The sequence below is a fragment of the Bicyclus anynana genome, chromosome 4 (genome assembly GCF_947172395.1).
Source record: "Bicyclus anynana chromosome 4, ilBicAnyn1.1, whole genome shotgun sequence".
In the NCBI taxonomy this organism is placed as follows: Eukaryota; Metazoa; Arthropoda; class Insecta; order Lepidoptera; family Nymphalidae; genus Bicyclus; species Bicyclus anynana.
In genome coordinates this window covers 16,366,792-16,655,149 of record NC_069086.1, presented here as the reverse complement: position 1 = coordinate 16,655,149, position 288,358 = coordinate 16,366,792, and the positions used below count along the sequence as shown (strand labels likewise).

Genomic DNA, 288,358 nt, shown 5'->3' with positions numbered 1-288,358 from the left:
ATATATATATTTAGACAATTGGCGTTATAAGGTCTATACATATATTCCTCCGCTAATGCAATGTTTCAAGTGTATGAGATTTAATCACTATGGGAAAATATGCAAAAATATACAGGTCTGTTCACGCTGTGCTGGTGAACACCACTACAAAGCATGCACGGCTGATACATTGAAGTGCAGTAATTGTGGTGGAGCTCACTTAGCCATATCCAAAACTTGCCCTATAAAGGCAGCGAGATTAGAAAAAAATAAACAATCTTATGCTAAGGTAATTGAAATTAATAGTGTTAATTTTCCTACTCTCCCGAAGCCTCAACAAATACAGCAAAAATTCCACCAATCTAAACTAGACACACAAGAAAATTTAGATATTTCTTATTCAAATATCATTAATAATAAAAAAATATTATCAGCAATAATTAATACATTAGTTACTATAGGAAACTCAAATGACATTAAAAGCACAAGTAAAATTAAAGAAGCATTTTTGAAACATTTGAATAAAGTTTAATGGCTTCAAAGCTCATTATTGTTCAACATAACATTCAGAGTATTAATAATAAAAAACCCTTAGTAAAAACATTTTTAACACAGGAAAATATTGATATTTTATTATTAAATGAAACCTGGCTTAAAAACTCTAGTAATCTTGTAAAAATCCCAGGCTATAACTTTGTTGGAAAAAATGCAAAGAATGAACATGGTAGCGTAGGTATTTTATTAAGAAATACATTTAAATATAAACTTTTGAAAACAAAATTTTATGAAGATGTTCAATCCATAGCAATTTCTTTAGAAACCAATGTTGGTGACTTATCAATACTTTGTGTTTATTGTCCACCTAAAAATAAAAATAAATGTAAAATCAATAGACTTAAAAGTATCATCAGTGATATACCAAAGCCCTGTTTAGTAGCAGGAGACTTTAATGCACATCATATTTCTTTTGGTTGCCATAGTACAAATTCAAGGGGTAGAAGCCTATTTGATATTTTTGATGAACAGGATCTGTGCATATTAAATTCTGGTAGGTCTACTACACTTCAGAGACCATATGCAAATAGTTCTGCTATTGACATAACTGGAGTGAGCCCAGTGCTCGCTCCGTTATGTGAATGGACAGTAGGTGTAGACACTTTGGGTAGTTACCACTATCCCACATTCACAAAAATTAACTTAATTCCATCTAAATATTCTGTCAATGATAAAGTAGAGAAATTTTTATATAATAAAGCAGATTGGGATAAATATTTTAAGAAATCCAAGGAGTATTTTGAGTATATCACATTTAATGAACTAGATCCTTTACAGTCATATGACAAATTTTGTGAAATTTTGAACATTTTAAAAAAAGAATGTATTCCGCTGGTTAAATTTGAGGGTCCAAGAACTATTAAAGCTCCCGCTCCTTGGTAGGATGAAAATTGTGCTGAAGCAGTTAAAAATTCCAAAGAGGCTTTACAATTATATAGGCGAGTAGGGTTAATGGTAAATTATATAAATTATAAAAAAATAGATGCACTTAAAAAAATAATCATTAAAAAAGCAAAGAAAGATAGTTGGAATAAACTTTGTTCATCATTTAATAGATACACTCCTATAACTTATATATGGAATTATATGAAAAGATTTAAACGAATAAATACCCAACCAAAACTTAAAAATGATGTATGGATTCCAAATTTCATCTCAAAACTTAAACAGAATAATAATAACACAAACTTAATCAACTCTGTTTTTGAATACAACAATGACAATGAGAATTCCATGTGGCTACTAAATCCATTCACCTATGCAGAATTCAATATAGCACTTCAATCAAGAAAGGAATCTGCACCAGGATTAGATGACATTCCTTATATAATGTTTAAAAAGTTACATAAATCAGGTCAAATAGCTTTACTTAATATTTTTAACAAGTTATGGCTTTCTCAATGTATTCCAGAGAGTTGGAAGATTCAATGTATAATACCAATTTTGAAACAAGATAAACCTGAAGACGATTGCAATTCTTACAGACCTATATCACTGACTTCTTGCATAGGGAAATTGTTTGAAGTAATGCTTAAACTAAGATTGGACTATTTTGTAGAAACTAATAATTTATTACCAGGTTTTCAATATGGTTTCCGTAGAGGTAAAAGCGCAGCAGAGAGTATAACTTCATTTATGTATGATATGAAGAATTGTCAATTGTCTAGATCCACAGCAGTATGTATATTTTTGGATATAGAGGGGGCTTATGATAATGTGGACTTAAACCAGCTCATCAATTGTCTTTATGAAATTGGTATCCCTGGAAAAATGTTAAAATGGCTTTCAAATTTTTTTAATAATAGACAGTTTTATGTTAAGTACAATAATATACTCCATGGGATAAACCAAACTAGTAAAGGTCTTATGCAAGGTTCAGCATTGTCACCAATTTTGTATAATTTATACACCTCACAAATTGAAAATTTTTTATTAGGAGATGTTAAAATTTTACAATTTGCGGATGACTTGTTAATGTATAGTGTAAATAGAAATATAGAAATAGCTAAAAATACTATTAATTCTGCACTGTTCCAGTTGCAGTTTTATTATAAAAATTTGTTAAAATTAAATATCAATACTTCCAAAAGTTCATGTATGATTTTTGGCAGCCCAGTGGGGAATAACATCAAATATAATGGTACAGATATTCCATTTGTAAATCAAAAGAAATTTTTGGGTGTAATTATCGATAATAAATTAAAATTTGACAGACATATTAATTATATTAGCAAAAATGCGTTAAAAGGCATTAATTTATTGAGATGTTTGACTGGAACGTTTTGGGGCTCTGATCCTAAAGTCCTATCTCTATTATATAAAAGCATGGTCAGAAGTCACTTTGATTATAGTTTTCTTGCATATATGCAAGCCAATTCCACATTATTAAAAAAACTTGATGTTATTCAAAACATTGGCTTGCGCATAATAAGTGGGGCTATGCGCTCTACACCTGTTAATTCAATGGAAGTAGAGACTTGTATTCCTCCTTTAATTGTAAGACGCATATATTTAGCTGAAAGATTTTGTTTGAAAGCTCTATCATCGAGCTCTTCAATAGTGAACAAACTTTTGCTTCCAAATAGTCTACTAACTGTAACTAAATCTACAACTGAATCTTTACAAGCGACCGCAAATTCACTTTTGGCAGGTAAACAACCTACCATATCTATTATTATGACATATATGCATAATATTGCCACTAACATAAATGTTAGTAACGCCTGGCCCATGTACTCTTGCTCCTTTGAGAGCTTGATTATGAAAAATAAAATTCATTTGTTGAATATTACGTCAAACATAGACTTCCTTATGTTTATTGATAAAAATTGTAAATATTATTATAAGTTATATACAGATGGATCTAAAAATCAGCACTTTGTAAGTGCTGCTTTCTATGATCCACAAAAAAAATGTAGTAAAGCGTTTAAGTTAAATTCTCGATGTAGTATTTTTACTGCGGAATCTTTTGCAATTTTAAAAGCAATTTCTTATATAAAAGAGGAAATTTTACATAGTGTAAATAATTGTATTATAGTAACAGATTCAAAAAGTGTTCTTTTAGCTATTAACAATTTCAATTTTAGTTATAAGTCTTCATACATTATTTTTCAAATTAAAAATGTATTACTAGACATAAGAAAAACTGGAATGAACGTAGAATTTGTCTGGGTACCCTCCCACAGAGGTATAGCGGGCAATGAACTGGTTGATTCTGTAGCAAGACAAGGATTGTTTAATGAAGATTGTTCAGACAATATCAAAACTCCATTTACAGACTTTTATCATGAAGTAAAGAAGAGACAGAAGTTGCTTTGGCATGAACTTTGGAAAGAAACTAGTAAAAGTAAAGGATGTTGGTACGCAGAGATACAAAATGAAATACCGGTGCAGCCATGGTATTACAAAATGAGTTGGGATTCAAGAAAATTCATATCAATAATAAACCGACTAAGGTTTGGTCACTGTTTAGTGCCAAGCCATTTATTCAAATTAAAAATTTATAAAGATAACAAATGCATGTACTGTAAAAAAGACGACGCAGATATCAATCACATAATTTTCAAGTGTTCAGCTTTTGGTATACAGAGAATAATATTAGCAAGTTCGATAGAGTTAGTAAAGGAAGAAAACGAAATTAAGTGTGATCCCCGCCACATTAAGGAATTGTTGAGGAACCATTTATTTTATAAGCCTGTTTTAGATTTCATTAGTAACACAATAGAAAAATTGTAAAATACAGTAGTAAATTTATATTTAGACGACGACTATGACGATAATTTTAAGTGCTATGTATTATTTTTAAGAAAAATTGTAATATTTAAAGCAGGGCCTATAAGGACTTGTATCCAAGGCCGTAAAATAAATTTAAAAAAAAAAAAAAAAAAAATCAGTTTTCTTATATTTGTAATCACTTTTGAGTCCTATAATAGTTCACATTTTTAATGTACATAACTCATACGTTTGGAACCCTCGTAACTTTAATTTCAAGTTTTCGACTTCAATTACCACCACCACCATGACAAAAGTGCTTGTAAATTAAGCCTAATTAAAATAAATGAATTTTGAATTTCATACTCATGCTAATTTACTGCTTTCTAGTACGATCCACCCCTCGGTGATATTCACCGAAAGTCAGACCGCTACGGTTGAGCTACTGAGGCTATGTCGTCGTCATATGAAAACGGGGATAAAATAAAGCTTACGACACTCACAGATAACGTGGCTTTCTAGAGGTAAAAGAATTTTCAATACCGATTCAGTAAATCCAGGGATTACATACTTAACACTTTATAATATTAGTAATAGAAGACAGAAGTTAGATCATTTTTATGCACTTGATAATCCAGGCGAACGAAGTAAGGGTTTGCCAGTTAGTTAATTATGAAGTCGTGTGAAGTTACCATTATAAACTTGGTAATCTATTAAAACTTTGGGGTAATATCGTATTCATGTGAAATAAGTTTTAGGGTTTACCTTAATTAATCCTTCCTGTCCTGACTGGCTCGAAGAGTTTAACAATTAGAGTGGAAACTTTTTAATGGCTTAGTTAAAATTATTTAACTCTTGTCTAAATAGTGTTAATTAATGTATTATCTTTTAATGAAATTAAATATTACGTGTCTCAAACGGTGAAGGAAAATCATCGTGAGGAAACCTGCATACCAGAGAATTTCCTTAATTCTCTGCATGTGTGAAGTCTGCCAAACCGTATTGGGCCAGAGTGGTGGACTTATTAGTCTACACCCCCGTGCCTCGGAGAACAAAACGAGTTGTGGGTCCCAAATATTATCATAAACATCTGAAGGTGATAGTAATACAGTTTTATATATGCCGTAATGTAAAGTAAAATGCACATGTGCCATAATGTAATAAAAAACCTTTATCACCCGTCTAAAAACGAACGGTAACTTTTTTAAATCTTGGCAAAGAGTTTTTATGTCAGAAAAGTGCTCAACATTTTATGAATAAAATGAACTTTGTGAAATAAAATATAATAAAAAAACATTTAATTCTTTAATTTTAATAATTTTGACAATAAATGTCAACCATTTATCTGTATCAGAAACACAAAAATATTAATTTACTTTATTAGTAATACTGGCTGTTTTTGATGCATTTGTCTAAAAAAAAAAACATACGCTGGTGTGCACTTCGTTATCGGTGCAAAATGTCATCGTAGCGTATCAAAATGTCATCATATGGAAAACAGGCAAAGATGCAAATTATTTTCAGAAATTGTGCTTCCTGCACTTTGATGATTACAGCCTCTGCTTCCTTACTTAAGCTCTCGCCAAAGCTTGAGCTGTAATATCGCCTCGGCTGTAATTTTCAACTTACCGCACTTATATCATAATCTACTATAATATTATCGGCCTACTCGTAAGTCCGCCGTTGGTTCAGCGTGGTGGGTGTAAGCTCCATATCCCTTCTCCTGTAAGAAGCGAGGCCTACACTTGTAGTAGACCATTAAAATAGGCATGACGAATAATGAAACCACACTTTTTGCTGCTAATCATCGCTGTCTATATGGCGGTTGTTCATTATAATTGAAATAATAAAATATGCCTATTAACACTCACAAATAACGTGGCAGTCTATACACTTGTAGTCCGGTTGAATTAAACCAAAAAGTAAGTGTAAAGTTACCTAAATTCCCACCAAGCTGAAAATCGGTAAGATTGTTTAAAATATCATTAAAAACAAAATTTCAAAGTTCCCAATTTTTCCCCTGTAAGGAAAAAAATTTATTTAAGGTCGAAGGTCAAAAAAATGAGTTTTTCGCGATTTTCAGCAAAACGGTGACTTTTATCATAAAAGTACCTTAGACAAAATTGTAGATCATAAAATTATCTACAAAAAATTTATTAACTTTTTTTCTACGAACCGTTTTTGAGATATAACGATTCAAAAAGTTGTAAAAGTTGTCTTGTGATCTTAAATGTTTAAATTGACCGGATTATTGTCCATCTGATTGTTCTATCAACTATTACTATAGCAAAAAGAAAATTAACCCAACAAGGGTTACGTAAAAACAGTTCTACATTGTGTCAGATCATCTGCCATCAATCAGGCACATTGGAATCGAACCCGGAACTTCTCTCGGAAAATTGCGTGCGGTTGCATCACCGGCCCACATAATATGCAAGTCTTTTGTAATGCACGTATGCAGTGAAGGGAATACCGAACTTTCTTTATAACCAAACAAAAATGGCTTAAATTACACCACAACACCCGTAGTAGGTTTTTGTTTTATTCTACATGTATATGGTTTCATTAATTTCTGCAAAATTTCTTTATTTTTGCGTATTTTCACATGAAATAAAGAAATATTGCGGTCGGGAAGTCAGTTATCCTATCATGCGACCAAACGAAGTATCTCTATACGAGATATAGACAAATGTCAACCAATAGCAGCCTACCTCTTTCGTAGTGTTGGGATGAAAAAGATGAGATTGGGACTCCGCCGCCATTATTTGTCATTATGGCCATTTCTCTTTAAACTCACTCGCGCGGTTCGTGTTCCTGTAAGCATACGGGGATAAAATATAGCCCATGACACTCACAAATAATGTGGCTTAAATAAATAAAAAATGAAAATATTACGACTCGTTCAGTGTTCGATCTCGAGCTCGATCGAGCTGGCAACATATTAAACTTAAATAATAATTATTATTTAATTGCTATAAATAAAACCAACTAAGTTAAACGTGAACAATCCAAGCACTCTTCGACTAAATAAAAATAGAGATGTCAAACCAAACTAAAGATATAACACAAATAGACGATAAACTGTTACCCCTTAAACAGGAAATCGAGATAATATGGCTATTAGTGGTAAAAGAATTTTCGAAATCAATTCAATAGATCCAGAGATTGCCCACCTAAACCACAAACTTTACCCCTCTTATTAGTATTTGAGTAGATGAGGTAAGTCGATATGGCCTGCTAGGCAGGAGCGAAGTTCTTCGCGATATATTCTCAATAAAAGACGTGTTTAAAATGTAGATTTTATTAAATGTACTAGCCGACGCCTGCGACTTCGGCCGCGTGGAATTCAATTTTTCACAAATCTCGCGGGAACTATGGATTTTTCCGGGATGAAAAGTAGCCTATGTGTTAATCCAGAATAAAATCTATTTTTATTCCAAATTTCAGCCAAATCGCTTCAGTAGCCGCAGCGCAAAGGAGGAACACAACACAATTACACACACACACACACACACAGACATACTTTCGTCTTTCGTTTCGTTTAATAATCTGAGCTTTCGCCTTTATAATATTAGTACGATTTTTCATTACTAAAGAATGTTTTATTACTGAGTGCCATAAGGCTTTATTTTACCTTAGTATTCCCGGGAACGGGAGCTACGCGGGTGAAACCACGAGTCATCTGCTAATCTTAATATATATATATAATCTCAATGGACTCCTAAACCACTTAACCGATTATAATAAAATTCGCACACCATTTGCAGTTCGATCCAACTTGAGAGATAGGATAGTTTAAATCTCAAATTATAGTCGCAATTTTAATTTATTGCTAATTGTTTGTCTCTATATATATAAAAGAAAGTCGTGTTAGCTACTCCACTTATAACTCAAGAACGGCTGAACCGACTTAGCTGAAAATTGGCAGGGAGGTAGTTTAGAGCCAGGAGAAAGACATAGGATAGTTTTTTTTTTGTAGGGGTAGGGTAGGGGTAGGGTTGGGGTAGAGTAGGGGTAGGGTAGGGTGGGGGTAGGGGTAGGGTAGGAGTAGGGATAGGGAAGAAGTGCAAATAAATAAATTAATAAGTTAAAGTGAAGCTTGAGCGGGTCCGCTAGTGTACGTATATAGCTGTAGCATGTATCTAAATAGCCGTACAAATAGCAGAAACATACGATAGAACATAACATTAACTTACTACTTACTTTTGTTCTCAGTATTAGGTTACGTTGCCTCGGCCTGGTAATCTCATTATCATTATACTCGGACTACGAGAACTTTGTACCCGTAGGCTTAATCTAGTTGTTTGTTCGAGGAGATTGCTATTAAATTAACACAAATGCAATTAACTTCGTTGTGGTGCTCATTTTAATTATTGTATCTATTACTAGCGGACGCCTGCGACTCCAACCTCCCTTCACCATAATCATCATTATCAACCCATATTCGGCTCACTGCTGAGCTCGACTCCTTTCACAATGAGAAAGGTTAGCCCAATAGTCCACCACGCTGGCCCAATGCGGATTGGCAGACTTCACATACGCAGAGAATTAAGAAAATTCTCTGGTGTGCAGGTTTCCTCACGATGTTTTCCTTCACCGTTTGAGACACGTGATATTTAATTTCTTAAAATGCACACAACTGAAAAGTTGGAGGTGCATGCTGGGACCGGATTCGAATCCACGCTATTCAGAATCGGAGGCAGAGGTCATATCCACTGGGCTATTCCCTAGTCCCTTAGACCTTTAATCTGAACCTTTTTCAAAGACCGTTCTTAGGCCTCCTAACTCCGGCCCTGTCGCAAAATCTGTTCTGAGTGGATGCCCGCGACTTCGTCCGCCCTTAGACCTCCTTAATCTGGCCCTGTCATAAAATCCGTTCTTAGTGGATGTCTACTAACTATAAACTACCTCTTTGCCAAATTTGATCTTTGTACGTCAAATAGTTTTCGATATTACGTTAATGAGTAACCTTGCGCTTTTATAAAATTAGTAGTTGTATTCACTTAATAAAACTGTTTTGTTTACTCTTTTATAATAAAATATATCAATTTAAAAATCTATTCACGTGCATAATGTAATAAAAAGAAAATAGTATATTGTATTTTATTGTTTTAACATTATATAAAGTAAAGTACGAAGCGGTAGCAAACTGAAAACTTACCTTAAAACACACTTAATATTTTAGAATTTAACCCAACTTCTCATTTAACTTCCTCAGTTTTAACTACAGTTAATCTTTATCTTTATTTTTTTAATTTTAATCTAGCAACGATAAATCTAAAAAAAATTATTACATGTGACGCAAACATACGAAAGTTTTTTTTGCTGTTTTTTTGTCCGCCATAGCGGTTAAAGAAAAAAGGATCGTTTCCAAGCATTTTTTTTTCTCCGACCTCTAGTCTTTGGTCTACAAATAACATGAATATACGGGTAAGGGACCTTATATTCATATTATTCGTAGACCAAAGACTAGAGGTCTGAGGCAGAGACAATCGACCTGTCAGACAAAGATAACGAGAAATTCCAGAATTTGCAGAAAAAACACTTCAGACTTATAACTTTTACCACTTATCCCTCCACAAACTTATAAACAACTGCCGAGCTGGGCTGGCAAGTTAGATTAGAGCTGCCAAAGAGATAATTCATCCTTTTTTAAGTGCCGCTCACTTTGTCAGCAATTTTCAGAGTTATTATAAGCACTTGTTTTAAATGGGCTTAATTTGTTGAAATAACTGAAGGAAAGTTGGCTTGTACTAATATTTAAAATTATTAAGACAATTGTAGCCAAACTTTCATAACAGTTCAGTGCTTGAACTTTTTTTTGAAAAACTAATTAAGTATTAGGTAGGTGTGAATCTTGCTAATAATGCAATACATGAAAAATATTTCTTCCTTTATTATACTACGTCACTTTGTACACTATAAATGTAGTTAATACCTTGCAAAAATAAAGAAAACATGTTCTGTTTGACGTAGGATACAAATCGACAAGGCGGTCTTATCGCTTGGTATTGACCTCTAAAATGGAACCTCGGGCTTAGGAAATGCATTAAGACGTTTGAATATAGGTAGTGTTTACCTGTCAAACTGACGTTTCAAAAGTGCCTAATTGAAATTAATGAATTTTGACTTCTACTTTGACTTTGAATTTGGTAAATATATTTTATTTATTATTCAACAAACAACACATTTAAATTAAGCCTAACCATAGTGCAACACAAACCAAAGTTGGTTTTACTGTGCACTGGAAATTGCTTATTGCTTACAATCAAATAATTTACACTAATACATAAATTAGGTTACATAAAACGACTCACTTTTCTAATCTATATGTGAAAATCAATAAAATCATTCATAGTTCCAGAATAAGTAGACTGTTGAGACCAAAGTACAGTAGGTATGTTTAAATCCAGGCTATAAAATATATGGTGTTTCAAATTCCATCAAAATCCAATCAACCAAGCTTGTATGATTTAGTATCGAAGATCTAAAGCATCACATTTTAATTTAAACATTGTGTTTAATATTAGCAATATAATGTTAGTTTAACGAGACCTAAAGTAGAAAATGTCGAAAAAAAAAAGAAAAATACAAAGTCATTAAGCACAGTTCTACATACGTAAGTACACTGGTTCGTTTAACATGAAACGGCTGCAATGGCGGGCTTAATGAGCTAACTTTTCCTATTTAAAACGTTTGCTATTTCCAACCATAGGGTATTTGGTATACCAAAAAGATATATACATAGAAGGTCACAGCTCACTCCTGTATTTTATTTTTAAATCAAAACTCGTTAAATACCCATTTGCGGCTTTTGTTCTCCGATGCGGCTGTAAATTTTGGGTCACCCTGTATCTCTGTCCAATGTAGAGTTAATAGAAGTAAAGTCTCATACACACTAAAGCGTTTCATAATTTTCAGCCTATTTAGCTGCCTTCATCCTTATAAGAGAGGATATGGAGCTTAGACTCACTAAGCTGCTCCAATGCGAGTTGGTAGGCATATGCTGATAATATTAAATTAAGTAACGACTACTATTTGTTTTTTACAAGTTAGCCCTTGACTACAATCTCACCTGATGGTAAGTGAAGATGCAATCTAAGATGGAAGCGGGCTAACTTGTTAGGAGGAGGATGAAAATCGACACCCCTTTCGATTTCTACACGACATTATACCGGAACGCTAAATCGCTTGGCGGTACGTCTTTGTCGGTAGGGTGGTAACTAGCCACGGCCGAAGCCTCCAGCCAGCCAAAAACTCCGTTCTGAGATTTTTAACTGAAAATTTATTAGAAGAAAGCCTAAACAATTGGTTAGGATAGGTGAGCCCGTTCTTCTATACTAATATTATAAAGAGGAAAACTTTGTTTGTATGTTTGTTTGTTTGTTTGTTCGGCTGGTGAGTTATAAAATTAAACGAAAAGTGGCATTGATTTTTATATAGAATCACATACAACAAAAAAAATTAATCATATCTATACCTACTAATATTATAAAGCTGAAGAGTTTGTTTGTTTGTTTGTTGTTTTCGGAAATAGGAGCTTTAATTTAAACAAAATAAATTTATGAACGCACGCGAAAATGTTAATCATTTGTCAATATTTCTGATATATACATCATTTAGATCGTGCTATAAATAATCGCAAAAAATGCAATAAAGAAACATTTGTCTTATCTGGAAACAAAAAAAAAATAATACAGCAAAAGGTTCCTACTAAATAAAACATAACCGTAAATCCATATAACATATCATACTCTTGTATTTTCCTCGAGTTTCTCTCATAAATTACACCCCTGAGGACCAATAAGATTTTATATTTCACGTCCCCACTCGAAGATAAGCGCGGAATTCTTGATGTGGAAAAATTTGTTCATAATGGAATTTACTTCAATGGAATTTCTTTCATTTTGACTCGTTGATCCCTAATTACTTTGTGAATGTAAATTGCCTTGATCTAGAGAATTTTTTATATATAAATTAGGATAGCGGACTACAATCATACATACCACAAAGCTCCAGGGCCAGACTCAACATCGAGTGGTCAAGGCTTCGATTCAAACCTGCTATACTATTGCCGTAACCACAGTATGCTATTAATTGGGGGAACGATCATGTTTAAAATAAGGAAAATATCACATTTTACTAATACTATAAAGGCGAAAGTTTGTGTGTAAGTGTGTATGTTTGTTCCTCTTTTACGCTGCGGCTACTGAAGCGATTTGGCTGAAATTTGTAATGGAAATAAATTTTACTCTGGATTAACACATAGGCTACTTTTCATCCCGGAAAAATCCATGGTTCCCGCGGGATTTGTGAATAACTGAATTCCACGCGGACGAAGTCTTGGGCGTCCGCTTGTATGAAATATTCTCTAAAATATATCATCAGAAAACAATGATGAGGTCAAGGTTAAGCACTTAGAAGATGTCTATTCCATTTTTCTCTACAACTTGCATATGTAGCAGGAAAGACTGACGCCGGAAGAGATTTGCACGTCTTATTAGAAACGTTGAAGTGAAGTTTGAATTTTCCCATTTTCAAAAGACTTTTCAGGCTTCAAATCATCATCAGTAAGATATTCAGGGTGCTCCGTAATTAATGGATAAAACGCAAATGGTAGATACACCAACTAATTATTACCTAAAACTAATTTCGATAGTTTTAAGAATTCCCTACGGTGACCAAGTTTTATTCTTTTCCGAAATTTTCCAAAAAAAAATATACAAATTGCTCATCCTGAGGACTTTGTATTTAAAAAATATATATTTATATACCTATTACTTCAGAACTATTTCAATTAGTTTTAGATGATTAGGTGATGGTTTATCATCTTCATTTGCGTTTTATCCATCACATTAGGGTTGTTATTCATTCGTACAAAAAAAGAATCAGAAAACAGTAAAAAGTTTTCGTTAATACAAACAAATAATTAAATAAATGAAAAAAATAATAAAATTATAGACAACTTCTTCGGTTTTATCATTGCTATAAAAAAATTTCAAGTATCGCAAAAAAATTAGAAGCTAAATTCACAAAACCACGCAATGCTATGAAATTTTTGTTCAGGCAACTGAAAAATGATTAAAGCAGCGCTTTTAACTCGACAAAACAATCTCCATGTGTTCCCATTTGGCCGTTGTAACCAATGATAATTTTATATAGATCGGTTACGTCCCTACAAAATCACCGCAAAAAGTGATCCGAATAATAGGCTACAATACTGACTTGCAATTTGCAATTTTGTCTTTAATTCCATTGTAAATGTATGTATATATAGTTTTTACACTTCCTGAACACACAACTGGACATTGTGGACGATATTTAGGTATTACCTATTTCACCCCCTTTTTATTTTATTTTCGCAATAAAAAGTATCCTTCCTAACCTCCTAATCCTTCATAACCTTCTCCGTATTATGGTCTTAAACCGTGCCTAGTTTCATTTGAATTCATTCAGTAGTTTCAGCGTGATGCCCGAATAACAAAAAAAAAACACGGACAGACTGAGACGGATACGGATAGATTCTAGATGGCGCTGGCGTCAGTTATGCCACGGTAACGTTTGGTGTTACAAATAGAAATAGTATAAGTAAAATCTCAAATTGCGAATAAATGTATAGAATTCAACCAGTTTTATTATAAGTATACATTTGTTTAAATAACGTTCGTTGTTGACCACAACTAACATTGAGTTGTGTATAAATTTCCTCTTATGAGCACCTTTTTTGTGCTAGTAACACATCTAACAGCATTTTATATCATTGGTTGTAACGCTGTGATTTCGTATTCCAGCTGGGCAGCGACGCAGTGGGCAGATCCTCTTACTTTCCATAGTTTACCTAACTAGGAAATCTGAGCCAGGCGTTAGTTTCACTTGGCTGTATTTATTGTCTTATTGTATGCGACTGTATGATTTTAAAGTGGGTGAGGTAATGCTTGTTTGTTAGTGAACGGGTTCGAGGTAAATACTGTTTTATTAAACAACTTCAAAATAGGAGGATTTGAATTTTAGAGCCGTATGTAAAATTAATTTAAGTATTTTATTCTTTTCTTTTAAGAAAAACAATAACAAAGAAAATAGGCAATGTACAAAGGCGGCCCTATTGCTAGCAATATCTGCCAGCCAACCCTTGGATAAAGGAATTAATCCATATTAATATTATAAAGCTGAAGAGTTTGTTTATTTGTTTGATTGATTCAGGAACTACTGGTCCGATTTGAAAAATTCTTTCAGTGTTAGATAGTCCATTTATCAAGGAAGGCTATAGGCTATATATTATTCTCGTATTCCTACGGGAACGGGAACCACGCGAGTAAAACCGCGCGGCGTCAGGTAGTGTATTAATATGCGGGATAGTGCAAAAAAGAGAAAACAAAATAACAATAATAACTATAAAATAAAATTATAATTTCTATGTCTGTTTTTAGGAATTTATGATTTTTTGGATAGAGTTTTCGTTGGTTGAATGCATACCTATATACCAGGGAAGAAAGGATTTTTAAGATGAAGGGTTTTTGGGCCAAGCACGAATACCAGTCAATCAGAATAATGTGTACTTTTTTTTTAAATAAAGAATGTTATTTTCTGCCATTTTCTTTAGTATGACAAAGATATAGTTAAACGGAAAAGGGGAAATTTTAATTACATTTTTCGAGGCTAAAGCGGTATACTTTCTTTAAATGTTGTCCTTCCATTATTTTATATTTAAACACAAAATAATTCAAAATTTCTTTTACTTAAATATTACTTATCTTTAGAGCAATTTTGTTATATTATACACGAGTAGGTGCGGTACAAATATACTGATTTGTAATTTCTAAAAGTAATAAATAATACCAAAATTCAATGAATTTCATCGAAGCACGAAACGACCCTCAGATATTCCAACTTCTATACCAATGAACAAAAATATTTACATTCAATTCAGAAGTTATTCCAAACAGCCCATTCAAATTCTATAAGGTATAAAGAATATCACAAGATTAAACCCAAGGGTGTTTCGGTATGGCCGTGAATGTAAATTTCGCCTTGTTGCCGGGAAAACGAGATGTAGGCGAAGATAAGGCAGTTCAGTCATATTACGCATCGATATAAATCGTTAGATGGGCCATACTAAAGAACGCACAATTTTATGTCATAACCCAAAGACGTGCTAGCACATCTTATCTTAGTACGTAACAAGTGCATGCTGTGAGTGGACGTGGACTTAAATAAATATTTACCGTTTTTTCTCATTTTAATCCCTTAATTATGCCTTCGTGTTCATTTCGGAAGTGTAGAAACACAAGCCACAACATGTATAAAGAGAAATGTGTCACGAGTGATGACGTACTCAATGTGCGAAACCAATGACAATTCCGCGACGCTTTGAGGCCAATCTAACGATCTACGATCGATGATATTACGCACATATTCTCCTTCAGAGGTCGCGGGGGAACATAAACTCTAGATGAGATGTGTTTATAAAATATCATGTTTACAGTAGCAGCAATATGAAAATGTAATTTCAGCATAGATACTCGTAGGCTGTGTGATAATAAACAGGTAAGTTTAGTATAAGTACGTTTAACACGTACGGTACGAGGTCAATTGACCCCGTACACCTAGCAAGAGTTACGATGTTGATGGACCTTGTACCGCACCACGTAAAGTTTTAGTATGAGGTCCAAAAACCCCGCCAGAGTAAAGTACAGAAATATCAGTGCCAAAGCGAACGTGTCGAAGAAGTCGTGTCTTCAGACTTGAATATGCCCATGTAGGTGGTAGGGAAAATAGAAGTTAGAAGGGCTTTCTATAACTTCGCAGTGCGTATCAGGAACGAAGAACCGAAACGCTTCGTACGCGTGGGACATGGTGTATGGAGACCTCTGCGATGCTTGGCAGTTCTATAGTAAAAAAGGTGAAGAGGGAACTAGATCGAAAAGTTCCTGAGCGCACTCTCCGAAATAAATTCTGTCGAACACCGACAGACAGACAACTTGTCGGTGATGCTCCAATGATTAATATTTTAAGCTGGTAACTTTTCGGGCGGATTTGATGATAATTTCATCATTGTACCCTTGGGAGTCTACCGATGAACGCAGGTCTCCTCTTCTACTAACTTCCACTCACCATGGTCTTGCTACCAGCGTACAACAGCTCCCTGTAACTCACTTGATGTCGTCGATCCACGTAATGGGAGGTCGACCATTGCTGAGTTTTCCGCAAAGTAGCTCTAAAATAAAAAAGTCCTTTTTTATAAACAGACAGGCCGCGTAATACAAATAAATAAGTAACAGACGCTATGGTTGGAACCGACTTCAAAGATATATTTCAGTTATTTTGATTTTAACAAAAAATTACTGCACTGATTTTCATGAAAATGTAATGGGACCAATCTGAAAGTATACTCTTTCAAACGAAAAAAGAATTTTAAAATTACGAATTAAATAATTACGAAGTTATAAGGTAACAAACATTTAAAAAAACACGCGTCGTATTAAGAACCTCCTCCTTTTTTGGAAGTCGGTTGAAAAAAAGAAGACCTACAGTAGTAGAAAATTATTCATTCACACTTGTTATGAAAACATGGCAAACCTACACAGTTGGTCTTAACATTTAACAGGCCGTTACTCTAGAAGGCGATCTTTACTGTAAAAGGCTTATAATTTCTAGCGAGCTCGAAGCCAGACATCGAGTGCGGTGATTATTTAAGCACATAATGTGTTCACGTTTGTTTTTGCTCACGACCAGTAAGTGCTTTAGTACGAGTCTCGAAAACCAACCAAGTTTTCGTTAGATTACGATATGCTTTTGAATACAAACATGACTTGATAAGTGAGGTCTATGTTATTAGCTATCTATTGCTTGCTCTTCCCTTCTTCTTCTCTTGTTTATAAAGTAGCAGAAAACACAGACCCCGAAAACCCATTCAAATCTTTAGCAGTTTTTTAAAACGTAGATGATGAGATGCATATATAAAATTTTATGCGTGGGTATTAACTGGGTCGAAATATCGACAATAAAAATCTCGTCGTTTTATCGTGGTATGTACCCGTTTAAATAACATTCATAATGAACAATCACGAAATAAGTTTAAAATCATTAGTTTATGCGTACCTTCACAAATCAAGAAATATTCATGCTCTTTGAAACACAATCTGAATTTCAAAAGATAACATGTTCAGATAAATGCCTCCCTAGTAGAAAATTAAATGATAAGTATATTATATACGTATATTAACATAGTTTGCATAAAAGATTCAACTTATACAGACTCTAGGAGACATCCCGCGGTTTCAACCGCAGTTTCCATTCCCGTGTAATTATGGGGATAAAATAAAGCCAACATTCATTACAGATAATTTAGGATTGCAATGGTAAAAGAATTTTTGAAATCCGTCCTACAGTTTCAGAGTCTATTCAATTCAAGCATAAAATCAAATATTTCCTCTTTATAATATTACTATAGATTAAAACTGGCAATTTTATTGGCTTCGAAAAATTTTTAATAGCCTTATTGTTTCTTAAAGCTGAAATGTTACTTTACGTCAAAGAATATTGAGTCTATATTACCCTGACCTTTATTCGATTCTCGATATCCACTGCAACAAGTTTGACAGTTTCGTACTAGAGAACGTGGAAGGACGGTTAAAGAAACGTGTTTTGAAAGTTTGAATTTCCTTGATCTCGATTACGGGGAACTAAAACAGGCTGTTTTATTTGTCGTGTACCATGTTGGGGACGGGGGGATAAGTGTAGCGATATAACCGACAAACCGAGCTAAGCTCAGAGTTCCGCATAGCAGTGAGAGAGATCTAGCCGGAGTATTTAATTCAAAATTTTTAGATTTAAAAAATATGTATCCAAGCCATAGTTCGGCAACTTAGTTCGTAACTCCCGATGGTACACGCTGGCCGAGGGCGTGTAGCGATGAATGAAAAACCCACGACTGATGCAGCTCTCTTCCCCGCGCGTATGATTTCCACCCGCGCAGTCTTTCCCACCGTCGCCCGCATATTGTGGGACTTGGACTTTTCGACGGCCTCCGTGGCGCAGTGGTATGCGCGGTGGATTTACAAGACGGAGGTCCTGGGTTCGATACCCGGCTGGGCAGATTGAGATTTTCTTAATTTGTCCAGGTCTGGCTGGTGGGAGGCTTCGGCCGTGGCTAGTTACCACCCTACCGGCAAAGACGTACCGCCAAGCGATTTAGAGTTCCGGTACGATGCCGTGTAGAAACCGAAAGGTGTGTGGATTTTCATCCTCCTCCTAACAACTTAGCCCGCTTCCATCTTAGACTGCATCATCACTTACCATCTCAAACTCATTTGGGTGAAATTTTGGTTTAGAAATAAATTGGACCTTGGAGCACATTATAGGCTAGTTTTTATACCTACCGGAAAAATACATGGTTCCTGCGACATGAGTAAAAAAAACGAGAATTTCACGAGAACGGAGTCACGGGCGTCGCTAGTGATTTTAAATTTTCGTTCAACACTTTTAACATATAGCAATTACCTGCTAATATAACTTTTAAATTTATAAGTACTAAATAGTTAATGTAGGTACTAATACCAATTTTTTTTTACAGATAACGTGGCCATGTAACCCTTAGCTAAATCAAGAGGACGGTAGCTTCATCACATAGTTGCTTGTGTAAGTTTCATATTTTATGATTATTGATTATTTAGGGTTCGATTCTCAGCATTAACACAGAGTATATGAATATGAGAGACGTGATAACCCAGTGGATATGATCTCGGCCTTCGATTCGGAGGGCGTAAGTTCGAATCCGATCCGGGGCGTGATCCTCCAACTATTCAATTATGTGCATTGAAAAACATCGTGAGGAAACCTGCAAACTAGAAAATTTTCTTAAGGTAGGGTTGTAACCGCCAAGCGATTTAGCGTTCCGGTACGATGTCGTGTAGAAACCGAAAGGGGTGTTTCATCCTACGCCTAACAAGTTAACCCGCTTCCACCTTAGATTGCATTATCACTTACCATCAGGTGAGATTGTAATCCAGCTAGCTAGGCTAGCTTGTAGAGAATAAAAAAAAACTTATAATTTCGCGCAAACGAGTTGACATAATAGGTATTTTAGTGGGGGTTATTTACATAACCTGCGAAATGAATATTAAAATCACGTTCGATATTATAACGAATTGACCTCTTCGTCTGTCCATTATAATATTTTGGTTACGTTATATTTTTTACTATGATATCAGATAATTATGTTAGTGAATATTTTAATATTTACGCTTTTGTGTTTATTAGAGAAAGCATAAAATTATTAAATATCTATTAGAAGGTAAATTAACTAATGATATAATCTGGCATCGGGCGGGTATGTAGAAACATATACTTATCAATATCATATACCTTAGGAACTGATAGAAGAAACAAAATAACGCTACAAATACCAGTAACAATCAATCTTCAAGCCGCAAGGCTACGAAAACGGCCATTTTACGGAGGAAATTATTAGGCTAGTACGAGGTGGACTCGCATATTCGTGGTTCCGTATTATGAAAATAATTTAAATCAATACTGATATTATACTTGAGGTTATGAACTATGAAAGCAAGCTTTACGCAAGGGGTTGCTTATTATTTGGTATTAATTATTTAAACTTTATATCTCACTATCAGACGCCCGCGACTTCATCCACGTGGAAATCAATGTAATGTAAACTTTTAAAACAACCCCTATTTCACCACTTAAGGGGTTGAGTTTTAAAAATTCTGAAATAACATTACATTTCGTATTTTTCATGATTTATGAATAAAATTTTAAAACTAACTAAAAATAAAAGACTTTCCATGGAAATTTTCAACCTCTATTTAACCCCCTCTTGTTTTTATTTAAGGGTCAAAAAGTACCCTATGTTTTGCTTCAAGGTCCCATTTACCATTATACCAAAATTCATTTTGATTGGTTTTGCCGTTTAGCCGTGAAAAGGTATCAGACAGACAGACAGACTTACCTACTTTCGCATATACAATATAAGTTTAGATGCGTATATGTCATAGTGTTCCTCTACCCTTACGCATTTGACTGTTTTTTATACATATTGAAATTCTTTGTTCTTGATATATATGACGAACATAAACCTTCTCCGCCAAATAGGTTGTTACCTTAACCTGTGTTATGAGGTACGAAAGTGCACCAGACGGCGATAAGACCGTGAAACTCTGGGTTTTGAATCCATTTAGCTATTGAGGCTTCAACAAATATTACTTGGTTGAAAAAACTGTATGTCATCATAACCATGGCATCTTGATTCTAAGTTCAAACTAAAACTAAAAGACAAAGATCCAATCTATGTAAGATGTATACGCTTCTTAAGAAAACACGCAGTTGTAAATCTAGCGGGAATTATTTACGAGCCTTTTTTAATTTCACTTGAGTTTTCATTGTTTTCCTACATGAATCAACACAGTCTTCTTAGGTTTAAAAAACCTACGTTTAAAAGTTTATTAGCATCTCTCTACAAACACGGAAAATGAATTTTCATACCAATTTTAAACCTTGAAGGGGTCTTCGACTGCTTTATATTTTCCCTGAAATTCGATTTTCTATCCATCAAAAGAATGACAACAACAAATCGTTTATTTACTTCAATAACGTGATATCTCAAATACAGTTTTACAGAAAATTTTCGTGCTTTTCTAGTATAATACTTTTTTACTTAATTTTACTTTACTAAAACACGTTATTTTTAACACGGTTTTTTTTTTAAGTTAAAAATAACCTCCTGTAAAATTGTGTTTTTCGAGATATCTCGTTATTGAAGCAACACAGCGATATTGTCTGTTGTAATCTTTCCTGTCATTCATTTTAGCACAAGGCACAGGGTCCCTGTCCTCTTTTGCTGTCAAATCAAGTGTGATTTGACAGCAAAAGAGGATAGGGAGGAGTATCCTCATAGTGCCCTCATATCTGCTGAAATCACAAGAAAAACAACTAATATACACAACTGAATTGCTTCATTGTTATGTGACACAGTTAGACAAGTCAAAGAAAACAAGAAAAAAAAAATTTAGCACAAATTTTCCTCAAAAATTCCCGTATGCAATCCCCAAGAGTATATGTTTCTCGAAAGTTTACCATGTGTAACTGTGTTTGTATTTGATATCGTGTGATATAGTTCAATGTAGGTAAAACAGAATCAGAGAATACTGATTACCGGATGAAGTTTTTTGGCTGCGTACTATGTAAATTGGATTTTTTTGAAAATAATGAGTTTATAACACCAAAGTCTAGGTATATTGTCACGTGTTTTTCAAATTTTTTGTAAAAATTGTGTACTGTATAGTATTGTATTGTATTGTAATTTTGTGGTACATAATACCCTCTGGGTGTAGGGCGTGATTCAGGCTTACATCTCTACTGTAGGTACACCAGAATCCACTTACGGTTGCATGAGATGTTTAAACAGACGTTTTTATTACGAATTGTTTATTCAGTAGGAAATAAAACGCGAACGTAAACCACAATCTTAGCTCTGAAACTGAAATGCGGTATAATAAACAACGAAATACACTGTCGAGTCCCGCTGGCTTGGAAGTTGCTTTTGATTTTGTTTATTGGCATATTTTGAATTTTACATAGACGGGGACGATCTCAAAGCATTCTATTTACGAAGTCGTCTAGTAATATGAACGCTCTTAAAGAACGAAACAAGAAAATATTTCAGATAGAAATAGCGAAATTATAATTATTACTAGCGGACCCGGTCAAGCTTCGCTTTGACTTATATGCACTTCTTCCCTACCCTATCCCTACACTACCCCTACCCTACCCCCACCGTACAACCCACCTAAACTTCAGAAGACATACGAAAATAACACCACCGATTTCTCAACTTCAGGCAGATGTAGAATTTCATGGAAAGAATAAAAACTCAATATTTCATAACTTGTGTCAGGCTCCGTTGTTGGGTTTTTCAGGACTCGAATCCAGTAGCATATTCAACAGGTCGCTGCTTATTTTAACTATTCATTACGAATCTGTATTAGAGAAGTTTCTCTCCATTTTGTACGTTTAATGCATACCCGTTTTTAAAGCATTGTGCACGCTACTGATCGCTGGACTAGTCTCCGTTGCAGTTGGAATACTTTCCATCGAAGAAATAATATTCAGTCCGTTCAGAGGTTCAGACGTGAAAAATAACAAACTCACATTCGCTTTTAGGTATTTATTAGTTAGGATGGTTTTCAAAGAAGTAATTAGCTACTAATTAGTTACTTTATTTGACCAGTCGACACAAGTTCGGACGGGAATTTTTATTCACTGAATGGTGATTAAATTCAGCCTTTTGAGAAGTTAATTGTCATGATTAGAGAGAAAATTAAAGAGTGTTTAAAGCAATTTGATACCTTTGCGAGGATGTAATTAAATGAAGTAAATAGTACGTCGTTTTGATACATTAATTGGTTTTTAAGAAATATTGCTCTTGCTTTAAAAAAAACCTTTTTTTTTACAAATATCATTGAAGTTTTTTTTTTTGCAAAAAATGTAAAGCAGTTTGAAACTCCTTTGAATCTTTAAATTCAATATTTAAGGAGTGAACAAATAAATAAGCCAGTCAGGTATTTTTGATTTTCAAAATAGTTTTGTCAAACGATCTGACGATCTGATTACACTGACGATCAAGTAAGCTCACATGCCTGCATGTCATGCACATCGCGACCTACACACGATCAGTTTTATCGGCTGTCAAGCCGTTAGCGCTGCAGGCTCGTGTTCCTCATTACTGAGGGTCGTGACCCCTATCACACATTCACGAATTTTTCCCGCACGATGTCACGCCGGCTTTTCGCGACTTGTAGAGCTTCGCGTACTTTTATATCGAAAGTGCTGCGGATTTGATCTGACCAACGCATCGGGCTCTTCCCTTCCATTTTGCCAGTCATTCTCTCCTGGCAATGTGACCGAAGTATTCGAGAATCCTCTGAAGACAGGTGGTGGAAAGTCTTTTCGAGATGTTGAGTTGTTTCAACACCGATGCATTTGTCCAATGCGCTGTCCACGGAATACGGAGCATTCTTCACCAGCACCACATCTCGAAGGCTTCTATGCGATGCCGATCAGCTAATTTGATAGTCCATGTCTCAGCTGCATATGAGAATATTGGAAAGATTAGAGTCCGGACAAGGCAAGCGCTGCAGGCATGTGAGCTTATTTGATCGTCAGTGGCTATCAAAAGCATCTTGCAAAGTCAAAGACGACTAAATAATCTGGCTTATTTATTTTAAGGTAGGGTTATTGAAATTTAATTTGTTCTTCTCTTATTCGGGTTTATTTATTTTTAGTAACTTTTATAAAAAAAAAACGTAAAAACAGTAAATCAAGTCAGGCTAGACTTTATAGCATCCAGCGAGGTAAAACTACAGCGTGGAGATCCATAATTCATTGCAGGCCAGGGAAAAATATCGCTGCGCCGTTATTACCAAGAGACGAATTGTTTATGAAGGTATAACGAATGAAGTATGGAAACAATGTGGAAGGTTAACTTAATTATTGCGGAGGCTTTTATTTTGTTTCTACAAGTAGCTTCGCCCTGCGGTTTCACTCGCCGTAAGATAAATAATATGTTTAAAATAAATAAGTTAGTAGATCCGAAATAACAATGCATGCATTTATTATTACAATATTGTATGATTTTTTTAAAAGAGCAACTGTTGAGTTTCTTGCCGGCTTCTCCTCAGCAGAACCTGCCTTCCGAACCGGTGGTAGAATCTTTACAAATAGTCAACTGACGTGTCAAAAGTGCTTGTAAACTGAGCCTACTTGAAATAAATGATTTTGAAATTTGAATTGAATTGGTTGTGGCCGGTGGCCCGTGTGCAGGAGCCCTAAGAAAGCCCCGCGTCTACGGGACTTGTTTCGTGACGCGGAGTCTAGTTTCTAATACCATCAGACTCACCTGTATACCCAAATATATACGGGTATATATAGTTTACTCTAGACTTTGTCTAACCCTATTTGTTCGTCGTCGACGCTCGTTTAGTTCCTCCGCAATTTGAGAAACAATGGACTGTTCAAATTGCTTGTTCAGGTTCGCAAACTTTTATACATTTTATGTGTACCTGGTATACTTGTGAAGTTATTCGTAAATATATTGTATCTAGAGGATTTATAGATAGCAATGATAATTGGTCCTAATGTCAATCGCTCTACGGTTAGTTACAGGACTAAAATCCGAAAGATCATTGGTTCGAGGCTAATCAGTTGGACTATTGACGTACCCACTCCTTATCACAGTCTTTAGGACTAATTGGAGAGGAAATGGCAATTTCTTTAAAGTGATATTATTTTTTAATTTAAAAGTGTAATTTCCCTACCTTTCGGCCATGTACGATGTAGATTTATGACACAAGACGTAATTTAGATTATATGTAACAAATGTCATCCGGTGCTTACTGATAACCCTTCGTGAATATCATACAGTATAGGTAGATGAAATTTTGTCAGTTGATTTGTTTTTATTTTAATAGGTTGTTAAGAAAGACCAAATTAGTGAATAGGCCAGCTGGTGCAGGATGACTTTTTACCGTGCTATTTATGACCAACATTGCCTTGGTGCATGCAGCTCAATGCTCATCCGTTTTTTACATTGTTGTGGGCTTACCCAAGTGGTCGAGGTATCAAAGAAAGAAAGAAAATAAATTTATACAAATATAAAAGTTACAGTACCTACCCTGCCCAAATCACAGGACAGCTAGTGTTAAGATATTATATGCGGCACAGTTTTAATTTTTTTTTTCTTTCATGACCTGTAACTAAGCAAAGTAACTAATGGACCAATTTCAAGTAAATTGTGTAGATGTTATAAAATAACTATTAACAAAACTGATTAATTGTTCTATAACACTGGAATTTCCTGGAAAATCCTCGACGTGTGGTGAGCCTACTCTGTCCCCAGGTAGGAGCAATCAATCCTAGTTACGCGTCAGCCATTATTTGCTCCGAGTCCGTTCCCAATCGCCCACACCGTTTCTGTACCCACGTTTCTGTTTAAACAGCCAAAGGATTGTGGTTTAATAGTAATTTCCTTTGAAACGTTTACTCCGAGGGGTTTCCTTTTGACGAAGGGTGGACAATTTTCTCTCAAATTAAAACTAAATAGTTTATTTCATGGAAATAGATGTGGTTTATTCATAATTCCCACATTTTTACTGTTATTTACCTACTATGATCATCATCATTATCAACCCGTATTCGGTTCACTGCTGAGCTCGTGTCTCCTCTCAAAATTTGAGGGGATAGGCCAAAAGTCCACCACGCTGGCCCAATGCGGATTGACAGACTTTACACACGCAGAGAATTAAGAAAATTCTCTGGTATACAGGTTTCCTCATGAAATTTTCCTTCACCGTTTGAGACACGTGATATTTATTTTCTTAAAATGCACACAACTGAAAAGTTGAATTTACCTACCATGCGGTTCCGATATACATACACATACACAGACACGCGCGTGAGTGCATACATACTAAACTAGACTAAAGGACTCCTACACTGTATGAATATGATAAGATCATAGAGTTTGGGTTTTTGAAGAATACCATCTTCTGATATAATTGTCTGATAGAATGAACTACTTGACAGTTTTCGACACTTATCTTAAGGCGATGAACCCAGTCGTGAATAATCCAAGCTAGCCTGCTACTATTTATGTAGCATCGCGGTTAAAAATACAGCTAATCACACGCAAATTGCACTTTATCTCACGCCGCGGTACAAAATATTCTGGAAAGTTCCCTCCAATCATTAGAACCCTTTCTAGTACCAAACCTAAACGTTTTATTACGCACTAAGCATTATAAAAGAGCGGCTAGCCGCACCGCACAGATTGGAGTATGAAATTACAGCTGTAATTCTCTGTAATAGGATACTAGGCTTTAATGGGTGTCAGTTATTAAGGGAACAGTAACCGCATCTGCGCTTTCCGTGGCCCGAACTCTTATACCGACGTTATTTGATTTTTTAAACAACAACATTATTAGCCTATTTAATGGCCCTCTGCAGATCAAGTTCTCTTCTTATAAAAGACTATTAGACGCTAGTCCCCGTTTCCGTAGAAATACGGGGATAAAATATAGCCTTCCTCGATAAATGGGCTATCTAACCCTAAAATAATTTTTCAAATCGGACGAGCAGTTCCTGAGATTAGCGCGTTCAATCAAACAAACAACCCCTTCAGCATTATAATATCAATATAGATATATGAAGCTTGGCACCATCACGCACTTCGGACTGAGAATTTATCATGAGAAATTATAGCACGGAGGTGTAACACCTCCAACATCTAAACTCTGACAATTTATCAAAAGAGAGTTCTTCTGATAAATTCTGAGTTGAGAACACTCACTCTCTACATCTCTACATCTCCGTGCTATAGGTACCTACTCACATATAGCACGGAGATTCAACACCACCAATTTCTCAACTTCAGACTGAAAATTTATCAGAAGAAAATATACCTCAGTATTTCATAACCCGGAATACGAACCCAGGACTTTAAGCAACCGACCAAGGAGGGAATTGATCAAACAAAACATACGAAGGCGTAGATTATTATGGGAAGGGAAACTTTTATATCGGTTTTGTATCAGGTTTTACGCCGGTCGAGTTCAAACCGTAAAACTTAAAGTGAACAGGAAATCGTAAAATATATAGCGGTCTATCAGATATCTGACCTTAAGATTGGCTATATTCGCTATAGATTTTACCTTACGGACTCTACCAACACACACACAAAACAGAGTGAGTCCTAGATCACTTACGTTGGGTAAAGTTGTCTGTCGTAAGTTACACGGTATAAAACAAAGTCTCTTTCTCTGTCCCCATAGGGATATAGGGATACCCTATATAGGGATCCTATATAGGGATATATATATAGGGATACCCTATATCCCTATGTATGCTTAAATCTTTAAACCTTTGCAACGGATTTTGATGCGGTTTTTTTTTATAGATAGGTAGAGTGATTGAAGAGGAAGGTTTATAAGTATAACTCGAGCCGCCTCGACTTCGCACAGGTATCACACTAATATTATAAAAGCGAAAATTTGTGTAAGTTGGTGTGTATGTTTGTTCCTCCTTTACGCTGCGGCTACTAAAGCGATTTGGCTGAAATTTGGAATGGGAATAGATTTCATTCTGGATTAAGACATAGGAATCCCGGAAAAAGCATGCAATGCAATGCAATGCAATGCATGGTTCCTATGGGAGATGGAAACTGGATTCCACACGGACGAAGTCGCGGGCGTCCGCTAGTTTTATATATTTTTGTTTAAAATCTGTAGCAATTAATCTGATTGTAGAAACAGTTTTGGATATGATAACCATATTCATGAGGAATGACATAGCTGTATTTACTCTTACCAAGAGAGTAAGAGGGGAGGGGGGGGGATAAGTGTGAAATCGTTTTATGGAATTCTGCTACTAAAAAACTAAAGTAAGTGTTTTTGAACGAACAAAGTCGCGGTCAACTGTTAGTTATATTAACTTTTAGTGTTTTCTGTTCTGTGAGAAAGACATACCTACCTATTCAGTTAATAGACTCATTTATTAACTGAGTCTGTCTTTCTTATCTTTTTGAATTTCATTTTATTTATCAACCAAGAAAATCCAATACGCCAACGTAGCTGAGAAAATACACAAAATACACAGAACACAACAAACATCACCTATTGCGCTTGCAAATAATACGATGCTCCAACAAAATGGCGCTCTTTCATCGCTATCAGAGCTCCCGGGAAAATGATAAACCCAGCGAAGTTGCAACGTTCGTACGGAAAATATATACAACTTTACATTAGATTGGCCATGGAAAATGGAACTCCGGAGCGAATAAAATGAGGTACGTATAAGTAGATTACCTACGTACGGACAAGTTATTGGAACCAAACAGATTTATAACACAGAGTATATAGTCGCAGGATTCGTAAGCCGTTTTATGTGCTCCGAAATGGGAGCCCTTGACGCATCGCTACGCTACGATACATACGCTTGTGTGTGTGAATAAAACGAAGTACGTCTAAGTAGATTACCTACATGCTGAAAAGTTATTGGAACTAAACATAGATTTTAAACACACAGATAGTATGTCGCAGGATTCGTAAACCGTTTTATGTGCCCCGAAATGGGAGCCCTTGACTCATCGCTACTCTACGATAAGTACGCTTGCGTGTGTGAATAAAACGAAGTACGTATAAGTAGATTACCTACATACGGAAAAGTTATTTTTTTTTTTTTATTGGAACCAAACATAGATTTTAAACACACAGATAGTGTGTAGTCGCAAGATTCGTAAACCGTTTTATGTGCCCCTAAATGGGAGCCCTTGATGCATCGTTACTTTACGATAAATACGCTTTTGTGTGTGTGAATAAAATGAAGTAGGTATAAGTAGATTACCTACGTACGGAAAAGTTATTGGAACCAAACATAGATTTTAAACACACAGATAGTATGTACTTAGTCGTAGGATTCGTAAACCGTTTTATGTGCCCCGAAATGGGAGCCCTTGACGCATCGCTACGCTACGATAAGTACGCTTGTGTGCGAGTGGCCGAGGGTAATTAAAGTAATTAGCTTATCTCTTATGCTCACATAGTCACAGAAGTGGCTTACCTTTGGAGTGAAAAATTGTTGTGTGTTGTCTATAGGTTATTAGTCTAAGGAACCAAAATAGTTTAAAAACAGCCTTATTCTGACTTAATTAAATTTTAAACGCCATACTTGTCAATACATATTTAAATAAATAAAGTGGAAGGGTATGTCTTTAATTTTAAGATGACTGTGTTTTCTTAAGTGCTTATTATAGTAATTTACCTACACACCAAGCCCCAAAGGCATCGAACGGATTTTATCTACCGTAAAATTAAAAATCCGTTTGATGCGATGCGATACGTACGATGCGGTTTAGTGGACGCCTACTATTACCATCGCATCACAATTTTTTTCAACAAACATTAAAATGAAATTCGTTTTCTTCTCTTATATTATAGTGCAGAATTTTCAGTAAAATTAAATCATTTTGAAAAAGCAGAGCAACTGAAACGACCAACTAAAATAAATAAACCAGTATTTGCATTCAGTCCGTATTGTGTGACAAATTTGTCAGCTGTGAAGGCCCGCTTGAATATTTAGTTCCCAAATCCCAATGTTTGGACATTCGGACAGTCTCCCTTGGGATGAACTCTGTTAGCGACATTACTTTTGTATACTAGCTTCTGTTCGCGACTTGGCTTACGTTACTGTATATTAATGAAACGAATTTCATGCGTTTCATTAACAACCCATATTCGCCTCACTGTTGAACACGAGTCTAATCTCATAATAAGAGGGGCTTAATCCACCACGCTGGCCCAATGCGGATTGGCAGACTTCACATACTTGAGGATTAAGAAAATTCTCAGGTATGCAGGTTTCCTCACAATGCTTTCTTTCACGATACGTGATATTTAATTTCTTAGAATGCACACAACTGAAAAGTTGAAGGTGCATGCCCCGGACCGGATTCGAACCTACGCCCTTCGAATGAAAAGGCAGAGGTCGTAACCACTGGGCTATCACGTCTCTCTCATGTGTTTATGTTAATAGATTTTGTGGCTTTTTTATTCTATACTAGCGGACGCCCGCGACTTCGTCACCAATCCCGCGGGAACCATGGATTTTTCCGGAATGAAAAGTAGCCTATGTGTTAATCCAGAGCAAAATCTATTTCCATTCCAAATTTCAGCCAAATTGCTTTAGTAGCCGCAGCGTATAAGAGGAACAAACATACTTACACACGAACTTTCGCCTTTATATTATTAGTGTGACAAGGTTCTAAAATTATAAATGGTCCTTCTCTTTGTCTTCTTTGGGAAGAAGTTTTTAAATCCTTTATGAATGCTAACCTATACTGTGTAACCCAAATGCAAGTTTTCTTGGTATTAGGCCTAATAGATTTGTTGATTTGTCACTATCTTATTTGTTGCTAAAATTATAACAAACACACGTACTTTGGTAAATTTTACTGAAATAGAAAACAATATACTAAATTCAAGAAGAGTAACAAATATCCATACAAACCTCCAAATAAATATCCATACAAACCTCCAAATAAATATCCATACAAACATCCATGTAACAAACTTTCGCGTTTATAATATACTAGCGGACGCCCGAGGCTTCGTCCGCGTGAAAGTCGATGTAAACTACTTACAACTACCCCTATCCTACCCTACCCTACCCCTACCCCAACCTACCCCTACACTACCCTTACCCTACCCATTAAGGCTGCACACGCAACGGAGGTTAGAAAAATGGAGTAACTTCTCCCGTTTTCCCTACATTTCTCTTCACTGCTCTGCTCCTATTGATCGTAGCATGATGAAAAGTATACTACAACCTGCCCAGGAGTATGAAGAACAATTGTACCAAGTTTCGTTAAAATCCGTCGAGTAGTTTTTGTTTCTGTAAAGAACATACAGACAAACTAAACATACAAAAATTTTACTGATTGCATTTTTGGCATCAGTATCGATCACATATCACCCCCTGATAGTTATTTTGGAAATATATTTCATGTACAGAATTGACCTCTCTACAGATTTATTATAAGTGTATATGTAGGATATTTGTACTTGTACTATGACGAGTGTGTGGCAGGCAGGCAGGCAGTTAGATATAAACAGTGTAGCTCAAAAGTAAACAACGTTTTGTCGTTCTAACCCAAGACAAACGACGTTGTTTAACGTTACCTCATTTATACAAGCAGCACTTAAATATACAACTACGTATTTAATTAAATGTTTATTTACACAATAACAAAGTAATTTAGCTATCTATACTAATATATAAAGCTGAAGAGTTTGTTTGTTTGATTGAACGCGCTAATCTCAGGAACTACTGGTCCAATTTGAAAAAATCTTTCAGCGTTAGATAGCCCATTTATCGAGGAAGGCTATAGGCTATATATTACCCCCGTTTCCCTACAGGTACGGGAACCACGCGGGTGAAACCACGCGGCGTCAACTAGTTGTACTTATTTATATCACTGGGCACTCTTATATTTGCCTACTGTTTTGAGAGTTAAGCCGTAATATGCATTACTTAAAAAACAATATCTTTTCTTCTTTCTGTCTATATGTTTGTCATCATTATCATTATCAACCCATATTCGGCTCACTGCTGTGCTCGAGTCTCCTCTCAGAATGAGAGGGATTAGGCCAATAGTCCACCACGCTGGCCCAATGAGGATTGGCAAACCTCACACACGCAGAGAATTAAGAAAATTCTCTGGTGTGCAGGTTTCCTTCACCGTTTGAGACACGTGATATTTAATTTCTTAAAAAATTATGACCCGTGATAGCCCAGTGGATATGACCTCTGCCTCCGATTCCGGAAGGCGTAGGTTCGAATCCGGTCCGGGGCATGCACCTCCAACATATGTTTGTAATCCTACCAATTACTTAGAAGCAGCGCAGAAAAGCGCAGTGTTGGTCGACCCCCCACTAGGTGGACCGAGGATATGAAGCGGGTTGCAGGGAGCCGCTGGATGCTGGCGGCTCGAGACCGTTTTGTTTGGAAGTCCATGCAAGAGGCCTATGTCCAGCAGTGGACGTCCATCGGCTGATAATGATGATGATGATGATGATATGATATTGTTTCGGTGCGGTAACATAATTCTCTCATAACAGAGAACCATTCATCTAAAATAGCTACTGCAATTTATATAAAGGTCACCCAAATTAATGAAATCCCGACTGGCTTTATACGAGTAACTTTGTAGTGCATGAACGAAAGTCGCAAAGCGCTGCTAAATCACAAAGGAGTCAGTTACGGGAACTAAATACCTGCTCCCCTACATACTCTCACGAGCTTTTTGAGCGTCGGCAAACTCATTAATGTAGTTCTGTCCGCCCGTTTCGTGCCAACCGGCAACCCGCTTTTCAATTATATGTACCTTGGGGAGCCCGATGATCGAACATGTTTGACAAACTTGCTTGTCAGACTTGACTATTTTATTAAGAAACGCGTCAAACAAAAAGCAGACGATCAAATGGTTTAGCAAACAAGATTGATTTGACGAATCTCTAGTTTGAGCTGTCACCACTGTTTTATAATCATTTAGGATTTTTGGTAACGAGCTCATGTGATGGAAATGGAAAGGAAACAATTAGAAACTCAGTTCCTTTATAGTAATTATTTGATCAACCCATAATCAGCTCACTGCTGAGCTCGAGTCTCCTCTCAGAATGAGAGGGGTTGGGCCAATAGTCCACCACGCTGGCCCAATGCGGATTGACAGACTTCACACACGCAGAGAATTAAGAAAATTCTCTGGTATGCATGTTTTCCTTCATCGTTTGAGGCACGTCATATTTAATTTCTTTAATACACATAACTGATTAGTTGGAGGTGTATGAACCGGACCGGATTCGAACTTACACCCTCCAGAATCGGAGGCAGAGGAATCCACTGGGCTCGGCTTTATAGTAATTAGCAGAGCATAAATAAGTATTGCGTAGGTATTAGCTTTTTTTACATAGGCAAAGGCCTGGCTGACCACTTGACGTTAAATGAAAAGCCGTCACCTTTTCCTTTGTATAGCTATAGTTTTCCTAGCACACCTCGGTCATGCAAGTAACATACTAAATAGTTTCGTACAGTCCCGTACACTACCTAAAGTGTTACGTCTAAATTCACTGTTATTGAACTGGCAACCAAACTGTGGCAGTCTTACGTTAAGAGCGCGCAGCGCGTCGGTACGATATGGATAAAATTCGAAGCGCAAGCGAGACGCCGAATTATGACTTTCACGTGAGTGAAAAGCACGGAGCGATTGACGCGCGACGCAAATTTTATGACGTGAGCGCCAAAACCATTTTTACCTAATTGCAAGTAAATTAAACAACATAACGAAAAACAAAATGGCCATGTTCAAGATATATACCTAATTTTCTATACAAAACAAAAATTTAAGAAAATAAGTTTGCTTTTCCTGACATTGAAAGCAAAATGTGAGCAAAACATGTATTTATCAAAAAAATAAACTATCGAGAAAAGTTATACAAACTGTGTATTTTGTATAGTCATAACGAAGCTAACACTTTGAAATATCATTTACCCAAATATCAGGCTCCTAACTTTTCCAGAATCTGAGATCCAGAACCATTTGTAACCACCAAATTACATATTACACACTCTTAAGGATATCCAGACAACTCAAACGAAGCGGTTTGCATCCACATTTCTAATTCACACAGCGAAAATTTGGAATGCCCTTCCGGAATTTGTGTTTCCTGACACTTATAATATAAACACCTTCAAAGCGAGGCATCTTCTAGGTAAATGCGCTCCAATTTAGACCGCATTAATGCTCTCCATCAGGTTTCATTGTAGTCAAGCGCGAGCCTATATTGTATTAAAAACACAGCAATACTGTTTAGGGACTGAAATAAACGTGGCAGTAATACTTCTTTTGCATGCTCTCAGTACAAAGTACTCGTACATTGAATAGCTGCATTGAGAGAACACAAACAAAAGGTACGTTGTTAATTGCCAAGCGCTGCTAATCCTAAAGCATTGTCATGTCTAGATACTAGTCAGGAGCTTTCTGAGACGTCTAAAGACCTCGTTAAGACTGCTTTGAAATTAATAGATGCAGCATGATGATATAAGGCAACTTGTTAACACAAATAATTAAATTCTATGAGATTAGGTAGGTGCTTGGATACATAAAACAAAGTAATTTTACTACCGCATTGTGGCACGTTTGAACATCTTTCCTATTGTAGAGAAAAATGGTTATTTTATAAGTATTTACAACAATCGTCGAATAACAAAATAAAAATATCTAAATATTTCCGCTGGCTGAAGTATTAAAAATTGTTGTAAGATCTTTTATAAGTATTCCATTTATTCTTCCTATCAACTTAACATCATCTAATAGAGCACCGGGACGCTTGATTGTTTTCACATTTAGCATCTCTCTCAAGAAGAGAGGATGTCTGCTGTGCACAGAAACATTTATATCAAACGTTTCACTAAATCCAATTTATTATACGATAGATAAACTCCGAAATAAGAGAATAAAGGTAACAAATTAGATAAATTATTCAGATGGAATCCACGAAACGGAGGTTTCCCTCAAGAGAGTTAAGGCTCTATCTAATTTAGGCTGTGTTTGGAAAACTGGAATTTTCCTTGACTTAATGTCGATTTTAGGATTAGGAACCTTTTACCGATATAATAATTTGTTTTTCGAGACTATAGTATTACTCTCATTTATTTATTTATTTTTTTAACAATGTTATACATGCAAAATTTAATACAAAACACTATTAAAAATTTATTTAAAAAAAAATCCTAGCGGCTCCCCGCTTGATGTCCGCAGTTCACCTAGTGGGGGTCGCCAACATTGCGGGGTCGTCATCCCAGCACTTTGGGACCCCAACGTCCATCGGCTCTTCGAACTACGTGCCCTGCCCATTGCCGCTTCAGTTTCGTGACTAACTGAGCCATGTCACTGGCTTTTTCTTCTGCGGATCTCCTCATATGCGATTCTGAATCTATCTATATCTATTACAAACAGAACCTCGCAGTGTCAACCGCGTAGTTCCCATTCCCGTCCCCATTCCCGTAGTGGGAATACAGGGAATACATATAATATAGCCTATGTCATGGATAATGTTTATTTTCATTGGTATAAGAATTTTCCATGAGAGAAGTTTCAGAGCTTCTTCAATGCAAATAAACAGCTTTCATCTTTATAATATTAATTTACGAGTAAATAACGATCATTTGCCATTATTTGGCTAAGACAGTGTCTTTTAAGTCTCTTATAATATTTAGACCCTAGGACATTCAGGTCACGTACAACTGCTTCGAAGAGGTTGTTGAGGTGTTTAATTATAACTGAATTATTTATATTAACTTTATTACTATGTATATGCAAACAATATGTTGACAATTTTTCACCAGTCACAACTCTTGGGTAGGCAGGTATGAACAGGTAAATCGACACTAGTAACTTTAGAGTTAAATTAAAATAAAGATTATTTCATTACGAACACAATGATATAGGGTTTTCTATGAAAAATCAGTCCTGGATTCCCGACATCATTCATAATCATATCCTGAACTGAATGTTTTTAGTCAACTTGGCAATATATTTATTGTCATTTGTAATCTATACTCTATACTAATATTATAAAGAGGTAAAGTTTGTAAGTTTGTAACAGTTCTTTGTAAGGGGTAATCTTCGGAACTACTGGTCTGATTTTAAAAATTCTTTCACCAGTAGAATGCTACGTTATCGGGGAGTGCTATAGGCTATATTTTACATTTCTATCATATATAACTTCTGAGTTAGCACGGGTTTTCTCGTTTGATATAAAAAGCTTTTCATTAGCTCGGAACGTTGAACGTTGTCATATATTAGGATCGTCTATACTAAGAGGAAAAGGGGAAAATGATTAAACACATACCTAATATTAAATTTATGTGCAGTCTGATTAATTAACGAACAGAATTAGCAATATATTCCAAATTGTCGAGAGAAATCTAGAGATAATTGGCCACAATTCTCCGTACCTTAGTTGTAAATGTTGAAAACGTTTTAGAATCGCACGGTGTAGTTGTAATCTAAACACAATCTGAGACCTGGGGTTCCGACTTACGCGGTCACGACAATAGAATGAGCACCAGACACGGAATACTATACACAGAAACATAAATATGGCTTCCACACCATGTTGGGATGACATTTGGGCAGCCATTAGAACTGAACACGAATTCTGTCCTATTCTGTAAACGTCAAAGTAAAACATCTTCAGATTAACAACGCTGTTGCAGCGATGAATTTACAAAATCATTCGACTGATTAGTGGTTTATTTATTCTGTATTATTATATAACTTTATAGCTGACGCCGCGCGGTTTTACCCGCGTGGTTCCCGTTCCCTTAGAAATACGGGGATAATATATAGCCTATAGCCTTCCTCAATAAATGGGCTTATCTAACACAGACAGAATTTTTAAAATCGGATCAGTAGTTCCTGAGATTAGCGCGTTCAAACAAACAAACAAACTCTTCAGCTTTATAATATTAGTATACATTCTGTAAGTTTACAAATATACTTGATCTTGAAAAAAATGTAGTTCTAAAATGTTAGCCTCTTGAAAGACCACTTCCAATTCTGTTTGTTTAAGAAGATCCACTATTTTTATATTATGTATGTATGGGGAGCTGTTTCGTTTTATTAGATGTTAATGAAAAAAATAAATGAAGGGTTAAAACGTAGCTTGTGAGAATATGGCTGTGTAACTTGTAAGAATGTTCAATTCCAAACTATAAAATCAATCTCTGGGTTAAATTTTATCCAAATCTATTTAGTCGTTCTGGCATGATTGACTAACCTACTTACTATGTATGCAATGTGCTGATTAGTATCAACGCGTTTAGCATATGTATCTTAATGTTTCGAAAGTGAACTCGACGTTGAAATGATATTAGAGAATTGAAACTGTCTGTTAACATAACCTCGTTATATTGTCCATTGTGTGTTATTGTGAGAAGTATTTAAGGTGCCTATTACGTACAATATAGTTAGGCATATGTATTGCATATGATGCATTTAATTATTATGCATCATAAGGTTAAGGTTAAACTTAAAGGTTTTTAGAATTTAATTAACAAAATCTAGAGTCCGAATACGCTATATTCTATATATTTAAGTAATATTACTGAATACGAATGTATAATAGTTAAGTATTTAAACATTTTACGACATAAATATTTAAAAAAAAATTGTAACAGTACGCCTGAATAGTACTTGCGGACTGTTTCGATTTTATTTATTTATTTATTTATTTTAATACTTTATTGCACACAAATAAGATACAAAAAAGAGAAGAAAAAAAAAAGAATAGATAAGTAAGATGCGCAAAGGCGGTCTTATCGCTAAAAGCGATCTCCTCCAGACAACCTTAAATAAAATATTTAAAGAAAGGAAAGCGGATAGTGCAATATAACATACCTATAATAATTAAACTATTAAAATAATATACTAAATTAAACTACATATACAATTACATACTAAATATACATAAATAATAAAAAAAATAATATGAGTACACCTAAATACATAATAAATATATAAATATGATACATAATTATACATAATAAATAAACATAACTACTTAAATAATAATTATTATAGTATAGTAGATAAGTAGTACTTTTTAACACGATCTTTGAAGATGCTTAGAGACGCGGACTGTCTTATGTCACTCGGTAGCTCATTCCACAGGCTGACTGTTTTAACTGTAAATGATTTTTGAAACTTCACTGAATGGCATACTGTATAAGTACTGATTTTACTGATTTTTTTGATAAAAACTTGAAAATTATAAACGATCTTTTAGTTTTCATAATATAGTAAAAAAAAACAATTTACTTAGACGAAGTTGTATACATATTTTAAATTATGAGTTTCAGAATAGACAAAATAAAGTAATAGAATTAAATTTAATGGTTAATTAATTCAATTTCGAAGTTATGAATTTCCAAGTTACAAGTTGTTCCGAGAGAGGCCATTTCAAAGACTAGGGACGAACCACGGTCTAGTGAACTTTTAGTACGGTAAAGATATTTTCTAGTTTTTATTCTAGTTTCCTTGGATAGAAGCAGGCGTTACTTTGCGGAAGTTCATCATGATTATATAATGATTTATTTATTTTGCTATCATCCGCTAAAAGTCGACGAACCCATGAGACAACGTCACCCAGGTCCTACAACGTGCAATGCACGTTGTAGAGTCAACATATCCTGAAGATGCTCCGGTTTCGGGGTGAAACGTACGTAGAGAGTATTTTGTCGGACCTGGGTGACGTTGTCGCATGGGTTCGTTGGATTTTCGCGGATGATAGCAAAATAAATAAATTATTATATAATCTAGTTTCCTTGTTCAAGCACTGTTTTATCCGTCTGTCTATCAAAACCATTAGATAGATAACTCGGGAACGCGTAGGTATGCATGGTGGTAGTAGGTACTTACCAGCGGCGAGGTGTCTAACAAATCTATTCCCGCCGGGTTACCGTTTCCGTACAAATCCATACATATTCATTATTGTAATGAATATGATGTATATTATATGTGACACCATAACACGCGGTATGAATTTCATTTTCATTGGGTTACCTTTGACAAAATTTCAGCCTTCGCCACTGATACTTACCCGTACAAGCTTTGCAACAAAAAGCTCTACTACTAAACTTCTTCCGAGTTAGCGAATATGCTTGTGATTCTTTAATACTTACTATTGCATTTTTTTATTCTTTACAAGCTAGCCCTTGTAAAGAATTAGCCCTAGAAAAGAAAAAAAGCCTTACAATCTCACCTGATGGTAGGTGAGGATGCAATCTAAAATGGAAGCGGGCTATCTTGTAATGCTAGCCACAAAGGGTCAATTATTCTCACGTTTCTAGCACCCACGACTACAATTGATCGTGTGTTGATCTGCGTACATGACTTGTATAGTATGCCGCGTGGTTATTGCCGTTTGCTTTTCAGAAACGTGAGAATAATTGACCGTTTGTGGCTAGCATTAGGAGGAGTTTGAAAACTCACGGTTCGGTTTGTACAAGACATCGCACCGGAACACTAAATCGCTTCGTCTTTGCCAGTAGGGTGGTAACTAGCCATTGCCGACGCCTCCCACTAAACAGACCTGGATCAATTAAGAAAAACTCAACCGGCCCAGTCGGAAATCGACCCCAGGACCTCCGTCTTGTAAATCCACCGCGCATACCACTGCGACACAAAGGCCGTCAAAAATTCATAACATGTAATCCATAAGTTACGTCTTGATTTGCGCAAGCGATTACCGATCTTTATTACAATAGATATATGTATTACATTCACGTGCGTGTATTTTACGAGTTGATGCAATATATTTGGATACCTGTTCAATATCCCGTCTGAATATAAAACTGAGAGAATAGAGAGTGCATTATTTATTTGTGTTACTAAGTTATTGAATTACATCGTCTGCAGTAATTCGTACTTAGTGTTCATTTACACGAGCAGCAGTTGCTACTAACGACTGAAGTCGGCGACTCTCGGCGGCAGCCAACGGGAGTCAGCGACGTCTCGGCGGCGGTAGACGGCGTTCGCCGACTGCAGGTAACGACCTCTCAGCGGCAGCCAACTGTAATCGACTGCAGTCGGCGGCGGTCTCAGACCAATTATAGAAGGACCTGTATCGCACTCATAGTCACGAACAAAATTGTCTGTCATTTTCGAGCTTAGATTTATATATCTTATACTAAACTAGAAGTTTTCGCCCGTTTTCTACACAATTCAATTACACAAAAAGGTATTTTTACGGAGTTCTTTAACTGACGAACACGATTACAACTATTTAACATCGATTCTGTAGAGACAGTTTTTATAATCGCATTAGATCGTTGATCATTTACTTTGACAGAAAATTAACGTCTTGCGAGGCAGGTCTTATACAATAATTGGTCTGAGGCGGCGGTAGACGGCGGTCGCCAACTGCTGTCAGCGACATATCGGCAGCAGCCAACGGCAATTGACAGTCGGAGACTCTCGACGGCGATCGCCGAACACAGTCACCGACGTCTCGGCGGCAGCCAAGGGCAGTCGACTGCAGTCGCCGACGACGGTAGCAGTTGCCGCTCGTGTAAATGAACCCTTACTCGTAGTTTTGAGTATAATCGACAAAACACAAATTCTTTTAGTTATCTTTCTCTGTGTGGAAACCCTTACTTTTTGAATTTTAAAGAACAGCCATAAAAATTTCCCACCCCCAATATATGTACCAGCAAAATCTCTCTATAATCTGCTGAAAGATTTTGGCCTTACTAGAAATGCTGCAAGCTTTTTTATTAGTAAGTACAGTATCTAAAGCTGCTCTAGTAGGATATTACCAATAGGGAATGACCATCCCTGGCCCTGGTCTACCTTAACCACCCGGCAATTTACTAAAAAAATCTTCATAATACTATTTTATTAATGAAATACTTCTTACTTACTAATACTACTTTTCAATAAAGTTTGCTACAAAGATTTGCGACATTTTTAATTCTAATAATAAATTAAAGATCAATAAAGATCGTTTTTATAGGTTGGTAGGAACTTACAATTCGTGTGTCATTTTCCAAAATTGTCATCGTCAATTGTTTTTAAATTTATTTCGACTATTTTTAATGTTTTTCTGAAAAAAAAAAAAAAACTTTTTTTTTATATTAGTGCGATAACACATACATCAACATCATAATTAGCAACTCATTTTTGGCTCATTGTTGAGCACGAGTCTCCTCTCAGAATGAGATGGTTTAGGCAACGCTGGCGGATTGGTAGACTTCACATACGTAGACAATGTTTTTCCTTCACCGTTTGAGACACGTGATATTTAATTTCTTAAATGCACATAACTGAAAAATTAGAGGCATGGACCGGATTCGATTCTACGCCTTCCGAATCGAAGGCAGAGGTCATAACCACTGGGCTATCACGACTCAAAGCACAATAATTGTTTTATAGACCGCGTGGGCGAAACCTCGCGAGTGACCCCAGGGTATCGGGTTCGCTTCCCGGCGGAAGTGGGGCTCGCTAACGGACCGCGACCGAACCTGTTTGTGTATAGCCGATTCGACTCCCGGCGGAGGGCGTGGGCCGGTCTTTGTGTCCAGCCATTGTGAACGAAAATTTACATTCATTGTGCTTATATTGAGTTAAGTTACAAAATAACCTCTGTGTTATTGTAACTTGTATAAATGCTAAAGTTAATTTGTTTGGTTATTATGGTTTAAGTCCATTTTGTAAAGTTTGTGTTTGTGAAAGGGTGTATGTTTGTTCTTCTTTTGCGCTGCAGTTACTGAAGCGATTAAGTGTAATTAGATGTAAATTCATACAGTTTTAGCTTCCTTACATTAAATGTGACATTTTTTAATAAATTAACTATAAACATTAACGCAGAAATAACAAAGATATTAGTTATTTTGTTTGAACGCCCATACAAATCTAACGATCATTATGCACCTACGACGTCATTAATTCGTACCATTTTGTATGGGGCGTTAGGTATCCGCGGTAGCGCCGCAAATCTGACCCTTTAAATCCCTGTAGCTTCGAAATGAATGATCGCAGATACCCTGTTGCTTTTACAAAATTGCTTTACTATTTGTTTACTCTTAATTTATATACAATTTAAAAACTGTCATCATCCCTATTCTAACGCATATAATACAAAAAATAAAGTAACACATTAATCTTTAAATAATAAAACTAGGTAATCCATACCATCACAAATATTTAAAAAAACATTTATTTTAAGTTTTAGTTGCGATGGAGATTAAGTAACTTTAAGCTTTTAAAACAATACATAAAACTAACTTAAGTAATCGGAGAGCATGTAAAAATGGATACGCCATAAATCACCTCTTACAGTCTCGTGCGTGGGATTATTGAACTATTGCACTTAAACAAAACAAAACTTATTTCTAAACGCTCGGAGTGTGGGTGTCACAACCATGAAGACAATATAAAACTTCGACGTCCCACATTTAAACAGGTAGGCCACGAAACAGCGTCACGAAATAGCGATAGATGCTGTGAGTGGATTATCGAGCACCATATGGTTGGGGTTCCAAAGTGCTGGAATGGCGACCCCGCACTAGTAAGCGCAGCGTTGGCCGACCCCCCACCTGGTGGACTGACGACATCAAGCGGGTCGCAGGGATTCGCTGGATGCAGGTGGCTCTGTATCGTGATGTTTGAAGTCCCTACAAAAGGCATATGTCCTGAGGTGGACGTCCATCGGCTGATCCAACCATATATGATGATGATATGGTTTGAGGCGGTATTTTTTTTTAATTCGACTTCAAAAAAAGGAAGAGGTTCTCAATTCGAGTCTATGTTTTTTTTTATTAGCTTTTCCTCACAATACAAGCACTTTGACGTCCTGATGCACTCGGTACACGGTATACTACCTCTCGTTCTTTTGCGGAGCAAGTGAGTATATCAGTCACCTTTTGATTTTCCCGCTCGGAGGCTTTCTTTATGCCAAAGACAATTTTACAAAAAAGCGCGACGTTAGGTTAAGTTACACTTTCCTTGTCAAGCTTTTTCGTAAAGATTTCATCAAAATTATAAAGAAAGGGTCTTCGTCGTCCTTAACGAGGCTCATCACTGAAAGTTCTCCATCAAGAAAAGATACCAGTGATGCTAGAGTTTTCCCAGAACGAACTCAGCTATGAAATATAATGCTAAAATTATTTATGAATATCAAAAGATTGTGTTTTTAACGCTTGGAGATGACGTTTGTAGCAAATGGAAGCTTTAAGCGAAACGCTAGTTCCGTGGCCCAGATTTAACTCACGCCTTGTTAAAGATGGCCCACAATAACTAATCGTTTGATATTTAATTAGGGTTGCCACCTTATCAAGTAATTGTTACAAAATGGCAACCATGATTATAAGTAACTGACTAGTGTAGCTAATCTCTGGTTCTATTGAAAAGATTTGTATGCAATTCAATCAATCCGTTTATAGTTCACATCACAAACGTATATGTACGTCACAAACGTATGTATATAACGTTCTAGCTGGTGGGAGGCTTCGGCCGTGACTAGTTACCACCCTACCGACAAAGACGTACCGCCAACCGATTTAGCGTTCCGGTACGATGTCGTGTAGAAACCGAAAGGAGTGTGGATTTTCATCCTCCTCCTAACAAGTTAGCCCGCTTCCATCTTAGTTTACATCATCACTTACCATCAGGTGAGATTGTAGTCAAGAGCTAACTTGTAAAGAATATAAAACAAATGTATACAAGGAGTAGGTACATCATCATCACCATCAGCCGATGGACGCGCACTTCATGACTTGACTTATGTCATCAAGACAAGAGTGTAACGAAATTCAACCTATTAAGTACCTTCAAGGTCAAAGTAAAAAGGCATCTTCTAGGCAGCGCGTTTCATCTTAGACCTCATCATTGCTTTCCATCAGGCTTGTTTGTAGTCAAGCCCAAGCCAGAAGTTTTCAGCGGGTCCTAGTTACCGGCTCATCGGTCCATCTAGTAGGTCGTCTGCGAAACGCTGCGGTGCGAGCCACCATTTTAGCACCTTGGGACCCCAACGTACATCGGATCTTCGAACTATGTGCCCTATATGATATTGCCACTTTAGCCACAGTAGATGTGATTTAGCTTCGCGACTCGTATATGACAACCCTGAACCTAAAGATTCATTGAAGCTAATTAAGTTCGCACAAAACATCTCGTGTCACGAGGTGGTCATTAATCATCGTCGTCCTAATAAGATGCATCACATTCGGGTAAACGGCTTGGAGAAAATCATTACGGAACATTACGTAATCGGTCAATGGGGCAATCTTTAGTGTTACGTGGGGTAACACTAAAGAGGGAGGGTGTTATGAGCCGTGATAGCCCAGTGGATATGACCGCTGCCTCCGATTCCGGAGGGTGTGGGTTCGAATCCGATCACCAGAGGATGTATGGGGATGAAATTTAACTTGTGTTATTCAGTAAATATGCAGCTGTTCTTCACGAGATTTACGCCTAGGCAGATCTAAAGTATAGTTACAATGCAAAATATCTTTTCACTACTCTTGCTCAAAAACACTGTCATATTACCACTCCACAGGGGGCTAAACAAGCATTTCAGCCTCTAGGGGCTAAAGTAATTTTGTTTTTTTAATTCTTGTCTGTTACGAGTACTAGCCAAGTACTAGCCTACTATAAAACGGAGGAGGTTTTATTCGAAAATAGAATCATTATAGGTAAGGCCCTGATTGTTTTGAAAAGTAAATAAAAATTATAAAAAGGACATATAAATAAACGATAGAGAATAACAGATATTCATTGCATAACTGTCTTAAACATACTGCACATACGTACTGAAACATTGATGCCTTCCCAGAGATATTTTCCCACGGGTTTTTCGCTATTGATCGCCTTATTTGATTGCGCCGGCGCACCATTTCTTATTCCCATAGAAACTGGTCCAATTCCCATGATGTTTCCAATAATAAATCATCCGTTTACAACAGGAAATATGCACTCTATGTTACTGATGATAAAGTTACAATTCTATTGGCAAGTGGCGTCAGGTGAGACGTGTCGGTAAACGTTTTGTTATTAGAATTTTAATTACGGTACTATAATTGCTCGGTTGTTACCGAGACATTACGTTTTTAGATGTAGACAGGTGGCAGAATTCAAATTTGCAAGGTTTTAAGGGTAGGTTAAACACAAACTGTTGTAAACTTAAAAATATGAGTTTCCACAAAATCGCCTAATTCTTTGGATCCGATCAACACTTTCAACTGATTAGTTATGAATTTCTATGGCACGATAAAATTGCAACGAAGTTTTGGAACGAAGTTCCTTAGCGAGCATTGCGAAAGTGGGCTAGACGGAAAAAATTAAGACCAAAAGTTGTAACGACACTTTTTACCCCCTCTACCCCCACTCTACCCCTAGCCCTAAACTAGCCCGCCTCTACTCTACCTTACCCTACCCCTACTCTACCCTACACTTGTTACACTTGTACGTGGTTGTGCTATAAAACGTTTTGACTTTATAATATTGGTGTAGATGTCTAAAGTCGTACTAAAAAAAGACATTCAAGTTCACATAAACTCTTCCAACGCAATGTTCAAAGTCAGACAAAGAATCGATTTTCTTCTTCACGAAGTTTACAAATAACAAACACTCCGCAAAAGTTAAGACAAAACAATCCTTTGTTAGAAAACTTTCGATGTCTTTTCCAATCACCAGACATCGGAGAAAAGCAATTCCTCTTTGAAACACTGAAAGACAAGAAAGTTCCCAGTAACTATTAGTTCTAGTTGTTTCAGCTTATTTATTTAGATACCTACTCTGCAACGGCGAAGATTTCGCGCAAGCCGATTCCCGCCGGGTTACCTTAAATGTCCATGCATATTCATTGTTGTACTGTATCTAGATATATGAGAAGCCGGAGTATGTATCACACTGTAAGAGTTTCACTGTTTACCTTTATCAATATTGTATTCTTCGCCACTGGTACTCTGTCTTATTTAGCTCAAGATTTCATGCTACAGTATTTCTAGTTACGGACACCTACCTACATTCAATAATATACTCCCAAATTGAGTGTCTTCATTATCACCCTAATTTATCGAATTAAGATGGAGATTACAACCACCACACTGGTACAATGCGGGTTCGCGGGCTTAGAGTGATAATGATTGATTCTGCCGATTATTAGAACTTCTCAGGGTGGAGAGTTCTTATTAGGAATTTTGTGGAAGGGGAGTGGAAGGGAAGCTTGGATTTTTATTGTCCTTGGTCGAAGGCTAACGAGAAAGTTGGTTCATCGATATTAGTCATTCCATTGGTTATTGGTCATTCCATTGGTTATTGGTCATTCCATTGGTTATTGGTCATTAACAGCCGATGGACGGATGGACGCAGAATATGGGCCTCTTGCATGGACTTCCAAACACCACGGTCTAGGGCCGCCAGCATCCAGCGGTTCCCTGCAACCCGCTTGCTGTCCTCGATCAACCTAGTCGGAGGTTGACCAACACTGCGCTTTTCCGGTGCGGGGTCGTCATTCAGTTACATTGGTTATCAGTAAGAGTGTAATAATCAATCTAAATAGTGGACTTTTAGAAGAGTCAGGAAACAATACTTAGTAATCTTAACTGGTCATCTACTACACTTTTGTATTATGTTTATTGAGCAAGCAAAAGAGACTTAAGCATTGTAGTTACTCGTAGAATAGACATTATAACTTTAAACTCACAAAGAAAACACCCGAAGGTATGATCGCGCATAGGAATGAAGCCGTTGAAATTAAACTTTTTTTGGTGTATTAATTGATTATGAAACACGGCCGGAGTATGCCCGACTAGTTTCGAACCCATACGGGGCCCTTAGTCATGAGCTGGTTTGGCTGCTTTTTTGGTGTAATTTCACGAACAAGCGTTTAGTCACTGTGTATGTGTTGTGTGACTTGCAATTTTTGGACACTATGTGTGCTTTATAATGACGGCTGAACGTGGTTGCTGGTGTTTTCTGTGACTTTACATAGACAAAATATAGACAATAGATTTAAAGACATTACACACATGTACCATTACACTCTGATTTATAATTGTTAATTGTTATCAATTGTAAATTGTAATACTGTATGACTTTTTCATTTCAAAAGAGCAACTGTTGAGTTTCTTGCCGGTATCTTCTCAGCAGAACCTGCCTTCCGAACCGGTGGTAGAATCTTTACAAATAGTCAACTGACGTGTCAAAAGTGCTTGTAAATTGAGCCTACTTGAAATAAATGAATTTTGATTTTGATTTTCATTTTTACTTAAATATGTAGGTAGGTATATAATATATTTCTAATACGTTTATAAGCGATTGTTATTTTTTTCTTTACAATTTTGTATGAATATTCTTTCACCTGTGTGTAGCTGTAGAGCTTAACTTTAATTAGTATTGTAATTTTTAGAAAATTTTATTGTTTAGAGCATGTAATACATTTTGCCTTGATACCTTATATTATTAAAATGTTATATAGCTTGTAATAAATGTTGTTGGTTAACCAAATAAATTAAAAAAAAAAAAAAAACATACACCATGAAAAACCTTGATTGTGAAAATTGGTTACAGTTATCAAACATTATGAGTACCCAGACCATCAAAGCCTCAAAGTGATAAGATCGCAAGCGGCAACCCTTTAGAAACCTCCAGAGACATTATTGACACTTGACAGATTCCCACGAAGTTTAAATCTCCTTATAAATGTTTAAAACATTGTAGAAACTCGTTAACGTGGCATTGTTTTGTTGCAGGAGGCAACGGAGTCGCCAAACTGGATTCCCTTTGAGTTCACCGCCATGGATTCTGAGAGGTAATTTGATGTTTTTATCTGTTTCATTTTGTCGGTAAAGTTACAGGATATGCCTAGTTATTAAGTTGGAATCAACCCATATTCGGCTCACTGCTGAACTCGAGTCTCCTCTCAGAATGAGAGGTGTAAGGCCAATAGTCCACCACGCTGGCCCAATGCGGATTGGTAGACTACACACACAGAGAATTAAGATAATTCTCTGATAAGCAGGTTTCCTCACGATGTTATCCTTCACCGATTGAGGCACGTGATATTTAATTTCTTAAAATGCACACAACTGAAAAGTTGGAGGTGCATGCCCCGGATCGGATTCGATCCCACACCCTCCGGAATCGGAGGCAGAGGTCATATCCATTGGGCTAGCTAGGTCATATCTGTTCTGAGGGGAGACTCGGGCTCAGCAGTGAGCCGAACATGGGTTGATAATGATGAAACCAACCCAGATCTAGAATCCAGGACCTTATCCGTAGCTGCTAAAATTAACCACATTAACCACCAGAAAACGAAAAAAACATAAATTACGAATTTTATTGGTTTGCAACATTTTGCAACTCTTCTGACCTATTTATTACTTCCAAGCCCGGTGCTGGCTTGGATCCATTTTTAAATTATTCAATTTGAACTTTTAAAGGTTGCATATGGCCCACTTTAAACGATGTCGTGCAAATCTATACTAATATTATAAAGCTGAAGAGTTTGTTTTTTTGTTTGTTTGCTTGAAAGCGCTAATCTCAGGAACATCTGGTCCGATTTGAAAAATCATTTCAGTGTTAGATAGCCCATTTATCGAGGAAGGCTATAAGCTATATATTATTCCCGTATTCATACGGGAAGCGGAATTACGCGGGTGAAACCGCGCGGCGTCAGCTAGTATACATAAACTACCGGACGCTCTAGCTACTTCGTACGCGTAAAATTTAGTTTTTCACAAATCACGCGAGAATCAAGTATTTTTCTGGAAAAGTACCATATTTTGCTTTATAACCTCTTCTATCTTCCAGTGAAAGTCCCATTAAAATCAGATAAGCCGTTACAGAGATTAGCCCGGACAGACAGACAGACAAACATTTAAAAAAATGCTTGATTATATTACAATATCGCGTAATTAACTATAAGAAGTTTATAAAATACGGTTATTTTGAAATCACAGACAGACCTTTCTATTTTATTTATATGTAGATATTGATAATACGTGGTGTTATGTTATTGTCTGAAATTGACCTAGAGCCGTAGACAGAGAAGTCAATAGACACCTCGTTATTAATTATTATAATAGCTCATCATTATGCTAGCCACTTCAATAAGTTCACGTGCCTGCAGCGCTAACGGCAGGACATCCGATAAAACTGTTCGTGTGTTGGCCGCGATGTGTATGACTTCAACTTCAATTAATCAAAAGGTTTTGACATCCCAAAACATTACATTTTTTCGCCAAAAATATGTTATAAGATAACTGGTTACTTTTAATTTGCATCAAATAGAGATATAATTTCACGCTCACAATTCGTTAAATTTGGACCATCGTTGTGCCTGAAAAAATCGTTGATACCACATCGAATCTCATTTTATTACACCGTACACGCTTAAGTTGTTCTATGTTTTGAGGGCATGCGATGGTTACTTTCTATCTGTCTAATTACTTCTCTGTCTACGGTTAGAGCCTAGAAAAACAAATTATACACAGATTAAACGTTCCTTTTCTTTTTACTCATTTCACGGCTCTGAGCCTTATTACCATTTGATCTGATTTATTATCTAATAATAATTAATATTTTTTTATAGTGCTTTTGTATTATATTTTGTGTTTAATTAACATTGTTAAAAACTAAAAAGGACGAATAAATAAATGAGAGATAATTAATGTAAAACTAGTTTCAGAGATGAGGAAGTATAAGCAAACAATTAACAGAATCTTTTTTTTTTTCTTTCTTTCTTTATATTATTTACAAGTTAGCCCTTGACTACAATCACATCTGATGGTAAGTGATGATGCAGTCTAAGATGGAAGCGGGCTAACTTGTTAGGAGGAGGATGAAAATCCACACACACCCCTTTCGGTTTCTTCACGACATCGCACCGGAACGCTAAATCGCTTGGCGGTACGTCTTTGTCGGTAGGGTGGTAACTAGCCACGGCCGAAGCCTCCCACCGCCAGACCTGGACCAATTAAGAAATCTTCAACTTTATGAAATTAGTTTATATATAACTAATCTAACCTCCTATTAAATTGGTTTAGTTTATCAAAATGACTACTAATAACATTAATGCAAACTGACGCGAATAAGTTTTAATAACTTCGAAATTAATCACGTCAACTACTAATATCCTGCCGACTACGTTCAGGAAGTCGTTAGGCGAGACAGTTATTTAGTTACAACTTCCAAGTAGGCTAAGTTCAGTAACACATTTATATTAATACTAGCGGACGCCTGCGACTTTGTCTGCGTGGAATTCAGTTTTTCATAAATCCCGCGGGAACAATTGACTTTTCCGGGATGGAAAGTGCCTATGTGTTAATTTAATGAAATTTGGAATTGCAATAGATTTTACTCTGGATTAACACATAGGCTGCTTTTGATCCCGGAAAAATCCATAGATCCCGCGGGATTTGTGAAAAACTGAACTCCACGCGGACGAAGTCGCGGGCGTCTGCTAGTGATGAATAAAATCTAAGTCGCTAAGAGTTGGAAAGTTACAATATAAATAATTTATCACTTTACTTAGTCCAGTAATATCCTTCTGTATAAGTATACTGTAAGTGATTGCTTTCAGCGAGCAGGCCGCTTTTACATGCAATTCTACGTTCTATTTAATATAGTAGACGTCACGCGGTTTCACCTGCGTATATTCCGATCCCATAGGAATACGGGGATAAAATATAGCCTATAACACCCAGAGATAGTGTTGCTTTATAATATTGAATTTTACAAATCCTATCCCTAATCCCTAGCCTATTCAATGCAAACAAACAAACAATCAAATCCACCACAATCCACCCCCATGTAAAGGATATCAAATGAAAGGGTTGCTGTCAGGAATACGAAAAAAAAAAGTTACGTGACTTAAATCCAATATGGCGGACAGGCTATTTGAAATGCACCCCCATGATATGGGTATCAAATAAAAGGGTTTGCTGTCAGGAATACGAAAAAACTCCATTTGTAATTTTTAGTGCGTGCTAAAAGCGTGTTTTTTAGTTTTTTAAACTATTATATTTAATTATATTATATTCACAATATTGTTATACTTGAAATTTTCTTAGATGACAATTTTAAACAACAATAATGGCTGACTATGAACCAAAGACAATCAGTAGGGTTGAGAAGTTAACCGCGGGCATCGTAACGATATCAAGTAGGTATCGTTATATCTGAAATAACTAAACTAAAATATCCGTTACTATACGTCATCTTAAAAAACAAATACGTTCCATATTCGTTTCGTTTTCCAACTTTTCAGTTGTGTGCATTTTAGGAAATTAAATATCATTTTAAGAATATATACACCAAGGAGAAGAAGTGAATCATGAAATACATGAAAATGTTGGATATAGTAATAATAATAATAATATAGCCTTTATTTCCAAGTACATAAATTACAAAAATTTTACAGTTTACATTTTTAAAAATTACAAAAGATACAAAAGTTAAAAAACATTAACATTTCATTTCATTTTGTTGGATATAGTAGCGACATTATTTCCGCATACGAATATGTTTGAAATAAAGTCAGTGGCAATTTATAATGGAAATTTTTAATTTTTAAATTGTTGAAGAAAACAATTGAGAAAAACAAAAAAGCGACAAAAATATTTTTCTATTGAATTAAAGATTATTATTTCTTTCTTTTTTTACCTTGGTTATACACCACTAGTCCAAATGACTATGTAGAACATAATTGGAATTAATGTACACTTACTGTCTGTCTCTAATTATAATTCGTAACATTTTTCTAGCTCTAGAACCTACTAAATTTATTACCGCATAATGTCATATATTCAAAAACCTTTGTACTAAAGTTTCGGCCCCTTGTACATCACTATCTCTCAAACTTCTTTATATAATATCCTAATAACTCTGACTATCACGATTTACGTATACCAGAAAAATAAAAATCTCACCATGTTGCGAAACAAAAGTAATAAATTTTTTTCCATTAGTATTTCAAATCTTTTATTTATTTTTCTGATCCAGCAATCATAATATTCAAGTCGTATTTGTGTATTGTTTTCTTTATTCTTAATTTAAAAATTTTGCAAGTGGTTGAAGAATCGGTTTATCGGTTTTTTAATAATTTTTGATCGTGCTGTATAATTACAAACATTCGGGAGCACTCGCGCCGCGATTGGTTAAGCTCGGTTTAGGATGAGTTTACTGCAAGCAAAAAGTGCCACATTGTCGCTTCCATGCTCACAGTGAGGTCGTGTCAATGTTTGTTCCATATCATCATTACTTATTTGTTTCGTTTGCAATTGTTAGTCTTGTTATTTATTTGTTGTTTGGTTGTTATATTATTGCTGATTGCTGAGTAGTGTATGATTAACAATAATATAACTAACCGAAAATTCCGACTTTCAGATGGGTGGATTTTAGGTTGAATTTCATATGGATTAATTTATTTATTAGGTATATTAAAAATATAAAAAAAAAATATTATGAAAAAATACAACCGACTTCAAAATGTTAACGTACCCACGAAACTAAAAAGGGAAAGATAACATTATTATATTTTCTACTTATTGATCATTTTGAAGTCGCTGCCAAGCCCGTCTGATGTTGACTTAAGTCGTTACTGAAAAAAACACATGACAGACAAAAATAATGTCTGAGAAACAAAAATCTTTACGATAGGGTACACCTTGAATTAATAGATTGAATACACTGGCTTGGCAGAAAATATAATGATATTATTTTTCCCTTTTTTTAATTTCGTGGGTACGTTAATATTTTGAAGTCGGTTGTTTATATTTTTTTAAATTATTATTTGTTTTTTCTCAATTAGGTCCTTCAACTATTTTAAAATCAAAAATCTCCTTTTAAAATTGCCACTGACTTTATGAAAAAATATTCGTATGCGGAAATAATGTCGCTGCTATGTCCAACGTTTTCATGTATGTAGATTTACTTCTTCTCCATGGAGTATAATATATTCTTTGGTGTTGTGTTAATAAAGATACACATTTATTTTATTTATAAGCCACAAAGGACACAAATATTAAAATTAAAAAATATGTACATAATTATCGACAAGTTATAATTTCATGTATCTTTCCCGTCTCTTCAATTCATAGACAATCTAGCATTACGAAATGTCAAATTCGCAACATTTTCGTTAATCTGTAGAAATAAAACTTGTTGTGATTTCGTTTTTAGTGAAATAAATGTGATATAATAGTTAATTACAAGCAGTTTTTATGTAATTCGCGGTGTGCGCGTTAAATGAAGTGATGTGTATATAAATGATTTAGTTTAAACGGACGGTTTGTGAGAAATATGTGAATGTCGTGACGACGGATCTTTGTTTACCTTTTTTGCCATGTAAGGAAAAAAATGGTATAGATGTCTAAGATGAGATTTCTAGTTTTTTTTTATTCTTTACTGGTTAGCCCTAGACTACAGTCTCACTCTCAGACCAATTATTGTATAGGACCTGCCTCGCTAGACGTTACTTTTCTGTCAAAGTACATGATCAACGATCTAATGCGATTATAAAAACTGTCTCTATATAATCGATGTTAAATAGTTGTAACCGTGTTCGTCGGTTAAAGAGTTCCATAAAAACACTTTTCCGTATAATTGAATGGTGTAAAAAACGGGTAAAAACTTCTAGTTTAGTATAAGATATACACCTAATCTAAGCTCGTTTTCCTCAGAAAATGACAGACACTTTTGGTCGTGACTATGAGTGCGATACAGGTCCTTCTATAATTGGTCTGAGGTCTCACTTGATGGTAACTAATGATGCAATCTAAGATGGTAGCGGGCTAACTTGCTAAAAATAAATGGGTGAAAATCCACACCCCTTTCGGTTTCTACACGTCATCGTGTAGAAACCGAAAGGGGTGAACACTAAATAGTTCTAATAATAGTTTTACTTTATGGTTGTATGTTGGTATGGTAAAGTCACACACCACCTATCTTACCTAAAGGCAAGTGAATGGGTGTTAAACCGCTTATTAAACGTAGTATAATCCCGCCTCGGGTCGTAAATGGCTGGCGAGGATAGGGATAAATGTCCAATTTGGTAGGCAAATCAATTGATACTATGATAGTGGGATAAACGGTACCCTCGTTGCATAAATTTGGCTCCTTTTCGGCTTTATGCCTTGACATGAGGACATTATGAAATATTCAGGGCAAGTTTTAGAATTCTAATTTTAATAACTTCAGGGCAGGGTAATTTACATGATTTTTTTTGTGAATAACCTAAGTTAAGAGTGTGCAATATGTAATTTGGGGGTTACAAATGGTTTTGGATCTCAGATTCTGGAAAAGTTAGGAGCCTGATATTTGGGTAAATGATATTTCAAAGTGTTAGCTTCGTTATGATTATACAAAATACACAATTTGTAAAACTTTTCTCGATAGATTATTTTTTTGAAAAATGAATGTTTTGCTCACATTTTGCTTTCAATCTCAGGAAAAGCAAACTTATTTTCTTAAATTGTTGTTTTGTATAGAAAATTAGGTAGGTATATATCTTGAACATGGAAATTTTTTTCGTTATGTTGTTTAATTTACTTGCAATTAGGTAAAAATGGTTTTGGCGCTCACGTCATAAAATTTGGGTCGCGCGTCAATCGCTCCGTGCTTTTCACTCACGTGAAAGTCATAATTCGGCGTCCCGTTTGCGCTTCGCATTTTATCCATATCGTACCGACGCGCTGCGCGCTCTTAAATGAAGGTCTGTTTCCAACGCCCAAAAAATTGAAAATGCAAAGAAAAAAGCGTCATGAAAACGCCGACGTCTGAACATATACTTAGGAATGCATTTGTTGTATTTGAACGCTTTTTAACCGACTTCCAAAAAGGAGGAGGTTCTACGTTCGGCTGTATGTATGTTTTTTTTTTTTTTTTTATGTATGTCCAGCGATAATTTCGTCAATTATGGACCGATTTTGAAAATTCTTTTTTTGTTTTGAAGGGTTTTAAGGGCTTCCAGGGTGGTCCCATTTTTTTCATGTCAGGATCTGATGATGGTATCCTGGAGAAATTGAGGGGAACTTTCGAAAGTTGTAGAGACGGCTAGTGCGTTTGTTAGTGTTTCCATAAGATATTTTAAACCACTACAATTTTATGAAGGTTTGGAGTTGGTCTGATGATGGAGCCGAAACACAGACGATGGAACTCGTCAACGATTTACAGCAGTCACCTTTTGTTTGGGCTTGATTAATTTGTATTGATGAGTACTTTCCACCTATATGAGTTGTGACTGTATTAAGGGTCTGGTGATGAAGACGAGGGACAGTGAAGAGAACTCCTCGACGGTTCACAGTAGCTACCTCGTGTTTGGACTTGATAAATTTGTATTGATGAGAACTTTCCACCTAGATGGATTGTGACTGTATTAAGGGTCTGGTGATGAAGACGAGGGACAGTGAAGAGAACTCCTCGACGGTTCACAGTAGCTACCTCGTGTTTGGACTTGATAAATTTGTATTGATGAGAACTTTCCACCTAGATGGATTGTGACTGTATTAAGGGTCTGGTGATGAAGACGAGGGACAGTGAAGAGAACTCCTCGACGGTTCACAGTAGCTACCTTGTGTTTGGACTTGATAAATTTGTATTGATGAGAACTTTCCACCTATTGTGACTGTATTAAGGGTCTGATGATGAAGACGAGGGACAGTGAAGAGAACTCCTCGACGGTTCACAGTAGCTACTTTGTGTTTGGACTTGATAAATTTGTATTGATAAGAACTTTCCACCTAGATGGATTGTGACTGTATTAAAGGTCTGGTGATGAAGACGAAGCACAGTGAAGAGAACTCCTCGACGGCTCACAGTAGCTACCTTGTGTTTGGACTTGATAATTTTGTATTGATAAGAACTTTCCACTTAGATAGGTTGTGACTGTACACACGCAGTAGGTGTGCTAACACTAAAAATAAAAAAATAAAAATTTTAATAAAAAAAATTCAACCGACTTCCAAGTCAAAAAATAACTTTAACTAAAAAGCAAAAAATAACATCCTACCTATGTGCTACCTTCTGATCAGTTTGAAGGCGGTGCCAAGCCAGTGTCGTGTTTTAATTAAAGCTGTTTCTGAAAGAACCACATAAATTTTGTAGTTAAAACGTGTTTAATTAAAACATCACTGGCTTGGCACCGCCTTCAAACTGATCAGAAGGTAGCACATAGGTAGGATGTTATTTTTTGCTTTTTAGTTAAAGTTATTTTTTGACTTGGAAGTCGGTTGAATTTTTTTTATTAAAATTTTTATTTAACTTACATTAAAAAAACTCTCGTGCGAATGGGGGCTAATTGTCGTATTGACTGAGTAGAACTAAAGTTTTTACAGTACTTTAGAAGTGTTATTCTATATCTATATCTACGCATGTTATTTGTGCTACATTAAATAATATCCTGAACTTGAACTAAATATAATATATAGCTGTCATCTCATTCTTACAAACTCACAATGCAACAGGTACAAAAGAGACAGACTCTGACCTCTATGACCGGTGCTGTATTCTTCTCGATTGTTATATAAAGTTCAAGGCAGGCTTTAAATGGAAACATTGAGACAAAAGATAATATTCCGTATCTTGATGTGAAATCTATGAGGCATCTCTGTATTGATTATATAATATAAATACTTAATATTCAAATAAATATAAAGTGTCTGTGTGTCAAACATCGATCTCCTATTAAAAGTGGATGCACAATCAGCGACCAAAACACATCACCACTCAATGAGTGCCAAACACAACTTCTTGGCACTCAATTTAAGTAGTCGCACTTGCAATTCAATAAAATTCAAAAAAAGTTGAAAAATAGCCCAATCTATACTAATAATATAAAACTGAAGATTTGGTTTGTTTGTTTGTTTGATTTTGACGGCCTCCGTGGCGCAGTGGTATGCGCGGTGGATTTACAAAACGGAGGTCCTGTGTTCGATCCCCGGCTGGGCAGATTGAGATTTTCTTAATTTGTCCAGGTATGGCTGGTGGGAGGCTTCGGCCGTGGCTAGTTACCACCCTACCGGCAAAGACGTTCCGCCAAGCGATTTAGCGTTCCGGTTCGATGCCGCGTAGAAACCGAAAGGGGTGTGGATTTTCATCTTCCTCCTAACAAGTTAACCCGCTTCCATCTTAGGCTGCATCATCACTTACCATCAGGTGAGATTGTAGTCAAGGGCTAACTTGTAAAGAATAAAAAAAAAAAAAAAATTAAAGCGCTAATCTCAGAAACTACTGGTCCGATTTCAAAAATCCTTTCAGTGTTAGATATCCCATTTATCGAGGAAGGCTATAGGCCATATTTTATACCTGTATTCTTACGGGTACGGAAACCACGCAGGTGAAACTGCGTGGCATCTACTAGTATTCAATAAAATCCCAAATTCAGAGCAAATTGAACATTAAACTCAATCCTTAAGGTTGAATTTCTCTGAATTTGGGATTTTATTGAATATTGGACTATTTTTTCAACTTTTATAAAATGAGAGAAGTCTCATACATTCGATCTTTATCAAGATTAGGTGGACCATTTTAAATGCTTGTCCGTTAATAAGAAAATATTTCGAGGAATTTTATGAATAACAAAAGAGAAGAGAAATAAAATTGATTTAGGTTCATTGAAAGTTGATATTTAGGAGATTTTGTTCCATTCAAAAGTAAACGTGAACACTGAAGATTTCTGAGATGGAAAATATTCAGTTGAACTGTTATGTAATACTGAAAAGAATCCGGCCGATTCGATTTTGTTACCTACTTAGATTAAAGTTTGCTGAGCGAAAGATATTTGTCAGGTAAATAGTTTATTATGATATTATCACACGCCCGCGACTTCGCCCGCGTGGAAATCAATGTAAACTTTCAGGCCCTATTTCACCACTTAAAGGGTTGAATTTTATAAATTTTTGAATCACATTATATTTCGTATTTTTTTCATGATTTATGAACAAATTTTTAAAACTGTAACTCTAAAAATGAAGGACTTTCCATACAAACTTTCAACCTCTATATCACTTCCTTCTTATTTTATTTTCGCAATAAAAAGTATCCTTCCCTATAATTGGTCTCAAACCGAGTAAAAGTTTTATTTAAATTAATTCAGTAGTTTCAGCGTGGTACCCGAATAACAAAAAAACACGAACAGACAGTCAAAAAATCGAAAAAAAATATTTTTAGCTTCAGTACCGATTATATAATGTCTCCTAACAAAAATTTTCAAAATATCTTCAATGTATACAATTGGACCTTCTACAGTTTTATTGTAGCGACTTGGTTCGCGTGGAATTTAGTTTTGCACAAATCCCTTGGTCGCCATGTATATTTCAGTAGCCTATGTGTTAATCCAGAGTAAAATCTATTTCCATTTTAAATTTCAGCCAAATCGGTTCAGTAGTTGCGACGGTAAAGAGTAACAAACATCCAAGCAAATATCCATACAAACTTTTGCGTTTATAATATTAGTAGGATTTGTGGATACACTAATATTATTCTACTTACCAAAGTTTGTATGGATTTGACGAAATTTTGTTACTTTTTCACACAAAAACTACTGAATGGATTAGGCAAATAGAGATACTAGATATAAAAAATATATAAATTCCAAAACTAGTTAAGAAATAGCCAAGAATTTAGCATTACAACTTTTAAATAATAATTAGGATAATGAGCGTCAACTCGCCAACAAACTGCCTGTACAGTTTGGCGAGAGTATAGTTATGTTAAATAATAATTGTTAAGGCTTATCAATAAAATAAATTTAAAAAAAACAACCTGGGCGTAGTGAATGCTCTGCTTCACGAAAGAAGCAGAGCATTCACTACGCAAGTGGTCATATCTATTAGATAGTGCAATTGTTTTAATTAGCACCCACAAGGAAACGGCCTCATATTCGCCCACGATACGAAGATCTGCGATTCAAAATGCGAGCAAAATGCATAGATCATTACAGTGTCTAATGGTCCAAAGATAGTTGGACCCTAAGGTTATCGCCAAGGAGATAAATCACGGCCTTATCTTTTGAAATCGGATAGCGTGTGGGTGCAGTAAAGTTGAATACGGGTAATAAATCTCATTGTAGCCTCGCTGTTGGCAGTTGCAGATGCGTTTATTGCAGGGCATCTAGTATACCTACTGATACTGAAGCATAGACAATGATATTTTATACTAGAGATAGGGCATCAAAACTGAGGCGGACAATAATGTGCATAATTGTCTTAATTAAACACATAATACCTAAATAAATGGGGATGATGACTAGGTTTGAATATATTGATTTTTATGATACATTCGGGTAAATAGGGTCAATGTTAAATAAAAAGCAATTTATTTTATACATAAAAAGCAAAGATTGTCTGGATATTTGCAAAATAAATGAGATTATAAAATTTCAAAAACTACTAAAATTTTTTTATCGTAATTAGATGAAAATTCATACAGTTTTAGCTTCCTTACATCAAATGTGACATTTTTTAATATATGAACTATAAAGATAAACGCACAAATAACAAAGATGTAATTTTGTTTGAACGCGCATACAAATCTAACGACCATTACATTGCCTATGACGTCATTTTTTCGAGCCATTTTGTATGGGGCGTTTTTCAGGGATCCGCGGCAGCGCCGCAAATCTGACTCTTTAAATCCCTGTAGCTCCGAAAGTAATGATCGCAGATACCCTGTTCCTTTTACAAAATTGCTTTACTATTAGTATACTCTTAATTTATATACAATTTAAAAAACTGTCATCATCCCTATTGTCTACAATATCGAGATATGTGTTTAGGATGTAAAAAATATATAAACAAATATTATGTAAGTAAACACAAAATTGTGCTTTCGTGCGACCAGTGGAGTCGCTAAATTCGGATCAGGATTTTTGCGGTGATTTAATAGGCGCGTAACAAGTCTATAGTATAAAATAATCATTGAACATAGGTCAGGTATCTATACCTACTATACTTAGACCATTAAAAAGAAAGGAGCTGCCTCGTAAACTGTTACCCCTCTGTCAAAGATCAAGAATCAATGATCTAACGTGTTTATAAAAACTTTTGCTATAGAATCGATGTTTCATTGTTGTAATCGTTTTCTTCGTGTAAAGAGCTTCCTAAAAATGCCGGTTTGTGTAGTTGAATGGCATAAAAAACGGCCAAAAACTTGTAGTTTATTAAAAGATGGAGTAACGTTTCATTTGTAAGTATTTCTACCATAATTTTATCAAATTTGTTATAAAAACGATTTCTAAAAAAAAATGATTCTTTTGACGGAACAGCAAAAAATCGATCGAGTAATCGAACATTCTATATATATATATATATATATATATATATATAAATATATATATATATATATATAGTCTAAGCAATGTTGGTTAGTCTTTGTAAAAAATACGCGTGTGTGTATTGCGAGTCAATTATATAGTTGTGTGTAGTGTATGGACACAGAATATACGTAATGGTGTCAAATGTTTTCGATGCGTGAGTTTACCTCGTCCCCCTCAAAAAACGACAGACTTTTTTGTTGGTGAATTTGGGTTCGAATTCTTTTTAATGGTCTAAGCTACTATACTATACTTCTATACTAATGTTATAATTGAATAGGCTCCGAAACTACTGAACCTATTTGAAAAATTCTTTTACTGTTTGGAAGTTACATTATCTCCCGAGTTCTATATAGGCTATATATAAATGTTGAAAAGCGATCGCAAATTAACAAACACGACAATTTATTTGTCACAAATAAAAATATAATTTCTGTGTTAATTATAAAAAAAAATCGAGACTTTTACTATTTTTATTGAAGCTCCAGCTTCAGTTAAAAGCTTTTGCTTTACGTCTCATATTATATTCTCTTTCGTGTATAAATAAAATAGTTATTTATTATTTCTTAACTATTTGTTATTTATTACACCACGAAGGCTTTTACTTTTCTTATCACGTCCGCACGTAAATATAGTGTTTATGTTTAATGCAGGTGTCATAGACTTCATAACACGTAGACAGGCACTCGATAGCGGGGAAAGTTTGCACTTGTTTCAAGCCCTGTCTGCGCATAGATAAGTTGTAATTATAATGATGCAACGCATATCATTAGAGCGGGTGTTGAGGAAAGTGGAAATGGGAAAAGTGTTGGTCAATGACTTTTTACTCAATAAATCTATACTTAGATACTATAAAACATTACCCTCTTTCTGACGCAGTCGGGTAAATATAAAGTCCTCCGACGCGTCTTTCTGTCTGTCTGTTCGCTATAACTCAAAAACTACTAGTACGAGATCCGGCATAAGGAATATACAGGATGTCCCGTAATTAATGAATAAAACGCAAACGGTAGATACACCACCTAATTATCTAAAACTGAAATGAATACTTTTCAAAAAATCCCTAGGGTAACCAAGATATATATTGTTTTTTCGGGTTTTTGTATTTTTTCTATCTTGAATCATTTTTTTCAATGCTGTAGCCGCTCTAACTGATATTTTAAAGATCAATTTTTTGTTAAAAATTACGGATTAAATTACCAAGATAATATAATAAAAACTATTTTTATAAATAATGTTTTATTTGTTTTGTAAAAGAAGCTTGGAGTGCAATAATTATTTTTCTTTCATTAAGATGAACCGATTTAAGAAAATATTCCTATAAAAAAATTATGTAATTGACATATTATTCATTTTAAAAACTTGTTAGAGGTTTGTTAATATTGGTATTAAACTTGTGTCTACGGTTTTTAGTTACAAAGTTGATAGTAAAAGTATATGGAAGGTGCTGAATTTTCAATACAAGAAAACATTTTTAAAGTGTACACATTCCAACTTATTTACTGAGACTAACTAGAAAGAAAGTTAAGCTTAACATTTCATAGCTGACGCAAGACTTGAACCCCGGTTTTGTGACGTAACTGAACATTCTGACCACTGCACCATAGCAGTTTCTGCCGTACAGATAATAGCTTGTGTAAACCAGTAAGCGCTAACATAGCAGCATGCGAAGCATTCTGTTTACTTGCCCGTGGGAACTGAACGCAATTCCAGAATAAATTAACACTTTGCATAGTTAAGAAGCTGCGTTGTCTAAATTTGTACAATTTTATGGACTCCTTGTATAGGTAATGTTGGTTTAGGACGTCAAATTCCAAGGATCAAAGCTTCTGTACAATTTGATTCTTCTTTTAACTTTATTAAAAACTAGCCGACGCCCTGAGGATTCTCCCGCATAATTTCCGTTCCTGTGAGAATACGGGGATCAAATAGTGCCTGTGAGACTCGCAAATAATGCAGCTTTCTTATGGTAAAAGAATTTTCAAAACCAGTTCAGTAGAATCAGAGATTACCCCCTACAACACCACAAACTTTACCTCTATACAGAGATATAGGTAAGTACAGATAATATTTATGCACTTAATAATCCATCACTACAACTTGAAATACTGTGTGATGTGTGGGTAACCCCCGGATTCCCTATTACCTATCTACCTAGAAAAGATAGGTACCCACATAGGGCACTCGATTCAGACCGACAAAAGAATGTAAGGTGATATATAGACGCGATTGCCCTGTGGATAAGATATGTGCATTTTAAGAAATTAAATATCATGTGTCTCAAATAGTGAAGGAAAAACATCGTGTGGTAACCTGCATACCAGAGAATTTTCTTAATTCTCTGCGTGTGTGAAGTCTGCTAATGCGCATTTGGCCAGCGTGATGGACTAAGGTCTAACCCCGCTCATTCTGAGAGGAAACTTGTGCTCAATAGTGAGCCAAATAAATGCAATTGCACGTTGTAGAGTCAACATCTCCTGAGGATGCTCCGGTTTCGGTGTGAAACGTACGTAGAGAGTATTTTGTCGGACCTGGGTGACGTTGTCGCATGGGTTCGTCGACTTTTCGCGGATGATAGCAAAATAAATTAATCATTATATAGCCATATAAACGTTGTTAATAATGATGAATGTTCATAATTACAGTAAATGGAATAAATAGAATGAATGTCGTGGACATAGTTCTTGGTTGTTAAAATTTATGGCAATTAAGTTGGTAGTAATTTAAAATTTTCCATTTATTTATTTAATTAAATTCCTTTTCTCCATTAAAGTTTCTCTACCTCTGCACAGTCTGCGTTAATAATTCCTGCAGCGTTGCTGAAGGAAAATTTTCCCATCTGCGGCGTATTTAATATTCATGAGTGCAATATTACAATGTTAATCTCGTTATTCGCGACCTTTGTAAGTCTAGTCTAGACTTTAGATTTCTTGTATGTCTAGTCTCATATCAAGGCTATTTGAAATATAACCTTTATTTCGAATTTATAAAGTAGAGAATCCGTTTCGAGTCCTTAATTCTTCATCATTATCAGATAGACGTCCACTGCTAGACATAGGCCTCTTGCATGGACTTCGAAACAAAGCTGTCTCGAGCCGCCAGCATCCAGCGGCTCCCTGCAACCCGCTTGATGTCTTCGGCCCACTTAGTGGGGGGTCGACCAACACTGCGCTTTTCAGTGCGGGGTCGCCATTCCAGCACCTTGGGACCCCAACGTCCATCGGCTCTTCGAACTATGTGGCCTGCCCATTGCCACTTCAGCTTCGCAACTCGCTAAGCTACGTCAGTGACTGGTTCGTCTGCGGATCTCCTTATTTCTGATTCGATCACGCAGAGAAACCCCAAGCATAGCTCGCTCCATCGCCCGCTGAGTGACATTGAGCTTTCTAATAAGGCCTATAGTTTAGTTCCGAGGTTTGTTCGCTAACTATGGGCCTTAATTCTTACCAGCAGTCTATTTTGGCATATTGTACTATCACTCACTTGTGGAGACATTTGGCCTCCATAGCGCAGTGGTGTGCGCGATGGATTTACAAGAAGGTCCTGGATTCTATCTCCGGGTGGACCGATTGAGGTTTTCGAAATTGATCCATCCACCTAGTGGGCGATCGACCAAACCACTGTGCTTTCCGGTGCGAGGTCACATTCCAGCAACATGGGATCCCAACGTCCATCGAACTATATGCCCTACCCATGAAATGAAATGAGGATATCGGCAAAATAACCAAATTCACTACATAGACTTTGGTTATTTTGCCAATATCCTCATTTCTGATTCGATCACTCATAGCTCAAAACTAAATAAACATATACCTACCATTGGAATAAATACTACAGTATATATTTTTTAAATGAAAACCGCACAAGGAGCTTAAAGAAGCTCTACAAAGGTCCGGTCAGCTGTACCGCAATATACGGAGGCTTATAAGCACGATAATCGGATTTACGCTTGGTTAAATGTTTCCTCTTCGCGCTTCCTTATCCGCGGATACCCTCAAAAAGCTCGTTTTTCTCTTCCTTCCGGTCATCTGTCACGAATAATCTGCAAGTCAGGGTCTTAACTATAACGGTAAACTTTGTTTACTTATATATTTACATAATTATTTACTACCTCATTGGTCTAGTGTGAACTTTGGATGTCCTAGGTTAGCCTGAGCGTTTTTTTTTTAAAAATTTTCAGTGAAAATTCTCAATCCGTAGTTAAGAAGTTGTGTTACGAGTACTCAGAACTGCTGGCTTATTCACTAATTTGGTCTTTATTAACAACCTATTAAAATAAACATTAAATCAAATGCAAAATGTCATCTACCTACCGTATGATATCCACGAAGGATTGTTAGTAGGTACCTGAGTAGGTAGGCTGAGCTCGACTCTCCTCTCACAATGAGAGGGGTAAGGCCAATTAGTCCACCACGCTGGCCAATGCGGATTGGCGGACTTTACACACGCAGAGAATTAAAATAATTCTCTGGTATGCAGGTTTCCTCACGATGTTTTCCTTCACCGATTGAGACATGTGATATTTAATTTCTTAAAATGCACACAACTGAAAAGTTGGAGGTGCATGCCCCGGACCGGATTCGAACCAACACCCTCCGGAATCGGAGGCAGAGGTCATATCCACTGGGCTATCACGGCTCTTTTACCTGTTGACATTAGTTACATGGAATCTCAATTTCGTATATATCAACTAACATACGTCAAAGACAGCGAATTAGCTTAGAGTACGCCTATTGACTATTTTGATCTTCATTATCAACCTATTATAATAAACATCAAATCAACTGAAAAATGTCATCTACCTACTGTATGATATCCAGGGTTGTCATTAGGCACCGGATGACATTTGTTACAAATCGCGTTATTAAAACGCTGTAGGATTTTATCATTAACATTTTGTATAGTTATCGTTACAATACCAAATAATTTCAAGCCGCATCAAATTAACCCGCATTGAAACAGCGTGGTGGGTCATAGCTCCATATATCCTTTATTATAAGAAGGTAGGTCTGACTTTGTAAACTAATATATAAAAGTAAGTCGGGTTTTCCTTCCTGATGTTATAACTCTAGAACGCACGAACCGACTTCCACGGTTTTGCATTCGTTGGAGTAGGGTAGGGTAAGGTAGGGTAAGGTAGGGTAGGGGGTAGGGTAGGGGTAGCGTTGGGTAGTGGTAGTTGAAAGTTTACATCGAGTGTCACGCGGACGAAGTCGCGGGCGTCCGCTAGTAACCTGTAAAATTAATCTGATAATGATTACTTTGTACGCAATCAAGCGTTTTTATATTATTAAGTTATTTTATTTTGTCTTATACGAGTAACAGTGTATTTTTGGCCATATTCTTACGTGATTACTTACCGTAATCGAAATAAAAAAGCAATAATAAGTATTCAGTAACGACAATGATCTGTACAAGCAACCGTTCTACTTCCAATAGCTGTATATGGGTATACAGGTGTATACGTTCACTTTATATAAGATATCCTGAATCCGAGCCACTTGTTGCTCTGAATTAAAACCTCCATGCACCTGATCCGTTGCCAAACAACGCTCAACGGCCTTGTTGGACCGAACAACACGTGCCACGGTATAGCAAGCATACAGAATCAAACATTAAGAGCTTCAGAGTTTATTTGTTTGAATGCGTTAATCTCAGAAAGTACTGTTTTTATTTGAAAAAGCTTTTCCGGAAGCCTATAGAATATATATAATATTTCGCTGTAAACGCGATATATTTGCGCGTGTGAAAAAGCGGATCACATCCGGTATATTATTATTAAGATATTTTAAAACTGACAATTCAGCAATTTCACATACCTTTTTACTACTATGATAGAGTAATGACTGTGAAGCAAAAATTGATTTACGTATGTGTTTTATTTTAGTAGAACTAAAATAAATAAATGAATGTTTATTCTTTTAATGGGTTTACAACTGATGTGACATTATAGGCTTATTTTAAAGATGTTCTATATTCAGTATTAGGATTATAGCCATATTATTCTAAAGAACCCAAGGCCCACAGTAGGTTAAAGATTGTATTGAAGATATTTACGACTAGCAGATGCCCCGTGTAGTTCCCGTTCCGGTGGGAATACGGCGATAAAATATAGACACTCACAAATAACGTGACTAGAATTTTCAAAATCGGTTCAACCGATCCAGAGGTTACTTCCTACACCTCAAAAACTTTAACTCTTTATAATATTAATATAGATTAAGTCATCGGAAATACGAATTTTAACGAACTGTACATTTGCTAACTGTGCTGGTATTATCCGCGAACGCTTTAATCTTCATACATTATTCAACCGGCGAAAGTAACTTACAAAGCGATCAGTTTTAAGCCTTTATTGTCGGATATAAGGTATATTTTTCGCTACCTCATATATCCGGCTTGTAAACCGAACACTCTTGATACTTTAGACATAGAGGTTATGTGTAAACATTTTTCGTGTGTTGAGTAATGTCTTTTGTTTGTCAAGGTGCCAAAAACTGGTATAATGTTGTTCTAAGTTAAGGTCACACGATTTGAGTGCAAAAGCATTGTAAATATTATCTATGCATATAACAGTGGCGAACACAAGGTTTTTAACTAGGGTATGCATTTTACATATTAATTGTACTTAATGGAAAATTCTCCATTATAGGTTCGTAATATGTCCTAATGGTAAACGGTGCATTTTGCATCTATGAAGTGCGAACAATTGGCATGATGTAAGGAAGCATAATATAAGTAGGTATATTTCCTACCTACATAAAATCTATTACTAGTATTATAAAGCTGAAGAGTTTGTTTGTTTGTTTGTTTGATTCAACGCGCTAATCTCAGGAACTACTGGTCCGATTTGAAAAATTCTTTCTGTGTTAGACAGCCCATTTATCAAGGAATACTTTTTATCCCCGTATTCCTACGGGAACGGGAACCACGCGGATGAAACCACGCGGCGTCTACTAGTTACGGAAATAAAAATAGCCTCAAATAGTTCGTGTAAAAATACCTTGTCGCTTTGTTAGCCGTTCTTTCTAATTTGGCTGACGCTCTTCCGCGCGTCTATTTAAATAACGAAACTCCTAATTAAAATGGGATAAGTGCTCAATGGTTTTTCAAAATCGCCGACAGACAAATAATCTGTATCTACGTAAGATAAAGGTTTTTTTAATACGCTTAAAAATTAAACCACGATGCAAATTAAACTATAGGTGCTATATTTGCCTTGGCTGTAATGAATATAGCTTGGCAAATTCTTTCGTAACACTCTCCGTGGTCTGCGCGGACGGGATACGTAGCGATGCCCTCGCGCACGACTTCATACCCCCGCAGTCCTTCCTTCTGCCCGCGCGCACGACTTCACACCTGCGCACCTCTTTTTTTTCCCCGTCGCCCGCATATCATGGAAGTGTCATCAACGAACTTACCAAGCTATAGCGCTTTTCACATAACTCATACTCTGGATGGAATAAAAAAAAATTCCTTTAAAAAAAAATCATGAATTATTTAGGAAACACATTTTTATAAAAGGCTAAATTCTGAGAAATTATTTTCCGAAATCCTATTTTCCCCTATTTGGCTTTTTCTTTTTGAGGGTACAATAACAAAACATGAATCCCCCAAGATGATTGATGTCCAAATGCGTCAAATTAATACAATAGATTCCCACGAACAAACAGCCATTCATCTTTATTAAGGTATAATCCACGTTGATTAATTACCGCCTTGTCTCGAGGCTCGACCTCTTCATAACAACCGGGGCCCAAACTACGACGATTAAGATACCTGAGGTGTACGCATAATTTAATTATTTGACGCATTTACAGCTAAGGGCGAAACCACAACACTACGTGCGTTGGAACGCAAAAATCTACGATGTCGCACAACGCACCGTGCAAATTTCCTATGCGGTGACGCAATAACGTATGAAGTGTCCACACTTCGCTGCGTGCGCGCGTATGCACTCCAACTTCATTAATTCAGGAGCGGCCTGTCCTTTGGGAAAAGACCATCATCATTATCAGAGTTCTTCAAAAGTAGCTTTTCTTTTTGATTGTGTAAGTGCCGTAGGCTCCTTATGGGACCTCAGCTGCGTCACCGGGGGGTTTGGGCGAGCGCAGAAGCATCGCTTGATGGGGCCCGAAGGCAGAAGCAGAGTAGATGGGCGGAAAGGTTCACTAACGGTTTGGAATACCCTTCCCAAGTCTGTGTTTCCTGAATCTTATAACTTGGGTATCTTCAAAACAAGAGTGAATAGGCACCTTCTAGGCAAGCGTGTCCCATCCTAGACTGTATCTACACTTACCATCAGGTTAGATCATGGTTAAACGCGAGCCTATTTGCATTAAAAAAAAAGGGCGTCTCCTCCGAGACTCGGACCTCGGCTTAGAGGGCCGTTCGGGAAGGGTGTTTTGGCCTGAGTGTATCAGTCCGGGCGCCCCCAAGATCGTGAGTTAAGAAAGTAGCTATCGTCGTCGTCGTCATGAACCCATATTCGGCTCACTGCTGAGCTCGAGTCTCTTCTCAGAATGAGAGGGGTTAGGCCAATAGTCCACCACACTGGCCCAATGCGAATTGGCAGACTTCACCCACGTAGAGAATTAAGATAATTCTCTGGTATGCAGGTTTCCTCACGATGTTTTCCTTCACCGATTGAGACACGTGATATTTAATTTCTTAAAATGCACACAACTGAAAAGTTGGAGGTGCATGCCCCGGACCGGATTCGAACCCACACCCTCCGGAATCGGAGGCAGAGGTCATATCCACTGGGCTATCACAGCTCTTTTCTTTTCTCAGAGTTAAGAAAGTAGCTATAGTCATTCTAAAATAGGCGAAAAATTACTTCATCTATTTTCGCCTCATATATCTCTTGAAATGATTCCGATCGTTATTCATAATAGTTTAAAAAGGATGCACCAAGTACTTACTACACAGATTTTGTGCCCAGTACTTTATTTTCTGTTTTTTCTTGATGCGTCTTAACGCAAGGCAATACAATATGTGTAGTCCATGGCTCACTAGAATCTATCTATACTAATGGCCATCCTTTTCTCGTACGATACCGTAAGCGATGAAATATTTGCGTTGCGTCAACGCATCGCATTGCGTTGCGGCATCGTTTTTGCGTTTCGACGACGCATCACAGTGTTGTGTTTTCGCCCTAAATTCCTCCAAAATGGCGTCGTTGTGGTGAAATGAATTGAAATTTCGCTTTATTGTACACTATAAAACAAAAGACTCGAATTTATTGAAGGACTTGCAGACATCTGGGGTTTTACCCGCGTATTTCCCGTTCCCGTGGGAAGATATATTGTTGTTTATCAGCTTTCCATCGTTAAAATGATTTTTTAAATAGTCCCGGGTTTGGACTATTCGTAACAAGGTGGCGCGTCCAGTAACAAATATGCGCCTTGAAAATTGTCTGTAAAATCAAGTCATGAGTCGTGATAGCCTCTGTCTCTGATTCCGAAGGGCGTAGGTTCGAATCCGGTCCGGGGCTGTACCGCCAACTTTTCAGTTGTGTGCATTTTAAGAAATTAAATATCACGTGTCTCAAACGCTGAAGGAAAACATCGTGAGGAAAGCTGCATACCAGAGAACTTTCCTAATTCACTGCGTGTGTGAAGTCTGCCAATCCGCATTGGGCCAGCGTGGTGGACTAACCCCTCTCATTCTGAGAGGAGACTCCAGCTCAGCAGTGAGCCGAATATGGGTTGATAATGATGATAATGAATAAATATTCCTTTCCTGGGCCCAAAGACTATTACAATCTCAAGTTGTAAGCAGTTTTTCATATGAGGTTGCTCTTTATTTCTATACCAACGACCTCTAAGTTTTCGTAATATATCATTTTGAAAATGACTCATCACAGTGAAGTAAACACATCTGGCGCATTGCCAGCAGCAATTGGTTGATGCAGCGACGCCTTGATGTCTAGTGCCCTCATTTTATTCTCTGTCTACCCTCTGGTAATGTGTTTTAATGTAAATATGAGTTCTGAAGTAATCGTGGTATAGGTATAACGCGGAAAATGATTTTCCGGTTGTATATTTGGCGAACTTTGCATGCATTTGTTGCTTCAAGTCTGGTTTGAAAGAAAGAAAGAAAAATGCGTTTATTTCGAAATTATTAGTAGCCTTATTTACCGACCCACTATAGAGCTTCCCTTATTTTGAAATAAAGCGATTTCAGAGGGTGGTGGATAAAACCACGTTCCTTAAATAGGCGAGCTTAGTTTTATTTTATTGTTTACAAGTTAGTCCTCGATTACAATCTCACCTGACGGTAAGTGATGATGTAATCTAAGATGGAAGCGGGCTAACTTGTTAGGAGTTGGATGAAATTCCAAATCCCTTTCATTTTCTACACAACATCGTACCGGGACGCTAAATCGCTAAAACGTCGTTATTCTCCCACGGCACAGTAAGCTCAACAAGACTATACGCTTAGTTTGTTTGGAAAAAAGGAAAATGTCTGGTCTAGATCTTGAAATAGCGACATCCTATGGGATTTTATAGTGTATTTCATATTGAATGTCATATCCTTTTGACGGCCTCCGTGGCGCAGTGGTATGCGCAGTGGATTTACAAAACGGAGGTCCTGGGTTCGATCCCCAGCTGGGCAGATTGAGATTTTCTTAATTGGTCCAGGTCTGGCTGGTGGGAGGCTTCGGCCGTGGCTAGTTACTACCCTACCGACAAAGACGTGCCGCCAAGCGATTTAGCGTTCCGGTACGATGTCGTGTAGTAACCGAAAGGAGTGTGGATTTTCATCCTCCTCCTAACAAGTTAGCCCGCTTCCATCTTAGACTGCATCATCACTTACCATCAGGTGAGATTGTAGTCAAGGGCTAACTTGTCAAGAATAAAAAAAAATCCTTCATTTCAATAATGAAATCCGCCAACTTGATTGCTGTGTTAAAACTCCATTTTCTCTCTACTACCTATACAAAAAAAAGTCTAGCCTTGTGTAGTCGGTGAGATAGCGATGAAACAAATCAAGGTCTCTATACCGCGCCTTATAGCTCACAGGTGCTTCACAAACTTGTACAGACAATATTTACAAGCCTTCCTTACTTGTTAAAGCAACTCTACATCTTCAAACTTTGTGCACTAAGTTTTCACTAGCACAATACACAACTTTGTACATATTACTAAACTTAGTCGCTCAGACTGTAATGAGTCTGAGGTGTAACTTCCAAAGTTACTTTTGTACGAGTAACTTTAGTTATGTAGGCACTCATCATATACGTATGTAATTACTTGTAAACAATAGTTAAGAGTTCAAATGCATTTTGATACGTTACTAACTTGTCTATTCAAGTCTTTTGACTTAGAACATTTTACATTTTTAGGCAAAAGGCGACCTTATCACTAATAGTGATCTCTTCCAGGCAACCTAATCATAAATAATCTAAACATCCTGTCAGATGGGAAATGGCAATACAATAAATTATAAGTAATAGTGAAGATTACTTATAATTTAATTTGCAATAATAATAACTAATATAATAAATAAATAAAAACACTATAATTAAATATTTCTATATTATAAAAATATATACTTTGTACAATTGTACACAATAATGATAAAAACAGCAAAACATGAAATATACATAACATACACCTACATCTACATAGATACATACATACATACATAAAATATACATACATACAAACATACATACATATATACATACATACATACAAACAAACTACATACATGCATACATACATACCTACATACATATAATAAACACATATATATTACAATGATAGATAGTGTTTCCTTACACGATTTTTAAAAATAGTCAGGGATTTTGACCGTCTAATATGATCTGGGAGTGCATTCCAAAGTGTAGCTGCTTTTATAGTAAAAGACTCTGAATATGTTCGAGTGTTACACCTAATCTTACCTAAAACGTTTTGCCTACAAGATCGCAGTGTGTTCCTAGAAGTGCGAGGGCCCACGAAGTTAAAACGCTCCTTTAAGTAGGATGGTGTCCAGTAATGAAAAAGGATAGCGTAAAGAAGAGAAAGAATATGTAGATTACTCCGAAGCCTTATAGGTAACCACTTGAGCTTCCTACGGTATTCTGTAATAACTTTGACTTATTTAATTTTAATTAGAAAACTTTATAGAAAGGTAAATACCATAGGGAAAACTTCCTTCTTTTACTTAATAATTGGCTACTGTAGCCAATTATGGACTTTGGATCATTTTATAACTCCAAAATGTCTAATTTTGGAGTTATAAGATGGTCTAAATAACGCTTCTATATATGTTTTAATAAAATACTCTTATATATTAGAGCCAACAAATAAATAAAATTTATAAGTTGAGACAGTTTTAATCTATTAATTGATCATGTAACACAACTAAAACTCACGTGATACAACGTCGGAGTATGCCCTACTTTCGGACCCCTTACAGGACCCTTAGTCATGAGCTGGTTCTTGCAACGCGGCACGATCTAAACAAGAAGTTTCAATCTAGCGATGGGCTGAAGGTAAGTGAAAACCGTCTATTATATATGTATAGACTGAATGACTTGCCGGGTTGGAGAGAGAGAGTTTGAGAGATTTAAATCAAATCAAATCAAAAAATCATTTATTTCAAGTAGGCTCAGTTTACAAGCACTTTTGACACGTCAGTTGACTATTTGTAAAGATTCTACCACCGGTTCGGAAGGCAGGTCCTGCTGAGAAGATACCGGCAAGAAACTCAACAGTTGCTCTTTTGAAAAAGTCATACAGTATTATAATTTACAATTGATAACAATTACTGTTTACATTTCTTATAGTTTTACTTCCTGTGTGAAGGTGGAAGCTGATCCAACGGCCTCCAAGCATCTTTATCATTAAGGAACTCATCAATGTTGTAGTACCCTCGACTAAGTAAATGTTTTTTTAACACATTGCTTAAAGCTATGCATTGTTTTTCTATATGAGCACCCCACGGAAGTTTACAATCCAAGGTCACTCCCAGGAAAACTGTGGAACTCTCCATTTCCAGTGTTTCACCATCGATCATTACAGACTTATCTTGGCATTCAAAAGTATATTATTTGCAGTGAACCAATGCGACACATGCGATATGGCACGGTTTACGTCGTCAGAGTTATCTTTATTTTAAATATAAATATTTTATCTTATATCTATATTTGTTCGATCGCCCCCTAAATGGACCAATATTAAAGCTATTTGGAAACACCACAGCAGAAAGTTATTGGTCGCAGATATCACTGTTCCTGACGTAAGCAATTTTCGCCGACCGACCATTTCCCGGAAAATGTAGTTAATTCCAAGTTGTAAGGAGGAATTTATTTAACGAATAGCCAGACCGTACTCTTTAATTTAGAAGTGGGGAAAAGTTGGAAAATATCGCGCAGTAATTTGTGCGGTCGTGTAATTAAAAAGGTTTTCTTTGTTGCCGGAATTATTACGGAATATATGGCAAGAAATAAAAAAAAAGATAATATTTTTCCTACAAAAAGTTAATTTGGTCATTTAACTTGCCCTATTAGTAAATGTGGGTCTAATACCTGGCGTAACTGAGATGCATCACGAATTCATTGGATGTGGCCCAGAAAATCATTACGTACCTATTAAATTTTTGTAAGTTTTTTTTTAAATTCTTAATAGACGATAGACATAGACATAGAATAGATGGCGCTTGACTACAATCACGCCTGGTGAAAAGCAATGATGAGGTTTAGGTTGGAACGCGCTTGCCCAAAAATGCCTATTTACCTTGCCTTGAAGGTGCACAAATCATAAGTTAGGAAACACAGAAGCCAGAAGGGCATAAAGTTTTACGTTAATAATTTTTTAAGGGCATAAAAGATTACTTCTGGGCTAACGGGCCCCTACGATAAGTGGGCCCATTGCATTTGTCAGCCATGCTACCTTATAGTTGACGCCAGTAAGGTCTAATCTTGGAAGCTATATTCGAACCATTTCCTGGTGTTCCGTATAATAAAAACAAGGATACTATAAATCTGTCGATGAATATGGTAGATGACTGCAGGAACTGCTAACCTCGTTAGGTTAAGAACAACGTGCACTGCATAGATGCAAACACGCACTGCCTACCCAGAGGAACCTGTATTGGAGACTGAATTTTCCATTTTCTACTATTTGAACGTAGGGTGTATACCCTTGTTAGAAACCACGCCGCTGATTAAGAGATACGATCTTTGTGAAAATAAGAAGTGTATTTTGACGATGTTTTCGGGTATAATTTTCTGGAAAATCATCTTTTATCTGCCAGTAGAAGCAGTATTCTGTGGTAAAAACTTAGCCAAAGAAGTAATTTCCCAAAAAAGTATTAGTATGAGGTGAACTGAAGGTTTATTTCCAACGCCCAAAGAAAATGCAACACTGCTCGAAGAAAGCGTTGTGTTTAAAAACCCTGTCGTTTGAACATATGAATGTATTTGTTGTATTTGAACGCTTTTTAATGTCTTTTAAAAAACTGTGTTTTAAAAAGCGAATGAGTTACTTACGAAAGTCGATTTGTTTTTTCTTTATATTTAAAATGGTAATTATGATCATTAAAGTTCCGCTACAGTAATCTCAAAACAATTTCTGTCCGGTGTTGCCAGCTACTGCGGGGGAATTAATTAATTTATGGCTACGAGCGGGATTTTATTCAACAAAGAGCGAGCCAGTGTTGACGCACTTTAATTTAGGTACGGGGAAAATGGGAAAACGTTGGAAGCATTATCATATTTTCAGACACTTTAATGTAAGTTAAGTATTACCTTAAAATATATTTTTTTTTCTGTACAAGTTAGCCGTTGACTACAATCTCATACGATGGTAAGTGACGATGCATCCTAAGATGGAAGCGGGCTACGATGAAAATCCACACCCCTTTCGGTTTCTACATGATATTGTCGTTATCATCATATCAGCCGATGGATGCATGACATAGGCCTTTTGTAGGGACTTTCAAACATCACGATCCTGAGCAACCAGCGAATCCCTGCGACTCGCTTGATGTCGTCAGTCCACCTGGTGTCGCCATTCCAGCACTTTGGTACCCCAACGTCCAACGGCTCTTCAAACTATGTGCCCCGCCCACTGCCACTTCAGCTTCGTGGCTCGGTGAGTTTGGTTCTTCTGCGGATCTCCTCATTTCTGATTCGATCACGCAGAGATACTCCGAGCATAGCTCGTTCCATCGCCGGCTGTGTGACTCTGAGCCTTCTTATGAGGCCCAAAGTTTTGACACTGACACTCTGAAATATCTCCGTACCTTAAGACTTTTGTCTTCAGGTACTGAGGTATTTCGGACGAAAAGGTATCGCGGAGTTTTCCGAATGCTATGCCCAGCAGACTTGGATTCGGCGGTTCACCTATGGGACCTTACCTAACTGGACCATGTCCTAGGTATTCGTCTACGATTTCGATATTATACCGGTACGCTTAGCGGTATCAAATTAACTTATTGGAAAGAAACTACTATAAAATGTAAACGGGAATGGGAACTACGCAGGTGAAGCCGCAGGGCGTTGGTTAGTAACTGATAACGAGCATCTGTTTCAACTGCGCCGGTAACCACCTGTGGGCCCATGTTGGCGACGCTTGTCGGTCAACCGTGACGGACCCTATTTTGTGTAGGTACTTTCGCTTTCAAAAGTGCTGTGAAAAATAATTAATTTTATTAATCGACTTGAAAAAATAAGAGTCTGTATTCGACCCGTAATCTATTTATATATTTAGGTACACGATTACAAACTGCTGATTCGATTTGGTTGAAGCCAATATCGTGTAGTAGATTGGCTTGAATAAATAAATAAACTGGTTTTTTTAGGTTTAGTTAAAAAAATATATTTATCCTCATTAAAGATTTATATTTAAGTAATAGAGAGCCGTGATAGCCCAGTGGATATGACCTCAGCCTCGGATTCCGGAGAGTGTATGTTCGCATCCGGTCCGAGGCATGCACCTCCAACTTTTCAGTTGAGTTAAATATCACGTGTCTCAAAGGGTGAAGGAAAAACATCGTAAGGAAACCTGCATACCAGAGTGTTTTCCTAATTCTCTGCGTGTATGAAGTCAGCCAATCCGTATTGGGCCAGCGTGGTGGACTATTGGCCTAAGCCTGCTCATTCTGAGAAGATACTCGAGCTCAGCATTGAGCCGAATATGGGTTGATAATAATGAATGATGACATAAATATATAATAGTATATTTATGTACTATTACTTAAAATACGTAAATATAGGTAACCTCAAAAGTCGAAACATTGTATCATGTCATTCAATATAGTGCGCACTGTTTGTGCTGTGTCGGCTCTTGATAGTTTAGTTTATTGATCTTCCGGTATTCCGGCAGAGTAATATCAACAGCAAGCTACGAACAATATTCAGATTTAGTTGGTCTGTTTGAACTGCTATTACAATAAAATAAATAAACTCATCAAAAATAAATAAGTCTATCGTGTCACTGAAAATTCTACCCTGTCTTGTCTACCCTTTCAATCGTTTACGTTCAACTGTATTTAAATTTTTTCCTGGGTTAAAATGAAAAATTCACAAATACGTATTTTTGCTGAAAATGTTCTGTTCTTAAAACCTTCCAGAAGTATCCAGGAAATGAAATTGTGGCTAAAAACTTTTAATCACTGAGCCCCTAAGGGTAAAATTTTCTTATTCTGAAATCATACTATGCTTTGTTCTATTTATAACCCTGATTTAGGTTTTAATTATTTACAATTTAAGAGTATTCAATAATTCAGAGCACTTTTCGATTCGAATATACCAAGTTATTCCTGTCGCATTGCTACTGTTAGTGCTAGAAAAGGATAGGTAGCCTTACTCATAAAGTCACATTAAACAAACGAATGAAAAGTCTTTATAAAGGCATAGTAGGTGGTGGTACATTGTGCTTTGTTTTAGAATTATTTCGATGTTTTACCAGTTTCTATTTGTATTCCTTTTGAGTTTTATTTGCATTTCTATTTTAGAATTTAAATAACGAACGTTTTCCTTAAAACTGAAATAGATTATTTTTCGTATATTTGAAACCATGATGGTTAAAACATGAATTTAGTTTTCTTCTTAATCATGAGCTTGTTTGGGTTTTGATGGGTTTTAAAACAGTCGGCTTTATTCTGACACGTGAGTTGGGTTATCTATTTCAGTAGTTTCCGATGTATTTATTATCTTATTATATTTTGATATCCGAAGTTCGCCATTTTGTGATCATGTGATGGGTTCTGTTGAATCAGTGTTTAGTGGAGTGATTTCTTATACTTATAGGTAAGTAACTGTTGAATCTGGGTCTTACTCCTTAAAATAAAAGAAAGCACACTCACCGTTTAGCTGAAAAACGCGAAATACCTATTTTTGCAAACTTTCACCATCAATGAAATTTTTTGCACTAGGGGGATTGATGGGGACTTTTCACAATTCATTTATAATATTATTCTGAAAATTCATACCAATTTTTAGCTCTATGGGAATTATTGTAACCTTCAAAGTCTTATTTGACTGGATTAATATTATCTGAACTAACCTAAAGAAGTAATATTTATTTTTTGTTTGTTTGTTAAGAATAGCTTCCGAAACTACTAGATCGGTTTTAAAAATTCTTTCACCAATGTAAAGTATATTATTAAAGAGTAACATAGGCTATATTATATCTTCGTAATCCCATGGAAATGGGAACTGGGACTACGCGAGTGAAAACGCTAGGCGTCTGCTAGTTTGCCAAGGGTAGTTGAAAATTTAATATAAACAATTGATTTTCCTGTAGTACATAGAATAAGGGTTCGAAATATATCGATTTCAATTAATATTAGTTAAGGGTTTCATGGGAAATTTTTTTTTTTTAATTAAGTATTTATAAAATTTTTACAAACGTCAAAAACGCTGTCGTCCATTCTGTGACATCAAGATGTTTCTTGATAAATGAATAAATGTCAATTTTATTAATATTAATTAATAATTTTGTGAATCACTCCGTTTGGTTAAGGTTTAGTCTTTACGTGACGTCATAAAACAGTTAAAATATAAACCATCATGGCCGACAGTGTTTTAAAATATACATTATTAATATTCATTATTCATGTTTCAAAAAGTATTTTTTTTTTCAATCTTGTAGAACACTTATGAACAATTAAAAAAAAAATGACAACTATTATTTAGGGTAAGTTAATCCCTCAAGAAATAATACTGTCATATTATTGCCTTTATATATTAGCTTTATCTTTTAGCAACCATTTCATTAATAAAAACAATATTATTTAGTGTATGTGCATCCTAAAAATATAATCTATCACACAAAAAAAAAAACAACAATAACAACAAAATAGTATTAAAATAAGTAATTGTTATAAAAATTAGGTATGCTACGAATAGGTGCGTTATACACGCAAATTATATTTCGCGTGGATAACAACAATAAATCAGCACCTAAGTTTGTTGTTAACTTGTTGAGCTAACATGATTTTCCGACACGTTAACGTTTCCGCATTTGGTAATAGGAAATATAAATACAAGTGGAGAAATGTATATCGTCTTCTTTGCAGGAGAGACAAGAAACATCTTTTAGGTATCGCTAAAAGTCGTTTTATGCGACCAAAAACGTTTTTAATGTACGTACTACAAGATATTTACGCTACCACCGGAAAAGCTGTTTGAAGCTTTCTGCATCAAAATTAATTTTTACCAAAAATTGTTAGTTACGAGGTATCACATCTAGACCAACGATATTATATATCTGTATACATGTTAAGAAGTCCGGATGACGTTAAGGGTAGCAGCGACAGTAATAGTATCATCATTTTGTGGTAGAGGAAATACCTCAAGCAAGACCAAGTGGCTATTTACCAAAGACGTACCGCCAAACGATTTAGCGTTCCGGTACGATTAAGTAAACCATTAAGTAAACCATTTCCATCTTAGACTACATCGTCACTTGACAAATACATCATTTTGATCAATGATGTTAAATACTGATAAATAATGGAATTAAAGACAAAATTGTGAATGTGTGCGATAAGTTTCGTTGCCTATTATTCGGATCAATTTTTGCGGTGATTTTGTAGGGACGTAACCGATCTATAGTATAAAATTATCATTGATTTTGAATAATAAACACCTCCATATTTATGACACCATTCTGAAAATTCCTTTATGCTTAGGTATTGTGTCGGGAACGTTTGTTTTAGAATTCAATTAGTTAATAAAATTCAATAATAAAAAATCTAATTAGATAATATTATCAAAGTATACCAATTACTATAATCATTAATTATTATCTAATTAGAACTACATAGAGTATTTTACTACGGCCCAGGAAAAACGGGAAAACTTTAAGCTCTCAAGTTCAACGTCAGAGAAAAAACCTCTAACAAACTATTTCCACGAACATTTTCTTTTGATACTGGCGCTTTGAAAGGAAAACTTAATTTTCGTCGAACTAAAAGACTTTGCAGATCGCGATTGCGCAGTTTTTGTGCCTTATTACGGTGGTATGAAGTTCGATTATCATTGATTTGCATCGACATGTTTAATATTAGTAGGCTAGTAGAGATTGCTTATTACCATGGCCTAGTAGTAAGGCCGCCTTCGCATGTTTTTTTCTCAATTTATTAATTTTTCACGTTTTTATTATTTACTAGTAGACACCGCGCGGTTTCACCCGCGTGGTTCCCGTTCCCGTAGGAATACGGGGATAAAATATAGCCTATAGCCTTCTTCGATAAATGGGCTATCTAACACTGAAATAATTTTTCAAATCGGACCAGTAGTTCCTGAGATTAGCGCGTTCAATTAAACAAACTCTTCAGCTTTATAATATTAGTATAGATTGTATTTTTTGTGTACAATGAAGTATTTCTTCTTCTTCTTTATTCCATTGAACAATAGCTCATTTATTTGTCATGTCTGTCAGCCAGTCTGCTTGTTCGCGCCAATCTCTGAAATTGTTGAACGAATTTTCCTGCGATTTTCATCAGCATTCTTAGCTTTGTAGGTTTTATTACATCAAGATCGAATCCTAAGGAAATGATAAGGATATGTAGCGAAAATAGATTTCGCGAGCTATCTGACGCAGTTAGTCATGGTCTTTTCAACAGAGATGTCCTGAATTCGGTAAACTCCTCGGGTCAATTTAGGATTTTATCTTAATTTATTATAATCACATTAATATTATAAAGGCGAAAGTTTGTGTGTGTGTAAGTTTATTAATCCTTTACACTGCGGCTACTGAAGCTATTTGGCTGAAATTTGGAATGGAAATAGATTTCACTCTGGGTTAACACATAGGCTACTTTTTATCCCGGAAAAATCCATGGTACCCGTGGGATTTGTGAACGGAATTCCACGCGGACGATATCGCGGGCGTCCGCTAGTTTATTATAACTGGTGACAGAAGGGCTGGCTCATTTTTTGCGCAAAGGATTCTTTTTGTGGGCATGATTTGTATAGTTATTAGTATAAATGAAAAAACAATAAATTCAGGTCAACAAGCTAATTCACAAACTTTGACGTATGTTATTTATATTTCTATGGAACATATGTCATTCAGTGCCTACTGACAACCCTGCGTGGATATCATACAGTAGGTAGATGACATTTTTATCACTTGATTTGATGTTTATTTTAATACTTTTGCTATTACTAGCAAATTAGTTATTAATATACTTACTACTTTCTATTAAATAAGTTAGTTTTACGATTAACAAGATATTTCTAGTCATTTCCCAAAGATAACAATGTTAGAAACATGTTTGAAGTGTATATTGAAGGAAAATACGACCAAATGGCAGAGTTAAAAAAGTTTTACAGCAACTTCCCTTTATACATTTTCCGTGAAAAGCAACTTTTCCATTGAATTGCGAAATATTAAATGTTTCGAATTGCCCTGAAGTTTAATTTCGATATTAATTTTAAACACCGTCATTATAAACTGTTCGAGTGGAAATTATTTGCGTTTAATTAGGAAGGTTTAATAAACTAAATTCTGATTCTGACTATATAATTTCATGGCATAATTAAATGCAGGCCTGTTTTTGTGGGTAACATATTTACGAATAATATTTAATCGCCGGCAATTGTTTTAATATAAGTGTAATTGATATAACAAACAACATTATTACTGCCGCTATGCAGCAATGCATCTTCGATTCGGAGGGCGTAGGTTCGAATCCGGTCTGGTTTTCAGTTATGTGCATATAAGAAATTAAATATCTCGTGAAGGAAAAACGTCGAGGAAACCTGAATTTCTTAATTATCTACGTGTGTGTGAAGTCTGCCAATCCGTATTGGGCTAGCGTGGTGGACTATTGGCCCAGGTGCGTAGTTACCGCCTTATAAGCCGTATAATTATAGTGGGCCCTCGGACTATAGGGGCCCTTAAGGTCGATGGACAGATCCATCATCCTAAGAACGGCTATCAGACTTGTCACTATTGTATATAGAGGCAGAATAAAAAAAACTGAAATAATTTTTGTAATAGATCAATTTGCCGAAACGTGTATACTTAATTTGTATTGTTTGGCCAGCTCAATTTCTAGGAGGAAGTAACTTATAATCAATTAATAATTAATTTTAATTTAATGCGAGAGCCGTGATAGCCCAGTGGTTATGACCTCTGACTCCGATTCCGGAGGGTGTAGGTTCGAATCCAGTCTTTGGCATGCACCTCTAACTTTTTAGTTGCGTGCATTTTAAGAAATTAAATATCACATGTCTCAAACGGTGAAGGAAAAACATCGCGAGGAAACCTGCATACCAGAGAATTTTTTTAATTCTCTGCGTGTGTGAATTCTGCCAATCCGCATTGGGCCGCATTCTGAGAGGAGACTCAAACTCAGCAGAGAGCCGATTATGGGTTGATAATGATGATGATGAATTTAATGCAATCATTTATGTTTCTTTTGTGAGAAATCTTAATTTGGGCCCCCCAACTAATTTTGATGCAGAGCAGGCTACGCCACTACTTTGGCCTAACCCTTTTTATTCTGACAGGAGACTCGTGCTCAACAGTGAATCCAATCATCATCATTATCATATCAGCCGATGGACGTCCACTGCAAGACATAGGCCTTTTATAGGGACTTCCAAACATCACGATACTGAGCCGCCTGCATCCAGCGAATCCCTGCGACGCGCTTGATGTCGTCAGTCCATCTGGTGGGGGGTCGACCAAGAGTGCGCTTACTAGTGCGGGATCGCCATTCCAGCACTTTGGGACCCCAACGTCCATCGGCTCTTCGAACTATGTCCCCGCCCATTGCCACTTCAGCTTCGCAACTCGTTGAGCTATGTCGGTGACTTTGGTTCTTCTGCGGATCTCTTCATTTCTGATTTGATCACGCAGTGAATCGAATATGGGTTGCTAATGATCCCCATTAGAACGGGAACTACGCAGGTCACTTTTATCGAAATAAATCAATTATTCTTTGTATAGAAATTAAACGTAAAACCTTTGCAGTCATTTTTAACGTACTGTATAAGCTCATAATTTAATTCCAACACATGAAGGGTATTCATAATTGAGTCGCTATATACGCGGTAGCTACCAATTTGACACGAATTGTATTTTCAGCATTATAGCACCTATTACTTACGTAATAAAGCACATAAAGGGACACGCCGTCAGCTCAGGTTTATAAATATAAAATACAATGTATACGGGAGCCATTCTTTATCCGTTATTTCGTGTTATTCTTGCCTGGAACACGGGGAAATCTTGTTACATTAACTTCATACAATGCGTCAACATATGTTACCTACGTGTATTCAATTAATAATATAAACCATGTTGAATACATGTTGTTTATTATCCTACTAATATTATAAACGCGAAAGTTTGTATGGATATCTGGATGTATGTTTGGATGTTTGTTACTCTTTAAAATAAAAAAAATTAAAAAAAATTGGGATGGAAATGGATTTTACTCTGGAATAACACATAGGCTGCTTTTTATCCCGAAAAATCCATGATTTCCCGAGATTTGCGAAAACTGATGATTTTAATTATATGAATGTTTGTTACTCTTTCACGCCTCGACTACTTAACCGAATTAGTATTGAGATATATTATAGCATGGATTAACACATAGGCTACTTTTTATCATGGAAAAATCCATGGTTCCTGCGGTATTTGTGAAAAACTCAATTCCACGCGGATGAAGTCGCAGGCGTCCGCTAGTATGTAATATAAATAGTAAATAAGTTATATTAAACTCAATGATAGGTTATTTAAATAGTCTTCCAGTATTCATTGTTTTACTATTTAACTAACTAGAAAACCACATGAACTTAGGTTTATTAACTTTAAAATGTTACAAACAAACAAACAGACAAACAGTTGTTTTGGGGTCTGTACCACACTTATTTTTGTCCATAAAATTCAGAAGATCGAACTTGTCTTTCCTACATTTATTAGTTTAGATTAATAAGTGATCGGTACATCAATCAAGTCAATCAAAGATACCAGTAACTTCGAGTTAGTGGACATCAGTGTCATGATGAGTGAGTCATGCACAAATGCAATGCGAGGTTCTTGGGACAAACTTGTATTGGAAAAGTAAGTTTTCATTTTGTATAAATCGTACGTATAGTACATATCCTATTTAAAAACTCGCCGATACTGATTTTTACATTTTGATTAATTTGTAACTAAAAACCATGTCCTCGCCACTGATGGATATATACGAAATTTACCAACTAGCTATTACTATTCATTCTTAATTCACGTGATTTAGTTTATTACTAATACTATTACTAACTAGTGTGTTTGATATTGTGATTTTCGTTTACACTGGATTTTGCCGAATACGAAAATACGTCTGAAAACTAAAAAAAATTGACAAATTATTCAAGCCGTTTTAGTATATTCAAGATCACAGAATACACGTCATGTACAAGGCAAAAGTAACGAACAGTATTTCAAAAATAGATGTTTAAAGGTATATACTACCTGGAAAAAATATATACATATATCCAAGAGCTCCACGATATAATTATCCAGCAGATGTAATGTGAAGCTCGCAGTATAAGGGATGCTGGCGCTAATTACATTAGCCGAGCTCTAAACGCTCACAACAAAAACTTTATTAAAGTAGGCGCCCAAAATAATTAGCTTTTTCACTCTGAAGCGCATACGGGCTGCGAATGGAATAGCGAATAAAAAAAACTTGAGCTTTTTGGTCTACTTGTTTATATGATAATTATTTTTCAATTTATTTTTTACATAAGACAATTCCTACTAATATTATAAACGCGAAAGTTTGTATGTTTGGATGTTTGTTACTCCATAACGCCGCTACCATTGAAGCAGTTTGGCTGAAATTTGGAATGGAAATAGATTTTACTCTAGATTAATACATAGGTTATTTTTTTTCCCAAATAAATCCATGGATTTGATGAACCTGATGATTTTGATGGTATGAATGTTTGTTAGTCTTTCACGCCTCGGCTACTGAACCACCTGAAATTTGAAGTAGAGGTAGATTATAGTCTGGTACACATAGGCTACTTTTTATCCCAAAAAAATCCATGGTTCCCGAGGGATTTGTGAATAACTAAATTCTACGCGGACGAAGTCGTGGGCGTTCGCTAGTAAACTAAATTTCCAAGTCTTGAGTATATTCGTTGGCTTAAGAAATATAAATTTATTTTTCGTAAGAAAAATAAGTTAATTTTTAACAATTTTATGAAGTCCGTTCTTTTCCATTCTATGCCTAATTTACTCGTAAGAAAATCAGTTCATTAGTCCGCTTATGAGCTCTTTTCAGAAAGACACATTTAGAAACTTTGGTTTTCAACATTATTCTATGTGAATTGCTTTTTACAAAGAAATAGGTAAAACAAAAAGGTAAAATTACATTACTTCTTTGTTACGATGAGCCCCCGAAACCTACCCACCAATTTTCCTACGGACCTATTTTAAAAAATATTTTATCAAGGAGCAACATAAGCTATATTTTATTCCCACTTTTTATCACATTCCTACAGAACTGCTAAGCCGGAACTGCTAAGGGTCTGCTGGTCAAACATAATTCTCCAATATTCATTCTACAGTCAAAAAAAAATTCTATTCTTTAAAATGATATACAAAATGAAATATTGGCAACTACTGTATTCAAAAATAAATATATAAAACCAGGTCTGGATGGCTGACTGAATATAAAAGAGAAAATATTGGAGGCTACAAACGGTAATGGGAACAATAGATATGGATTCGGGTTTCATTTCCGATGATCAATGCTCCGTAGCGAGGATATTTCAAGTGCCTAGATTTATACTGTGTTTAAATATGGATACTGATTTATCTGACTTTCTAGGTAGGTATCAAAGGTCGGCAGACAGTTTAACAGTGTTCTAGCTGAAAATCAAACCGAAGATTTCTTAATAACAAAAAGTATTTATGATGTCCCTCAGTGCTTGAAAATGAGTCTTCGAACAATGTATGTTGCCAGTGATGACTTACGGATCTGGGACTTGGTCGCTAATCATGACCCTTATAAGAAGGTCCTGAATAACCCAGCGTATGATGGATCTATGCATAAAGTATTTTTGCATGATCTGCGGATCTCAGGTCTATAATCACCGAAATAGCTCAACGATGCTGTCGCAAAGCTCAGCCGATGGTCGTCCACTGCAGGACATAGGCCTTTTGTAGGGATTTCCAAACATCACGATACTGAGCCGCCTGCATCCAGCGAATCCCTGCGAATCGCTTGATGTCATCAGTTCACCTGTTGGGGGATCGACACTGCGCTTTGTAGTGCAGGGTCGCCATTCCAGCACCTTGGACCCCAACGTCCATCGGCTCTTCGATCTATGTGCCCCGCCTTTTGCCACTTCAACTTCGCGACTCGTTGAACTATGTCGGTGACTTTTGTTCTTCTGCGGATATGTATTCATCTACAATTTCGATATATAAATGGTTTGTTTTAGTTTGTTACTACAAAACAATGTTTCTATTGTCCACAGTCGAAGCGAGTCGGCTCTCAACAGCCCGACCGAGCCCGACATATCGTTGGCAGCCTCTCTCACCGACCCCCTGGAGGCACACACCCTCGATGATGCTCGAAGAACCATCAGGTAAGCGCACAAATTGTGTGCTTGTTGTTGTCTTGTTCATATTTACCCAAATACAGCCAAAACATACAACATTCAAACAGATCTCAACAGTTTAGAAAATATAAAATCCAAAATTTCCCAACCTGAAAATCAGACCCATGTAAATCATGGGATTACTCAAGCTGTTGTTAAGTTATCAAAGATTACTATGATTCTGAGTACTTGTGGTCACTAACTGCTCCACATAAACGGTCTCAGAGGGCAAGAGACTTAAAGATCAATATCAATAGTTTATAATAATTAAACATATCACTAGTAACTCTTTTTTGACTCAGACCTGAGCTTAGGGAGGTGAGAAAATTAATACGAAAATGTTGGAGTGACAGAAAGATCAGCTCGAATTGTTCTCGTGAACATATTTGAAGTCTATGATTTCGGCAATCTAGACGTCTAGCTGCTGCTTAAAAAAATCCTTCTGGGTCTGACTGTATCTAAATAGAAATTCAAACCTTCAAAAGTTGATTATATCTACGTTAGTGCATTAATAATAATAATAATTTTTATTTAAAGGTATTTACCCAATATAAAATATACAAAAGTAATAATAATAATAATAATACAAAAAATATAAAAATTCTAAAATTATAAGTAACGAGGCATTACTTTATATTCGGCTCCTGGTGCACTGAGCGCCAATGTTTAAGAATTGAGCAGTCTTAACACTCGGCCAGTGTGGTGAGGATCTCGTTTTTCGAGGATCGCAAACGACTCCAAAACTTTGCGACTCGCGATCGCATAATCGCGAAGAAGTCCGGTAGGTATTCTGGCCCCAGCGAACATTTCCGACGCACTGCAGTATCGCGGCAACTTCATCAGGATACGATACGCGTCATTGTATTGTACCCTGATGTTATTGATAGCGCGTCTGGTGTACTTAGTCCAAAGTTGACATGAATAGAAGCATAAGCAGTATGCCCTAAACAATGCATTACTTGTAGTACCTTTTTAATATAAGTTATGAACAGAAAGTTGTACAAAAAATAGCATATTTGCTTTTCATAATTGTATTTAATTTGGTTGTTTTCAGAGATCTTCGCATGAAATATCGCGCGCAAGCCCACCAACTTCTAACATGGCGCCGCTCACAACGAACCCAGGAAGAACTAGTCACACGTTTGCAACGAGAAAAGGCTGAACAACTTAAATCCCTTTCCAGCCAACTCCTCTTATTCGAATCTCGATTGGTTCGCAAACAGAAGGAGATCACCAACATGCTTGCCTTACGAGAGACGATCATAATTAAACAACAAAAAGTAATAGAATCCCTTCAGTGTAAACTACTCGATAACGGCATTGATACATCGCAAACGATTCCTGACTTCAGAGATATGTTACAAGACACACACATCACAGGTGACTTTGATTCTCTAAACGATTCCGATTCTGCTGTCATAATGGAAGATGTCGATTCAGATTGCAGTAATCTGCCCAATGTGCCAAGATTTAGATCAGCTAATCCAGATAGCGTTACCATAGTTCGATCGATCTCAGATGCTATAGATCCAAATTTGAAATACAACATCGTCAGACGTTCCAACGGATTTCTGCGAAGGCCAGAAATTTTAGAAACAGTTTACAGCGTCGAGGAAGAAGTGGATGGTGATTCAACAAAAGGCTTGAGCGCACAGAACAGCACTGAAAAAGAATTAAAAGATTTCAACAAAACAGACGAACAAAAGTATAAAGAAACGAGCCTTCTGGCACAGAGACGAGATAATTTCCGCATGAGAAGTGTAGGATTAACAGGGGAAGTGAAGAGTATTGATAATGAGAAACAAGGCAAGGCCAAGAGTAACAGTGAACTGTGGTCGTACAGTTATGTGCCAAAAAGAATGATGCCACCCAATGACTCGGATGAGGAAGTAACTTCTAACCCAGAAAGTGATGAAGGCGAAACAGAACCGCGGCCAAACCACGTTGTCACTTACAACAGAGTGATGTCAAACCACAGGAATGTAACTAAACCGAAGGACGTTAAGTACAAACGCATAAATAAAGCAAAATCTAAAAGCCTGGAAGAATTGCGAGGAAGATTAAAGAACTGGGTGGAAAAAGGAAACAAGCTGTCAGACATGCCGTTGGAGCACGCTCAAAGCTATGCCTGAGTGATTTTATCGAGTTCCTTGATTTATCTTTGTGTGGAATTCTCGGAGAATGTACCGCTTTACTTGAAGTCACAATGAGAAATTCTCAAAGCTATAAATTACGTCAAAGGTCCACGTGACGGCTTTATTCCGCGGAAGATAAGCGCATTTACAATTAGATTTAAATGTGACGTCTCTCACGGCTTGTCTGCATTTTCACCAGAAATGTTTTAGTAATTGTAGAATGATATAATTCTTTCCTAATATGCCAAACTGTGTATTACGAGGCTTGTATATCGGAGTCAAATTAAAAGATTTGTAAAAGATATTTTAATTAAAAGTATTAATAGTGCGTAGAAGAAATAAAACTTTAAGTATAATAGACAGCTTTTAATGTTCAAAAATATTTGGATTATTTATCACTGTCCTAAAAACTGATATTGTGGACTTTCATGGTAACTCGCACACATATACACTTGTTAAGAGCTAAACCGAAACAGAAATATTACAAAATAAACAATAATATATTTTGAAATCCTTTTCCATCACACATATTTTTACAAACACTTTCTATCTGTATACAGTTTATTTCTACGTGTAGATGTAGGTAAATGCATATTATTTAGTACAGTACGGCATATACCTATACTTAAAATATGATTGAGACAAATCAATACAAAAATATGTCCCTGGTATACTTCAGTGGTGAATATAAAAAACTAGAAACTATATAATTGTTAATTAATTATAATAACCTATTAGTAAAATCTGAAACTTTAAATAAGTATTTTACCGATTTTCTTGCTGTTAACAAGAAAATATTAAATACATATTATGCACTATTCTTGATACTTGAACTGTTGTAAAAAGGTTTCTATACGAATTAAAGTGTTGTGCAAAATAAATAATTAATAAATTATATTCCATGATAATATCTGTTAAAATTGCTTTAGATATTTCAAATATAAATGCGGTTATTGAAGGATATTTTTTTTTATTTGGCATATAGTTGATGTAGGGTTGCCATCTATAAATGCAGTAAATCTGGAAAGCTTATTGTCTTGCCCTATCAGATTGTTTAATGAAAAATTTGTTGTGTTATATTGATGTATAAAAAACAAATTATTGAATTTAAACAAAGCTTTATAACTATGAATATATCACTGAATATTTATATTAAATCTAAAAAATCTCACACAGCCTAATGGATATTGGTAGATTAAAAAGTTTTGTTCCATACATAAATTTTCATAATGTTTTGCTGAAAATTTAGTATCTACGAGCTTTCTAAGAAACATTAAAATTTAATGATCATTTAGATTAAAAATACATAATTTGTGATTAATGTTGGGTTGTGTATTAAATATAACATTGTTCGTGTTTAAAACAGTTATAAATTATAATAAGGACTAAGTAGTTTATTTTAAAAAATGAAGACCTTTATGTTTATTTTTTTATGTTACTCTTTCCTTAAAATGAATGGAAATTGACAAATATCGTCAAAAAGAAGTTTTTTGTTTTTTTTTTTAATAAATTAAGAAGTGTTTTTTTTATTCAAAATTATGCACGACTGAGCTTTTTTCTCACACTACCTAAGGTTTAATTTGGAATTGAGATCCTGTGATTGTTAATTAATACTTTCGTCTCTTGTCTTAATTGTAAGTTGTATAAATACATTTAAGTAATTTTAAGAAATTTCTTAATAAAAAAATACCTATTTATTATAATATGTCGGTGCCAATTGTTAGTTGTAAATCTGGTTTCCGCTATACCTACATGGTTCATAAATATATACAGGTGATATTACTTATTTTATTAATGTGAAAAATCGTTGCTTAGTCCTAAACTGTACTCAAAAAAAATTATAGGACAAATTGAGTGTAATTAAAATAATCTTGATCATTGGTTTTTCATATACTATAAAAGAATATAAAGAATTATATTATGATGTTTATTTTACCCATTACTTGAAAGTTCAGTTTTATAACTAACTTCTTAAACAATCAAAATTAATTTAAAACAATTATTATTTTCATTTTGTAAAACTGGTCATCTATGTACTGTCATATGTAAAGTTACTGGTCCAGTTAAGTTGTACCTAAAATAAATTATATCACCTGTATATATAACAATTTTCAACTATATTATAATAAATGATAAATAATTAATGTCCACATATCATACATAAATAATGCTGTACCACAAAATGCTTGAAAAAAATATATTTTAATATAATATACTACGTAGGGTACCTAAAGTTGTACCTAAATTATTACATGTTCTATTCCGATTATATCTCAAAATGCTGAATAAACGATTAAAGACAATTTAACTTTTTAATTTATTCTATCAACCAAAATAAGACCCTAGAATGGCAGAGAATGACCTTGAGTGAAGTCACGTACTTGTGAACGATGTGTGTAGGTTTAAAGGATCCTTTGACAGTCAACTACACTCCCCTTTTCCACTCAAGTCACTCTCCCTGCCTATCCCAAGTAAGCCATAAAGAATTACACAACAAGAGATGTGGACGGCTCGAACGCCACAAGCACACTGAATGACAGAAGCCGTCCGTACCGGAAGTCGTTGCAAAGCGGCGATAACAGGATGTTTGTAGGTCCTTATCAAAAGGCTAGGTCCATCAGTTATCATTGATGATGATCCTCAACGCCCGATTCACGACACCGGATCAATCTAACCTATTATGAAGAATTTCTGAATTTGAAAAAATATTTTGGTATTTTTCGTGATTGATGATGCCTTACTGATAACAAAGTTAGGCACGAGATTACCAATCAACGCTTCCAATACAAAAGTGTTTTGTTTCTTTTTTTTTTTGAACAAACATTTTCCCGCGTCATAAACATGGCCCAAATTAAATTGAGAGCGTTTCAGCAGCTGCGAATTGGATTGTTCCGACACGAAAGGTTCTAGAGGATAATTGGTACACATGGCTTCTATTATCACCGTTAAGCTTTCCTTTATTAGATGGGAACAGTGCAAATAATTTGATTATATACGAGGATGCTTACGGGCTGGCTGCTACAGTAGAAATAGATATTACGGCCAACAACCATTTTTTGAATGATACGTACTTTAATTGACTGAGAGAGACCTAGTAGAGCTAGTTATCCGCGCCCATTACAGAGCGACACGAAGCAAGAATTATTTCTTTTTTTTAATTATATGATAAGTAATCCCTTGACTGCTATCTCAGCTGATGTTAAGTGACGATGCAGTAGATGTAAGCGGGCTTACTTGGATAAGGTACCTACAAGTTTATTCTACCGATACCTCTAACGGTGTCTACGCGGCATAGTACCTGTTTTCCTCGGCATAATATGAGAAATTATAATCCCAGTCGCCAGTCACTTAGCTTCGAGGCAACTCTTCGAAAAACACTATTTAATTTGATACCTTAAGAGTCTCTAGCGAAGGGTTGCCATGGAAACAAGTGTCTGGCAAATGGGGATATCATTTCTCATATTATACCGATAAATATATAAAAAAAAATGCTTTATACTTAGACGGTTAAGGCAGACCCTTAACCGTTTAAGTATAAAGATCTTAAAACCTGCTACCTCCCAGAGCCACCACGGTCCAAACTCCATATTTACCTACCGTACTTACTTATTATAAGAGGAGATGAGAACCTTCAACTGCTCAGCGTGCTGTTCGAGGCACAGTTGCTACATCACAATCTTTCCTGTTTCATGACGCTACTCTTGTAGCTACTCTTCTAAGAATGCTTTGCTGACGCTACTCTTCTAAGAATGCTTTAGTTGTTCAATCCAGAACTCGAACCCAAGTATTCAAGAGCCTCAACCACATAGGTACATGATTCTCATAGGCAACAAATAACAACGAGGTAGAAGTGATAGATTAATTATAATTACCCATCACATTTTCAAAGAATAAAATCAATTTGATGAAGCAGCGAACAACGCCGATGGCAAATATAATCAAACTTTACGGACCCATAAAAAGTTTGTTGCTAACGTGATAATAAACTTACCGAAAGATTAATGGAATTACGAACGTGTGTTGGGCCCGATATTTTATGAGGGTAATTCGATAAAACCGGGCAACTGCTATTTTTTAGATAATGTACGTAGGTCTTCTTCAGGCACTGAGGACAAGTCTTCGATGCGTGTTGCTAGTGATGACCTATGGTTCCGAGACTTGGTCGCTAACTATGGGCCTCTTAAGAAGGTTCAGAGTCACAGAGCGGGCGATGGAACGAGCTATTCCAGGAGTATCTCTGCGTGATGGAATCAGAAATGAGAAGATCTGCAAAAGAACTAAAGTCACCGACATAGCTCAACGAGTCGCGAAGCTGAAGTGGCAATGGGTGAAGCACATAGTTCGAAGAGCACTAGAAAGCGCAGTGTTGGTCGATGGACCCCCCACCAGGTGGACTGACGACATCAAGTGAGTCGCAGGGATTCGCTGAATGGATCGTGGTGTTTGGAAGGCAAAGGCCTATGTCCTTCAGTGGACGTCCACCAGCTGATATGATGATTATGTACGTAGGTACACTCAATGTGGATGTACTGACTTACGTATCCAACACTTGGCAAAAGCAGCACCAAACCGATACACTAACTCGCTCGCGATACATTTTTGCCGGTAGGGTGGTGTAACTAGCTACAGCCGATGTCTACCACCAGACCTGAGCCAATTTAGAAATTAAAAACCCTAAATTCACCGCAGCTTTTTTATTTATTATAATCTCATCTGAAGGTAAATGATGAAGTAATCTAAGATGGAAGCCAGCTAACTCCAGACCCTTTCGGTTACTCCGCGATATCGTACCGGAACGATAAATCGCTTGGCGCCACGTCTTTGTCGGTAGGGTAGTAACTAACCGCGGCTGAAGCCAACCAGCCAAACCTGGAGCCAAAGCCGGGGATCGAACCCAGGACCTCCGTCTTGAAAATCCACCGAGCATACCAATGCGCAACGGAGGCCGTCAAAGCAAAGTTGGAACCCAGGACCTCTCTGTTCAGTAACACAGCGCTAACAACTGAGCCAGAGAGGTCATCAAAAGATGTAATAACTCGCTGAGATATAATGATCTAGATTTCATCATCATCATCATATCAGCCGATGGACGTCCACTGCAGGACATAGGCCTTTTGTAGGGACTTCCAAACATCACGATACTGAGCCATCTGCATCCAGCGAATCCCTGCGACTCGCTTGATGTCGTCAGTCCACCTGGTGGGGGGTCGGCCAACACTGCGCTTACTAGTGCGGGGTCGCCATTCCAGCACATTGGGACCCCAACGTCCATCGGCTCTTCGAACTATGTGCCCCGCCCATTGCCACTTCAGCTTCGCAACTCGTTGAGCTATGTCTGTGACTTTGGTTCTTCTGCGGATCTCCTCATTTCTGATTCGATCACGCAGAGATACTCCTAACATAGCTCGTTCCATCGCCCGCATGCCCAGCGTGGTCAGTACTGGGCAAAACTTAGTATGATCTAGATTTACGCCATTTTAATATTATACCTAGCTTTGTTAAACTAAGGAAATCGACATGAAAGTTCTGTTGTCTATGGTTATTTAGGACTCGTAAACAACTAAATCTCGTGGTGTTCCAGTCACCATTGATACAATAGACTTATTGTCATGAGAGAAAAACATTTCGTCACGGGAGAAAGACATATTGTCGACCAATAGCGACAGAATCGAAAATATCGCTTATCGTTTAATAACATTAACAACTGCTGAACACATTAGAGTATGAAATTTAACTAGCTAACTAAGCTAACTTTCATCCCAATGATCCAACTCGAATGGAATTTATGCTACGCTGACCAAAACCGCGGACACAGCTACAAAAAATACCTGTGTGTAAAAGCTAGTAATATATTATTCTGGGAAAAGATAAGCAAAATTAAAGGAAACGCGAAACGGCTTCCATTCCTTTTTTGAGGGACATAAACAATGATTGAAATCTACTCTCGAGCACCGAAATTTCGCAACAAACAGATGAACGTTGGTGAGAATTATGGACCATTTACAACAAGCCATTTCTTTTTACCCCATTTTCAGGGTGAGCGAGTAACGGTGTAGAAAATCTGCAGACACAGCTCGAGGGATAGAATGATGGATAGAGTAACTTTGGGGAAATTAAAACTTATCGCGAAAATAATTGACAAATGTAAGCACACTGTACAAGGGTTGTCTTCGAGCGTAACAGTCATTTATATTATACGAAACTTGAAAGGTATTTCCCTTGGGAATAAAAAGGTGGGAAAAAAGAAGAGAAAGAGTTTTTTATAACAATACGATACGATTTACCTCGTTCCTCATTCAAGCACATGTCTCATTTAGGTACATTTGTATAATTTAAGATAGCCGAACTCATGAGGAGAGACAATTTACAACTTTTTGTCTGTATTACCCGTTTTTAGGGTAAATGAGTGACGGTGTATAAAATCTGCGGACACAGAGCTCGAGGGATAGAGTGATGGATAGAGTAACTTTGGGGAAATAAAACCTAACGCGTAAATAATTGACAAGTGTGCAAGGTTGTCTTCGGCGTGTAACAGTCATTTATTTTGTATGAAACTTGAAAGGTATTTCCCTTGGGAATAAAAAGGTGGGAAAGAAGATGAGGAAGAGTTTATTTTATAACAATACGATACAATTTACCTCGTTCCTTGTTCGAGCACGTCTTATTTAGGTACATTTGTATAACTCATCGATGTTTTTGATAGCAAGACTCACGAGGAATGACAATTTACAACTTTATAACTGTTTTACCCATTTTTAGGGTAAATGAATAACGGTGTATATAATCTGCGGACACAGAGCTCGAGGGATAGAGTGATGGATAGAGTAACTTTGGGGAAATTAAATCTTATCGCGTAAATAATTGACAAGTGTACAAGGGTTGTCTTCGGGGTGTAACAGTCATTTATATTGTATGAAAGGTATTTCCCGTGGGAATACAAAGGTGGAAGAGGTTTTTTGTAACAATACAATATTACAATCGCTCAAAATCGTGTCTCCATTACATGCTTTAACCTTGATTTTTGCATAAGAGATTATATTAGGTACTAGTGGACGCTTTACGGTTTCCCTAGCGAAATTACCGTTCTCGATAGTATACGGGGTTAAACATACTCGTACCTGTACTATATGATGGCGTTATAACAACTTTTTATCAAGTTCTCTGAGAAATGTATCTCCAGAGACAAAGAAACACTTGTAAAAGGACCAAATTTTAATCCAAACTAAAATAACTAACTAACCTAACCCAACCTGCCTGTCTAACCCATTCGTTTCAGAATTGAGAATAACAAAATAACCATAGACATGGTAATATTAGATACGGCACAACCCTGGAACAGATAAAAGATTTGTAAGCTCACTTGTAACATTGAGCTTTCAGCGTTTAAAGTTTAATTTCAGGGATCGATCCGAGCGACGCAGCGCTTCGAGATATTGCGTCAGCTGAGATAATGCCGGGCACAAAACATGCCGCTTTACAAAGAGATTTGAGATGTTTGCCCTCGCCCTGAACATCTTGAGGCGACTTCAAAGAGCAATTCCACGCATATTTTTTCATTTGAACTTGAACAATGAATTAAATAATGCATCATGATCGTTTTACTGTAAGAAATTGTCAGGATATTCTATTTTTTAGAAATTTGCCAGAATAGTGAGCCGATTTAACTCAAAAACTTTTTCTCCGATCCGGATGGAATTTTCGTTATTAAAATCTATATAGTCATTGGGGTCAACAGCACACATTGGGTTAAAGGCAGTGCTAATTTCCCTGTAAAAGAATGTTAATGGGGGGCATGTGTATGATTATTATAAGTCAGTGGCGAGCGAATTACCATATTTTTTTAAAGAATGTTTTCCATATTCCCCTCTAATTAGTCATAAAATTTCCGTGTTAGGGACTGTAGACCTGAGTCATCATCATCATCATCATCAACCCATATTCGGTTCACTGATAAGCTCGAGTCTCTTCTCAGTATGAGATTGGTTAGGCCAATAGTTCACCACGCTGGCCTAATGCGGATTGGCCGACTTCACACACGCAGAGTATTAAGAAAATTCTCTGGTATGCAGGATTCCTCACGTTGTTTTTCCTTCACCGTTCGAGACACGTGATATTTAAAATCTTAAAATGCACACAACTGAAGTTGAAGGTGCATGCCCCGGACATGCATTCGAACTCACACCCTCCGGAATAGGAGGCAGAGGTCATATCCACTGGGCTATCACGGCTCTCACAGACAGACAAACAACAACAAAATGATCTAACAAGCGTTCTGTTCTTTTCCTTTTCAAGTACGGAACCGTAAAAAAAAATCGATGTTAGTCATGTCGTGAAAAATAATGTATCTAACAATGGTTTCCGCTTACGGAGCGAAATGGCTTTCAATGCGTACCTCAAACATCTGTTCGAGGCTTTGAGGGCGGATTACGGTGAAGCCTGGAGGCTTTACAATAGAAGCTGTCCTTTCAACGCCTGTTAGCGACATCAGTTGACGAAACTGAGATGTACGTACCTATAGGTAACCTGGAAATGGATTTAAGTAGAGAATAACAAGAAAACACGTAATTTTTTTATTAAGACTTGAGATACTGAAATGTAACCACCTATAGGTAACCTGGAAATGGATTTAAGTAGAGAATATCAAGAAAAAAGTGAGGTAATTTTTTTTACATGAAATATACATCATACTCACTGGTCTAGTTGTTAGCCTATGTGGCTACGGATAACGAAGTCTTGTGAATTGGAATCCTGGGTTGGGCTACAAAATACTGAGCTACTTTTCTTTGTTTCATCATCATCATCATATCGCCGATGGACGTCCACTGCAAGACATAGCGGCCTTTTGCAGGGAATTCCAAACATCACGATCCACCTGTATCTAGCGAATCCCTGCGATTCGCTTGATGTCGTCAGTCCACCTGGTTGAACAACACTGCGTTTTCTAGTGCGGGGTCGCTATACCAGCACCTTGGAACCCCAACGGCTCTTTGAACTATGTGACTCGCTCATTGCCACTTCAGCTTCGCGATTCATTGAGCTATGTCAATGACTTTGGTTCGTCTGCGGATCTCTTCATTTCTGACTCGATCACGCAGAGATATTATCATTATCTATACCAATATTATACAGAGAAAAATTTGATTGTATGTTTGTTTATTTGCATTGAATACTCTGAAAGTAATTGTTTGCTCTGAAACTACTGAACCGATTGGAAAAATTCTTTCTTTATTTTGTTGGGAAGCTATACCTTCTATCCCCAGTGGCGTGCACTTCATTCATGCATTACCCTAACAAATGTTTTGTTAATGCTTATCCAATGCACATTTGCCCAGTTTGGTTAAATTGTCTTACCCTGATCAAAACCTTATGCACACCACTGACTATCCCCCTATTTTTACGGGAACGGAACGGGAACCATGCGGCGTCAGCTAGTCATTAATATCTGATAATATAATTTAATAAGTTAAGATTAACACTTAGCCCGCCAACCCGTATTGAAATTGTGTGGTGGATCTCAAGTCTATACTTCCAAAAGAAAGAAGGTCTGCCCCTATAGTGAGCTATTAAATATCTTTGTCAATGAAACTCGTTAAAATTAGCTTTATAAATTGAAGTCTATTTTCCAGGTATTGCATAAAAGCGAGCTTTAAAAGCGTTTTTTCCGCCATTAGCATATCGAAGACAGTTTCCTAATTATAAAGCTCGGGGCGGAAAATGCTAACGAAGCTGCCGGGGTGGAGAGAAATTAAAAAGAATCTTGCATAGAATTCATTGATAGTTTACTAGATATTTTAAAGGATAATTTCCGTTGACATAGATATATGAAATTTGGCAAGTAATTCCATCTTATATGTATAGGAAAAAATCAGAAATTCAAATTATACATTTTTGATAAATTATAAAAATAAATCTAGTCTTTTTTAACAAACCTACGGAACCCTCGAAGGGCGAGTATGACTCGCAGTTGTCATGTTTTTTTCTGTTTTACACGCGAACTGTCTACTGTGTATTGCCAAACGCATGTCTGTACATTTTATTATTACATTCAAAGCCTAACAGACTCCAAAAGACACACAATTATACACAGTCTACCAAATCAGCTTGTACGAAAAACTAATATTGAATTTTAAAACACTATCATCAATATAACAATATAAAATGAAGTGTGGAGTTTAGAGACACTGTGTTTTTACTGGAAACTCCAAACCTCCCTACCAGCATGTGATTTGAATTTGCTAGCAAACACTAAACTTGGGTACATACAACAAGTACAATATAAGGGTGCATTCACATTTACTGTGTGTATTTAACGGACCTCAAAGAAATGGTTTCTATGTTGACTATTATTACTCAATTTATCTGTTCTTTTTTTTATTTTTTAACAATGTTAATATAAAAATATTATACAAAACACTATTTAAAAAATTTAAAATATTTTGACTATATTTATGTTCACCGATTTCTGCGTCATAATTTTTGGAATGATTTAAAAAATACCATTTTTCTTGCCTTAAAAGTGTAATTTATTGAACTTTATGAAGACCCATGCACTTTTATGATAATTATTTAAAATGTACTTTATTGATCTACAACAAAAATGTTTATATATAAACAATTCCTATAATTTATAGCAAAGCCCAATTGTCAATTTTACACACCTTTTCCCGTTTACATAATTTCAGAAAAGGTTGCGAACTTCTGATCAACATAAACGTTTGTTACCGAGCGTGGCTATTCTCTAATTAATCGCATCTTCACTCGCCTACGGCCGACGCTTTGAAGCGCATATTACATTTACGAGGATTTAATTATCCACCTTTGAGCGCGCGGCGTCTAATTGGGAACCTATCTACACGTATCAAATAGATCATATTATATTAGTTTCCTGTTTCCTGGAGCACAATCGTGTTTGTGGACTTTGAAAGTGTCCATTAAGCCTCGGTTACACACTTCCTGCGTCTTTAATTCAATATAATTAAGGCGAATGCTCATGTTACAGTGAAATTGCTGGTGGGAGGCTTCGGCCGTGGCTAGTTCACCTTACCGACATAGACGTACCGCCAAGCGAATCAGCGATCCGATACGATGTCGTGTAAAAACCGAAAGAGGTGTGGATTTTCATCCTCCTCCTAACAAGTTAGTCCGCTTCCAGCTTAGACTGCATCATCACTTACCATCAGGTGAGATTGTAGTCAAGGGCTAACTTGTACAGAAAAAAAAGAAAAACTTTCTTATATGTATATTCGCCTATAGGTAATAGATTTTTATACTTTCATTAGTGAGCATCTTATCTGAATTACCTAATTTATTATTAAAATCATTTAAAATATTGACTAACTGATAGTAGTACTATGAAATATAGTTTATATAAGACAAGGGTCGAATGTGAATTTTAGCAGAACATTTTGCTCTAAGTAAATCACAAAAAGTTGTGAACCTCTGATCAACATAAATGTATGTGATCAAACTTAAAAAGTCGAGTTGAAATAATTGTTAGTTGATTTTTAAAACTAAACTTTAATTACGATTTATTGAAATTATTAAAGTTTACTTACTACAAATTAAAGTCACAATTGGAATTGCAATATTAAAATAATCTATATGTTCTTTGTTTAAATAATATAAATGGGCACCAATATAATTTAGGCGAGTTCGATGCTAGACAGTTTAGTTTACACAGAAAAACCCTGGTTTGAATTCTGAAATATACAAGACTACGCATAGTCAACGCACAGTGTGAACTCAGCCTAATCTCTACTAAACTATTCAGTCATCAAAATGATTGAATATTCAAAGCAATTAGTAGCAAAACTGTAATGTCAATACCAATCTCCATCCAACCCAATCCTACGACTATTACACATTAGTGGAGTAGCTTTCGATCCGACTTCATAAAAGGAGGTTCTGTAGTCACTCGTCATTTTACTTACAGCCTATTTTATTTATCGTCCCACAGCCAGGTCCCCGTCTTATACCTAGTTAGTGGCGTTGACTATCTAGAAAGTTGTCGACCATTATTTAAAAGAAAAAAGATTTTGCCCTTACCAGCGTTGTACATATACGAAATGTGTATTTTTGTAAAAAAACATAATGATTTATTCACTCATAAAACTGACCGCTGTAACAATAGGCAAAAACATAAGCTAGAAGTACCGTTACAAAAAATGAGTGTTTACAAAAACAATGTATATTGTATGGCGGTAAAAATTTTTAACTATTTACCCGAAAAGGTCAAAGATATGACATATATTGAATTTAGAAACTATATTTTTAATAAATTAATAGATGCAAATATTTATAACTATAAAGACTTTTTTCAACTAAAATTTTGAATAATAATTGTAATCATTGACATTTTAAAAATTATGACATGACATTTCTCTTTTATTGTTTTATTGTTTTTTTTTTTTTTTGGGATTGTTATTTTTGTTTCTCTTTTGTAGCTAATATAATATAATAATCTCATAGCTATATTAACACTACGTTTTCATAAATATTTTGCACGCCGATAACGGCAAAACATGTTCGGATCGAAATGTATGTTTAATTTTATTAACCATATTGTATAACCCATGTTTTAAGCAAATAAATAAATTATTATTATTATTATTATTATTATAGGAGAGGGTATATGGAGCTTTGACCCACCACTTCGGTGATAATTTTATTTTTACGACCACTATCAAATGTTAACAGCTTGTCAATTATAGTACAATTATTAATTCCAGACAGTAAAATGACATTTCAGTGACAGTTGCACTTGTCATTTTACCGACTGGAATTAATAATCTTACTATATTTATTAATATACTAGCAGCTGTCGCGTGGTTTCACCTGTGTGGCTTCGTTCCCTTAGGAATACGGGGATAAAGTATATAATAAAATTAAATCTATCCTCTTTATAATATTAGTAAAGGTACACAAAATAAATCAATTTTTGAAGTATGTTCTGTCTAATGTTTATTTTGGCCAATCTCAGAAAAGGTTATGATGATTTTGACGAAACATTCGCTGCCAGATAGCTAATGTTAAAGGAGTAACATAAGAGTTACTTTTATTTTAGAAAAAAAAACGAGGTTTACATAGAAACATTATTAAAACCATTGGAGATAAAGTAGCGGGCATCAACTAGTGTCCAATTTTATCAAAGATTTTAAAATAAAATAAAAATATTATTTGTCTTAATTTCGAACGCTTCAGTGTGGCACTACCTTTATTATGATACTCGCTAAACTATGAATGAATTTTTAAAAATAACAAAATTCTAAATGAAATATTTCAAAATAATTTTATCTAAACATTAGAAATAGGTACGTGTTTTATTCCACGTCCGAACTATCAATTTAAATAAAACGTTTCGAAATGGTGCTCTTTCACAATGTTTGAATGAAAAATAGATGTGATTTGTAATTACTATATAAACACAGGTGATTGGGTCAGGGAGGTTATTGTCGCAATTTTAATAGGACGCATTACTTCGTAAAATGAATAAGTTGGTGCTTCTGATTTTGACGGTCGTACTTTGCCAGGTAGGTACTTTAAACTTGTTCTTTATTCTATACTAGCGGACGCCCGCGACTTCGTCCGCGTGAAGGTAGTTGTAAACTTTTAAGTACCCCTACCCTGCCCTACCCTACTCCTTCCCTACCCTACCCTACCCTTCCCCTATCCTACCCATTAAGGCTGCACACGCGACGGAAGCTTAAAAAATGAAGTAACTTCTCCCGTTTTCCCAACGTTTCCCTTCACTGCTCTGCTCCTATTGATCGTAGCGTGATGAAAAGTATACTATAACCTGCCCAGGAGTATGAAGAATAATTGTACCAAGTTTCGTTAAAATCCATCGAGTAGTTTTTGTTTCTATAAAGAACATACAGACAGACAGACAGTCAGACAGACAAAAATTTTACTGATTGCATTTTTGGCATCAGTATCGACCACTAATCACCCCCTGATAGTTATTTTGGAAATATGTTTCATGTACAGAATTGACCTCTCTACAGATTTATTATAAGTATAGATTGTCTATAGTCTTTGCCAGGTAGGTACTTTACACATAATCTTTATTCTATATTGTCTATTCTAATATTTTAAAAAAGAACAATTTGATTGTTTGTTTGCACTGAATAGGGCATGCATCCGATAATACTGAACCGATTTGAAACATTCTTTCGCTGTTGGCAAGCTACGCTATTCCTGGATGCTGTAGGCTATATTTCATCACCGTGTTCCTACTTGAACGGGAACAACGTGGGTGAAATCGCGCGGCCTCTCCTAGTAGATATATAAAATTCTCGTGTCGCGATGTGTGTTAGCAAACTCTTTCGAAATTTTTGGACTGATTTTTATGAAATTTTGTGTGGATATCGAGTAAGTCTGAGAATCGACGCCACTGGTTTTAGGTAGTTTGGCGTTTTTTAATTTTTATTATTTAGTTTTTTTTCAGAAATCGCTAGTATCGGTAATCGGTATGATGCCGTGTAGAAACCGTCAGGTATGGGTAGAATGAACGTCCATGTAAGCCCGCTTGCATTATACTTACATCTTCACTTCACACCAGACCCTGCATTCTGTAAAGTTACAGCGATGTGACATCGCTCATTTCCATGGCAACTTCGTTGTTAGTGACATTTTATTTTTGATATCCCATAGAAATAGAGTTCATATTCTAATAAAACTTGTTATAGGCGAATATCGACGACTATTAGGTAAATAGCGGAATCACAACCAGTGTGCCTAGTGGGAGTTTTCCATATTTTCATACTGTTACTATCGCGGTAACGTAAACGCTAATTTATATGGAATTGAAGCAGTTGTGCAGTAGTGCCACTAGATGGCGCTGTTTCAATTCCTTAGAAATTCGCGTTTACGTTAACGCGATAGTAACAGTATCAAACTGCCACTAGGCCCTCAGGTGAGATCGCAGTCAAGGACAAATTTTTCATAGAATAAAAAAACAATTCGTACTAATAATTTTTTTTTCACCATTGCCTTTCTTAACTTCCAGACCATAGAAGCCTACTGTGTAAACAGATGTGAACCAGCGGTCTACATGCCTGTTGCTACATGCCAACCTACCTGCGCGCCTTGTGCTACCCCATGCGCTACCCCATGCGCATGTTCTACCCCATGCGTTTACCCTACCCCATGCGGTTATTCTACCCCATGCGCGCCGCTCTGCATGCCCTGCCCATTACCTGCATGCTCGGTACCCGATTGCATGGACACTTGTTCATTGTGTGTCAACAGTTGTGACAGCGATGATCCAGAGTGCCAATGTCTGAAGGCTATATTCAACTTCCCGGATGTTGATTACCCGTCGTGCGCGATGGGAATTCAACGGTGTTATTGTTAAAACTTGTCGACATGCTTGGTAACTTGATAATGCAGCTAAAATTATAAATAAATTGAAATTAACTCTTGATTTATTGTTTTATTTATGCGATACTAGCGGACGCCCGCGATTTCGTCCGCGTGGAAATCAATGTAAACTTTCAACCCCTATTACACCACCTTTTTTATTCTTTACAAGTTAGCCCTTGACAATCTCACCTGATGGTAAGTGATGATGCAGTCTAAGATGGAAGCGGACTAACTTGTTGAGAGTAGGATGAAAATCCACACCCCTTTCGGTTTCTATACGACATGGTACCGGGACGCAAAATCGCTTGGCGGTATGTATAATTTTAAAAATTCTTGAATCACATAATATTTAGTTTTTTTTTTTCATGATTTATAAACAAGTTTTTAAAATTGTAACTCTAAAAATCTAACACTCTAACACTTTCCATACAAACTTTCAACCCCTATTTTACCCCCTTTTAGGGTCAAAAAGTAGTAATGGTTGCTCCAAGGTCCCATTTACTATTATACCAAAATTTATCTATTCAGCCGTTTAGCCGTGAAAAGGTAACAAACAGACAGACAGTTTTACTTTCGCATTTATAATATTAATATAGATTACGGTGAACTTTTTATACTATTTTTTTGTATACATAAATCACACGCCGTGTTGCATGGACTAGCTCATGACTAATAACCCTGTATGTGTACGAAATTAATCGAACATAATACAGGGAGTAGGTACTCTGACAATAAACACAATCATGTGTTTCAACTTTCAGTCGTCATCAACCCATATTCGGCTCACTGCTGAGCTCGAGTCTCCTCTCAGGATGAGAGGGGTTAGGCCAATAATCCACCACGCTGGCCCTCTGGCTGTGACTTCACACACGCAGAGAATGAAGATAATTATCTGGTATGCAGGTTTCCTCACGATGTTTTCCTTCACCGATTGAGACACGTGATATTTAATTTCTTAAAATGCACACAACTGAAAAAGTTGGAGGTGCATGCCCCGAACCGGATTCGAACCCACACCCTCCAGAATCGGAGGCAGAGGTCATATCCACTGGGCTATCACTGCAACTTTCAGTCATGAAATATAAAACATAGCTGAAAGTGTCAACTGTGTTTTATATTTCATTATTTTGTGTTTGTACTGCTTATGTTGAATTGAGTTTATAAGATATTGCTATTTTTTTTGTCAGGCGTTTTGTTCTAAGTTTGCCTACATTTGCCCGGATTTATTCCTCCAACCTTTTCTAAAGCGAAGAAATTAAATGTTTTACTATATTTATTTATATTATTTATATATTTATTTAGCATAATTATTCTAGGTCTAAAGTCTGGCAATAATAATTATGGTACGCCATGCCAACACACCCAAAGCAGGCCTAAGCGGACCCTGCAAATCTTTTGGCTAAACATAAATTATGCAAAAAGCCGGATCCCAAACACTATTTGAATAATCCATTATTTCTGTCCCAGGGCAATCCGACGCCTGCGTTTAATCGCCGTTTAAAGATTAACTTCGGTCCACCGCTACGAATATTTGAAAGTCCCAAATATTTTATTCAATTAGACTTTTTTTACAAATAGTACCTGCTTCCCGCCTATTTCCTATATATACGTGTCACCGCCTAGCGTATAGTAGCGTCATTTCATTTCATAATTTTACGACTTCCGGTTATTATAGTTAAATTTAATTAATTAATAATTAACAAAAACCTCAATCGGCCCAGCCGGGGATCGAACCCAGGACCTCCGTCTTGTAAATCCACCGCGTATACCACTGCGCAACGGAGGCCGTCAAAAATAGTAGGTATTGGGATCAACTTTCGTGCGCCGTTTTTATGAAACGTACCTACATGCAGTAAATATGTGCCGTAGGTACAATATAATGTCGTTGATTCCAAGGTATCTATTATTTTAACAAACAATTTTTTTTAAATATTTATTTTATACTAGCGGACGCCCGCGACTTCGTCCGGCCTTAGTCCTTTTTAATCCAGCCCTTACAGTAGTATCGCTGTTAAAATGGAGTAACTTCTCCCGTTTTCCTAACATTTCCCTTCACTGCTCTGTTCCTATTGACCGTAGCGTAATGAAAAGTATACTATAACCTGTGTAAAAACTGTTTCTACATAAATATATATAATGTAAGTAAACACAAAATTATGCATGTGTGCGCTCAGTGGAGAGCTCGAGAGGTGATCACTTTTTGCAGTGATTTTGTAGGCACGTAACATATCTAATAGTAGAAAATCTTTGACTTTATTACTTAAACGCGATTGATTTAGCAATTTAGCGTTCCGGTACGATGCCGTGTAGAAACCGAAAGGGGTGTGGATTTTCATCCTCCTCCTAAAAAGTTAGCCCGCTTCCATCTTAGACTGCATCATCAAGGGTTAACTTGTAAAGAATAAAAGAAAAAAAAACCACAGATTATAAAGCATTGAAGCTGCGTATAAACCATGGCAGTTTTCGATTAATATAGAGATGAGTCAGCTGGGGTACTATGAATTACTAGGTACCTACATACTGTTAATGTTATTTTAGCGAAATTCACTCGTTCAAATAAACCACGTAGTCAAAATCAAACACGTAAATAAACAAAAACATCGACTACATGTTCTGAGTGCGGCCGCCATATTGATATTGGTTTCCGTTCCCGCGTTTTTATTGCAAGATGTGTTTTGACCACAGAGTACAAATATCAGTAATATTTCAGTGGAAACAGAAACTTCGGAATGAAAACGTCGTAAGTATTTACTCTGCCTGATATTTTAGAATTTAAACTATCGTGAGTGTTATTCATATTAATTGATTATGAAACACGGCAAGAACCAGCTCATGACTAAGGGCCCCGTATGGGTTCGAAATTAGTCGGTCATACTCTGACTTAATATCATGTGAGTTTTAGCCGTGTTTCATAATCACTTAATCTGCCCGATATTTGAACTACAAAGTAAAAAGAAAGAAAACATTCCTACCTGAAAACACTATTTGAATAATTTAATTAGTTGTAAACATAGTGGAATCGGGGCGGCGGCGGCCCAAGGGGTGGGAATCGAACTCAGAACCTCTCGGCTTTCGGTGTTGAGTCCGGCCCTTGAGAATAGAGCTATTGAGGCTTTCGTAGATTGTCTGGGTGATTTTGATATAAAATTCTATTTTTAACCCTATAGAGAATTTCTGTACTTTTCAAACACGATAAGTAAATTATTTCAAGCAAATTTTATATACTGTACATGCATATTTTTTCATATCAGGGGCTATATTTGAAAATCGATTCTTAAGGAGTAAACTCCAAAAAAACATAAAATACATAGTAGGCACTAACTTGTTCTTTAAGAGATTTATTTCTTCATTGAAGATTTTGCCTTAAAAAAACTTATTATGAAATGAGTTTTCAATTCAAAAACTTTACACTATCGCTACACTGTGACAACGTTATGTACGTCACGTGCCATGCAATGTGTATTCCGAGTAAGCCTTTCATTTGGCTCTGAAAATGTGCTGAAATGGAACTCATAGTAATGCATGGCAGTCTCCTCTTTGAGTATGTCACAACTCACACAATGTTAGAACGGGTAGAACAGACTTTATTCACTTTATAGACTTTCAAATCTGCTTGAATAATGAACTTATCGTGTCTCAAAAGTACAGAAATCCATTACAACCTTACCAAACCTTGAATGAATGGCTCATGGGCCGGACTCAACACCGAAAGCCGCGAGGATCTGAGTTCGATTCCTGCCCGTTGGTCTTTAGTCGAATCGACCCTCTTTACAATTAATATAAATAAATAAAAAATCTTGGGGACGCTCAACAGAAGTGATAACTTAAATGTTCTGCCGTATACGAAAGGGAAGCCAGATAGAGAGGCGCCGTAACGCGTTACGTTACGAAGCGGTTTTCCATAAGAAGTTATCACTACCAAAATGCTTTTTTGGTAAAGTCGGTAGATCCAGAGTCCAGAGATTACCCCTTACAACTTTATAAACTTTCTAACATAATATTAGCCGATGCCCCGCGGTTTTACCCGAATAGTTCCCGTTCCCGTAAGCATACGAGGGTAAAGTATAACACTCAACCTATGACACTCACAAATAATGTGACTTTCTTGTGGTAAAATAATTGTGGAAATAAAGGTGGAGATTACCTCATAAAATACCATAATCTTTACCTCTTTACAATTATTTTAAAATACTAGACAACACGTCTTCTTATGTCGACAGTACTTACTCATATCATTATAATAACTATAGTTGAATAAATAGAGATACATTTAGATTTAGGTATCTGGTTAGTAAAATCAGCAAACGTGTGTTGTGGTTTGGTTTACTCATCAATAACCTGAAGCGTAAATTATGTTTATGAAGCTTTACCAATTATTGTTGAAAATTTCCAATAAACTTGACGGGCACTGAGTAATTTATTAATAAATATCGGCTGTTATAGCGGGCATAGAGTAATAAATTGGATGTAGAGCTTCTAATAGGTATTAAACTAACTCTATGTGCTGCACTCCTTTATTTGTGATGTGTGCAAGTGCTGGATAGTATATTAGTAAGTATAATATGATTATGAACCTAGGACGTGTTCGAGTCCACGGTCGGTCTATGAAAATTTTTGATATTTGGGATCTTCCAAAAACCCTTAGCTTGACCCTGCTTTTTAAAAATAGGCTCATACTAAAACTATATTAGCCAGATTTTTATTCTTCTTGAAGGTATGCTCAGATTGCAAGAAGGTTATTTTAAAAAAAAAGAATCCTCAAGGATATTTTATGAAAATCAAGAAGCCACAACCATGCCTAGCCCAGCCAGGTCCCCGGTTCTGTGCAAGGGTATTAAGACAAGCTTTCAGCTTGCCTCAAATACCTATCCAAATCTGTCGACCAGTTTCGGAATATTACTTTGCGCATCTGTTTCGAAATTATAATAATCTTTGGTGTCAACAAAGCCTTTTCAATATACGTGTGCCCGACAAAAGCATTTTCGACAAGTTAATTGACTCTATTTTTGACTCGCCCAACCGCCCAACGAGTTCCCTCTACAAACGTTATTTTATGAGATTTTCAGCGGAGTTTATTTAGGCGTAAGTAAAGTACATACTGACCCTTAAGTATACAACATAATGCCCACGGCTTTGCCCAGATAAAAAAATATCTAGTAGCCCAGAGCGGACATGCTCTGGGCTGGCATTTTTGGTTTGCCAGATACAAGACGGTGCGGGACCTAGGTCCCCCACGAGTGTAGTTAAGTAAGTAAAATTATTTGTTTATCTTTTCATGGTGTTTGTATTTTTATGCACAGGATATGAAGGGAAAGATTAACCAAATTGGGAAAATCTGCATTGATTAAGCATTATATTATTTCATTTGATGACCTCCGTGGCGCAGTGGTATGCGCGGTGTATTTACAAGACGGTGGTCCTGGGTTGGATCCCCGGCTGGGCCGATTGAGATTTTCTTAATTGGTCCAGGTTTGGCTGGTGGGAGGCTTCGGCCGTGGCTAGTTACCACCCTACCGGTAAAGAAGAGAGGTACGATGTCGTGTAGAAACCGAAAAGGGTTGTGGATTTTCATCCTCCTCCTAAGAAGTTAGCCTGCTTCCATCTTAGACTGCATCATCACTTATGATCAGGTGAGACTGTAGTCAAGGGCTAACTTGTAAAGAATAAAAAAAAATTAAGAAAAACGGCTCCTAGAGTATGCAGTACTTTAATGCATGTATGAAGTGCACACATATACACATAGAGCCGTGATAGCCCAGTGGATATGATCTCTGCCTCCGATTCCGGAGGGCGTGGGTACTAATCCGGTCCGGGGCATGCACCTCCAACTTTTCAGTTGTGTGCATTTTACGAAATTAAATATCACGTGTCTCAACCGGTGAAGGAAAACATCGTGAGGGAACCTGCACACTAGAGAATTTCTTAATTCTCTGCTTGTGTGAAGTCTGCCAATCCGCATTGGGCCCGCGTGGTGGACTATTGGCCTAGCCCCTCTCATTCTGAAAGGAGACTCGAGCTGAGCAGTGAGCCATATATGGGTTGATAACGACGATGAAGTGCACGCCACTGAACATAATGACATTAATTTAAATTTATTAATGACCGAGATTAAAACATGACTTTAAGTTTATATTTTTATTTTTATTTTAGTCCGTAAACTAGATTCTAAAAAATTGTTAGGTACTAAGAGTTCCCAATTGCTATGTCATCATTATCAATCCATATTCGGCTCACTGCTGAGCTCAAGTCTCCTCTTAGAATTAATAACCTAACCCCTCTTATAAGAGAGCTTAAGCCAGGACTACCTACCTTACCACAGAAAGTCTTAGTACGTAAAACCCTGTGGAAAGTACAGAATATTTAGTGCCACAGCAAACGCGATAATAGGTAACAAGTTTGGGTGATTATACACAAAATCCCTTGAATGTATAAGGTACATAAATCATAATTCATAACCCAATAATAGGCACCTAGGGGTTGAATGAAGCGAGCCGGAGTGACTCGACGAATTACGAGCGACGTTAAAAACAGATTAGGAGCACATTAAAATATTCCCAAATTCTTTTTGCATTTTCTAATTCCATTTTACGAGTACCTGTCTGTTTAAAAATGTCCTTCTATTTTATCTTGATCGAGGAACACCTACTTTTTTTTTTTGATTATTCACTTTACAATTATAGTTAAGCTTATTTTTGATGTCAAGCATTATATTCATCATCATCTAAAACAGGTATTTGTCTCAGCTCTGAACATGAGCTGACAGGTTTAAAAATAAAATGTTTATTTTACTACAACAATATTTTTAACTACTAATAATTAAAAATAATTAATTTCAAATTTAATATACTGTGTAATTCTTAGTTTTAATTTATATATTTTATTCGTCATTGTACTGTATTGAGTGTTAATATATATATATATATATAAAAAAACAGTCAAGAACCAAAATAAATACATATTGTGATCCTATATGATAGGTCTAAATAAATATACAAATAGTAAAAAAGAATTAAATGATATTTAATATTTCTGTTAACTGTTTTTATTTTCAGGCTCAACAGTTATATCTAGGAATAATTTAACTTCGATAATTAGTTTAGCGAATAAATCGTCGGAAACAGATTTAAATTCAGCTGCAATATTCTTAACGGTCTCACGAATTGTTCTATTTATTTTAACATCAACAACTAACCAGTTGTAGAATTGTTGAAAGAATTCTTTAAATGGATCAGATTTGTGAACGCTGTATATATGATCCAAATCCGACAGAATTACGTGCATTAAAAGTGCATCGTGCGATGTTTTTAGTTCTGCATTTGTTTTTATTGCTTCTATTCTTGCTTCTGCAATTTTTTGTACAGTTAATAGTATATCTTTAGTGGGCACGTCACTAGAATAAGCCATGTCGTTTAATATAACTTGTAATTCATGGGCTGCACTTTCACTTAGATACATATAGAAGTTAGTATCGGTAAGTCCTTCATAGAAATGCTTTATGAAAAGTCTCACTTTACCATCTTTCATTGTTTTGAATCGTTCGAGTAAAGCATTCAAGGATTTTGTAACTTCATATGATTTTAAACAAAAATTATGTTCTGCACAAAGTTTTGTTTGATATTTCATTTCCACTAGCACAGTGGCCAAGACTAATTTCCTATTAAGCTCCTCTTTTATTTTACTAACTTCTTCTGGGTGACTTTCCAATACGCCTATTACAAATATCGATGCCATTTCTTGGAATCTTGCGCAAACTTTTTTTATAGTATCTATCCAATAGTAGACTTCATTATCTTCTGTTACTTTAGAGTTTGCGTTTTCTATTATATTCTTTGTGATATACAAGTAATATTGTAACTGTTGTTCAAATACAATAACATTAAACTTATCGTTAAGCATTTTATTGAGAACTGTTTTTATAGACATGGCGAGAATCGAGATATATTCTTCAACAAATTTTGATAGATGTTGACAAAATGCTAGGTTACGACAAAGCATTGTTGTTCTAACAATGAGTGTGACGGGATTCTCATCTACAGACATCAGAGACCGTCGACCACTTAGGAAAGTGTTTCCTAAAAACTGTGACAGGGTTTCTATCACATCTTTGCCTAAGCTGACGCTGCCTTCTACGTTCAATTTAACGCTGAGGGTCTGATTAATTAATACTGGAACAAAAATAAAGTTACATTGCTTATTATTTTCATCATCAGCATCTTGAAATAATCTACCATCTACCTGTAAAAAGACGGACCTGCTCTGTACGGCAAAAGCCACGGGTCTATTTTAAGCGGATTTACAAATCTTCCATTAACTTAGCATTTGACAAAAAAAAAAATATTTATTCGGACCCTGTGTTATGACCATATTTTTATTATTTAATCACCCTTTGTTTTTTATTTTTATTTTTATTAGTGTACAATTATCAGTTAATTTCATAATTACCCACTATTGTAATTGAAGTCCGCTGCTAAAAAGGTCAAAATAACAAGGAAGTTACAAGTAACGCCATCTATGAATATACTAAGTTAGTTCGGTTCTAACAAAGAAATGACGTTTGATGAGGCACTTATAGACGAAATAAAACAAATTAGATATTAAAAAAAAATTCAAAAAACATATCCTCCTCCTTTCTTTGAACTTGGTTTAAAAAGCACCTCTTACTATGAATGGCACACATTTCTCACCTAAAAATATAATCAGGATACAGCTCAGACTCCGCATTATAGAATACTTACTACAATGAAACTATAAAATTATTCTGAAACGAAATGCCATTTCATTTTTTGTTGCGATGGTTATCACTGGCTATAAATTTCATTTTTACATAAAAGTTATTTTGATAATAAACTTGGAAGTCAAGTGATGTTTTATAACTATATAAAAATAAATAAATAAATATTTAAATAACTGAAAATAAAAGTAAAAAAATGTGTGGCGTGTACTAAATTATTAATCTTTTTTTTTACTTTCTATTAATTTAACACAGAAAAAGATGACCCAGAATGAGTCTTTACAAGCAGTAAGTGGTGAAGCCGGTGAAACTCATAAAAAAACAAACGTCAAGCGTCTCTTTGACATCTGCATAATTTGTGTTTCAAAATTAAACACTAACTAACTAACATTTTTGTAAATTAATATAATAATTAATAATACCATACCACTAAAAAAATACTCCATCGTATTTTTTTAGTATTGTGAACAGTTTATTTAAAAACATAAGACCCGTTCTTCTTGCATAACATTGAAAATTACTGATGCGACGCTTCGTGTAGTACTGACTCGACAATGTATTCGTTTTTGAATTTTGTATTTGGAGCGGCTACAACGCCGACGTGTTCCTTGCGCTCTATTTGCCTATTATTGTTTAATCTGTGTATTTTAATAGATTTCCTCCAAACGATTTAGCAATAAAAGTAACCGTTTCCTAAGTTACTAGAACGGTTCCATTTCAATACAATGTGTATACAAGCCCTAACTTATCTTATCTGTGATAAGTTGTCTATGGTTTTGACTGACATTTGTCATTTCATAATTTGACAGTGACGTTTGTTCCTCAGCGATTTACAATCTTTTTGTTTCGGCCATTTTCGCCGAAAGGTTGGTGTTCTTTTTCGGTCACGTATCCTATCGTGGCCGTGAGATCACTGTGATAAATTTCTATCAAGATGGTGCAGAAGAAGGTAAAAACCATGTGCGTTAATTGTATTACTTTATTTTTGTTCAAAATAATTTAAGAACTGTGGACATTGAAAATTTAAGTGCGCGACCATTAGGTGTTGTTTTCACCAAACAAACACAAAAACATCGAGTTTTAGAGTTAAACTTTCAAGGTATTTACTAAGAAAGTCCAATTTAATATTAATTTAATAAGGTTTTGCTATCATCAGGTGTAAAATATGTATTAATGCCAAGTCGGGAACACATAACCTAAAATTCAGGTAACATATAAACGTGATGAGTTTCCAACTTCATATAAACTGGCGGCAGTGTTATATTATAAATTTCATTCAATATGAAAATGCCTGATTATATAAACAGAGTTTAAATTATAGCGTTTTCTATTCATATAGATAACTTCCCCCTTCAACTTCATATTAACTTCAGTTCCTTTAATTCTTTAGTGTGTTCAAAGAATCCGTATCAAATTTTAAATGAGGCTAGCCTTATTATTGGTTGTTTTCCGGTCATTTATTCTCCATATATATTTTTTTCCCATATCCTTTTGGAAAATAAATTTGTTTATAGTATATGAAGCATTAAAAAGATCCTTCTGTTTACAGCCTAAGAAGAAGGTAGGAAAGAAAGTAGCGGCCGCACCACTGGTCGTGAAGAAAGTTGAACCCAAGAAGGTTGTAAACCCACTCTTTGAGAAGAGGCCCAAGAACTTTGCTATTGGTAAGTACGTAACAATCAATTTAATTCAACTTGTTTGTCTAGTAATGAGCCAAAATGATGTTAAAACTTTTCCCCGAATCATCATGTGGGTGAAAAATATCGAGCTTTTTAACACTGATTGGCTATTTCAAAATTATTTGCAGAACTGATAATGTTGTGACATGATAAAGTCTAACTCTGAAGCTCTCTGATAATAGTAAAGTAGTAGTAGTATCTAGATAATAGTCTAACGACTATAGAGGAACAAAAAGAAACCGATATTCTATCAGTATACACAAGAGTGAGAGTGAGTTCAGATAGCCCATCTCATAATTGAAAAACTAGCTTGGTTCAATTAAAAAGAAGTTAGGTGTCTTTTATTTTTTAAAAGCAACCAGCAATAAAGTAGATTACAAATGTTAGTAACATGGTCTAAAAATGGCGCCAAGGACAGAAAAATTGAGGAGTAACTTTGTAAAGGACATGTATTGTGGAGGAATGAAAGTCATATTACTAGAAAAATGTTGAATTTGCAAGTGGAAGGATACAAGTTGAGAGGAAGGCCAAAGAAGAGATGGTTGGAATGTGTAAAAAAAAATGTGTGTGTAAAAGAGTAGATGATGAGTTAACAAGATTAATGGAGAAGATTCACATTGCCAACCCCATTTTAGTGAGAGAAGGAACAGAAGATGATCAATTACATAGATATTCCTCTTCATATTTAACAGGAATCGACTTAACTCTACAAACAACAACTGTTTCTTCACAGGCCAAGATATCCAGCCAACACGTGACCTGTCCAGGTTTGTGCGATGGCCCAAGTACATTCGCATCCAGCGCCAGAAGGCTGTGCTCCAGCGCCGTCTCAAAGTGCCTCCACCGATCAACCAGTTCACACAGACACTGGATAAGACCACAGGTACACTCGCTCTTTGGTGGTGGTTTAGGTATTGACCATGACTGTAATTTCTTGTAACATAGCCAATTATGGCTACATTGAATGTCTTTTAAATTTTTTTTAAACTAAATGAATGTTGTCATTTACTAGAGATGGGCCGAGTACTCGGTTGATACTCGGTACTCGGCGTACTCGGCGGATTTTTTGATACTCGTACTCGGCCGAATAACTCGGTTGGTGAATGCCGAGTATACCTTGTTTTAGAAAATCATTATTTAGGTACATAATATAATTAAAACAACAGTATTAATCAAAAAGTATTTATTAGTAATTTATGAAATCTTTGAAAATCTCAATTTAATTTAAATAAAATTAAAATGAAAGATTTAAAAGAACAACTGAGTTTCTCGTCGCTCTTTTCAACAGGAGACTACGCCTTCTGAGCTGGTGGTAGAGTCACTACAAATAGTCAAACTTGTCGTTTCAAAAGTGCTTGTAAACTAAGCCTACTTGAAAAAAACAATTTTGAATTGAATTGAATTAATACTTGATTACGCGCGCGAAATGAATTTGATTGAACCGAGTTACTCGGCCGAGTACTCGGTTGAAAAAAAATTTAACCGAGTAAAACTCGGTACTCGTTACTCGGCAAAAGTGTTACTCGGCGCATCTCTATCATTTACCCTTCAAATAATAAAAAAAACCTGTAGGTTTTGCACTTAGTCTTAATTAATACAGCAGGTCAAGGAGTATACAGCCACAAGATACATTGTGATGAGAGAGATAAACCAATAATAGCAAAATAGATATATTGCTGACTTGTTGTGATGAAACTAAACTAGTGATTAGTTTGATACCACCCGCTATTGGTTTACAATGTCTTTCTCATGATGAGATATTTGAGTGCTAACCAGTTTGGTTGGCCTAAATTAGTTAGTTAAACTTAGTAAATTAAAATTAGTTAGTTTGTAATTAGTTAGTTAAACTTTGTTGAGAAGATTATCTTAGCATTCCATGGATTCACCGTGCGGATGCCGGATTCATCGCGTGGTAGAAAGAAGAACTCCGAGCAGAGTCCTGAACTTGTGACTACAGGATGTTATAAGTTCAGGACTCTGCTTAGAGTTATTATTTTTAATTATGTCAGTAACTTTCAAGATGAACAACCAAATGCAACGATGATCACTGTGATTATCACAAAAACTATACGAGCTTTTTAACTCTGAAATATTCAAATATTATCATAGAGTTACATTTTCATAGTTTCATTACTAACTTGTATGAAAATCTATTTCAGCTAAAGGTCTGTTCAAGATCTTGGAGAAGTACAGGCCTGAGACTGAAGCAGTCAGGAAAGAACGCCTAAGGAAAGCTGCTGAAGCTAAGGTAAGTTAAATCAAATTTTGGTTACTATTAACGTTAGTTAAATTAAATGTCCACCAGTTTGTAAGGTAAAACAGTAACTGTATCTTAACAGTATCACAAAGTTACACATTATTATAATATACACCATTTGCTCTTTTGCAGTTTGTATTTTTTACTCACTAATTTGAATTGAAGCAATGTGGTGGGTCTAAGCTCTATTATTAACTTTCCCTATACATAGAATACATACAAACTTTTGTCTTTATTATATTGGTTTAAAAAATAACTGGCTTGACCTATGTCCCTTATGGCAGGCGTCTACAGATCCACATCATATGGATACATCAAATCAAACAGATTCTTAATTTTATGGCAGATAAAATCTGTTTGATGCAAACCATACGATGTGAATCAGTGGATGGCATTTGTATGACTTTCTGTACAAAGTATACTAAAATCTTTTTGATGTGATGTGTCCGATACATACATTGCAGATTAGATGGACCCCTGCCATTATTAAACATCAGCAATCATAAATCATGAAAAATATTGTTCAAAACCAGCTGCTACAGCATTTAGTATGTACTCTTTCATTCCAAATTGGTTAGTTATCTTCATAAAATTATTTAAAATTTCCATGATGCATAAAAACTATTCAGAATGCCATGAAGACCATTTCCACCAAGATCTCTGATGACAACATCTATACACTGCACTGTAATACATTATAGAGCAATTCTTGATTGTTTGTTTTTGTAATTTCCAAGGTTGCCAAGAAAGACGAGCCCCCAGCGAAGAGGCCCAACACTGTCCGCTCTGGAACCAACACAGTGACAAAACTGGTTGAGAAGAAGAAGGCACAGCTAGTTGTCATCGCACATGATGTTGATCCTATTGAGGTATGCAATTTACTTTAATAATTTATTATCATTGATCTCCTATTAAAAAGTGGATGCACAATCAGCAATCAAATAAACGTTATCACTCAATGAGTGCCTAAACACAACTTCTTGGCACTCAATTCAAGTAGTCGCATTTGTAAATTCAACATTAAACTCAGTTGGATTTGCTCTGAATTTGAAATTTTATTGTTTATGAGACTGTATTTAAATTAAAAGCCTTTAGGTATAATTTTCTTTACCAATGATTCTAAGGCTGTCAAAGCAAAATTGGCCAGTTAAATTTTGTTCATGATTGTGTATCCTTTTATTATAAGAGGTCAATGTTTTTTATGCTAATAATATTAACCTGCAGAGCATGCATGGAGGAAGTAATACTGATATGTGTTATGCTTAGATGCAGCGAAGAATCAGAACAACCAGCAGCATACATTGACTGAAAGCCTTGTTGAGTGCCGGGCAACACTCCACAAGGTGTTTATTAACCTGAGTGGTCTTCTAAGCTTCTAGAGTTAGCTTGGCTCGCTTGAGTGACCAAATGAACTTATACAGGGTGCTCTAGAGCATTTCCCATAACTTCAAGGTGTTGATGAGTCCACTTATAGGAGCTGAATTGCATAACTAATATTTTTTTAATTAAAAAATAAAAACTTTTCATGTTTTGGAACTTTGGTGGTTGACTGGAAGTTTGGTGGTGAATTGTATATTTTGGATTTTTCTTTCACATCATAATATCCAATCGAAAGGAGCAAACAAATAGTTGATCTTGGTAATTTTAAACCGGTTATCTGTAGTCAATTATTATTGGGCATAGTTTCTATGAAATAACTTAATAAAAATATAAAAATTCTATCTTATTTGCTATCATACTTAGCAACCTAAGAGACATTTTAAGACAAGAAAGACATTTAAAAAAAACAGATTAATATTAATATAACTGATTTGTTTATTTCTAGTTGGTGCTGTTCCTGCCTGCCCTGTGCCGTAAGATGGGCGTCCCATACTGTATTGTAAAGGGCAAGTCCCGTCTCGGAGCGCTGGTCCACAGGAAGACCTGCACATGTTTAGCACTCACAAATGTTAGTATATAATTAATAATTCTTTACAAGTTAGCCCTTGACTACAATCTCACCTGATGGTAAGTGATGATGCAATCTAGGATGGAAGCGGGCCAACTTGAAAGGAAGAGGATTAAAATACACACCCCTTTCGGTTTCTACATAACATCCTACCGGAACACTAAATCGCTTGGCGGCACGTCTTTGTTGGTAGGGTCGTAACTAGCCGCCGCCGAAGCCTCCCACCAGTCAGACCTGGACCAATGAAAAAATCTCAATAGGCCCAGACGGAGATCGAACCCAGGACCTCTGTCTTGTAAATCCACTGCACCACAGAGGCCGTCTTTATAATATTAGTATAGATGATGGAAATATAATGATGATTCATTTGCTATCCAAATGCCATGAGGAAAACCCATTCTACCACCATAAAAGAATAATCTGAATGTTCCATCTATCCACTATTCAACATAGAACAGTGATATTGTGTTAATGTTGATAATAAAACTTTATTTAAATTCTCAGGTGGAGTCTGGTGATAGAGCCGCGTTCTCGAAACTCGTGGAAGCGATCAGGACGAACTTCAACGAGCGATATGAGGAGCTCCGCAGACACTGGGGCGGCGGTGTCCTTGGCAACAAGTCCAACGCCAGGATTGCCAAGCTGGAGAAAGCCAAGGCGAGAGAGTTGGCGCAGAAGCAGGGCTAAGCCAATAAAACTTTACTTTTAAACAATTTTTGGTGTTTTCTTTTTCATATCTTTTTTTTTACAATCTGCTACTGTTACTTTCATTAGCAGCCTATTTTAATGGCCCACTTTAAAGGGCCAGGTCTCCTTTATATTATGAAGGAGGTCTCCCTCCTCTAAATTATGAAGGAATATTGGGCATAAATCCATCTTGCTGTACACCAGTATGTGTAATGTGGGTTGCCAGGGTGATAATTGGTCTAAACACTACAAGGTGAACCGGCCCTGACAGCTTGACGTTCTCTATGAGGCACGAGGGCCACCACGTTGCCTTGATTTCTTTCTAAATATCTTTAGCATCACAGTTAACATAATCTATGTACCTAAATAAAAAAGAGCTAGAATTTAAAGTTTATGGCGTCTCCTCTGACCAAATATATAATTCGTCTGAGGGTATTTCACAGTGCAGTCATTTTTGCTTTATCACCACTTCAAGACATGGCAGATTGCAGGGATTTTCACATTTGAACACACGGTCCTGAGCGAGCAATGAGCATTCAACGACTTACTGCGACTTAGTGAGGGTGATGACAGTTTTTTAAATTGTATATAAATTAAGAGTATACTAATAGTAAAGCAATTTTGTAAAAGGAACAGGGTATCTGCGATCATTACTTTCGGAGCTACAGGGATTTAAAAAGTCAGATTTGCGGCGCTGCCGCGGATCCCTGAAAAACGTCCCATACAAAATGGCTCGATCTAATGACGTCATAGGCAATGTAATGATCGTTAGATTTGTATGCGCGTTCAAACAAAATTAGCAATATCTTTGTTATTTGTGCGTTTATGCTTATAGTTCATATATTAAAAAATTACACATTTAATGTAAGGAAGCTAAAACTGTATGAATTTTCATCTAATCACGATAAAATATTTTTAATAGATTTTGAAATTTTATAATCTCGTTTATTTTGCAAATATCCAGACAATCTTTGCTTTTTATGCATAAATTAGTTAACATTGACCCTATTTACCCGAATGTATCATAAAAATCAATATATTCAATCCTAGTCATCATCCCCATTGACAATCTATAATTAACTTTGTTATTCCTTCACAGTCGCGGCGCGAACGTGGTGTGCATACGAGAACAAGTTTCTTTTCAGTTTGGTTCGTGCACTAAACCAGACTATATTAAGTTATATGTCGGTAACATTGTTTACTACTGACAAATATGTTTTTGGCCCAACTTTATGACGAATTCACGAAATATTTTATAGATAAAATTATAAGTAAGCCCAAAGCTACGAATGCTTCCACTCAACACTCGCGGTTAATGACATTCGCATTTCGCGCCATGCGCACCGTGAGTGTAGAGAACTAGTTTTTTTTTATTGGAGAGCGCCATCTAGTAAACTTGTTAGAAATTACTAGTTCAAGTAAGGATTACATCTGTCGGTGATTTGGCAATCTACGTATGTACATGTATATTCTCTTTTACGACACGTCTAATAGATGTCGCTATTTTAAAATTTTAGCAAATGTTTTAAAATATCTTTGCCCACAAATTCCGTTTCCGTGATCCTGTGTGTGGTTCATTTAAATCGGTAAACCGGGCGTCTGTCGCTTTGATAGCGATAGCGTGTCTAATATTTTTATTACAATATTACAATGTAGATTATTAGATAAGGATGTCAACAGGATAGCACACAATTATAGGTTTGTAGGTTGTAGGAATTCTAGGGGAAATAATGTCGTGACGGCAGGAATATTAATCCTACGCTACGACTGTTAATAGCGTGTTCTGTTAATTAGGTGTTTTGTAATTGCTTTTGTACGAGTAACTGTACTTTGTTTTTATAACGGCCATTTTATTAGATAGGTACGTACCTACTAATGTAAAACTGAAGAGTATGTTTGGTTCAACGCGCTTACCTCGGGAAGTACTGATTCAAATTGTAACATTATTTTAGTGTTGGATAGCATTATTTGTGGGATTAGACTACGGAACGGCTGAACCGATATAGAGCAGGTTGTTGAGCAACGTATAGACTATTTTTTAATCCTGAAAATATTCATAAATCCTGCGGGAATTGACGTCTGAACAGGCTGTATGGTCAACGATCTTTGCCTGTCCCCGAATTTAGCTGGGGACAATTAAAAAAAAAACACAAAACTACCTATGGAGGGAAACAGCATTTTCCACCCAATACTCAGATCAAAACAACCTCAGTAATGTACATGTAAAACCTCAAAGTATGTAGTAGTAGTAGTTCCGAGTATGAGAAATTAAAAAATATTTTCCATTCTTTTTTTCTTTCTATAAGTAGATTAGACGGTCTAATGTATACAAGCATTTAACGACCGTGTTTCTTGAAGTCTTCAATTACCATACTCCACGGTGCGTGAAAGTAGCCCTTATCGAATCAAATTACCGTCCAAACGACAGAGCGAAGGGTGGAAATGTAAATGTTGTGCTACGTCGCAGTTAATTATGCTTCAGTTAAAGTTAAACCAATTACACAGAACACGGCGGGTGTAGTAACTATCTTATTAATAGGTAATATTAATGTAAAAGTTAGATTGTATGTCACTTTGATCACGAAAGGTTTTTTTTTTGAGGATATTTTAGACCATTTTAAGAATCTTACGCGTAGGCACAAAGTTGCGGGCATCCGCTAAGTTATAATACATAATTATAATATTATTATAAAGAGGAAAGATTTGATTGTTAGTTTGCATTGAACCGATTTGAAAAATTCTTTCACTGTTGGGAAGCTACATTATCCCCGAGTGCTATAGGCTATATTTTATCCCCAAATTCCTAAAGCTGATCGGCAAACTGTTGATGCCAAATTAGTTCTCAATGAGACATAACTACGCAATACGAAGGTAGAGGCAGCTTACCTACCGACCTTTCGGAATTATACGTATTATATCTACGTAGAAGATTTCTGTCGAATATGGGTAACATTGTCGCTTGGATTCTTCGGGCTTTCGCGAAAGTAAATTATTAATCACTGTTCATGATTCTGCAAGCAAAAATTGCTTCTATTCAATATTTACAAATCAACTAGGTACTTACCTATCTCTATCTCTGAAACGTCGTTGAGGTTATCTGTCGAATTTGGGTGGATTTTCCGGAATATAGCAAAACATATGACATAATTTCTTAACACGTTTATATTAGCTTCACTAGCAACTATGTATGTAAGAAAATCTTGGAATCATAATTTGACCCACTTCCCGGTCTTCGATTAGGATGAAATTTTGCACACGCTCTGAGTACTGATAACAATACATGACTAACTAAGAAACGCCATTACAAATTCAATATGGCGGCCTTCCAAGATGACGGACTGGCTGTTTGAAATCCACCCCCAGGATATGGATATCAAATGAAAGGGCTTGCGGTCAGGAATACGAAAAAATAGTCACGTGACTTAAATCCAATATGGCGGACGTCCAAGATAGCGGACAGACTATTAGAAATGCACCCCCATGATATGGGTATCAAGCGTGTTTTTTTAGTTTTTTAAAGTATTCATGTATTTTATTTTACAACCTACACTCTCGTGTTTTTGCATTTTCCTAAACCCAAGGTGGAAGAAATCGCTACGTAGCGATAAGGCCGCCGTTAACCTTTTGTATCCTACTTCTTTTGTATCTTACTTCTTTACTGTCTTGTTATTTGTTTGTCTTATGTTGTGGTGTACAAATAAATAATTAAATGTTATTTTATGATTATATTCCGCATAGTAGAACTTGCATATACATTCAAAAATAACTACGCAATACGTCGGCTGTACGAGTAGGTAAAGGTACCTACCCACCTACCCCTTACAGTAAAGGACTCTAATTCCCACAGACCGAGTCGTAAGGACTAACGTCGTAGTGTACGCGTTGTCCTTTGTCTCCTCTCCTGCAGCTTGCTTACAAAGGGCTGAGTAGGGTGACCATGCGGCATTAAGATCTTCAAAATGTCTTTTATTTTTTCATAATACCTTAAGATAAAGGAGTCGCGATAGCGTAGATATATCTGCCCCCGATTTCGGAGGGTGTAGGTTTGAATCCGGTCCGAGACATGCACCTCTAACGTGTTAGTTCTGTGCATTTTAATAAATTAAATATCACGTGTCTCAAACGGTGAAGGAAATACATCGTGAGGAAACCTGCATACCAGAGAATTTTCTGAATTCTCTGCGCATGTGAAGTTAGCCAATCCGCATTGGGCATAACCTTAACCCCTCTCTCATTCTGATTGAAGACTCGATCTCAGCAGTGAGCTGAATATGGGTTGATTATGATGATGATGATGATATTTATTATCGGGCGCAAAATCTGGAAAATTACTTGAAAAGAAAAAGCTCCACCAACATCGACCTCTTCGTTCATAGTATTGTCCGACTCGCCATGAAAGTCACCTACATAATGTTTAAGCAGACATAAATAAATATTTTGTTCCTAATCCCAAAGACCTAACGAAATGCTGTTTTTCTTCCAAGAAGCAGCCCAGTTGAAAATTTGTGGTGATATAACACCCTAACGTTCTCGCAGAATGAAGCCTTTTATTCCGATTACGTAAACGATTGTTACGATTCATGTAACCCTAAGCTTGTCATTCTCTAGCTTGTCAATTTCTTTCGTAACACTCCCGATACTCCGTGCGCGCTACTTTATATCCACGCAGCCCTTCCCTCTACCCCGCGCACACACCCGCTCAGTCCTTCCATCCCCGTCGCCCGCATATCATAGGAGTGCCTTTCAAATCAACGAGCTTGCCAAGCTGTAGCAGCTTGTGATCCCAACGTCCATCGGTTCTTTGAACTATGTGCCTCGATCTTTGCCACTTTCAGCCTTCAGTTTACAATCACTTTTGCAACGTTAGGTAATATTATTTCGAGTTGATAATGGTGACACAATTAGTTGAAAATTTAAAACTAAAGTTACCATGGTCCCAAATACGCCTTGGTCCTAGAAGAGCCCACAACAAACTCAGCCAGGGTTTATTTTGATCATCACAATGGATATACACATAGGTTGGAAAAATGCATTATTCCTGCGATATTTGTGAAAACAGAATATCGCGCCATCGGAATTCAGTGTCCGGTTCCAATAAAAGAAAGAAAAGAAAAAATCCAGGTAAAATTTTGTAGCTATATGCATTTTCACTGCTCTGAAACTATTTTCGTGCGGTTTTCTAAGACTGAAACACCGAATGAGATCGGATTTAGCTAAATGCGAAAACGGAAAAAAGCGAATATAACCCAGTCGGGAGTGTCCTAGGTCCGATAGTCTAGGCACGTTTAATGCAGATGTGTAATGAAAATGAGAAATAGACGGACGTTCTTAGTACAGCTGCGTATCTATCTAAATATATCCCCATAAATAAACAATCATTTCCTTCAATTCCATTCGACGAGACGAGTGTTATGAAGATTTATACAGGGTGATTCGGTCTTTAGTGCGGATATTTTTTTTCGTGGTTCTGTATCATTAATAGAATATAAATCTACAAACAGTTCGATACATTTTATGTAATTTTTTTTTTTAATTTATGTCTCTTAAATAACAAAATAATGTACATATTATTACTAAACAAGATATATTCAGCTTAAAAGTGATCTAGTGACGTCCTTTAGGTATCAAACGAAAATAAAATAAACGCACAATAGGGTGACCCTAAAATTCTGTTCAAAAGTAAATAACTTTAGCTAACGATAATTTTGTTATTTTTGAGTTAAAAAAAAAAAGAAAAAATACGTGATCATTAAATTTTGTTTATGTACAAAATATAAAAATATCCGCACTAAAAAAATTTTCTTCCTGTATCTGAATTACATTTATAATTAGAAGACGTCTGCAAAGACTTTTTGAATGACTTCGGTACCAACCTTGATGAAACACGAGAGTACAGTATTAAGTAAAAGCATAGAATAAGTAAACGTCAATGAATGTTGCTCCATATTTATATTAAGTAATTTTTCATTTCTCATACTCGGAAAGTAGTGTTGTTTTGATCTGAGTATTAGGTGGAAAATGCTGCTTCCCTACACAGGGAGGGAATAACTCATACAAATTACTTCCCACCTAAGGGCCGGAATGAACTTTAAAAATAGAACTGCTGTCATTAGCTGTGAAGAGTTTTATGTTTTTCTTTTATTTGTCCCCAACTAAATTCGGGGACAGGCAAAGATCGTTGACCATACAGCCTGTTCAGACGTCAATGAAGTTCTAGAGGAAAACTTTTATGTAAAAAGTAAAGTAATTATAAAAAAAAATGCTACGGCCATGTGAGTTTCTAAACAGCCAGTGTAAATTTAGCGCAAACTTCTTAATCGGAATAAGCCGCAACAATAACGTGTTGAGTTCCCTAAATAAAATTTGAATAGTCGACATAAATTGGCGGGATACTAATTTGTTACATAACAGTGACGGAGTTTAAAAAAATAGATAATGATTAAAAAATATATTGACAATTAATTTTAAATATTATATATTATATATATAGTATTTAATATTAAAAAAAATCTAAACTGAATTTTGTTTAAAGTTATTTCCGAACGACTATTTGCCGTCTCATTTCTTCTCGCGCTTTATCTCTTTCTCTCTCCCCAAGATGGTGGATTAAACAAGCCGTTTTTAAGGTGCATAGTGCTATCTAAAGGTTTATTTTAAAAACCATACAAATGTGAACCAGTATTTTTTTATTGCAATAAGCAATATAGGTATTCCACCAAAGGAAAAGTGAATTCTATAACATTAGTGGTTCTTCGAGTAGGATGTAACGAGATTTTTACGTAAGTCATTCTCCTTAGGGAGAGCCGCCTAGCGGGGAGTAGTCACAACGTCGGTAAAGCAGTCGTCCAATTTGACGACTGCTTTACCGACGTTCCAAGAGCGGGCCAAAAAAATAGACAATAATTATAATTTCCAATCGAAATGAAATTTCCTCATATTCGAAATGAAAAGTAGAGTGTTTAACACGGGTAAAAGAATCAATTCCTACTCGGACTATAGCTGCACGAGCGAAGCGAGTCAAAATACCTCAGGAATTGATTCTTTCCACCCTAGGTTAACAATCTACTATTCTTAACTGATGACCTGCCGAGACCTTGACGGCGAGGTACGAGGTAAACGCGGCGATGCCTCGCCGTAGCCGCCAGAAGTTTTCCCGATGATAATATATGTGCTATGACCATAATGTGCATTTGGAATCATAATAACGATTTTCAAGTTTGCTACTTTCTTCCTAAAGGATCGAATTAGAAATGAGGAGATTCACAGAAGAACGTCACCGACATAGCTCAACGAGTCGCGAAGCTGAAGTGGCAATGGGCGGTGCACATAGTTCGAAGAGAACCCCAACGTCCGTCAGGACGTTGTCGTCCCAAGGTGCTGGAATGGCGACCCCGCACTAGAAAGCGCAGTGTTGGTCGACCCTCCACCAGGTGGACTGACAACATCAAGCGAGTCGCAGGGACGCGCTGGATGCAAGCGGCTCAGGATCGTGATGTTTGGAAGTCCCTACAAAAGGCCTTTGTCCTGCAGTGGACGTCCATCGGCTGATATGATAATGATGATACCTACTTTCTTCTTACTGAATAAACTCTTTGACTTTGACTCTGAAAAATGGTAAAAATTAAATTAGATTCTTGCGAAAATCCACAAAATTCAGTTAATTTGGTCACCCCGTCTACGTGACCCTTCGCGCTGCCGGCAGGCATGCCATGTGTGGAAACGTATTAAGATGGCTCGAGGGCTGAAGCGTGCGGTGTGCATGCAAAATATAATATTTCTAGACAACCTTTTCCAACTAAAACCTTCTTGGCAAGACGAAAAAGTATCGATAGCTATAAAGATACACAGATGATAAAAGACAAAGAGGATACTCGTACCTACATACCACGGAGGATACTCAACACAACTTGGAGATTTAAAAAAATCTTTATCAATTCAATTATATCCTCCTTAGCTTACCCGTTAATTACCTCTAACCTTTCACTTTAACGTGTGAATTTCCGTAGAAATGCGTTAAATTAATTAGGCGTTATTGTAACACAAATGTCAATTATATCTCACAATTCTACCCTCCATAATTAAATATTCGAAACACGGAGGGTAGTATTCAATTTTAGCTTACCTATTTGACTATCAATTAAATTGCTAAGTTTTGGCATTGTAATCGGATTAGAACTACCGTATACAAATGGATAATATTTTAGATACATACCTACCCACATTAGATGTTTTTTTTATATCTACCCTCTATTTTTACTGAATAATTCTATAAACTCCACAATACGGCTGGCATGAAAAAAAAAATCTTTTTCCATTCCAAAAAGAGGATAAAATAAGCGAAGGGGATTTAAGAAAGGTTTTAATGATAAAAGCTCGAAGTGAAAATTGTCCCTAATTACGGTATACGTAGCAAGCGGTTTAAATTGTTGAACCGGGAATGGTCCTTTATACGCACGCGCCACGAAAAATAACAGGTACAGTACAGCCGTCCGATCACTCAGTCTCGAGATATCGAGGGGAACCGCGCACGCGTTTTGGCTGTACGAACAGTGGTCTTTGCCTCCACATTGATACTCTTTATAAATTAAAAATAATAAACGTCAAACCACCCCGCGAATTGTTGATTTCGAAAATGGAATGTGATGAATTCGGCGCGAATAAAACATGGCGGGCATCCTGCGGCTGATTTTTCATAGATCTGTGAGACGTATTGACTTTTCGTGTTTTGTTTAGTGATAATTTTGTGATAGCGAGTGATGGCAAGTGGATATGGGTGTGATAATGGCCATTTACGACATTGGATTGCAATTTGTTTCGGATTTTGTGGTAAGATTTTTTTTCATTTTTAGTCTATGCTCAATATTTTTTTATTTTTTATCTGTAGAGTGAAGGTACCACGCACGTGTTTAGTTTTTTTTGTAACTATGGTATAGTGTTTTTAATTTTTATAGACACATAGTCAGTTGGTGTTCTTGTAAGTTATTTTATTAGAATAAAGCCGCGGCCGAAGCCACCTGTGGAATTATTAGGTCTCAAATACGCTGAGCTGTGATAGCCCAGTGGAAATGACCTCTGCCTCCGATTCCGAAGGGTGTGGGTTCGAATCCGGTCCGGGGCATGCACCTCCAACTCAGTTGTGCGCATTTTAAAAAATTAAATATCACGTGTCTCAAATGGTGAAGGAAAAACATCGTAAGGAAACCTGCATACCAGAGAATTTTCTGAATTCTCTGCGTGTGTGAAGTCTGCCAATCCGCATTGAGCTATTGCCGTGGTGGTCTATTGGCCTAATCCCTCTCATTCTGAGAGGAGACTCGAGCTCAGCAGTGAGTCTAATATGGGTTGATAACGAACGAACGAACGATGTTTATAATTAGTCTACTTTTATATACGTCTGAAATAAATGAACTATGAATTTGAACAAATACCAATTTTCTAGGTTAACCCGCCCCAATTTCAGTACTCATCAGAATTGGAGAGAGTCAAGCGCTAACTTATCTATATACTGATATTATAAAGAGGTAAAGTTTGTGAGGTAATCTACTGAACCGATTTTGAATTTTTTTTACCACAATATAAGTCACGTTATTTGTGAGTGTCGGCTATATTTTACGCCCGTAATCTCACGAGAACCGAATGTTTAAAATGAATAACTATGAATTTCAACAAGTAGGAATTTTCTAGGTAAAGGCCTAACTTTAGTCCTCATTACAATTAGAGTTCTTAACCATTTACCTACCATTTAATCATTTTTTTCAAGAATATTAGCCATATATTTTTGAAATACGACCAATATTACCTTTCCCATTCAAGTAGTCCCAAAAGACTATGTACTCATAGGAGTGGGTACGACAATAGTCCACCGGGCGGAAATCGAACCCCAACCTCTCATTTATGAGTCCGGCCCCTTCGTCGTTCTCTCCCAATCATTGAGCTATTGAGACATCAATTAGGTATTCGTTTTTCATAACAAACTTTGACTTAACCGTTACTCCTTCTATTCAGTATTGGTATTTTTAGCAGACTCAGAAGTGGATTATAAAAATAAGAAAACCAATTTCGAACAAAGGTTATGAATCACAATATTTGTCAGGACAACTTAAAATTAACAAATCAAACTGTAACCAAAATTAGACCCTAGAAGGGCAGAGAGTGACCTTGAGTGGAATCACGCACTTGTGAACGTTGCGTGTAGGTAAGAGATCCCTTAGGATCTCTTGACAGTTTACTAACAAACCCTCTTCCAACTCAAGTCAGTCTCCCCGCCTATCCCAAGTAACCCATAGAGAATGTATGTATGTATGAACGTATGAAGAAGTAACCCAACAAGAAATGTGGACAGCTCGAACGCCAAGAGCATACTGAAGCCGACCGTACGACGATCGCCTTATATCGCAAGTCGTTCCCACCAACCGATCGCTACCCCTCTCTAACTCCCAACTCTTTTCGGAAACAAGTCGCGCCACCTGACGTCATATCCGTCTCAGACTACCATCTCCTACAGTATTGTTTAATCTCATTCGGGCACTGACCCCGAAAACGTCAATTTTACAGTAAAACATAAACTCAAACTGATCCGGCATTTAATATTCCCCTCTCCCGTTCCGTTTGCTCCCCTTCCTCATTTACTTGGCGGATTGGGTAAAGTAGGTTAAGCATCGGCCTTATTAAAAATGTTATGCAAATCAATACAAAAACTTTACATAAGTATCTATCTTAGTATTTACTCTACAGTAAAAGTTCCTTATTTATTCGCGTTTTTAATCCGCGAATAGTGAAAACGCGAATGGCGACCTTTAATCATCATTATCAACCCATATTCGGCTCAATGCTGTGCTTGAGTCTCCTCTCAGAATGAGAGGGGTTAGGCCTTAGGTAGGTACATATGTTTTCTGTGCCTTAGTCCTCTAAGCTGGCCAAATGCGGATTAAGACTTCACACACATAGATGATTAAGAAAAGTCTCAGATGTGCAGGTTTCCTCATGATGTTATTCCTTCACCTTTTGAGGCACGTGATTTTTAATTTCTTTGCACTTTACTGAAAAGTAGGGGGTGCATGCCCCGGACCATACCATAAGAAAAAAATACATTAGCCAATATAATCCCATTTAAAATATTTAAAATACCATTCCATATTCGCGGTTTCTGTATTTGCGGCGCATTTACAGACAGTATCCCCCGCGAATTAAAAGTTTTTTCTGTACTGTTGTGGAACCGTGATAGCTCTGTGGATATGACCTCTGCCTCCGGTTCCGGTTTGCGTAGGTTCGAATCCGGTCCGGGGCATGCGCCTTCAACTTTTCAGTTGTGAAATTAAATATTATATGTTTCGAACTGTGAAGGGAAAACATCGTGAGGAAACCTGCATACCTGAGAATTTTCTTAATTATCTACGTGTATGAAGTCTGCCAATCCGCATTGGGCCACGTGGTGGACTATTGGCCTAACCCCTCTCATTCCGAGAGGAGCTCAGCAGTGAGCTGAATATGGGTTGATAATGATGAAAATGACTGTACTGTTAATATTAATAGTCCCAGAGCTGGCGATTTATTTCATACAATTAGTATACAAAACGCCGCAACTACTGAACCGATTTGGCTGAAATTTGGAATGGAAATAAATTTTACTCTGGATTAACACATAGGCTACTTTTTATCCCGAAAAAATCCACGGATTCCTAAGATTTGCGAAAACCTGATGATTTTGATGGTATAAGTGTTTGTTACTCTTTCACGCCTCGGCTACTGACTCGAATCACCTGAAATTTGAAGTAGAGATAGATTATAGTCTGGATTAACACATAGGCTTTTTATCCCAGAATAATCCATGGTGCCTGAGAGATTTGTGAAAAGCTAAATTCCACGCGAATGAAGTCGAATTGATTTATAAATCAATTTTACTTATAGTTTGCCCTTATTTCGATTTTTTTGTGAGTAATGCATTAATAAATAAACAGTCAAACATTTTATAGTACACTTACACATTTTTCATTAAATAACTAGCAGTCGTACCGCAATTGAGTCACCGTTACTTGCTGATAACTAAGCTTTCCATTGGTGATAGAATTTTTTAAATTCCTGCAGTACATTCGGGTCTTAACTGTAACAAACAAACAAAGAAAAAAAAATCTTACCTCTTTATAATAGATGTTACCCTAACTGATAATAAAAACAAGTACTTGAAAGTCTTAAAACGCCACACACAAGGCGGTAAAATGCGTAAAAGTTTTGCTACAACTTTAAGTTGGTAATCCCCGACAAAAAGAGGGGTTATAACACCCCGTGTCTGTCTGTCTGTGGCATCATAGCTCCCGAACGGATAAAGCGATTTTAATTTAGTTATTTTTATATCAAAGGTGACTTATGGGCGAGTGTTTTTAGATATGTTTGATGAAAATCGGTTGAGCCGTTTAAAAGTTGTGGGGGGAGAAAAAACCGAATGTCTGCAAATATACTCGAGTGTGGTCTCAAATGAAAGCGCACTGAAAGAGAATATTGACGACTTGATCGAGAGTGTAATTAATAATCTCATGACCTTCGGGAGTTTTTCAAAATTTTCAATTTTATGTTATTTTCTGAATGTTTTCCACCAGACGGTTATGCGTAGGAATTGTGTTATCACTTTAAAATTGCTTTCCAGAACGTTTTCCTCTTATATTCCTACTTGATTTCTGCGCCCTACCTATTAGCAAGTAATATTGCGTGTAAACGGGGAAATGCTTGTAATTCTTGTATAATTTCTGTGCAAAGGTTTTAATGAAAAGAAATGTTCTTATTTGTAAAGTGGAAAACTCGTAATTTTTATCACAAGGTAGCCAAAAGCTGACGCTGCGTGGTTCTCGTTGGTATACGGGGATAATATATAGCCTATAGCCTTCCTCGATAAATGGGCTATCTAACACTAAAATAATTTTCCAAATCAGACCAGTAGTTCCTGAGATTAACGTGTTCAAACAAATAAACTCTTCAGCTTTATAACATTAGCATAGATTTTTAGTAATCATATTTTGCCAACAGCTTCAGCATTTCTAAATTTCATGATAGATTAGAAATATGCGAACTGCTCTGTTGGTCCTGGATTGTTGGTTGTTTAGCCTATGTGGCTAAGAAGTCCTAGATTCGAGTCTTGTGCGCCTAACATGCGAATAAAACGACGTATCTCGTGAAGATTAACAGACAAAAGTGCACCAATTGCAGTGCAACATTTCATTGCGTTAGGACAAAAGATATTACTGGGACTTTTCCGCCGAAATTTTGTCTATTTCTCAACAATATACTCGTATGTCATTGGTCGCATGCTAGGAATTGGGTTGAAGCTATGAAACACTGAGCTTTTCTTCCCGCTAAGAAAATTTTCCTCCATTCCTATTTCTTTAGTCAGATTTTATAAAATTTAGCAAGAATTTGTCCACTGCAGAGGTTTCCCAGTTATTGTGTCCGACTTATATAGAATGCTGGCTTCTAAGCGAGGGTTTGCATTTATAAGATTATTTTGGCGACGCTTTAGTATTCTCACTGTGCTGCAGTGAGGAATCCTGTTTGACGTCAAAGCATTCAGACGATGTAGTGTTGTGCATAATGCAGTTCTATCTTATCTGTTATTATACTGTCCTTTGCCTTAAAATACGGGGTGTTCGCAAATTTAATTTTTAAAGATTTTACTATAGTGACTAACTGAAGTGGCAATGGGCAGGTCACATAGTTCGACGAGCCGATGGACGTTGGGGTCTCAAGCGCAGTGTTGGTCGACCCCCCACTAGGTGGACCGAAGACAACAAGCGGGTTGCATGGAGCCGCTGGATGCTGGCAGCTTGAGACCGTTTTGTTTGGAAGTCCATGCAAGAGGCCTATATCCAGCTGTGGATGTCCATCTGCTGATAATGATGAAGATATCTATAGTTTTTAAAACTAGCGAACTCCCGTGATTTTGTCCGCGTGGTAATCACTCTATATAATGACAAAAACCGCATTAAAGTACGTTGTGCAGTTAATAGAGCGGACAGACGGCGGATTTTTGTTTTTGTATACTATGTTAAATACGATAAAGACATAGAGTTTTTACTCTATTTGTTTTCAACGCTAAACTGTGACTTGTAGCAGTCGCCTAAAAAAGAAAAAACAAATTGTTTTCAGCCCATATTTGTGAAAATGGGAAGGGTCATAGAGAACTTCAGGTTATGATGCTAATTAAACTAAACTAAAAAGCTAATAATAACATCATAATATTAATATGCTCTACCTGCTGATCAGTTTGAAGACGGTGCTCTTTATTGAAGTCTGTTAGTAAAACATGTCACAGGATTCGCAGGATTCCTTGAGGCTTTTTTATAATTTCTTCGTTTACAAATATTATAAATATAAATAAAGCCGCTACAGTTTCGCTATGAGTTACAGTTACAGGATTACTAGAGCTACGGGTTCGATTCCCGGCCGATGGGCTATTGCCATAACTATTCCTACACCAATTTTTATGAAGTCTTGAAAGAAAAAAGCATATAAATTTAAAAGTTTCCTAATATTTTTTAAAACATAGACTTTTCCATTTTGACGAAGTCATAGCTGTTATCTGCTAGTATTTATAATCTTGAAGTCACAGAGTAACCAGAGTGAGTCTTTACAAGCAACGTACTGAAGCCGGTGAAATCTATTTAAAAAAAAAACAAACGTCACGCGTCTCCTTGACACCCACGTAAACAAACTTTTTTCATAATTTGTATTTCAAAATTTAACACTAACAACAATTAATTTACATAAATTAATTTAATAATTACCAATAAAAAATACACCATCTTATTTTTTTAGTTTGTGTAAACAGTTTTTAAAATATTTAAAAACATATGACGCCATTTTCTTGAATAATATTGATAATAATTACTGATGCGACGGTTCGTGTCGTACTGACTTGAGATTGTATTACTTTTAGATTTTGTATTTGGAGTGGCTACGACACCGGTGTGTTCCGTACACTCCATCTGTATATTATAGATTAATCTGTGCTTGAAGTAAGTATTTATTCAAGATCTTTCGTAGTATTAAGACAGTTAATTATCTAACTAAAAATAAACAAGGGAACGCCTCAACGACAAGTAATCAAAGACAGGCTTTTGTGTCTCAGTGGCTTGTTCTCTTAATCAAGAGATACTCAATACTAAGGATTAATCAATTATGATCACAAACAAAGTTTTGGGATTTTGAAATCAGGAATCTCATTTTGAATAATCCAGTTGAGTTAATTTTCCAAAATTGTTCCTTCGTCTATCAACCCATATTCGGCTCACTGCTGAGCTCGAGTCTCCTCTTAGAATGAGAGGGGTTGGGTCAATAGTCCACCACGCTGGCCCAATGCAGATTGGCAGACTTCACACACCCAGAGGATTAAGAAAATTCTCTGATATGCAGGTTTCTTCACGATGTTTACCTTTACCGTTTGTGACACGTGATAATTAATTTTAAAATGCACACAACTGACAAGTTGGAGGTACATGCCCCGGACCGGATTCGAACCCACACCCTCCGAAATCAGAGGCCATATCCACTGGGCTATCACGGCTCTCTAAGGAAAAGAAAAATCGGCTCGGTTTTGAAAATATTCGGTATATCGGTATTAAAAAAAAGTCAGAATTATTCATCATTAACATTATCAGTTACTTTACGTGATACTTTGCCTTCTATTCGGAGGGCGTAGATTCGAATCCGGTCTGAGGCATGCACCTACCACGAGTCTTGTCTCAGAATGAGAGTTAGGCCTTAGTTTACCACGCTGGCCCAATGCGGAATGGCAGACTTCACACATATAGAGAACACGCGTACGCCCGCGACATTGTCCGCCCTTAGAACTCCTTAATCCGACCCTCTTGCAAAATCCGTTCTTAGCAGACCTCTAAAATATCTATAAACTACCTGCCTGCCAAATTTCATCTGCGGTTTTGTACGTCATGCGGTTTTGAGATTTCGTAATGAATGAATTAACCTTTCGCATCAAAATTAGAAAATTCTCAGGTATACAAGTTTCTTCACGATGTATTTCTTTCACCGTTTGCGACACGTGATATTTAATTATCTTCTTAATATGATCTTAATATGCACATAATTAAAAAGTTGGAGCCTGGAGGTGCATGCCCCGGACCAGATTCGATCCTACGCCCTCCTCTATCTATTCTGTCTTCTCTTATCTATATATGATATCACATCTCTTACGCGTTACTTATAATCTCCAAGTAAAGAGATTGAATTGCAATGAATCGACTGAAGAAAGTCCCGGCAATGCAGTCGGATCATATCCCGCGTGAGCATTGCATGGGTGAGTTGAGTGTAACCCGAGCTTTTCACGTGAACTGAAAGCGGAAAATACCGTGTAATGGTGTAGGCTTACTGGATAAACGAGTGCGAGCTAAGCTACGCAGTCTGGCGACGGTTTACAGCCAGTAGGGTTTCTATACCGGTTTATTTTTAATCTTTACAAGTTAGCCCTTGACTACAATCTCACCTGATGGAAAGTGATGATGCAGTCTAAGATGGAAGCGGGCTAATTTGTTAGGAGGAGGATGAAAATCCACACCCCTTTCGGTTTCTACGTACCGGAACGCTAAATCGCTTGGCGGTATTTCTTTGCCGGTAAGGTGGTAACTAGCCACGGCCGAAGCCTCCCACCAGCCAGACCTGTACAAATTAAGAAAATCTCAATCTGCCCAGCCGGGGATCGAACTCAGGACCTCCGTCTTGTAAATCCACCGCGCATACCACTGCGCCACAGAGGTCGTCAAAACAACAACGGTTTAAAAACACTACAGTTTCATGATATATTTTTGTTTATCGTGGAGCCGTGATAGCCCAGTGGCCTCTGCCTCCGATTCCGGAGGGTGTGGGTTCGAATCTGGCCCGGGGCATGCACGTTCAACTTTTCAGTTGTGTGCATTTTAAGAAATTAAATATCACGTGTCTCAAACGGTGAAGGAAAAACATGAATGAATGAATGAATGAATGAAATATACTTTATTGTACACCAAAAATAATAATAACAGGCAAGAAATTAACTTAAAAACTAATGTACAATTGGTGGCCTTATCGCTAATGAGCGATCTCTTCCAGACAACCAATCGAAAAAGAGAAAATACAATACAAGGAATAATGAATAATGACGGGTGTACACATAAAAAGAAAAGTAGAAGATACATTACACTTAGATAATAATATATTAAATCAAAATCAATATATTTATTGACTCAAACATCGTGAGGAAACCTGCATACCTGAGAATTTTCTCAATTCTCTGCGTGTGTGAAGTCTGCCAATCCGCATTGGGCCATGTGGACTATTGGCCTAACCCCTTCTCATTCTGAGAGGAGACTCGAGCTCAGCAGTGAGCCGAAGATGGGTTGCGAATGATGATGAATGATGATTTTGTTCATCGAATTTTTCTACTTTACAGACTTAGAGCGGGGGCACACGACGACAAAATGACAAAGGTGTGTCATCATCCCAGGCTCATCCATGTCAATCCTGTAATAAAAATTTCTAAGTGCGGCGCCGGAGCGGTGCTCCGCGTCTTCTTACATAGAAATATCTGTGGCATGTAACACGATGCGCTCCGGCGCCGCACCGGACTTTCAACCACCGAGACGAAAAACGGGGAGGGGTGAATGCGTTGCGACGTCGGAGCGGCACCCGACTTGCCACAGATATTTCTATGTAAGACGATGCAGCGTAACCGCTCCGGCGCCGCACCGCCGCCGCAACGCATCGTGTGACCCCGCTCTTAGAAATGTTTACTACTGATGAAATACTACTGGTGAAATAAGATTAATTTTTCAATGTAATTTTGGACATTGACATGGATTAAGAGCCTGGGATGACAGACCTTTGTCATTTTGTGGTATGGTTTTACCACAGATCAGACATCGCTAAAAGGTTTTACCATAGTTAAGCGAGGCAATTAAAGAGTTAGGACGATGGTGGCTTTGCAGAGGTTTCCTCTGTAGAGGTAGAGGAGAAATCCTCAATTGGTCATGTATAAAACGTATTTTTTTTAATCTTTTCTACTCGATATCATGAGGATTCAGGTCTATGCCTTTGCTAGATACACTTTAAGATTCTTCTTTCATACTTAGTATTGTGCGAAACATAGTTGTGCCCACGAGTACCCAAATGTTTGGTTACTGGGATCATGAATTTTTGAATTAAGGTCCGTGGAAAATATAAAAAATTACGTTGGGGGTCTGGATCCTTCAAATCTGCTTCTACGCAAAACCACGAACCGTCAATGTCTAAAGTCTGATCGTCACAGGCTCTCATTGTAACAGTTAAGAGTTATTAACTATCACTAACCCATGAAAAATAGTTTATAAAGCGGACATTTTAAAATTCAAAAGCTAAACAACGCTACTGTTGTCTAAATTGTCGAATTCATTTGCTCTCTCCCGTCTATCATTCTGACATTTGTGCGGAATATCCGCATCGAATTGCGTCGGTAAACAATGTACACCGAGAGCTGAATGCTTTTTGATTGAATATTGTCTAACCAACTGCCTTGTTGAACCAGTAATTAGATTAGCGTATACTCGTAGGTTTTGGAATATTAATTTCTGTGTCAGGCTATGAAAATTCGAGTGTCTCTTCCTTTGAAACTATTAAAAATATCTCTAATTCATTTAAGCTCTAGCTAAATATTTGAAAGCGAATCTTTTATAATTCAGGCAGCAATTCGAGAATATCCGCATGGAATTGCGTCGGAAAACAATGTACACTGAGAGCTGAATGTTTTTGATTGAATATTGTCTAACCAACTGCCTTGTTGATCCAGTGATTAGATTAGCTATATACTCGTAGGATTTGGAATATTATCGGATTAGAAAAAACAAGTGTATCGTTCTTTGAAAACATTAAAAGAATATCTGATCCATTTAAATTAGCGTATAAAGTCTAGTAAAAGTAATCAAAAAAAAAATAATTAAAGGGGATATTTTAAAATTCAGGCAGCTATCCAAAAGCTAAACGCTACTGTCGTCTATAATGTTGAATTAATTTTTCCTCTCGTCTGTCAATTGCGCGAAATATCCGCATTAAATTCTTCAATTTGATTTTTTGATCATTTGGTTAAATTATGTAGCTTCGTAACATTAGCTACTGCAACACAAGCCATTCGAAATCGGATTATGAAATATTAAGATTTTAAAACATTAAAAGTGTCTATAACCCATTTAAAACAAAGTAAAAAACTAGCAAAAGCAATCAAAAAAATATTAAATATTTAAAAATTCAGACAGCTTTTTCAAAAGCTATTGCTAAGCTATTGTTGTCTAAATTGTCGAATATATTTGCCCACTCGTCCGTCATTGTGCGGAATATCCGCATCGAATTGTGTCGGTAAACAATGTACACTAAGAGTCAATGCAAACTTTCCCATTTAATATTGTTGAGTATGGAGAATTAAAGCATGAACTCCTAAGTTCGAGGATATTGAACATAAAATTTATCTTTCTTACTCGTATTAATAAATATCTCAGTTGTAAAAATAACACAACAGTGCCAGGAACAATCCATTAAGCCGTCAATACTTGTTACAAACATCTAGATAATTGTGATTGTTCCAGATAAGAATTAAACATTAATATTCTAAGCTCATCAACTAAACCTGAAGGAGCGGGATGACTTAAAGCTGTCAATCCCATCTCATTTATGTAGAAAGTCCTACCTCTGCTTTATCTGCAATAAAAAAGTATGGTAATTTTGAGTCAATGTCTTCCTGAAGATGAGTAGGGCCGAAAGTTAAAGGTGCTCTTCAAGGTACAGGCTACTATGAATTCTTCGGAAGAAAACTCAATAATTAGTATCCCATAGACTAAAACTTATAAGACTTTTATATCCAAAAAGCCTTATAGGCTAAACACTTAAAGAAGCAGTATACTCATTGACCTCTTACAATAAAAGGACGCACAATCATGTAGAAAATTTCACTCAAAAACTAGCCAATTTTGCTTAAACAGTTTTAGAATATAAAGAAAATAAAGACCTTTAAATATAGTCCAATATTCAATAAAATCCTAAATTCAGAGCAAATTCTTAAGGATTGAGTTTAAGGTTGAATTTGCAAATGCGACTACTTGAATTGAGTGCCAAGAAGTTTTATTTGGCACTCATTGAGTAGGGACATTTTTTGGTTGCTGATTGTGCATCCACTTTTTAATAGGAGATCGATGAGTTTACTATAGATACAAGAAATCAGTATCAAAATGATTAAACGTAATAAACAAACAATTAACTTGCTCCTAGACTAATGCGTCAGCTCATATAAAAATACGTATGGCAATGTTTTCACATAGCAACGGAGGCTTTGCCGCGGGATTAATGGAAAATTTCGAGAGGCAGTTTGTTTTGGCCGGACTGAAAGCTGGGCTGAAACCTTATTAACTGAGTTAGAGGTACTTTTTGTGAATATTAATAAAAAAACAAGAGGACTTTTTGTGAATATTAATAAAAAACAAGTGAATAGGTACGCTCTAAGGATGATTTGGAGGAGCCGTGATATCCCAGTGGATATGACCTCTGCCTCCGATTCCGGAGGGTGTAAGTTCGAATCCGGTCTGGGGCATGCACCTCTAACTTTTCTGTTGTGTGCATTTTAAGAAATTAAACACCACGTGTCTCAAACGGTGAAGGAAAACATCGTGAGGAAACCTGCATACCATTTCATTCTACTCCTACCAAGTTATCCCGCTTCCATCTTAGATTGCATTATCATTTATCATCAGGTGAGAGTCAAGGGCTAACATGTAAAGAATAAAAAAAAAGATTATCCCACGAAAATTAGGAAGAATTCAAATGAAATCATCATCATTATCAACCCATATACGGCTCACTGCTGAGCTCGAGTCTCCTCTCAGAATGAGAGGGGTTAAGAGGGGTTTAGCCAATAGTCAACCACGCTGGCCCAATGCGGATTGGCAGACTTCACACACGCAGAGAATTCAGAAAATCATCACTTACCATCAGGTGAGAATGCAGTCAAGACCCAGTTTGTAAAGAATTAAAAAAACACTTTTTATAATGTATTACATTCTCTATGACGCAAATGTCTGAGTGTGAATACATCAACTCGCCCTCAAAGCCTACCCCCAACCCCAACCCCTCACCGATCGCTTTCAAAATGTAGCCCAGCATAAAGTCAGAATTTAGCACATAGTTGCCAGTAACGAGGTTGGCCATAGTTCGTACATTGTTGGGAACTACCCTACGGGTTGCGACGCGCAAATAAACTGCGTTGTTTGGCGAGTGACTCGAAAAAGCTCTTTGTGTTAAATGTAAACCTTAGACATAGTATATTGTTTACTATGTTAAAACGAGTAATTGCTGTTGTTTGTTTATTTATTTATTTAGACAAGCCAACAACATTTATCCACACAAAATAATTTACTGAAAAAATTGATATACTGGAAATACATATTTAAAACATAAACATCAACTTGCACAGTAGACACAGAAATACTTAGGATATAAAAAACACACTATAAAACAATATAAACTATTAACTACAATTAACACAAAAAATAAATAAATAAAGAAAGCAAAAAGAAACAAAGAAGAAAGAGCAAATTAATAGTAAAAAAAAGTACCATCACTTGCGGTCAGTTTCTTCATCGCAAGTAACAGTCAAAGTAACGTCATAAATCAAAAGTGACGATCTTATTTACTGAAAAATAAAGTCTTCTTTACTACTTACTACTTTTACTGTTACTTTAGCTTTACATGAAGAAACTGGCTGTTCGATTATCAACTTCCCTGCGCAGGGAGTTGATAATCGTTCGATCGAAGAGATCGTTTTAGAATTAAAAAGATAAGAGTTGTGAAGTCTTATATAGGTATATCTTATATCATCATCATTAACATGGACTTCCACATCCAGTGCTGGACATCCTTTAGCATGGACTTCCTAACACAACGCTCTCGAGCCGCCAGCATTTCTAACGGCTCCCTGCAACCCTAACTATAGCAAGTTTATGCGGGGGGGGGGGGGAAGGAGGACTGCGCGGGTGTGAAGTCGTGCCCGGCCGGCGCGGACCATTAGGAGTGTGGCGAACGAATTTGACAAGCTATAACCAACAATGCGCTATTCGGTGCGTGGTCGCCGTTCCAGCACCGTGGGAAACATTGACTCTTCGAACTAAACCTTTAATAAAGACGCAGTATCTATATACGAGTACATATTTTGAACTAAAAATGGAAAAGTAACAAAAAAATTGGTAAAAAAAATAAACCTGACCTCAATTAAAGACCAAGGACAATTACGGGAATTCCTTAATTTTTTACACACAGTATCTTTAAACATACTTATTTTGCAGTAAAATGGAGAAATAATAAATAAAAAATACAACCGAGTTCAAAACCTAAAAACGTTCCCACTAAACTAAAAAGCGAAAAATAACATCATAATATTAATGTGTTCTACCTGCTGATCAGTGTGAAGGCGGTGCTAAGCCGGTGTTAACTCAATTTAACCTCCTCCTTTTTGAAGTCTGTTAAAAATGAAAGCGTCGAATCTATCCATTTGCATTTTAAATCAATAAAGAAAGCGAAACTACCCAATCAAAAGCGGGTCCACACATAAAAGCTAAACGTCCCAGGTGCATTCTTTAACGGTTGAGTAGTTCACAAAAGCACTTCGTCGGTGATAATGGGGCGCAAAGAACATTATTTCCAGCCTTTTGTAAGGACGCACTCTAATACTCGGCGATAGCTTTTAATCCTTTTATGAAATTGTTATTATGCAGTGCGTCGCTGCTATTATTTTGCTTTAAGTCCCCCAATCACGTTTCCGCTGCGAGTTGAGGTGTGTACAAGGTTTTTAACTAGGGTATGCACTACTGGTACAAATTGTGCAAAAAGAGTAATTCTTCTTCCAATGTAAATATGTAATAAATCCTTAGGGTGTGCATTGTGTTTATGCATGTATGAAGTGCACGCCACTGTGTACAAGTATAGTCAGTTAGTTTAGGTTTCATAGTGTCACGTGACGGGTAGCAGCGTTAGTGATTGTACCATTATTTTGTGGTAGAGGAAACATCTCGAGCAGACCCCAGGACTTGTGACCTTGGGAGTAGGTTTAAGGGATCCCTTTAGAATGCATAAACACTCACCTTCCCTGCCCGACATGTTCTCCATGCCCACATTAAACAATTTATGATAAACAATAATTACAACACATAACACTGTCAATAATTACAACATAAAACGTTATTGCACAAAATCACTAACGCGACTGGCAGCGTGACGGTTACGCTGCTTCACAAACAACTGAGCTGAAGTCATCAAATACCCTATTATTTATACCAACACTTATACCTTTGACGGCCTCCGTGGCGCAGTGGTATGCGCGTTGGATTTACAAGACGGAGGTCCTGGGTTCGATCCTCGGCTGGGCAGATTGAGATTTGTCCAGGTCTGGCTGGTGGGAGGCTTCGGCCGTGGCTAGTTACCACCCTACCGGCAAAGACGTACCGCCAAGCGATTTAGCGTTCCGGTACGATGCGGTGTAAAAACCGAAAGGGGTGTGGATTTTCACCCTCCTCCTAACAAGTTAGCCCGCTTCCATCTTAGACTGCATCATCACTTACCATCAGGTGAGATTGTAGTCAAGAGCTAACTTGTAAAGAATAAAAAAAAAAATAAACCTCCCATCTACAATAACATAAATAATAAATGTTAATATCACCTGTAATCGAGTCGAAATAATAAATGTTAATATCACCTGTAATAATTAGTAATGTGAGGCTAATTAATTATTATTTTAAACGTTACAAGGCTGAGGTACATTTTTTTGTATCTCGTTTTTGTCATATAGTCCAGTATATGCATTTGAAAATTCAAATTAACTGAGAGAGATGAATTTTCGATATGACATAGGAGAAGCATAGAAAAACTTCTTTTTGACCAAGATTTCTTATGTGCATTTTCCGCCATCATGAGAAAAAAGTTGAATTCCGTTTTTTTACCATCACTCGGCTGAGATAAAATTCAAAAAATTCTAAATTCATTTATTTCAATTAGGCTTAATCGTAGTTTACAAGCACTTTTGTATCGTCATCGATAAACCTGGAAAAAAAGTAACCATTGAAATATAAAGGCCTTACCCAGTTACCCACACAACTTAGTGTGTCTCTATCTTCAAAAGCCTATCCTGACCTACAGTTGTGTGTAGGCGAAATAATTTCCTACCCTCCACAACTATTAGAGTGCTGATTTAAAATTCATTCAATTTTCCGTGGGTGGCCCTTGGATTGAAAATTGGTCTGCCAGTCACTTATCCGACGTATCGATTCAAACAGTCCAATGTTACCAATTGCCGCCCACCTTTTGAATCAGTCTTTATGTTGTCTAAAATAATCATTAAGAAGAATAATAAGAATCATTACATTTAGTTATACAAAGATGTTCTTATGTATTAGGTAACAATGTTTTACCATTAATAGGTATACAAATGTTTATTGTTTAATTAATTAAATTAAAAATAAAATTACATTAAGTTTAAAAGAAATATAATTAATACTATTTTTTTGAAGCATCAGCAAAGTACTCTTCTATAGAGTAGTAACATGTTTCTATTAGAAACTTTTTAAGATTTTCTTTAAGTGTAGGTTTGCTTATGCTTCTATATCAATTTTTGCCCTGATAGTTTACGATTGAAATACAGTGGGTATCGTATCTGTTATTGCTAGTGCAATAATTTTGCTTAGCTGGAGAGAAAATGTATTAGTAGGTCACCAATTTTGTCCATTTTACAGAATGGAAGATTTAACAGAAGCGCAACGATGTCTAGTAGAATTGAATTTTTAGAATTTCTTTTAGAATCAACAACGATGTCTCATCGATGTCTAGTACAATTTTAAGAGTTTTTCATATGTTTTTGATACTATACATTTGATGGATTGATAATGTTTGACTTCTAACGATCACTGTCAGATTAGGAATGACAGGGACCGCTATCAATCAATATTTTTTGCTCGACCCAAGAGTGGAATCCAGGACGTCATATAGGATTATGACGTCCTGGACATCTACAATATTAACCATTACCGAAACCACTACTGAAACTTAACCGAAAGGGGTGTGGATTTTCATCCTCCTCCTAACAAGTGAGCCCACTTCCATCTTAGACTATGTCATTACTTTCCATGAGGTGAGATTGTAGTCAAGGGCTAACTTGTAATCAATAAAAAAAAACTAGGAAATATTATTGACAATTGATCAAAAGCTGGTCATTGTTTTCCGGGCTTATTATGGTACCTTCATAAACAGTCTATATCCGTCCACATCTGGACATAGGCCTTTCAGAGAGCGCGACACTACACACGATCCTCCTCTTTCCTCATTCAGCCACTACCCACTACCTTCTTGATGTCGTCGGACCATCTAGCTGGAGGGTGTCCTACACTGCGCTTGCTAGTACGTGTTGCGTGAAATGAAGGGGTTGATAAGTTGGCTAGCGAAGGGCCAAGTCCTTTAATTAGGACTAAACTATGGGAACGTAAAATGAGACTATGAGCTGAGAGGTAGTTGGAAGGCCTTGGAATTGAATACCTTTTAAGCTGGGCGATGTGCTGATACCGATGAGATGTGTGTCGTCGAACCTCGCTTTGCTGGCTGACTTCGATGTGCTGAAAGCGGTTCATGGCGTCGAATGGTTATAGGTAGAATTTAACGTTCACGCCACTTAGTTTACTTTGCACGGAACTCAAGTTAAGGCCACTCGAGTGGATTGCACTTAAATTAGAGGTTATTTGAGGTTTTAAATTATGTTTTGTGAGGAGATGCGTATGCGTACACGCGTTTGCAATTAACGGAGCAGAGAGAAAAGAGAGTAACGGAAGTGTCATGGCGGACGTTTTGCATTTCCATCTTGATGGGAGTCTATGCCCCAGCTGCTATCTGTTCTGCGGCAGATATGACCCACAGCCACTTCAGTTTGCTAATCCTTTGGGCTACATCGATTATAATTTTCGTTCTCCTATGGATTTCCTCGTTCCACATTTCGTCCTTCAGAGAAACTCCTAATATCTCTCAGCGAGCTATCGCTGAGCGACTTTAAAAATACCTTACGGAACATACAAATTATGGAACAAATTCACAATAAACCGTCTGTCTGGCATACTGCGCCCCCAATCAGTCCCAGACAACGGTTAATCTAATAAGAGGGGCCGCAGAAATTCCCAACTTTATCTGGCCCAGGGAAGCCATTCACAGTTTCGCTAGAAATCCTATTAAACTGTTAACTCAAATCATTTATACATAGCTATCGGTGACCAGAGGTTCGCGGTGAAACGTTAATGCGGTGAGGTTATCTTTACAATGTTATGACTACATTGTATTTATGGGGATAATAGAAAGATTACTGTGTGTAGTAGGTATTTTTATATTACTTATTAGCGGATAAATACGGAACATAAAGTGTGTCACTGTGAATATTATTATCTATCATTTATTTTCATAACTATACCTACTAAATATATTGTTTTTCAAGATTTTCCAAAAATCCTAATATGAATCGTTCACTTTTCATGTTATCTTTTTGTAAAATAAAAAGTGGACTATTTATATATATTAAACATGCAAAATTATTAACTGGAAAGGTTGAAAGTTTACCTCGAGTTTCACCAGGTCACGCGGACGAAGTTGCGGGCGTCCGCTAGTCACAAATAAATAACAGATCTTTGACGGATCTTTGACCACCTGTAGTGATGGGTGTTAACATATTTTGTTTATTTTGAATCGTCATGATACATTTGTTGTTATTTTTTTACATTTGAAAAAAATGTCGGTATACGTATAATACGTTTTCTGGAGGATTTATGAAGACCGAACCACAGGGAGTGACGCGTTGAAATAAAACACATAATTCTTGATAATTATGTAGAGATGCGATCGTTTCAAGCTTCGGGAGTGAAGTGCGTAATTGATTTAAGGGGTTCTGAATTATACAGCATTTGAAGCGTGCGCAACCCGTATACTTTTTTAACAGTTTGTTTCGTGAAAGCTTGGCACTTGTATTTTAGCTCATAGCGACCTTGCTCTAAGCGACCTGCCCTTGGATAGCCACTCGACGGCTCTTGTTTAAAATAGTCTTTTTCATTTTAGTGCCTACTATCAATTGGTACTTTAACTAAAATCTAGGTCCACTGAAGCACGTAAGTAATCTAATTAGTCAGTTAGACGCTTGGTTTCGCTTTAATGTTTAAGTTTAAGTCTTACGTTCCTTTGGTATTTTTTGTACATTTTGTCGATTTCTCATTTGTATTGAACGTGCGTCTAAAACTAGTAATTAGTATGTCGTATAAGTAAAAGAGCCGTGATAGCCCAGTGGATATGACCTCTGCCTCCGATTCTGGAGGGCGTAGGTTCGAATCCGGTCTGGGGCATGCACCTCCAACTTTTCAGTTGTGTGCATTTTAAGAAATTAAATATCACGTGTCTCATACGGTAAAGGAAAACATCGTGAGAAAACCTGCACACCAGGAAATTTTTTTCACCACACCAGGGAATTCTCGGCGTGTGTGAAGTCTGCCAATCCGCATTGGGCCAGCGTGGTGGACTATTGGCCTAACTCCTCGCATTCTGAGAGGAGACTCGAGCTTAGCAGTGAGCAGAATATAGGTTGATAATAACGATGATAAGTAAAAAGTTTTTTCCTAACTTTTTGGACTTACTGACATCGTAGATTATTCCAGCACTTGGTGGCAGCGTATTTAAAACTACCCCAAAACGCAGCAGTGCTGATGAGCATAGTGTCCAGCGCGGGCTCTAGACTCTTTGTCCCATTGCAATCTATCCAAGAGATATTTTGGTTCTTTATATTTAAGAACGCCAAACAAAAGGGTGAACTTTTCTTCTAACTGCCATATTATACAAGTTGTCACTATTAATATAATGGTAAAATATGATATAAATAGGTGAAATAGCGGAGAGTTACTGATAAATATAATAACAAAGAAACATTAAATAAGATAATTGCTTCAGGAATCTCTATATAAACCTTAAATCTAAGACGAAATAGGTACGCTCCAAATCTTTATAACACGAATTTCTTCGCATTTTCCTTCTAAGTCGTTTACCAACGTTTAAGTATAAGCTCTTTATTGGATGTATAAATAATAATTATCTAGATGGAACGGTATTCTTTCACAAAATTAACCTTAAGAGCTCCCACACACGGGCCACTGGCCACAACCACAAAACGCCGCTAACGGCATATTTCCTGTAGTTTTCATACATTTTATATAGACTCGCCGCACACGGTTGGCGCCGGTGGCCGCCACACGCTACAATGTCGCTGCTCGCTTCTTGTTCTCGCTTTCCCGCACCGGCCACCAAACGCCATACAAAACGCCGTTACACGTCACTTGCGCGATTATGATAGTGCATGTATAGGTAAACAAGTAGCAGCGACCGACCATAAGTGTCGACCACCTGCTCGGCTGCAAGTGGCTGTCGCGCGCTTCAGCTACCTTTGTGGCCTCTTCTTGCTTCTTGTAGCGGCGTTTGTGGCTGTCGCGCGTGGCCCGTGTGCGGCGACACTTATTGTTAAATATTGTACAATATAAATGTCAGCGTAACAAACTGACAAAGCATTTACGAGTGAATCTGTGGTCGCCTATTTGTCGCTTATATAATACGATGCTCATTCTTTTCTTCTGTTCATGGTCTGAGTCTATTGTTGTAAGACAAGTTTTGTATTGTAGTATTTTTTATAATGAAAGCGGGTTATATGGGGCATGAGCACATTTTCAAGTTAAATGGAAAACAATAGAAGCTGTTAGTTAGCTGTAGGTAATAGGGCTTGTTAGGGTGCTTCTCCACCAGAGATGTGCTACGCTACGTTGCAATGGAAACGTTTGATATTCATTGGTGCACATAGCTTAGCGCTGGTGGAAACGGATTCAACTAAGTATTATAGGACTCAAAAGTGATTACAAATATAAGAAAACTAATGTCGAACAAATGATTCACAACACTTGTCAGGATAACTTAACTAACAAATCAAACTGTAACCAAAATAAGACCCTAGAATGGCAGAGATTGACCTTGAGTGAAGTCACGTACTTGTGAACGACGTGTGTAGGGTTAAAGGTACCTTTGACTGTATACAAACCCACTCAAGTCACTCTCCTCGCCTATCCCAAGTAACCCATAAAGAATTACACAACAAGAGATGTGGACGGCTCGAACGCCACGAGGACACTGAAGCCAACACGAGATCGAGCGACGTCATATCCGTCACAGACTACTATTTCCTACACTATTTATTGAAAACATGTAAATTTAAAAGCGGCCAACGCGACGATAACATAAGATATGTTTTTAATATGGCAGGATGCGTGCTAAAGACGTACCGCCAAGCGATTTAGCGTTCCGGTACGATGCCGTGTAGAAACCGAAAGGGGTGTGGATTTTCATCCTCCTCCTAACAATTTAGCCCGCTTCCATCTTAGACTGCATCATCACTTACCATCAGGTGAGATTGTAGTCAAGGGCTAACTTGTAAAGAATAAAAAAAAAGAGTAACTGCAGTACGGCGGCGCATCTTTCACACACAGCTACATAGCTTAGTATTGGTGGAAACGGTCATCGGTCAAATAATATAACATGAAATTTTAAATTTTGAAAAGCCCTCGAAGGTCTGAAATTATTAATTAAACTCAAGTCATCAGTATTTTCTTTCAGTGCGCTTTCATTTGAAGCCCCACTCGAGTAAATTTGCAGACATTCTTCTCCACTTTCACCCCCCACAACTTTTAAATGGCTCAACCAATTTTCATCAAACATGTCTAAAAACACTTGCACATAAATCACCTTTAATATAAAAAAAACTATATTAAAATCGCTTCAACCATTCGGGAGCTATGGCGCTACAGACAGGCACGTCGAACTTCTATAACCCCTCGTTTTGCGTCGGGTCAAAAAAAAAAAAGCCTTAATATAAGTTTGTCTAAATATAGAAATGTGAATAGTGAATACAGTTATCGCTAGAAGCCACGCTGTCAACAGATTAAAGCCTCCGTTAGTACGTCGCTATCAACCTGGCGTTAGTCCAACCCCATCTCCGGCCCGCTATTTGTTGCTCGGATTATATTTTCAACGGGAATTGAAAATGATGATGTTCATATTCATACGTATTATGAAAAACTGTTGAATAGACGCAAAGTGATATAGCTGAAGTTCGTTATGAACAATGAATAATGAATAAAACGGAGGAAATGTTAGCAAAACGTTAAACTATATACAGGGTGTCCCGTAAATATTGCACATTTACAAGGTGATAGCTGACATCAATGCCTACTAAAATAATGCAATACATGGTAGTCGAATATTTACGGTTTTTATGTAAGTAAGTAAATATATTTATTTTTAAGTAATGCCACATATCACATTAAATCTAAATTATAAGATATTATGACTTAACTGTCCACTCAAACAGTGGAGCACTAAAGAATGCCCTGTAATATGTGGCAAACCCTAGAAAAAGGCCCCAACTCAGCATTTTGCCGCATACTTTCAATAAAAAAAGTATGCAGCACTGATTTTCAGTTAGGGCCTAGTTCAGTTCAACACTTTACGTAAACTATTAAAGACAATTATTAAGAACTAAAACTAACTAGTTAGATACATTGATTTAAAAAAATACAAAAAAACACACACAGAAGTTAGACATAACGATGAAAAACAAAATTAATGATACAAATAAAAATTACCTGCAATGTAATCATGTATACTTTTTTTTGTTGAGAACTTATGTTATACTGGTTTTTGAACAAAATACAAAAACCCAAAATACAAAAAACCAATTCAATGCAGTTTAATCGAGCTATGTGCTGCGTTGATATGCTTTAATAATTATATTTGAATAGTTGTTTCAGCCAATGAAACTTTGGATTTTTCTTCTACAAAGTGAGTTTTTTCATTGATTTAAAAAAACACACACACACAGAAAACTTAGACATAACGATGAAAAACAAAATTAATGATACAAATAAAAATTACATGCAATGTAATCATGTATACTTTTTTTTTTGTTGAGAACTTATGTTATACTGGTTTTTGAACAAAATACAAAAACCCAAAATACAAAAAACCAATTCAATGCAGTTTAATCGTACTATGTGCTGCGTTGATTTTATGCTTTAATAATTATATTTGAATAGTTGTTTCAGCCAATGAAACTTTGGATTTTTCTTCTACAAAGTGAGATTTTTCCATAAAAACAGGCATATTTTTTTTATGTTTAACGATTTTTATTGCATGCACTTTCGACGGTCACGTTGAAAAAATGTACTAAGCAAAGTTGTACATATAGCTTTAAACATGCTCATTTAATAAGAATTCCAAAGATCTACCGGCTAAGACATACCGCCAAGCGATTTAGTGTTCCGGTATGACGTCGTGTAGAAATGTGGATGTTCATCCAACTACTAACAAGTTAGCCCGCTTGCATCTTAGATTGCATCATCACTTACCATTAGGTGAGATTGTAGGGCTCTAGTAACTTGTAAAGAATACATAAAAAAAAAATCAAAGAAAAATTTAAAAGCTTATTCAACAGAAATATGAAAACTGCAAATCGCTAAATGCATATTTTCATAAAACTATGTTTTCAGTTCATAATTATGACTTGATTAAACTTGATAAAAAAACATATCATTGTCTAGATTACCCAGCTAATCTGAAAAACGGGATTGATAGTGCTACAGAATGTATTTATTTGCAATTTGGGAAGTTGCCAGATTTGCAGTGAGATAAATTATTATGGTTCCTGACAATACATACAAATTTTTATATTTATAACATATTGGGTGATTTTTTTTGTTAATTCGAAAAAAGGTTGTTTCTTTGTACTATTAATAATTAATTATTATAATAAAACAAACTGGCGAAGATATCATTAGGCTAAATAGAGCTTTGGAAGTCTGATGACAGACGGCCTAAAAAATTTCGTTACAAAAATATGGAAATAAAATTTTGAAAATTTAACGTTAATATTTTAGTCCTACTGTACGTAGGTACGGTACAGTAGAAAAATATTAAAAGGTTGTAGTATTATTGACAGAAAATGTATTGATATTGAATTATCGAATTTAAGAGCTTAGTCCTGAAAAAAACAGCCTACTTGCGGGAAAATTTTAAGTCTACCACTGATGAAACATTCCATCCGGTTAATGTTTTTAAAATTATATTTTACTAGCTGACGCCGCGCGGTTTCACCCGCGTGGTTCCCGTTCCCGTAAGAATATGGGGATAATATATAGCCTATAGCCTTCCTCGATAAATGGGCTATCTAACACTGAAAGAATTTTTCAAATCGGACCAGTAGTTCCTAAGATTAGCGCGTTCAATCAAACAAACAAACAAACTCTTCAAATTTATAATATTAGTATAGATAAATTCATTCACCAATAAAAAGCTACATTATCAACGAGTAGCAATTACTTTATCCCCAAATTCCCACGGAAATGAAATCTTTGTGAGTAAAACCGCGGGACATCTTCTAGTTTGAAATAAACGAATTGATTGTCCTTCAGTACAGAAAAAGGAAAACTTCCTTTATCTTGTTTCCCATGATTTTTCTAGGGTCTATGAGACACAAGCCTCCATTTGTGCAAGTTCTCAAACGTTGGCATCGTTCCAAACACATTACGCTTTGTGGGCTCCATGCTATCCGTTCGTCATTCGTAAGCAGTGAAATGCAGCCTAAATATGCATCTGTTAAGCCTTAAATGTACTACTTCTATTGCTTTTAGTTTACTATTTAATTAGGATTTTTCATCATCAGCATATTTAAAAGGCTCATTGCAGAGACATCTCTCTTTTATATGGGTTTGAAGCTTCAACACCGTTTTCGAAATTCAAATTTGGCTTTGCAAGTTTGCTACATTATTAAAGGTCTTGACAATTTATATAACCTTGGTGAAGTTAGGATTTTAATAACTTTTAAAAAAATAAATCAAACGAGGGACTGAAATCAAAGTAAAAACTGATGATACGTGAGTAAAAATGTATTTAAGTAAATGAGATACTAAAATGATTAAATAATAACACACTATTGCTTTCAAAAGAAACACACCAAATAAAATCGTGGTGAATTCTCGACTCTTGAATCAGTAGACGATCGATCCTCCCAGTATCTTCAATTATAAACAGTGGTTGAACAGGACAACAAACTCGCTTGGCATCCCTTTGATCAACTCGTCAAATAAATAGCTTGATCCAGATAATTTATTGTTTGATCAAAAATTTCTAGAATATTGGACCTTAGTTAAGGACTGATATTATTTATTGGTTTTTAATGTCATCATTATTCTAATTAATGTGCTAGAATTAAGTCTGTGTTTCCGTTTGAGATGGAATTGCCATCAAATATTAACTATAACATAATTACTGCATTACTCTTACTATATATTTGCAGCCTTTGAGACTTTAGGCCCATGGTCAACAGATGCTAAAAAATTTTTCAATGCTATGTCTGAGAAATTGGTCCATGCTTCAGGTGACCCAAGAGCTGGCGCTTATTTGGCCCAAGGCCTTGCTATCCAGAGGGGAAATAGCGCTAGCGTATTGGGTACCTTGCCTCTGGGTGAATAATTAGATGGTGTGTATTTGTTATAATTATTATAAGTATAGATAAATTTAAATTTAATATACTTTGTAATTCTTAGTTTTAATTTATATATTTTATTCGTCATTCTATTGTATTGAGTGTTAATGTATATAAATAAAAAGTAATTTGTAGATTATTACTCCAAACTTCTGTGATCACTCCTATACTGTAATACTGTACTTACTACTATGATCATTATGCACTCAGTAACAATCATTATTAGATGAGGGATTTATGTAATATGCAGTTCAGTTATCAACTACGCTGCAATAACTTCGTACTCGTAGGTAAATTCAAAGTCAAGGTCTAACGTTTCAGAGGCTAATTTTGCCAAGCCTTTTTTAAAGTCTGAAAGTTATTCATCTATTACACCTAATAACAACCTTTTACCATATGCTACTACGGTAGTTAAGCTTAATTTTATTATATTAACTTGGGTATAACTTGAAAATATTAATTAATAATTATGTTTGTTACTCGGAGAGAGGGCGCTGCAGCGGACAGTGACACATCGGCTCCGCGCAAAAAGTTATTTAAAAATTAATAGAACGCATAATACTAGTTGTTAGTGTGATAAAAACTTAAATTATTGTGTAACTTACGTTTGCAAATCAAAAGATTCAAGTGAATGTGAACATTTTCGTGTTTTGAGTAACACCAAGTACGAGTGTAAAAAACATAAACAATCACATATAAAAACATCAAATTAATACTTTAAAGTACAATTATAGCTATATATAATCACTCAACTATGTGGAAAGTGCATAAATTTTGATTTATACGTGTACAAATATGATTACTATAACAGATTAGTAAGTAAATCAGAAATTGTTGAAATAAAATTAAAATGTTGAGGGTGTGCATAAAAAACTGTTTCGCTAATTGACATTTGAAAGTGACTCGCATCGCATTTACGCTTCCTAAATTTCGTTACTTGATAAGCACGAAGAGTTAGCCTAGCGGTTTGATCACCGGTGTACATATCGCGAAGCTATAAATCTGGCACCTGGTTCGAGACCTCGGCTCAAAAGTTTTTTTATATTTTTAATTTAGAAATTTCAATTGAGAGAATATAACAGAAGAAACAAATATTGTAAAATAATTGAATGATTCTTTAATTAAATTACAAAAACTAAAAAATCAAGAATATTTTTTGTACACTTCTCGACAACATTATACATATAATAATACAATATAACACAAATATTTGCAACCATGGAGGAGATAGCACGACTTCTTAAGTTGATTCAAAACGATATAAATGAAACAAAAGATAGTGTGACAAATAGCGAAGCGATCATTTTAAGAAAAATGGATGAAAAATTCGACGGCATACAAGTGAAATTACAGGAACTCGATGACAGGGTTCAATTACAAGAAAACCGATTAAACCTACTGGAAAAACATATTAGAAGCAGAAATATTATAATTTTTGGTGTGGAAGAAACAGAGAGAGGCTATGAGGAGTTAGTTAAAATAGTACTAGATATTCTTAACTCTAAGATGAAAATAAATTGCACAGCGTTTGAGATAGAATATACGAGAAGAAAAGGCAAGAAATGTGAGAAAACGAGACCAATTATGGTTACTCTTACCACACTTGGTAGAAAAATCAAAATATTACAAAACAAAAAGTTGCTCGAGAACTCCGGTTATTATATAAAAGAAGATTATCCACCTACAGTTCTGGAGAAAAGAAAAGAATTACAAGAAAAGGCTAAAGAAGAGAGAGCGAAAGGAAACAGAGTATATATAAAGTACGATAAATTAATTATACTTCAACAGAACGACAAACGCGAACAACCAAAATCACGCAATAAACGTAACCTATCAACTACACCCCCGAGTAGGCAAATCAAACCTAACACAAGAAAAAAGGAGAAAGTTAATCTTGTACACTTAGAAAAGAAAAATACCCTACAATCTCACTGGACTCCCAAACAATCTCCAAATGATACGAACAACGACGTTTTCTTTTCTCCAGAGCCCCTTAGCAGCGTTCACACTACAACTAAGAAAAATATCAACTAATAGGAACCCACTCCCTCCTCCAACACGGTTGGTCACCGGGGAGGAGTACGACCAAAACCCTCCAGCTATACAAAAAAAAAATATAAAAAAAAAAATATATATATATATAAATAAACAAAACTCGTCTTATGTATTTTATGTTATATTTAATGTTGCTACCATGTGAAAGAAATATGAGTATGTCATCTCAATATATATATATACTTAAGCTCTTGTAAATGTTTAAAAAAGCATATTTGGTTCTAAATAATAATTATTTATTTATCTATTTTATTTTATTATTTTACTTAAAACATAATTTTCTTTATTTGGGTAAAAATTCGTGCACGCCGTCTTTCATTTGATACATATTTAATATTACTTTATTTTGTCCTTACAATAAAGTCCAATTAAACGAATCAACTTATAATATTACTTACGTATTATGGATGGCAAACCTACATAATTAACGAATTATTTTTCTACATATAAAAGAATAAATAAAATGTATCAGCTGTAGGAGGCCTATACCCATTGAGGGATTCTTAACATAAATATTAAGTACTATACTAACATATGTAACAATTATAACCTTCTAACACTTATTTCAGAACAAACAATTGTAAAAAAAAAAAAAATCTACACGCAATTTTGTTAAATATTAATAAACTAATACACTAACACAAATAGTATAGGATAAATTAAACTTAAAATAACTATGTAATTTATTGTTAAGAAGTAATAAAGGCTTTGATTGATTGATTGATTGATGTTTGTTACTCTTTCACGGCTCGGCTATTGAACCGAAGCACCTGAAATTTGAAGTAGAGATATATTATAGTCTGGATTAATACATAGGTTACTTTATCTCGGAAAATCCATGGTTCGGCGAAGTCGCGGGTGTGTGCTAGTTGGACGATATTTTGTCTATTTCTCTTCAGTTAGCGTTAGCGTATGTTAGCGTTACTGATGTTTATATGCCGAGCTCTCTGAAGCATCACCTGTTGTAGGGGTGTTTGACCAAGACTGTAGAACTACTGAGAACTTCGTAACTTAAATAAATGTAACTTTGTATCGTACTGGGAGCTTTCTGCAGTTCCGTCACATAATCCATATTAGTTGTGTCCTTGTAGCTATATCCGATCATCAAAGAGGCCGATGTTTGAGTTGTGAATGTTCGGTGGGAAAGAACACGTGGGTGTCAATCGATCAGCGCTACACCGCGACATTTCCCAATGAAATGTAAATTAGGCGAGCATCCATATATCCATACATATATCGACGTTAATCGTCTGTAAAAAAAATCTATTAAGGTTTGTCCACATTACATTATAAGTAGTAGCTTAGGCTTGGCCGATGGACGTTGGGGTCCCAAGGTGCTGGATTGGTCTGCCGCTGGATGCTGGCGGCTCGAGACCGTTGTGCTTGGAGGTCCATGCATGCCTATGTCCAGCTGTAGACGTCCATCGGTTGATACTTGATAATGATGATGATGATGAAGCTTTGGCCATGGTTGTCATCTAATACGCTGAAGCGATTTAGTGATTCAGTATATGCATGCTTGTCTGTCTGCATCGGTAACTTCCTGTAAATAAAAAAAATATATATTCTTTTACTAACAAAATTAGTTAAGTATATGTTGTTAATAACAAAGTAATTAAGCTAACAAGACGTGTAGAAGGAATCGAATATTTGTGCAATTTTCTATGGGAAAAACCCCATATGGAAGCGATCGATCTCTATGTTTAAATTGTGACGAAAACGACGAATCCATAATAACATGGTTGAAGCAATTATTTGAATAGTACGGTAACGTATCATTAGAACAGGAAGAAAATATCTATCTATCTAATACCTTTTAACGATTTTTAAAGTCTGATGGGCAGAATAAGAGGATAGTCTAATTCTATCACTTTAATAAACTCTCAATACTCGAGAGTTAGTTTTACAATCATTGCCAATAATAATAATTAACAGACTAACGGGTCACGTAGGAATGACTACAATAAGCTATTTATGTGGTGTCATAATTAATCCAAGGAAGATGCTAATCGTACGTAAACTGTGCGAATTACGAATTATTCATACGGATATAGTGCATGACAATTATTTTTATAATTGTACAACTAGACGTACGAATTAATATAAACTAATTTGTACGGTTTACGTGTATATAGTCACTTCCTTAATCCAATCAACACCCTGAAGATGGTGGGCTAGTTAATGTTAAAAATCAATTTGAAATAATATCTGTATGAATATTTGTCTTTAATTTCTTATTCATTAATATTAGAACGAGTAACTAAATATTGAAGGTAGGTACATCAAAGTTTTGTAATTACTTTTTTGAAGAGGAAGCTTTATCTTTCAAAACGGAAATTTGTACGGCGTTTTGTATTCGTATATAAGTACTTACGTCATGGTTCGGGAATGATAAATTGTCGAGGAACTCAGGAACTGAAACGTGCGATGGCCAGACATACCTCATGTTAAGAAAGAAGATAATTTCTCGGCATGTTCATGTTGTCCCGTAATTAATGGATAAAACGTAAACGGTAGATACACCACCTAATTATCTATTTGAAAAACTGTATTTTTTTTCAGCTCTTTCGAATTTTTCTATTTTGAATTAAATATTGGATAGAAGCAGGCGTTATTTTGCGGAAGTTCATCATGAATATATAATAATTAATTTGTTTTGCTATCATCCGCGAAAAGCCGACGAACCCATGCGACAACGTCACCCAGGTCCGACAAAATACTCTCTACGTACGTTTCACCCCGAAACCGGATCCTCAGGAGATGTTAATGTCTACATCATGCAAGTGCAATTGCATGTTGTAGAGTCATCTCCTGAGCAATAGCAAAATAAATAAATCATTACATATCTTGAATTAGTTTTTTCAATGCTGTCGCTACTGTAATTAAGATTTTAAAGATCTGATTTTTGTAAAACATTACGAATTAATTATTAATTAATTTAATTGTTTTGTAGAAGAAGCTTTGAGTACAATAACGTTTCATTCCATGATTGCCTATCATATTTTTATGGAAAATGAGGAACCTTGAAACCTGATACCTTTCAAAGCCACCACGGTGGCCTCCGTGGCGCAGTGGTATGATTAAGATTTTCTTAATTAGTCCAGGTCTGGCTGGTGGGAGGCTTTGGCCGTGGCTAGTTACCACCCTACCGACAAAGACGTATCGCCAAGCGATTTAGCGTTCCGGTACGATGCCGTGTAGAAACCGAATGGGATTTTCATCCTCCTCCTAACAAGTTAGCCCGCTTCCATCTTAGACTGCATCATCACTTACCTTCAGGTGAGATTGTAGTCAAGGGCTAACTTGTACTTGTAAGAATAAAAAAATAAAAAAAAACGGTACAAACTTCAACAGGTAATTAGGTATTTATCTATAGTAGAAGCATGTGTTCACAAATTTTTAGCCTACATAAAATGAAGGAAGTCTGGCTATTGCATTTCCGTTCTATCATAAAATATATTATTCAGATGTCACAAAATTCGTCGAGAGAAGAGCCAATCCCACTCGAAGTCTGCTCGGAATTAGATTGTGGAAAAACTGATTGTGAAACGAGATTAAGGTGCGTGGTATCGTGTTTTATGGGTTGTAAGCACTCTTAGAACATGGGTAAAAGTTGTATGCCTTTATTGGGTTGTAACTTGTAAGGACAGAGGTAAAAATGTAATAAATACGTCAACATTTTATTTTAAACAATAATTAATTAATTTAATTTTAGATAATGTTTAAATGTTTGCGAATTATAATCCTACTTCCTACTTCCTACTAATATTATAAACGCGAAAGTTTGTTTGGATGTTTGTTACTCTTTAACGCCGCTACTACTGAAGCGATTTGACTGAAATTTGGAAAGGAAATGGGTTTTACTCTAGATTAACACATAGGCTACTTTTTATCCAGAAAAAATCAATGGTTTCCCGAGATTTGCGAAAATTGGTGATTTTAATGATATGATTGTTACTCTTTCACACCTCGACTACTCAACCGAATTAGCTGAAATTTGGTATTGAGATATATTATAGCATGGATTAACACATAGGCTACTTTGTATCCCGGAAAATCCATGGTTTCCGAGGGATTTGTGAAATACTAAATTCAACGCGGACGAAGTCGCGGGCGTCCGTTAGCACACTATAATTTGGAAACATTAAAAATTCTCTCTTTATGAAAAGTTTAAAATAAAATGTTGAAATCTTTATAACGGTTCTGTCCCCCTAGCCAAGTGGGACGTCGACTCTCTTTCTACGATCGCTAACACTTCGTTCGTAAAATGTATGGGAATGACAGATCTTGATCACGTGACCTGTCGATATGTCATTCGCATACATCTTTCTAGTTTTCGAAGCGTTAGCGATCGTAGATAGAGAATCGACGTGCCACTTGGCTAGAGGGGCTGTTCTTAAAAGTTAGTGATGTTGTAGGGGGTAATCACTGGATCTACTAAACGATATCGAAAATTCTTTTTAGAAAGCTACGTTATTTGTAAGTGTCATAGTCATATTTTACACCCTACTCTCTCTCACTAATGCGAACTACCTTGAAAATGCAATTTTAAAATGCCTCCGCGCGTATGAAAAATCTTTAAATATTTTTTCACTTTAAATATTTTTCATCATGATTAGATTTAATTTATACAGTATAAGATTTTGTTTGTTTGTTCTCTTTTAAAGTGTTACAAAGGTAATTTTAAATAAAAAAAATACTTCTGAGCAATGCATCAAACTGTCTGAGTTTTTGCTGTCACGAGAAAAATACACGTATTAAAAACCGTGAAAATACAAAGAAAAGTTTAGTCCAAGCTCTGCACCTAACATAAAACTTTACAGACAACCGTAACCGGTGGTATTTTGTCTCTCTAAAAGCACATGTGCACTGCACTGTTGAAATCGACTTAAAATGTAAAAACTCATTTCAGTGCACCTATTTGTCTTACTTAATTACATTACCTACATAAAAATATTCTTGTTCTTACTCGTACCACAGAAAACATATGTACAAGTTGCAAGTATACTGTGCTTGTACCTACTTATTTACTTACTTTAGTCTTCTCAATTTTCCTTTATGGCGCCGAAGCCTGGACGATAAGGGCTGCAGACAGAAAAAAGATAGATGTGGTTCTTTTCTCCACTTATTAAATTTTTCGTAAGAAGGTGTTTCATTTGTAAGTATTTTTTGATCTATCTCCAAATTAGGATTACTATTCTCACTAGATGAAGACAATAATAACAATTATTGTTGAAAAATATGTAAGTTACGGTCACAAATTTACAATGAATTTCTGAAAAAAATCAAGTGTGTATTATTCACGCCAATTGTATTTTAAATTCTCGCTTTTTAATTTTAATTTTTTCACAAGAATAAAAGGCAAAGTAATTACACCGTAAAGGATGTCCCATGTCTTCAAATCTCGCTCTATTCACAACTCAATAAAAACTAAATAAAAAATAAACGCATTCCACAGACAAGAACGCTGCATTTCATTCCAATTTAAAGCTTCTTATTTATTTTTCAAAACAATCAGGGCCTTACCTATTCTATTTTCGTTTTATAGTAGGCTAGTGCTTAGCTAGTACTCATAATGGTCGAAGCTCGTAAAAGACAAGAATTAAAAAAAACAAAATTACTTTAGCCCCTAGAGGCTGAAATGCTTGTTTAGCCCCGCTGTGGAGTGGTAATACGACAGTGTTTTTGAGCAAGAGTAGTGAAAATGTAATTTTCAGGTATTATTCAATAAAATATGAACAGAATTTTTTCGTAAAATTTAAGCAAGCAGTGCACAAGCGTTATAAAAGTAATGGTCATGTTATTGACAACATACACCTACGTGTTGAAAACAAACACTGAGCGACAGGTAAAAATAAACCTATGTGGGAAAACCCTTTGAGTAGGAAAATAAACAGTTTCAAAAATAGAAGGCTCTCGACTGCTCGTTTTTGTGTTATTTTTTTGTTAATAATTGTAGTCGACGTAAAAAATCACCTGGACCTGGTAATTTATTTTCATGTTGTCGTTTTTATAAAATTCAGAACTTGAAATATTATATTAAAAAACAGTTGCATAATGACGGTCATTGAAGCACGCATTGCATTTTATAAAACGAACGAAGTGAGTTTATAATAGAGACACGGAGTGCTTTATTGCCTAGTTATGCGCGTTTCATACTCTACTTTATCTAATCTCATCAAATAGGAATCTAACAAAATTAAATACTTATTATATTAAATACTATTACGTTATCCGCGACTTAAAAGGTAAAGGATTAATGGGTGTATTTGTAGCACTTTCCAACATATCCGTGAGAGTTTGTTCCATATCAGAGCTTTAGTCAGTGATTATGCTAAAAATACAAAGCTAAAATGCAATTAAAATATAAATTTGTTATTAAATCAATAATGTAATTCGAGTGGCACCAAAATTATATGACGAAATACAATATTTTTTTAAAACAGAAAACAGGCAAAGATTGACACCCGTACAACCATGTCTTCATACTCGTATTTGCATCACAATTTGAATTACTGTACTGTTCAAATTGTTAATTAATAAATTTTAATTAAATTAATTAATTATTTAACTAGTCTTTTTAATTTTAATTTAATTAAATACGTCTAAAAAAACGAAACAAAAAAATATCGAAAAATAAAAGATTGAAATAGAGATGCATAGGTACAGAAATGGTTGTGGTAAAGCCGTGGTCGTGTAATAATTTTATCACAGTACACCATAGACAGTAGGTGCGACCATATTTGTATCTATGGCTGCGGTTAAAAATAATCCAAATTTGAGACATACAAACTTATAAATATATAAAATATTTATAAAATAGTTCGTACTACAGAGTATAATGTAACAAAAAATTAACAGTAACCAAAAACACTTACCCTGAACACAGTTAAACAGTAATTTGGCTCAACTTGCCGCTGGGAACGTTTAATATTAAAATTTTCGGTGCAATTTTCAACGGTTTTTACGGCTCTTGACATTGGTAACGAGTTAAGGGAAACGGGTGTTGACATAATTTTTGGAAAGTTACCGTTTTTTTGAAATTAAAAAAATAAAGTGTTCCATATTTTTCATTAACACACTATATACTCGTAGGTAACAAACTTCGGCCGTGGCTAGTTACCACCTAGTGATTTAGCGTTCCTGTACCAAGCCGCGTAGCGGGACGTAGGTATCTACCGGATGTAATCTTAATATAAATGCGAAAGGTCATTCATGACGAAATCTCAAAAACCGTTTGACGTACAAAGACGAAATTTGGCAGGGAAGTAGTTAATAGGTAGTATGTAGTAGAACGGATTTTGCGAGAGGGCCGGTTTAAGGAGGTCTAAGGGCGGACAAAGTCTCCGACGTCTTCTAGTTATGTTATAAACCTTCTTTTCCTCTTTTTTAAATAGTTTAGGTGCTACAATAGCACATACCTACATACATCCGTTCCGGCTTGACCGTAACCTAATGTAATCTGTCGATATATTGTGAACACACTGATTACAATTTAACTTGTTATTTATCGGTAGATTGTAATCTATCGAAGTGAAACAGTCAAATTGACAATCATGATGGATTTACCATAGAGTTACAAAAATATTACAGCGGGCATAATAAAAATAGTAAAAAACTACAATGGACAAATCAAAGAAAAAAGAAAAAGAAAAAAAAATCGTAGAGGTGGCCAGAGATGCTTCTTAATTTTTTAAACACTTCTCTATCACACTCACACTATCGACAGTTTACAATCTCGCGAGATAGATTATAAACCAACGTATTTTACAATTTAAATGTGACATATACACAGAATGTTAGTATGGATATCTAATCTCATCGTTTCACACGTTAAATAACTTGGAAAATTGCCAGTCGTGTCCACTCCACTAACTTATGAATGTTAAACAAATGTTTTACCACCATCGCGTGTTTCGTATAGCACCATCTGTTTTGAGCCCGTACTTAAACGTTAATGTATGTCAAGAACCTTTGTAAAAACGACAGTGAATGAGAATTTCATGCTTTTGTTCTCAAGTTTTCGATTAGTATGGATGAGTGAAACTTAAGGTTGCGCTGCCCACGTTTTCTCATGCATAACGTATTGAGATCATATTCAGCGTGACTTTAGGGTTTTGACACATTCGATGTGTTTAACTTTGACCTTTAATTTGCAATGGATCTTGTTTAATGGTAGGCGTCCACACTATCCGTAACGCGTTGGACGCATCGCATCAAACGGATTTTAGTATTCTTTGTATAGAAAGTCATACAAGTGCGTCCATTAATCCGCATCGTACGGATTTTATTTACCGTAAAATAAAAAATCCATTTGATGCGATGCGTCCGATACGTACGATGCGGATTAGTGGACGCGTAACATCACATTTTGCCACGATAGGTCTGTGACACATTTATACTAATATTATAAAGCTGAAGAGTTTGTTTATTTGAACGCGCTAACCTCTGGAACTACTGGTCGGATTTGAAAAATTCTTTCAGTGTTAGATAGCTCATTTATCGGGCTATATATTATCCTCGCATTCCTACGGGAACGGGAACCACGAGGGTGAAACCGCGCGGCGTCAGCTAGAGCCACAGTAAGTTTAAAACTTCATGAATTCCTTAACATATAGTAATTAATATATCAATGGAATTACTTCCTGAAGTTCGATTCAGATAGTGTTTACTTGCATTGGTGATAAATTGTACCATGGATTTGATCTGATGATGGAAACTGAAAGTTGCCATTACTAAATAAGATAAACAAGATACAACTAAATAGGTTTAGGCTAATTTGTGATTTATCAAGATTTGTGGAAGTTTTAATCTTATCAAAGCAATTTATACATGGAAACTAGTTAAAAACAATCGATTTCAAAAAAAGAGGAGGTTCTCAATTACCTCATAAGTTTGTTACCTCATAACTTCGTCATTTACAAACCAATTCTAAAAATTCTTTTTTTAGTTTAAAAGAGTATTATTCCAGTTTTTAGTTTAGTTTTGTGGTAAAATCAAAATAACTGAAATACATCTTGGGAATCGGTTCCATTTTTATGTTAAAAAGATTGTTGTTTAAATTAATTTCCAATATTATATAATATAACGTAGTTATACATACAAGTCAGCGAAGCTTCTTATCTTATCTTTTAATTGGAAGCCGCATCTCCCGGATGCACTCAGGCCCTCTTCACTCTTTTGTGTCTCCTCTCTCCACTCGTGTGTACTCAAGGGTTATCTGCCTTTGTCCCTCCCGAATTTGTTTTTCTCTTTTCCGTTCCTTTTTCCTTTACAAAGAATGTATTATTCATATTATGTTTGTTCAATAAAGGACAGTTTGAAGAATTGAAAGTTAAAACAACACAAGTTTTTAAATCAGGCTAAATATGAGTGTTATTAAATTTAAATAAGTAACTTAAGGCCCTCACGCACTAAGCGGCCACGACCACAAGCAGTCAAGGATGTGGTCGCAAAGTGATGGTTTGAGTCGCGAAGCGGCCTATTGTCGGGCGGGTTGTTATTTTTTTTAATAATTCTTTATTTATACACCATAACATAAAACAAACAAAGAACAAAGAATACAAAAAAGAAGCAGTATACAAAGACGGCCTTATTGTTACCTAGCGATTTCTTCCAGGCAACTTTAGGTTTCAGAAAATTTTACCATCATATTAAGGGAAGTGCGCCTAAAGCGAGAACCCGTTTTCAAATCATTGTTCTATGATACTCTTTTATTATTTTATTATTTATCATGAGGTGAGAGAGTATCTTCCATCGGTTTTAGTTTAAGAACAATGTGCTTAAAACTTAAAATTTGAGTAACTTACCTCACGTACTAGGTACAAAAATTATTTAAAAGTATGGTTTCCATGGCCGTATGCAAAATTAACGGTCACAACCACACGGTCTTGAAGCGGCGAAAACTCGGCCTACTGCAGTGGTATCCTCACAATACTGTCTGGCTGGACCGCATTCGCCGTCACAGAATAAGTGTACTATACATACTTGTACGAGTAGCTTGCTCGCAACGACCAGTCGTTTCGCCCCGGTCTGCGACAAATTGACCGGTGCGTCTCAGTGTGCGATGTTTTGCGCGAAAATGACATAATTATTGTCGACCAATAGCGGCCGAATCGGATATATCGCTCTCTCTTTCATCCTATCGCAATGAAAGAGAGAGCTATTACCAGTACGGCCACCATTGGTCGACAATATGTCACTTAACATATTAAGCGCATATTAGGCCTTATGTTTTCTTCTGTTGTAAGTTGGTCGCTGCAGCTACTGGTCGCGATTGTAGTCGCTTAGTATGCTAGGTGCCTTAGGATTTAAATTAATAAATGCTTAAAATCAGGTGGCAGTTCCCGCGTTTGACTTCCTGTCGAGACTCTGAAGCGAGGCGGGAAGTGCAGCGGCGACGCGGCCTATAATTACTGCATCGCACAATTTAATTGCAAGCTTAACCATTTAAATATCGGATTATAAGCTTGCAGATAATGATACAGTTGTAATGGCTTCGCAAGTTATTTCAGGTGGATTTAAATTTGTATTTAATATTCCTACTATAAACGTGAAAATTTGTATGGATATTTGTATGGATGTTTGTTTGGATGTTTGTTACTCTTTAACGCCGCACACCGATTTGGCTACTTTTCGTCCCGGAAAAATCCATGGTTCCCGAGGGATTTGTGAAAAACAATATTCCACGCGGACAAAGTCGCGGGAATTTTAAAATTAATATTATAAACGCGAAAGTTTGTAAGGATGTTTGTTTGGATGTTTGTTACTCTTTAACGCCGCAATTACTACACCGATTTGGCTGAAATTTTACTCTGGATCAACACATGGGCTTTTCATCACGAAAAATCCATGGTTCCCGAGGGATTTGTGAAAAACAATTTTCCACGCAGACGATGTCGCGGGCGTCCGCTAGTTTTAAAATATGTGTTTGTTTTAGCGCTGGAACTTACAGACGGATTATAAAAAATATTGTTTTATGTTAGAGTACCGAGATTCATGAGGACATAGGGAAAGTAATATCTCTCTAAGCAATATTTATACTCAAAGTGTAACAGCTAGTTTTTTTAAAAGGGGATTTGCCATATCTTTTAAATATGACCAATATTCCCGCTCCCCTCCAACTAATCGGGAAATAATGTATTAGGAGTAGGTCTGACAACAGTTCGAAGAGCCGATGGACGTTGGGGTCCCAAGGTGCTGGAATGGCGATCCCGCAAACAAAGTGCAGTGTTGGTCGACCCCTCACCAGGTGGACTGACGACATCAAGCGAGTCGCAAGGATTCGCTGGATGCGGCGGCTTAGGGTCGTGATGTTTGGAAGTCTCTAAAAAAGGCTTATGTCCTGCAGTGGACGTCCATCGGCTGATATGATGATGATGATGACGACAATAGTCCATCGGGTGGGGATCGAACCACCACCGCCGTAGAAGGAACATAAGGCAAAACCGTTACATCCTTATCTCGTACAATTTAAACTCTTACAGATATCTTTTCTTTTTTGAAGTTAAAGGAGATGGCCCAAAATTGTATAAAGGATCAGTCATTGAACCCTGGCGAAAATAAAAGAAAATATTTTTTTTTACTCTGCTTATAATATAATCTACGAATTTACTTTAATTCTTTTAAAATAATATTCATTCTCTCCCAAGAAATGCAACATTATTATGGGCAACAATGGCGGATTGATGACGTTTTCAATGCAGTAGTCGTTTTGACGTTTGCTGTCAAATGTTAATTGTCATGTCATAGTTGCATTAGGGACGCCATCTTGATATAACTCAAAAACTTGGGTTTTAATTTTATTTATTTCTTTTTATTTAAATAGATTTAGATTTTAACAAATAACCTGTATTTTTTAAATTTTAATGATAAAGGGTACAAGAATGGACCTGAAATGGAAATTCTCCTTTGTTAATCATTGATTTTAGATGGAAAATGGCCGACGAGTTAGTCTATTAGAGATGGATAATACAAAATCGCCGTACCCGTAAACGTGACATCTTATCCCAAACTGGAGATAACTCCGCTGATAAAGGAATTGCTAGTTAATGCCTTGCTGAGCCAAACTTTACCAAAGTTGAAGCTATTCAGATTATATTTAGTCGATTCTTTTACGACAATTTGCCAGTAAAGTCAGAGTTTTTAAGTGCTGGAATTTTGGTGTAGGTTGGTTAAGAATGACTGTTGAAAACATTGAATTAATTAGTTTTTAGAAATCTTTCGATTAGAATCGAGTAGAGAAAGAGTTTTGGATGGCCAGACATTTTTGTTACAAATGTTTGACACTAGAAAAGTTCAAGTTACAAGACAGACAGCAACTGTTAGGACGAACGAAAAACAACGCTAAAAATTAAAATTACCCTATAATTTAGACTAATAACCTATAGACCAGCAACAGCTAACAATTTTTCACTCCAAACGTAAGCCACTTTTATGACTATGTAAACGTAAAGGTGCTGACATACTTGAGCATTCACTTGCAACAGAACATCGAGTATTTGCCGTTGTTATATTAGTTGAACTGAACAACGAACCGAGCCAAGCATAGAGCCAAATATCTGGCGAACATCTTGATAATTCTAGCGAACGCTCTATTCGATGTTTCCATTCCAAGCATATCTGCTCTCTAGAATGTTCGCCAGAACGAGCGATGAAATTCTCACTAAAATGTTCTCATATTTTTCTGTGACGTAACATTCACATGAATGCCCATTACAAGTGAATGCTCTTGGTGTCTGTCAGCACCTTATGAATGTCTAAGCTAATTACCCTCGCCGACACGCACACAAGCGTACTTATTGTAGTGCAGCGAAGCGTTCAATGGCTCCTATTTCGGGGCACTTAAAACGGCTTACGTATCCTGAGACTACAAACTATCTATGTGTTATAAATCCCTAGAAGTTTAATTTTTAGCTTTTTGTAAATATTTAAAATCTTAAACCATACCGAGCTCATTGCAGTCGCGTAGACATTACGAGTATGTTGTACATATTACAGTTATGAAATGAATCGATCTTTCTTTATCAGCACATTTGGTGCGACTGTCGAGTATAAAACAAATTGTAACGTCTGACAAGGGTTCAAATCGTTTTGCTGAATGAGTGATACGTGACTCAAGCAATAGAACATCGTCTCTATCTTACAGTATGATTGGATGTGCTTGTACATATCTAATCGTAGGTTTGTCTGTTTTGTCATGTACCATCTTTGTTGTATGTTAGAAAACTTGAATGCTTTTAACTCTTCGCTTATGTGTCCAAAAAACTTAAGAGGTTTTGCTTCCGCGTGACTTGTCGTATCTACTTAACACAGTAGGTGTTTATAAGTTTTTGGAAGTGACCAGGTATTTGTCACGCTAATATATATCTGGCTATTTTTGTTGCTAAATAAAAAAAAATATCGATTCCCAATAGAACGCCAGAATTAAACTTTTATTACTCTAAACCATCATTATGATGTTGATTTAGCATCTCCTGAATGTGCCAGAGTAAGGTACCAAAGTGAAGCCTTAATAGCTCAACGGTAAGAGCGGTTGGACTCATCACCGAGGGGTGGTGGTTCAATCCTCACCCCGTTGGTCTATTGTCGTACCCACTCCTAGCACAGTCTTTCCCGACTAGTTGAAGGTAGTATATTGTAAAAGATGTAGCAAATATTCTTTTGTAATTAAAAAAAAAATGTTACATGAACTATTGTCAGTTGATTTGTGGTTGATAATAAAGACGAAATTAGTGAATATCAACCATGGTCACTAATTAGCTACCAGTGTAGCGACACATCGTTTCAAAAATTCGTTTGAACACGCTCGTAATGTTTGTCCAATTGATATCCACCATATAAAGACGTCGATTTTCATTTTTAAAGGCAAACTATATTTAAAAAGTCATAACGACCCACGATCCGTTCACAACGACATAAGCAACAAGAAACTCGCTCCATTTGTCGGTGGAAATCGTTTGTTCCATATCTCACGTTCGGAAGGAATTTGTCACGTCGCCGTTAACGGCACCTTTCCACCTTATTTCTTTACTAAAATGCTGTATTAACTCTTCGGAAATTTTCCATTTTGTACGTGAAATTCATTTTGTACCAGATGGACGGCGATATTTTTATCTATACCTACAAAGAAGAAATATTTCATTGTTTATTTGTTTGCATATTAGTATGGGAGCCGCTGGATGCTGGCAGCTCAATACCGTGTTGTTTTGAGGTCCATGCAAGAGGCCTATGTCCAGCAGTGGACGTCCATGGTCTGTTAATGATGATGATAATGATGATGATGATGATGATGATGATGATGATGATGATGATGATGATGATTTGTTTGCATTGAATAGGCTGAAACTACTGGACTGATTTGAAAAAATATTTTACCATTAGAAACCTACATTATGCTTGATGAATATAGGCTATATTATATGCTCGTATTCCCACGGGAACGGTAACTACGGTAGAAAAACCGCGGGGCTAGTTTGTAATAAAATGATATTAGTTATGAGTATGACGTAATTAATATTGAGAAGGCAGAATCACTCGGCGCGCAATTGAGCTATGGTCATAGTATCTTACAAATTTTCAACCCCCATTCCACCCCAATCTATTTATATTTTCGCGACAATAAGTAGCCTATGTTCTGTGCCAAGGTCCAAATTATCTCTGTACTAAAATTCATAAAAATCGGTTCATCGGTTTAGCTGTGAAAAGGCAACAGACAGACTTACTTTCGCCTTTATTATTATGGATTTTTTCAAGAATTTACACTATATTTTGTCTACTTTGGGAAGTCTGTTTTGCTTTGTAAGTATTGGTAAGTTGTATAAATAAGCGTTTGATAAACTAAATCCAAAGCTTTTCCTACTAATATTATAAACGCGAAAGCTTGTATGAATGTTTGGATGTTTGTTACTCTTTAACGCCGTTACTACTGAAGCGATTTAACTGAAATTTGGAATCGAAATAGATTTTACTCTGGTTTAACACCCCATGAAATCCATGATTCCCGAGGGATTTGTGATAAACTAAATTCCACGCGGACAAAGTCGCGGTAGTCCGCTAGTTTGATATAAAAATTTGAATAAAAACTTTTGCTACCGAATATGATAAATCTAACTCATGAAAACGGCATTTTATCTACATCTTCACATACAATGGATTCTCAACTTCGCACATCAAAAAGAAAAGTCTTTTCCATTCAGAGTTTATGAAAGAAAGAAAAATATCACAAAGTGCGATCTTCGTAATCCCGAAATTGTTCTCAAAGACGGGCCCATAAACAAAATGCACGTTACACAAAAGCCTGAACTCTGAAGGTTTCTAAAACACGACTAACCTTGACCTGAACAAGCCTCTAGATGGCATGAAAGGGACTCTAAGAGTCTTCTTGACGCTTCGAAAAAGCTAACCCAATTATTGATTTTATGTGAGATACGAGCTATGTCATGTATAGCATATTGCATCCGATCATATGTCAATTAATTGGTGTTTTTGTTTATAAGATCCACGTTTTGATGGAATATGTGGACTGAAAACTTTCGTTTTCACTCCACATATCTTAGCTCTTAAAGGTAGTAACTAAGATTTTCGTTTTTATTCTTTTAATTTTTTATATCATTTTATTTGTATAAAATAATTATGATATATTTAAAAATTAATCGGGGTAAATATGGGTTGGTCGTGAATATGGTTAGGTCGGGTTACCGCATTGTTTTTCATCGTATTTTCGTTTTTGTGATCTATACTAAGAGTTTCTTTGTTTGTTTTTGGTTGAACGCGCTAATCTCAGGAACTACTGGTCCGATTTGAAAAATTCTTTCAGTGTTAGATAGCCCATTTAGCGAGCAAGGTTATAGGTATAGATATATATTCATATTGTCCCCGTATTACTACTGGAGCCACGCGGGTGAAACCGCGCGGCGTCGGCTAGTAATCTTTAAGTCGGACCAGTAGTTCCTGAGATTAGCGCGTTCAAGCAAATAAACAAACAAACTCTTCAGTTTTGTAATATTAGTTAGTGACGAACTAACGTGCGCTCCGGGGCAAGGAAGTGTGTAGGTACCATATACATCCAGGATAGGAGTCGAACCCAGGGCCTCCATGAGCTCACCACTGGACCGTTTGCCGTTACTAATAAATTGGCGCACGGAATGAGGTCTTACGTACGCTCTTGATATGCATGAGGCGCTGTAGGGTGACGCAAGGGTAATTTATGTAAATGGTGATTGCGACTGATTTCTTGAAAAATCCTTGACACTGTAAAGTACATGAATTTTATATAGGCGAAAAGGAAAAATGACAATAGCAGTTTTACCAGGTACCTGTAACTGTAAATACACGTTATAAAGCACCCAAACTTTTTAGTTGTATGCATTTAAAGAAATGAAATATCACGTGTCTCAAACGGTGAAGGAAAACCTCGTGAGGGAACCTGCATACCTGAGAAGATTCTTAATTTTCTAGGACGTGTGAAGTCTGCCAAGCATTGGGCCAGCGTAGTAGACTATTGGCCTAACCCCTCTCATTCTGAGAGGAGACTCGAGCTTAGCAGTGAGCTGAACATGGGTTGATAATAAAAACAATAATATTTACTTATTTGTAAATATCGATGAACAATGTACTCGTAAATATAGTATAGGGATGATGCAGTTTTTTAAATTGTATAAATTAGGAGTATGTTAATAGTAAAGCAATTTTGTAAAAGTAATAGGGCATCTGCGATCTGTACTTTCGGAGCTACAGGGATTTAAAGGGTCAGATTTGTGCCACTGCCGCGGATACCTGTAAATCTCCCCATACAAAATGGTACCAATTAATGACGTCGTAGGTACATAATGATCGTTTGATTTATGGGCGTTCAAACAAAATTACTAATATTTTTGTTATTTGTGCGTTAATGTTTATAATTCAGTTATTAGAAAATGTCAACAATTAATGTAAGGAAGCGAAGACTGCACGAATTTTCATCTAATTACGATAAAAGATTTTGAAATTTTATAATCTTATTTATTTTGCAAATATCCACAACACGACAATCTTTGCTTTTTTTTTGTATAAATTATTTAACATTGATCTTATTTACCCGAATCTATACTAATATTATAAAGCTGAAAAGTTTGTTAGTTTGATTGAACGCGCTAATCTCAGGAACTACTGGTCCGATTAGAAAAATTCTTTCAGTGTTAGATAGCCCATTTATCGAGGAAGGCTATAGGCTATATTTTATCTCCGTATTCCCACGGGAACGGGTACCACGCTTGTGAATACCGCGCGGCGTCAGCTAGTGTATCATAAAAATCAATATATTCAAACCTAGTCATCATCCGGGCTTTTGTAAACCCCTTACTACGAGTATTTTATTATGGAGTACATCGTTAAATGTACCCTATACTTTAATGGGTTCCAAATTATTCCAATAGCATTACATTGGATTGGAAAGCTACTGGTATAATATGAACCGTTATGTAAAATACCACATAAATTATGGAGGACAAATTGGGCGGGCGAATCCGTATAATTTATGTTGCATTAATAAAATATCGCCGCACGTTTTTAGAATTCACAACATCCTAATTGGCACGAATTTTTGCGTTGCTTGTACGTTTGGAATGCTTTTCTCTTGTTACTTTAAACTCGGCTAGTTCAAGTTCATTTTTTTGTGGACTTCTATTCAGAGCTTCTCTATACTAACACTAGCGGACGTCCGCGATTTCGTCCGCGTGGAATTCAGTTTTTTACAAATCCCGCGGGAACTATGGATTTTACCGGGATGAAAAGTAGCCTATGTGTTAATCCAGAGTAAAATCTATTTTCTTTCGAAATTTCAGCCAAAACTCCGCAAAATTGACAAAGTTTCATACAAACTTTCACCCTCTATTTTATCCCCTTGGAGGTAGATTTGATCAAAATCCTTTCTTAGTGGATGCCTACGTTATAACATCTACCTGCATGCTAAATTTCAACCCGATCCGTCCAATGATTTGGGCTGTGCATTGATAGATCACTATGTCAATCAGTCACATTTGAGTTATATATATATTTAGATCCCGTACATAACATGTATAATCATAATATGATTGCATTTTATAAAACGAACGAAGTGAGTTTGCGGCCAGATTTACGACCATGACCACGACCGCCAATAGGAATGATTAGATTTTTTAAAATTGTATATAAATTAGGAGTATGCTAATAATAAAGCAATTTTGTAAAAGTAACAGTTATATTAGCGGCAATGGCAAATCCCTGAAAAACGCCCCATACAAAATGGCACGAATTAATGACGCCATTGATCATAATGATCGTTAGATTTGTATGGGCGTTCAAACAAAATTTCAAATATCTTTCTTATTTGTGCGTTTATGTTTATGGTTTATGTATTAAAAAAATACACGTTTAATGTAAGGGAGCTAAAAATTATGAATATATATGAATTTTCATCTCATCATCATCATCAATTCATATATGGGTCACTGTTGAGTACGTGTCTCCTCTGAGGATGAGAGGGGCTAGGCTAATAGTCCACTACGCTGGCCCAATGCGGATTGGCAGACTTCACACACGCAGAGAATTAAGAAATTCTCTGGTATGCAGGTTTCCTCACGATGTTTTTCCTTCACCGTTTGAGACACCGATTGAGACACGTGATATTTAATTTCTTAAAATGCACACAACTGAAAAGTTGGAGGTGCATGTCCCGGACCGGATTCGAACCTACACCCTCTGAATAAAAGGCAGAGGTCATATCCACTGGGCATGGGCACAATTTACAATTTTAATTACGATTTAAGATTTTTAATAGATTTGAAATTTTATAATCATAATTTATTTTGCAAATATTCTGACAATCTTTATTTTTTACATATTAATTAGTTAATATTGACCTTATTTACGCAAATGTCTCATAAAAATCAATATATTCAAACCTAATCATCATCCCCATTGTCAGTTGCTGTTGTTGTCAGCAATGCTGGCTGTCTTCGCGGACACAGAGCTAGTGCGCGAACACTCCTACCAGCAAGCCTATTCTGTAAACATCGAACGAATTCACCTCTCTCACTCTCTGTCTAACTCGATACTATAGAAAGAGAAAGAAAGAGGTGAATTCGAAACTCGCTCTTACGAGATATAGGTACAAAACATTATTACAGAATGGGGATGATGACTATGTTTGAATTTTATGATAAATTCGGGTAAATAAGGTCAATGTTAACTAATTTATACATAAAAAGCAAAGATTGTCTGGATATTTGCAATATAAATGAGATTATAAAAATTCAAAATCTATTAAAAATATTTTATCGTAATTAGATGAAAATTCATACAGTTTTAGCTTCCTTACATTATATGTGACATTTTTAATTTTTTAATAAAAAAAACGCACAAATAACAAAGATATTAGTAATTTTATTTGAACGCACATACAAATCATTACACTGCCTACGACGTCATTAGTTCGTGCCATTTTGTATGAGGCGTTTTTCAGGGATCCGCGGCAGCGCCGTAAATCTGACTCTTTAAATCCCTGTAGCTCCGAGAGTAATGATCGCAGGTACCCTGTTCCTTTACCTTTTTACAAAATTGCTTTACTATTAGTATACTCTTAATTTATATACAATTTAAAAAACCGTCATCATCCCTATAACCCTCCTAAGTAGGCGCGACGAAGTGCACGATGTTCATTATGGTTTCTTCAGTTAACCTGGCCGTAATCTAGGTACCGTAGTGTCAATATACCTTGCCGGGGTTATATTAAGTTTACAAAGCAGTAGTGTGGGTCCTCACAAGTTTGAGTCGTATAAAAAGCCTCAAGGTTTTGTCATTGTGTTAGTATTAGTTCGCAGAGTCGCGCTAGATGGCGCTGGTAGTACTTTAAAACGCGCTCGTGTTTTCTTCTTGGAGGATCCCTATATCACGGTGCATTATGTCCGTTCAATTGAAAAAAGAAGATTTATTAGTAATCCAAAATCCGGATCGAAGGACCATGAGTTATTTTTGGGACTGCTTTCGTTTCGTATGCCTTTTGCATATGGAAAGCGGTAATAAAGATTAATCTTCTTACTATATAAAAATAAGTCGGGTTTTCCTTCCTGACGCTATAACTCCAGAACGCACGAACCGATTTCCACGGTTTTGCATTCGTTGGAAAGGTCTCGGGCTCCGTGAGGTTTATAGCAAAGAAAATTAGGGGTAGAGTAGTGGTAGTGGTAAGGGTAGGGTAGGGTAGGGTGGGGCTAGGGTAGGGGTAGTTGAAAGTTTATATCGACATCACAGTCGATGTCACGATATGACATCACAGACTCGTGTTGGCTTCAGACTTCAGTGTACTCGTGGCGTTCGAGCCGTCCACATCTCTTGTTGTGTAATTCTTTATGTGTTACTTGGGATAGACGGGGAGAGTGACTTGAGTGGAAAAGGGGAGTGTTTGTTAACAGTCAAAGGTACCTTTAACCCTACACACACCGTTCGCAAGTACGTGACTTCACTCAAGGTCATTCTCTGCCATTCTAGGGTCTTATTTTGGTTACAGTTTGATTTGTTAATTAAGTTGTCCTGAAAAGTGTTGTGAATCATAACCTTTGTTGGACATTAGTTTTCTTATATTTGTAATCACTTTTGAGTCCTATAATAAGTTGTAGTCTTACGCGGGTTCTACTGTTATTCCGAAATCGCACAATCTTCTTTGATTCAATACATCCGGATATTCGGAATGTGTAAAGCGGTACGTTCGTTACCTGCCTTGATAGACATTCCGCGCCGCTCACACACGGTCTGATAAACAAAGGAAGCCGACTGAGTCTGTAATTCATCCAGTGGCGTAGCGTGCTTGGAGAGGCCCTGTATCAAAATAGGGTAGTTAACTCATATCAAAATTAATATAAACAATATTAATTTCGTGCAGTACATGGAAAAAGGGTCATTGATTTGACAAAAACTCTTCATTTATATTTCATAATTCATAATTCTTTATTTGCAAATTGTTAAATAAAGATTTTATTGCTTCAGGCGAGCTCACGATTTAGGGACGATTATCGTTTAGGGAGCGTTGTCGGTACGTGTGTAGGGAAATCGGGACTGATTTCTATGTGGCACCGTTTAAGTGTCAAGACAATGCCTATTTTTTGCCGTTTTAAGAGTGTCGGCGGCATCTCGGGTTAACGAACAATCAGTCTCACGGTCGGTTACATACTGACTGGCAGGGAGTCAGGGACGTGTGTAACCAATTTCATCCCTACCACCACCGTCCCGATATCACCACTGATTTCAGAGCCGTGTGTAGGACCTTTTATGAAATGGTGACACTCGCTTCAATAAAGCAAAACAATCTTTATAAAGCACTATTTCTCAATAAACATGTTATAGGTTATATGATACGAGCCCTAGATAGAACGGTTGAAAATCACCCCCGCAGCACAACACAAAGGGAAAAATATTTCCAAAGAAAAGCGTGGAAGTCAGCATTACCGAGAAATGTGAACGGAAAAGAAATTTTAGTTGCAACGGAAAGAAAATTCATTTTAAGCTTCCATTGAATTCCATCTGCATTGGTATATACCTAGTTGTAAACTTATTCACGAGGAAATTAAATAGCGTGGGTTGATTTTTTGCCTACATTAGATAGTGATACTTTATACGAAGTTTGTTCAATATTTTCATCGGTTGTCAGCAATAATAATTTTACACTATAGATCGGTTACGTCCCTGCAAAATCACCGCAAAAATGTTACCCAAATAATAAATATCCTACGACACTGAGCGCCCACAAGCACAATTTTGTCTTTAATTCCATTATATTTTTATTTATGTATATATAATTTTTACACTTCCTGAACACACAACTCGACATTGTAGACGATATTAAGGTATTATTTGTTTAAATAACGTTCGTTGTTGACCACACACTAACATTGAGTTGTGTATTTTCCTCTTTTGAGCGCCTCATTTTTCATGCGCTGGTAACACATCTGACAGTATTTAATATCATTGGTTGTCACTATTGAATGACCTTGACAAAAAAACAATGTGAAATAGGAGTAATTATTTCATAGAATCATCTAGTGAAAAACCGAGCATTGCTGAACTAATTAGAAAGAAAAATGCACTGATTTTAAAATTCAAGTACCTATACAACATTGGCAGATTATGAATCAGTTGCATACAATTTATCAAAATGTGGTTGCATTTTATAAAAAAAGTAACATTAACCTTAATTTAACAAAAATTTACATCAAAAACATGAAAAATATTAAAAAATAAAGTGCGTCCACGCCTCCAATTTTGTTGACTGTCACTAATGGTGACAGCCAAACACCAAAAAAAGTCAAATCAAGTCTTCGAAATGGCGAAAAATAAAATATGGGTATCTCTTTGTAACACATCATAACTATTAGATTCGGAATAAGGTACCCCACGTTCGTGTTTCCCCAATTCTCCCCTATTTTTAATTATAGACTTATCACCTACAAAAAGTTAGTTACTTAACTAACTTTTTGTAGTAAATTAAGTGCTGGTTATAAATAGGTGGGTATTAGGCCTATGGGAAAGCCCGCTAAAAATGGATCCTTTTTTAATTAAACCTCTTTGTCATAGATACTAGCTCAGAATAACCCCTTTAGGAAAAATGTCGCATAAAAGGAATAATTTTCCCCTTACTTTACAAGTAACAATTAAGGATACCAAGAAAGAGACCAATTAGCAGCTTCCCCATTTATTCTTTATGGTGATTCTATAAAAGGGAATATATTTCACCGTAAAAATACTCCGCTACGAATCCTTCAGTAGTTTAAATATAATTAAAGCGTGCTCATTCCAGTAAAGTGTTCAAACTTTCCGCATATAATAGGACAGTCCCATAATCATTATAATCAGCCTAGTAGTAGACGTCGGTCGTGGCTAGTTACACCGGCACTAACACACCGTCAAGTGATTTAGCGTTCCGATACGATGCCGCGTAGATTTCGTCAAAGATATTTCTAAAATAAACTATTCTATCTATTGGTCCTTTTTCTTGGCCGTCAGGCCAACCTTCTTAGAGCAAACCCTACTTTAATGCTGGTTATCAGCCTTAGCCAGATGATGACCGATGTACTTAAGATATTATGAAACACCTGCGAGTTTACCGATAGGTAGAAAAAATAATTATTTTTTATAATAATAATAAAACTTCATCATAACCTAACCCACGACTCGTCATCCGTAGGTATCAAGCAGAGATTGTTGCAGAGAGTTGCAGAGGTTGTGATATCTGTCCATATAAATAAATATACATATGAGGTTATTGCTAAAGGCATAATTAGGCCCTTACATGCATTTTTAATTGTGTCTATAGTATAAATTGTTGTACGCCAGAAATGGTCAAATGCATAATTTTATCTGTGTATTCTCAACAAATAAATGAATATGAATATGAATACAAACCAATTTTTATATAACTATCTGTTTGCCTATCTATTTTTTAGAAATTAATTACCTACGTTTACGCGAAAAGAAATAAAGTTTATAATGTTGTAGAGACTCGGCGGTTTCACCCTCATGTTACCCGTTCCCGTGGCAACACGGGGATAAAATTTAAACAATGTTACTCACAAATAATGTGTCTTTCCATTGGTAAAAGAATTTTCAAAATCGGTTCAGTATTGCCAGAGATTTACTCCACAAACTTAACCTGTTTATAATATTAGTATAGATGTAGTACGATCGAGTATTCCGTAAAAGGCAAAAGCTGGGAGACCTTTTAAACTACTCGCATATGTGGACTTTGTAGACTTTGACTCTGACAAGAGAACTAGTTTGTAAAGCGGCAGGTTCAACTCGAGTGAGCAAACGTTCCCGTTAAATAGAGGGCAGTGTCCGAGAAAAATAGGACGGCGGGTGAACCTAGGGAACTATAAGAGAATGTAGGTCACAGTGATGCATAAATCTTTTGTTAATTAAATTCTCTATTAGGTTGATATAAACTGCAGCTGACCAAATTAACCACTGGATTTAAGGCAGGACAGGCAAATGGCAGTCTTGGTACACTTTTATGAAGTTAGTACGTACACCTTTATGAAGTTATAAAACTTTTTGAGCCTAGAGTTTCAGATTTTGATTTCCAGCACTGAATAAATCTTATCATCGTCATCATAAACAGCCGAACAATAATAATAATAATAATAATAATTTATTTATTCATCAGAAAGTAGGTTTACAAAGATTACTTACATATAATAAGACCCAATGTTAGGCATCCCGCTCCCGATTTATCAGCAATAAGTACATGTACCACATTGACATAAAAACTGTACGTGAAGAAATATCCCAGTGCAGCCTGAGGTATCAGGAGAGACTGTCAGTTCACACAAATGAGCTTGCACGGGCTCTGAGTCGCGAGGGTGGACTCCGTTTTGCTCGGCTACAAAGACACAGCATTCCCGACCTGTGGAACAGATTTCCATAACAAGCCAAAGGGGGAGCTGCTGACAGAGAATCTGCAGCAAAATAGCTCTCGAAGAAATCCTTGAATGATATGATGATATCAGATACATGAATGGCTTATTGCCTATAAGCAGATCGCCATGTCGCAGAAATAACAAAAAAGAAAAAAAAATTATCAGCCGATGGACGTCCACTGCTGGACATACGCCTCTTGCATGGACTGCAGATAGAGTTAATCTCACAAATTTATACCATAAGGATTGATTCTAATCATCATCTCCTTACCCTTATCCCACTTAAGTGGGGTCGGAAAAATATGTCAATCTTTTCCATTCGTTTCTATTACTCGTCAAATCATCATCCACGCCTTTTACACACACGTCCTCTTTCACACAATCCAACCATCTCTTCTTTTGCCTTCCTCTCCTCTTATGTCCTTCCACTTGCACATTCAACATTTTTCTAGTAATATGACTTTCCTCCCCACGCATTACATGTCCATACCAAGCAAACCTTCTACTCCTCAATTTTTCTGTCACTGGCGCCACCTTCAGACATCTTCTTATATACTCATGGTAAATAAATATCGGTGATTAGGATAAATTGCCACAGTTACACACTCAAGTTGAATCCAAGTCCTCCCAGTTACGCACCATTCTTCTCAAAATTACCCAAGCAATAAAGGATATTGTCCTAACAATGATTTAACATGAGTTTATACTATTCTCTGTACGTAAAACCCTAAATAAACATTACTACAAGAAAGCTGTCTGACCCAAGGATTACGGGTCAAACGTTTTTGTGGTAAAAACATTTTACTAAAATGCCCGCTTACAATTTTTCATCAAGGATTTTACTGTTTTATTCTTGTTGTAAATTATAGTAGTTTTTAAGCAAACATTTCGTTTGCGGTCTTTTAGATTAAAGAAGTTTTTACAGCTCTCATATTAAGAGTACATATTATGATTTGTATAAGGATTTGGAAATATAGAAACGAGGAAAAAGGATATAAGTAAACCTTAGTCATGTTGTTCTAAATGTCTGTAGTAAACTTTAAACATCCTTGACAATAGATGTTTTTGCTATATTTATACAAATTATTATCAATTTCCCGCCAAAACTTATGTAGATTGTCACCAATAAGTACTAAAGTAATTGAAAAAGAGCTTCTGTGTGACAAGGCTAGTTACCACCCTACCGATAAAGACGTACCGCCAAGCGATTTAGCGTTCCGGTACGATGTCGTGTAGAAACCGAAAAGAGTATGGATCCTAGTCCTAACATGTTAGCCCGCTTCCATCTTAGATTGCATCATCACTTACCATCAGGGGAATGTAGTCAAGGGCTAACTTGTAGAGAATAAAAAAAGAAACATAACTAAAAAAAACAAAAGATTCAAGATGACTTAATTAACTTAGATTTATTATTATTTTGGTCTTGCTTCGCTACAGCAAGACCAATCCTTATATCATTCTTTTCTCTATAAAAAGCTGTGGCTCTCGATATGATAATAATAATGTCATTACTGCCACGGAGGAGTATCGCGAACCTCTGACATTATTGAATTAGAGTTTAATCATGTCCTCCGATCTCGGGTTAGACGCAATCTAGCGATGCCGCAGACTTATTACTTTTATATCTAGAATTATATCTGCTATGTACAGTGTACCTTTATTATTATCGTATTGGAGGCATAGCAGAGTTAGAGTTAGAATATCTATTTTAGTATCAAATAAGTATTATACATCATAATCATCACCATTACCCATATTCGGCTCACTGCAGAGTTCGAGTCTCCTTTCACAATGAGAGGGGTTAGGCCAATATTTTCCAGTTTTCCCACAACTGGAAAATATTTGTGTGATGAGCATGGGTGTTTTCCAGTGTCTGTGTGTATTTATACATTATATAAGTATTTATATGTAGTATATAAATGTATATGAATATTATAATATCAACTATCTTAGCACCCATAACACAAGCTACTCTGTATGCTTACTTTGGGGCTAAATAGTGATGTGTATTGTTTAAGTATATTTATATTTATTTAATAGTCCACTGGCCTAATGCGGATTGGCAGACTTTACACATGCAGAGAATTAAGAAAATTCTCTGGTTTTCTGGTCAGGTTTCTTCACGATGTTTTTTTGTTAATATTTACTTAACTTTAAAATTGCATAAACCAAAGAACCAACATAAGAATAAGTTACCAATTTCTTTGCTCAAAAGTAAAAACCTATAGTAAAGAGACATCGCTGTTAATTATCACGTTATCCTAATTAACAATGCAAGTTTCTACAACAAAGACATTTCCTCGGAAAATACCTTGCGCCGCAAAATCGACGACATTTCCAATTTATTCAGCTTCAAATTTCCGATAAATGTTGGCCACAATTTTACCTAGAAACGTAGATATCTGCACTAGTCCAATTAACTTTATTTTCTAGAAACGTCGATACTGTCCCGGAGCCAATCAGCTATAAAGCCTTTATCAATAATTCCTGGAAGTACAACTATGAGATGGTGATTTTAATATCTGAAAGCCTTCGCAAGCGAGCTTAGTCACGAAGGTAGTCGTATGCAAACTATCGACTAGTTATGTGTTCATTTTATTTGCACTGAAATGTTTTTTTTTTATTCATAATAGACTTGCGCTTGACGACAATCATGCCTGGTGGAAAGCAATGATGAGGTCTAGGTTGGAGCGCGCTTGCCTAGAAAATGCCTATTCACTCTTGTCTTGAAGGTGCACAAATCATAAGTGTTAGGAAACACAGAAGCCGGAAAGTCATTCCACATCTTCGCTGTTCTTATTAGAAACGTCGATGCTAAACGTTTTGTGCGAGTCGACTGGACATCGACTACAAAAGGATGCCAATTTAAAGACGCGCGTTATTACATAGCGCCTTGTACATAATACACTCGTATTCACGCTCGTGATAGCCCAGTGGATATGACCTCTGTCTCCGATATCGGATGGTGTGGGTTCGAATCCGGTCCGGGGCATGCACCTCCAGCTTTTCAGTTGTATGCATTTTTAGAAATTAAATATCACGTGTCTCAAACGGTGAAGGAAACATCGTGAGGAAACCTTACGAGAGAATTTTCTTAATTCTCTGCGTGTGTGAAGTGTGCCAATGGGCCAGCGTGGCCTAACTCCTCTCATTCTGAGAGGTGACTCGCTCTCAGCAGTGAGCGGAATATGGGTTCGACCACTACGCAGCTTTAATAGAGGTATAGATCCCGGCAAATAAGCTGTAACTAAAATGACATACACAACAATGTTAGATGTGTGGTCTTTAGTTGTCCAATACTCGTACATGAAATCATATAGGTAATTATCAAATAATGGAAAAAAATTTAACGTGATTGTACAGACGTCAATTTGCTGCTATGATTATTATTCGTGACAGCTCTTATTTATGTCGCTAACACCTGAAAATGTGTCAGGTACTGCGCATAGTTGAAGTGGCAACGGGCAGGGCATATTGTTCGGAGAGCCGATGAACGTTGGGGTCCCAAGTTGCTGGAATGGCGGACCCGCACCGGAAAGCGCAGTATTGGCCGACCCCCCACTGGATGGACTGAAGACATCAAGCGGGTTGCAAGGAGACGTTGCATGGTGGTGGCTCGAGAGCGTGGTGTTTGTAAGCCTATGTGTGTTTGGTAAAAGAATTTTCAAAAAATTCAAAGATTAAAAATTCTTTTACCATTAGAAAGCCTATAAAAATATAGGATTTCTAGAGAATTTTCAAAAAAATCATAAATTATTTATTTCAAGTAGGCTCAGTTTACAATCACTTTTGAAACGTCAGTTGACTATTTGTAAAGTATCTACCTCCGAAAAATCCCCGTATTCTCACGGAAACAGGAAACCGCGGGGCGTCGGCTTCTTCATCATCTAATCTACATCTTTATTAACTCATATTCAGCTCACTGCTGGACATAAGTCTCTCAGAATGAGAGGCTATATAGTCTACCACGCTGGCCCAATGCGGACTTCACACACGTAGATTTTCAGGCTAGTATCAGTTAGTATCTGATATTTCGACCTCGTCCTTGTTAGTTTAAATTCCTATATAGAAAAGCCCTCCTATATTTCTCCTATCTGTAGGATCATATTAAGATTCGTGGCATGAACAAATTGCGACGATACATTAATACGACAAACGGATCGTCGTTGCGTTATGATAAATGGCACACATTTTGAAAGTGGCGAATCAGCGTACCGAAATATGCGATAAATTTGGCGTTTGAAGCATTGATATTGCGTAATTTATCATGGACAGAGACATGAGACTATTGCGTAATTTATTTCTAATAAAATACATAGCGATTTCGTAATCGGATTAGATGGACAGTTATTATTTGATAGTATTAGAAAAAATCATATCAAGTCAAATGGACAGAATTTGATAATTATTATTTATTAGTATTAGAAAAAATCATATCAAATCAAAATCATTTTTTTAACTTTACCTATCTAAGAACACTTGGGTTATTATGACGATTCTAACCATATTATAGTTACGTAAATTCGTTCAGCGGTTTAGAAGATACGAGGTCATAAAAAATATTACATACATATATACATACAAGATACGCGCGAAAAACATAACCCTCCATGCAGTCTGGTAAAAAGAGTATTAGCTAAGTATAAACTCAGATTATATCTCAATCAAATTATCAAGATTGCTGCTAAACGTCTTAGTAACGTGGCTTCATTATACTTTTAAGAAATCCACTGCTTTAACTAAAAATAAAAATTTCTAATTTTAGATAAAATCCTGATAGCCAACAAAATCCTTAGATGTTATCCTAATCTTATTAAATTTACGATCGCTTTATTACAAAATCCCAGTAAATTCATTATTGTGTAAGTATTTTATTAAATTTACATTTTAAAGAACTCGTAGTTTAGTAGTAGTAGGGGAGCCCGGGATGCTAAATTTGCAGTTACTACAGCGTCATTGGAATCGATTAGATTTGGTAAATTAGATGATAGAAAGATCAATGTTATGAATAACATAAAATTAAAAATTCTGAAATTATTAATTACACTCGATCAAGTCATCAATATTCTCTTTCAGTGCACTTTCATTTGAGACCCCACTCGAGTATATTTGCAGACATTCGGTTGTTCTTCCCCACTTTCATCCCCTACAACTTATAAACCGATTTTTATCAAACATATCTAAGAACAATCGCCCGCCCCTATAATAAGGTGACTTACCTTTCATACAAAAAACACAGGCCACAGACAGACATGTCAAACTTATAACACCCCTCTTTTTGCGTTGGGGGTTAAAGACAGATTTATCCGTTATTGATGGGACCTTCACATTATTAGCTACTTTGGAGACCGTGTCACATTACCGCCTGCGTCATACGGGATAATAATGGGTCTTATTACGTGGACTATTACTCGCTTTACGCGCTACGGCAGCCATTATGATCGGAAATATGCGCCGTAATCTATTGTAATGGACTATTCTATGATACAGTATCACGCAACGACATTTTATACTATAGACATCTTTCTTCTCTTCTTCTTCTTTCCCACACTTGGCCACTAAGGGTTGGCCGTTGTACGTCGGTCTATTTGATGCTGGTCTGGAGTCACTCCAGCCAACCGAGCTCGCTCCAGAAGCTTAGCAAGCCGCCCAGGTCGCCGAAAGCTTCATGGAGTGTAGCTGGAGAGCCAATATGTGCTGTGCGTTTTACGGATACACCTCTGCATCTAAGCATAACATGTATCCAGGCCCGACCGTCCATACGGCGAACGGAGTAGTCGCTCCAGGCACCAAATCCTAGAGATAAACCTAAATGATAGTCCTAGTCAACCGCAGACGGTACTGCGCCTGATTTTCAATTGGTCACCCCAGAGTAAATGGCGAGATCTTCGCGTTCCATTCTTACTTTACACACATAATTTGGTATAGGTATCTGCATATTATTAGGAGCAAACAAGAGAGGCGCCATAATTGGATATCGCTCCATTTTAAAATTTACTTCGGGCCGGCGCTGCATGTGTCCGTGTTTCTTCTTCCATGCATGCTCTGCACAGACGTCTGTCGGTTAAACCTACCTATAACCGAAAGGTGTTTGTTTAGTGAGCATTGCATTAGTGCCGTGACTGTTTTAAGTTTGCTACGGTTAATTTCAAATAGATTTAAATATGTAATATATATTAGAGACATGTTACGTGCCTACAAAATCACAAAAAGTGAACCGAATTTAGCTACTCCACTGAGCGCACACATGCAAAATATTGTGTTTACTTACATTATATGTATATTTATGTATATTCAGTTTATAAAGTTACTAAACACATAACTTGATATTAGAAGAGTATATGTATATTGAGGTATTATTTGTTTAAATTAACTTTCGCTGTGTACTATATCAATGCAATGCGGTGAATTAGCCGCTTTTGTTCGCCTCAGTTTTGACGCGTTAGTGACATGTCTCTATTATAAAATCATTGTTATCACATATTGTTTTTTTCACTATCATGTCTGTTTTAACTGTCCTCTTCTATATTGGTTTGGAGCTTGAGATATAACAAACAAAATGGACAGATCTTCGCATCGGAACGTTGTTCAGTCGACATTTCCTAGTTACTCGTTACATTTTGACGGCCTCCGTGGCGCAGTGGTTTACGCGGTGGATTTACAAGACGGAGGTCCTGGATTCGATCCTCGGCTGGGCTGATTGAGGCTTATGCCTTGGCTAGATATCATCCTGCCGACAAAGACGTATCGCTAAGCGATTTAGCGTTCCGTTACGATGTCGTGTAGAAACCGAAAAGAGTGTGAAGAAGAATAAATTTTCATCCACTTTCTAACAAGTTAGCACGCTTCCATCGTAGATTGCATCATCACTTACCATCAGGTGAGATTGTAGGCTCTATCTTGTAAAGAATAAAAAAAAAACATTTTTATAAATGTAAAATGTAAAATTTGTGTATCTCTTATTTTATTTGGTACAGGATCTATAAATAATCAGCTTTCTGTAGTAAAACCACAGAATACATATAACAAAGTAAAACGAAGTATTTCTTTGCTATTTCACGTAAAAGACGAATAGGTATGTCACGACATGACGTCACGACGTTCTTTTAGGATAACAAGACAAACGAAAGGCAAATAATATGCTGGTAAATGTATGATAATATTATTCCAAATAAGCTTCTTGGGGATGTGTGTAGGTATGCCAACAATATATTTGAGATGTGAATTGTGAAGCCAAGAAAGGAACGCAATAACTTGAGTTAATGATTTCTTGAGTTTTTTGCATTATTATATAAAAAAAAATCTTTTTTCATAATTTACAAATTTAATATAGGTTTTAGTGATCTTAGTTTATTAGTGGTAGTTGCTTGTAGTAACGTTATTTGTACGAAATAACATTGATCAACATCATTTCGTTGAAATTATCTTGTTAGATTATCATATTAGGTACAGATTGGTGCAATGCAACATGTAATGTAATATTCTGCCTTACATTCCATGTTTCCCGCTGCCTTGGACGTGTGGCGCGCGCGGTACGCGCATTGACTACGAGTCAGTCGGCTCAGTCCTGCGCACACTGCGCGCCCCTTTGTGTTCGTACCAAAAACCGACATCTAATAATAATAAAATAATAATAAAATGTTTTATTTAGCTGATTACAACACAAACATACAATATGAAATAAATAAAAAAAAACAATGAATAAAATTAACACATAATTAAAGTAAGACAAAAGTTTACAAAATAGTGACTGCACACCTTGGGTAGTGGCTCTGCAGAGCTTTGCTCCCTGGCGTGCGGTCTCTTCTTATATCTAGATTACACTTATGTTACAATTATTAAATCTACATTGCTTACATTCATGTTAATCTATACAGATAATCATTAAGTTTCATCAGCTAAAAAGGTTACTGCCTCAGCATAATGCTGCAGTGTTTGCAACTGCAGCGCTGATTTTCAGGCGCAACCTTTTACATCTCGGATCGAACCGCGCACGAGTTGTAACGCTCGGAGCGTGCGCGACCCAGGCGCAGTTCGTGCGCGCGAGGCGTCCAAACCACGAGCATTCGTGATACATTGCAGCAATGTGGACGTCAAATTCTTGCATTGCATGTTGCATTACATGTTGCATTGCGCCAATCTGTACCCACCTTAACATAATAACATTGAAGATTTTGAAAATCCTCAGAATGTCATGAAACTATTAATTACACTCTCGATTCTTTTTCAATGCGCTTTCATTTATTTTGAGACGCCACTCGAGTATATTTACAAACATTCGGTTGTTCTTCCCCACTTTCACCACAACTTTTAAACGGCTCAACCGATTTTTATCAAATATGTCTAAGAACACTCGCCTTAATTAAAATCGCTTCATCCGTTCGGGAGCTATGCTATGCCACAGACAGACAGACAGACACGTCAAACTTATAACACCGCTTTTTTTGCGTCGGGGGTTAAAAAACGAAAACATCACTGCCACTTTACGTATTAAAATGACGATGCGCAGGTTTTTCGTTGAAATAACAATTTCAGATGAATGGAAGAACGTTAAATTGATGAAAACCAATTTAGTGGCTAATGTTTTGAATCATAAACCGAGATATAATTGCCTTTCTGGTCTGATGATGGTATAAAAACTAAACAAGAGAAGCTTGAGTTGAGGCTTATGTAAAACACACTTTGGTGCTAATAGAGGAGCGTAAAAGCTTGTTTTATATATATAAAATTTATATGGGTGTATAATATATATATATTATTTACCCATATAAATTTGGAAAAACAATTCCAATTATAAATGTAAAAAATAGGGTACGACTGATTGTCGGCCCATTAATTGGACCATTGGCACCGCCTTCAAAGTGATCAATAGATACAAAATATTTGAATATTTTCTTTCGCTTATTAGTTTTCTGCATTCATATATTTTTGAAGTCGGTAGTATTTTTAAATTATTTATTATATAAATAGTATAGATATTTTTAACAATATAAATCATTTTGTCACCAATATATTTCTGATTTTAATTAGCATAAAAACATGATTTTTTTGAAAAAAACATCAATAACGGAGCTGAGGACTTCCAGCATATTATGCTTGATTTATGTATCCTAATAACATAATTTTTAATATAAATTTTATTTGAAATCCTGTGGTAAAGAATTTAGCCCATGCAATATAAATCCTAGAGTGAGTACTTTAATCACTCCGCAACGTTTACACAAAAACTCAAAAGCTTTTAGATTTGTGCGACTGCGAATGTTTAGCTTATATCGTCTCTGTGCACGACTCTGTATACTGTATATTTTGTGAACGGTGGAAATATTCATGTGCTATTTCAATTTGATATATTAGGAAAAAGAATACAATAAGGAACTTAAGCTAACTTATCCTAATAACTATACGAATCATGCCCACGTGGAATGGTGGCAAGAATACTGGCTGAACACATCCAAAAGAAAAGTCTTTTCCATTCAGAGTTTATGAAAGAAAGAAAAATATCACAAAGTGCGATCTTCGTAATCCCGAAATTGTTCTCAAAGACGGGCCCATAAACAAAGTGCACGTTACACAAAAGCCTGAACTCTGAAGGTTTCTAAAACACGACTAACCTTGACCTGAACAAGCCTCTAGATGGCATGAAAGGGACTCTAAGAGTCTTCTCGACGCTTCGAAAAAGCTAATCCAATTATTGATTTTATGTGAGATGCGAACTATGTAATGTATAGCATAGCATAGCATGTATAGCAGCATTGCATCCGATCATAATATGTCAATTATTTTGCTGTTAATCTAAGCTGATGGTGTTTGTTTTATAAGATCTACGTTTTGATTGAATCATCATCATCATCATCATTATCTCCTTACCCTTATCCCACTTAAATGGGGTCGGAAAAATATGTCAATCTTTTCCATTCGTCTCTATTACTCGTCAACTCATCATCCACTCCTTTTACACACGAATATGTGGAGTGAAAACGAATATCATCGCTCCTAAAGGTAGTAAGCTGAGATTCTCGTTTTTATTCTTTTAATTTTTTATATCATTTTATTTGTGTAAAATAATTATGATATATTTAAAAATTAATTGGGGTAAATATGGGTTGGACGTGAATATGGTTAGGTCGGGTTACCGCATTGTTTTTCATCGTATTATTCGTTTTTGTGATCTATACTAAGAGTTTCTTTGTTTGTTTTTGGTTGAACGCGCTAATCTCAGGAACTACTGGTCCGATTTGAAAAATTCTTTCAGTATTAGATAGCCCATTTAGCGAGCAAGGTTATAGGTATAGATATATATTCATATTGTCCCCGTATTACTACGGGAGCCACGCGGGTAAACCGCGCGGCGTCGGCTAGTAATCTTCAAGTCGGACCAGTAGTTCCTGAGATTAGCGCGTTGAAGCAAATAAACAAACTCTTTAGCTTTATAATATTAATTAGTGACGAACTAACGTGCGCTCCGAGACAATGGAGTGTGTAGGTAACACCATATACATCCAGGATAGGAGTCGAACCCAGGGCCTCCATGAGCTCACCACTGGACCGTTTGCCGTTATCAATAAATTGGCGCACGGAATAAGGTCTTACGTACGCTCTTGATATGCATGAGGCGCTGTGGGTGACGCAAGGGTAATTTATGTAAATGGTGATTGCGACTGATTTCTTGAAAAATCCTTGACACTGTAAATTACATGAATTTTATATAGGCGAACAGGAAAACTGACACAATAGCAGTTTTACCAGGTACCTGTAACTGTAAATGCATGTTGTAAAGCACATGAACTTTTTAGTTGTATGCATATTAAGTAATTTAATATCACGTGTCTCAAACGGTGAAGGTAAACATAGTAAGGAAACCTGCATACCAGAGAATATTCTTAATTGTTTTAGGATGTGTAAAGTCTGCCAATCCTCATTGGGCCAGCGTAGCGGACTATTGGCCTAACCCCTCTCATTCTGAGAGGAGACTCGAGCTTGGCAGTGAGCTGAACATGGGTTGATAATAAAAACAATAATATTTACTTATTTGTAAATATCGATGAACAATGTACTCGTAAATATAGTATAGGGATGATGACAGTTTTTTAAATTGTATAAATTAAGAGTATGCTAATAGTAAAGCAATTTTGTAAAAGTAACAGGGCATCTGCGATCTGTACTTTCGGAGCTACAGGGATTTAAAGGGTCAGATTTGTGCCACTGCCGCGGATACCTGAAAAACGCCCCATACAAAATGGTACCAATTAATGACGTCGTAGGTACATAATGATAGTTTGATTTGTATGGGCGTTCAAACAAAATTACTAATATTTTTGTTATTTGTGCGTTAATGTTTATAATTCAGTTATCAAAAAATGTCAACAATTAATGTAAGGAAGCGAAGACTGCACGAATTTTCATCTAATTACGATAAAAGATTTTGAAATTTTATAATCTTATTTATTTTGCAAATATCCACAACACGACAATCTTTGCTTTTTTTTTGTATAAATTAGTTAACATTGATCTTATTTACCCGAATCTATACTAATATTATAAAGCTGAAAAGTTTGTTTGTTTGATTGAACGCGCTAATCTCAGGAACTACTGGTCCGATTAGAAAAAATCTTTCAGTATTAGATAGCCCATTTATCGAGGAAGGCTATAGGCTATATTTTATCTCCGAATTCCCACGGGAACGGGAACCACGCGGGTGAAACCGCGCGGCGTCAGCTAGTGTATCATAAAAATCAATATATTCAAACCTAGTCATCATCCGGGCTTTTGTAAACCCCTTACTACGAGTATTTTATTATGGAGTACATCGTTAAATGAGTCCCTATACTTTACTGGGTTCCAAATTATTCCAATAGCATTACATTGGATTGGAAAGCTACTGGAATAATATGAACCGTTATGTAAAATACCACATAAATTATGGAGGACAAATTGGGCGGGCGAATCCGTATAATTTATGTTGCATTAATAAAATATCGCCGTACGTTTTTAGAATTCACAACATCCTAATTGGCACGAATTTTTGCGTTGCTTGTACGTTTCGAATGCTTTTCTCTTGTTACTTTAAATTCGGCTAATATCAAGTTAACTTTTTTGTGGAATTCTATTCAGAGCTTCTCCATACTAACACTAGCGGACGCCCGCAAATTAGCGTGCAATTCAGTATTTCACAAATCCCGCGGGAACTATGGATTTTTCCGAGATGAAAAGTAGCCTATGTGTTAAGCCAGAGTAAAATCTATTTCCATTCCAAATTTCAGCCAAATCGCCGCAAAATCGACAAAGTTTCATACACACTTTCACCCCCTATTTTATCCCTTTGCTGGCTGGCTGCACCGCCTTCGCCGACACAGAGCTAGTGCGCGAACGCTCCTACCAGCAAGCCTATTCTGTAAACATCGAACGAATTCACCTATCTCACTCTCTGTCCAACACGAAACTATAGAAAGAGAAAGAAAGAGGTGAATTCGAAACTCGATCTTACGAGTTATAGGTACAAAACATTATTACAGAATGGGGATGATGACTATGTTTGAATTTTATGATAAATTCGGGTAGGTAAATAAGGTCAATGTTAACTAATTTATACATAAAAAGCAAAGATTGTCTGGATATTTGCAAAATAAATGAGATTATAAAAATTCAAAATCTATTAAAAATATTTTATCGTAATTAGATGAAAATTCATACAGTTTTAGCTTCCTTACATTATATGTGACATTTTTTAATAAATGAACTATAAACATAAACGCACAAATAACAAAGATATTAGTAATTTTGTTTGAACGCACATACAAATCTAACGATCATTACATTGCCTACGACGTCATTAGTTCGTGCCATTTTGTATGAGGCGTTTTTCAGGGATCCGCGGCAGCGCCGTAAATCTGACTCTTTAAATCCCTGTAGCTCCGAGAGTAATGATCGCAGATACCCTGTTCCTTTTACAAAATTGCTTTACTATTAGCATACTCTTAATTTATATACAACTAGCGGACGCCCGCGACTTCGTCCGCGTAAATTTCGATGTCAACTTTACTACTACCCCTACCCTACCACTACCCCAACCCTACCCAACCCCTACATCTACCCTACCCCTACCCTACCCCTACCCCAAACCTACTCCTACTCTACCCCTACCTTACCTACACCCTACCCCAATCCTACCCCTACCCTCCCCGTACCCTATCCCTTTCCTACCCCTATCCCACCCGTACCCCTATATCCTACCCCTACCCTACCACTTCCCTATCCTACCCGTACCTCTACCCTACCACTACCCTACCTCTACCCCTACCCTACCTATACCCTAAACCCGGCCCTAAACCTACCCTACCCCTACACTACCCCTACACTTCCCTACCCGTACCCTACCCTACCCTGTAACTTCTCTATCTTACTCCTACCCTTAGCAAAATCGGTCCAGTCCTTCGAGAGTGGTGGTATGACCAAGAGAAATAGAGACTTCTATGCTAATAATATAAAGAGGTAAAGTTCGTGTGGTTGTAGGAGGTAATCTCTGGATCTACTGGACCGATTTGGAAAATTGTTTTACCAATACAAAGCTACGTTATTTGCGAGTGTCATAGACTATGTTTGATTCCCATATTCACACGGGAACGGGAACTACGTAAATGAAAGCGCCGGGCGTCATATAGCGGAATTTCTGCGTCTTTTAGAAATTTTGTATTATCTCCGAAACTATTTAAGTAATTAACATACTGTAAAGGGCAAATCTTATCTCCATAATATCCTTGTGATTATTAAATAATTTATTTTAATAAGGATTAAAGTTTAGTTGTATAAATAATGACGTAAACCTAAGTATATAAAATTATTAATTTTTAAAACACAAAAACTACTATATCTGCTAATATATAGAAGATAGATATATGGTGTCGCGGACTTTTTTGTAGAATTTTTAAGGATACATAAAGTCTCTATACATTAATTTCAATTTTACACAATAGTTAAGGCAGCGCATGCGAATAAGTCTGTTTAAGAGGATTTTCAGTCCGACTTGTATGACAAAAACTGTGATAACTCGGCTAATATATACGATACCAATATAAAATATAACCTATAGCACTCCCCGATAATGTAGCATTCTACTGGTGAAAGAATTTTTAAAATCGGACCAGTAGTTCCGAAGATTACCCCATTTAAAAAATGTGACAAACTTACAAACTTACAAACTTTACCTCTTTATAATATTAGTATAGACTAGCGGACGCCCGCGACTTCGTCCGCGTAAATTTCGATGTCAACTTTACTACTACCCCTACCCTACCACTACCCCAACCCTACCCAACCCCTACATCTACCCTACCCCTACCCTACCCCTACCCCAAACCTACTCCTACTCTACCCCTACCTTACCTACACCCTACCCCAATCCTACCCCTACCCTCCCCGTACCCTATCCCTTTCCTACCCCTATCCCACCCGTACCCCTATATCCTACCCCTACCCTACCACTTCCCTATCCTACCCGTACCTCTACCCTACCACTACCCTACCTCTACCCCTACCCTACCTATACCCTAAACCCGGCCCTAAACCTACCCTACCCCTACACTACCCCTACACTTCCCTACCCGTACCCTACCCTACCCTGTAACTTCTCTATCTTACTCCTACCCTTAGCAAAATCGGTCCAGTCCTTCGAGAGTGGTGGTATGACCAAGAGAAATAGAGACTTCTATGCTAATAATATAAAGAGGTAAAGTTCGTGTGGTTGTAGGAGGTAATCTCTGGATCTACTGGACCGATTTGGAAAATTGTTTTACCAATACAAAGCTACGTTATTTGCGAGTGTCATAGACTATGTTTGATTCCCATATTCACACGGGAACGGGAACTACGTAAATGAAAGCGCCGGGCGTCATATAGCGGAATTTCTGCGTCTTTTAGAAATTTTGTATTATCTCCGAAACTATTTAAGTAATTAACATACTGTAAAGGGCAAATCTTATCTCCATAATATCCTTGTGATTATTAAATAATTTATTTTAATAAGGATTAAAGTTTAGTTGTATAAATAATGACGTAAACCTAAGTATATAAAATTATTAATTTTTAAAACACAAAAACTACTATATCTGCTAATATATAGAAGATAGATATATGGTGTCGCGGACTTTTTTGTAGAATTTTTAAGGATACATAAAGTCTCTATACATTAATTTCAATTTTACACAATAGTTAAGGCAGCGCATGCGAATAAGTCTGTTTAAGAGGATTTTCAGTCCGACTTGTATGACAAAAACTGTGATAACTCGGCTAATATATACGATACCAATATAAAATATAACCTATAGCACTCCCCGATAATGTAGCATTCTACTGGTGAAAGAATTTTTAAAATCGGACCAGTAGTTCCGAAGATTACCCCATTTAAAAAATGTGACAAACTTACAAACTTACAAACTTTACCTCTTTATAATATTAGTATAGATAGCACTCCCCGATAATGTAGCATTCTACTGGTGAAAGAATTTTTAAAATCGGACCAGTAGTTCCGAAGATTACCCCATTTAAAAAATGTGACAAACTTACAAACTTACAAACTTTACCTCTTTATAATATTAGTATAGATATAGATTTAAAAAACTGTCATTGATCCCTATAACCCTCCTAAGTAGGCGCGACGAAGTGCACGATGTTTCATTATGGTTTCTTCAGTTAACCTGGCCGTGATTGTTTGTGGTAGCATAGTGTCAATATACCTTGCCGGGGTTATATTAAGTTTACAAAGCAGTAGTGTGGGTCCTCACAAGTTTGAGTCGTATAAAAAGCCTCAAGGTTTTGTCATTGTGTTAGTATTAGTTCGCAGAGTCGCGCTAGATGGCGCTGGTAGTACTTTAAAACGCGCTCGTGTTTTCTTCTTGGAGGATCCCTATATCACGGTGCATTATGTCCGTTCAATTGAAAAAAGAAGATTTATTAGTAATCCAAAGTCCGGATCGAAGGACCATGAGTTATTTTTGGGACTGCTTTCGTTTCGTATGCCTTTTGCATATGGAAAGCGGTAATAAAGATTAATCTTCTTACTATATAAAAATAAGTCGGGTTTTCCTTCCTGACGCTATAACTCCAGAACGCACGAACCGATTTCCACGGTTTTGCATTCGTTGGAAAGGTCTCGGGCTCCGTGAGGTTTATAGCAAAGAAAATTAGGGGTAGAGTAGTGGTAGTGGTAAGGGTAGGGTAGGGTAGGGTGGGGCTAGGGTAGGGGTAGTTGAAAGTTTATATCGACATCACAGTCGATGTCACGATATGACATCACAGACTCGTGTTGGCTTCAGACTTCAGTGTACTCGTGGCGTTCGAGCCGTCCACATCTCTTGTTGTGTAATTCTTTATGTGTTACTTGGGATAGACGGGGAGAGTGACTTGAGTGGAAAAGGGGAGTGTTTGTTAACAGTCAAAGGTACCTTTAACCCTACACACACCGTTCGCAAGTACGTGACTTCACTCAAGGTCATTCTCTGCCATTCTAGGGTCTTATTTTGGTTACAGTTTGATTTGTTAATTAAGTTGTCCTGAAAAGTGTTGTGAATCATAACCTTTGTTGGACATTAGTTTTCTTATATTTGTAATCACTTTTGAGTCCTATAATAAGTTGTAGTCTTACGCGGGTTCTACTGTTATTCCGAAATCGCACAATCTTCTTTGATTCAATACATCCGGATATTCGGAATGTGTAAAGCGGTACGTTCGTTACCTGCCTTGATAGACATTCCGCGCCGCTCACACACGGTCTGATAAACAAAGGAAGCCGACTGAGTCTGTAATTCATCCAGTGGCGTAGCGTGCTTGGAGAGGCCCTGTATCAAAATAGGGTAGTTAACTCATATCAAAATTAATATAAACAATATTAATTTCGTGAAGTACATGGAAAAAGGGTCATTGATTTGACAAAAACTCTTCATTTATATTTCATAATTCATAATTCTTTATTTGCAAATTGTTAAATAAAGATTTTATTGCTTCAGGCGAGCTCACGATTTAGGGACGATTATCGTTTAGGGAGCGTTGTCGGTACGTGTGTAGGGAAATCGGGACCGATTTCTATGTGTTGTGTAGTATGATACGACGTGCATGCGCTATTTTATTTATTCGTGTGACTTAGTTCATGACGTTTTATAAACCAGTTTTTAATCCAAATTTTCCTTTTTCGTCTTCGGTTAGGTGGCACCGTTTAAGTGTCAAGACAATGCCTATTTTTTGCCGTTTTAAGAGTGTCGGCGGCATCTCGGGTTAACGAACAATCAGTCTCACGGTCGGTTACGTACTGACTGGCAGGGAGTCAGGGACGTGTGTAACCAATTTCATCCCTACCACCACCGTCCCGATATCACCACTGATTTAGGGCCGTGTGTAGGCCCTTTTAAGAAATCGTGACACTCGCTTCAATAAAGCAAAACAATCTTTATAAAGCTCTATTTCTCAATAAACATGTTATAGGTTATATGATACGAGCCCTAGATAGAACGGTGGAAAATCACCCCCGCAGCACAACACAAAGGGAAAAATATTTCCAAAGAAAAGCGTGGAAGTCAGCATTACCGAGAAATGTGAACGGAAAAGAAATTTTAGTTGCAACGGAAAGAAATTTCATTTTAAGCTTCCATTGAATTCCATCTGCATTGGTATATACCTAGTTGTAAACTTATTCACGAGGAAATTAAATAGCGTGGGTTGATTTTTTGCCTACATTAGATAGTGATACTTTATACGAAGTTTGTTCAATATTTTCATCGGTTGTCAGCAATAATAATTTTATACTATAGATCGGTTATGTCCCTGCAAAATCACCGCAAAAATGTTACCTGAATAATAAATATCCTACGACACTGAGCGCCCACAAGCAAAATTTTGTCTTTAATTCCATTATATATTTATGTATATATAGTTTTTACACTTCCTGAACACACAACTCGACATTGTAGACGATATTAAGGTATTATTTGTTTAAATAACGTTCGTTGTTGACCACACACTAACATTGAGTTGTGTATTTTCCTCTTTTGAGCGCCTCATTTTTCATGCGCTGGTAACACATCTGACTGTATTTAATATCATTGGTTGTCACTATTGAATGACCTTGACAAAAAACAATGTGAAATACAAGAATGGAGACTGGAGTAATTATTTTAAAGACTCATCTAGTAAAAAATCGAGCATTGCTAAACTATTTAGAAAGAAAAATGTGTTAATTTCAAAATTAAAGTACCTACATTATATTGGTAGCTTATGAATCAGTTACATACAATCTATCAAAATATGGTTGCATTTTTAAAAAAAAAAGTAACATTTACCTTAATTTAACAAAAAATTACATCAAAAACATGAAAAATATTGAAAAATACGTACGTTCGCGCCTCCAACTTTGTTATACCAATACCAAAAAAAAGTCAAGTCAAGTCTTCGAAATGGCGAAAAATAAAATATCTCTATATCTCTCTATATAAGGTATCTCTTTGTAACACATCAGAACCTTTGGTTTCGTGATTACCCCGCGTTCGTGTCACCCCCCATTCTCCCCTATTTTTAATTATAGACTTATCATCTAGAAAAGGTAGTTAACTAGTAAATTAAGTGCTGGTTATAAATAGGTGGGTATTAGGCCTATGGAAAAGCCCGCTAAAAATCCTTTTTTAATTAAACCTCTTTGTCATAGATACTAGCTCAGAATAACCCCTTTAGGAAAAATGTCGCATAAAAGGAATAATTTTCCCCTTACTTTAACAAGTAACAATTAAGGATACCAAGAAAGAGACCAATTAGCAGCTTCCCCATTTATTCTTTATGGTGATTCTATAAAAGGGAATATATTTCACCGTAAAAATACTCCGCTACGAATCCTTCAGTAGTTTAAATATAATTAAAGCGTGCTCATTCCAGTAAAGTGTTCAAATTTTCCGCATATTATTGGACAGTCCCATAATCATTATAATCAGTCTAGTGGTAGACGTCGGTCGTGGCTAGTTACACCGGCACTAACACACCGCCAAGTGATTTAGCGTTCCGGTACGATGCCGCGTAGATTTCGTCAAAGACTACTCGCATATACCACGACTCGTCATCCGTAGGTATCAAAGATGCAGATTGTATATCTGTCCATATAAATAAATAACATATGAGGTGATTGCTAAAGGCATATCTAGAACTAGTCCGTTTATTTTTACAAAGCAATCTATCTTTATTTATCTATCTGTTTGCCTTTTAGAAATTAATTACCTAAGTTTACGCGCAAAGAAATAATGTTGCTACCTGACATCCCGCGGTTTCACCCGCATGTAACCCGTTCCCGTGGGAACACAGGGATAAAATTTAAACAATGATACACACAAATAATGTGTCTTTCCATTGGTAAAAGAATTTTCAAAATCGGTTCAGTATTGCCAGAGATTTACCCCACAAACTTAACCTGTTTATTATATTAGTATAGATGTAGTACGATCGAGTATTCCGTAAAAGGCAAAAGCTGGGAGACCTTTTAAACTACTCGCATATGTGGACTTTGTAGACTTTGACTCTGACAAGAGAACTAGTTTGTAAAGCGGCAGGTTCAACTCGAGTGAGCAAACGTTCCCGTTAAATAGAGGGCAGTGTCCGAGAAAAATAGGACGGCGGGTGAACCTAGGGAACTATAAGAGAATGTAGGTCACAGTGATGCATAAATCTTTTGTTAATTAAATTCTCTATTAGGTTGATATAATCTGCAGCTGACCAAATTAACCACTGGATTTAAGGCAGGACAGGCAAATGGTAGTCTTGGTACACCTTTATGAAGTTAGTACGTACACCTTTATGAAGTTATAAACCTTTTTGAGCCTAGAGTTTCAGATTTTGATTTCCAGCACTGAATAAATCTTATAATCGTCATCATTATCAGCCGAACAATAATAATAATAATAATAATAATTTATTTATTCATCAGAAAGTAGGTTTACAAAGATTACTTACATATAATAAGACCCAATGTTAGGCATCCCGCGATTTATCAGCAATAAGTACATGTACCACGACATTGACATAAAAACTGTACGTGAAGAAATATCCCAGTGCAGCCTGAGGTATCAGGAGAGACTGTCAGTTCACACAAATGAGCTTGCACGGGCTCTGAGTCGCGAGGGTGGACTCCGTTTTGCTCGGCTACAAAGACACAGCATTCCCGACCTGTGGAACAGATTTCCATAACAAGCCAAAGGGGGAGCTGCTGACAGGGAATCTGCAGCAAAATAGCTCTCGAAGAAATCCTTGAATGATATGATGATATCAGATACATGAATGGCTTATTGCCCATAAGCAGATCGCCTTGTCGCAGAAATAACAAAAAAGAAAAAAAAAATATCAGCCGATGGACGTCCACTGCTGGACATAAGCCTCTTGCATGGACTGCAGATAGAGTTAATCTCACAAATTTATACCATTAGGATTGATTCTAATCATCATCTCCTTACCCTTATCCCACTTAAGTGGGGTCGGAAAAATATGTCAATCTTTTCCATTCGTTTCTATTACTCGTCAAATCATCATCCACTCCTTTTACACACACGTCCTCTTTCACACAATCCAACCATCTCTTCTTTTGCCTTCCTCTCCTCTTATGTCCTTCCACTTGCACATTCAACATTTTTCTAGTAATAATTATGACTTTACTCCCCACGCATTACATGTCCATACCAAGCAAACCTTCTACTCCTCAATTTTTCTGTCACTGGCGCCACTTTCAGACATCTTCTTATATACTCATTCCTTATTTTATCTATTCTTGTCACACAACACATTGATCTTAATGGTAAATAAATATCGGTGATTAGGATAAATTGCCAAAGTTACACACTTTAGTTGAATCCAAGTCCCGTTCTTCTCAAAATTACCCAAGCAATAAAGGATATTGTTCTAACAATGATTTAACATGAGTTTATACTATTCTCTGTACGTAAAACCCTAAATAAACATTACTACAAGAAAGCTGTCTGACCCAAGGATTACGGGTCAAACGTTTTTTGTGATAAAAACATTTTACTAAAATGCTTACAATTTTTCATCTAGGATTTTACTGTTTTATTCTTGTTGTAAATTCTAGTAGTTTTTAAACAAACATTTTGTTTTCGGTCTTTTAGATTAAAGAAGTTTTTACAGCTCTCATATTAAGAGTACATATTATGATTTGTATAAAGATTTGGAAAGGTAGAAACGAGGAAAAAGGATAATAAGTAAACCTTAGTCATGTTGTTCTAAATGTCTCTAGTAAACTTTAAACATCCCTGACAATAGATGTTTTTGCTATATTTACACAAAATATTATCAATTTGCCGCCAAAACTTATGTAGATTGTCACCAATAAAAGCTAAATTTATTGAAAAAAAAGAGCTTCTGTGTGAGGCTAGTTACCACCCTACCGATAAAGACGTATCGCCAAGCGATTTAGCGTTCCGATACGATGTCGTGTAGTGTGTAAGTGTAGTCAAGGACTAACTTGTAGAGAATAAAAAAAGGAAATTAACTAAAAAAAAACAAAAGATTCAAGATGACTTAATTAACTTAGATTTATTATAATTTTGGTCTCGCTTCGTTACAGCAAGACCAACCCTTATAGCATTCTTTTCTCTATAAAAAGCTGTGGCTCACGATATGATAATAATAATGTCATTACTGCCACGGAGGAGTATCGCGAACCTCTGACATTATTGAATTAGAGTTTAATCATGTCCTCCGATCTCGGGTTAGACGCAATCTAGCGATGCCGCAGACTTATTACTTTTATATCTAGAATTATATCTACTATGTACAGTGTACCTTTATTATTATCGTATTGGAGGCACAGCAGAGTTAGAGTTAGAATATCTATTTTAGTATCAAAAAAGTGACGACATCAAGTGAGTCGCAGGAATTCGCTGGATGCAGGTGGCTCAGTATCGTGATGTTTGGAAGTCGCTACAAAAGGCCTATGTCCTGCAGTGGAATCAAAAAAGTATTTTACAAACAGTTTTATTTGCATCTAGACGTCTGTCGTCTTGATGTAAACCCAAAGTATTCACAAAAACTGTTATGTTCAAAGTAGAATTTTAAGTTATATTTACAATTGGGAAAACAAATGTTTTTACAATAATATCTTTTTATAAATAGGTAATTTCATCACGATAGCTCGAAAACCACATGAGGTATAAAGATGAAATTTAGCAGAGAGGTAGTTTATATTTAGTAGACGTCCGCTAAGAACGGATTTTGTAAACAATAAATAGGTATCAAACAAAAAATAGTAAACAAAACCCATAAAATCTTGAAATACTAGTCGTTAGACTTCGTGTTCGTACACACTGCACATATTATCTAAAATAACATTTCATCATCATCATTATCAATCAACCCATTTTCGGTTCACTGGCTGAGTCCTCTCAGAATGAGAGAGGTTAGGCCAATGGTCCACCACGCTGGCCCAATGCGGATTGGTAGACTTCACACACGCAGAGAATTAAGAACATTCTCTGGTATGCTGGTCAGGTTTCTTCACGATGTTTTTTCTTCACCGTTTGTGACACGTGATATTTAATATTTACTTAACTTTAAAATTGCATAAACCAAAGAACCAACATAAGAATAAGTTAGCTAATTCTTTGCTAAAAAAAATTTAATAAAAAAAATTCAACCGACTTCCAACTCTATAATTAGCCTAAACTAAAAAGCAAAAAATAAAATCTTACCTATGTGCTACCTTCTGATCAGTTTGAAGAGACATCGCCGTTGATGATCACGTTATCCTAATTAACAATGTAAGTTTCTACAACAAAGACATTTCCTCGGAAAATACCTTGCGCCGCAAAATCGACGACATTTCCAATTTATTCAGCTTCGAATTTCCGATAAATGTTGGCCACAATTTTACCTAGAAACGTAGATATCTGCACTAGTCCAATTAACTTTGTTTTCTAGAAACGTCGATACTGTCCCGGAGCCAATCAGCTATAAAGCCTTTATCAATAATTCCTGGAAGTACAACTATGAGATGGTGATTTTAATATCTGAAAGCCTTCGCAAGCGAGCTTAGTCAGGAAGGTAGTCGTATGCAAACTATCGACTTGTTATGTGTTAATTTTATTTGCACTGAAATGTTTTTTTTTATTCATAATAGACTTGCGCTTGACGACAATCATGCCTGGTGAAAAGCAATGATGAGGTCTAGGTTGGAGCGCGCTTGCCTAGAAAATGCCTATTCACTCTTGTCTTGAAGGTGCACAAATCATAAGTGTTAGGAAACACAGAAGCCGGAAGGGCATTCCACATCTTCGCTGTTCTTATTAGAAACGTCGATGCGAAACGTTTTGTGCGAGTCGACTGGACATCGACTACAAAAGGATGCCAATTTATAGACGCGCGTTATTACATAGCGCCTTGTACATAATACACTCGTATTTACGCTCGTGATAGCCCAGTGGATATGACCTCTGTCTCCGATATCGGAGGGTGTGGGTACGAATCCTGTCCGGGGCATGCACCTTCAGCTTTTCAGTTGTGTGCATTTTTAGAAATTAAATATCACGTGTCTCAAACGGTGAAGGAAACATCGTGAGGAAACCTTAGGAGAGAATTTTCTTAATTCTCTGCGTGTGTGAAGTCTGCCAATCCGCAACGGGCAATAAAGTTTGTGATGTTGTAGGGGGTAATAAGTAGGGGGTAAGGTCGAACTAAACTGATTTTGAAAATATTTACTGCTAGAAAGCCATTTTATTTGTGAGTGGTATAGGCTAAAATTTACCCCCGCATTCTCACGGGTAAGGAAGCAACGCTGGTGTAAACGCGGGGCGTCGGCTTCTTTATCAACTCATATTCAGCTCACTGCTAGACATAAGTCTCCTCTCAGAATGAGAGGCTATATAGTCTACCACGCTGGCCCAATGCGGACTTCACACATGTAGAGAATAGGGATGATGACAGTTTTTTAAATTGTATATAATTTAAGAGTACGCTAATAGTAAAGCAATTTTGTAAAAGTAACAGGGTATCTGCGATAATTACTTCCGGAGCTACAGGGATTTAAAGGGTCAGATTTGCGGCGTTTCCGCGGATCCCTGAAAAACGCCCCATACTAAATGGCACGAACTTATGACGTCGTAGGCAATTAATGGTCGTTAGATTTGTATGGCCGTTTAAACAAAATTACTAATATCTTTATTATTTCTGCGTTTATGTTTATAGTTCATATATTAAAAAATGTCACATTTAATGTAAGGAAGCTAAAACTGTATGAATTTTCATCTAATTACGATAAAATATTTTTAGTGTATTTTGAAATTTTATAATCTAATTTGTTTTGCAAATATCCAGTCAATCTCTGCTTTTTATGTATAAATTAGTTAACATTGACCTTATTTACCCGAATGTAGCCGAGCCGTGATAGCCCAGTGGATATGACCTCTGCCTCCGATTCCGGATGGTGTGGGTTCGAATCCGGTCCGGGGCATGCACCTCCAACTTTTCAGTTGTGTGTATTTTAAATTAAATATCACGTGTCTCAATCGGTGAAGGAAAACATCGTGAGGAAACCTGCATACCAGATAATTTTCTAAATTCTCTGCGTTTGTGAAGTCTGCCAATCCGCATTAGGCCAGCGTGGTGGACTATTGGCCTAATCCCTCTCATTCTGAGAGGAGACTCGAGCTCAGCAGTGAGCCAAATATGGGTTGATGACGACGACCCGAATGTATCATAAAAATCAATATATTCAAACCTAGTCATCATCCCCATTAAGAAAATTCTCTGGCTAGTGGCTATATCGGCTAGTATCTGATATTTCGACCTCGTCCTTGATATTACGTGTTTAATTTCCTATATAGAAAAGCCCTCCTATATTTCTCCTATATGTAGGTCGTATCATATTAAGATTCGTGAACAAATTGCGACGATACATTAATATGACAAACGGATCGTCGTTGCGTTATGATAAATGGCACACATTTTGAAAGTGGCGAATCAGCGTACCGAAATATGTGATAGATTTGGCGTTTGAAGCATTGATATTGCGTAATTTATCATGGACAGAGACATGATACTATTGCGTAATTTATTTCTAAAAAAATACTTAGAGATTTCGTAAAATCTGGATTAGATGGTCAGAATTAGATAATTATTATTTGTTAGTATTAGAAAATATTTTATATTTTTTTTAACCTCACCTATCTAAGAACACTTGGGTTATTATGACTATTCTAACCATATCATAATTACGATATGAGGTCATACATACATACATAAAAGATACGCGCGAAAAACATAACCCTTCCTGCAGTCTGGTAAAAACTCAGACCAATTATTGTATAGGACCGTCTATAGAACCGATGTTAAATAGTTGTAATCGTGTTCGTCGGTTAAAGAGCTTCGTAAAAATACCTTTTTGTGTAATTGAGTAACGTTTAAGATATATACCAAATCTAAGCTCGTTTTCCTTAGAAAATGACAGACAATTGTGTTCGTGACTATGAGTGCGATACAGGTCCTTCTATAATTGGTCTGAGGGTAAAAAAGAGTATTAGCTAAGTATAAACTCAGATTATATCTCAATCAAATTATTAAGATTGCTGCTGAACGTCTTACCATGGTTTTATTATACTTTTAAGAAATCCACTGCTTAAACTAAAAATAATAATTTCTAATTTTAGATAAGATCCTAATAGCCAACAAAATCCTTAGATGTTATCATAATCTTATTAAATTTACGATCGCTTTATTACAAAATCCCAGTAAATTCATTATTGTGTAAGTATTTATTAAATTTACATTTTAAAGTACTCGTAGTTTATTATAGTAGGGGAGCCCGGGATGCTAAATTTGCAGTTACTACAGCGTCATAGGAATCGATTAGATTTGGTAGATTAGATGATAGAAAGATCAATGTTATGAATAACATAAAATTGAAAATTTTGAAATTATTAATTACACTCTCGATCAAGTCATCAATATTCCCTTTCAGTGCACTTTCATTTGAGACCCCACTCGAGTATATTTGCAGACATTCGGTTGTTCTTCCCCACTTTCATCCCCTACAACTTATAAACCGATTTTTATCAAACATATCTAAGAACAATCGCCCGCCCCTATAATAAGGTGACTTACCTTTCATACAAAAAACACAGGCCACAGACAGACACGTCAAACTTATAACACTCCTCTTTTTGCGTTGGGGGTTAAAGACAGATTTATCCGTTATTGATGGGACCTTCACATTATTAGCTACTTTGGAGACCGTGTCACATTACCGCCTGCGTCATACGGGATAATAATGGGTCTTATTACGTGGACTATTACTCGCTTTACGTGCTACGGCAGCCATTATGATCGGAAATGTGCGCCGTAATCTATTGTAATGGACTATTCCATGATACACTTTCACGCAACGACATTTTATACTATAGACATCTTTCTTCTCTTTTTTCTTCCTGGAACTTTTCCCCACTTGGTCATTAAGGGTTGGCCGTTGTACGTTGGTCTATTTGATGCTGGTCTGGAGTCACTCCAGCCAACTGAGCTCGCTTTAGAAGCTTAGCAGGCCGCCAAGTCACCAAGTGGAGTGTTGCTGGGGAGTCAATATGTGCTGTGCGTTGTACGGATAGACCACTAGACATTTAAGCATAACATGTATCGGTGTTTCTTTCTCCATGCATGCTCTGAACAGACGTCTGAAACGTTTATTTAGTGAGCTGTGTCATTAAGGATAAGTTTAAGTAGATTTAAATATGTAATATATACTGTAGATATGCTACGTCCCTACAAAATCACCGCAAAAAGTGAGCCGAATTTAGCTACTCCACTGAGTGCGCTCAGTGGAGTAGCTAAATTCTGCACAATTTTGTGTTTAATTCCATTATATTATATTTATGTATATTCAGTTTTTAACCGACTTCCAAAAAGGAGGAGGTTCCACGTTCGGTGGTATGTATGTTTTTTGTTTCCCAGTTAAAGTTACTAAACACACAACCCGATATTAAACTAGTAGGTATATGTATATCATTGTATTATTTGTTTAAATTAACTTTCGCTGTGTACTATATCAATGCAATGCGGTCAATTAGCCGCTTTTGTTCGCCTCAGTTTTGATGCGCTAGTGACATATCTCTAATATAAAATCTTTGCTTTCTCATGTTGTGTTTTTTTTTCATTGTCATGTCTGTTTAAACTGTCCTCCTCAATATTGGTTTGGAGCTTGAGATATAACAAACAAAACGGACAAATCTTCGAATCGGAACGTTGTACAATCGACATTTCCTAGTTACTTAACTACAGCCTTTCTAGATGAGTACTGTTTGCCAACAAATAAATTAGAAATGAAGGTAGAAAACGCATGTCATTTCATAACTTATTTGTTTTAAATTATGTATTGTTTGTTTAAAAAATGTTATACAAAATATATTTACCATAACTAATTGTTCTAAGCTTATTAATCAAATTAATTTTCATTAATATAAGAACAAGATAATCATAACTATATTAGGTATGAAATGACTAGTGATTTATACCCTCATTTTAAATTTGTTTGTTTGTAAACAGTACTCATCAAGAAAGGCTGTAGCTCGTTACATTCTGTAGGCCTCCGTGGCGCAGTAGTATGCGCGGTGGATTTACAAGACGGAGATCCTGGGTTCGATCCTCGGCTGGGCTGATTGAGGCTTATGCCTTGGCTAGTTACCATCCTGCCGACAAAGACGTATCGCTAAGCGATTTAGCGTTCCGTTACGATGTCGTGTAGAAACCGAAAAGAGTGTAAAGAAGAATAAATTTTCATCCACTTACTAACAAGTTAGCACGCTTCCATCCTATATTGCATCATCACTTACCATCAGGTGATATTGTAGGCAAGGGCTCTATCTTGTAAAGAATAAAAAAATAATACATTTTTATAAATGATTTGTGTATCTCTTATTTTATTTGGTACAGGATCTATAAATAATCAGCTTTCTGTAAAACCACAGAATACATATAAGTACAAAGTAAAACGAAGTATTTCAGTGCTATTTCACGTAAAAGACGAATAGGTATGTCACGACATGACGTCACGACGTTCTTTTAGGAGAACAAGACAAACGAAAGGCAAATAATATGCTGGTAAATGTATGATAATATTATTCCAAATAAGCTCCTTGGGGATGTGTGTAGGTATGCCAAATATATATATGAGATGTGAATTGTGAAGCCAAGAAAGGAACGCAATAACTTGACTTTATGATTTCTTGAGTTTTTTGCATTATTATATAAAAAAAAATCTTTTTTCATAATTTACAAATTTAATATAGGTTTTAGTGATCTTAGTTTATTAGTGGTAGTTGCTTGTAGTAACGCTATTTGTACGAAATAATATTGATCAACATCATTTCGTTGAAATTATCTTGTTAGAAGATCATATAACATAATGACATTGAAAAGTGATCAATAGATACAAAATATTTTAATATTTTCTTTCGCTTATTAGTTTTCTGCATGCATATATTTTTGAAGTCGGTAGTATTTTTAAATTATTTATTATATAAATAGTATAGATATTTTTAACAATATAAATCATTTTGTCACCAATATATTTCTGATTTTAATTAGCATAAAAACATGATTTTTTTGAAAAAAACATCAAAAACGGAGCTGAGGACTTCCAGCATATTATGCTTGTTTTATGTATCCTAATAACATAATTTTTAATATAAATTTTATTTGAAATTATGTTGTAAAGAACTAAATTATTTAGCCTGTGCAATATAAATCCTAGAGTGAGTACTTTAATCACTTCGCAACGTTTACACTAAAACTCAAAAGCTTTTAGATTTGTACAGCGACTGCGAATGTTTAGTTTATATCGTCTCTGTGCACGACTCTGTATACTGTATATTTTGTGAACGGTGGAAAAATTCATGTGCTATTTCAATTTGATATATTAGGAAAAAGAATACAATATGGAACTTAAGCTAACTTATCCTAATAACTATATAAAAACATGCCCACGTGGAATGGTGGCAAGAATACTGGCTGCATTTCCGCGCTGGACAGCCAGGCTGATCCTTTGCGCAAAAAATGAGCCAACCCTTCTGTCACCAGTCGAGGCAACTAGCCGCGGTGAAATTTTTTGGCACTACGACTATGGCCTCCACGGCATAGTCGCAGTGCCAAAGTTAGGGTCTCCACGGCAAAAGGTACAAATATGTAACTCTCTGTCAGAGAGGCATACTTGAGCCACTTACCGGTTTCAGCTTTTTCTGCTGCGGCTCCCGGTCTTGATTCTGTCTCCCTTATATGACACGGTGCTAATGTGTCGAAGCATGTAGCGTTCCACATTAGGACCCGCCCCATTTCCCAGGGAACCAGCGTCAATCCATCAGGTCTCTCATATATTATGTAATATTAAACTAATTACTTCACTACTCGTGCTCAAAAACACTGTCATACTACCACTCCACAGCGAGGCTAAACAAGCATTTCAGTCTCTAGGGGCTAAAGTAAAAATATCTTCAATGTACAGAATGCACAAAATGTACATTCGTTTTATAAGTATAGATTCCAGATGGCGCTGGCGTCCGTTATGCCACGGTAATGTTTGGTGTTACAAATGGTATAAGTAAAATCTCAAATTGCGAATAAATGTATAGAATTCGACCAGTTTTATTATAAGTATAGATAACCGTAGATTATTTATTCTTAAATAATCGATCATGCTTGTCGACCGTGATTTTATCCAAAAGAAAAGTGGGAAATTTTTCCAAGCGATTGTTAATTTATCTTTAGAGAGGTCTTGCGGAAAGATCAAAGGACTTCCATTAGTGACCTTCTTACGGGTAAATGGGCGATTCGGTTTTGGTCATTATCGTACATAAATATATACATACACTAGCGAACGCCCGCGTCTTTGTTTGCGTGGAATTTAGTTTTACACAAATCCCGCGGGAACCATGGATTTTTCGGAATAAAAAGTAGCTTATGTGTTAATCCAGAGTAAAATCTATTTCCGTTCCAAATTTCAGTCAAATCGCTCCAGTAGTTGTGGCGTTAAAGAGTAACAAACATCCAAACAAACATCCATACAAATTTTTTCGTTTATAATATTAATTAGTAAGATTTGGCTGTGAGATATTAGTACTCATAACACAGACTACCCTGTATGTTTACTTTGGGGCTAGACAGTGATGTGTGTATTTATTTATATGCGTACATAGTTATAAGGCAGAATCCAGCTCGGCTGGGCAGCGTTTGGGAAACTCCGCGATATCTTTTCGTCCGCAATTCCTCAGTGCCTGAAGACGAAAGTCTTCGATCCGAGACTTGGTCGCTAACCAAAGTCACTGACATAGCTCAGCGAATCGCGATGCTGAAGTGGCAATGGGCAGGCCACATAGTTCGAAGAGCCGATGGACGTTGGGGTTCCAAGGTGCTGGAATGGCGACCCCGCAACGGAAAGCGCAGTGTTGGTCGACAACCCACTAGGTGGACCGAAGACATCAAGCGGGTTGCAGGGAGCCGCTGGATGCTCTCGGCTCGAGACTGTTTTGTTTGGAAGTCCATGCAAGAGGCCTATGTCCAGCAGTGGACGTCCATTGGCTGATAATGATGATGATAGTTATAAGGAACCATTTACAAATCATTAAAATGAATATGGTCTAGCATGCCTTATCATTCGATTCCATCGGTTAAGTCTTAATATTTAGTTGGGCAATTGATATTAATTAATCAAAGCAAGAAGACATTTTGACAATTGAAATCATCTCTAATGAATTAACTATACTCTCTAAGTTATACTCGCACAAAAGTTGTTAGCATGTGAACCGTTTTACAACTTTGCTCTCCCAAAGTTCGCTCGTCGAAGTTTAGTTAAGCAAGTTTATGTAGAATTGCAGCAACTGTTCGCTCAACTGACGTATTGGTACAATGGTTAACATATTGAGCCTGATTTCCAGAGTTCCTGGGTTGGAAACTTCATTCATCATCATCATAGCCGATGGACGTCCACTGCAGGACATAGGCCTTTTGTAGGGACTTCCAAACATCACGATACTGAGCCGCATGCATCCAGCGAATCCCTGCGACTCGCTTGATGTCGTCAGTCCACCTGGTGGGGGGTCTACCAACACTGCGCTTTGTAGTGCGGGGTCGCCATTCCAGCACCTTGGGACCCCAACGTCCATCGGCTCTTCGAACTGTGGCCCGCCCATTGCCACTTCAGTTTCGCGACTCGTTGAGCTATGTCAGTGACTGCGGATCTCCTCATTTCTGATTCGATCACGCAGAGATACTCCAAGCATAGCTCGTTCCATCGCCCGCTGTGTGACTCTGAGCCTTCTTATAAGGCCCATAGTCAGCGACCAAGTCTCGTAACCATAGGTCATCACTGGCAATACGCACTGAAACTTAATTGGTTTATGATAATTTATCTTTTTCCCAAGTAAAAAATTTTCCGCCGGGATTTGGGAACTCTGAGGCAGTTACAGTTAAAGCAGTTACAGCTATACTTAATATTACATTAAATGTTATGTGTGTTTGGTGTTATCTCTGTAATTATTCATCGGATTGTATAAAAACCTTTTTTTGTAACCAGATTCATGATATCAATACCAGGGTCTAATATTTATCATTATGTATGATATTAGTAGTAATGACGGCTATCAGCGACAGTGATTGTACCATTATTTTGTGGTAGAGGAAACACCTCGAGCAGGTCCCAGGACTTGTGACCTTGGGAGTAGGTTTAAGGATCCCTTTAGAATGCATCAACACTCACCTTCCCTGCCCGAGATGTTCTCCATGCCCACACTAAATAATTTATTACACAAAATCATTAACGCGACTGGCAGCGCGACGGTGTCTACGCTGCCTAACAAACAACTGAGCTCAAATACTCTCATATTTATACTAACACTGATACCTCCCCTCTACATTAATATAATTCATGTTAATACCACCTATAATCGAGGATCTTGTAACACAATACATATAAATAAAATTTAAGAGATCAAACTCCTCCTTGAGAAAAAAGCCTCAAGTGTAATTATTTACACAACACAACACACAAACAAGCTTTTTTAACATTTTTGTCTGTCTGTTTGTCTGGGCCAATCACTGGAAAGGCTGAACCGATTTCACTGAAAGACAGGGAAGGTTATTGAGCAACATATAGGCTACTTTTTATCCCGGTAAAATTCACGGTGTCCGTGAGAAAAAATCTAAATTTGGACAAAGTTACAGGCAATCTCTAGAGAAACTGCGGGGATAGCTGTATTATTATAGCAAAACATATGACAAAACCCTTGTACGTGCGCAATCAACGTTCCCTTTGTCTTTGTCACCATGAATACCTATTGTTCGATGAATTTACACTAACAGAGGGTAGATCTCAAAAATGGTAATAAGTTTCCTATAGAATACAAGAGTGACGGAGCGTAGCTGTTTGCGTTTTATAAACAAAGGGGCGTTTCGCAAACACGAAGCGAAATTTTTTTCCCTCTGTATTTTGATATTCCATCCTTAGGCCTAGTTCGGACAACTTTAGCATTTTAGTCGAGTAGCGTGCTAACCTACTTGCTAGTGCCCAAAATCGTTCGCACTTTATTCGAGTACAGTTCACAAGTGAGTGGTGGTTTGCAAGATGAACAACCTACAACGCAATAAAGTAAACTGATTAAGCTATTCACAATGGCAGAATTTGTTTGATAGGGTATTCTGTGGACTTGACATTCCATAAACACTGATGGTATAAATATTTTGTAACAAATTTCATAACTTTGTTTCTTCGTTGCAGCGAAACGTCACTTTATGATTTAGGAGCAAAAAATGAACTACCAGGTTCGAATTTGTTTAGCCGGTAAACCAGTGAGCGCGTCGCATGGTGGGAGGCGCTACTCGCCCGTTAAAATAGAGTAAAATGGATTGACTTGACTAAACTATTTACTTACCTATTCGACAAAATTTTTGGTGTTCAGACACGTTTAACCCTTTTTCTATTAAAACTTTCATAACTGCCGCGAGAACCGGTTTTTTACAAAATATTACAAACGGTGTTTTTGACATTGCGAAACGATGACAGTTCGTAACTTTATACAAAATGTTGCCATGTGTAAAGATTTATAAAATCCGTAAGATTATTTTGTATCTAAGGTACCCATTAGAGTTACCATTAAAGAAATAAAAAATAAATTTGATGGCAGTGTCAAGTGGGAAATTATTTCCCAATATTTGAGGGTTAACAGCAAAATTTTACGCTACTCGACTAAACTGCTAAAGTAGTCCGAAAAAGCCTTTATGGTAAGTAAAGAGTTGGTAAGGATGAAATGCGAGGTTCTGGAAGTATATTTTGTACTATTTGGAACATACTAGTATATGCTTGCGATGTTGTCTTACCAGAAATGCGTTTTTCATACATTTCTTTCGTCCCCTATTTAACGCTCTCAGGTATGTTTATAAGTTTAAATGTAATTAATTTTTATGAATATAAATTCATAAGGAAAAAATAATCTATTAATCTTATAGTTATTTAGTAACATTTCTTTTTTAATTTATACATTGCTGATTAAACAATATTTTAATTATCTTGAGTAAAACTAATAACCAGGCATTATAGCCACGAAAACTATTAAATATTATTAGATATCCCTACATCGTATTGGCTACTTTGATCTCAACTATCTATTTACTCATGCTTATATGTTTTGAAAGAACCCCTAATTAATGTGTTTTTTCCGCTTTTGGTATTTTCTTTACGTCAATCAGTTTACAAAATGGAAATTTTGGCTGGTGGGAGGCTTCGGCCGTGGCTAGTTACCACCCTACTGACAAAGACGTACCGCCAAGCGATTTAACGTTCCGGTACGATGTCGTGTAGAAACCGAAAGGGGTGTGGATTTTCATCCTCCTCCTAACAAGTTAGCCTGCTTCCATCTTAGACTCCATCATCACTTACCATCAGGTGTGATTGTAGTCAAGGGCTAACTTGTAAAGAATAAAAAAAAAAAAAAAAAATCAAACTTCAAACCGATCCTAGGAAACCTGCTCAAAGCTACCACGGTCCAAAGTCCTACCTATTGTACTTACGCATGGTAGGGGTATTGCGTGACAAACTTTTAGCTTTTATAAAATGGCAAAGATCTGGCTATGACAGACTCCCAATTTACTGTACCAACATCCACTACACTGTGCTATGTTGTTGTTAGTTAAAAATAGTTAGCATCGTTGGAAATGCTTAATTCATAAATGTTTACACTTCTCCATTACAAAATTGGGTCATATTTGTGTTCAGTTTAGACCAACAATAAATAATTGGACGAATTTATGATTATGGCTCTCTTTTTAGTCTGCACTTAAGTGAGGACAATGTTTTTTGAAAAACTTTAATTTGTTTTTGAAGCAAATCTCTTAACTCATCATCATCATCATTATCATCATCATCATCCATCATTATCATCATTTTCATATGATAGACGTCCACTGCAGGATAAAGGACTCTTGTAAAAGAAGATGGTCCAAAATTGAATGGAGCCCAGAATCAGTCATTGTACCCTGGCGGAAATAAAACAAAATATATTTTTTAACTATTTTTGATTATACAAATCTAGCTCCTGACCTAGTCTAAAGAATTTCCATTCATAATTATAGTTTCGGGAGCGCTAAGTCGTGACGCCACTTCCGTTACAAATGGCATCTCGTGTGTATTTTGTAATCTATTTTAATCAGACTCTTCCATTGCTTTATGGTGGATTTGCGAAGCAAACCTGCTAAGTAGGTATATTAATTTGATCAAACTCGACAAATAAACTATCAATGTACAGAATATTAAATAATTAATAACTCTGAATACCATTATAGAAATCATCAACTCATAATCGGCTCACTTCTGAGCTCGAGTCTGCTCTCAGAATGAGAGTAGTTAAACCAATAGTCCACCACGCTGGCCCAATGCGGATTGGCAGACTTCAAACGCGCAGAGAATTAAGAAAATTTTCTGTTACGCAGTACATGCAGGTAATATGAATAATACCAATGTTCTTTTGCGGTTTAGTTATTATATTAATAAGTTTCAAGTTGACTATAATTTATCTAACATCAATAATAGCTTCATTATCATCATCATTCACACCCGATGGACGTCCATTGCTGGACATAGGCCTCTTGCATGTACGTCCAAACACCACGTTCTCGAGCAACCAGCATCCAACGGCTCCCTGCAACCCGTCCTGGGTCCACTTAGTGAGTCGACCAGCACTGCCCTATATGATTGCTTGATAATAAACGTGCCTCCCTATAGACCTGGTGCTATGAGATATTGATTGTGCATAATCCGAGAATCGCATTACGTTTACACTATTAGTGTAAGCCTTTGTCAGTTGTGTGAACTGAATAAAAAACGCCAAATACATTTTCCGAGTATCACTGCAGAGAAGCAGATATGCCTCGTTAAATATAACGAAAGTAAAATTGTACAAAGAAAAAAGATCCAAACGAAAGATGAATTTTAAATGGGGACAAACTGGGTCGTAAAAAGTAATACTTCTCCAAGTTATGGTCCCTTGGTTTATATACTTATTGCGGTTATAACGTATTATACTAAGGGTCGTTCTGAATTTAATAGTTATATTAATGTTGAGGCAAGATTAAAGCAATTTTTTTTTTTTTTTTTTTTATATTCTTTACAAGTTAGCCCTTGACTACAATCTCACCTGATGGTAAGTGATGATGCAGTCTAAGATGGAAGCGGGCTAACTTGTCAAGGAGGAGGATGAAAATCCACACCCCTTTCGGTTTCTACACGGCATCGTACCGGAACGCTAAATCGCTTGGCGGTACGTCTTTGCCGGTAGGGTAGTAACTAGCCACGGCCGAAGCCTCCCACCAGCCAGACCTGGACAAATTAAGAAAATCTCAATCTGCCCAGCCGGGGATCGAACCCAGGACCTCCGTCTTGTAAATCCACCGCGCATACCACTGCGCCACGTTTTCATCCGAAATGATTTTAAAAGGACAATACTCCAGCAGAGGGTTTTTAACTAAATTAAGCCGTTTAAAAATATTTTTTATTTTCAAAAACTCAAGGAAGTATCTTTGTAACATAAAAAAACTTACATCGTGAGGGACCTGCATACCAGAGAATTTTCTTATTTCTCTGCGTGTGTGAAGTCTGCCAATCCGCATTGGGCCAGCGTGGCGGACTATGGTCCCAACTCCTCTCATTCTGAGAGCAGACTCGAGCTCAGCAGTGAGCCAAATATGGGTTGTTATGGTGATGATGATTATGATGATATTTTAAGTAGACATACTACAATCACTTTGAAACGTCAAGATTGACTATTTGTAAAGTCTTCTATTCGTAAGGCAGATTCTCCTGAGATGAGCCGTTTAACTTAACAAATGCTCTTCATTATCATTCTTTACAATATTTATTATCATTATAATTCTATTTAATATAATGCGTAAACGTTTACCTAATCAATATGTTTTTTTTTTTTCAATGATTGCTTCATTTTTAAGAGGTCAGCTGTAAGAAGTAAGCGACGAGTAATTACATATTTTCCATTAATAAAATATTCCTATCAACTTATATCTTAAAGTGTTTTTCAGATATCATGGGTACGGGGACTGTCGCCTGTATGACGTTCATCGTCGTTATCAACCCATATACGGCTCACTGCTGAGCTCAAGTCTCCTCTCAGAATGAGAGGGGTTAGGCCAATAGTCCACCACGCTGGCCCAACGCGGATTGGCAGACTTCACACACGCAGAGAATTAAGAAATTCTCTGGTATGCAGGTTTCCTCACGATGTTTTCCTTCACCGATTGAGACACGTGATATTCAATTTCTTAAAATGCACACAACTGAAAAGATGGAGGTGCATGCCCCGGACCGGATTCGAACCCACACCCTCCGAAATCGGAGGCAGAGATCATATCCACTTGGGCTATCACGGCTCATATCCACTTGGGCTATGACGGCTCGGGATATCACGGCTTGGGATATCACGGATCATATCCACTTGGGCTATGACGTTCATAATACGTACTATAATCGTGAATCGCGGCAAACTTTCAAGAGTGAAACGAACTGTCACCCGCACCATCCTACATTAAACGAACTATAGTTGATACTTTTGTATCATCCACACCTATTTTTATTATCTCAGATAAGGCTCTTCGAAGTTTAATAATAAAACGGTAATCTGGCCGGATGAAGTAATTTATACCTAAACGATGTTATCTCACCCTAAATGAATTTTCCATGAGCATGTAGCCTGGGAGATAGTGGCAGAAATAATTAAATCATTAGTTCTTGTTGTTGATGCTGTTTTCCCATGAGGTGTAATATACAATTTGCCATGTCTCAACAGATTTTTTTATATAATTGACGCACCAAACAGATATTAAAGATTATTTATACGATAAAATGTGTCATTGAATTGCACTGTACGATTGTGTACTTAATTCTAATTAAAGTATAATCGTCGTGGTCGTCGTCATCAACCCATATTCGGCTCACTGCTGAGCTCGAGTCTCCTCTCAGAATGAGAGGGGTAAGGCCAATAGTCCACCACGCTGGCCCAACGCGGATTGGCAGACTTCACACACGCAGAGAATTAAGATAATTCTCTGGTATGCAGGTTTCCTCACGATGTTTTCTTTCACCGATTGAGACACGTGATTTCTTAAAATGCACACAACTGAAAAGTTGGAGGTGCATGCCCCGGACCGGATTCGAACCCACACCCTCCGGAATCGGAGGCAGAGCTCATATCCACTGGGCTATCACGGTACTCCAGGTGATAAACAAAAAATAAACTCTGGCTGAAATTGTTGTGGGCTCTTCTCGTTTGTAACTTTAATTTTAAGTTTTCCCAATTATTATTATTAGCAGATTATGATGATAATAATTACCTGTTTTGTTCGAATCTGAACTTTATTTCTATGGCATGCTAAGATTAAAATGTCGCTAACAACGAAGTTCCCATAGCAACTAACGATGTCGCAACGCTGTATCTTTACAGAATGCAGGGGCAGTAGTCGACAGGCGAGGGGTGTGATGTAAACATATCCTGTAGAACAGACTAATCATAACAATAGTAGCAAAACCGGTTTTTGCGACAAATTGCGGGCGCACCGTGGTTTGTACGCAATAACGACCTCCATAGAGGAGAGATAGATTAGATTTACCTTCAATAGCTAGTTACATGAAACAGCTCTCTCGAAACTATTTCGACAGAGCTGCCATCCATCCCAACCAACTAACCAACCAACTAACTAGTGGTTGAAGCCTGCAACTACACTCCCAACCTTAACGCTAACTTCAAGCAGAGGCGTCCCAAAAACGTCCTTTACGATGACATGACGACCGACAATGCTTCCCAGGCAACACAATCACAAGCAACACAGCGTCTTCGCCGGTGAAGACGTGGTCCCCGATATCTAACGTCACCCGGACGTGGGTTTCCTAACTCACGATCTCGGGGGCGTCCGGACTTATTCACTCAGGTCACGGTTACACCTTCCCGAATGGTCCTCTAAGCCGAGGTCCGAGTCTCATAGGAGACGCCCTTAGAGAGCCGTTCCGTCCTCTATCTTTATTTCAGCCTTCGGGTCTCATCAGGCGATGCTTCTGCGCTCGCCCAAACCCCCCGGTGACACCCCCCGGCACTTACTCAACACGAAAAAAAAAATAACAATAATAGCAAAGCCGGATTGGGTCGCTAGTCTTTATAAAACACGCTGAATAAAAAAATAACAAATATTTTCACTATCTGCCAAATTTTCGTCAGCTCTCGGATTAATGTGACTGTCCTAAATATAGCCCAAAAATAAAACGTCCGTTTTCATAAAAGTTTATTTTAAACACACATTTAGCGAGAGAGCTTTTGTGAGCGTTAGGTATTTGTTGAGGGAATTTGTTTTGTTGCACTGTCAGTGAAATCGATTTGTTAACGAAAAGGCCTCGCGCACATTGATTGCACGATCAGATGGGAGCAAAATTTACTGAATTAAATGAAAAACGCGGAGCTTTTGAGGAAAACAAATAAAACGTGTGTAGTTTCTGCTTAGACAAAAATATATTTTCAATTGGATTGATGATGTAAAAAAAAACAGCTGAATGACTTTATTTCTTCCAAAGTAACTAATCTATAGCGTATTATTATTTATTTATTTACTCTCTATTTCCTTAATACATTGAATCCGATCCGCGGCATGCACCTCCAACTTTTCAGTTGAGTGCATTTTAAGAAATAAATTATCACGTGTCGCAATCGGTGAAGGGAAAACATCGTACTTGATTTTCTGCGTGTGTGAAGTCTGCCAATCTGCATTGAGCCAGCGTGGCCTAACTCCCCCCCCCCCCTCTCATTCTGAGAGGAGACTCGAGCTCAGCAGTGAGCCGAATATGGGTTGATTAATGATGATGATGACTATTAAATGAGGAACTTAGATAATTTTTTTTATTATCCGCTTAACAATATATTTTAATAATATAGTTAAGTATGGCTTATTAATCAATCGTCGTTTTAATCATCTCAGATAAACTATTCTTGGTAAAGACTTCTCTGTCTCCATGTTTCTTAAGTCCGAGTTGTTAATAAAAAAGTGTCTGTCAGCCAGCTCCGACGCACGAATGAAGCTTACTCTTTCAGATCGACTGTCTAAATAGCTGTATGTTGCCCCGCAGCATGCACTATGTACGTCTCAATACTAACGCCTGAAAAGTGAAGTGTGCGCAAAATAGGTTGCGCACAAAAAAACGTAACGCTGTCATTCGTTCATCGAATTTTAGTGCCCATGTTTTGTTCATACCGGGGGCTATATATGAAAAATCGATTATTAAGGTGTAAACTCCAAAAACCTATTGGAAAACCGTAAAATCGGATCCGACCTTACGATGTGCGGGTGGCCTTAAGATATTCAGAAGCTAACGAAAGGATTTGATGAATTTTCGCTTATGAATGGTCATGCCAAACTGACGATATAAATGATTGAGAACAAGTTTCGGTGCGAAGAGATATAAGTGCCTCGTAAACATGGCCAGAATTGTTATGGTTGTAAATCTGGTAAGGCGTTTTTGACTGAAAGACGTGCGTTGAAAATGTTACGAAAAATATTTTGACGGAACCAAATATAGTTTGCCCACCGTCATGTTTAGGGTTCAGTGGATTTTGATGAATTAACGGCTGAACAACAACAACGCCAACATGCATTGTTCGAAGAGTTTCGTCTTCAGGCACTGAGCAATTTTGGGCGCTAAGCTATTTGGACGAAAATATTTGCCCAGATGAGTTGGATTTGGCTAAACTTCCTTCTCTAAATTGGAATTACCTGGTTAGATTATATTATAATTTATCTAAAATTTGGAGTACAAAGACCTAACTTGATGGCGCGAATAGCATTTATATCAAAAGTCGTGTATTTTCATAATATACATGTATTTGCCTTGCTCAATTTAATTTCACCTGTCGCGAAACAGGTTTTTAAAACTACTGGACTGAGGTTTGTCTGATGCCAGTAGTGGTAACCTAATCGCGACCGAACCCACCCAAAAACAGGAGTCAAGTCATTAACGAATTATTTTCATACAAAATACCACAATGAGCGTAAACATTTTATCGTGGCCTGTTATCATAAAGCTTGAATTATGTAAACAGTATCGCTCAGCCAAGGTCGGTGGAGCTTCATCAATGCTGAAACTTGTAAAATGGGGGTCTGCGGTAGCCAGACCTTCTTCAATACCTATACTTATAATAAAACTGGTCGAATTCTGTACATCTATTCGCAATTTGAGATTTTACTTATACCATTTGTAACACCAAAAGTTACCGTGACATAACGGACGCCAGCGCCATCTAGAATCTATATATACTTATTTTGTACACTTTGTACATTCTGTACATTGAAGATATTTTGAAAATTTTTGTTGGGAGGCATTACATATCGATATTGAAGCTAAAAATATTTTTGTCTGTCTGTCTGTCCGTGGTTTTTTGTTATTCGGGCATCACACTGAAACTACTGAATTAATTCAAATGAAACTTGGCATGGTTTAAGACCATAATACGGAGATGGTTATAGGATACTTTTTACTCCGAAAATAAAAATAAATGTAGGGTACTTTTTATTGCGAAAATAATATAAATCGCGTACGAAATTTTCAGTTTAACATCTTTAATGTATGTATCCACTGAGCGCAGGTCTTGGTGATATAGTCACTGTCATTATCTCAACTTCCTTGTCGGGACCTATACCACAGTATGGAACGCTGGCAAACTTTCAGCTTTAATAAAACGTGGCAAGTCTGGCACTTAGTCCATTGGGCGGTTACCATTCCCAACAACAGGTGGCACATTACGGAATGTGTAGGTATTGGCGGTGTTTGTACCTAATTCTTTTTTTATTAGCCACTTTTCAATCTGCGGCAATCATTCAGTATTGGTATACGTTTGAACTGACGTTAGTTTATACAACTTTATTGACGTCCATGTGCCCATTGACATGATTATTCCGGGATATAGTCAATCTATCAACCTCCCACTAAGTAGAGACGACCTCCGTGGCGCAGTGATATTGGATTTACAAGACGGAGGTCCTGGGTTCGATCCCCAGCTGGGACGGTTGAGGTTTTCTTAATTGGTCCAGGTCTGGCTGGTGGGACGCTTTGGCTGTGGCTAGTTACCACCCTACCGGCAATGACGTACCGCCAAGCGATTTAGCGTTCCGGTACGACATCGTGTAGAAACTGAAAGGGGTGTGGATTTTCATCCTCCTCCTGACAAGGTAGCCCGCTTCCATCTTAGATTGCATCATCACTTACCATCAGATGAGATTGTAGGCAAGGGCTAACTTGAAAAGAATAAAAAAATATATATATTTTTTCGTCCAAAATTCCTCAGTGCTTGACAACAAAAGTTTAATGTTGCTTGTGATGACATATGGTTCCGAGACTTGGTCGCTAACTATGGGCCTCTTAAGAATGCTCAAAGTCACTCTTCAGACGATGGAACGAACTAAGCTTGGAATTTCCCTGCGTGATCGAATCAGAAATGAGTAGATCTTTAGAAGAACTAAAGTCACTGACGTAGCTCAGCGAGTCGCGAAGTGGCAATTGGCAGGGCACATAGTCCGAAGAGCCGATGGACGTTGGGGTCCCAAGGTACTGGAATTGCGAGTTTGGATTTAAAAGCGCAGTGTTGGTCGACTCTTCACCAGGTGTACTAACAACATCAAGCGAATTACAATGATTTGCTGAATGCAGGTGGCTCAGGATAATGATGTTTGGAAGTCCCTACAAAAGGCCTCTGTGCTGCAGTGGACGTCCATCGGCTAATATTATGATGATGTTGATAATGATGATGATGAACTAGTAGCAGAACTTCGCGGTTTCACCCGCTTACTCGTAATTCCCATTCTCATGAGACTACAGGGATAAAATATGTAGCTTTTGTTACAAGAATTTTTCAAAATTGGTCTTATAGTTTTTGAGTCGATTCAAACATCCAAATCTTTCATCTATATAATATAAGTGTAGATTTAGTATAGTTAGTATTACTAGTTTGTAGTTAGGTTTTGATTTCAGGATAGCTTTCTTGGGCCAAAAACTTTACCAACTGAAAACTCGATTTTCCAAAAACAGGGTGAAATCGAGCAGGAAGGTAAACATTCTATTGATTGAACCATAAGAAGTGATAAAAACCCGTCAATAAAAATTTTAATAAAAAAAATTCAACTGACTTCCAACTCAAAAATTAACTTAAACTAAAAAGCAAAAAATAACATCTTACCTATGTGCTACCTTCTGATCAGTTTGAAGGCGGTGCCAAGCCAGTGATGTTTTAATTCAAGCCGTTTAAACTACACAATTTCTGTGGTTCTTTCAGAAACGGCTTTAATTAAAACATGACACTGGATTTGCACCGCCTTCAAACTGATCAGAAGGTAGCACATAGGTAAGATGTTATTTTTTGCTTTTTAGTTTAAGTTAATTTTTGAGTTGGAAGTCAGTTGAATTTTTTTTATTAAAATTTTTATTTTTTAATTTTTTGTGTTAGCACACCTACTGAGTGTGAACTGACTGTCCTCCGTCTTCATCACCAGACCCCCTGTGCAGTCACAATCCATATGGGTGGAAAGTTCTCATCAATATAAAATTTATCAAGTCCAAACACAAGGTAGCTACTGTGAACCGTCGAGGAGTTCCCTTAACTCTCTTCACAACCAGACCTCTAATACAGTCATAACCTATCCAGGTGGAAAGTTCTCATCAATACAAAATTATCAAGTCAAAACACAAGGTAACTGTGAACCGTCGAGGAGTTCCCTTAACTATCCTTCGTTTTCTTCACCAGACCCCTAATACAGTCACAACCCATCTAGGTGGAAAGTTCTCATCAATACAAATTTATCAAGTCCAAACACAAGGTAGCTACTGTGAACCGTCGAGGAGTTCTCTTCACTGTCCTTCGTCTTCATCATCAGACCCTTAATACAGTCACAACCCATCTAGGTGAAAAGTTCTCATCAATACAAATAAATTAAGCCCAAACAAAAGGTACCTGCTGTAAATCGTTGACGAGTTCCATCGTCTGTGTATCGGCTCCATCATCAGACCAACTCCAGACCTTCATAAAATTGTAGTGGTTTAAAATACCTTATGGAAACACTAACAAACGCAATAGCCGTCTCTACGATTTTCAAAAGTTCTCCTCGATTTCTCCAGGATGCCATCATCAGATCCTGACATGAAAAAAATGGGACCACCCTGAAATCAAACCCTTCACAACAAAAAAAGAATTTTTAAAATCGGTCCACAAATGACGGAATTATCGCTGGACATACATAAAAAAAAAACATACATACAGCCGAACGTAGAACCTCCTCCTTTTTGGAAGTCGGTTAAAAATACAAATCTTTCCTCTGTAGGTATAATATTAGTGTAGATTTAGTATAGTTAGTATTACTAATTAGTAATTAGGATATTACTTCAGAATAGCTTTCTTGGGCCAAAAATTTAAAAATTTACCAACTGAAAACTCGATTTTCCAAAAACAGGGTAAAATCGAGCAGGAAGGAATACATTCTATTGGTTGAACCCTATGAAGTGATAAAAACCTTGTGATATCATGCACAAATACACCCAGACTTTGTCTAATAAAACCGACCTTAATCTTTTTTATTAGGCTTTCCAAAGATCCCACAGGAATACCTTTGAACTGGCATGCATCTTGTTATTGACTTTAATGCCTTTCACCGAATTTGCTTTAATGATCGCATGCTTTGTGTATTGTTACGAGATACCGACCGCATTTTTGTTGGAGTAGAATTTATTGACTTGACTCATCGATTGTGGAATTTCCGAATTTATCAGACCAGTAGCTTTGCCACGCGGTTTTGATTACGATAACTTATGTTGTTTATGACATCATGGAAAGGTCCAGCGAGCAAACGCTACAGAGGTAGACCATACTCTAGATGGGACGATGATATTAAAAAAATTGCAGGCCCACAATGGCTACAAATCGCTAAAGACCGAGAAAAATGGAAATCTTTGGAGAAGGCCTTTACCTGAGGGGGTTCTAGTAAAATATAGTTAGTTTTAAATAAATACCATAAAAATAGTTACATACTAATTTTTGTTTTAGAAAGTAGGTAATTCACACTAAATTGTATTTATGTACTGGAAATAAAAGGTTTTTTATTTTTTATTTTTATTTTTATTTTATTTATGTTGTTTAGATTGCACAAGTAATCCTACTGTGACATACCATCGCTCTGCAGTTGCATCTGTTGGGCTGTGAAGTGAAGATATTCGACGTCCCACAAAACATAATACACACGGACATACAGTGGAGTCTTAGCAATAGGGTCCTCTTTTACTTCTTAAGTTCGTACTTACCTAACCCTGAAAAAGTAAACATCTGAATAAAAAAAATGGAATGAACATGAAAACATGAAAAAATTCTAAATTATTCAACTTAAGTTATTATCATACTCGCTGATTTGGGTCGAGAATCAAGATATTCCTATTATCTTGTTGCTTAAATAACGTAAATACAAGACAGGTAATAAAAAACTTTCGGGCTCAGAGCTGAGACATTTATGGCTCGGAAAATTCCGATATACAGTTTGGAAAAAATCTCTAGAGAAATCTAGATACAAAATAATTAAATCGTAAGAATGGAACGAACAAATCTTCACATTTATTAATACTAGCTGACGCCGTAACAAAGACCACGTGACGAACCAGCGGACGGACGGACGGATGCTATGCGTCCGATACGTACGAATCGGATCTGTGGACGCCTGCTTTACGAAGACAAATTGTAATTCAGGAGAAAATTCCTTGAAAAATAAAGTCGGTCACAGACATATTTTTTCACGTACGGGTTTTCATATCACACGTCAAACTTCAACGAGTCTTCGCAAAACAAGCAAAGTTGTAGACCAAAGCGAGCCTAGTTAATTAAAAACTTACGCATGGTTTATGTCAACGTTTTAACGATAATAACCCTTTCACTCGTAGTTTCATTGCGATTGTGGAAACCGGCGGAAATCAACAATCGATACGCCCGGTATTAAGATAAGACATACGAGCTATATACCTACATTTGGTAGCAATTTGGCGCTTGAACGCACTGCCATATTGCTATTTGCCTTCGTGTATGTTACGCATTCTACTTTTTTATGTAGAACTCTCCGTTTACATAAAATTGGTGCTACGCTATTTTGCTATCTGTAGTCACGTAAAGCTGAGCTCGAGTCTCCTCTCAGAATGAGAGGCTAATAGTCCACCACGCTGGCCCAATGCGGTTGTGCAGACTTCACGCATGCAAGCAATATAACTGCTACCAAATGTAGGTATGCATGATTTTAAGAAAATTCTCTGGTATGCAGGTTTCCTCACGATGTTTTTTCTTCACCGTTTGAGACACGTGATATTTAATTCGAAAAATTCACACAACCAAAAAGTTGGAGGTGCATGCCCCGAACTGGGTTCGAACCCACATATGATAGATAAGACCTCATATCCACTGAGCTATCACGGCACTTTACAATACGTGTGCGAAGAACTTGAACGAAAATAATAGTACTACTGAATAATAATATGCCAACAACTGAAATACTTTGAAATTTTTACAAGCAAAAATGAAAATATATTTCGTCGACATAATTATTTGTTATTATTTTTTTACATTACTACATGTTAACGATAACGTCAGTGCATCAACCTCTGTAAACATAATTTAAGAAATGAAGGACTTTCGTAAAAACTATCACCTCCCGTTAAATATTCCTCTCCTTCTAATTTCATTAATGTTCACGTAAAAAGACCATGTTCTTTTACAAAGTGTTACAGAAGTATTACTACACTATAATTTATCTAAATTCATAGTAATCAATGTTTCTAAAGTGGTTCGTGAAAAGGTGACAGACAAACAGAAAGACATGTTTAATTTCGCATTTATAATATCAATATACATAATTAATTAAATTATAACAGCTATGAAAGTGCCAAGTACGTCTCAGCCTGAATAGAACCTTGTATGCATTCTGTGGTAGGCTTTACAATCAACTGAGACAGAAACTTTCTTTTCAAGACCCAGTGGTCCGGTAGTTTGTGAGAAGACTAAAGCTGCGTACAGCCTCGCCCACGAGGCGCGCGGTGTTTGAAAGCGGTGTTCTTTGTAATGTTATAAATAAGTCCAGGTTATTGTGCTATTGCGATGCGCAGTCGGAATCTGTTTAATACACGCCGTTAATGTTAGAGGAATGTTGTTGTAACTAATATCGAGTGGGAAATGGAATGTTGAATTTTTGTGATTTTTTTTTAATTTTCCCCTAATGGACTAGGAGAGTGTGATAGCCAGACATGTTTCTTTATGCAGGTTAAAAGTGATCGGATTAAGAGACTTGACCTTGAGTCTTTGGTCAGACTATCAGATATACCTACCTAGAGGTACGAGCCTATCAAATATACCTATCTAAGAGGAACAGAGGGAGACCTCTTAGTTTAAACGAGGGGGAATATTAACCTTATTCCTATTTTTTATTTTTAATCTTTACAAGTTAGTCCATGACTACAATCTCACCTGGTGATGACGCAATCGAAGATGGAAGCGGACTAATTGTTATGAGTAGGATGAAAATCCACACCCCCTTTGATTTCTACACGACATCGTAACGGAATCGCTAAATCGCATCGCTAAATCGCTTGGCGGTACGTCTTTGTCGGTGGTAACTAGCCACGGCCGATGCCTCGCCCCAGCTAGACCTGAACCCATTAAGAAAACCTCAATTGGCCCAGCGGGGGATCGAACCCAATACCTACCTCCGTACTGTAAATCCACCTCGCATACCACCGCGCCACGGAGACCGTCAAATACCTAACACTGCTCACATTCGGGATAAGGGGAACTAATGTATCTTTGACGATCGTTATCAGACGTAAATAATAATGACCAGGACCGACGGAAAAAAAATCTGATTTGATTCTGATTCGGAGATTTGTGTACTAAAAATTTCTCAATACAAAGAAAAGCTCAGTAATATGTAGCTCGTCACAGGATTCTAACCCTGGACGGAAGCTACAAACTAACTACTGGACAATTACTTGGACTATGAATATGAAACCGCATTAGTACGTGTTAATTACACCTATGCCAAGCCTAGCATCGCTGGGCTAGCGGGTTACTAATGGACATGTCTATGGTAACAGCAGGGTTATTATGTATGTCGGTGTACCATTCCAATTATGAGTCACTACATCGGTTTTATCGTATTTATTTTTTGCAATGATCTAACATGGCGTTACGAAATAACATGATTATCGTCATTTTACGTAAAGTGACATTAGTCTAGCAGTGATAGTAACAAGTACTTAATTTTTTTAAACGAAAATAATTCTTTGAACGAAATTACATAAATAAAACTCAGATAGCATGGATGCGGTGACACGACAGAAATTTGCCGTGATTCACGATAATAGTACGTATTAAGAACGTCATAAGGCAACTGTCCCTGTACCCATGCTATCTGAAAAACACTTTAACGAGAAGAGTTTTATTTATGTAATTTCGTAAAAAAATTTTTTCGTTAAAAAAATTGAAATAATCATGTTTTTTTTTTATTTTTTTTATTTTTGACAAGTTAGCCCTTGACCACAATCTCACCTGATGGTAAGTGATGATGCAGTCTAAGATGGAAGCGGGCTAATTTGTTAGGAGGAGGATAAAAATCCACACCCCTTTCGGTTTCTACACGGCATCGTACCGGAACGCTAAATCGCTTGGCGGTAAGTCTTTGTCGGTAGGGTGGTAACTAGCCACGGCCTAAGCCTCCCACCAGCCAGACCTGGACCAATTAAAAAAATCTCAATCTGCCCAGCCGGGGATCGACCCAGGACCTCCCTTTTGTAAATACACCGCGCATACCACTGCGCCACAAAGGCCATCAAATGTTAGACAATCAAGAAAACGAAAAAGAAACACTCACACTTGATTTAAAATGGCGTAGTCAAGGCTATTTTTTGAAAAATCCCTCCGAACCGGTGGTAGAATCTTTACAAATAGTCAACTGACGTATCAAAAGTGCTTGTATACTGAATTTTAGATTTTTTGATTTTGAAATAACTGTTTAAAATTATCACAAAAACGAAAATACGACGAATAACGATGTAGTAACTCATAAATTGAATTGTACACTGAGATATATAATAACCCTGGTGCTACCTATTAAAAAAGTTCATTTATTTGACAATGCATCCCTACCAACTCCCAAAAAGTAAATAAATATACATCAAGCTTCACCCTAATAATATATTTTTATTTCTCTATCTTTGCAGAAAGGAAACCGAGCGGCCCCGCTACCAACAAAAACATCTAAAAAGGAAAACTCTCACATAAAATCCAATGGAAGAGAATAAATCGGAGAAAAAATACACAAAACCAACTCACATTCCCAACCATCATGCCTCATTACACAAAATAAAGTGGAATGAAGTGATGCGTTTACATAAAAAGTGAAAAGTTAAATCATATTAAATAATAAATAGTCTTAATTGTAAAAGTGAATTGTCAAATAGAAAGTGAAAGTGAAATGTAAGTGAACATTTTGGTGATGGATGGATAAAGGATGTCGTGATGGGGTGTGGCCAGAGCAAAATAAATCTTTACCCGAGGAAGAACAAAAATGGCGGCAAAGGGAATGGTGCCAAAAAGTCAGGTAAGATAGAAGTCAAGTACATAATAAAGATCATTCAGAACGAGTCTTTCAAGCAGCGTGGTGAAGCCGGCGAAATCCATAAAAAAAACATCACACGCACAACCTCGAGATCCGCATATAGAAACTTTTTTCACCATTTGTATTTCTAAAGGAGATGGTCCATTTCAGGTCCATTCTTGTACCCCGTATCATTAAAATTTAAAAAATACAAGGAAAATTTATTAAAGTTAATAAATCTAACTAAATAATAACAAATAAATAAAATAAAAACCCAAGTTTTTGAGTTATATCAAGATGGCGCCCATAAAGCAACTATGACATGACAATTGACAGCAAACGTCAAATCGATTAATGCATTGAATGAAAACGTCATCTATCCGCCAATAATACCCTTAATAATGTTGCATTTCTTGGGAGATAATGAATATTATTTCGAAAGAATTAAAGTAAATTTGTAGATTAGTATAATCAAAAATAGTTAAAAAAAATATCTTCTTTTATTTCCGCTAGGGTACAATGACTGATCCAGGGCTCCATACAGCTTTGGACCATCTCCTTTAACATAATAATAATTATTATTTCATAACAGTATGATATTAACATTCACCTTAATCCTTAATTCCTTAACGTTAATTCTTCCGAAAATACACTCACATTTGACCCACAGCCCAGTCCCTTGGTTACCAAAGAACCTTAATATGATTTACGGGCTCTAGAATTACAAAACAAGGGTAAGATCTACTTATATAATAAATTTTACCTCAGAGAGTGAAATTATACCTTCGCTGAACGCATTTGTTGGATTCATATTGTTAAGAACACCTGGTGTAGTCATGTTAATATTACGAAATGATACTTTTATGATATACTAGCGGACGCCCGCGACTTCGTCCGCGTGGAGTTCAGTTTTTCACAAATCCCGCGGGAACCACCGATTTTTCCGAGATGAAAAGTAGCCTATGTGTTAATCCGAAAAAAAAACTATTTCTTTTCCAAATTTCAGTCCAATCGCTTCAGTAGCCTAAACGTGTAACGGAGGAACAAACATACACATTTACACACAAACTTTCGCCTTTATAATATTAGTAGGATTGGATAAGATACTTTTTTTTTATTATTTACAAATAAGCCCTTGATTCACCTGATGGTAAGTGATGATGCAGTCTAAGATGGAAGCGGGCTAATTTGTTAGGAAAAGGATGATAATCCACATCCCTTTTGGTTTCTACACGAAATCGTACGGGAACGCTACGTCTTTGTCGGTAGGGTGGTAACTAACCGCGGCCGAAGCCTCCCACCAGCCAAATACTTTAAAGTTCATCCTGCAAGAGCATTATGAAAGCAGTTACTCGTACTATATTATTTAGTAAGTCAGTAAAGTCTTATGAAGACAGTTACGGCATTGTTTATAAGGGTTATAATGGAGTTCAAGCTAAATCCCTCCACCGGTCGTCCTTCCCAGCTTTTAACGGCCAGTTAGAGGTCGTAAATCATGGGTTTCACCTGAGGGTTTGACGCTTCGCAGGTTTATTTTGATACTAGCTGATGCCGCGCGGTTTCATCCGCGTGGTTCCCGTTCCCGTAGGAATACGGGGATAATATATAACCTATAGCCTTCCTCGATAAATGGGCTATGTAACATTGAAAGATTTTTTCAAATCGAACCAGTAGTTCCTGAGATTAGCGCGTTCAATCAAACAAACTCTTCAGCTTTATAATATTAGTATAGATTTTTTCGTTCATTTTTCTATTTCGTTTGATTTAATATTGACCTTAAATTAAAATTTCATTTATTTCAATTAGACTTAATTTACAAGCACTTTTGAAAAGTAAAGTTATGTCATGATTTAATGGTGGTAATTTATTTGAAAACTTAAAATTGAAGTTACGAGGGTTCCAAATGCGCCTCGGTCCGAGAAGAGCCCACAACAAACTCAGCCAAGACCTCAGCTCAAGCCTTATTTACCCTAATGTCACCATCGCAAAAATCGCCATACCCTATACTAATAAAGGGTGAAGGTCAATTTAAATATGTTTGTTTGGATGTTTGTTACTCTTTAACGCCGCGACTACTGAACCGATTTGGCTGAAATTTGGAATGGAAATAGATTTTACTCTGGACATATGCTACTTTTCATCCCGGAAAAACCCATGATTCCCGAGGGATTTCTTAAAAACTAAATTTCACTCAGATGAAGTCGCAGGCGTCCGCTAGTAGTTTTTAGTAGTAGACGACGAGGCAGTGGAATGCGCGGTGGATTTACTAGACGGAGGTCCTGGGTCTGGCTGGTGGGAGGCTTCGGTCGGGGCTAGTTACCAACCTTAAAAGACGTCATCATCACATCTTTGCCGGTAGGAACGCTAAATCGAAGGTACGCTGCCAAGCGATTTAGCGTTACGGTACGATGTCCTGTAGAAACTGAAGGAAGTGTGAATTTTCATCCTCCTCCTAACAAGTTAGCCCGCTTCTATCTTAGATTGCATCATCACTTACCATCAGGTGAGATTGTAGTCAAAGGCTAACTTGTAAAGAATAAAAAAAAAGTATCATAATGTTATATTATTGTCTATCTTGCAGTATCAGAGCTAACCACTACCAAAAAACCACCCTATCTTGATTGAAATCCAAAAACGTGGATTGGCAGAATAATCATCATAGGCCTTATTCGAATTCGTTCAAATAATAAATTAAAGAATTTCATGACCAATTTCTTTTCAATTCATTCATTCAAAATTCATTCATTTTTTATTCTTGTTTTCAATAAAGGTAAGCTCTGTTCATCAAGTATGCATTTCAAAGAAGCAATCTTCCTCATCGTGAACAGTGGCTCGACTTGCAGAAGGCTATGTGGCAAATTGAATTTTCTAGTAGCATCTACAATCAAATTACCGCCTGAAAATATATCTACAATGAATAAATGACTAAGGGAAAATGTCGCTAGTGGGTGGCGGTTCGAAAAAATCCACAACTCTAAGGATTCCCAAGGAGGGTTGACGTCAGGCAGGCGGCCGGTCACAAAAATTACTAGCCAAAACATTTAAAAAATATGTCAATACAAGGAAACGGATTTTGTGTGAAGGTTAGGTGCCCCCTAGGCGACGCGCAGGTGCAGCACCCGGCGCCTGTGGGAAATGGACAAGGGTTGTTGCATCATGGACGGGTGCGACGTAAGAAGCAAGTCCGGGAAGTAAGAATGAGGATGGTAAGCTGGAATGTAGGAACTATGACTGGGAAAGGAAGAGAGCTAGCGGATGTTTTAGAAAGGAGACGTGTGACCATTGCTTGTTTGCAAGAAACGAGATGGAAGGGTTCAAAAGCTAGAGAAATCGGGATGGGTTTTAAATTTTTTTACTGCGGGAGTGATGGCAAAAGGAATGGGGTTGGTGTAGTGTTAGATAATAAGTTGAAAAAATGTGTGACAGATGTAAATAGAGTTAATGATCGAATTATAGTAGTCAAACTAATTATAGAAAATGTAATGTCCAATATAGTAAGTGTATATGCGCCTCAAACAGGTTGTGATGATGCGACGAAAGAGAAGTTTTGGAATGATTTTGACGGAGTTATGATAGCTATCCCCAATAATGAAAAGGTCTATATAGGGGGAGATTTTAATGGTCATGTAGGAATACTCAATGAAAGTTATGAGAGAGTACATGGAGGTCGGGGCTTTGGAAACCGTAATCGGGAGGGAGAAAACCTGCTGCAGGGAGCCACGGCTTTTGATCTGGCAGTAGTTAATACATTCTTTGAAAAACAGGATCAACATTTGATAACATATAAAAGTGGGAATCATAATACACAAATTGACTATTTTCTTATAAGAAGAGACCATATTAAAGAAATTAAAAACTGTAAAGTCATACCGGGGGAACCTTTAGTATCACAACACCGACTTTTACTAATGGAAATAAAAATTAAAATCCAAAAGTCTATGCCTAAGCCTAAGACCCTGCCCAAAATAAAATGGTACATGTTAGAGAAAGAGGAGTGTGTGAAAGAGTTTCGAACAAGAGTGGTAGACAAAATGATTGACATGGATGACCTTAACAATAAATCGGGGAATGAATGCTGGAATAAAATAGCTTTGTGCATGAGGAGTGAGGCAAAGAATGTTTTTGGAGAGACTAAAGGTAAAAGTATGATAGCTAAAGACACATGGTGGTGGAGTAAGGATATACAAAATATACTGAAAGAAAAGAAGGATGCATTTAAGGATTGGAAAAATGTGAGTGATTATGACGGCAATTCGAAAGAGATTAAAAAGAATGTTTACGTGGAGAAGAAAATGAAAGCGAAAAAAGCGGTTGCTATTGCAAGGGGAAAAGTAAACAGTAAATTGTATGAGTCCCTAGATTATCCCCAAGGGCAAAAAGACTTATTTCGCCTAGCAAAAGCGAGAAAAAAGAATGCAAGGGATATAGTACATGTGAAATGCATAAAAGATGATGCCGGAAAGGTTTTGACAAATGACGAAGAAATAAAAGGTCGGTGGAAGGAATACTTTAAAAAGTTGATGAACGAAGAGAATGACTGGAATCGCGAATTAGAGAATGTATCAATGAATGTGGCAGTGGTAAAAGAGGTGAGTATAGATGAAGTAAAAATGGCAGTGCAAAGTATGAAAAGTGGTAAAGCGGTAGGGCCTGACAGTATACCAGTCGAAGCTTGGAAGTGCCTGAAAGTGGATGGATGGAAATGGCTGACTTTATTTTTCAATAAGTTGTTGCACGAAGAGTCAATCCCGGAAGAGTGGTCCAGCAGTTCGTTGGTGCCCATATTTAAAAATAAGGGTGATGTCCAGAATTGCAACAACTATCGAGGAATAAAGCTCATGTCACATACTATGAAGATTTGGGAGAAAGTGATAGATAAGAGAATAAGAGAGGAGAGTGAGGTTACTCAAAATCAGTTTGGGTTTATACCAGGACGGGGTACAACTGATGCTATTTTCGCTTTGCGTCAACTGTGTGAGAAATACAGGAATGCACAAAAGAATCTCCACATGGTGTTTGTTGACTTAGAGAAAGCGTATGACAGAGTACCCCGTGAGGTTGTATGGTGGGCTATGAACGTGAAGAAAATACCTGGGAAGTATGTTAGAATAGTGAAAGAAATGTATAGAGATGCATGCACGAGCATACGGTCAGAAGCTGGTGTTACTGACAAGTTTCAAGTGGAGGTGGGCTTACACCAAGGATCGGCTTTAAGCCCCTATTTGTTTCTCCTAGTAATGGATGCTCTGACATCAGACATACAGGAAGAAGCACCTTGGTGTATGCTGTTCGCCGATGATATTGTACTTGTCGGAGAAAACGCATCTGAGGTACAGAGCAGACTGGGAAAATGGCAGGAGAAATTGGAAAATGTTGGTCTACGAATCAGTCAAACGAAAACTGAATACTTATTCTTGGACTTTGGCGGTACATCTCAATCTTCCAAAATTGCCTTAAATGATGTAACCCTACCAGCTTGCTCCGATTTTCGGTACCTCGGGTCGCTTTTTCAAAACGATGGCAATGTGGACCGAGATGTAAAAAGTAGAATGAATGCGGGATGGATGAAATGGCGACAGGTCTCAGGTGTACTATGTGACCCGCGAATGCCTCTTAGACTTAAGGGTAAAATATACAAAACGGTTGTAAGACCTGTCGTGCTGTATGGATCAGAATGTTGGGCGGTGAAAGGGATGGATAGTAAACGAATGCATGTGAACGAAATGCGTATGTTGAGATGGATGTGTGGTGTGACAAGAATAGATAAAATAAGGAATGAGTATATAAGAGGAAGTCTGAAGGTGGCGCCAGTGACAGAAAAATTGAGGAGTAGAAGGTTAGCTTGGTATGGACATGTAATGCGTAGAGAGGAAAGTCATATTACTAGAAAAATGTTGAATGTGCAAGTGGAAGGTCATAAGAGGAGAGGAAGGCCAAAGAAGAGATGGTTGGATTGTGTGAAAGAGGACATGTGTGTAAAAGGAGTGGATGATGAGTTGACGAGTAATAGAAACGAATGGAAAAGATTGACATATTTTTCCGACCCCACTTAAGTGGGATAAGGGTAAGGAGATGATGATGAATGGAAAAAGACTTTTTATATCGGTGGAGTTGTTTTTGTGACAAACAAACAAAAAATCAAATCTTACCTCTTTATAATATTAGTTTCGACATGCCGATCATACACAATTGGCCACAGAATAGAGATTGATACAGAATGAGTCTTCCTATTATCTTTTCCTATTATAACTGAATATTACATATTTCAAATGTACACACTAACTATTTTTAGTAATATAATTATAAATTTATTGTAAAGATGTAAATTTTAAATGGTGAAATTGTCATTTGAATCATTAAATACTTAATAAATAATTTGCATGCCAAATTGGCAAGATACATTTACAATCTACATCTACCGACCACCTGTATATATGATGCATGTATCTGCAAATAAATAAATTGATTGATTGATTGATTGATTGATTGATTTACAAGCCGCGTGGTGAAGACTGAAATGAAACCCATAAAAAAGCAAACGTCACGCGTCTCGTAGACATGAAAATTAATATCATAATAGACTAATAATATTTACCTATAAAAAATACTCCATCTTATTTCTTTAGTAAAAAAAAAACTTACTAAACTAAACATAAGACGCCATTTTTCTTGAATAATATTGGAAATTACTGATGCCACGCTTTGTGTCATATTGACTCAAGAATGCATTTTTGAATTTGTATCTGGAATGGCTGCATATTGCCTTGTTCCTTGCGCTCTATCTGACTATTCTTTAATCTTTGATGTTGGCCATATCTAAATCTGTATAATTACAGACAGAAACGAAAATCTTTACAATAGTCACGGAAAATTACCAGTGAGAAGTTACCTTACGGTTGTCTTCCTACCAATAAAATATTACCATCTATCATCTCATATAAAAGTTATCGAAACGGATTGCACGTATAATCAGCGACAATAGGTTGATCTTTATTTCGGAGAAAATAAGGTTCTATTTTGCTATTAAAATCATTCTATCATGTGAGTCTTTAATAAAGATAGGTTGGAGATAAAAGTGCGCGAACGTGCTTTCAAATATTCATGAAGAAAACCGCTTGAGACTAATTCCTTCTAAGGTTAGGTTACACTGACTTTCTGTACTTTGGTACCACCGATAAGTTGAAGTTGAAGTAGATGAAGAATGACATATTTCTTAGTTCTTTAACCTCTTATAAAACTTATCAATGACTATTAGATTTTTTATAGAGAAAGAATACAATTAATAACTACATAAACAAATTATGCCCACGTGAAATGGATGACAAGAATAGGGATGATAACTAGGTTTGAATATATTGATTTTTGTGATACATTTGGGTAAATAGGGTAAATGTTGACTAATTTATACATGAAAACCAAAGATTGTCTGGATATTTGCAAAATAAATGAGATTATAAAATTACAAAATCTATTAAAAATCTTTTATCGTAATTAGATGAAAATTTATACAGTTTTAGCTTCCTTACATTATATGTGACATTTTTTAATATATGAACTGTAAACATAAACGCACAAATAACAAAGATATTAGTAATTTTGTTTGAACGCTCATACAAATCTAACGATCACTATATTACCTACGACGTCATTAGTTCGTGCCATTTTGTATGGGGCGATTTTCAGGTATCCGCGGCAGCGCCGCAAATTAAAAATTTAACTGTCACTAAAGGGAAGATTTCTTTTACATCATACTCAAAATTTATGCTAGAAAAACCGGAGGTCGCAAGTAATTAGAAAATGTATTCAAATGCAATTTTAATCCCAGGATTGGACGCACTCTCATTTCGAAATTGGTCGTTCGTTTGTTGCGTGTTTTGGCGGCTCGTTTCATTGACTATTTAATTACGACGCATTTGCAATCAGGGAGCGAAAAATATTGGGATCATTTCACGAATATGAAATCCAGTGGCGTAGTGTGAGTTTTTGCCGCCCGGGGCGACTGTAAATTCGCCTTTCGGAGCTACCTGCTCAAATTGGAAATTCGTCGCCTGGGTAGACTGGAAATTCACATCCGCATTTTAATTACTAGCGGTCACCCGCAACAAGTTAAGTTTTTTACAAAATTCGCGGAAACCTTGTTCTCGGATAAAAACAAACAAAAGTAGCCAACATTTTGCTCCACTGTCCAATTTATCTAAAAAAATCATCAAAAAATTAATTAAACGGCCTACCCGTAAAAATATAACACAGAGACAGACTTATTTTTGCATTTCATAGTATCCATTTGATTTTTTTTAAAGTTAATCGGACCTTTTTTACCTATAGCGTACCTACCAATTGAAAAGAGTGATAAACTACCTGTTTCGGAAAGGAGTACTTAGACAAGAAATGGCACACTACTGCAGCTAAAATTTGTGATAAATTAATCAAAAAATTGAAGTTGATTAATTTATCACAAATTTTAACAATTATTCTAATGAAGCATGGTTTTCCAAATTGTTTTTACATTCAATTGAGAAAACTGCCGCCGGCCCTGGTTTATGCCCCCCCCCCCCACTCTCCACTGATGAAATCCGACGTGGTAACAATGTGACATTGTATGAAGGAGATTAAAATTACGCTTCATTATAGAGACGGTGTTTCGATGTTTTTAATTGATTATAAGTTACAGCTATCCCATATGAAATATGAGTATCCGTGTATTGGTTAGTATATTTGTCTGTTAGTTTTTCTGTGTGTATGTCTGTGTCATTGTAGTTTCCAAACGGATAGATTGATTTATAGGCGTTTTTAATACATATCTGTATACAGAGACAAGTTTCTTAACTATGTACAATATGTTTTTCTTGGGGTTTTTTAATTGTGGTTTTCAACTTGGTAAAGTAAATAATTATTAAGTAAATAATAAAGATCAGATAACCCAATAGAAGATATTTTACAAATTATCATTTTGGGGTTTTCGAAAATATCATTACAATTAATTAATTTTTAATAACACCCTGACTTGCCAAAACCACAGTTAAATACTCCATAGTTAGCTACCGTACCTACCTATGGTAGAAGAATGGGCTGACAGACTCACAGATTTTATAAAATAACGAAAGTCTAGCCACAACAGGCTCTGACTGAATTGACATAGCATAGTTATTGGAAATTATCAGTCCCGTGTAACCTAAGCCTTAATAATTTTCTCGCCGCTTTGAAGATTTCATTCTTGTAGGGAAATTTATGTCGAAAGCAGATTCTGCGAGATATTTGACTTCGCAATTTATCCGGTATTTAAATTTATCATATTAATTTAACCTATCTTTTAATTTCCCGAGTGAGCGATGTTTGTGTCCTATTTTAACCCCAACGAATTATTTTAAAACTAGCGGACGCCCGCGACTTCGTCCGCGTGGAATTCAGTTTTTCACAAATCCCGCGGGAACCATGGATTTTTCCGGGATGAAAAGTAGCCTATGTGTTAATCCAGAGTAAAATCTATTTCCATTCCAAATTTCAGCCAAATCGCTTTAGTAGCCGCAGCGTAAAAGAGGAACAAACATACTTACACACTTACACACAAACTTTCGCCTTTATGAAATAATTAAAATTAAAATGAACGCTGTTATGCATACTAATATTATAAATGTGAAAGTGTGTGTGTCTGTCTGTCTGTTTGTTTTTCCTTCTTTCACGGCAAAACAGACCGACGAATTGACGTGATTTTTTAAGTGGCGATAGTTTCTTTCTAACCCCCCATTCTCTAAAATAGAGGGTGGAAATTTGTATGGAGCATTACGCAATTTTGATGGTAGAAAGCTAAAAATTGGTATGCAGACTTGACTAAAAAAAAATGTACATCATTTTATTTTTTATCTGCCCCCAACCTCCTAAAAGAAGGGATGAAATTTTATATGGGACTTCGCAGTTTTCAAGGTAGGAAGGTAAAAATCGGAACTAGATGTAGGGTAGGGTAGGAGTTGGGAAGTGCAGGGAAGAAACGCATCATTAGTCAAAGCCAAGCTTGACCGGGTCTGCTAATACTAGCGGACTATTATGATATGATTTTATTTAAAAGCTGATGTGAGCGAGATATTTTTAAGCCACTATGTGTATTCAATAAACCAATCCGAAGATACAGGCATTTCCGTATTATAAGGAAAATAATTACAGACACAAAAGTCGTTATTCTAGTTACTCATATTAGCTGTTGATGCGGTTGTAGGGAAACTAAGCGATGCTATGAGTCGTGTAGAAACCGAAAGGGGTGTGGATTTTCATCTTCCTCCTAACCCAAAGTTAGCCCGCTTCCATCTTAGATTTGATCATCACTTACCATCAGGTGAGATTGTAGTCAAGGGCTAACCTGTAAAGAATAAAAAAAACTTTCATAAGATGGGGTTTATCTAGCTATCACAGTTTGTTAGTCCAAATTGGATTATACGTGCAAGGCAACTCATGTGGCTAAACCTTAACGTAATTTAGCTTTAGTGGAAATTCAAAGTACATTATCCTTTATAAATAATAATACTGGGAAGGGTGAATTTTATTGCCTAAGCTCCTTAAGTTTGGGTCCGTTCTGTTATGGTTCTAAATGTTGGTTCTCTCTAATGAGTTTTGTTTGTTTTAATATTTTTTGGCTTCTGTTTTGTTCTGGTAAGTTGGATTTGGAAATTAATTAAAAATTTGCAATTCTAACGAGACTTCTGTGTGGAATTTTGGGGAATTATTTTTTTTGGATTTTAAGAAATTTTGAGAAAATTTTATGCTATTATGATTAGCTATTTTATTATTAGCAATTATGAGCAATTATTAAGTATTTTGAAGTTCCTTTTGATAGATTATAATTTTCTCCCATAAGAGAAATTTAATACCTAACTCTTACTTCTCAGCTAAGCCAGGGAGTACAGTAAGTAGGGTACTTAGAGCTAACTGATCATCATGACTTTTTAACCCAACCTGGATTGACCCTGGGACCTTATAACCTGCTGCTAATCTTACTAAAATTAAATATCACGTGTCTCAAACGGTAAAGGAAAAACATCGTGAGGAAACCTGCATACCAGAGAATTTTCTTAATTCTCTGCGTGTGTGAAGTCTGCACATTGGGCCAGCGCGGTGAACTATTGGCCTAACCCCTCTCATTCTGAGAGGAGACTTCAGTACAGCAATGAGCCAAATATGGGTAGGTAGATAATGATGATGCTCATATTAATTTCTTTAAAAAAGGATTTAATGATTTTCATAACTTGACATAGATTGAACGTTATCGTCAAAAGTCAAGACCCACTGCTAATCTTTCTAATCAATTAAGTACCAAGCAACCAACAAGCTACTTCCAAATGAAATATTAATAAATGGAAAATGTTGCCAACTCTATCTTGTTATTTAAAATCAGTTATTTGAAAATGTAAACAGTGGAAATTGGTTTTCACACAACTCTCGCCGGCTCGTTTGTTTATTTTCACGGTTTTTCATTTTTATTGCTGTCAGTTTTTTTGTGTAAACATTAACGTTTGCAAATGTTACAAGAAATTAATATGGAATAAAGTCTTGTTACCGTTTTGTTGGCGCTGTGATTACCCAATAATACACGTATTTGCGTGCCGTGTTGCTAAAACCAGCTCATGACTAAGGGCCCCGTATGGATTTGAATTCGAAACTAGTCGGGCATACGTTGTATCACGTGAATTTTAGCCGTTTTTATAATAAATATATTCTAATATTATAACAACCCTGACAGCCCAGAGGATATGACCTAGGTTCGAATCCGGTCCGGGGCCACCTCCAACTTATTAGTGACATGCATTTTAAGAAATTAAATATCACGTGTCTCAAACAGTGAAGGAAAAACATCGTACGGAAACCTAAATAAGAATTTTCTTAATTCTGCATGTGTGTGATGTTAGCCAATCCGGATCGGGCCAGCATGGTAGACTATTGGCCTAACCACTCTCATTCTGAGAGGAGGCTCGTGCTCAACAGTGAGCCGAAAATAGGTTGGTAATGATAATGATGAATTGAAGTTTGTTTGTATGTTTGCATTGGATAGGCTCCGAAACTACCGAGGCGAATTGAAAAATTCTTTCACTGTTGGAAAGCAACACTATCCCCGAGTGCTATAGGCTATATGTTATCCCTGCAATCCAACGGAAACAGGATCCGGGCGGGCTAAACCGCGGCGTCTACTAGTATCCTTTGAGGAGGGAGCCCTGACCCTGTGAGCTTTAAAAATAGGCTATTAATGATGATAGTCTTTTTAATTTATCAATACAGAGGGCCTAGTGGCAGTTTGATACTGTTACTATCGCGTTAACGTAAACGCGAACTTTTAAGGAATAGAAACAGCGCCATCTAGTGGCACTACTGCACAACTGTTTCAATTCCATATAAATTCGCGTTTACGTCAACGCGATAGTAACACTACGAAAATATTGAAAACTCCCACTAGGCACACAGGTGTATATCTTAGCATTCCATCGACTCACCGTGCGGTTATGATGTGAAAAATGCGTCAATTAAATAAAAAAAAATTCTATCGTAAATCTAACAAATAAACCTTTTTCCAACTTCTCTTAAATTTAATATGTATTAACTAGATTCCCAAATAAAAATAGGTACACTGAAATTGAATTATGCGGTTTACATTATAAATATACTGCTAATGGAAAAGTATAGCTCGCTAAATAGTCAAATGAAAACAATTTCATACTTTTTATTGCTTTCATATTTCACAAGAAGAACTAAATAGTCGTATACAACGGTTTAGCAATCGTACAGTTGGAGAACAAAACAAACTTAACATTGATAGGTTATCGAGAACTCCTCTGGCAGTACGAGTACTTATTGGTTTTGAGTCCGGCTTCTTAACCATAAAATATTATAACAATAGCCTCAATAGCTCAAAGCAAAGCGTATTCATAAACGTGAGGTCATGATTCGATCCCTGAACTGAAATAACTGTAATAGAGTAAGCAAGAATTGAATTTAAGTATAATATATACTAATATTTTATAGAGGTAATGCCTTTATGTAAGGCCTTTTGTAGCGACTTCCAAGCATTACGACCCTGAGCCGCCTGCATCCAGCGAATCCCTGCGACTCGCTTGATGTCGTCAGTTCACCTGGTGGGGGGGGTCGACCAACACTGCGCTTACTAATGCGGGGTCGCCATTCCAGCACCTTGAGTCCCCAACGTCGGCTCTTCGGATTATGTGCCTCACCAGTGGCTACTTCAGCTACGCGATTCCTTGAGCTACGTCGGTGACTTTGGTTCTTTTACGGATCTCCTCATTTCTGATCGATCACCCAAAGATATTCCAAGCATAGCTCATTCTACTAAAAAGCCATGTTATTTGTGAGTCATTGGGCTATATTATTTTATGCTCGTAATCTCACAGGATCAAAGACTAGCAGGTGAAACCGCGGGTCGTCTGCTAGTAAAAAATAAATGAAATTAAAACTTCGTACAAAACGGTATCGTGTGACTTTTCCCAGTTAACTTTTGCTCATCTAATTTTCCCTCCATTCGTCTTTATAATAAAGTAAAATGTAAAAGAGCTAAGTTTCCTTTTTCCTGCCGGTCGTGCACCTTACAGCTTTCCTCCGCCGTTTCCTGAGATTTATTGCCCACCGGTCGGTTACAGGTACTTTATGTAACTGCCTATTATTGTACCATAAACAACACGATTAGAGAAGCGGGCTCATTCATTTATGCTCTACGTGTAACTTTTGCAGAAGCAATCTACCGTCATATTGTGAACTGAAAATACTGATTACAATTTAACGTGTTATTTTTCAGTATATTGTAATAATAATAATAATAATAAATGATTTATTTAGCTGAGTACACAAACAATTTACCTAAATAAAAGGGGAAAAAACATAAGACTAGATTAAAATTAATCAAAAATTTTTAGAAAGAGACCACACACCTTGAATGGTGACTTTGCAAAATGGTTCCCTGGTGTGCGGTCTCTTAATTGTTATTAATCTAACTTATATACTAATTACAATATTACATCAGCTAAAAAGGTTGCTGCCTCAGCATAATGCTACAGTGTTTGCTGCAGCGCTGGTATTCTGGCGCAACCTCAGGTGGCGTCACGACTCGATGGGACAACGGTTGGATACCGAAATGATTAAAATCATAGACATTATATAAAATATCTAATAATACTACATACAAATGCAATTTATAAAATAAAAAACGATAACCTAAAAAGAAATTAAATAAAATGAAAATCTAATCTATTCAAATATGAAAGAAGGAGTTTAAAGAAATAAAACCAAACAGTTTCACCATGGCAAATTCTTGTAAAATATCTTATTTTAATATAATCTATTGGAAGTGAAATACACACACGGTCAACAAAAACAAACAAACACAAACGGTCAATTATTCTCACGTTTCTGTAGCACCCACGACTATAATTGATCGTGTGTTGGTCACTGCGTACATGACTGTAGTATGCCGCGTGGGCACTGCCGTTTGCTTTTCAGAAACGTGAGAATATCCGTCAATGGCGACCTAAACCGTTAAATTGTCAATCAGGATAAATTTACCTTAACAAACTAATTTTATCTAAAGTTCCAAGACTTCAAGTGTTTCTAAGCTCAGAACTCGAGACATTCCCATTAGTAAGTACAACGAACCGAAGTAATGGCTGTTGTTTGTTTAATAGGTATTGTTAAAGAATTATGTACCTGCTTGATATACTTTTTATGTCTCTGAAAAGGTATATTATACAAAGTTTATCGACCTCGCAGATGGAATGAAACTATTGAATGATTGATGAAGTAATTAATCAATAGTAAATGAATGAGTGATCGATTATTCATAAAAAATTAGGTCAAAAAGTCAGTTGAGGGTATTAGCCCAGGATCGGTGGAACATTTTTACAATTGATTACTATCAAGTTCATTTTCCGTGAGTAGCTTCATCGTGATGAGACGCTCAAATTTATATTTACGAAAATTCTTGATACTGGTAGCTAACTGGGTTACCAGGTAATCAAAATTTCTGAGCGTCAGGTGATAAAAACGTCTGAGTTTGAGTCCACGGTCCAACACCTCCTCACCTATGAATAGACCATGGGCAGAACTTTTATAAAACGAGACTAGTATAGTCAATAAAAAAGTCTACTTCTTAGAAAAAGAAGCCTGCAAATTAACTGTCAGATATAACGCGAGGGTGTAACCCTCTAATTTCCCGCCTTCATAAAAACAAGGGAGAGCTCATCGTTTTCAAGTTAAAGCAATTAAAAGACACGCTTTAGTGACTCATAGTTGCGGAGACAGTGGCTAGTTTATGCAGGGTTTTCATTATTTAGAAATAGTAACCTTATCTAGTCAAAAATTACTTATATTCTAACTATACTAAAACCATACTCAAGGAGTACTGTTTACTAACAAACAAATTAAATATGAGGGTATAAATCGCTAGTCATTTCACACCTAATAATAATTATTTACAACTTGGTCTTAAATTAATGAAAATAAATTTGATTAATAAGCCTAAAACAATAAAATATAGTTAATATATTTTGAATAATATTTTATATAACAACAATACATAATTTAAAATTAAATATATTTACAAAATTACTTGCGTTTTCTACCCTCATTTCTCATTTGTTTGTTAGTAAACAGTACTCCTCAAGAATGGCTTTAGTATAAATGAGAAAATTTGTCCTAGGACGACAATAGTCCGACGGGTATGGATCAAATCCTCGACCTGTCGTATTTGAATCCGGACTATTGACCGTAACTTGAGCTATTCAGATTTTAAATCTTTTTTTAGAAAAGATAGACTGAATTCTAATTCCGTAGCAAGAGCTATGCGGTTGAAAAAAATTTAGAACAAAATTTGCGGCGTATTTTTGCTCTACAATAACACTAAAGGTAGAATGAGAGAAACTTAATTAAGAAAAATACGAATTGGTACGAGACATGAATAGGGATGATGACAGTTTTTTAAATTGTATATAAATTAAGAGTACACTAATAGTAAAGCAATTTTGTAAAAAGAACAGGGTATCTGCGACCATTACTTTCGGAGTTACAGGGATTTAAAGAGTCAGATTTGCGGCGCTGCCGCGGATCCCTGAAAAACGCCCCATACAAAATGGCACGAACTAATGACGTCATAGGCAATGTAATGATCGTTAGATTTGTATGCGCGTTCAAACAAAATTACCAACAATTTTGTTATTTCTGCGTTAATGCTTATAGTTCATATATTAAAAATGTCACATTTAATGTAAGGAAGCTAAAACTGTATGAATGTTCATCTAATTACGATAAAATATTTTTAATAGATTTTGAAATTTTATAATCTCATTTATTTTGCAAATATCCAGACTATCTTTGCTTTTTATGTATAAATTAGTTAACATTGACCCTATTTACCCGAATGTATCGTAAAAATCAATATCCAAACCTAGTCATCATCCCCATTTGCAGATATTAAATTTGTTTTTTAATTTTATTCTATTTGTAAATCACATGAATGAATCAATTTAATGTAGCAATTAGGAGCGAAGTAGATAAAGATGTAAAAGAAGAAAATACACTTTAATAATTTAAAATACTCGTAGTTTTTATAACTTTAGCATTTATCTAGTGACTAAAGTAATAATGATCTAAAACTTATTCCCACTGTCTCCCCAGCTATCGAGCCATCTCGCAAATCGTAAATTTAATTTTCGAACCATCTTGGATTTTGCAAACAAAATGCAGAGTGCGCAATTTCAGAAGCAATATAATTTTGCGCTTCAATTCATCTACAAACAGTCTGCGCTCTATAAAACGTAGAGATGAATTTTAGACATTGCAATTTAGCGATCTCTTTGAGCTCTTACAGCACGTCCCTACTTGTTGGATGTCTGGCAAATCGTCGAGTCCTCTGGTGGCGGAACATTCTGTATACCGGATATCAATTTAATAAAGTCTTTGACAAGAAAATGATGTTTTTATAAATCTGAAGTGTGTTTTGAATTCGACTTTATCTCTCGCTAATTCTATCTGTATTGTCTTGTTAGAAAGACACAAATTCGACATACTGTCGAGTTGTACAAAATTTATTACAGAATATCATTATTAGAATCTAAGTTTCCTCTAAGTTATATACAAGTACTTTTAGCTAAACGTAGGCGTCCAATGATCCGCATTGTACGTATCAGAGGCATCTGCACGGGCTTGTAACTCTAACTTCCCAACTCTAGGTTGCTATTGAGATTTTCTTGGAAGCAACAAAAGCTCTCTATTTCATAACCCGACCCTGAATCACGTCCGAAGACACATAAGCCTTTTCAAAGAATATTTGCCAATCTTTTTTTAATATGATCAATATTCCTTTTCCCTTCCAACTAGTCGGAAAACACTATATTATAGCTTGGCAAGTTCGTTGATGACTCTCCCATGATATGCGGGCGACGGGAGGGAAAGGACTGCACGGGTATAAAGTCGTGCGTGCGTGCATCGCTAACCCCCCTCGAATCGAGAGTGTTACCTACGAACGAATTCACCAAGCTATAATAAAGGAGTGAGTACGACAATAGTCCAATGGAGCGGGGATCGAACCACCACCCCTCAGTGATGAAGTCCGATCGCTTGACCTCTAAAGAGCTACTAACTACTCCAAGAACGAGGCATTTATTAATTAAATTATTCAACCTCGTCAAAGGAAAAGTCCAAGAAATTAACTGCATACAGTATTCATTTGCATTCACTACCTAGAACGCTGTTGAAAGAGAATTTCTTGTTGTTTATTTATAAAACATCCATCAAGCTTTTAGACTATGTTTAAAATATTAAACAAAATTCAAGACTACAAGATTTTCAAGAGTGTATATTTACATTTTAGTAAAGCTTTTTGCCTAGTGGATGCCGTGATAGCCCAATGGATAACTTATCATACGCATATGAGTAACATTTACGATCTTGGTTTAATATATGGATAGTACGAGGCAAACTGATTTTACAAGTGTCCTAATGCCATTAGTAAAGCTTTTTGCCTAGTGGATGCCGTGATAGCCCAATGGATAACTTATCATACGCATATGAGTAACATTTACTACCTTGGATTAATATATATGGATAGTACGAGGCAAACTGATTTTACAAGTGTCCTAATGCCATTAGTAAAGCTTTTTGCCTAGTGGATGCCGTGATAGCCCAATGGATAACTTATCATACGCATATGAGTAACATTTACTACCTTGGTTTAATATATGGATAGTACGAGGCAAACTGATTTTACAAGTGTCCTAAGGCCATTCGTAAACTTCGTAGGTATTCCGTTTCCCCCTGTGTAAGGGAAAATCGAGTTTCCCCAAATTAATTTTCATACGAGAGTTATGTACGAGTAAGTTACGCTTCGGGCGTATCTTTTAATTAGTTGGACTTGAAATTTTAAAGACCTTTTTCTTTTTTAACCGACTTCAAAGAAGAGGAGGTTCTCAATTCGGTCGGTATTTTTTTTTTTTTGTTTTTTTTAGTTAGTTTTTTTTTAGTTTTATAAAAGAATATTTGCCATATTTTTTTATAATATGACCAATATTCCCATTCCCCTCCAACTAGTCGGGAAAGACTGTGCTAGGAGTGGGTACGACAATAGACCAACGGGGCGGGGATCGAACCACCACCTCTCGGTGATGAGTCCGGCCGCTCTTACCGTTGAGGCTTTGATTAATTATTATTAACTAGCGGACGCTCGCGACTTCATCCGCGTGCAATTCGGTATTCACAAATCCCGCGGGTACCATGGATTTTTCCGGGATGAAAAGTTGCCTATGCGTTAATCCAGAGTAAAATCTATTTCCATTCCACGTTTCAGCCAAATCGCTTCAGTAGCCGCAGCGTAAAAGAGGAACAAACATACTTACACACTTTCACACTTACACACAAACTTTCACCTTAATAATATTAGTGTGAAGTGTGATAGAGTTATTAGTGTGATGTGATGTGATGTGTGATTAGTGTGATTATTTTTTATTAATTATATTATTGATTAAATATTTTTAGATTTAGATTAATTATTATTATCTTAAAAAATATTTTTAGATTGGTAGTGTTACACCCACGTGCATCGGAAAGCACAGCCAGTTCCTGTCATAATTATCATTAATTTCATGACGCATGTAAAATCATTTTGCCTCGTATAGTCAAACGTATCAAGTCAAGAGTATCTTAACTTGAAGATACCCATATTAACGGTGGCAGGGAAAATGAAAGGTGGAAGAGAATTGCACATCTTTGCAGTGCGTTTAGTGGAAAGAGGAAGAAACTTGCTTCACAGACATCTGCGATGCAAGTTACTTGACTTACTAACTAACTGTGGGTTCGATTCCCACAACTGGAAAATATTTGTATGATAAAAATGGGTGTTTTCCAGTGTCTGTATGTATTTGTCTGCCGTTTGCGCTGCAAGATCGTGTGAACCATGGTCACTTAAAAGTGTACAAATTACTTTGTCAAGTGTAATTTGTCAATGACCCTGATAACATTTAGTAGTTTACGATGTACTTGTAAACTGGCGGCATCTTATCGTATGATATACGGCCTTTCACAGTAATAACACGTGCTTTATGAGCTACTCCGATTGACTGCGTGATATATTTGGATAAGCTGATGATTTGGATTGCTTTGAATTTTCTAAAGTATTCACAGGACTTCTTCAACCGACCGGTATTACAGACCTTAGCACGTTCGCTGCAGCGCTGATTTTTCTTTACTTTCCCCTGGTACGGTACGAGGTTTTTTGACCTCATACTAAAATTTCATGTGGTGCGGTTCGAAGTCCATCGACCTCGTATCTCTTGACGACACTAGACGTACGAGGTCAATTGACCTCGTACCGCAGCGTGCGTGTTAATAGATTATATAACTTTTTGATAAGTTTTAATTAATATGTGCAAAATGTCTGTTAGAATGGCAATAACAATAGCTTTTTCCTATTCGATCCATTTTTTTTTTATAAATTAAGGTGAACTTATAAAACTATAATCTAACGTACAGTTAAACTATTTCCATTTAACTTTAGACCCTCTCCAGTACTGCAAATCGACCTTTCTTAGACGATGTCAAACCAACCGTTCGTTCTCTAGGGTAGCGGGGATACTCAAAAGAATACGAAACAATAGGGATGATGACAGTTTTTTAAATTGTATATAAATTGAGAGTATACTAATAGTAAAACAATTTTCTAAAAGTAAAATGATATCTGCGATCATTACTTACGGAGCTACAGGGATTTAAAGAGTCAGATTTGCGGCGCTGCCGCGGATCCCTGAAAAACGCCCCATACAAAATGGCACGATTTAGTGACGTCGTTGGCTCGCTGATCGTTAGATTTGTATGAGCGTTCAAACAAAATCACTAATATCTTTGTTATTTGTGCGTTTATGTTTATAGTTCATTTATTAAAAAATGACACTGTAAAAATGTCTTCATGTAAGGAAGCTAAAACTGTATGAATTTTCATCTAATTACGATAAAAAAAAATTAACAGATTTTGAAATCTTATAATCTTATTTATTTTGCAAATATCCAGAGAATCTTTGGTTTTTTTTTGTATAAATTAGTTAACATTGACCTTATTTAACCGAATGTATCATAAAAATCAATATATTCAAACCTAGTCATCATCCCCATTGGTTTCGCTAGTAATAGTGATAATATTTTCTTAAATGTTTTAACGCTAAGTGGTGTGACTTGTTTCTGTAAAGAGTAGAGAGTTAGAGAGGGGTAGCGATTGGGCAAGAACGACTGGTGATAAGGCGCTCGCCGTACGGTCGGCTTCAATGGTCTCGTGGCGTTTAAATCGTCCACAACGGATTGAGATCGGATCGATGAGCACGATGTCGTGTAGAAACCGAAAGGGGTGTGGATTTTCATCCTGCTCCTAACAAGTGAGCCCGCTTCTATTTTAGATTGCATCATCACTTACCATCCGGTGAGATTGTAATCAAGGGCTAACTTGTAAAGAAGAAAAAAGGCAAGAATAGTATCTAATTCTCTCTCTATAAGTACGTACTCTAGGGAGCTGACCTTAGACGAGTTATATAATTGGTCTGAGGAGTTCACAGCTGAAAAAAAAACACTATTGAATTTTTAATAGCTTACTTCGTATAAAGGCACATTCAGAATTGGTATCCCTTCAAAGGTTCAAAAAGAAACGGAAGAATAAAACTTCCATAAGTTTTTATTGTATTATTGCCTACCTCTGAAAATGGTCGGAAAAGATTAGTTTGGGAAATCGTGGATTACCTATGGGATTATATTTGTTTTGCTTTGCAGAACTGTAAAAATAAAAAGAACTTCAGATTCAGGTAAATACAACGAAGGTATATACGTTTTTTGTGAGACTAGCAGACGCCCGCGACTTCGTTTGCGTGAAAATCAATGAAAACTTTTAAGCCCTATTTTACCACTTTACAGGTAGAATTTAAAAAAAATTTTAATTACATTATATTTCGTATATTTTTTATGATTTATGAACAAATTTCTAAAACTGTAACTCTAAAAATGAAGGACTTTCCATACAAACTTTCAACCCCTATATCACCCCCTTCTCATTTTATTTCGCAATAAAAAGTATCCTTTAACCTTATCCTTATTATGGTTTTAAACCGTGCCAAGTTTCATTTGAATTCATTCAGTAGTTTCAGCCCCAATAACAAAAAAACACGGACAGACAGACAGACAGACAGACAGACAAACACTCGAAAAAAAATATTTTTAACTTCGGTATCGATTACATAATGCCACCCTAACAAATAATTTTCAAAATATTTTCAATGTACAGAATGTTCAGAATTCGTATTATAAGTATAGCTTCTAGATGGCGCTGTCGTCCGTTATGCCACGCTAACGTTTGTTGTTACAAATGGTATAAGTAAAATCTCAAATTGCGAATAAATGTATAGAATTCGACCAGTTTTATTATAAGTGTAGAAGAACACTTGAAAGTAATTTTTTATAAATTAATTGAATAATATTTACCTTTTATTTCAGTTTTTTTAATTTTTAATTGTTTCGCCTCCAACCAACTTATGGTATGAATGGGACACTTGACATTAGTTTTATTATTTTTATTACTTAGGCCTAGTTCGGAGTTCGGACTACTTTAGCATTTTAGTCGAGTAGCATACTAAACTACTTGCTACCGCCCAAAAATCGTTCGTACTCGACTAAAATACTAAAGTAGTCCGAACTAGACATAATAAACAGTGATAGTAACACCACCAACTTCACAACTAGGTACTTGTAATTTTTTTTAATAAAAACTGAAAAGTCTAACTCAGGACTAAGAGGACTAAGTTGTACATGTTGGGTAACTGGACCTAGTTAGGAAGAGTATAAAAATCTACACCCCGTTTAGTTTCTACACGACATCGTAGCGGAACGCTAAATCACTTGGCGGAACGTCATTGCCGGTAGGCTGGTAACTAGCAACGAGGGAGGTTTTGGCTCCCATTAGGCAAAAGTTCGTTAGCCCATGCTCCTGCCATGCTAAGTATGGATTATACGCAATTTTCATCCTCCTCCTAACAAGTTAGTCAAGGGCTAACTTCTAAAGAATAAGAAAAAACTTTCAGTTTTTATAAACCACGAAGTTCGTGCTATACAGGCTCGCAAGATTTTATTAATATTTAGCCTTAGGCCACTTTTTATTCCGAAAAACTTTATCCCAACAATTACGGGCTTCATAAAACTTTCTACTAGCAAATATTTTCATTAACAAAAGTACCGACAACATTCTTGGAAATATACTGTACTGTGATGTTAGTACAAGATCCGGCATAAGAAAAATATATCTCATCTGTTATTTATTAGTTATAAGAAATAAATGATAAATATTTAAATTGACAATTTGCAAATAGGTTGCCTAGTTAAATTGCGACCGGATAGTCAATATTATATGATGAAAATTTTAATTAAATTATTTTATTTACTGTCCTACTACTACTCTCATTGGTTAATTAAAAAAAACGTGCATTAGTTAAAAGAATACCAACCACCAGAATTCAAAATTTAAAGGTTGCCTACATATATCACTGCAACGGTTTACCAAATATAAATAGGTGAGTAAATGTTACTTATTTATCCTCATCAGATATTTAATCGTCTAATGTTTCAAATGAACGCTTATAATATGCTTAATTATCTGTATTAATTTGATTGAGTTAATTTTCCTAGATTTACTATGTAAAATGTATTTTGCCACAATTATATGCTATGTGTCACTGTGCATCATTTATTTCTTATCGCTACAAAAAAAACAGATGAAGGTATATATTTATAATTCCGGATCTTAGACTAGTACATAGATTTAATTTACGTAATAATACTAACTTCCAGCCCTATTTTCTTCGAGATAAGGGCCCGGGCACTAAATATTAAGTCTCGACACGAAGGCGCCCTCCGATCCTATCAAACCCTCCGTCCTGGAGGGGATACCAATTTTGTGGATGTGACTTTTATAGTACCTCATTAGAAATTTAACGTGTATTGTGCGCCGTAGGGCTTTGCAAATTGCTATGTGATGTTGGCTGTAGATATAAATATGTACCTACAATGTATATCTTCTGGGAGCCGTGTAGCTCAGTGGATATGACCTCTGCTTGCGATTCCGAAGGTTCGAATATGGTCTGGGGTATTAACCTGCACCTCTAATTTTTCAGTTATGAGCATTTTAAGAAATTAAGTGTCTCAAACGGTGAAGTAAAAGCATCGTGAGAAAACCTGCATACATGAGAATTTCCTTAATTACCTGCGTGTGTGAAGCCTATCAATGCGCATTGGGCCGGCGTGGTGGACTATTGGCCTGACCCCTCTCATTCTGAGAGGAGACTCGTACTCAGCGAGCCGAATATGGGTTGACGACTACATCTTCTAAATTTATAAAACCGATAGGCGACTTATCAGGAAATCTCGAATACCTACCGCTTTACGTAGAAAAATAAAACCTGGCATGGAGGTAGTTTATTGTTTATAGACGTGCGTTAAGAATGGATTTTGCGACAGGGCCGGTTTAAGGGGGTCTAAGGGCGCACGAAGACCCTGGCATCCGCTAGTCTACTGTATTGCTTTGATATTCCATATAAGCAGACCCCCGCGGTTTTACCAGCATAGTTCCCATTCCCATTTCATTTTGGGAATGCGAGGATAAATTAAAGTCTATCTTACTTGCTAATACTGTAGCTTTCCATTAGCTTCCTATTATAATTCTTTCTAATAAACAATAAAACTAAAATCTTATCTTTATATTATCTATTAGTTAGACTAGCTGAGCATAATGTTGTTTATTCCGGCATTTTAAATAGAATAGAGTAAAAGGAGATCTTTGTTAGTCTAATCTATACTTATATTATAAAGCTAAAGAGTTTGTTTGTTTGTTTGAATGCGCTAATCTCCAACGGAAGAATTTTTCAAATCGGAACCACTGGTCCGATTTGAAAAATTCTTTCAGTGTTCGATAGCCCATTTATCGAGGAACCCTCCGCGATATAGGCTGTTATATATTATCCCCGTATTCCTACGGGAACGGGAACCACGCGGGGTTTGCTAGTGTCAATATATAACTCTATTATTTACATGGCTGACGGCGCAAGTCAGTAGAGCTCTATAGGTGCGCATGATTTTTCCAACAAGTTTCCTCTTAAGTGAATCAATTTACACCTGACATGATTCCTCGTGATATTTTTTTTAATGTCCGTTAAAAAAACTCTCGTGAGAATGTGGGCTTAGCCTTCATAATATTAGGTAGATCTGGCTCTCGTGCTAATGCCTCGGAGTCTGAAAGCCCCTCAATTTATTTTCTCCTAATGAGTTTCAAGCTTTTACACAAAAACACTTCAATACAGAGTTTATTCTACCTATTAATTTAAAATTAAATTCTCGGTCGAACTTCGAAGGTATTTGTATATTTTATAAATCAATTTGAGATCGATGAATTCCAGTGCTGCCGCCTACGGGAATTATAAATTTAATGGTCCTTTCCTTCCAGCCAGATTACTGCCAACGAAATATATAGCAATCTATTCATAGTGGATCACTAATAAACTATTTACTTTCGTCTCTTACATTGTGAACTGATTAAGGCTTCCAACATACCTGAGACTATGTTGAAAGTTACTAAGTATTCTAATGGTTTTCTGGCTCGTCAGCTTGAGATTTTAATGGTTTGAAATCCTCTAATAGACAAACACAGTTATATAAAAACACAGATTAAAGAATAATAGGCGCAAGGAACACGACGGTGTCGTAGCCGCTCCAATATACATGAAATATACTTATTTCCAAAATAACTATTATCAGCGGGTGATTAGTGATCCATACTGATGCCAAAAATACAATCAGTAAAATTATTGTTTGTCTGTCTGTGTGTATGTTCGTTATAGAAACAAAAACTACTCGACTTTGACGAAACTTGGTGCAATTATTCCTCATACTCCTGGGTAGGTTATAGTATACATTTCATCACGCTACGATCAATAGGAGCAGAGCAGTGAAGGGAAATGTTGGGAAAACGGGAGAATTAACTCCATTTTTACAGCGATACTACTAAGGGCTGGATTAAAGAGGTCTAAGGGCAGACGAAGTCGCGGGCGTCCGCAAGTTATAGAATAAAAATAATACTCAGCAACATTAAATAAAATCGATATCACTGCTGTCGTGTTGCTGTAAAAGCCCTTAGAATAATGAGTCACGAGTCTGAATTTAGGATAATATACGTCTTCACGTTCGTGTATCAACGTAGGTGCATAAATGCAGGAGCATGCATCTTCCAATAAACAACAAACCGCATTGATATACGCCGATTACTATTTACAACTCGCATCATCGCCACCTGGCTTGTTACAATGACTGTTAGATAGACTCCGCGCAACGAAAGAAGTCCCGCGGCTAAAACCTGAACTAAAATTATATAATGATTTATTTATTTTGCTATCATCCGTGAAATGTCGACGAATCCATGCGACAACGTCATCCAGGTCCGACAAAATACTCTCTACGTACGTTTCACCCCGAAACCGGAGCATCCTCAGGAGATGTTGACTCTACAACGTGCAATTGCAAAATTACGTAGAGAGTATTTTGTCGGACCTGGGTGACGTTGTCGCATGGGTTCGTCGGGTTTTCGCGGATGATAGCAAAATAAATAAATCGTTATATAATCATGATGAACTTCCGCAAAGTAACGCCTGCTTCTACAGAATGCAGATCTGGACCAATGAAGAAAACCACTATCGGCCCAGCCGGGGATCGAACGTCTGATTTGTAAATCCACCGCACGTACCACTGCGGCACGAAGACCGTCAAAATTAAATTATACCTCAGATAAATTCAATTTCTATTGCTGAAAATCGTACGAAAATTCGGTATATTAATTTCTGAGATCAGCTCAAACAAACACAAGCTGAGCGTGACTGTAAATTGTAATTTATAACGTGTGATTAATGTGTAAGTTAGTAGCAAAGTGTCGTCAAAGCAAAGGAACTCCTTCGTTATAACTTCCCCGCCAACTTAATGAGGAAACTCGGTGAACCTGACTCTTGATAAGGCTGCCATTACCTCTGGCAAGCGTGAGGGTGCTGTGTAATCTACTAACGTCAGTTTATGTGTACTAATAAAGTATAATATACAGGGTGTCCCGTAATTAATGAATAAAACGCAAATAAGGTAGATATACTACCAAATCATCTATCCTAAAATCCCTAAGGTGACCAAGTTACACTTGTTTTTCGGCTTTGTCAAAATTTTCTATCTTGAATCAGTTTTTTCAATGCTGTAGCTTGCTGTAAGTACTCCTATGATATGGTAGACTAGATGACTAGAAGCAGGGCCGGACCGTCCATACGGCGAACGGAGCGGTCGCTCCAGACGCCAAATCCTAGAGAGCGCCGAAATGGTAAAGAAAAATAAAAGAAATTTCTTTTATTTTTCTTTACCATTTCGGCGCATTGTCTATATTAGGTTAGGCTACGAACTTTTCAAATGTCCCTAGTATAATAACAGGAGAGGCGCCATAATTGGATCTCGCTCCATTCTGAAATTTACTTCAGGCCGGCGCTGACTAAAAGAATAAGTGGTTATCATAGATATACAATTTCTAATAATTATATCTTTCATCAGCTACACTAATATTATAAAGAGGTAAAGTATGTGAGGTTGTAGGGGGTACTGGATCTTATTTGATTTCATTCTTTACAAGTTAGGCCTTGATTACAATCTCATCTGATAGTAAGTGTGCAATCTAAGATGGATGCGAGCTAACTTGTTAGGAGGAAAATGAAATTCCTCACCCCCTCATCATCAGGTGAGATTGTAGTCAAGGGCTAACTTGTAAAGAGTAAAAAAAAAACGTTATATGTGAGTGTCATAGGCATAGTCCCCGGAGAAACCGACGAGCGTCTAATTTATAAATTTTAAAAAAAATCAAAAATATCAGGTAATAGTTACACTTCAGCCTATATTTGCAGGAATTGAATTAACTTTACAAATTTCAGATAGACGTTCTTCGTTAGGAAAACTTCAGATCGGATAAAGAAGTTTCAGTCCATTACGGTCAACAGATCGAGGAAATTAAAGGCTTTAGTCCGATAACAAACTAAGATAGGTCTTGTTTCAACCAGGACAAACTTCAAATTGCTTTAAAAAACCCTTTTAGAAGTAACTTTTTTCTTTAAAGTTATACGTACCAACTTTAAAATTAAGAGAAAAAATGTAGGTCCAATTTGTCGTGGCGGTAAAAAGATGAGCTACTTTTATTGATACTATTGTATTAAATAACTCCCGAATGTCAGTTAAATGTAACTGCAAGCTTATTGGTTATCTCGGTGACTTTCAGAATATATTTTGATTATTAAGTAATTTTAAGTTTTAAACTACTTGAAAATTAAAAGTAAAGTTAATTCAGCACAATTTATTACCAGATACCTAAGTATATACAATTTGTAAAAGTAGAATAAACTCCTAGAAATATTTAATTAGATTTTGATATCTTACAATAATGTATCTATTAAGAAAGTACATATTTGCTCTAATGGTTAGGGCCCAGGAATAAAATAACAATTACGTGAATTGAACAAGACAGTTTACAACCTATAAGTTTTAATAAATAGATATTTATATAGATCATTTACTCATTCCGTAGAATTCTGACATTTCAATTTCCGTTTCCGGTGTTTCTATATGTAAAACAGTTCCCATAAAAAAAGATGACAAGTTGAACTAAAACGAAACTTATTCTTTCGATTCTAAGAATGAATTTTTTTTCTACGGAATTAAAAAACAGACTTTTTTACGTTTGACGGCCTTCGTGGCGCATGGTATGCGCAGTGGATTTACAAGACGGAGATCCTGGGTTCGATCCCTGGCTGGGCAGATTGAGATTTTCTTAATTAGTCCAGGTCTGGCTGGTGGGAGGCTTCGGTCATGGCTAGTTACCACCCTACCGGCAAAGACGTACCGTCAAGCGATTTAGCGTTCCGGTACGATGCCGTGTAGAAACCGAGAGGGGTGTGGATTTTCATCCTCCTCCTAACATTGGTGAGGTGAGATTGTAGTCAAGGGCAAACTTGTAAAGAATAAAAAAAAAGACTATACCTAATTGATCTATATATCTAAATAGATAAAAGAGCTGTTTTTCAGAGTAGATAAATAAATAAATTTATTAAAAAAAAGATAAATCGAATCATTTGTCATCGGACGCACTGAAGTCTGGAAGTTTGGGAGGAAAACACCCTGCCCTCATGGATGGTTATAATTTTCCCTGACTCGTCATGAATATAACATACACAAAGTATAATCAATAATTGCGTAAAATATTCCAAAAAAATGTGAAATAAAAGTTTCATATACCAAGTGCCAGGCATCGCAGAGGTCTGCATCCATACGTAGTTAATGTCCCTTGGACGCGTACGAAGCGTTTCGGTTCTTCATTCCTGATCCGCACAAGCAAAGAGCCGTTATATCCCAGTGGATAGAACGTCTGCCTCCGATTCTGGAGGGCGTAGGTTTGAATCCGGTTCGGGACATGCACCTCCAAACGTCCGCCACATGTCTCAAACGGTGAAGGAAAACATCGTGAGGAAACCTGCACATCAGAGAATTTTCTTAATTCTCTGCGTGTGTGTAGTCTGCCAATCCGCTCTCATTGTGAGAGGAGACTGGTGCTCAGCAGTGAGCCGAATATGGGTTGATAATTTTTTTTTTTATTCTTAAAAGTTAGCCGTTGACTACAATCTCACCTGATGGTAAGTGATGATGCAGTCTAAGATGGAAGCGGGCTAACTTGTTAGGAGGAGGATGAAAATTCTCACCCCTTTCGGTTTCTACACGGCATCGTACCGGAACGCTAAATCGCTTGGCGGTACGTCTTTGCCGGTAGGGTGGTAACTAGACACGGCCGAAGCCTCCCACCAGCCAGACCTGGACAAATTAAGAAAATCTTAATCTGCCCAGCCGGGGATCGAACCCAGGATCTCCGTCTTCCAGGTCTCCGCGCATACCACTGCGCCACGGAGGCCGTCAATGATGATAATGATGAATGGAAAGTTATAGTATGTTCTTACAGCTTCCGATTTCCTTACCACCTACATCATGGGCATATTCAAGTCAAGAGTGAACTGCATCATCGCTTGCTGTCAAGCATGATTGCAGCCAAGCGCTCGCCTATAAAACGTAGAAAAAAAATGTACAGTGCTTCTACTCTGTAACAACCATTCAGCGAAATTCCGCATTTCATAGAATTAACTTACCTTCTAAAACATTAAAATATTACCGCTATTTCATACAATAAAACCTCGAACACAATGGCTGCTGAACTTTGAATTTCATTCTATTATTATACAACCCAGTCACAAATGTAATTGAAGTCTACTTCAATTCAGAAATCCACCCTAACATTATATACGTTAACCCGAGCTACTTTTAACCTACATTCAACTATACAATAACTACGTACCTACTCCGTAACCAACTCATTACAAACTAGCACCGAGGTTTAACAATTGTAGCAATTCAATTCAGAACTAATAAATTGATTCTTTAATTATATCTGTCTAAATAAATTCTGGCTTATGAACCTGCTCAAATTGGAAACAGTGTTACTCGACTAAGAAGGGTGTTTTCGAATTGCTTTCATCACTTCTGGTCAGAAGTAGATTTTTTCTTTTCATTATATTCTTTAGGCAGTCTAATGTTTTTTTTTAATTTCTTTATTTATTTGTTTTAATTCCACTTTATCTTGTGTGGTTTCGGGATGAAAAGTAGTCTATATGTCAATGCTCGCCTAATATGCAACCAAAATCATCATACTTAATTCTGTAAGGTAGACTGACAGACAGAAGAAACAGGCTAGCCACTAAACCAAGCAGTTAATAAATATTTTATTTTATTCACTAAATGAATACTTGACTACAATCTCACCTGATGGTAAGTGATGATGCAATCTAAGATGGAAGCACGTTAACTTGTTAGGAGTAGAATGAAATCCACCCTTCCAGTTTCTACATGGCATCGTATCAGAACGGTAAATCGCTTGGCAGTACGTCTTTGCGGGTAGGGTCGTACTAGCCACGGCCACGGACTTCCGCCTTGTTAATCCACCGCGCATACCACAGCGCCACGGAGGCCGTCAAAATTATCCTCATATTTTTTTTATTTTTTATTTTGTATAAGCAAGCGCTTAGCTGCAATCACGCCTGATGGTAAGCAGTGATGCAGCCTATGGTGGAACGCGCTTGCCTAGAAGATGCCTATTCACTCTTGACTTGAAGGTATCTATGTTGTAGGAGGTGGGGAAAACGGAAGCTGGAAGAGCATTCCACATCTTTGCAGTGCGTATAAGAAACGAGGAACTAAACCGCTTAGTACGCGTCCGAGGAATATTGATGACGTAGCGGTGTAGGTCTCTGCGATGCCTAGCAGTCCTGTGGTAGAACGGCGAAGGTGGCACAAGATAGTTCCTGAGCGCACTCCCCGAAATATATCTTGTAGAACACTGATAGACAGGCAACCTTTCGGCGATGCTAAGCTTTAAAGTTTAGAGCTTGATAATGCCTCATTGCCAATGAGCCTTCTAGCCCGTTTATCCACTGAATCCAAAGCAGCAAGCTGGTATTTCATTTTCTTATGTGTTAAAAGTTAAAAACCAATTTTGCACCAAAGTTATCAAAAGCAGTTTATTTTGCTGAAATACGTCTCAAGTTTGCGTCGTTAATCTTTGCTGACACTTTGTCTCCGATAAAGGAAAAGTGGAACACATGTTGTCACTTGGGAAACTGGGAATGTTATGAGTTATTCCTCGACACTCAACAAAACTTGACATATAATGTACATATTTTAAAAGATATTTATTTTGGAGCGATTATAATATTTAGGCATTTATGCTGTGGTCCAAAATGCTTCTGGAAGCCACTGGCATGACTCTCAAAGTTTTTATTCAACGCAAGTTTTTGTGGAAGTCTAAATATATTGATAGGGATTATATAAATGACTAGTGTAAATACAATTTCTTTCGTAGTGTAAAAAAAATTGTATTTTTTACAAATCCGCGGGGACCCTGGACTTAAAAAGTATCCTATGTTCTGCGCCAAAGTCCAATTTATCTCTATATAAAATTTCATCCAAATCGGTTAAGCAGTATGGCTGTGAAAATGTTACAGACAGACGCTTTAACTTTAGTTTAACTCAATTGCAAAGTACTTTGCAATTGCACGTTGTAGAGTCAACATATCCTGAGGATGCTCCGGTTTCGGGGTGAAACGTACGTAGAGAGTATTTTGTCAGACCTGGGTGACGTTGTCGCATGGGTTCGTCGGCTTTTCGCGGATAATAGCTAAATAAATAAATCATTATATAAAACAAAACTTTAACAATATTTGAATGATAAAAATAATTTAATTATAACGCTAAAATTATTTGAATTACCTCTTTTGAACTTGAAAGATTTCAAGTCAATTTAATTAGTTGCTACATAAATGGATTGAATGTTAGGTCCACACCCCACAGAATAAATTTACGTCTAACTATCGAACGCCCGCGATTTCAGTTTTTCACAAATCCCGCGGGAACCATGGATTTTTCCGGTATGAAAAATAGCCTATGTATTAATCCAAAGTAAAGTCTATTTCCATTCCAAATTTCAGACAAATCGCTCCAGTAGTAGCAGTGTTAAAGAGTTCAAACATTTCAACAAACATTCATACAAACTTTTGCGTTTATAATATTACTAAGATATGCTTTTTGGTTTGTCATACAGGCGCGGCAGATAAGGAAACGGATGAAGAAGAGGGCAGCGCTGGGGCAGGGCCTGCGGACGAGACAGAGGAGGACTCCGAACGAGGCCGGCACATCCTGCCGCTCGCCGCACACCCTCCCACCATGTGAGTAGTACCACCATCACCTTTGTAAATTGAAGTGTGATAGTCAGGTAGAAAAAACTGCATATGAGCAGCTTAACTGATGACAAAACCTAGTGTATTGGTACTGCTTTATCAACTTCTATACTCCACCTTTGTGCTTTAACCTATACGCAATCGCGCGTATCCAAAATTAAGAACGGTGTAAAGTGTCCCGCATCTACCTAAAGCACATAGTTGACTTTCATTTGTTCGGACGTTACATTTGATTGACAATAGATCACAGATTATACAAAACTATCATTATCATTAACAGCGCTTGTTATCTTTAGAGAGTTGTTTCGCCTCTAGACAAGACATTCTTCGGACTCTGGCTAAGTTTCTATGTTTGCCCAAATCTCTTTGTGAAGACGCTTGTCTTCGATTTTAACTATGCTTGTCCTTAATCTATGCTGATACGCTGTCATTAATGACCACCATCATAGATGAAACAAAAACAAATTACACATTTAGTAAAGAATCTATACTAATATATAAAGCTGAAGAAATTTGTTTGTTTGATTGAACGCGTTAATCTCAGGAACTACTGGTCCGTTTTGAAAAATAATTTCAGTGTTAGATAGCCATCTATATTATCCCCGTTTTCCTACGGGAACGGGAACCACGCGGGTAAAAACCGCGCGGCGTCAGCTAGTATTATCATATTATTTGACCACCTTAATTAAATAAACATTGAAATCATACTGTAAAGAAAATATGAACTCTCATTATGAATTTTTCTCTTTTGTATTTCAGTGAGGTGTCGGCGAGCATGCAAGACTTCTTTAAAATGTTGGATGAGAAGATTGAGCAGGTATTTAATACACACAAATACTCGTAAATGTCCATTTTGATTATTCCTTTAAATGTAAACCTGATTAAGACTTTGTTATTCAGGGCAAAGACTACGATTCTTCAAGCGAGACTGAAATACAATTAGAAAGGGAGCGACGGAAGATATTAATTGATGAATGGCGATCTGCTTCGCAATCAACTCATTCGTCACAGTCTCAACCAAGTCCTCCTACGCCAGCAAGGAGACGAATGCCGAGGCCCCAACTTTCGGAGTGTCAAGGCAGTCCAGGCGCAGTCCGAAGGTGCTATAGGCAACAACACGTACCAGAAGGCATGTCACCGCCCGCGCCAAGGAGGTCACACAGTGCTCAATCACACCATCCACCAGACCTAAGACCCGTTAACGGTGACACTTGGCACGAGCCAACGAAATCTCCAGTTAAAAGGCCACAAAGCGCTGGCGCAAATTGGAAAGGCAATCCAAAAGTTGCGCCCTATAATCAAAAACCAAAGAAAAATGAAGTTAACGAAAACCAAAGAACAATTCAAAAAGAATCAGATACGGCAACGTCTCAACCAACTAATGCTAGTCAAGATGTATCTCAAATAACGTACAACCCTACATTCCAAACCCACAGCCCTGCTCACTCAGCCAAATCGCAGCAGCCTTACATCGCGCAAATTATAAGCTATCCAGCGTCTCAAGTCAGACAAGTGACCCCTCCATCTCCACCGAAATACATAGCTCCGCCAGAAGAGTATCAGGACCCTCAAAATAATGTAGACAATAAGTACAACGCTAATCAGAGGCAAGCACAAAATCAGACACCACAACCAAATCAACAGTCTCATATTTATTATATTCATGGAAATGCAACAGCAAATGTCTCAAATCAGCAGGATTTAGTCCAACAACGACAGCAGACAGCTCTACATCTGCAGCAATACGTAGCAATGAAACAAGCACAACAACAGATGTTTACATATCTTCAAAGAGGTCCACATACCGTATTTCCAAACGTAGACTATGCGCAGGTACCCAGTCCGAGGATATATGAAGGAGAAGAGTTTAACCCTCAATATGGCCATCCAGCACTGAGACCGCATAGCGCGCCGCCACCCGTCGGTGTGGTCAGACCTATGCCCATCACTCCTAGTTTTAGTCCATTGCCAGACGGGTCACATGTGGTTCAAATGCCAATGTGGCCGCATGGCATGGCCCCAGTCGTGTCCACGATGGGTCCGTGGATGCCCGGTCATGGGCACGAGTTGCAATACTACCCGCAGTCCCAATTCATGCATATGTACAGAGCGACTTCTGCCGGTTCCGCTGGTACTCTAACAAGGTACCATAAGAAGGAAGCGAGCGAGGGTGATGTGAAAAACGTGTGCCAAAGTATAAATTTAGTTCGGCAGAAGCAAGTCGGCCAAATTGTGTCAATACCTGGACAGGAACTGACTGTCTGCAATAACATGAGTGACAGTCCAAGCCCAGCGTCCGTGAGCTCTGATAGCGGAGTTTCTCCAGGAAACAGCGTCCCCAGTTCTAAGGCGTCCGTCTTCAGTCAACCGCCAGTGCCTACGGACACATTCAATACAGACAACAAGACTAAGAAAATGAAACCTGCACCATACTCGCGATCTCTGAAAAACTCTAAAAGTCTAGATTCTTAGTGAAACTTTGTAATTATGTAGATTTTCTAAGTGTACGTAGGTTCTAGTCGGATTATGTAAATTATAGGGAAATTAGTTTCATCAGCTTTTCATTGTTCGAGCATTTATCTGTCGATGTTAAAGTACTCGTATGTCGATGTTGTCGTATGACTGTAATAGTCCGGGATTCGTAGAGCATTTTTTGCAACTGATTACTATCAAGTTAATTTTTCGTGAGTACCAAAAGTTGCTACTAACATCTGGTTATTAACAACTTTTAGTTAACTGCCCCCTCCTCCCAACTTGTATCAATAACGATTAAAAGTTATTAAAAGTTGTAACTAACCAGCTGTTTCTTTTACTGTTGCTTAATAATAGTTATACAACTCAACAGTCACATTGTCCTAAATTGCGTGGTATAGTATCTGTACGATCAGTTTCTTCTTCAGATCAGTTTCTGATGATCAGAAATTTTTAATTTCCTGATAACTCAGCTACCAGAATCAAGAATTTTCGTAAATTAAAAGTTGATCGTCTCATCGAGATGAAGCTACTCACGATTACGTTCGGGTTCGCACGTTAATTCTACGGATCCCTGACTATAATTATGAACTCAATGTCATCGTTTCTCGAACTTTTTCTGTGATGTTCATTTCGATTGTAATTATTTCCATTGTAAAACTAATTTAGGAGATTATAAGGAGTTGTTTAGCACTGTGCCTTGCGGTCGTACGTTGTGAAGCCCATTTTTGTTTGCTTTTAAGAAATTATTGTAAACGGTTAATATTTGACTGCGTTAATTTAGTTAAGAAACGGGTACCTACCTATTATTGTATTATTTATTTATTAACAAAAAAAAATTAAAATAAACTTATTCTAAATGTATGTTTAGGAAAAGACATGTAAATGGTACCTCCACGTGCCGAACGATGCATTTTAAACTATCCTTTAAATATAATGATTAAGGTAAACTTTGTTTCATTTCACCATACATTTAAACTACGACCAACATTTAAACTATGACAGTCAGTCAGTCTCCTCACTCTCCTCTCAGAATGAGAGGAGTTAGGCCAATAGACTTCACACACGCAGAGAATTAAGAAAATCCTCTGCTATGCAGGTTTCCTCACGACGTTTTGAAACACGCAATACTTAATTTCTTAAAATGCACAAAACTGAAAAGTTAGAGGTGCCCCGGACCGGATTCGAACTCACAGCCTCTGAAATCGGAGGCAGAGGTCATATCCACAGAGCTACCATGGCTTCAATACCTACATTTAATCATAATCATCACCATTTTCACCCGATGGACGTCCATTGAACATAGGCCTCTTGTAAGGAAATCCAAACACTGAGGACTCCAGCTGAACCCCCTATGCAAAACCCGTTTGATGTCATCGATCTACCTAGTGGGGGTTAACCAACACTGCGGTATCCGGCGCTGGGTTGCTAATCCAGCCCCTTAGAATCCCAACACCCATTAAACAGCTAGAAAATTGGACACTAAATTCGACCAAGTGTAGCATCTCCGACTACACATCTACTAGTTTTATCGGATGCACTTTTATTATTGGCATACTTTGACCTCTTTTGAGAAAACTTCTCCCTTGAACATCGGCGGTAAGTTGCCAGTTTGTCAGTATTTTATCTATACTAATATTATAAAGCTGAAGAGTATTTTTGATTGAACGCGCTAATCTCAGGAACTACTGGTCCGATTTGAAAATACTTTCTGTGTAGCCTAGCCCATTTATCGAGGAAGGCTATAGGCTATATAATATCCCTGTATTTAAACGGGAACGGGAACTACGCGGGTAAAACCACGCGGCGTCAGCTAGTAGGATATATTTTGGAGAGAGTGCTCAAGAGCTATTCAACGTCATACCACCTTCGCCTTTTTACCATCGCACCGCAAGACATCGGGTGGGTTTTCATCTCTATGTTGTATATGTCCCTAGGACTCGTACAAAAGGCTTTGCGTCTTCTTTTGTCATACGCACGGCTAGGGTTTGGAATACCCTTCCCAAGGTATTTTCAAGAGTGAATAGGCAGTGGCACCTTATAGGCAAGCGTCCATCCTAAGCGTCTCATCTTAGACTTTATCTACACTTACCATCAGGTTAGATCATGGTCAAACGCGAGCCTATTTGCATAAAAAAAAAACAAATTTTATAGTCCGATCGATCCAGAAGCCGAACCCATAACCTCATGATATAAAGCCGAACAAATTATTAATTAATTCTGCCAACAATTTCTCTCTCGACTCACAAGAATAGCTCCACGTTGCATCCAGTAAACGCTATAAATAGCAGTTTTATTAACTAACTCTATCAATATTCTACACAAGCAAATTCGGGAATGGATTTGCATGTGCTAGGTCAGCGAGGGGTCAGCGAACTCGCATCTGAGTGCTATTGGGGATGTATGAAAGGAATAAATTTGCTCTTCAACAAAGAAGTGGTGAGGGTGATGAATATTATATGATTCTTCCAAAGCAAATGGAATAAGCCAAATATGTATTTCAATATCGAAAACTCACCAGAGATATGCGAATATTAGCCAATCAAGTTGAAGAACTATGTTGAAAAAACACGCTGTTCCAGTGCTAGTCTTACAGTGGAATTTATAGACGTTGTGGGGGCGCCCCTAGGGGATCGTTTACCCACTGAGTGTCAAATTTAAACTCTCAATTTTTTTCGAAAAGAATTCGAACCTGCAACGTCTATGAATTCCATTGTTAGAGTTGTTTGAATATGTAATGATCACTATCAGATGTTAATTAATGATAATGGCCGGGACTTTTTTTTATTTTGACGGCCTTCGTGGCGCAGTAGTAGGCGTGGTGGATTTACAAGAACATCTTGGGTACGATCCCATCGATTGAAATTTTCTTAATTGGGCCAGGTCTGGTTTTGATGTCGTGTAGAAACCGAAAAGGGTGTGGATTTTCATCCTCCTTCTAAGTTAGCCCGCTTATATTTTATATTGCATCATCACTTACCATCAGGTGAGATTGTAGTCAAAGGCTAACTTGTAAAGAATACTGTTTAGACACCACAAAACTACCAACTTCCCAACTGAGAGAGTTTTTCTGACGATGTCTTTGATGAAAGAAAGCTTGATATTTCATATAATTTTTCATAGAAATTGGCCCAGAACCCAAAGCTTAGAGGTATTGGTTGAAATTAGAACGTTGTAACTTGTAAATAAGCAGAATCTACCTTGACTGCCTCATATTCCATAGCTCACCGTTTTATGCAACAGCTAAACGCTAGTCTACACATGATAGAACAAAAAAAAAGCAAAACCTCATACATTAAGGGAAGTCGGCTGCGCTTTATTTCGAAGCTCAAATGAAATTCGCGAGCGTGGGGCGCCGAGTGGTTGGAGGTCGTTGACCCGCTCCCCTGTCTCAGCCGCGGAGGCGCGCTTACATCGCTTGCATCGCAGTGGAAAAGAAATGGTAAGTACATGGGCAAGTAGATTTTTTTGTAGTAATAAGGCCTAAGCTGATGAGGCAATGGGCAGGTCACATAGTTCGAAGAGCCGATGGACGTTGGGGTCTCAAAAGTGTGGTGTGTTGGTCAACCCCCCACTAGGACATCAAGCGGGTTGCAGGAGGTGCTGACAGCTCTAGACTTGTGTTTGGAAGTTGATTCAAGAGGCCTATGTCCAGCAGTAGACGTCCATCAGCTGTCAATGATTCGTTATCATCCCATATTCGGCTCATTGCTGAGCTCGAGTCTCCTCTCGGAATGAGAGGGGTTAGGCCAATATTCCACCACGATGGCCCAACGCGGATTGGCAGACTGCACTCACGCAGAGAATTAAGAAAATTCTCTGGTATGCCGGTTTGCTCACGATGTTTTCCTTCACCGTTAGAGACACGTGATATTTAATTTCTCAAAATGCACACAACTGAAAAGTTGGAGGTGCATGCCCCGGACCGGATTCAAACCCACATAGAGGTCATATCCACTGGGCTCATATCACGGCTCTCAATGTCTGTCAATGAATAAGGCCAAGAAATTACCTGATGGTACGTCGAAAGCCTTTAAACAGAGCAACACTTCAAATGTCAAAGAAAGTCAAAAAGTGCCACCTTGTGTTCATAATCTTGGTATGTTTTGAGCCTACAGTAAGACTAATGTACCTGTAATTATACCGCTAACCATACCATAGCAATTTGGCTAATGTAAGAGGAACTACATACTTTCCCGGACGAGCGTTGTAATAAAAAGCTCTACTGTATTTTTTAGAAGATTGCCGTATTGGATAGACTGCAACTTATAGTATCCAGTTACGCATTAGTATCCCGTATCTTGTCATGTTGTCATGTACCGTTTTCTCATGTTCAAGCACCTGTTTCCTGTTAATAGTTAAATCCTGGTGAGTTTTGACCCCTTATGAGCAAACTTACTGATCGGTCACAGACGCTATAAATAGCAGGACTACGTACGTAATACTCGTACATTTAATCCTATGTTATTATGATATAATTATTATATGATATCCTACTCACAAACGCGAAAGTTTGTATGGATGTATATGTGTTTGGATGTCATACATAAGCTACTTTTTATCCCATTGGAAAATTCCATGGTCCCCGAAGGGTTTGTGAAAAACTAAATTCCACGCGGACGAAGTCGCGGGCGTCCGCTGGTAATTATTATAAAAAAACTAACTTCAAAATATAAAACGTACTGAACTAAAAAGCGATTAATAACTTAATGTTTTGTTCTACCTGCTGATCAGTTTGAAGGCGGAGCTAAACCGGTGATGTATTAATTCAGGGCAGGTATGAATATTATAAAGATTTCGTTTTTTCAGACAATGTTCTTCCATGCAGTTCTTCCAGAAACTGCTTAATTAATACGACACCGTGTTACACAATTAAAATTATTTAATAATTAAACTGTTCAAGTAAGCAAGTAACTCGTGAAAGTAGTTACGAATTTCAAACGCACCTGAGATCAGGTCGTCGGGGTCAGATAACAAGACATTGTCGATCATCGTCCAATTAAAAACTGTTTAATATGCAACCTGATGCAATTCAACGTAAACATTTAAATGGTTTCGATTCTATACTACAAAATACGCGCACAGGCTTAAAAAACAATGGCTGAATTTATTGTGGGCTCTTTTCGAACTAAGGCGTTTTGAACCTTCGTAAGTCTATTTTAAAGTTAGCTGCTTGACAATTACCTTAATAACATATGTATCGTGACGATTCAAATCACAAAAGTTCAATAAAGTTGTTAATTAAAAATTATAAAGGAAGGTTGCCGGGACCCAGTTTTAGTTAATTGTTTAATTCTTTAAGATATAATATGAGATGAATATATTAGCATTCCATGGATTCACTGTGAAGATGCCGGGTTCATCGCGTGGTAGAGAGAAAACCTCCTGCCCCGCTAGCCAAGTGGCACGTCGATTCTGTTTCTACGATCGCTAACGCTTCGAAAACTAGAAAAATGTATGGGAATGACAGATCTTGATCACGTGACCTATCGATAGCAAATGTCATTCCCATACATCTTTCTAGTTGTTTTTCAGCTTTGGATACCCGTTCTAATATAGAACTTTCTGCAGTTCTAGAGAGGCCAAGGTCTTTAAGTAAGTCATAAAAAGATTTTAAGAGGTAATCCTCTCGCACCTACTTCTATGGCGTAATCACACAGCCATTTTTAGTTAGTTTATATTTGTTAAGTCATAATATTTATTCACTTTTATGCTGTGGTCCTTCGGTATGTTAGTCAACAAGTACGAACTACTACTAGTACTACTAGTTTCGAACCCATACGGGGCTTTTAGTCATGAGCTGGTTCTTGCAACGCGGCACGATCCTAATTGCAGGCAAAAAAGGCAGAGTTTGGACAAGGCAGAATACGCGTTCGAAACTAGTCGGACATACTCCGACCTAATATGTGTTTTAGTGTTTCATAATCAATTAACAGAAAAATGTGATATAGATCTTGAAATAGCGACATCCTCTGGAATTTTATAATGCTTTTCATACGTATCCATTAACAAAGTCCAATCAGGTGCAAAACCTAGAGACGAATATCTTAGCATTCCATGGATTCACCGTGCAGGTGCCGGGTCCATCGCGTGATAGAGAGAAAAACACCAAGCAAAGTCCAGGACTTGTGACTACTGGATGTAGGGTTAAGGAATTCTTTGACGATCGATCAACACTCCCCTTCTCTGCTCGTGTTGTTCTCCCTACCTATCCAAATTTGGTAAGATCCTATTAGAGCAGCTTTGGATACTCGTTCTAATATAAACTAGCTGCACTTCTAGAGAGGCCAAGGTCTTTAAGCAAGTTATGGAGAGATTTTGCTGATAATCCTCTCGCACCTACTTCTTCGGCGTACAGACTAACTACATAGCCATTTTTAGTTAGTTCATTTGTTAGGTCATAATATTTATTCACTTTTAAACTGTAGATATACTAAAAATTATCGTAAAACGTAGCTATTTTCATTTCACTTTTCGACGACGTCACTCTAAAATAAAAGTGTTTCTCACTCATCTCACACGAGTGTAATGTAGAATGGCAATTGAGATTGTACGGCAGCATGGAAGCCCTCACTTAGAGCTCAATGGTGCGGCGACAATGCTCGCCCGTGCGCCGGAAGCAATCGAGCGAGTGTGAAGCAGCTTTCTTTAGGGGAAGGCTACATCAATACGTCACTTGTACTCACTGCACTACGTAATACTAAACACCTAACTACGAAATCGCGAAAGATATTGCATTGTTTTACTGGTAAATTATTTTTATTTTTTTATTTACATTTATTTATTTCTCCTTTTTTTAAATGTTTAATTAAAAATAAATTTAACCCTCCCGCTGCGGGACATTTGAGTGCCCAAGTAACCGGTGGTCAGGGCTCCATAATGAGGAACCTCCTCACAATACGCGCCGTCTCAAGAATCACTGTCTTTTGTATCCGACTCTTGATCCAACAGTTAAGCGAAAGCTTCTTAAGGTGTTGGTCGAAGCTTTTCGCTATAAGACCATTGACTGAAACAACTATCGGAATAATAATAGTTGACTCAACATTCCACATGGCGGTAATCTCGTGAGCAAGGTCCAAGTATTTTGACACTTTTTCCTTTTCGGCTTTAACCAGATTATCGTCATGTGGAACAGTAATATCAACAACTATTGCACGACGCACTGATCGATCATTTATTATTATCACTACAAGATTAGGTCTCTCTCTTATTTGAGGTATATAATGGAACTCAGACCAAGCACGCTGCCATGACAGAATTTTGCAGAATGTTAATGTTTAACTCTATAAAAATCATTTATATGATGTTAGAAGTGATCGGGATGACAGCTTATCTAACCCTAACTTGCTGTCAGAACCAGTTCTGGGTTAAGAATTTTTACTGAAAATTTATCGAAAGAAAAAAACTCAGTATTTCATAACCTAGAACTGGAACCTAGGGCTACGTGAACCGAAGCCACAGGCTAACTCTGACAACTGGACTAACAGTTACAACACAGTACGTCGGAAGCAATCGAGCAAGCGTGAAGCAGCTTTCTTTAGGGGAAGACTACATCAATACGTCACTTGCATTCAAGCTACTTCGCGAAAAGTATTGTTTATCTACTAGCGAACACGAAGTTCAGTTTTTCACGAATCCCACGGGAACCATGGATTTGTACGAGATAAAAAGGAGTCTACGTGTTAATCCAGAGTAATATATATTTCCGTTCTAAATCGCTTCAGCAGTGGCCTTAAAGGCGAGGGGATATTAAGCTTTAGGCCAACTACACTGCTGTTTAGACTAATACGCTAATTTGGGTAGGTGGGCTTTAATCTGATCAAAGTTTTCATCCAAAAACCAGCTCGGTGAAGGTTTTTTTGCCTGGAAACCTATACTGTAGCATCATAGGGCAGTAATCCTGAAGACGGCGCGTCTTGTGATGAGGTTCCTCACTTTGTGGCCCTGACCGCCGATTTCTTAAGCACACAAAAGCCAAATACAAACGAAGACGCAGTCTATTACAAAAATAATACAGTAAAGGTCATTATTCGTGGGGGATACGTTCTCTAAATGTGTCGCGAATAAAGAAACCGTAAATATGGAATGGTATTTTATATAAGATTATATAGTCTTTAGTTCTTGGGTGACAAAATAAATAACAATGAAAATGAATATGAAAAGATATAATTACAAAATATAAATATTTTTCTTGCTTGACAGTTTTTAAAAGCTTCTATTCGGAGTGATTTTAAGCAGTGGCATTCTTAAACCATCCATTCGCAATTTTGGCAAAAGGTATTTGCAAGTTAAAGTTCAAATTTGTAGATTTTACGTCAGTTTCGTCAGTCAAATCCGCGAATAACGAAATATTTAGCCGCGAATATAGGAATTGGGACGCAATTCTTTAATCCGCGAATAGTGAAAATGTGAATAAGGAGCTTTTACTGTATTGCATAGAAACAATAATGTCAAACGAATAACGTTGGTTTTTAGTTGGCCAATAACACAATTAGCACAAAATTAATTTGACGCCGATATACGACTTCAGGCAGTGCCAGTGCAGATTCTAAAGTAAAGCGAGGCTAGCGACACCTGCCGGATATTTGCTCGTCTGCCCATATTGCTGACGGCACGATTGTTTCCGGCGACGGTACAGTAGGGTTGCTAACTTGCTACACAACAATTAATTCTTTTTTACGGTAGCGAACTTACGTAGTACAAAAACGGAACCCTTATAATCTCACTCGCGTACATTTTAATGTCTGTCTATTTTCTACGAATATACGTAACCAATCTAGTTAAAATTTGGTTCACATATTAATTGGTGTGACCCAAATACAATTGGTGTGACACTTATGGGGGGGGTAAGATGGAAAGTTGAAAACTTTTACAACCTTCATTGTGTGATACATCAAAGGAAAGGTACAAGAGGATTTTAAAAATATTTTTTTTTATAGGAATTAAAAAAAAATACCTTTTAACTTATTTAAACAAATGGACGAAAATTGACCCTTTTCCTCCGAAACTACTGTATCTAAAATTTTGAGAAAAATACAGAAATAAGTTTTTTACTTGAACAATTTTGGAAAATTTTGAAAGTATGATATTTTTGAAAATTTCAAAATATGAAGGTCACTTTTGGAGGGTAACATGGAAAATACAAAACAAAAAAAAATCAGACTGCATCATGCGATACATCAAATGAAAGGTCTTTTTATGAGGATTTTAATTATATTTTTTTTGTAATTTTGAAATAAATAGTTTTCAAGTTATCCAAGAAAATAGACCATTCCCCCTCCCGAAACGTGTTTTGCATAAAATGTTGAGTACTTTTTCTGGCATAAAAACTATTGGCTAAAATTTACAAAAGTACTCTTCGTTTTTAGAGGGATGAGTTTTATATTACATTACGGCACATGTGCGTAATGAGATACATCACGATACTGAAATTGGTGAAATAAGCGATACTTTACGAGCAAATGTGTTATAAAATTCCTTATTGTATTCTTTCTAAATAAATAAAAAAAAAGGTCAATATTTCACAGCTCGACCTAAATTCGAACTCAGGACGTGACATCCGTCCACCAACCACTAGACTAGGAGGCGTTCTGTACTTACAAGCAAATAACATTTGCTGACTGCTTAAGTGTTTAGATGTGGTGTTACAATTTGTACACCTTAATGGCAAGGATGAATAGGCATCTTCTAAGCAAGCGCGTTTCATCTTAGACCTCATCATTGCTCACCATCAGGCATGATTGTAGTCAAGCGCAAGCTTATCTAAGATTTAAAAAAAAAAGTACAAATAAAAGTTCAAGTGTGGCAGCCCTAGCACAAACTTCTTCGTCTGCCTTAACTCGACCATCTCGTAATAGCTGTCGACGCGTACACACCCTTTTGAAAATACAAAGAAATTGAAATCGAATAATAGTTAATAGTTATTTTACAATTTATTGTTGGTTTGAAACTCGTATATGATTTTTTGTTAGATTTAGATTAAAATCTTTTTACATAAGAAAGCTTATTATTAAAAAAAATATAACTTAAAAGCTACACCTTGATCAAGTCCAAATAAATATTTATAATTTTCTTTATTGCCACTCTAGTATGATGGTTTAGTTATTGCAACCTACATTCCTCATTGGGAATTGGGATCCATAGAAATGTTCGCTGAATTATTTAATTTATTATTATTTATTAGACATTCGCACCATCCCTATTAGCACAAGTTTTTCGTAGAGCACTTTCAAATTTAACTGGTTCCGGTAGACCCCCTTGCTAATAAACTTCTATCAAAAACTCGACAAAAAATGTGATTATTTTTTATTCTTTACAAGTTAGCCCTTTGACTACAATCTCACCTGATGGTAAGTGATGATGCAATCTAAGATGGAAGCGGGCTATCTTGTTATGAGGAAAATGAAAATCCACATACCTTTCGGTTTCTACACGACATCGTACTGGAACGCTTTGCCAATACGATGGTAACTAGCCTCGGTTGGAGCCTCCCACCAGCCAGACCTCGACCAATTAAGAAAACCTCCATCGGCCCAGCCGAGGATCGAACCCAGGACCTCCGTCTTGTATATCCACCGAGCATACCACTGCGCCACGGAAGCCGTCAAAATGATTCATTAAACGTTAGATGAACGTTAGATTCATCTATGGGAATTTTCGTTGCAGCTGAATCAACAGCCAACACGAAATAACAAAAATAGTGGGAATTGATTACAAAAAGTAAAATTGTCCAGGCAAAAAGTTATTTCAGGCAACTTTAATTTTTGATTTCTACTCACAGAACAAGGAAGTCATCAATTCACAACTATTTTAATCAGAAAACTCCCCATTCGGTATGAAACCAGATAAATTTTCGTAGACCCCCGCTTACGAATCGTGAACCCCCATTTATATGTCACATCAACGTAGACCCCCGCCGAGTCTTTCCTGGGAGTCCTCCTGGACCACTTTGGGAATCGATGCTTTAGAGTGAATCAAGTTTCTAGCCTTGCGGCTCTAATGAATGTAAAATAACCTTAATATTAAAATCCACAGTATTAGGTACTATTGTAAATATTTATCATGACTACTAACGAAAATTAGCGTGAAAAATAATTATATACAATTAGTATTTTCTTTGTTATCTCAGGGGCGCCGAACATTTTTTTTTCTTTTGTAAATATTTAAAAAGTAGGTCAGTAGGTTACTCTTTGTTAAAATTGTATTTGTATAATAATTACAAGCGTATTTTCTTGAAATCTCCTTTATTTTCGTTTATAATTAACTTGGTTAAACTAATAATTTTAAAAATAATTCACTCTGTTTTGTGGTAAAACTAATAACGAGTTTATGGAGTCACTACAAAAAAATTACTTTTATGTACTTTGCAAATGTATATTAAGTAAACAATTTTTAGTTGTACTATAAAACTAATTTCCTAACTTATCCGGACACATAATAATCTTTCTTTGAGAGCACGATTGCTGAGAGTGAAAAAAGATTGCGTGTTAGGGAGCAGTTGTGATTGATGATAGAATAACATTATTTTACCATTGGTTATAACGGTAAGAATTAAGAATACAGTACAGCACTGTTAGCATATGGGTATTAGATTAGACTACAAAATAATTTATATAATAGTACATATTATTTCAAACTACACACAATTATGATCAGCAACTTTTATTTTGAAAAGAAAAAGATGACTTTAAAATGTTTACAACACCTGCTTTGTGTGAATCGAATAATCGTTACTAATTATTGTAAGTTATATATAAATATCACATACGATTGTTTCTAGTTCAATAGCTTCCTCGGACTTGTAAGTTTTTTTAAGGTATACATCTTTCTTTTAATTTAGTAAGAATAACATTAATTAAGTTTTATATATTTAGGAAAATTATCTGTTTCTTCAGTTCAACTGTTACTACTAAAAAAAATAATCTGATACATGTTTTTTACGTGTCCAAGATCTAAACCATGTGTTGGTTCTTATTATTTTTCTAGGAAGTAAGCAGAAGTAAGCTTAAAGAGTTCAAAATTTTCTCGGAACTTAGAATGTTTTGGTTCATGTTATTTTTCTAGACCTAACTCGTAAACGAGTTCTTATAATATGGACTAAAAATGTTTACATGTACTTTTCTAGGAACTAAACATATTCTGATTTATGTTGTTTTTCTAGGACCTGAGCATCATCGAGTTTATATTATTCTAGAAACTATGTTCTAGTTCATGTTATTTTTCCAGGATCTTAGCATATTCCGATTCATGTTATTTTTCTAGGACTTATGCATTTTCGAATTAATGTTATTCTAGGAACTAAACATGTTCTGTTTCATGTTATTTTTATAGGACCGAAGCATGTTCTGTTTCATATTATTGTTCTGGTTCATATTATATTTTTAGGACCAAGCATAATCCAGTTTATGTTATTAGAGAAACTAAACATGTTCTACTTCCTGTTCTTTATATAGGACCTAAGCATATTCCAATTTATGATATTTTCTAGGGCCTAAGCATATTTCAGTTTATATTGTTATAGAAACTTAACATTCCTGTTCTTTTTATAAGACCTAAGTTTAATCGAGATCATTTCATTCTAGGAACAAAACATGTTCTGTTACATGTAATTTTTCTAGAACCTAAGCATGTTCTGCTTCATTTTATTTCTGTAGGAATTAAGCATGTTCTAGTTCATTTTATTTTTCTAGGGCCTAAGCATGTTCTGGTTCATATTTTTTTTCCAGGACCTAAGCATGTTCTGGTTCATGTTATTTTTCTAGGACCTAAGCATGTTCTGGTTCATATTTTTTTTTTCCAGGACCTAAGCATGTTCTAGTTCATGTTATTTTTCTAGGACCTAAGCATGTTCTGGTTCATGTTATTTTTCTAGGACCTGTTCTGGTTTATATATTTTTTTTCTAGGTCCTTTAGCATGTTCTGGTTCATGTTACTGTTGGCGGCGGGCGCGGCTCACGCCCAAGGGCTAATATTGCCAGATTACGTACAGTCCCGGGAAGCTTACACACACATCAGATTATACATCTCCGAAAACTTGTAAGTAATTATAGCAGTTTATAGTAAATACTAGTGGACGCCCGCGACTTCGTCCATCATTAATTTACAACCGATATTTAGCTTACTTCCTCTCAGAACAACAGGAATTAGGCTAATAGTCCACCACGCTGGCCACGCAAATGCGGATGGCAGACTTCACACAGAGAATTGATAAAGTTCTCAATTATGCAGGTTTCCTCATGATGTTTTTCCGCCACCATTTGAGAAGCATGTTAAGCCGTCACTCCAGGTCACTATCATTAACATTTAGTTATCGGTAAAAAAACATCGTCCACAGCTCCTCATCTCCTCTCTTGTAAGGATGAAGGCCTGGTCTGGATATTTTATACTATAAATATCTTACGTGCCTTCAAAATCACCGCAAAAAGTGATCTGAATTTAGCTACTCCACACACTTGCACAATTTGTGTTTACTTACATTATATATTTGTGTATATATTATAGTTTTTACACTTCCTGAACACACAACTCGATATTGTAGACATTTAGGTATTATATTCAGTAAGCCAAAGTAATAAAAATTGTCTTTAAAGCCTGTAGTTTTTTCCCCACCGCTGAAAGCGAAAGAAGTATATAACCATTTATTCTTTGTATTATCTAATGTACCAAATCTAATCTATTCCAATACTATGAGTGAGTTCTGAGTCAATTTCTGAAGTTTTCTCAATTCTCTGTAATCAATTTATTTTCTCACTACATCTAGACTGTGAAACAAGTAAAATTACAAGTTATCAACTTATAATATCACATTTACTGACTGAAAAAGCGCTTTAAATTAAGACAATTATGTACATTTGTCCGCCTCAGTTTAGCACCCATCTCAAGTATAAAATATCGTTGATTAAAATAGTCTAACAATGAATAATGGAGGGTAGCCGGAAACGAATGGATGAAATCGGGCAAATACAGGGAGTTGTGGAAGAAGATGGAGGAGGCCTTTACCCTTTTGGGGGTTCATATTTAAAAAGAACATACTAATATTAGCAACATAATTTAAGAACACTTACTAACAAACTTTTGAAATGTAATTTAGAAATGTAAATCTATACTAATATTATAAAGCTGAAGAGTTTGAATCTCAGGAACTACTGGTCCGATTTGAAAAATTCTTTCAGTGTTAGATAGCCCATTTATTGAGGAAGGCTTTAAGCTATATATTACCCCCGTATTCGTACGGGAACGGGAACCACGCGGGTAAAACCGCGCGGCGTCAGCTAGTCTGGAATTTTCTAGTCTGGCTTATTTTATTTATTTATTTAATAATGATGATGGTTAATTTATGATTCCAGACCTCCGCAGCACACCAACGATTATGACCCCAAAGCCAGCAAGTATTACTCCTTCAGCATCCTGGCGGGAGTGACAGCAGCCCAGGCGGTCGCCAACAGGACCGCGCCTGACTACGACCCTCTGCTGGTGTTGGACCACAACGTGCCGCTCGCCTGGAGGAACTACAACAAGATAGCGCAGTCGGCACAGGCTCTGTTGAACGAGGCTTCAGCTAAAATTAGCATGGTACGATGTTTTAACACGCCTTTAATGACGGTTACGAGAAGCAAGGCAGTCAGCAGTGACCCTGCTTTCTGTAATCATGTACGTGGGTTCGATTACCATGACTGAAAAATAGTCGTCATTATCAACCCATATTCAGCTCACTGCTGAGCTCGAGTCTCCTCTCAGAATTAGAGGGGTTAGGCCAATAGTCCACCACGCTGGCCCAATGCGGATTGGCAGACTTTACAACCGCAGAAAACTAAGAAAATTCTCTGGTATGCAGGTTTCCTCACGATGTTTTCCTTCACCGTTTAAGACACGTGATATTTAATTTCTTAAAATGCACACAACCGAAAAGTTGGAGGTGCATCCCCCAGACCAGATTCGAACCGAAATCGGAGGCAGAAGTCATATCCAATCACGTATCCTCGAAAATCGAAAAATATCGAATAATAGTAGCGAGAAGGTATCCATGAGAAATTCCCCATACATGTACATTCTTGTGTATTAGCTTCACTTCACCATTCTTTACTTATTTCCAATGGCCCTCCAGTATGGGAAAATATGAATATTTCTGACGATGTTTCATTTAATTTTTGTTTTTATTTGTTTATTAGGCAGATTGTGATTATAGTCATACGATGTAATTTAATGTACATAATATTGTTATACAGTACAGAATATTGTATTCTGGCAATTAATTAATTTGATTTGGCTAATTGAAATATGTCTCTCTTCTTCCAACGCAACGATATTGGTACGGTTCCGGCCTTCATTGCGCGTGGTCTGTTATCATTTAACCGTTTTTTTAATCAATCAATAAATCAATTTGTTTATTTGCAGATACATGCATTATATATACAGGTGGTCGGTAGATGTATATAGTAAATGTATCTTGCCAATTAGGCATGCAAATTATTTATTAAGTATTTAATGATTCAAATGACAATTTCACCATTTAAAAAACAAGTACCTTTTCATTAAAGTTGTTTCCTTTCACAGATCGAAGAGATGATCGACCTATGCGGCCCGGTGAGCCCGCAGCAATGCAACGCTGAGGTCCAGGCCAAAGTTATTCAAAATCCGTTCGCGTACCAGCAACCCGCTGACCTTCTTTTACTGCTCGGCACATTCTCGAAAGAGTTGAGAAGTTCAGAGCCCGTCGTCGATATCGTCACCCAAGAGAGATCCGAAATCCCTTTCTTGATTAACAACGTTCATGATCCGAAGTACAAGACACTTGTGGAAGATTTGGATAACGCGTATCGCAAAATGAGAGAAGTGCAGTTCAGACGGTATAATCCGGGCGGCAACAAAGTCTCAATTCTCTTCGGATGAAATGTTCAATACATTGGAGACATATCGAAATTAATGCGGACTATTTGGAAATAAATGTGTGAAAGTTATTCGATGACGTTGTTTTTTATTTTCGTCAAAATCTCTACCATAGATTACTTTCTTTTTTTTAAGAATATTCACCATATCTTTTAAACATGACTAATATTCCCATTCCCCTTCAACTAGTCGGGAAAGACTGTATTAGGAGTCGATACGACAATAGACCTACAGGATGGGGATCGAACCATCACCCCTCGGTGATGAGTCCGACCGCTTTTACCGTTGAACTATTGAAGCTCTGACTTTGTTATTAGGTAATAACTACTACTAATACATTATTAAACGGTTAAATACCGTTTGATACCAATGAAAATACCTAGATGAAACTTCATTTAATAAAAAATTAAACTTAAAAAATAAATAGTCAATATTCATTTATTTCAATTAGTCTTAGTTTACAAGCACTTTTGAAACGTCAGGTAATGAGATATAAAATTATGGTAATAATGCGACTTTTCTATAAATTTGCGGTTAATAAAAACTTAGAACTTATTAAGATGGAATGGTTTATTATAAAAACGCATGCAATTGCCCTTAAAAGAATTACTAATACCTAGTGTGGTTTGCAACAATTTTTATTTCTGACATTTATATAATTAATACAATCACACCTTCTTTTAAAATTGCTTACGTTTTAATGTTCATACACTATATTCTCAAATATATACTGACTATAAATAAAATAAAATAAAAAAAATATTGAATGACTAAAAACTATATTACACTAACTTGATATATAGGTAATGCAGGATCATGTAACATTTAGGGCCTTTCACAATCAAATTAATAAAAATTCAAACACTACGCTACCAACTCGTACAACAATGAAAAAATACAGACAACTACTGGTAGCATAATAATTAGTGACTCTAAGGATCAGCTCAACATAAGAGCAGTATACTAAAACATAATTTAAAGGAAAGAGATTATTCCACTTTTCTTCAAACACTTGGCCACCGATTTATCGCCAGTGGAAACTATAATGCGAAACACATGGGGCTCAAGGCTTACAACATCAAAAAGAAGGGAATTGCTGGAATCCATCAAGAGACTACAACTAGGCTTTGTATCTACAGGTGAACCAAATTACTGGCCTTCTGATCCAAAAAAGAAACCTGATTTAGTAGTTCGCAGTCACAAAAGGAGTACCTGGCTCTAATGTAAGGTGCTTCTTTCTTCTTCTTCTTTAACCTCTGTCCACTCTCCAATGATCGTACTGATAAGATATTTACAAACTATAAGAACTTGTAAGCTGCATACAAAAAACAAGCAGGACAAACTTCAGAAAGATTGATTGCGGAATACCACTGACAATTGATTCTAAAGTAATTCAGGTATGTATCTTCGAAACATCGATGCCACACAAGCTACAGACTATTCCCTCTGAAAATCAACTAAAAAATTTAAAAGACCAACTGTTCATCAATCTCATAAAGTAAGTAAGTCTCTAATCCAAAAGTAGACGGCGGCAGGGCCAAAAGTGACCAAGATTAAAGCGTAACTATTGCGAAACATTTGTCTGGAGTATTTACTGTTAATGAGGGCTTCTGTTCAACTAAAGAAGCAATAGTAATTGAACTCCTGAATACACCCCACCTATTGGATCTGCCCATTAAGAAATTAAAAAAAATCAGAAGCAAAGACGGCTCTCATGAGTCTTAAAACTCACTAAGCCCCTGGTATGAGGTCTTTACCAGGGCCAAATAAAATATGCGCGAGTGATATTATAAGAGTTCCGTTTTTGTACTACGTACGTTCGGAACTCTAAAAAAGGCAACAATTTCAAGAGAACTACCAAACGTAAACCATGGAGACATTATGACTAAAATTTTTAAAAGTAAAGCAGGAGTCCCTCAAGGCAGAATAACGGACCCCTATCTATATATATTATATCTGATTTACACCTTTGATCTTCCAAATACAGATAATGTATTTACCGGCACAAATGCTGACGACACAACCACTTTAGCAGCTGATGCAACTTTATCTGGAGCTTCTCTAAAACTACAAGGTACTTTGAACAGTTTATCGAAATGGTTAAAGGACTGGAGAATTAAAATCGAATCGAAGTACGTGCATGTGACTTTTACACTAAGGCGCGATACGTGTCCCGAAGTGGAACTCAATCACGTTAAGATCCCTCAGTCAGATAATGTCAGATACTTAGGTCACACACATCTTCACGAAAAGAAAAGCCCTTGGCCAACAAGTGAGGAGGCTTCGTATTGGCTCTTAAATCGAAAGTCCCAACTATCGCTGAAAATAAGCTTTTATTAGACAAGGTCATACTTAAACCGGTATGGACGTACGGAGTGCAACTTTGGGGTACAGCATCAAACTCGAATTTAGAAATTCTGCAACGGTTCTAATAAAAAATGCTTCGCACGATGCATATAGTATTATTTTTTAAATTTTAACTTTAATTTTTTAAAAATTAAACCTATAAAGACAGAAATAGTATGTTGTTAAAACTATAAAGACAGAGTTAGTTGAAATATGTATGTAAGAAAGTCTGCCATTTTCAGGGTTCTGTAGTTCACAAGGAACCCTTGTAGTTTCACCATATCTGTCTGTCCACGGTTTAGCGCAGAGACTATTACCACAGAAAAAGCTGTAAATTAGCATGAGTATCATCATTCAATTGCCACATCGTATTTCGTATGTTTGTTATTTAATTTTGATCGAATTATCTGAAAGAGTATTTAAAATAAGTAATAATTAATGTTATTTTTGCGGAGTCCTTGTTTTCTTCTTCACAGTGGTCCTGGTTGCAGCGATGAGCGACGTTTTCTGTGCAATGCTCCTCCACTTTTGGCGATTGGCTGCTTCATGGGAACATTCCACCATTTTTCTATTATTCCATTGTTCATTTGATAGGGATTCCAAAGATACAAAACATTAGTACATTATTTTCAAAAACTTCCCCACAACTGATATTTTATTTCTAAAAGGGGTTGATTATGTAAAATCGTTCTTATAAAATCGTTATATCGTCTTGAATAACAATATTAGTATAAATGTCATCTGGTGCTTACTGACAACCGTTCGTGGATATCATAGAGTAGGTAGATGACATTTCCCAGTTGACTTCGTAATATTTGTCAATAATGGGCTATAAGGAATACGAAAAGTGCGGTGGTTTTATTGATTTGATGTTTTTTTTAATAGGTCGATAATACCGACCAAATTAGTGAATAGGCCAGATGATCAAGAAATTGAACCCAGGACTCACGTTTTGTGGACCGAGGCACTACCAACTACCTACAACACAGAGGCCGTCAACATAGGTATTCTGATAAAACACGCAATAATTAAATAAACTAATAAACTAAATTAAATTGGTTGCATTTAATAATTAACTAAATATAGTACCTAAGTGTGTCTTATGTATAGTACCTAATTGATTTCATTATAATGACCGTAAAATATAGAATTTCTAGTGTAAAAACTACTGTGAAACTGTAATTAAATTATGCGATCATTAAATTAAAGTGTTACGCTAAAACATTTTATTGATATTTCAAAAATTTAAATAAAAAAAATGATATATTTTACCACAAACGATGTTATATTATAAATGAGTATTGAATTAATAATTTTATCTATTTTATAAGAGGGCTCTTCAACTTCGTCCAATCCGTCGAGAAATTCAGCCCGTCTACTGCTACTTCAATAAAGCAAATCAGTTTAAGAAAGAAACAGTTGAAGATACCTGTCCTTCATACAAAATGACGTCACTAATTACTCCGATATAAATATGAAATGCAGTGGACAGTCTTTCAGAGGACTTCTGTAATCGGTAAGTAACGATATCATCACAATTTCTGCGGGTCTTCATTTACATAAAAGAATGGTAATGGTAGATCCGATCGATAACTTGATTCCCGTAAATCATTTAATTATCAAAGCGTTTTAATTTTCAAAGCATTTATTTCGTTGAAATAACTATTTAGATGATCACAAAGACAAAAATACGATGAATAACGATATAGTGACTCATTAATTGAACGGTACACCGAGATACATAATAGGCCCGCTGGTGTGTTAAATCATTAATACACTAGAAATAGAAAATACCCCAAAATTGTACCCGGTTGAACGCCTATTAAACCCTGCCACATTAAAACTTAAATTAAACTCGACATTTTGATGCTTGATGGCTATAATAAGCTATTATTATAGTATTGTGATAAACACAATCAAATGCTTTGGATGGATCACAGAAAACGCCTACAGCATTCTATGATACAACATAGAGGGTGTATTAAATTTAATTATTTACATTTAATAATTAAATCAGTGTTCAAGTGTTGTTTTTTTTAATGTACGTAAAAATAAAATTTCTTTTGAAGACCAACTGTGAATCTATAATTATGTTAATATCGCTGAAACACTTTTTTGGCATTAACTTAAATAACAAAAAAAAAACTTAAAAAAATAACGTAGTGAATTTCACAAAAAAGTACTGTTAGTATCCCAGGAATTAAATAACAGAATCTACACCATGGTCAAAAATTACATATTCTAAAGTATAAAAATAATGGACCTAAAAATTCTGTTCACAAATAAACAGTTGACAACACCTGTTCTTCATACAAATTAAAATCAATCGCCACTAATTATTACTTATTCCGATATAAATATGAAGTATAGTGCACGATCTTTCAGAGGACTTCTGCAATCGGTAAGTCTATTATTATAATACGAGAATAAGAAGTCCGTCTTTTAAATTAACGATCTCGATTGTTTAAGTGTAAAGGGACTCTTTACAATAGTAACCCAGTTTTGATCTGTAAAATACAAAATTGCGTTACAAAAACATAAGCAGAATAGAACTTATTTAGAATACTTATTAGTACTTTGATACTACGATTGACTACTAGCTATAAATCTTCTGCACGCCACTGTTTAAATGTAGATATATTCTTTGAAAAACTAGAACAAGATAAGCATATGGGGGATATGATATGATGGATATGATCTCTGCCTCCGATTCCGGAGGGTGTGGGTTCGAATCCGGCCCAGGGCATGCACCTCCAACTTTTCAGTTGTGTGCATTTTAATAAATTAAATATCCCGTGCCTAAATAGAATATGAGGAAACCTGCATACCCGACAATTTTCTTAATTATCTGCGTGTGTGAAGTCTGCCAATCCGCATTGGGCCAGCGTGGTGGACTATTGGCCTAACCCCTCTCATTCTGAGAGAAGACGCTCGAGTCTTCTGTCAGAATGAGAGGGACAGCAGTGAGCCGAATATGGGTTGATAATCATGGGGGATACCTACGATTTTTCTAAATATAGATTATTTAAGGTAGGTAATATAATCTGTAATGTTTAGCAAAAATCTGATCTTTAAAATATTAATTATAGCAGCTGCAGCATTGAAAAAACTGATTCAAGATCGAAATTTTGAAAAATCCGAAAATTCCTAGGGATATTTTCAAGAGTATTCAAATTAATTTTAGATAATTAGGTGGTGTATTTGCGTTTTATCCACAAATTACGAGACACTTTGTAAATTCTTTGATAAAGTGATTATAATGTATGTGATACAGTATTTCAGGTCTGAACCATGTGGGGCTTGCTAGTGCTATTGGTGGCGGGAGCTCACGCCCTGAGACCTGATGATGCAGACATACCACCTTACGTCCAAGCGCGAGCAGCCTTCACGCACTCCCGGCTGTACCTACAGGAGAGCGCGTAAGTTACTTGATCTATCCTCTAAAAAAGCCGACGCCTCGCGGTTTTACACGCGTAGTTCCCGTTCCCGTGAGAATACAAGGATAAAATATACTCTATGAACGTGGCTTTCTAGTGGTAAAAGAATTTTCAAAATCGGTTCAGTAGATCCAGAGATTACCCCCTGTAGAATACCACAAACTTTACTTCTGTATAATATTAGTCGGTATACATAAAAGCGAAGATCACGAAATATCGGAATATACAAAAATTAAATTAAATTTGACAGGGAAGTAGTTTATTTATTTATTTATTTGGTCCACCAGTGACTGTCGCAGCTTTTACACAAATACAATCTAAAAAAAACACAAACACAAGGCTCTGCACAATCAAATGAAGGTAGACACGGCATGCACATTTCCGTAATATTAAAATAAATTGACGATTACATTAAATCAGTTTACATAAGAAAAAAAAATACATTTTACAGTAGTTTGTAGTTAGTAGACGTCCGTCTACTAACCGATAAGAATAAACAATAATTAAAAAACATTACCACAGTAAATAAATAATACTGTGACATTACCCTTCTGATGCAGTCATGTAATAAATAAATACACTATTGACGGCCTCCGTGGCGCAGTGATATACTCGGTTGATTTACAAGACGGAGGTCCTGGGTTCGATCCCCAGTTGGGCCGATTTAGGTTTTCTTAATTGGTCCAGGTCTGTTACCACCCTACTGGCAAAGACGTACCGCCAAGCGATTTAGCGTTCCGGTACGATGCCGTGTAGAAACCGAAAGGAGTGTAGGGTTTCATCCTCCTCCTAACAAGTTAGCCCGCTTCCACCTTAGATTGCATCATCACTTAATAATAATAAAAAAGAAACATCACTGATTAGTCCCAAAGAGCCTGTGTTAAGAGTACTAAGACTAAAGCTGCAATAGCCTAGCGGTAGAGGGGTCGGGGTCACCGAGGGGTGGTGGTTCGATTCGATCCCCGCCCGCTGTTCTATTGTCGTACCCACTCCGAATAAAGTCTTTTCAGACTAGTTGTAACGGAAATATTAGTCATATTTAAAAGAAACGGCAAATATTATTTATTTTAAAGAAAAATACTTAAAATAATGGATAAATACACCCAGACCACACTGGAAAATGTGAAGAATCCTCTGCCTTCGATTCGGAGTTCGTAGGTTCTAATCCGGACCGAGCCACGCACTGCCAGCTTTTCAGTTGTGTGCATTTTATGAAATTAAATATCACATGCCTCAAACGGTGAAAGAAAAACATCGTGAGGAAACCTGCATACATGAAAGTTTTCTTAATTGTCTTTGTGTGTGAAGTCTGCCAATCCGCATTGGGCCAGCGTGGATGACTATTGGCCTAACCCCTTTCATTCTGAGATGAGCCTTGAGCTCAGCAGTGAGCCGAACATGAGTTGATAATGATGATAATGACACTAGACAAAACCATTTTGCATTTGTATTTTTAGATACAGAAAGCGGGATCACCCACTGCGTCATGCGGCTGGCAACTTTATAATAAATAACTCATCCTTTTTGAATACGGTTAATAAAAAACTTCATTTCCCAGACCGCAAGAGTCAAAAGACATTACCAGCCCATTGTCCCGGCGTCACGTCGCGTTTGGTATCCTCGTTGCCGTGACGGGGACCATTGCCGAGAAATACGAAGAAGACGGCAAGGACAAGTATCTGGACATAATGGACGAGCAGGTGCCGTACGCGTGGCAGAACTATGAAACGGTGGCTAGAAACGTCAACCAGATATTAGCGGAGGCAAACGCTAAAATCCAACCGGTAAGACCTAAGTTTTAAAGCCTGACCTGAAAGCCTCCGTGGCGGAGAGGTGTGCGCGGTGGATTTTAAAGATCTGGTTTCGATCCCGGCTGAGCCGATTGAGGTTTTCATATTTGGTCCAGTTCTGGCTGGTAGGAGGCTACGGCCGTGGCTGGCTAGTTAGACGTACCGCCAAATTAGCGTTCGATGTCGTGTAGAAATAGATAAAGAATAAAAATGCTTGGAGGCCGTTGGATCAGCTTCCACCTTCACACAGGAAGTAAATACTATAAGAAATGTAAACAGTAATTGTTATCAATTGTAAATTATAATACTGTATGACTTTTTCAAAAGAGCAACTGTTGAGTTTCTTGCCGGTATCTTCTCAGCAGAACCTGCCTTCCGAACCGGTGGTAGAATCTTTACAAATAGTCAACTGACGTGTCAAAATTGCTTGTAAACTGAGCCTACTTGAAATAAATTATTTTTGATTTTGATTTTGATTAGAAAAGGGTGTGGATTTTCATCCTACTCCTAATAAGTTAGCCCGTTTCCATCTTAGATTGCATCATAACTTACAATCAAATGAGATTATAGTCAAGGGCTAACTTGTACAGAATAAAAAATGCTGACCAATATTCCCATTTGCCTCCAACTAGTCGGAAAAGACTATTAGGAGTGGGTACAACAATATCCAGGGGGTGGGGATCCAATAATGACTCGTCCCCCACCAAACCCCAGCCAAATCGATTCAGTAGTTTCGGCGTGAAAGTCACAAACATCCATGGGTACATCCGTACCAGTGGCGAATGGCGAATGCAATTATGAAGGCAAGCCGTCCCAAAGAACAGGAATTTTATACTGTTTGATACAGACTCTGGTTTCTGTCCAATACATAGTTATCTGTGTGTAAGAAGTTTTAAAAGGTAACCCGGGAAGGAATCTGCCTATATCGACTCTTCGCCGCTGATCCGTACAAACTTTCGCGTTAATAATATTAGTGGGATATTAAATAAATAAAATAACTAAAGTTTAAACTTCCAGATTACCTCGCTAATAGACGCAATATGCCGAAACTTGGATATAGAAAAGTGCAACATTCAAGTCAATGAAAGGATCACAAATTCCGACGCGTTCACCAAGCACCGGGCCAAGCTGCTCATAGCCCTGGGTAGAGTCTCACAGATCCTCACCAAACACGAAGATGAACTAAACCAAGTATCGAAAACCTTCAAGGTAGTGCCGTACTTATTGCAGAATTTCCAAACAATGTCCTACAATCAATTCATAAAAGAATTGCACAACGTCTATGTTATGCTTCGCAAATCTCGTCTTCGTCATTAACAGCATTTTGTGAAAAGGCTCGAAAGAGAATATGAATAAATCAATATGAATCATTCAGTTCGTGTTATTTTGAACCACCAATTTTTTTTAATTATTTAAAGGACGTTTTGTTTTAAGGTTAAAGTAACATTACTTTAATTCGTACCACCATACAATACTTGGGTAAACTTGCAATACATTGTTCATATATTTTTTCTCTCATTTATTTATTTACCTTTTTTTTTAATTTTTAACAACGTTAATATAACAATATGATACAAAACATTATTAAAAATTTATAAAAAAATGAACCCTCTCGCTGCGGGACATTTGAGTGCCCAAGCAACCGGTGGTCAGGGCTCCAGAGTGAGGAACCTCACAATACGCGCCGTCTCAAGAATCACTGCCTTCTGTATCCGACTCTTGATCCAACAGTAAAGTGAAAGCTTCTGAAGATGTTGGTCGAAGCTTTTCGCTATAAGACCATTGACTGAAACAACTATCGGAACAATAACAGTTGACTCATCTTAAGTATATTAATTAGGTAAGATTTCAGAAATGGATGAGACAGAGGACAGAGAGGAAATATTTTGATAAATTTTCTTTTTACATAAGATTTTGCTTTTTCGAATTTATCTGATTTAGAATCATTACAAAAATGACAAAAGAAATTATTTTCTAAACGCGTATAATTATTATAGGCTTAACACCTAGAAATATAATTCTTCTTCTATACTTATAATAAATCTGTAGAGAAGTCAATTCTGTACATGAAATATATTTCCTAAATAACTATCAGGGGGTGATTAGTGGTCGATACTGATGCCAAAAATGCAATCAGTAAAATTTTTGTCTGTCTGT

General features: G+C 36.6%; 5 protein-coding genes and 1 non-coding gene across 8 annotated transcripts in view; all 6 read left to right on the top strand.

The window, feature by feature from the left end:
* LOC112058312 (uncharacterized) overlaps positions 1 to 90,202 on the top strand; it is a 154,833-nt gene extending 64,631 nt beyond the window's left edge. The window contains exons 2-5 of one of the 2 annotated variants that reach the window (XM_052881303.1): positions 18,818 to 18,882; positions 47,125 to 47,183; positions 85,642 to 85,752; positions 86,819 to 90,202. In XM_052881303.1, the coding sequence (XP_052737263.1) occupies positions 47,170 to 47,183; positions 85,642 to 85,752; positions 86,819 to 87,896 (1,203 nt within the window). In that variant the 5' untranslated portion in view covers positions 18,818 to 18,882; positions 47,125 to 47,169 and the 3' untranslated portion in view covers positions 87,897 to 90,202. Of the gene's footprint in view, positions 1 to 18,817; positions 18,883 to 47,124; positions 47,184 to 76,666; positions 76,951 to 85,641; positions 85,753 to 86,818 lie in introns of those variants that run through there. The other variant, XM_052881302.1, reaches the window with a different exon arrangement.
* Positions 90,203 to 112,782: 22,580 nt separating this feature from the next.
* LOC112058313 (60S ribosomal protein L7a) lies at positions 112,783 to 118,590 on the top strand. The gene is made up of 7 exons (XM_024099035.2): positions 112,783 to 112,942; positions 113,543 to 113,657; positions 114,406 to 114,555; positions 115,832 to 115,920; positions 116,667 to 116,798; positions 117,755 to 117,877; positions 118,382 to 118,590. The coding sequence occupies exons 1-7, from the start codon at positions 112,928 to 112,930 to the stop codon at positions 118,562 to 118,564; spliced, it is 807 nt and encodes a 268-aa protein (XP_023954803.1). The 5' UTR covers positions 112,783 to 112,927; the 3' UTR covers positions 118,565 to 118,590.
* On the top strand, positions 113,707 to 113,780 carry LOC112058344 (small nucleolar RNA SNORD36). Its single transcript, XR_002887768.1, has one exon. It is a non-coding gene; the product is annotated as a small nucleolar RNA SNORD36 (small nucleolar RNA).
* Positions 118,591 to 127,066: 8,476 nt separating the features above from the next.
* LOC112053276 (trithorax group protein osa) lies at positions 127,067 to 263,687 on the top strand. The gene is made up of 5 exons (XM_024092659.2): positions 127,067 to 127,390; positions 227,502 to 227,881; positions 260,136 to 260,259; positions 261,031 to 261,088; positions 261,172 to 263,687. Exons 2-5 carry the CDS (start codon positions 227,800 to 227,802, stop codon positions 262,741 to 262,743), a joined length of 1,836 nt encoding a protein of 611 aa, XP_023948427.2. The 5' UTR covers positions 127,067 to 127,390; positions 227,502 to 227,799; the 3' UTR covers positions 262,744 to 263,687.
* A 10,834-nt stretch (positions 263,688 to 274,521) lies between these two features.
* On the top strand, positions 274,522 to 278,699 carry LOC112053507 (uncharacterized). Of its 2 annotated transcripts, XM_052891617.1 has the most exons (4): positions 274,522 to 274,558; positions 275,647 to 275,778; positions 277,089 to 277,314; positions 278,296 to 278,699. In XM_052891617.1, the coding sequence occupies exons 2-4, from the start codon at positions 275,657 to 275,659 to the stop codon at positions 278,629 to 278,631; spliced, it is 684 nt and encodes a 227-aa protein (XP_052747577.1). In that variant the 5' UTR covers positions 274,522 to 274,558; positions 275,647 to 275,656; the 3' UTR covers positions 278,632 to 278,699. The 2 variants fall into 2 exon arrangements, with proteins under 2 accessions (XP_052747577.1, XP_023948712.1); XM_024092944.2 differs by lacking the exon at positions 274,522 to 274,558 and having other exon boundaries at positions 275,543 to 275,778.
* A 4,574-nt stretch (positions 278,700 to 283,273) lies between these two features.
* LOC112053506 (uncharacterized) lies at positions 283,274 to 287,575 on the top strand. The gene is made up of 4 exons (XM_024092941.2): positions 283,274 to 283,375; positions 284,249 to 284,393; positions 285,970 to 286,195; positions 287,219 to 287,575. The coding sequence occupies exons 2-4, from the start codon at positions 284,266 to 284,268 to the stop codon at positions 287,516 to 287,518; spliced, it is 654 nt and encodes a 217-aa protein (XP_023948709.1). The 5' UTR covers positions 283,274 to 283,375; positions 284,249 to 284,265; the 3' UTR covers positions 287,519 to 287,575.
* Positions 287,576 to 288,358: the final 783 nt, after the last annotated feature.

What these genes read in the sequence shown, in the direction of transcription:
- LOC112058313 (XM_024099035.2), top strand. An exon ending in GACACTGGATAAGACCACAG is followed by an intron (nt 114,556 to 115,831) that starts GTACACTCGCTC and finishes AATCTATTTCAG; the next exon opens with CTAAAGGTCTGTTCAAGATC. An exon ending in ATGATGTTGATCCTATTGAG is followed by an intron (nt 116,799 to 117,754) that starts GTATGCAATTTA and finishes GTTTATTTCTAG; the next exon opens with TTGGTGCTGTTCCTGCCTGC.
- LOC112053507 (XM_052891617.1), top strand. Translation starts at nt 275,657, where the DNA reads ATGTTCTGGTTCATGTTACTGTTGGCGGCGGGCGCGGCTCACGCCCAA. An exon ending in TTATACATCTCCGAAAACTT is followed by an intron (nt 275,779 to 277,088) that starts GTAAGTAATTAT and finishes TTATGATTCCAG; the next exon opens with ACCTCCGCAGCACACCAACG. An exon ending in CTTCAGCTAAAATTAGCATG is followed by an intron (nt 277,315 to 278,295) that starts GTACGATGTTTT and finishes TTCCTTTCACAG; the next exon opens with ATCGAAGAGATGATCGACCT.
- LOC112053506 (XM_024092941.2), top strand. Translation starts at nt 284,266, where the DNA reads ATGTGGGGCTTGCTAGTGCTATTGGTGGCGGGAGCTCACGCCCTGAGA. An exon ending in CTGTACCTACAGGAGAGCGC is followed by an intron (nt 284,394 to 285,969) that starts GTAAGTTACTTG and finishes TTCATTTCCCAG; the next exon opens with ACCGCAAGAGTCAAAAGACA. An exon ending in CAAACGCTAAAATCCAACCG is followed by an intron (nt 286,196 to 287,218) that starts GTAAGACCTAAG and finishes TTAAACTTCCAG; the next exon opens with ATTACCTCGCTAATAGACGC.
- LOC112053276 (XM_024092659.2), top strand. Translation starts at nt 227,800, where the DNA reads ATGGGGTGTGGCCAGAGCAAAATAAATCTTTACCCGAGGAAGAACAAA. An exon ending in GAATGGTGCCAAAAAGTCAG is followed by an intron (nt 227,882 to 260,135) that starts GTAAGATAGAAG and finishes TTTGTCATACAG; the next exon opens with GCGCGGCAGATAAGGAAACG. An exon ending in GCCGCACACCCTCCCACCAT is followed by an intron (nt 260,260 to 261,030) that starts GTGAGTAGTACC and finishes TTTGTATTTCAG; the next exon opens with TGAGGTGTCGGCGAGCATGC.